The sequence below is a fragment of the Talpa europaea genome, assembly GCF_964194135.1.
Source record: "Talpa europaea genome assembly, chromosome: 4".
NCBI lineage: Eukaryota > Metazoa > Chordata > Mammalia > Eulipotyphla > Talpidae > Talpa > Talpa europaea.
In genome coordinates, this window is record NC_140070.1 from 31,230,350 (window position 1) to 31,518,707 (window position 288,358).

General features: G+C 46.5%; 3 protein-coding genes across 8 annotated transcripts; 2 read left to right on the forward strand and 1 right to left on the reverse strand.

Annotated features, from left to right (window-relative positions):
* Positions 1-19,329: 19,329 nt before the first annotated feature.
* On the forward strand, positions 19,330-231,606 carry ANK1 (ankyrin 1; the record flags this gene model as incomplete). 6 transcript variants are annotated; one of them, XM_084231770.1, is made up of 43 exons in its annotated part: positions 19,330-19,452; positions 138,510-138,611; positions 158,361-158,459; positions 162,873-162,971; positions 163,528-163,626; positions 164,875-165,060; positions 166,121-166,219; positions 166,666-166,764; positions 167,025-167,123; positions 169,823-170,020; positions 171,735-171,833; positions 172,262-172,360; positions 172,798-172,896; positions 174,443-174,640; positions 175,173-175,271; positions 175,685-175,783; positions 181,133-181,330; positions 183,522-183,620; positions 185,646-185,744; positions 186,005-186,103; positions 187,603-187,695; positions 188,151-188,223; positions 188,982-189,005; positions 189,852-189,948; positions 191,014-191,092; positions 191,785-191,882; positions 191,982-192,206; positions 193,136-193,290; positions 193,592-193,803; positions 194,309-194,513; positions 194,778-194,874; positions 195,124-195,352; positions 196,466-196,591; positions 196,720-196,839; positions 198,067-198,145; positions 198,414-198,488; positions 201,150-201,281; positions 202,193-202,339; positions 215,732-216,290; positions 219,170-219,467; positions 224,129-224,212; positions 225,195-225,335; positions 231,580-231,606. In XM_084231770.1, the coding sequence occupies 43 exons, from the start codon at positions 19,330-19,332 to the stop codon at positions 231,604-231,606; spliced, it is 5,766 nt and encodes a 1,921-aa protein (XP_084087896.1). The 6 variants fall into 6 exon arrangements, with proteins under 6 accessions (XP_084087896.1, XP_084087897.1, XP_084087895.1 ...); XM_084231771.1 differs by having other exon boundaries at positions 225,195-225,260; XM_084231769.1 differs by lacking the exon at positions 231,580-231,606 and adding an exon at positions 225,537-225,635.
* Positions 231,607-236,924: 5,318 nt separating this feature from the next.
* NKX6-3 (NK6 homeobox 3) lies at positions 236,925-241,152 on the forward strand (the record flags this gene model as incomplete). The annotated part of the gene is made up of 3 exons (XM_084232180.1): positions 236,925-237,306; positions 239,221-239,390; positions 240,913-241,152. The coding sequence occupies 3 exons, from the start codon at positions 236,925-236,927 to the stop codon at positions 241,150-241,152; spliced, it is 792 nt and encodes a 263-aa protein (XP_084088306.1).
* An 18,464-nt stretch (positions 241,153-259,616) lies between these two features.
* Positions 259,617-281,590, reverse strand: GPAT4 (glycerol-3-phosphate acyltransferase 4; the record flags this gene model as incomplete). The annotated part of the gene is made up of 12 exons (XM_084232018.1): positions 259,617-259,725; positions 264,635-264,714; positions 264,800-264,928; positions 267,527-267,612; positions 268,103-268,158; positions 268,912-269,027; positions 270,163-270,256; positions 270,399-270,488; positions 271,445-271,519; positions 272,295-272,595; positions 272,764-272,833; positions 281,426-281,590. The coding sequence occupies 12 exons, from the start codon at positions 281,588-281,590 to the stop codon at positions 259,617-259,619; spliced, it is 1,371 nt and encodes a 456-aa protein (XP_084088144.1).
* Between the last annotated feature and the right edge of the window lie 6,768 nt (positions 281,591-288,358).

Below are 288,358 nucleotides of genomic sequence, written 5' to 3' on the forward strand. Positions count from 1 at the left end.
CCTGAGTTTAAAGTATCTTACAAAATGGGAATGAATAAAGAAAGCATCCATACAGAAAATTTCTTAGCTAGACCTGAGGTTCTGTGCAAACGAGTTCTCATTGGTGTGTTTTATGGAATAGTTGACTAGTTGATTTTATTTTCTTTCTAAGAGGTTAGAAAAGCAGTTGTAGTCATGTTAGAAGGATTAAATTTGATCAGTTTTCCAAAGAAAATGAAAGCAGTTATATAATGACTAGGAGACAGACAGTGATGAAATCTTTATAAAGGCAAGGACCTCTTTATAAAGGCAAGGACATGATTTTTTTAAAAAGCCTGTCTAGCTCCCATTTAAGGAAAATAACTAGAACTGGCCAGAACTCCTAATTTGACATCTTCAAATGCTCTTGATTAAAAGTTGTAAACCTGCAATGGACTAATATGGAATACTGCAAGAACAACTTTAAAGAGCCCAGAAGTGAATATTAAAATTACCAAAAAAACAAAGTAAAAAAGACTCACATGGAAATTTTTCAATGAAGGGCCTCCCTGGTGGTGCAGGGGTTAAGATGCAGCCTATGAAGCTATCTGCAGTCACTGCAGCACGAGTTCGATCCCCACCAGGGAGACACCCACATGGCACAGCAGACCTCTCTTGACTCCCCCGCTGCTCCCCTCAACATTGTATTTCAGTCAATTCGCAATTCGCCTGTTCTGCTCCCCACTCTGTCTCTGGTGAATCCTCTGACCCCCAACACCTCTGGCCTTTACCCCAGTTCTTGTATGCATAAATAAATAAATCTTTAAAAGAATAGAAGTTTTTCAATGGACTCCACTGTCCCTGAGGTGTGGCTCTATCTTTAGCTTGCTCCTGCCCACCATGCTTTCCTCTGCAGCTTCAGAGCACATCACACACAGATGAGTATACCCAGAAAAGAGGTACTTTGATCTCTGGCATCTTTCTTATGCCTATATTTATTGTGAAAATACAATACATAAAACATGTACAACTTAATGAATCTCTTAAAGTGTATACTTCTATAAACAGCAAGCAGTTCAGAAAAATAGAATGGCAACCCACAATCCTCTGACCTAATTCTCAAGACCTCTTACTAATTGACAAATCTTTTCTCCCAAGCAAAGATAATCACTAGACTTATTGGTCAATATTTAATTTCCCCTTTATTTTGCTACCTAGGTGAGCATTGTTAGTTTCATTTTCCTGATTTTGAACATCATAGAAATGGAATCATGCATTTTGTATTGGGTTTCCCTCAACATGTTTGTGAGATTTGTTCATGATGGTACATGTGGCTATAGTTCATTTATATCAAAGTTGTATAATATTTCACTTTATGACTATAATGAAAGGTATATGTTCTAAAGTTGACATAGACTTAGGCTGTTTCTAGTTAGAGTTATCGCAATGATACTACTGTTGTATTTAATCCTGTGCGTATATCCTGTGCAATTTGCAGAACTTTCTGTTAGGTATATTCCTAAGAGGGGAATTAGGGTAGCTGTAACTTTGACCCGATCATGTCAAATAGTTTTCAAAAGTAACCCTGCCATTTTTGGCTCCCATCAGCAGTGTGTGAGAGTTCTTATTACTAAACAGTCTCTTCAATATTGATATTTTTAATCATTTTAATACTGTCACTAGTGGATATGCAGTGGGATCTCTTTGTGGTTGAATTACCTATTCCCGATTACTAATGAGGTCAAACACCTTTTCATAGATTTATTGGCTATTTGAAATTAGTCTTTTGTGAAGCGTCCAAGTCTTTAGCATTATTGAGTTGTCTATTTCTTATTGATCTGTATGAGTGCTTTATACATTTTAGATGAGTCTTCTGTGACGACTTATCACATATCACATCACATATCACATATTTCTCATATTCTGCAATTAGCACATTCACATTATTAAAGATAAAGTTCTTTAGAACTTTATAATTTCACAACAATGTGAATACATTTAATGTCACTGTAAGCATAAAGATGCTTAAAGTAGTAAAATTTATGTATGCTATTGCAATTTCCTTTAAAAAGGGAAAAATCCAACAAAAAAGAGATAGAAACTAATTTTTTATCCTAAATTTTCTGAGAGATCACGCTGATTGCAGTTTGGGGAGTCTAAAAACCCATCTACCAATAGAAAGGTAACCCATCTACCATCTGGCAGGGCAGGGCCAAATGACTGATGGGAGACGAGCTTCCAGGTTGCTGACAGTGCTCAGATAAAGGATAAATGCAGAGTAGAAAAGAAGTAGATCATCTTAACTAAACTTACACTGACATGAACAAGAAGTCCTCATCAAGATCCTGCAAGGAGATGATTGAGACCTTCCAGGAGAGGGTCACAGGAAAAAAAAAAAAAAAAAAACAAGAGAAACCAAAGAATTGAAAAGTTACATTTTTAGCAGCAATTAATTAGTAATTAAAAGTAAATAAAGATATCCACACATTAATGAAATGCAACTGCATGAAAAGGGTATGTGTATAATGAAAAGTTAAATTCCTCTCCCCTTCCCTGTGTTGTGCCCTTCCCCAGTAGCAGCTCAGTTAATTCCAAACAAACAACTCAATATTGGTCTGGGATGATTTTTTTGATTTGATACCAAAAGAAAAAAAAAAGTGAAATTACATTAAACTAAAAAGCTTCTGCACAGCAAAAGAAATCATCAACAAAATGAAAAGACAACCTACTGAATGGGGGAAAACATGTTCAAGTCATGTAGCTGATATCTGATTAATAACCAAAATATAGAAATAACTCATTGTAGGGTAAATGGTTTTCAGGCTTTTCTGCCCTCCTGCCATTAGGATTGCCCTGCCTGATGTGGCACCTGAATTTGCTACATTGTTATAAGTTATGTTGTTTACTTGTGTGGGCCATGGGAGGAGTATTAAGATTGTCACCAAGAGATGCAGAAGCAGAAGAGGCAGGAGAGAGAGAAGGGGAGAAAGAAGCTCAGACTGAAGACTTGCCAGGAACTTGGAGGCCTGCCAGGCCTAGCACCACCACCTCCCCTCCCCTCCTGCCATGTACCTGGTTGCGGGACTATATGTAAATGCTCAATAAAAGCTGGAGAAAGCCACCAAGGGCTCCAGGACTCTCCTTTACCTGCCTGGTCTACTCGAATCATAGAAACCTGCACAATGGCCTTCCTGCCACTACACTCATCCAAATCACTGACAAAAAAATTGATGGTCGGGCCTCCCTGGTGGCGCAGCTGTTGAGCACTGGGTTGCGAAGCTGCCTGCAGCCTCTGCAGCGCTGGTTCGATCCCTGGCCTCTGGGCGAGGGTCCCACATGGTATGTGGACCTCTCCTGCCGCCCACTGCTCCCCTCAGCAGTGTACTTCGTCCGTCTGCCTGTTCTGTTCCCGGCTCTGGCTCTGGTGAATTCTCTCACCCTCCCGTGCTTCTGACTGTACCCAGTGCTTGTATAAATAAATAAATAAATCTTTAAAAAAAAACAAAAAACTATGGTCATATGTTCTGAATAGGCATTTTTCCAAAGACAGACAGATAACCAACAGGTATAAAAAGATGTTCACCATCACTAATCATTAGCAAATCATGTAAATCAAAATCAGATACATCACTTTAGTTAGAAGGGCTATTATGAAAAAGATAAGCGATAACAAGTATCGGTAAGGATGTGGAGAAAAGGCAACCCTTGGTGGGAATGTAAATTGGTACAACTACTATGAAAAGCAGTATGGAAGTGCTCAAAAAACTAAAAATAGAATCACCATATGCTCCAGCAATTCCACTTTTGGTTATTTATTTATCTGAAGAAAACAAAAGCACTAACTCACATATGTGAGCACTAACTCATGTATCACAAAGATGTATGTATCCTCCACGTCCCCAGCAAGCCTTCACTCTGGCTTTCTCTGGCCTTCTTTGTCCCCTTCTGTCTCCTACCTCTCTTGTGCTTCTCTTGGCGAATACCTCAATACTGCCTGTCCTGGCCCACAGACGTAAACAACAAATGTAGGTGCCCCATCCAGCAGGGCAATCCTAATGGGGGAGGGCAGAAACGCCTGAAAACCATTCACCCTACAATGTGTGTGTATCTCTCATGTTGTGGTTATCTATCCTGTTGTTTTCTTATCTAGCTGAAAACCTGCCATTAACACTGTTCTTCATCTCATTTTTGTCACTTACCCCACCTTGGAGAGGTCCCGTGTATCTGTCACTACATGGGGAATTGCCTTGTTATTTTTAAGGACTGTCTAGATTTCCATTGTATGGAAATATTTCCATTTTACCTGTAGGCTATCTCAAACCATTTTTTACTTTTTCTCGTGGCCTCTTGATTTTTTTCCGGCTCAACTGCTGTCACAGGGTACTTTGCACTGGTCAAAGCAATAGAAATACTCAATAAGCACTTGAATAAATGAATTAGCCTTTGCCTGTTAAATAACTTACATTTTCTGGCCCTAAAATCTCCCTGCCCTTCACACTTGCTTTCATTTCTTCTCACTGATGTTTTACTTCTTGTTTTCTCTTTCTTGTGACTTACTCCTCTTCCTGCTTCCTTCTTCTGAAATACTTTAGATGATGGCTGGCTCCCTGAAGCCCTACCTCTACTGACCTCTATTTACTTCTATTTTCACCTAGGGGTGCCTGTTCACCCAAAGAATGTTTCACCTTTTGCTTAATTAGAAACCAAGCCAAACCTACCATTGAAGGTTAACAGTATTTTGCAGCTTATATTCAGACACATTTTAAACTTTTCATGTTGAAATATCTATATATTTCTTTCAATGCATACATTTAAAGTATCGGGCAGTTACGTTTGATCAGTAAATGAGAAATTTACTTTCAATTTGGACAATGTTAGAATTTGAGGCTAGAGGAAGGAGGCATCTCATCTTAGATATGAGGGAACCGGAGCCTGGAAAAGTTAATTGTCTGCTATGGTCATACAATTTGATTGTCATTTTGAGGCTGTGTATGATTGTGTATATGTAAATATGTCTCATTCATTCATTCATTCATTCATTCATTCAACAAACACTGAGACCTACTGTGCCAGCATTGGACTGAGCTAAAGATGCACCGCAATGGGACTAGAGAGACCAGATGGCCTTGCTTCCACCTGCTGAGACTCAGTGAGTCACGTGCTCTGGTCACAGAGCAGATTCCTGGGCAGTCATACTGTCCTCTCTCCCCTGCCTGTGCCAGGCCTCTCTCCAGACCATGTGTGCGTGGGTGCTCTAGGCTGATGGCAGCTTTTCCACTCCACTCCTGCAACCTGCGTGACACTCTTGGCTTGAGGCAGGACCTTGGGCTGTGACACCACTTGGCAATCTTCACCTCAATGACTAAATGTGACTATTAGCCCTCAAACCCATAAGCACACACCTGCCACCTGCCACTTGCTTCCAGAGGTCTGTCTCCTCTGGGTGCAACATGCTCCCTAGAGCTGCAATCCTAGGACTCTCAGGGAAACCTGGCCTTCTCTCCTGGTCCCTCTGGGCACCTTTGGTGGCGAGAAGCAAGTCACATACCTTCCCAGCACCTCAGTTTCCGTCTCTGCAAAATGAGAATTGGAGGATGTTGAAGGTGACTTTTGGCTCTGATGCTGTGCTTTTATCAGCCTGGGGGCTGCAGCAAGCCCCTCTTAATGATGCAAACGCCGAGTGAAATCCTGAGAAACGAGAGGGATGGTAGGTGAGAACATTCAGAGCCTATTCTATGATAGGTTTGGCCCTGGGTCCCAGGGGAAACCAGAAGAAGCTGTGAGCACACCAGGCTCTGGGGAGCCAGGCTGTGGAGACTGCCTTCCTCCCTGACATGGTCACATTTTCCTAAACCCCCGTCCTGCTGCCCTGTTCTCACACAAGCCCCCGATTCCAAAATTGGAAACCCAGAGTAGACATTTGGAAATTTTGTGAGTAAAAATGAAAAAGGTCAAGAAAAGGCCTTTTATCCAAGAAATGCCAGGTCAGCTCTGTCTAACCTGGTGCAATACCAGTGCTCTAACTAGTTCTCCAGGGAAGAAAGGTGCGCTCAGTCCATCCTCAGTTTAAAAGCAGGAGAGGAATTCCTCCTGTGTCTATGCAGTGTCTCCTTTAACAAAGCTTCTCTTTTCAACAAGGCAGCAGCAGCTCTGTGCCTGCCTGTGTCTATGCAGGTGCCTCTTTTTTCCCCTTTCTCCTTTACCCAAGAAACCTGTCTTTTTAAAGTGCCAAAAAAAAAAAAAAAAAAAAAAAGGCAAAACAAACAAAATGAGAGGAAAACCAGAACTAAGGAAACCAGACTGACTACTTAAGAAGAAATAATTTTTTAAAAGCATCATTAATAAGCAATCACCTTTTCCTTTTGCCCTCTTTCTTTAGTTAATAGTTTTGGCATTTTAAGCCTTTTATATATTGAGTCTTCTTAAATGTAAGATCCACAATCACAGAAAATTTACCAGAGGGGGGAAAAAAACTGCATCTATGTTTCTTGGGGTACGTTTTTAAAATACCAAACAGAAGGGCAGGAGGGAAAAATTGTCTGCCTTCTGGTGCCAGAAAAGAGGTTAAGAAATGAAAGGCTTTGTGCAGTTGGATTAAGGGATAAGGTACCAGGGAGAAAACAGTCTGTTCATAAATGAGCAATGGCATGTCATTAACGATGGCAAATGTTTTAGACGATGAGTCTATTTTCAAAGCTCATTAAAAATCTTTAATAAAAATAATCAAAGACAGAAATATGAACACCAGGGTATTTTGGTGGCCTTGCAAAAATCAGGCATGACTTTAATTAATTAATGAATTAAGTGAATGATATTAACTCAGTGCCTGCTACACACCCGACTCTGTTAGAGGCACTAGGGATAATGTCATGATTACGCAGGCCAAAGTCCCTGCTGCTGGGGGCTTGCATCCCAGTGGGGGAGACAGCTGAGCATGACAATGCACACTTACAAAACACTATGGCAGGGGGCCTCCCTGGTGGTGCAAGGGGTTAAAGCACCACACTATGAAGCAATCTGCTGCCTAGGCAGCACAAGTTCGATCCCCGGCCAGCCAGGGAGTAACCCACATGGTAAGGCAGCTGCTCCCCCCAGCAGTATATTTCAGTCAATCTGCCTGTTCTCTTCCCACTGTCTCAGGTGAATCCTCTCACCCCCCGAATCTCTGGCCTGCACCCCAGCTCTTGTATGCATAAATAAATCGATCTTTTTAAAAAGTACACTATGGCAGACAGTAGTAGTGTAAGGAGCAAAATGTAAGCAGAAAAGGGAGAGATGAAGTATGTGGAGCACAGGCGAATACAATTTTAGATCAAGAACTGTGTTCCCAGGGGCCTCTTAACACCAGAGCCCTGTATCTCCAAGAGCTCTAGCAGAAAGGGCAGTGGGGCAGGTAAGTAAGGAGGGTTCTGTACCATGTCAGGGAGAAAGCTGACTGCCCGCAAATGGACCAGCACTGAGGAAGCAACGAATTACAAAAGCCGCTCCCCGGAGTGCGCCCTCTATTGGAGGGATGAAGAAACTGCATGATTCCAGGACAGGTGCTGTGGCACTTTGTGAAACCAGATCTTACCACAAGTCCACTGAACTTAATTGAACTTAATTGCCCATTCCTCTTCCAGTGTCTGGTGCTAGAAATTGCTCAGAACTTCAACACAGATCTGCCCTGTGCCTCCCGGGTGGTGCAGCGGGTTGAGTGCAGCGCTGTGAAGCTGTCTGCAGCCTCTGCAGCGCGGGTTCGATTCCTGGCCTACCAGGGTGATACCCACATGGCACAGCAGACCTTTCCTGTCTCGCCCGCTTATTCCCTCAGCAATGTATTTCCGTTGTCTGCCTGTTCTGCTCCCTGCTCTGTCTCTGGCCTGTACCCCAGCTCTTGTATAAAAATAAATAAATCTTAAAAAACAACAACAACAACACAGATCCACCCTTCCAGAGTGCAGCTATTAGTATCTTGCAGGAGGCAAGTGGAGCCTATCAGGTTGGCCTTTTGAAGAAACCAGCCTGCGTGCTGTCCATGCCAAAGGTGTAACAATTATGCCAAAAGACATCCATTTAGCATGTTGCATACTTGGAGAATGTGCTTAAGATGCCACTATTAAGAGCAGCATTTCATTCTCAAAAAAATTTTTTTCCTTCTTCCTGTTTTTGGTTCTTCTGAACATTAGATATTTTTTACCATGGGGTCAGAAGTTACCTCTGTATACGAATGCAAGTGGAAAAATAGGCTGCGGAAATCAACTATTGGCAGTTTTTCCATTTTCATTTGTGTGTGAATTTTTAATATAAATGCAGGATCATAAAGCATTAATGCAAGTCAAAAGGCTTCAGTGAACACCTTTCAGCAGTTGAACTTTATAAATAAACTTGTTAAATTTTTCAGGACAAAGCCAGCATTTGGATTTTTTAAAAACAAGTAAATTTCTAATTGATGGCAAAAATAAAATAAAATTTTAGATAAAGTGGTTAGGGAAGATTATTGTGGGCTGAATTGTGCCACCCCCTCGCTTTAATCCTATGTTTAAATTCTAATCCCTAGGACTTCAGAATGTGTCTATTTGGAGACCGGGTCTTTAAAGAGGTTATTAAGTTAAAATGAGATCACTGGGGTGGCCCTGATCTGATATGACTAGTGTTGACATATGTAGGGGCAGGAAGGCCACTGAGCAGGTTTCTAGGATCCGCACAGCTGGGGTAAAGGAGAGTCGTGGAGCCTCGGTGTCTTTCTCAGGTTTTTATTGAGCTTTACATGCATTGCAGCAACCAGGTACATGGTAGGCAGGGGTACCCCCGGGCCAGGAGGCTGCTAGGCCTCCAGGCCCCAGGCAAGTCTTCACTCTGGGTTTCTCTGGCTTCTTTCTCTCCTTTGCTCTCCTGCCTCTCTCTTGCTTCTGCTTCTCTGGGTGACTATCTCTAAATACTCCTCCCATGCCCCACAGAAGTAAACAAGTGAGCTGCAACAATGTAACAACTATAAGTGCCCCATCAGGGAGGGCAATCCTAATGGTTGGAGGGTAGAAAAGCCTAAAAACCATTTACCAAACCATTTACCTTACAATATAGAAAGAGGAGATGAGGATGTAGGCAGGTACAGGGAAACGCATGTGAGGCCTTGGGGAAAAGGCAGCCATGTACAAATCCGGGAGAGAAACCTCAGAAGAAAGCAACCCTGCTAGCACTATGATGGAGAGCTTCTAACCTCTAGAGTGTGAGAAGATAAATTTCGGTTGTTTAAGCCACTCTGTTATGGCAGCCCTAGCAAGTGAGTACAAAGGCCTCTTGGAGACAGTCACTTTTGAGCAAAGATCAGAAGAAAATGAGTGAATGAACCACATAGATGGGTATTAAGGGAATGCAGTAGAGAGCTGGTGCAGAGGCCCTGAGGTAGAGATGTGCATGTGTGGATGGACTAGTATAGTTGGAGAGGTTAGGGAGGTAATGGGGTTTGGGGGAGCAGCTTTGGCTTTTACCCTGAGATGGGAACCTGCTGGAGGCTTTTGAAGAGAGAAGTGTGACGTGGCCAACCTCTCTTAACAGAATCATTTTGGCTGCAGATTTGAGAATAGTCATCAGGTAGACAAGGGAGAGAACAGGGAATATTTAGGAGGCTGTTTGGTTCTTCAGGTGAGAGATGGTGCTGGCTTGGACAAGTGTGGGGGAAGGGCAGGTAACATGTGGTTGAATTTTGAAGGCAGAGTCAGAGGGGTTGGAGGACAAATTACATGTGGGATGTGATGGAAAGAGAAGTCAAGAGAACCCCAATGTTTTTGGAGTTGCCATTACCTGGGTGGGTAAGACCGTGGGAGGAACAGTATGTGGGGAAGTGTCAGGGACTCTGTTTTGGGCATGTTAGAAGCCTTGGGCTGGAGCAGACTGTTGGAAATTCAAATGGAGATGTTGCGTCACAGGTGGACTCTGGATCCAGATTTAGGGGCGAGAGCAGCCTGAAGAAGAGCGTGTGGGAGTGGACACAGACAGATGGAGCTAAACCCACCAGGCCATGCAAGTGTGGGCAGAGGAAAATGGTCTAGGGACAGAGCTCTGGGAATGCCCAATATTCAAAAGCAGGAAAGCAAGAAGGAACAGCCAGAAAAGTTGGAGCAGAACCATGCTGGTAGGTATCTTGGAAGCCAAGAGAATTCTGTGTTGCAGAAGCTGAAATGATCAACTGATGGCCAAGTTCAGTGGCACCGAGCGTTTGTTCTGAAGCCATGTGGTGAAGGCCTGGGCAAGGCTGGGGGCGATGAGAGGGGAGGAGCTAGAGACTGCTAAGGCTAAAAACAAGGGCAAGAAATGTTGAAATCCTACAAAGTTTCTAAAACAGGATGGTGACCCTCTTTTGAATCAGATTTGGCTGGGTGCTGTCAAGCTATTATGGGCCATTAGCCTCTTTCCTTCCTCATCACTCTTCATTCACACACTGTTGACTGGCACGTACTCTGCGGCAGACACCGTGCTCCGTGCCCTGACACACACAGGCCAATAAGCCCCTCAGAGTCCCAGCCTGGCTCCTTCTCCCTCTGGGTGAGCCAATTGCCCAGGTTCCAGTGGCCAAGTCTCCAGTCCTGGAGCCATTCTCAGCTCTGTTGACTCATCTCCCTGCCCCTCTCAGAACTGCTGTGTCTTCCCACTCCCTCAAATCAGCCGCCACCAGTTTCTATTGTGTAGGCCACGCACAGCATCTGCAGCACCTTGTTTAGGAGGCAGGAGGCACCCCCGCCAGTGAGCACGCCGAGGGCTGGGCTGTGTGGACACTTCACCAGGGAAGAAGGTGGGCTGGAGCTCGGCCGGCTGGTCAGGCTGGGGAAGGGTACCCTGCTGCCGCGTCTGGAGCTCCTGAAAGAGACCCCAAGTGGGACAAGAATGAGGAGGAGCTCACTGGACAGAGTGTGAGTAGGAAAATATCATCAATCCAGTTAAAATATGAGCAAAAGTCTTCAAAAGACTCTTCACAAAAAAAGGAATATTAAAATGGCCAATACACATAAAGAAGGATGCACAACTTCTTCAGTCAGAATGAGCAAATGAAAGCCACGGCAGGGTAGCTCCACCCCACTGGAAAGGCCAAACTCAGAAATGATGACAATGCCGACGAGGATGAGGATGTGGAATGACTGGAATTTTCCTACCTTGTGGTGGCTATGTATGTAAATGGGCATAATCATTCAGCAATCTATTTGGAATAGCTGCTAAACGAAAATACAGGCATGCATCACTTAACGACAGAAACATCCAAAGAAATGTGTCATTAGATGACTTTGTCTTTGTGTGTCATGGAGGGACTTTACACAGATCTAGATAGTCTAGTCTACCACACCCCCAGGCTCTGTGCCTTAGTCTGTTGCCACCACCGTTGGCTGAACCATCATAAGGCACTCACAACCATGTATGTATACCATTTGACCCAGCAATTTCACTCCTGGGTCTATACATACAAGTGAGAGCTTCTGTCTACCAAAAGAAAGGTTGATGAACTCCATGTTCATAACAGCTTTATTCCTGGTAACTCAAATTGGAGACTACCCAAATGTGCGTCCACTTGAGAATGGATAAATTGTAATTATGCCACGGAAGAGCACACAGTGATGGAAAAGAAGAAACTGGTGATATGTGCAACAGCATGGGTCAATCTCACAGACTTAATGTTGAGTGAAAGGGTGCCTATCGCACAATTCCACCATTGTAGGAAAAATGAATCTGAGGTGATCGAGGTCATAGAGGGCTTACCTTTTGGGAGAGGATTGAGAGGGATCATGCCACCTTGATCTGGTAGTACCCAGGCTGGGCCCACTGAGATAGTTGTGTACAGGGAGAACGAGGACACCTGCTGCAGTCCATCTCTACTGAATCAGAACTTGCCTTTTAACAAGATCCCTTGGTGTTTTGAGTGCACATTCAAATTTGACATCTCATTTTGACCAGAGACTCTGGAATCAAGTGGGCAGCAGGGTTGGGAGTATATAGATGAGTGAAGGGGAAGTCTCACGGGATTCCAAATTTCTGGCTGGGGTGAATAGGTGTATGGTAGTGAGTGCCATTACCTGGGCACTAGGGATGCCAGGAGTGGTGACCATGTCTGTGACTACCAACGGCATTATCTAGGAAGACCTGGTTTACTACGTGTCTCCATCGTAGGAGTGAGCTCAAAGTTGGAGTTAGAGATTTGGTGTCATTGGCACGTGGGTGCTACATGGAGCCAAGGCTGAGACGACTTTTTGAGAAGAGTCAGGGCAAAAGGTTTTATTGATGATCCCTAAAAAGTGTGTTCAAGATACAGGAGAACAAGGAAGGACTAGGGCCTCAGAACTAGGGAAGCCTGTGGTAGGGTCAGATGGGTCGGGGAGTTAATTGAAGATGGAAATGTGACTGCAGGCACTGTGGTGCAGGGCACAGTTCAGGGAAAGGAGAGAGTTAGAAAGCATTGGCCACTCTTTCTGGCAGTTTGGCTATACAAGAAAGGGGGAGCGTAGTGCTTTCATGGATAGTGGAAAACCTACAGGAAGGGGCATGCAGTGGAGGTCTGGCAAGGGTAGGGGGGATTTACAGTCACATTTCCTGAGGAGGTGAGAGAGATGAGACCCAGAGGATAAACCAAAAAAAAAAAAAAAAAAAAAAAGCATCGACAAGAGGGTGGTGGGTTTAGACAAGTGTGAGAATGTGTAGAAATTGAGGACCACACTCACCCAGGTGACCTCGTTTCTCTCACATAGTGAAGACAATAACATCCTTTGAGAAAAATGAAGAAGAGAGGACGCAGCAAGACCTGAGATTTAGAAGAGCAGATGGGAGAGTATCAAGTCAACTAAATTTTATTACAACATTTTCAAGAATCCAATGTATAACATCTTCCTATTTTTCTATTTTCTCTGAATTCCTTGGCTTACATGCTCTTTTATCTCTTTAAATCCCAACCTGCAAAATGCAATTACTAAAATGATATTTCACCTTCATTTGTAAACCTTGGACAGGAAATGATGAATTCTGAGCTCAATATTCACCTTTGCTATGAACTCCTGACATTACTTTAGACAAGTATAAGGGAGAAGTGAAAGCTTTCCTCAAATATTTGAAGGGCTATCACGCAGAAGAAAGGCTTGAATAATTACTGAGCCTTGCCAGAGGGCAGAGCCGGGCTGATATGGACACTCTGGGAAGATGGGTCGGGTTCCATGTGGAGAAGAGAACTGGCCCTCTTGGGCAGGCTGCCTGGAATGACCTGGCCTGGCACTGGGAGGGTGAGCCGAGGAATCCAGCTCTTCCATTGGTTGGGAAATGGGAAGACGATTCCAGATTCCGAGATACTCTGATTTTCCATCTGCCTTCCTCTTTCACCCTCTATAGTCACATCTTAAGAATGATTGACCCTTCCTGACTTAAACTTGGACTGAACACCTGCAGGGGGTGGCCCTGGCTGGATGTTTGGACCCAAAGGTCAGTGGGACAACCTCTGTGGCTCCTTCTTTCCTGAAAGGGTTTAAGAGGCAGGCACAGACCAGAGGAGACCTTCGAAGTCCAAGCTCAATGTAAGATGTTGACTCTGGTAATGTAGTCAAAGCACAGACCCTAGAGGCTGACTGTTTTGTTTCAAATTCTAGGTGCATGCCTTACTAGCCATCGATCTTGAACAAGTTATTCATTCTCTCTGTGCCTCAGTTTTCTCATCTGTAAAATGTCGATAATGGCCCCTCCCTCATGGAGTTATTAGGGTTTAATATGCTTACAAGAATGTCTGATACACTCAATATTTTTTTGCTATTTATATTATTTAGTGCAAGAGGCAGCTTTTATCTTGGGAAGCTTTATTAATTATTAATAGTGTTTCTTTTAAGAACACAAATTGCTCTAGTTGCATGAACGCATAATAACAGAATGGGGTGGGGGGCTGGCTGAAAATCTCAGGGAAGAAAGCAAAAATATGCAAATGGACCCACTTCCCTTTACTTATCAGCTCAATTTAAAAAAACCCATGACATATAGCATTTACTTATGTAATCATCACACCTGGAGAGAAAGAAAGAAAAAGAGCTTCTAGGGACTGTCTCCTGTGCTGGGGTTTCAACTTGCTTTCCATTGCCACTTCCCTGTACGTCCAGCGAGCAGCCCATCCTCATCAAAGTGCATTCAGGACTCTGGTGTAAGAAGAAAAGGCAAGAGCCCAAGGACTGATCACAGCCCCAGCATCACCACCTGGAGGAGATGTGGGCGTGGCAGCTTGGGAGATGGCCCTGGTGCCCACACAGGGACAGTCTCTTCAACCTCCAGGCTGTGAGGGGCATGGTGGGTTTTGTTTCCACAAACTTGGAGGACTAGGCTGGCCCTTTGTTTGCCAGCCCAGGGATATATCTGACTTGAGCAATTACTGTTACTTCTGCACTGCAGGGGAGCCAGTTGAGTCATTGGCAAAATCATCACCTAATGGTTTCTTACAGGTCAGATGTGGAGTTAGGCAACTTGGGTCTGTTGGATCTGACTTGTCCCATTGGATGTGTGACCTCAGGAAGTCAGGTAAACACATTCAGCTTCCTCCTATGGAAACTGGGACAACAATAATCTTGTTATGAGAAATAAATGTTATGTCAACAATTCGCAGTACCTAGGGCATAACAAACTGTCAATAAATGGTGATGATTGTTGCCTGTTGACATGGGAGTATCTGGAAGGGTTATTTCTTGAATCCCACAGATGCCCAACAAGGTCCCTCCTCTGAGCAGAGGTTGGGAGACCCCGCAGTCGCTAAGATGGCTGGCTGCCCCATTTTCTCAGTCTCACCCCTGCCTGTGTCTAGATCAGCCTTTGGAGCAAATGCCTCGAGACAGTGCATTCCCCTTTCCACTTTCTTAGCTTAAGTCTCCCTGTCACCTTAAGTCTCCCTTGCATCTAATAGGATGCAAGGAAACTATCTAATGAATGAACCCTGGACATGAACATGACTTTCTTTTTGTCCCCTATTGTGCTCTCTGGAAATCAGGGTCAGAGCCACCAATGTAAATGGTGATTTGTGGGGAAACAAGTCAGGACCTCCAAATCCATTGCCCACTGTTTGTGAATGATAATGCTTCCCCTTTGAGTTTCAAATATGTATTTTTAATCTTCAAAAATTTCCAGTAAGGATTTAGCTATTTAAGAGAAATCAGGAATCTGGAGCCGAGGGGACCTCAGTTACCAATTTGTCCAACTTCTCTAAGCTTCCCATCAAGAAACTAAAGTCAGTACAGTATAGCACTTCCTGTTTTACTGGCTCATGTCGCAGTCACTCTTACCCCTAGTCCTCCTGAGAGTCCTTTGGGGAGGTATTATCAATATCCATGTTTATAGATAAGAAAATGAGCATGAGATGGTTTAGAATATGCATGCTGTCTACCAGACTGCTAGGGCTCAAATTTGCACTCTACCATTTACTAACTGTGTGACCTTAAACAAGTTACTTAAGCTTTCTGTGCCCCAGCCCCTCCATCTGTAAGGTGATGGTAATGCCTATTGCAATGGAAGTGCTCAATAAGTGTCGATTACTTGTTTTGTGGTAAGTCAGCACATAGCAGACTTGCTAAATTCTTCAATACATGTCTACAGAGCCACTACCATATTCCCGGTACTGTGCAAGGTACTGAAGATACCACAGTGAGCAAAACCAGACATTATACCATCCCTTACGGAGCTTGAAGTCTACTGGGGGAGACATGCATCAATCAAATCAATTACATTATTGTAAACCTACATGACAGATGTATGAGGAGGTATAGATGATGATAAAATGAGAAGGTAGTCAGTCTGGGCTCCAGAAGGGTCTCCTTGAGGAAGACTACCTTGAAGTATGGTGAATGAAGTGGAATTAGCTAGACTGCTGGGCTGGCATGGGTGGGTGGGGAGCACTGGAGACAGAGCAGTCTGGGCAAGGGACAGCAAAGATAATACTGACAAAGTGAAAAACTGCTGAGTTTGGACCATCAGTATCATGTAGACCAGGAGGGCCTGATTATTTCGGGCCTCTTATGGCATAAAAAGATTTTTTTAATTTATTTTTTAATTTATTTCTTACATCATTGTTCATTTTTAAACAATATTTGCTTTCCCCCACCCTCTCAGGTGTAGTCCCCATGGAATTTCCTTCACCAATGCACCTGTTCACCATCACCTCAGTCTCCAGTGCTCCTCCTTTCTCCCTCTGATCCCTCTCCCTCCTCCCCCACTGATGTCTCTGATTTATAATTGGCTGTTTTTGTTTTGTTGTGTTTTGTATTGTTATTATTTTTTACACCAATGTCTTAATTTGGTTCCCCTATTTTCCTGCTGTAAGTGAAACCATCCGATATTTTTCTTTTTCCTTCTGACTTATTTCACTGAGCATAATTCCTTCTTGCTCCATCCATGTTGCTGCGAATGGCATTAGTTTATCTTTTTTGATTGCTGTATAATATTCCATTGTGTATATGTATCACATCTTCTTGATCCAGTCATCTGTTTTTGGACATTTGGGTTGTTTCCAGGTTTTACCTATTATAAAGAGTGATGCAATAAACATAGGGGTACAGGTGTTCTTTTGAATCACTGTTTTTGTGTCCTTTGGGTAGATCCCTAGGAGTGGAATTGCTGGTCATGTGGTAGCTCCATTTTTAGTAGACTGAGGAACCTCCAGACAGTTTTCCATAGTGGTTGGACCAGTTTACACTCCCACCAGCAATGTGTTTATCTCAAGAGGAATAAAAGGTGCTTGTTAAGCAGGGAAGTGATCATCAGATCTGTGTTTTGAAAAAATCAGCATGACTGCACTGTGGGAATGGATTGTCGGGTGACAGAATTGGGTGCAGGAAGGCTGAGCAGCAGACTGAGGGGCCAAGGGGCATGGGCCCAGTGCTCAGAGGAGAGGTCTATGCCAGAGATAAAATGTGTGCCTCTTGGCAGGTTGATTAGAGCCAGGGTCATGGCTGAGCTGGCCTGGGGAGAAAATCTAGAGCTGCTCTGTTCAGTGCATTAACCACAAATTGCATGCAGTTCTTAAGTAACTAAAATATGCCTGTTCTGAATTCACCTGTGCTGTATGTAAGGTACACGTGGAATTTTGGAGGCTTAGTGAAAGAATGTGAAATATCTCACCAACAATTTTGTATCAGTTGCATGTTGAACTGATAATATTTTGGGATATATTGAATTAAGTAAAATATATTACTGCAATGAACTTTACCATTTTCTTTTAATTTTTTAAAAATGTGGCCACTTGAAAATGTAAATTATATATAGAGGATTGGGTTAGTGGTTCCCATTGTATTTCAGTTGGATGAGCCTGAGAGTGAGAAAGGGGACAGTCCAGGACTCAGTCATGGAAAAGGACAATGTCAAAGCCAAGGTTTCAGCCAGTACTTCAATTTAGGCAAGCATCTGGGTGGAGAGGATTGTAGGGACAGGGAAATGGAGGGGAAGAAGGAGGAATTAGAAGGGACAATTCCAGTAAAGGGAATACTTGGAGGCTGGAGAGGAGGTGGGTGATTCAATCACTCCCAGAGTTTGGACTGTAAGGAAAGGAGCGGGGTTGCAGCTCAGAGCGCATTTAGAGTCATTTTCCCTGGGCCTCCCTGGTGGTGCTAGGTGTTAAGCACTGCACTATGAAGCTATCCGCAGCCTCTGTATAGCACAAGTTCGAACCCCAGCCAGAGAGCAACACACATGGCACAGCAGACCTCTCCTGATGTGCCCGCTGCTCCCCTCAGCAGTGTATTTCAGCCAGTCTGACTGTTCTGTTCCCCGCTCTGTCTCTGGTGGATCCTCTCACCCCCTGCATCCCTGGCCTGTGCCCCAGCTCTTGTATGCAAAAGTAAATAAATCTTAAAAATAATTAAATAGAGTCATTTTTCCATAGTGTAGTAGAGACCCCCACTTCCTAGGCTGTAGCCTGTGACTGGTTAAATGTCAAGCTTCGGGGGACAAAGCGTGGCGCCCATTTCATAATAACTTTTCTCCAGTTCTTAAATATTGCTTTTCATACCCCTCTGTGCAGCACTACATAGAGGAAGAGCTCCGTCTCAAATGGGGGGGTGGGGGGGAGGGAATAGACCGGTAACCCTTCCAGAATGAAAGGGCCTCCAGTCCAGACCTTGGCTGGCCCGCCTGTCACTCAGGGAGATGGTTCCATGAGCTTCAGGCCCCTTCCCTCTCCTCCAGCCCGGGCTTGTGGCTGCGTGACCCAAGCAGCCAGCCACCCAAGCAGCTGGCTCTTCACAGCTGAACACGCACAGGCGGCGTCGCCAAAGAGGGAGCATGTTGGGAGTGTTGGCAGAGGGGGTGGGAGATCTTGGGTGCAGAGACCTAGTTCCACCCGCGTCAAAAGAGAACTAAAAGGAAAACTGCTCACTTCATCTTGGCCACATTTTCCATCTATAATTGGTAAATATGCAAATGATAGGCCCACATGGTCTGAACGGGGCAAACCGAGCTCTAAGCCAGCGACGTGGGGACAGCGGCTCTTCCCCAGAGAGGGTGGCCCCGCGCGCCCTCGGCGGGACGGTGCGGAGACCAGGAGGCGGCGCGCCCCGGCCCCGCAGCGGCGGCCGCCCGGGGGCGCCCCGAGGCCCGGCCCCCGCCCCCATCCCGGTCGCGCGGGCCGAGCCTCCGCGCCCCGCGATGCTGTCGCTTCCAGCGCCGCGCGGGTCCGCGGGGTCGCCTCTGCACCGAGCCCGGTGCGCGCCGCAGCCTGCCCGCGCTGCCCCGGCGCGGCGCCGCCTCCCGCAGCCGCGCTCCCCGCGGGTGCCCGGCAGCTCCTGACCGCGCGGCCGGCTTTGTTCCCCGCCACCCGACGGCGCGGGGGCCCGCGCGCCCGGCGGCAGCGGCTCACTGCAGCGGCGGAAACCCGGCCGGCCGCTCGCCTGCGCGCCGGGGCTCGCCATGCACCAGCGCGGGTGCCGAGCGCGCCGAGCCTCGCCGGGACGGCCGCGGCCCCAGCCCGCCGGCGGCCCCCGCGCCCTCCTGCGCTAACTGCCGGGGTCCGCCTCCGGCCCGGCCCGGCCCGGCGCCGCTCGCCGCAGTACGAGCCGCCTCCCCGCCCCCGCCCCCCGCGCGCCGCCGCCGCAGGAGAGGGAGGAGGGCCGGAGAGAGGGAGGCGGCGGGCCGAGCCCAGAGCCGGGGCCGGGCGCCGGCGAGCGAGCTCCGGCCGCGGCGGGAGGCGGCATCCGGGGCCGCCGGGCAGGCTCCGCGCTTCTCGCCCTCCGCGCGCCTCGAGCCGCCTCCCCCGCGGGCCCGGCCGCACCGAGCCCGCGGCGCGGAAAGAAGCTCCCCCTCCGAGGGGGCAGAGACTCCTTTTTTTCTTTCTGGGGAGGGTGTCACCACCTGGACAGCCAAGCGTGAGGGGTCCGGGAGGCGGGGACCGGAGCACCGTGACCCGCCATGGCTCAAGCGGCTAAACAGCTGAAGAAAATAAAAGACAACGAGGCGCAGGCCCTCCAGGAGAAGGAGAGGGAGGAATCCAACAGGAAGAGGAGGAACCGCTCCCGTGAGCGAAAGAGAAAGGTAAGGGGGGCACCGCGGAGACAGCCCGGCAGCCGGGCGCCCTGGAGGTGGTTGCTAGGGGAAGGGGCTCGGCAGATCCCGGAGGGAGGTGGGGGCGCAGGAGGGAGCCCGGTTCCCGCGGAGTTGATGGTGCCGGAGAGTGGAGGGCGCGCGGCGGGAGAGGACAAGCGAGGGGGCTTCGGTGCGGCCGCGAAGAGGACAGGGCAGGAAGCTGGAAGGGCAGAGCGGGCGGCCAGGAGGCTGAGGGCGAGCAGGACCTGGCCTGCCCGCGGCCCGGGGAGCCCTTTCAGCACCTCGGACAGATCCCGGCAGGCTCGCCGGGCTCGCGGGAACTTTTCTGGTCCCGTGGGGTGGTGGGCTGCCTGGCTCTGCTCGCCGCCCCTCCTGGCTTTCCAGAGAATCTGGTTTGGGTAAATGCGGCTCCTTGCCTGGCGCCTCCCGCGGTGACCCACTCTCCGGAGCTGGGGAACATCGTTCCCAGGCTCTGAGCGAGTAGGGCTCCTGTCCTTCACCGACCCTTTTCAAGTCTAGGAAGTGCTTTTTCCTAACCTTCTGGGTGTAGCCGCAGAAAGGCATGCCCCCCAGGCATGTGGCACCATCTGCTGATCGGGGTTTTCAAGAGGACGAGCAGATACCCCGGGAGGGAAAGTTCCTTGGGCAACCAGACGTTAGCGAGGTCCAGTCTGGCCGAATGGCCTGGTCAGAGAACAGGTCTGCCCTTAGTGGAGGAGTGAGAGCAAGATAGCCTGCCTCCCTCCCCACTCCCCCCAGTGACCCAGACCCCTTTAGGGCAACTGTTGCTGTGTTTAGCACTTCCATTCTGGGTGTGGGGCCTTCCTTCGCCTGACTCAAAGCACCTTTAGAAACACTTCTGGTTAGAAATGTGTTTTAATTCCAAACACCTTTGATTGTGAAAGGAGGGTGGCAGTTAATTTGGCAGAGGGCTCCATCTGAGAGGTGTTTTAGAACCACCACCCCAATAACCACCCCCCCATCTCTCCCTCCCCCCCATCCCCCCAGGGCAGGAGAACATGGATGTAATTCTGGGAATTGGAGATAGGGCAGAGCTCAGTTTCAGGAGAGCCATTTTAATCTGAGAAATTGACATGGTCTGCAAGCAACCTCACCAGGGAGCGGGGTTCCTTAGGGTTGCAGGGCCAGACATTGGTTATAGTTGAGAAAGATTTTTTTTTTCCCCTAAAATTATCTCTGGGCGAGAAGTTTGGCACTGTGGCTGACAGTGGAGTGTGGGGACAGGCTGCCATGGGTCACACTCTGCTTCCCAGTTGGTCAGCAGGACCAACATCTAGTCTCCTCCCAGAGAGGGGCCAGAGGGCCAGAGATGTGCTCTGATTTTAACGAGAGTAATGACACGCTCTAGGCTTTCCTATACCCCTACAAAAGATGGCCCCTCCTCCCTCAAGGGATTACCATTTTGTGTGTAAATAGTAGTTTCACAAGGCAACACCCCTTCAGCAGGACCGAAAAAGAGGCCTTCCCCAAACTGATGGTGAATCAGAGTTTGGGTTGGTGCCACTTTGAGAGGGAATCTCATAGGGCTCTTCTGCTGGGGTCTGAAATACCAGACCCCATCCTGTGAGTCAGGCAGGGGGTAGTCTGGTGATATCTGAGGTGTTCACCCACTTTCTTGGCATGCATATAAACTTGTTGTTAGGAAGGAGTGCTCTTTATTTCCGTTCCTCTCCATTGCTTGCAAAGCCACGCAGAGCCTTTCCTGAACTGCTCACTCAATGTTTTTATCCCACTTCTTGCTCTTAAGCTTCTCCCTTGACTCTCCTGATACCATAAATAATTTTACTGAACAATAGTGAAAACAAAAGTCTCCCTTTTTCTCTTTTTTAGTTTCTTTTCATTCTCTTTAAGATAACTCTGATTCCTGACTATATGTAGTACACACAGAGAGAAATGGCAATTTCAACATTCTTTTTACTTCTTTGGTCTTAATCTTTACATTCTTAGTAAACTTTAATTCTGTTTTTAATGCTAGATGACAACATATACCCTTCCCCCCAAGTTGTGTTATTTTGTCTTACTAGCTGGTTACAGCATACTGCGTCAGCAAGCGTTCAAAAATCTTCCATACTGATTTTCTTTATTTTTTGCAGTATCTTGGGTGTGATGATTGATACAACAATAAGAAAAAAGTGATGGTAATGAAGGGTGAAAAAAGTGAAGGGTAACTCTTAGAACTGATTCCTTGGGTGGGGGAATTTGATATGGGGTGAGGTGGGGGTACATCATTTGCATTTCATAATGGTTGTGCGTTCTCTTAGCCTTTGGCCTTGAGAGCCATTTCAGAGAATAGACCTAACATTTATTGCAAAATCCAAAATCATAGAAGGTAGAAGGCCCAGAGGGAGAGGTGAGCAAGGCAGGGCAATGCAGAAGGAATACAAGAAAGCAGAAGAAGCTCACACAGAGGCTGATGAAGCAGATGCCTAGGGGGCTTATTGGCAGATTCATGTCAGATGAAGTCAAACTAGTACCCATTTTCCACAAATAAAGTGATTTTTTCAAGGCAAAGTATATAAAAACCAAGCAGCTGAGGACTTTACAGTTGGCAAGCACAGACTACAGAGAGGCACCGTCCTTATATCAGCATGAAGAAAGAACTTCTTCATGCAGGCAAATAAACATTTCATTCCAGTGAACTGGTAATTGAGGCGAATGTGTAGCTGAGCCAAGGGCATTCTGAATTTGCTAAAATGAAAGGTGCTTGTGCCATGGGTAACCTACTTAATGGGACTGACTGAGCAGAACTGCATCCCTCCCCGTTTGTAGAAATAATCGCAGTTGTAACTTCAACGGTGGTTGCAGTTTTTACAGTTGATGATATTGTGTGGGAAGGCGCTTGCTAAGGGGTGCTGTGCACCGGGGGATGGAGGCTGATGTTGTGACGCACTGACTGACACAGATAGAAACCACCTCGACACAGGGAATTGAGCTAAAACTCGGGAGCTCTAAAAATGCCTGCATTCTCCTGGTGCTTCATTCAGTTTTCTGTTTGTATAGCATACAGCCTCATCAGATGTTTGCTGTTAGAGCTGCAGCTTAAAAAAAAAACAAAAACCCAACAACCCAGTATTTATGACATTTACTGATAAGTCCACTCCTTCTGAAGGTTGAGAGGAAAATAAATTGCAAAGCATGTGTAAAGTAGGAATTGCATTCAGAACGACAGCTTTCTAGCGCGGGGGAAGTCCTGGGCATGAGGATGTGTGTGCTTTTTATGTTAGCCAGAGCTTGCGGTTCGGAGAGAACAGGGAGGTTGGAGAGAAAGTGAGACAGGATGGATGAGAAGGAAGGACAAAATTAAAGAAAGGGGAAGAAGAGATGAAGGGGTGAGGGAGATAGGGAGGGAAGAGGGCTAGCATCTCAGCCAAACTTTAAGGGGTTACTCTGGGTCCACTACCTGCAATACCTGAAAGCACCCTCGGATGGTGTTTATGGAGCTCACTCCCTGTTCTTTGTTTTGTCCACCTACTTCATCCTGTGATGCTGGCAAAGGAAACGATCATGTCCCTTTGGGAGCCATGAACCCAATACCTAGTTCAGGTCCTGACACACAATGGGAATACAATAAATGGGTGTGGAAAGAGTGGATTCAGATATTAATCTCTGCTTGCCTAGTTGTCTTGGTCATAGACACTTGCTTAGGTGAACAATATATTCTTTAATTCATTGTCTGTGGGGGCATCTGAAGAAAGCCTAATATTTCTTTCTTTTCTAATAATTTGCAAAGTAATAGAGATTTGTGGAAGCATCTAATTTTTTTGGTGCAGTGAATTCTACCACTGAACATGTCATCAGTTGCTTGTAGGGTCCCTGCTGCACTAAATGTCAAGTGGTTTTAGCCATTTGGAACAACAACAGTGTTTGCACAGGGCCCCAAGGAGCCAAGCAGAGGAGGATGCAGAATGGAAAACTGCAAGCCTAGGAGTGGACAGTGGCCTTCCTGTTTTGCTGTACAGACAGGACCACTGTCTTTCCAGGCTCTGCAGCTCCCGGAAGACCCTCAGCCTGCCCCTCACAGCTGGACTGCAGAGATGTCTTCTGATGATTCAGTGATTGGAATCACAGGGAAGATTTGGGAGGATGTGATGATGCTGGGGTGGTCATGGCCAGCCAGGGATTTCCAGCAGGAAGGAGGGTGGAGTGGGGGAGGAGGATGTGAAGCATGAACATCATGTAGGCCCAGGACTCCTATTTGTAAGAAGCCTCAGATGTAAACTTTTGCTATTATCGCAAAATGGGTTTGAGAAAAAAAAAAAAATGGGTTTGCGAAATAATGGACAGGATCAAAAGAGAATGATGTTAATTACATAGTTTGAAATCTAGATCCTCTGGTTAAACCTTGTATATGTTGTAGTATGAATTGATATTTGTACCTAGCATCTCTGGCTTTTGCATAGCATAATCACGTCGTATTGCAATCTCATTACTAAAAGTAAAGCCTATAAAAGATACCACACCTTTGATAAAATTCTGCTTTGGAATCTTTTCTTATTTTAGTATTTTGGGAGCCTCAAAAATGGAAGTGACCCTGCTTCTCTCCAACTTGGGAGGCACTGGTGGTGGCTGAAGCTGGGGGATTTTCCTGACCTGCTCTATATGGGTCTTCCATCCAGCTCTCCCAACCACAGCAGGGGAGTGCCAGAGGGACTGTTCCCCAATCCCTTCTTTCCCCCATAGACCAGGGGAGGAAGAACTTGTGGGCAAAGCTGTTACACCTTCAGCAGTGTCCCTCACTGAAGGGTCTGCGCATCCTTTGCTCCTCACAGCCTTGCTCAAAGGGGGCGGGGCAACAGCAGAAATTCAGAGCCTGAGGCTAGTGAGCTCCCTGTGAAGCCTCCAGCAGCACCTTTCTCTTCCCTTGCTCACCCCAGCAGAGTGCTTCCTTTCCACTTCTGTTTGAATCTTCTCAATATGGCAATGCTTAAAAAAAAAAGCACCTTGCTCTAAGACCTCATCCCCCTTCCAATAAAAATGAGCAAGCATTAGTGAATGATTCCTTTTCCAGGCACTCATATGTTAGCTCATTCCCCTGTTTCGCCTCCAAAAGGCCTCCATAGAGGCGGGTCCATCCATCACCCATACCTTCCTCCTTCAAATTCAAAGCCCATCACTCTCTTCTTAAAGAAACTTTTACTGAAAGGCCCTTCCACCCTGTCTCCATCACTCTTTTCCTGCATTCTGTGTTACTTTGTCCTTTGTGCTGGTGTGTGTATGTGTGTATGTGCGTGTGTCGATCTGTGTGCATGTGTGTGTGACATATCCCTTGTGCTTTTTTATCCCTTCTACTAAATTGTGAACTCCTTGAGGTTAAAGCTTGAGTCTGTACATAACAACCCAATAAATATTTCTGATTTGAGTTGACTCAGAAGCCATACATTGAGCTGGTTCAGATATTTTTCTTGGTCTTTCTATTTGATTTTGGAAGAGTTGTCTCTATAGAATTGGAACCAAGTAAATCTATTTTTCTCCCTGAATTTTCTGACTAAAGCAAAAATCTGTTGTCATCAATATTTCGTTTTTGAAAAAGGTAAAAAAGCCTTTTTGGGTTCGTGTCCATCTCTGGTTCTCAAAAAACAGCTCAAATGTCTACTTCTTCCAGGGCACTAGGCCAGAGTCAGAGCCTGGACTGTAGTATCAGCTCTTGTGCTTACCAGCTATATGGACATAAGTAAGCCTCTGAATTTCTCAGAGCCTCAGTTTGCTCACCTGTGAAAAGGGATGAGAATCAAGTGAGAGTAAGCCTTGTAAATTTTAAAAACTCTCATGTGTTAAAGAGTATAGTCAATAACATAGCAATGATTAACTAAATGATTTTCTTTACTAAATCCAATGCCAAAGTTCACGCCTGACCTTCCAGGGGTTCTGTGACATTTTGACGTCACAGAATGTGCTGGGAAGGCTAGCACATTATTCTTTCAGTGCTGGTAAAATTAGAAAAGGATATTTTAAATTTAAATTTATTTCATTTCAGGAAAGAAATGAAGTTCCTGTTTTGACAAGATTTATTATCACAGACCTTTTTGGTTTTCTACATGGGTCCAGTCTGTCACTTTGAGATGGGCTGTTAAAGACCTACATGCGATTGTAGCAGCCTATCACGAGGGGAACATAAAAGTGGGCCCGAAATTCCACGTAAATACCATCACCGCTAGGGGCTCGGCTTCCCGCTCCAAGCTGTGAAGGGTATCATGGTGAGGGGACCTATAGTATGTGGGCAGGGCCTCCCCGGTGGCGCAGCGGTTGAGCGCTGGGTTGTGAAGCTGCCCGCGGTCTCTGCGGCGACGGTTCGATCCCCGGCTGCTCCCCGGCCACCAGAGGAGGGTCCCACATGGCGCGCAGACCTCTCCTGCCGCCCGCTGCTCCCCTCAGCAGTGTACTTCGGTCCTTCTGCCTGCTCTGCTCCCCGCTCTGGCTCTGGTGAATTCTCTCACCCTCCCGCGCTTCTGACTGTACCCAGTTCATGTATAAACAAGCAAACAAACAAACAAATAAATAAATAAAACATGCCTCTATTAAAAAAAAAAATATATATATAGTATGTGGGCAGAGCCCCCTGGGAGACTGCATCTTCCCAGGCCAGCTTCGCACACCCTCCAAGGAAACTTGCATTTCGGAATTGATACCTAAAACAAGGTAGATTTAATGTACAGCGATTTATTTTAAAAACGCACAAACAACTGTTCTCATTTGCTTTTAGTGAGACTGGCTGCTTCTCCTCAAAGATCTCTCCATGGTTTTGCTAATGTTATAATACATTTCCAGCTTCCAATAATATATTTTTATCCACTTCAGGGCACCACTGACAATGATAGCTGCTGAAAAGTTTTCTTTATTTATCAGGGGAGGGGCCTATAGATATTGGGAGCCTCAGGCCTTACAGACATTTTCTCGTGGGGTCCTCCAATAGGGTGGTGATCATAGGGGGGGCCCCAAGTCTTCCTGGCTCTGAAGTTGGCTTACAGCTGCTGTGCTAGGTGCTGTCTCAGGAATGCATTGTATCTGAGGATGTTTAAAAGCTGTATTAAGCGCTCAGGAACTTGCTAGGTGAAGAAGACATAAGGCAGAGAGTGGAAGAAAGTGATCTGGACTTAGAACAAAGGTGCTTCCTCTAGATTCTCGTTGGAAAGTGGATGTCCAAAGTCTCCTCTGACGATGGGAGGAGCGGCCCAGCTGATGGTAAGGACCCTGTTCAGATCCTGGCCTAAGAGAAGAGGCTAAAAGAAAGAGCAGCTGAGAACTGAGTCTTGGGGTGACCTGCTGTGGCTCATCTGCCTCGCACAGGTGATTTCCCTTTACTTTCTGCCCTGGAGATTTCTCTACTCACTGTATAGTTCACATCTACTCCGTATCATTTACTAATGGGATTATACATGTAATTAGAGTCATAACATTTCTGTCATTATCTTCTATTCTCTCCTACTGTCTGCAACTTTTGCTTTCACATGGATGCATAGAGGAATCCCTGGACCTCTGAGGTCCCATGCCTTTTTGTGATGCGCTTGCCAGCGGCCTGATTTGGTTTTGGCATGTTAGGGATGGTGGGCAGACCCAGCCCTTGATGGGAGTTCTCCTGTTTATTCCTTCATCCCTCTGCTTTAATTTCCTGACCTGAAGAAGTCAAGTGAGCTCAGCAGTTTGCAAGTGCCCACGGAGAGCAGTTTATTTGGGAGAAAACCGGCATGGGAGATCAGAAGGCACAGAAGAGCATGAAAGCAGAACTGGGCGATTTGGGGTGGAATGAGAGGGAGCATTGCAAGAAAGGGGAAGGAGATGCTTCTTTCTGGATCACACAACCATGACCCTTAAAGCCAATTCTGAGATTGAAGGGGAAGCCCCAGGCACTCAAGGTGAGACAGGCAGGCAGAGGGGGAAGGAAAATGTTCCCAGTGCCCCTCAACATTGTTCATATCAGAACCATCTTGGAAGAGAGGAAGAGTTACAGAAAAACCTGTCCCGCCTCTCAGCAGCAGAGTCTGATGCTGGAATGGGTGCATCCAGCCACCTGCACAGCTCTGCTCAGGTAAAGATTACCTACACCCAACTGGGTAGGGTGGGGGCTCTGTTCTAGCAGAATGACAGGAACAGGTGATGGAATGTGACAGAGCTAAGGGAGAATCAAACCAGGAGGTGAAGGTGAGAGGTGAGGGAGTAGAGAATTTCTTTCCTTATTATTTATTCTATATCTAGCTCCCAAAAGAAGTGAGCAAGTAAGAGTTGACTTACACAGTCATCAGTCCAGTGGGAGAAGTGAGCGTGGCCAGCCAGGCCCCACGGCTGAACCTGGAGTAGAGACTGAGTTCATGGACTATTAGGGGTCCACCTGATGAGTGTGTGTGGGGTTCGAGTGACGATTCAGCTGAGGCAAGACCCCATGTGGGGATGAATATGTGGGGTGCAGAGGAGGAGGCGATCCAGACACTGCGGGTTCATCAGGAGCAAAGAGAACATATGAGAGAGGGCAGGATGAGCGGGAGGGGGGCCTGCAATGGGGGAACAGGCGAGGCTCTAGGGGCCCATAGGCACAAGTGGGAAATGTTACTGTGCTTTCGGTGTGGAAATGGGGTGGGTGGGTGACTGTGGTTAAGAAGCTTCTCAAGTGCTGAGGGATAATGCAGTTAGGAGTAGGCCTGCACAGGGATGGCGAGTGGGGATAGAGAGCATGTGACACACTGGAGACACATTTGGGTGGTAAAGAAAGTTGGCTTTTGTGCATAAGAAAGTGGAAACGGTACTGGTCAGGGATGATTGTGTAGATTCCGTTTTGACATATGTTGACATATTTACACATATGTGTCAGTATGTGAGTGTGTATGATTGTCAGCACATGCGAATTCTACACATGTCAACAGGGACTCATTTCTGACTTGGGGTTTGGGAAGTTGGCTGGTGACCTCTTTTAGGAAGGAGGGAGGACAGGGTAGGATTAAAATGATGAGTTCTTATTGGACGGAATGGTAGCTTCCCGGGCCTCTCCGTGGACATAGGGAGAGCGCTCATTTACAAACCCAGAGCCCTGGGGTGGCAGGGGAGGTTCTTAAATGTCATGGAATTTGCCAGGCTGTGGTGGGAAGGAGAGGCAGTCGGTTTAAGTCAGGAAAACCCTGGAGTAAAGCCATTCAGAGTGATTGCTTTAAATATGTCATCTGCATGTGACAAAGCCACAGAGCCTTGCAGGAACTAAAGGCATCAGGCTGGTGGAAGCTCCTGGCTGCGGCAAAAGCAAACACCAGGGCTTGACGTGGAGGGAGAGAGGCAGGACAAACCAACTCTTAAGGAAGTGACTTTGGTGCCTCACCCATGTGTTGAAAGGCTATGCATTCATTAAAAACCATGTTGAAAAGAATATGTTTTTAAGAATATGTTTCTAACAAAAAAAGTAGGAATAAGCTTAAGCTGTAATGTAATTAAATAATGTAATGTAATGTAATTAAAAGAAAGGACAAGGGAGAGGATGCTCCACTTGTCAAAGTGGTGGCCAGCCCTTCTCTGCCTGTGTGTTTTCTGGAGATGAAAGCCACGATTTATAGATGACGTCACTCCCCAATAAAGAATCCAAGGTGATGTGGACTAGAGCCAAGTAGGTAATGGAATGTTCTGGCTCAGAGTGGAGCTGGAGCGTGGTCCTGAAAGTCTGGGCAGTTGGGTCTTGGCAAATAAAGTTGTCCAATGTAAACCAACTTGAAAATGTGTTGTGTTGGGTCTAATATGCCACACTACAGCCAGAGTCCAACAATACAAATCCGACCACAACGCATCTTCCTTTAAAGCCTTAGTGACTTTCTCCCCTTAGAATGTAGTCCAAGCTTGTTGCCTGGCTTTCTAGCCCCCTATACAGCCTGTGGCTGTCCTTCTTACCTCTTTCTTTCATGTATGGGGCACTCAGCCTCACTCCGAACTTCCAGTGTCATGCACACATATGCTCTCTCTTGCCTTTATATCCTCTTGTCTGCGGAATCTTTGGTTTCTGACTCCTCTGTTAGAATTCAGTTTGAACATTGCCTCCCAAGTCCTAGATGAGGGTAGGCCACCACCTTGTATGCGTAAGGTGACCAGAACATTACAGGGACATCCATGCCCAGAGGCCATCTTTGGGTGTTGATGAAGAGATGTGGGCTTTGGAATTAGATGGAGTGGGATGTCCTGGGTTGGTGTCCTGGCTCAGACCTTTGCTAGTTGGATAACTTTGGGTAACTTGCTTCATCACTGTCCGTGAGTCTGAGTTTTGCCACTGTAAGGTGAAGAGAATAATATCTACTGTGCAACCACATAGGAGTGCTGGAAGGGCTGAATAGCTGATATGTGTAAAACACCACAAGTATGGTAAGTAAATGCCTAGTTCAATCCCTCAGTTCCCACTCATGCCCATCGCTCACCCCAGATCAATCAATGTAAGTCCACAAGGTGAGCTTCCGTGGACTGTGGACACGGGGTGAGTGGAGAGGAGCAGCGCATATCTGCATCCAGAATGCTGCATGGATCAATACATGACGACTTTTTAAAAATGTGACAATCGGAGTTTTCCTCTTAAACATACATGACTTAAAAGGGAAAAGTCTGATCTCACCTTGAGTATAAATACACTGAGTTCCTTTGTAGAGATGGACATCAAGGTTGTATCCCAAGGTTGGTAGTACTCATCTGGTATTGCTGCCAATTTTTGAAATGAATTAGGAAGACTTTGGAAAAATGTGAATCTGATTCCAAACTCCAATTAAAGTGAAAAATCAGAAACAGCCCAAGTCAGAAACACTTTACAGTCTGAAATGTTGTGGAGTTGTATTAAATTTATGGAGACAGTAGATTCGCTTTGGTGCTGAGATTTGGCAAATTCATTTTAAGGCCTCTTGAAAGAGCTGCTTTGGTCTCTGTCGCCTGGCAATGAGCAGGCTGCTCTGTTGATCTGAGGTTGTGTGGTGCTACTGGGCAGGGCAAGCCCTTCCACAGCTCATCCTGCCTTGGGATGCCTTGGGGAGGACCCAGTGGGTGACGAATTCAGTCTGAGAGATTCTTAGATTTAGGACAGATCTACACACAATGGAAGAGACCCAGGGCCCATCTCTGGTGCTGTGTGATGTCCCGGGAGTGTGACTGGAGTCGTCCGGCAGGTGTGCCTCACTTTCTGCTTCAAGCAGAGCAAATGACAGTCCAACAGGCTATCTTTTTTTGGTTGTTGTTTAACCTGGTTTTCTTGCTTATCACTGTGACATGGTCTTTGACTTCCTTCTTGAACAGATCTGCATTTGAAGGACATCTTGGACAATAGGCGGTATGGTTGAATTTTAGCACATGTTGGTATTGTCCCACATACAACAGAACTCATGTTCCATTTGAAGGGCAGATGGAAAAAAAAATTCTTTAAAAAAAAATCTATATTGAGCTAACGTTGCATTATAACACAATGTATCAGGCATGCCTCATTGCAAACCAGTTTCCGCACATACAACTTAAATTCACCTCTAAACGTCCAGTTCCATCTTTCACCATACAATTGACCCCATGAAGCTGGACCAAGGTAAAAGCTACACCATCATTAGATTCTTCAGGAAGAACTTTGAAGAACCTTTCCAGAGACTTCGCTGCTCTCCACTCTGCTGGCATGCCCTCTGCCCTTGCCTTAGCTTCATTCCGGCAGTAGCTGCCCGTGGGTTTGCCTTTCATCCAGTCTATTTTGCAGCTAGACACACAGTTTTTGGGATGCATTCGATTGTTCTCACTTCCCTTCATAAATGCCTCCAGTTACTTCCCGTTGCCTTTAGGAGAAAGGCAAGCTCTTTCCCAAGGCTTACGAGGCCATTAATGATCTGCCCACCCTCCCTCTCCTCCCACCCCCCCCAGAGCTCCTGGGTTTGTGGTGTCCCCTGAGCCTGTGCCCGGGATACTCTAGAAGTGGTGTCTGCACTGAGGGAGGTTACAGGGGCTGTGTCCACGGTCCCTTGCCTTTCGGTTACCGCGTGTGGACCCAGGGAGTTTTTGTTTTTGTTTTGTTTTGTTTTAATGCTGCTAACTCTTTTAGTTGTTCCTAGGACGACTCAGTCAGGAAATGAAACCAAATGTGTTACCTTTCTTCTCTCAATTAATGGAGACTGAGTATGACCTAGATCACATATCTTTCCTCCCTATCACCCTCAGACTTGTGAGCATGAACTGTGTGTTGCTGTGGGTGGAAAGAACAGTTCCAGGAGGTCAAGAGGTCAGGGGTGAGTCCTCTTTCTCCCTTTTCTTGTGTAGCTTTGCCAGCTTCTCTAGGCTGCAGTTTCTTAAAGAAAGTGATAGGCTTAGAGGCTTCTAGGAGCACTTGGGGGCACCTGAAATTCTGTGATGATGTGAATTTATAAGGCAGGGGAAAATGGTTCCCAGATGCCAGCTAGCTCATCCTGAGCTAAGGAGTCTAGAAGGGAGACCTGATGGACGAGGCTGTGCTGGGCTGTGGTCCAGCTCTGTGGATGCAGATGCAGGGCGTAAGGATGTTGGCAGACGTGTGGAAGACCACTTAGTGCAGGCTTCTGCCTTAGCTGCTTGGTACTGTTTCCTCTTCCAGATCATTTCCACAGTGCTGACACTACTGCGGGCAGATCAAGGAGAGGAAGGCAGGCTGACGAAGGGCGCCGGGCACGAGGCTGTTGGAAGATCCCTGTGCTGGTGGCTTACAATAGATCTTTGGATGTGTGTTTTTGGAGAGCTGTGTAATCAGGCGCCTCTGGGACTCTGTGAACCTCTTGCTGAGACCCACAGGGCTCCTCTTTCTACATTTGTAACAAAGAATAACCTCTGTGGGGCAGAGAGTACCTGCTGCAGGTGAGCAGAGGACACAGGAAGCAGAGTGCCTTCTATTTTCAGTGCAAGGTGACTGGGTCTGTCACACGCTGAGCTGTTTTCAAGGTCATGAGCAAAGCAGGCACCCTCCCATGGAGCCTGGGAGAGCTCAGGAGGGACTCCAGTGGGGGAGGGGGCTCAGCTGCCCTCACTGCCGCATTTTCCTGGAAAGCAGACTCAGGCAAACCCACAGCCCAAGAAGAGGCAACATGCTGCAGGATACATGGTGCAGTTCGTCAGACAATCCTGGCTCTTTGGAGACTTGTCTTTTAGAGAGGAATTGCACATTTTTGGAAAATCCCAGCTTCTTACTTGCTGAGTTTCCAAGGAGTCGGTGTTTTCAGGAGAGGTCAACACTGTAGCCTCAAAGGAGTTTCTTCTCTGATTTTGGTCTCTTTTGCAATGGCCCTGTCCCCCACCCTGCGTTGCAGTGCTCACTGGTTTTAATGGAAGCCCCGTGTGCTGAAAGCCCATAACAGTTTCTCCAATGGCTGTTCAGCTTGGGCTGGGAGAGCGGAGAGACTGTCCCACAAAGGCAGCGGTCAGATCTGGCTGTAGTTGAGCTTGAACCCCCTGTAGTGGACGACCAATCTCTGGGGGGAATGAATGTGGATATTCCTGCATCAGAAAGCCCTGGAGTGGTGGAGGCAGTGCCATGTGGACAGTGCCCATCCTCCCGCGAGGCTGGATTGATCCCAGCCCAGCGAGTATCTTATTTCATAGTCCTCCTAGCAGCCCTGCAGAGAGCAGGTACCAGGTTTCCAGTCCATGTGGGAGGAAAGTAAGGCTCAGGAAAATCAAGTCCATTTCACAACACAAGTAAGTGCCCAGGCCGGGGCTGAACCTTGGACAGTCTCTAAAGTCCTTTTTTTTTTTTTTCTTTTTTTTTAATGACAAGCAGACACTAATAACACCTAGCAGCTGTAGGGTGTTGTGGATAGAAATTTGTGTTGTTTTCTGTTTTCCTGTCTATCAGCTGCCTACCCAGCCAGCAGCAGGAAAGCAGTGAGGCCCAGCCGTCAGTGGCTGATGGGGAGAGGGGAAGACAAGGACTCCTGACTACACGCTAACTCACGCCCACTTAGTCTGAGGGGCAGGAGAACAGCCTCTTACCAGGGGAACCTTGGAGGACTCAGGAAAGCTAAATAATTTGCCCAACGTCAAACATGACGGTCAGAGCCTGGGTTCACACAGCTCCCTGATTTAGAAACCTCTGCCTTACTGGCTCTGGGCTAAGGAAATAGGCGAAGAGCCCAAGCGGGGCAAGATGAGGGCCTGAAAAATATTTCAGATGAAGAATATTTTAAGAACACTTAACGCAAAGCATGGAGCATTGGAACTTTACCTATCAGTTCACTTAACTCTGTAAGACAAGGTACCATCCCCACCTTGAGTGAACCCCCAGCCACTTGGGGAGAGAAGGCGTATATTCCTCGAAAGAGAAGCACCCCGGGCCTCCCCTGGTGGCACAGTGGTTGAGTGCTGGGCTGCGAGGCTGCCCGCAGCCTCTGCAGCATCTGCAGTGCTGTTCGTTCCCCGGCCACCGGCGAGGGTCCCACAAAAAAAAAAAAAAAAGAAAGAAAAAAAGAAAGAGAAGCACCCCACAGATATGTATATAGTGATAGAGCCCAGACATTGACATAGCCACGAGCACAAACATAGGCCAAGAGACAGACGTAGACATGGACATGGAGACATAGGCATAGGCGTAGAGGTAGATGCTGAGATAGACAGACAGAGACATGGACATAGAGCTGGATTTAGATGTAGACACGGACATAGATAGGCTCATGGGCGTAGACCAGGTGAGAAACATAGACCTAGACATAGAGATATTCTGAGGCAGAAGTGGGCATAGACTTAGAGATATGCGCCAACATAGATGTGAACACAAACATACATATGAGGCAGTACATGACCAGCGCCTTGGAATGGGGACATTGGGACTCAGGAGGTTGGTTCTGACTCTGCCCCTCATAAAGAGTCTGGGTTAACTTAGAGAAATCACCTCACCTGTCTGGGCCTCTGTTTCTCACCTCTAGAATGGAGGGCCTGGTGTAGGCCAGCTGACACAGCACCTTGGAAGGGGCTTTCACACTCTCCCAGCCTCTCCCCTTCATGGGGAAGCTGTGGTGTGGAGAAAGGAAATGACATGAAGAGATCACACGTATTTTTAGAAACTAAGCAGAGGCTAGAACCAGGTCTCCGGGCTCTGTTCTTCTGTGCTCAGGTAAGAACTCCCAGCCCTCACAACCCAGGATTCTTTGAGCTCAAGCTAGGAGGAGGAACGATGAGAAGGGAAGAGGGACTTTGGTTCTTTTGTTCAATGTGGAGACAGCCCCACGAAGTAAAGGCAGCAAAACAAAGACTGGAGAAATGGGGTGTGACCCTCTGCACTGCGGGTGTGGGGGCTAAATTATTCAAGACCTGCTGGGCAGGCTAGGAGGAGGCTGCCAGGGAGATGGTGTTTAGGCGCAGAAGCCTCAATCTTTTCTGGGACCTGGTGAAAGTGTTAGGGGGAAAGGATGTTCTGAGCTAATCCCATACAGGCTTTGTGGACCCCACCCCCACTCCAGACCAAAAAGGAGCTGTGCCCTGGATAGATTCTTCCAAACTGGTCCTCCTTCCACTGCCCTAATTTGTGCTCTTCGATGTCATGTGCTGCCCAGGGCGTGTTTGGTGCCAGCCATGACCTGGTATGGTGCTTAGTTTGTTCCATGCATCTCTGGCAATGGGTATATTTATCAAGCTCAACCTGCCCATTCTACAGGAACTGAGGCCTCCCCAAGGCTCATAGCTAAGCAAGTCTTAGAACCTGAGACTTCTAGTGCTATTTCCATGCAATGTCTAGTTACCCAGTCTGTCTGTCTCTCTGTCTATCTGTCTGTCTGTCTATCTATCGATCTATCTATCGATCTATCTATCTATCTATCTATCTATCTATCTATCTATCTATCTATCTATCTATCATCTAATTATTTATATTTTAGTGCTGCTTTCTTGGGGGAAGGGGAATAAGGAAAACTCCTTTACAGGTACATTGTGCTCTTCATACTAGACCTAAGCTTATCTTCTCAGTGTTATCCTCTTTCCTCCTCTTCATCTTCATATATGTGCTGGCTTGTTTCCTATATGCTGCTACTCCCACTATGCCTTATCCACACCAACAATGATGTATACAAAGTTCCAAAAGCCCAATGAACTCCTATTCATCTTTCAAAGTCCAGAAAAAAATATCATTTCTTCTGGGAAACCTTCCCTGACTTTATTAAGCAGAAATAATTGCCTCTTCTTTTGTGTTCCTTTAACGTAGCTAATCTATTACAGCTCTCATTGATATGTTTATTTAAATCAGAGGTCGGCCAATGTTTACCGTAAAGGGGCAGATAGCATATTTTTCAGTCTCTGTTGCAAACATTCAGCTCTGCCATCACGGCATGAAAACAGCCACTTGTGTTCACAAGTGAATGAGCATGGCAGGATTCCAATAAAACTTTATTTACGAACACTGACATTTGAATTTCATTTAATTTTCCCATTACAAAATGTTATTCTTTTTCCCCTCAACCATTTAAACACAGAGAAACCACTCTTACCTTGTGGGTTGACATAAACTTACTGCAGCCTGGATCTGGCCCTCCAGCACAGCCAACCCTTGTTACTTGGTACACAGAGGCAATACCTCAGTTATTTCTGCATCCCCATAGTCTGTTGGCCAAATGAATGGATCTGGTGTTTTGCATTAAATACACACTTCACTAATACTACTAATTGATATTATTAACTATTAACTAGTATTATCAATGTCAATATATTAGTAATGGTACCAGTCATTAATTTCTTAAATGATCCTTTGAGGAAGAAGGCAGGAGACTCATTATCATTATGATTTCACAGACAGGGAAACTGAGGCTGTAGGGCTGGTGGGGGAAGCGCCTAACTGCCAGCCAGGAGGGTGTTGTGGCTTTGGTCCTTCCCTCCCCTTCTGCTCTGGGGGCTGTGCCTCCTCCCTCCCTGGGGGAAGCTCCAGGAGCTGGGCCAGCAGGCTGCCTCGGCTGCTGGGTGCACTAGAAGGCGTCCAGGAGCACGTCTTTCGGGTGTGGAAATAGAAACAATCTGGTGCCTGCCTGGGTAATAGGCCTCTGTCAAATCGCTTTGCTTTCCTTCCTGCATCTTTGGCATCGTGCTCCTGGAATGAGAGGCAGCAGTGTCTGTTCTGTTGAGGGGGAATTGTTACACATAGCTAAAATTAGATGTTTTGTTTGAATTATGTTAATTTGACTTAATTGCTGGGGAATGTCAATGTTCCTCAGAAATCTAAGCGGGCTGCCGGTCTTGGTGAATAATAGTAATTCCTGATATCTGGGAGGTGCCTCTCCATTCCCAGCACTTCCACCTTCATTATCTCATTTGATCTCTCAAAACAAACTCAGAGGGCCACAGCCCTGAGGCCAGTGAGGGTGGAAGAGGGAGGTTACATTCCTCAGGTCACTCAGCTCTGGGGAGGTGGTGGAGGAACACAGGTCTGATTTCCAGGTGGCTTCCATTCACTTAGTGCTACAGTTTAGAAACTTGGACTCTTTATTTGAAGCGGTAGTCAAGGCCTGCTTCATGGGCTGGTGACCCGTGTGGTTGCTCTTATAGGGTGCTGTGCTTGATTTGATGCTCTGTGATTGCCATTTTGAAATTATTCATCAATTTTTGCCGAAAGACCTTGCATTTTCATTCTGCACTTGGTCACGCAAATGATGTAGCCGGTCCTGGCCATAAGTGCTTCATGGGTGAGCACTTGTATTTTTCTATCTTAATTAACCTTGAGTGTGATTTGATTTTGGCCACGACAGCTGAGATATCTAGAGGAGCTTTTTATAAATAAACAACCCCTCCTCACCCCCATCCTGTCTAAAGGTGAGATTCTTAGGTGACTTCTGGTGAGCAGGCCAGGAGCCTGCAACTCTTTTTCCTTCCACGTGGCCACTGGAATGGAAGGTGTGTGTCCATGCACTGGCCTGGGATGATTCTCACACAGAGGTGAAGTTGAAGGTGAAGCTGAAGATGCAGAGAAGTACCCCTCCCCTGCCTGTGGCTCTGGCACCAGGCTGTATGCAGAATAAATCTTTGGGTACCGTCTTCTCAGTGGGGTCAAGAATTAAGATTTACCCCTATTCTCCAGGTCTGGTGCAGCCAAAATTCTCCATTAGTTTTTGTAGTTACTCCAGAGGGCATTGGGGATTATCTTAAAGGCATTAACATGGGTTTGGGGAGAGTGTGTGTTGATGGTACTGCACTTTCCAGAATGTTCGTGTATGTGTATTTTGTTAACTGTGTTCTGTTACCAAGAGTAAAAACAGCCATAGGGCACACCCAGTGGCAGGGTACCAGACAGGGTGTTAAGTATTACCACCAAATGGCTAACTCTCTGGTCTCTGCCCTCTCTCTCAAATAGCTCAGTCAATTGGCCGGTGACTTGTTCCTCAGACACACCTAATTTGCTCTCCCCTCTTGATCTTTGGGCTTGAAGTTATCTCCGCCTTCAATATTTCTTCCAGAGGTAGTTGGCTTCTTTTGTCTGTCTCAGCTCAAATGTCACTTCCTTAGAAATGACTGCTCTGAATTAGCCACTTTCCAGCACCAAACCCCCCTCCATGTCCTCCCCACTTGCCCCCTCTTCATCACATCCTTCTATTTGATTTTCTTCATTATCTGGAATCATCCTATTCCTGGTTTATTATCTCTCTTGACTTTCCTACATTATAAATAAATTCTATGAGAGGCAAGAACTTGCCGGTCTTTTCCACTCTCTATTTCCAGAGTCTAGAAGAGTGTGGCATATAGTAGGTGCTTATTAAATATATATTGAATGAGATTATGAAACTGTTGTAGAGCAACCCCGATACAAAACGGGGTGCCTGACTGTGGGTCCTCACCCGCGCGCTTAAAAGGACTTATCAGTGCTCTACTGCAGGCACACGCGAAAGGTTCATAAAAGGTTTATTTACAAGGGAAGGGGAAATGAGGAAATGTACAGCTCAGGGAGAAAAGTGGGAGACAAAGTTTTAAATGAGTCCTACCCATCCGCCGATCAGGAATCCCAAAATGGCGCTCTCAGAGTTGGCCGCCAGCCAGGAGCCGTGAAGCCAGGAGGCGAGCGATCGTGAGCCAGAGAGACTCCAAGGCCCACGTGTTTGGTTTTTATATCTAACCTGGCTGCCCAACTCCACCCTCAGGTCCCAGCCACCTTCCCTTTGGTGGTGATGGGATTTGTCTTTCCCAATGTCCTGATGGCTTTAGTCTGGAGTGGGGGTGGGGTCTACAAAGCCTGTATGGGATTAACTCAGGACATCATTTTCCCTTAACAAATCCTCTCCACACTCTTGCAAATTAAGGGCCATCAGTCTCGCTTTGTAGATGGGGAGATTGTGACCTTAGCACAAGTAAATATTTTGCTCAAGGTCTATCAGAAGCTGGGCTTTTGCTGACTCCACATCACCCAGGAGAGTGGACATGCCCCCAGGAGCAAGCTCTCCTGCCTCCCAAGGACCTTGATCTTGCTTGGAGTTCACAGAGCAAGTGTGGCTGTGTGTGCTTTTCCAGGGGGTGTCTGACTTTTCCAGTTTGTGCTCTGGGTGGCGAATCCTTTCCCAGAGTCCTATGACAGCATGGGAGTTCCATAAAATATCTTTGTTTTTCTAAAAAATTGCACACAAATTATTTTGATTTGCAAATTTCTAACTACAAGTCTTTCCATAAAATTGATGGGGTTTTGTGGAGTGTGGGGTCCTTGGGTTCACTCTGGGAAAGGTTTCACCAGAGCTCCCATTTCAGCGGCAAGCGGCGAGTTCCCCAGGTGCGTTTCTCCATGAGACAGAGACATTAGTCATATTTAAAGAACAGGTTTAGGGCCTCCCCGGTGGCGCAACGGTTGAGCGCTGGGTTGCGAGACTGCCCGTGGCCTCTGCGGCGCCGGTTCGCTCCCCGGCTGCTCCCCGGCCACCGGAGGAGGGTCCCACATGGAGCGCAGACCTCTCCTGCCGCGCCCGCTGCTCCCCTCAGCAGTGTATTTTGTCAGTCTGCCTGCTCTGCTCCTCGCTCTGGCTCTGGTGAGTTCTCTCACCCTCCTGCGTTTCTGACTGTACCCAGTGCTTGTATAAATAAATAAATAAATCTTTTTTTTTTTTTTTTTTTTTTTTTAAAGAACAGGTTTATTAGGGAAAGGGACAGCTTTGCCAAGAGAGGCCTGCATTGTTGCAGGCGGGCAGCCTTGAGGAGCGCAGCCTCTGCTGAGGGAGGTCAGCAGGTACAGGTCACGGGCAGGCAGGAGGCTGCTGCCCTGCGGAGGGAGAGAGTTGGTGAAAAGAAGCACCTGCATAGTCACAGGTGGGCAGTGGGAGTGCTGCCCCGAGCCTGTGCAGAGACTGCACTGATATAGTCCCCTTTCTGTTTGGGAGGGGTCACTTCTCCGTGGAGTGGCCTGTTTGTTGCTGGTTTGGGATAACTAGGCAAAACAAGGAAGGGATCAGAGATTCCAGGGTGGGCCCAATTGCCATATCTTTACCCTCAGGTCTGTGCTCCACTCCCTGTAGCCTCTGATGCTGCTTGGGTCTCCTGCCTTGTGATAAGGCACTGGTGCCTGAGGGTCATGACCTCTACAGCTGGGTTAATGGTCACATTATTCCCCTCGACCCTCACCTCCTTGTGAGTTGGGTTCTGGTCTTGTGAGGCCTCCTTTCCAGTTTTTCTATTCTTGTCCTCCTTCAAAATCACATTTAGTTTTACATTGATCAGATGACCTTTATTGAAAAAGAAAAATCTGCCTGGTCCCCTGAAGGATCATTCCCATAAACGTGAGATAATATATGTAAAATTGCCCAGAGAAGTTGAAAGTGGTACAGAAATGTGAGGGATTAGTATTATCCAGTAAATCTGCCATCTTGGTTTCTTATTAAAATAGATCAATTCGATGAGGATCAGATAAGGGAATTTTAGAGGTTTAGAGTCAAAGCTTTCGTGGTGTAAAGGAATGCTACTATGGCGTTGCACAGACCTTGGCTAGTGTCTGAGCTAAACCACATGCTCATCTAGCTCCCCTGAACCTGAGTTTTCTCCTTGACCTTTCTGCGTGGCTGGGAGATGGAAATAAACTGTTAAATGCCTCTCCCAGAGGTGCGCACTTAGGGTCAGCTCCTTTCCCTAATGGGGGACAGACCCAAAGCTCGGTGGTTGGTGCAGACACTGGATCAAAGACGCGGCAGCCAGCCAGGGCCGGGCGCGCGCCCCCGCAAAGTGGGCACTGCCTCTAGTGCCCAGCACCATCGCGAGCCCGGGTGGCAGGGCAGGGGGAGCGGCGCGGGCCGATCTGCCGGTGGCTGGGTGCAAGGGCTGCGAACCCGCGGCTCGCTGGTGGATTTGACCCTTCCCTCTGCGCCCTCAGGCACGCCTAGTCCCAGGGGAGGAGCGGAGGCCGGGCGGAGGGCTCCGGCTTGGAAAGGGGGATCAGATCGGCTTCTGCATTTGAACAGCCAGCCTGAGGCGCGGGCGGTGCCACAGGAGCTCCCGGCGATGCAAAGTTGTCCCCATCCCGCAGGCCCCACCGGGCGCGCACGCGGGTGGTCCTAAGAGGAGGCGAAGGCGCGAGTCGCGCGGGAGAGCGCGCGCGCGTGCACGGACATGGGCACGCGCGACCCGGGCAGGAGAGCCGAGAGCCGGGAGATGTAACAGGAGGCATGAGGACCAGGAGGTGTCCTTGGGCCTCCCTTCTTTTGCTCAGCTGCCTCCCAGCCGCTGGTACATGCAATGTTAGATCATCTAAAAACAAAAGTACAATCATTTGGTAAAAGAGATTTTGCAATTCCTTGGAAGGAAAAGATGCCCATGATGAACTGCTGATCTGTGGGAATCAGTCCTACCCCCGGGAAAGCGCAGGTGTGACTGACCTACCCAAGTGTTCAGGAGGACAGGCTGATGCTCATCGTCAGCAGTTATTGAATGCTGAGCACAAAAGACGGAGTGGACTCGAGGGTGGGGTGTCTGCCTACTGGGTGTACATAGTGCATGTCTGACTGTGGAGGCTTGAAGCTGACTGTGTGGCTTTGAAGCTTTATGACCTGTTTGGAAGAGTGGAGAGTTTGGAGTCACATGGATCTGGGAACAAGTCTCAGCTCTACCTGGTCCCTTGTACCTCTCTTCACCTTGTTGGTTCTCCAGCATCTAGATCTTGCATCTAGGGCTTGATGTGGACAGACCAGTGTTCCTTTCAGGACTTCTGGATGCCGAGATTGAGGATTCCTGCCTTCATCCAGCTGGCCCATTCTGTGCATCAACCCCTCCTTCCTCCCTGGTCCAGATTCTTAAGTGACACCTACTGTTGCCAGCTGCTAGCTGGACCCTGAGTGCTGGGAGCCCAGCACAGCTGACTGTGAGCCAAGGTGCTGTGGCTCCCCAGGTTTTGGGCACCCAGGGCCAGGAGGAACAGGATGGAAAGACTTGGAGTTGAAACAAGGAGAGAGAAAAGCAGGAAGAGTGGACCAGGTCATCCCCTCCATGTCCCTGTCACTTCCAGCCCACCTCTGCACCTTCCCCTACCCCACCCCAGGCTTCTAACTAACCTGCAGTAGATTGTCCTGCCAGTCCACAGTCAGTCCGTTGGGGCCCCCACCAAGACCGTTTGGCAGCTGGAATGAAGCTTTCTGTTTCATAGTTAGACATTCATGTTTAGATGCAAAGGCCTGGAGGAAAAGCTTGTGGAGGGTCACACATATTGGAGAAAGAGACATTTCTTTCTCTTTTTTTTTGGTATTTTTTCCCCGTTTATTTGGTTTTATTTTTTATTTATATATATTTTACATCATTGTTCATGTTTTCTTTTTTTGATGATTTATTCATGCATTCAAGAACTGGGGCACAGGCCAGATGTGCGGGCGGGTGAGAGGATCCACCAGAGACAGAGCGGGGAACAGAACAGGCAGACTGACTGAAACACACTGCTGAGGGGAGCAGCAAGCGAGACAGGAGAGGTCTGCCACAACATGTGGGTACCTCACCAGCTGGCCGGGATCAAACCTGTGCTGCAGATACTGCGGACAGCTTCACAGCACTGTGCTCAACCGCCTGTGCCACCAGGGGAGGCCCTACATCATGTTCCTTTTTAAATAATGCTTGCATCCCCCCCCCCCCCACACACACACACCAGGCGTAGTCCCCATAGAATTTCCGTTTCGAAGCAGGAATTCATGACAGTGATGGCAAAGCAGAGTAGAAAGAGGCGTAACCAGAAAGCACAGTTCCCAACTATAAATGTTCTTTTTGCGGGAGCTGGAGAGTGGAACAGCTGTGATGGGCACCCCAGGGCCTTCTTGGTTACAGACACTTTGGGGTGCAAAAAAGGCATTGGTTGTCACCTCCTTAGCACATCATGCCTGTGACAGAAAGAAAGGTAGAGGAATGCCATGTCCCTCAAGCGCTCTTTGATGGACACAGAGAGATGGGTTTTCACCTGACTCCACAATAGGCCTGATGGGTGCCTGATGGGCAGGATCCATGTTGCTGGGCAGGTGAACATGAGGAGATGATTACTCTGCCAAACAGCTCTTACCATATCACACTGTCCTCTTCCTGAGCCCAGTACAACCTTTCAATATTAAAATTTATTTTAGTAGAAACAATTTTTTAGTTGTTTTAAATTGATTTGCTACCGATTTACATAACTATATAACTTTCAAGGGTACATCTTCATCTCTAAGTAGAAGGAAATTCTGATGGATATGAGAAAAAGCAATATTGGAAACAGAGGCATGGAGAAGGAGCGTGGGCCTTTGAAGGCAGCTGGAAGAGGCTGTACTATTGCAGTCGCTGTGGTCCAATGAGGGTGTCTTCACCATAGTTCTGGTGTGATTCCTATGCCTCTGCACCCAGGGTGCAGCCACCCTACCCCTACCAGCAGTGTGTCTGAAAATCAAGGCCCCACCTCTCTCTGGGGTGTGTGTGTGTGTGTGTGTGTGTGTGTGTGTGTCTAGCGTGAAAGTGTTGAACTTGACTGATTCTGTTCAGTTTCTGGAGTACTTCTCCCAGCCAACACCCTGGCATATTCTTTCCAGTCCCCCTTGGCTCAGGAAGGAGTCAGACACATTATTACTGCTGTGGTGACGGCCCGTTTCCCCAAGAAAGACACGGGGTGCTAGGGAAAGGTGGCTGCGGCATCCAGGACCTCCGAGGACCAGTGCAGCAGGTGCTCTGAAGCAAGCAGGCTCAGGCTGTCTCAGGGCTGCACAGTCTGCAGGGAGGCCTTCCTTACAAGTGTCAGTTTGGCCTGATGCCTGCCGGCTTCCAAGTGTCCCCCTCTGTGCCCTTGTCTTAACTTAACCCTCAAGGCACATTGTGATTCCAGCTTGGTTTGGGGAGTGGGGCTTACTTGGACACAAATCCCCACTCCACCAACTGGAGCCTCTCTAACCTCGCCAAGTTTCTTACCTGCTCTATGAGAATGAGGCTGACAACACAGCTCATTGGGTTATTGGGTCATTGGATTCAATGAGCTCATCAACGCCTTGTGCCTGGGTCATGGATTGGCTCAGACTGTAACTCCTGGGCATTGATATTATTTTAATTTTACAAATGAGGAAAATAAGGCCTGGAGAAAGAGGGATTCCCAAAGAGAAAGCAGCACTGCCAGGATCTCATGGATCAAAGATGACTTTACAAATCAATCTGTTATAGGACAGGGAGAGGGGCAGCCCAAACCCCGCAAACCTGCCTATTCTATGTAGGGTTCTGCCATCCGCCGCATCAACACAAAACATATGAGACTTTAATGGGAAGGAACATTAATACAATTTGGAAAAGGGCCTCCCCAGTGGCGCTGCGGTTGAGCGCTGGGTTGCAAAGCTGTCCATAGCCTCCGCGGCGCTGGTTCGATCCCCGGCTGCTCCCCCGCCACCGGAGGAGGGACCCGCATGGCACGCAGACCTCTCCTGCCGCCTGCTGCTCCTCAGCAGTGTACTTCGGTCCTTCTGCCTGCTCTGCTCCCCGCTCTGGCTCTGGTGGGTTCTCTCACCCTTCCGTGCTTCTGACTGTACCCAGTGTTTGTATGAATAATAAATAAATAAATCTTAAAAAAAAAGATGTTTAAAAAAAAATACAATTTGGAAACAATACAGAAAAGGCAAAGAATTTAGTTTCTAAATGAAGCACCCAGAGTTACCCGTCCCCTCGTGGGTAAAAGTCCATCCATATGGGATTGGCCCAGAGCAAGGCCCCAAAGCCTGCCACAAGTCCAAAGCATCTTCCAGTGGGGACCCACAGAAAAGGGTCAGAAACAACCAGACAAGCCCGGAAGGAAAAGAGCAAAATCAACATCAAGATAAAAGCTGCCATTGTCACCTCCCCACGGGTCTCACCCACATCTGTGTCACCCAGTCCACGACTAAAAGACAAGCGCAGTTTCTTCACGTGTCTCTAGGCTCCACGCGCCTCCTCCAGGTCTCCTTCTGGCTCCATCCTGCTTCTTTCCTCAGTCTCTTCTGCAGCTTCCTCTTCTCTTCCTGCTCAGCTCCACCCTCCCTTGGGTGGGGCAGGGAACCTCCCCCTTTTCTGAGGACCACTCTGTTACAATTCCTTTTGGTTATTGGAGATGCCCCAAATCTGGTTAGAGATATTGATACAAATGAATCTTTGATATCCATGGGGAAGAAAATTTAATCACTTCTTTTTTTTTTTTTTTTTAAGATTTATTTATTTTTATACAAGAGCTGGGGTACAGGCCAGATGCACAGGAGGGTGAGAGGTTCCACCAGAGACAGAGCGGGGAACAGAACAGGCAGACTGAATGAAATACACTGCTGAGGGGAGCAGCAGGCAAGTCAGGAGAGGTCTGCTGCGCCATGTGGGACCTTCGCCATGTGGGACCTTCGCCCACCGGGATCGAACCGCGCTACAGAGGCTGCGGACAGCTTCACAGTGTGGGCGCTCAACCGCCTGCACCACCAGGGAGGCCCAGTCACTTGTTTCTTAATCAAATCCAAATCAAATCTTGTAAGGAGAACAGTACTTTTTTTTCCCCCAGAGAAGACGAGCTGTCACAGAGGGAGAGGGCTCAGGTAGAATCCACAGTCACAGAAAACAAAGCCTTTTCATGCTGGGAGCTGTGGCTTCCACCCCATGTAGTGTGCTGGATCCAAACGTTTTCTTCTGGACCTGAGCCCTGTGGGTCTCTATATCTCAGGTCAGGGCAGTGGGAAGGGATACCCTCATAGATCTCTTCAAGATCATTCCTGGGAAAGACCTGGGCAAACCTCCCAGCTTTTAGCAGCTTTATTAAGCCTTTCTACAAATATTTACCCTCTTTAAAATTTTAAACTAAACCCCTTTATAACCCAGGATGAAGATTTTAAAGTGAGTGTACCCCACCCCTGCTTGGCAAACTGCTGGTGATCATGCATTGGCTGCTATCTGTGCCTCCATGGCTACAGGTCACTGACCTTGAACCTTTTTGCTCTCACTGCCACCTTCCCCTGAATGATCTCTCAGAAATATGGCTTAGCTAATGGGGAAATGCTGGGGTTCGTGGAATTAGAACTATCAATAGATTAGAATCCTAGCTTCAGATCTACTCCTGGGTGGCCTCTGACATGTTGTCGAGCCTCTTTGAACCTGAGTTTCTTTATCCTTGAAGTGGGAGAGTTAACAGCATTGGAGGGACTAATGTGCACAGAGTGGTTGGTCGAGTGACTGCCGTAGAGCTGCAAATGAAAATGAGGCCATTTTAGGCAATGCAGGTGGGAATGAACGGAGGGACTATGTCTGGGCTCCCCAAGGCCAGGCTGCTGGACCTTGACTCCACTCATGAATGCTGTGTTCCAGCTCTGTTTTGGCGAGCTGAAGCCTCCAGGGAGTTAGCTTCTTCCTCTTTCTTCTTCCTCTTCGTCTTGGACAGGCTGTTTAACGTGAAGTCATCTTATAGCATCCTTTTGCGAGAAGGATGTTCTTATGACTAAGACTACGAATCAGCTTGGGCAATGCTAGCAGCTCGTCTGTTTCTGAAATATTTAAAACTCTGAAGTGAGCTACACTGGACAAAGTGATGACAGCAGCTTATAAATAATAATAAACCCATCATGGCTGCCGGGGCTGGGGTGGGGGGTCCTGTAGTTTGAAGTGGAGGTGCCTCTCCCCTCCCCCAGGCTCTCCCCTCCCCCACCCCCAGGCCAAGACCCTTGGGTGGGGGCTCTGGGGCTGCTTGCACTGGGCCCACCAAGATTCATGGATCATGACATGTGCAGCCCCTGCCCTCTGCTCCAAGGCTCTGTAACTCTGGGGGATGCCACAGATTTCAAACACATGTTTTCTAACAGGGCTCTCAGATGCACAGTGGATTAGCTTGCTAGGGCTGCGGGAGTACCATGAACTGGGTGGCTTAAACAATAGAAATGTTTTTCCTCCCAGTTTTGGAGGCTTGAAGTCCAAGATCTAGGTGTCACCAGTGTTGGTTCCTTCTGAGGGCTGTGGGGGGAATCTCCAGCTCTCTCTCCCGGGTTCTGGCAGTTTGCTGGCAGTCTTTGCTGTTCCTTGGTTCATAGGCATATCATCCCAGCCTCACTGCGCCTCACTGTGCTGTCACCTGGGTTCTCCCATGTGTGTCTATCTTGGTGTCCATATTTCTCCTTGGTATGAGGACACTGGGTACATTGGATTAAGGCTGAAGCCAATAACTTCAGGTTAAAACCTTGATTTCTTTTAGGACCTTATTCCCAGATAAGCTTACAATTCAGGGCATTGGGGGTTAGGACGTCAATGTTTCTTCTTTGGAGGGGAAGAGCATGTAACATGTGAGCAATCATGGGCCAAACTTCCATGCCCTGAGGCTGCAAGCTGTGGATTGAGTCACCCAGAAACCCTTGACTGCCCTTTTAGAAGGGTCTGGCCTCAGGAATCTCGGACTTTCAGACCAGAGAGGTCTCCTCTCATTTGCTGTTCTGGAAACAAACTCTGAAAGGGGAGCCCCTATAGCAGGACCCCAGCTACCTGAATTCAGGCCCTTAGGTTGGCCACTGCACCCCATGCCTCTTGTGCTGAAACTGCTAGATGCCAGGGCACCTATTTCTATGAATGGAGGAAAGGAAGAGGAGCAGGGAGGGAGACATTCAGTGTGTGCCAGAGACTTTCACAGCTCAGTTCGTGTTTATGAGTGCGTCTGTGCGGGATATGACCGGCTTCATATTTCTTCTTCATCTTTTTTTTTAATTGGAACACACTAAAGAAATGATATGTTATATGAAAAATACACCTCAAAATAGATTCTCTTAACCATTTCTAAGTTTACATACAGTTCAGAGCTATTGAGTACATTCACTTAATTGTGCAACCACCACTGCTATCCAGTCACAGAACTTTTTCATCTTGCAAAACTAAAACACTGTCTCCATTAAATAATAATTCCCATCATAATTCCCTCTGCCCTCAGCCCCAGCAACCACCATTATACTTTCTGTGTCTGTGATTTGACTACTCCAAGTACTTCATATAAGTGGAATCATATGGTGCTTGTCTTTTTTGTGACTGACATTTCACTCATCATATCATCAAGGTTCATCCATGTTGCAGCACGTGGCAGAATTCCTTTCTTTCTGAGGCTGACCTGCTGCTGTATGTTTATACCACAGTTCGGTTTTCCATTCAGCTGTCAATAGGCACTTGCGTGTCTTCCGTGTTTTAACTATTATGAATTAAACTGCTCTGGTCCTTGGTGTGCAAATATCTCCATGAGATCTTGCTTTAAATGACTTTACAATCCCAGAATGGAATTGTTGGATAATATGGTAATTATATTTTAATGTTTTGAGGGTCTACCTTATTATTTTCCACAGTGGCTGCATCATTTTATATTTCAGTAGTGCGTGAGGGTTCTAATTTCCCCCTGCCAACACTTGTTATTTTTGTCTGTCTTTATAGACGCCATCCTCATGGGGGTGAGGTGGTAGCTCACTGTGCCTTTGGCTTGTGTTTCCCCAGTGATTCGTGATGCTGAACATCTTGTCATGCGCTTCTGGCCATTCCTATGTCTCCTTCAGAGAAACATCTATTCAAATCCTTTCCCTGTTTTTGAATTGAATTGTTGATTTGCTTGTTCAGTTCCACCCCCACTTTAAAGATGAGAAAATGAAGGCTCTGAGAAATCAGACAACGGCTCACAGATGTACTGTCCCTGCAGTGGTGGCCCTAGGACCTCCCACGGTCCCCTTTCTTTCTCCTATCAACCCGTGTGGCCTTTGAAGTGGCTGCTGACATCTGATGATTGGTTGGAAAGAGGGGGAAGGGAGAAAGTAATCAATAAGGATAATTAAAGTACTGCTGTGGCTCCAGGCCCTGACTTGTTTCTAGGGGAAGTTAGGATGGCATGGTCACGGCCTTATCCAATTCAGTTGGAGAGAGAAGATTCAGACACATAAATGACTCAGAGAACAATACAAGGGTTGTGTTAAGGTCCACTTTAGTGGGCAAATAATGGTCTCTAATGAAGTTCCTGGGGGGTAAGTAGTGGTGGCAGAGGGCCTCTTAGACCCTGCAGGGCCTGCCTGATGGGAGGGGCTGACTTTGCTGGGTATGTGGTCTGGAAGAAGCTAGATGGACTTGTTCCATTAGGCATGAGGGCTGCTGAGAGGGTGGCTTCTTGAGGACTGTGAGTAGCTGGAACATGAGAGAAGATTATGTGAAGTGAAGGGACAGACAGATCACGTGACCATACAAGAGCCAGGAGGGCTGGTTAAGCAACTTGCTCTTGATTCTAGAAGGAACTTTACCTAGTGGAGACACCCACCTGCTGTCCTCATTGGTACTCCTTCATGGGTGCCACTGGGGTGCAGAGCCCAGTTGCTCTCATCAGTGGCCATGAGGGGACCCAGGGCTGTGTGGGTCTGAGATTGGGCTGTTGATGCGAAAGCCCAAGAATGCCAGTGGGTCGTGTGTGTGTGCTAGACCCAGCCCTCCTTGACCTCTCCCAACTCAGCTCCAGGTGGGCTCGGAATTTATTGCATGACTTTGTCATTTGTGTCTATTGTCCCAAGAAATGGGCTCTTAGCAATGCTCTTGCTCAGGCCACTTGCTCCTTGGGTCTCTGGCAGTTTTGCCAAGTACTTAAAATTCTTTGTGCAGCCCCTTCCATGATCCATGGAACTAGGGGTTAGCAAGAAACCCCTTGATAATGAGGGGCCAGCAATCCTTGAGTGGCAGCAGTGGAGGCACAGAGAATTCTTCTGGATGGTGTGACACTCATGGTGTTCGTACCCAACCCTGGCGAGGCTCGTGATTGGAGCTCATAATATGTGGTTGGAATGAATAAAGGTGAGTGAATAATGGGGAAGTTGACCTGTCTTGTTTTTAGACGTGACTGAGGGTAGATTTGCATACAAAGAACGTGCCCATTAAAATCACCAGGTTTGTGGGCCTCCCCAGTGGTGCAGCGGTTGAGCGCTGGGTTGCGAAGCTGCCCGCGGCCTCTGCGGTGCCGGTTCAATCCCCGGCTGCTCCCCGGCCACCAGAGGAGGGTCCTACATGGCGCGCAGACCTCTCCTGCCGCCCGCTGCTCCCCTCAGCAGTGTACTTCGGTCCTTCTGCCTGCTCTGCTCCCCGCTCTGGCTCTGGTGAATTCTCTCATCCTCCCGTGCTTCTGACTGTACCCAGTACATGTATAAACAAAACAAACAAACAAACAAATAAATTAAAAAAAAAATCACCAGGTTTGTTTGTTTAAACAGAAACCTCAGCCCACCATTCTCACCACAGTCTCAGGGTCATCGGGTGAAGAATGGTGGGTTTGAGAGGGATGAGGTGACTTCCCTTGACTCTGAGCCTCTCAGAATCAGCCTCTTCCTCCTCCATGCAGGACTTGAAGGGGTGACCCTGCTCAGGTGGCTGTGTTGTGGTTTTTGTAGCATGGTCTTTGCTACGTGTGAATCCCAGTTGTCTAGTGCTATGTTAAACTCTCTGAGGCCTGCCCTGCCACCCTTAACTTGGATTCTTTAGGGGTAAGTAGATATACCTCAAGACTGTATTTTTCATCTTTTCTTAGCTAAGAGTTCTGTGCACTGGAGTTTGCGGGCTACTGCACTGAGGGGCCAACAGTATTGCTAAATTGCCGAACTTTTCATCTGCAGCAATATGAGAAATACTTGTAATTCCTAGTTACCATTTGGCTGAACATCAGTTTTGCTGTTTTTCCGGTGTCCCCATCCAAACCTCATCTTAGCTGACATAGCCTGTAATGTATCTAGGTTCTGGGAAGCACCCCAGACCTGGCTGGGAGCAGCTCTGAGGCTGCTCTCTTCCTCAGGCAGCCTTCCTCAGCCTGGTCCTCACCTTACCCGTGATGGTGCACAAGGCCCAGTGTGAGAAATGCTGCATCTTGGTCTTGGTCCTGCCTCAGGACTGAATGAATTAAGATCTCTGAGAATGGGGTTGCCAAATCTGCACTTTTTCAGCAAGATCTGTGATGATTCTCCTGCTTAGCGATATTGAAGAGCCCAGCCCTCATTTGCCTTTCTGCTTAAGATCTTGGGATGGGGCCTCCCTGGTGGCACAAGGGGTTAAGCACAGCACTATGAAGCTATCTGCAGCCTCTGCAGCATGAGTTCTATCCCTAGACGGCCAGGGAGCTACCCACATTGTGCAGCAGACCTCTCCTGACTCCCCCGCTGCTCCCCTCAGCAGTGTATTCAGTCAGTCTGCCTGTTCTGCTCCCCATTCTGTCTCCAGTGAATCCTCTCACCCCCCGCACCTCTGGCCTGTATCCCAGTTCTTATATGCATAAATAAATAAATCTTAAAAAAAAAAGATCTTGGGATGGCATAAGGTAGGGACAGGGTCCCTCTGAGTCTAAGTCCTAATGTCATAGATGGGGGTTTGGGGGGCTAATCTTGTCCAGCTGCACAACTTTAGAGATTGGAAACCTCACCCCTCTGGATTTGTGATTCCTTCCCTCCTTTTTGGTAAGGGAATGAGACCTTTATTGGTTGAGCTTTTCCTTTATATTCCTCTTATCTCATTTACTCTCTCCAAAGAACAGGCCTTATGTTAAGGTGACTTCCCCCTGCTCTCCTCTGGCTAGGACAGACTTTACCTGGTGCTGAAATCTGCGGCCATCCTCCCTCTAAGAGTGCCCCTCTTCCTATCCCTTGCCTTTTGTTAAACAGGCCTGGTTGAAATTTTTCCCATCTGCAAGTTTGAGTAACCTTCATAAACTTTTGTTTCAGGAACTTTACTCCCCTCATCCCAAAGTTTCTAAACGTTTAAAAAAATATTGTATGGGGACTATAACCAAGTTGAAAATGCATTCATTGTGCAAAAATGAAAAATGATGTAAAAAATATATAAAAAAAATTATTTCCAAAAAAAATTTTTTTTTTTAATGGGACGGTTTTGATGTGGCACTTCCTCTCCTCGGCTTAGGTGAGGTTTGTAAATAATGAAACAGACCGGGGCCAATAACTTAAGGCAAATGATTTAAGATTCCTACCAGATGATCTGTTGGAAGAGGTTCCTAGGCTTATTTCTTAATTATTCACAAGATGCATAAAGCTATAAATCATTCACGAGATGATAATAAGTGTTGTGAACATTTCTGATGAGACATCATATACTGTCTGGAATCTGCATTCAGACCTTGTGCCTCCAGAAGGTCCCTGAGAGGACAAACCTTGTCTGAGTGATCATACATCATCTTGGTGCAGTGGCGCTGAACTTGGGAGTGATTTCGCCTCCCCTTTCCCACTCCACCAGAAATGTTTGGCAAACTAGACATTTAGCTTGTTACATTTGGAGGAGGGGTGCTCCTGACATACAGTGGGGAGAAGCCATGATGCTGCTAAACAACCTACAGTGCACAGGATGGTTCCCCCCCCCAACTCCCCACATTCAGCAAATAATTATCTGGTCCCAAATGTTAACAGTGGTGAGGTAGAGAAACCCTATCTTCATCCTACTACCAGTCCTCTCCAAACCTGCTTTGGATCATTCACCTGTCCAAAAATATATGCAGGTGATCGACTCTGTGTCCTGTACCATGCTAGTACTGGAGACACGTGTATGAGAAACACTGTCATTTTACCAAAAAAACACACAGCACAGTGGAGGCAATGAAAGAAAAAGTGAGCCGGGTCCTGATGGAGGTGTGCTGTGTGGCTTGGGGTGCAGAGGAGAGAGGACCCAGCCTGGGAGGCCAGGAAGTCTTCCCCAGAAGGTGAGGCATGAATGGAGTCTTTGATCATAAATAAGAGATGGAGGGTGGCTGCAGTGCAGGTGCACATTTCGGAGTGGGCTTGGCAAAGGAACAGCATGTGCGAAGTCCTGGAGAACATGGCCTGTTTGGGTGCTGTGAATCCTTCACTGTGGCTGAATGGAGGGCATATTGTGGGGGTGGCAGTGCCAGCTCCAGAACCCCTTAGGCCTCCCTAGGTTTGGCTCTGAGCATTGTAAGAGATGTTGATACACGTGTCTCCAGTACTAGCATGGTACAGGACACAGAGCAGCTAGACCTTACGGAAGCAAGGCATGTGCCTCTTCCACTTATTCGCAAGTGGCTGATTTATGAGAAAATGTCCTCTTCCCTTGCAGTACTTTACTTGTTCCCAAGATGGGAACAAGTCTCCTCAGACAAGAGGGGAGAGGAACATCTCATATGTTGGGGAGAGGATCGAGACTGGCACTCTTTTGGAGACTCTTGTCCTGAGAGGTCTCTCTCTCTTTTTTTTTTTTTTGTGGGACCCTCGCCGGTGGCCGGGATCGAACCGGTGCTGCAGAGGCTGCGGGCAGCTCCGCAGCCCAGCGCTCAACCGCTGCGCCACCGGGGAGGCCCATCTCTCTCTAGGTCTCTTAATGAAGTTTTAGCAAATTGCCCCTGAGCTGTCCCTCCTGGTGTTGGGGTCTTTCCTCCCTGTGTTAGAATCAGTTGATGAAAGAAATGCATGTACACATTATATTTAGGTGAAAACAGCGTGGCAATTCCTCAAAAAAATTTTCAAAATGACCACATGATCCAGTAATTTCACTTCTGGGTATCTACCCCAGAGAATTGAAAACAGGGTCTGGAACAGATATCTGTGCACCCATACTCAAAGCAGCATCATCCACAATAGCTGAAACATGAAAGCAACTCAAGTGTCCATTGATAAACGAATGGATAAAGAAAATGTTTATTTACACATATGGACTGTGGATTATTATTCAGCCTTAAAAAGGATACACATTCTGACACATGGATGAACCTTCAAGGCACTATGCTTTGTGAAATAAGCACGTTATAAAAGGACAAATGTTATTCCACTTAAATTCATAGAGACAGAAAGTAGAATGGGGTTTGCCAGGGGCTGGGGGAGGGAGGGTTGGGGAGTTACTGTTGAATGAGGACAATGTCTCAGCTTTGTGAGATGAAGAGTTCTGCGGCTGGATGGTGGTGATAGTCGCCTAATGGTATGAGGGTACTTAGTGCCACTGAGCGGTACACTTAACAATGGTTAAGATGGTAAGTTTTATGTTCTATATATTTTCCCCCAGTTAAAACGAAAAGAAAACTTCTCTTGGGAAAAGATGAAGGCATAGGACAAAAGAGAATTCAGGTTATCACCAGGTGGGCCTGTGCCCTTGAGAAGAAAATGGAAGAAGAGAGATAGCAGACTCAGACCCTCCACTGAAAGGGCATCAGCAGAATATTAGCAAATTCTGGGCCTCCCCTGGTGGCGCAGGTGGTTGGGCGCAGTGCTGTGCGGCTGTCCACAGCCTCTGCAGCGTCGGTTCGATCCCGGCCAGTCGGCGAGGGTCCCACGTGGCGCGACAGACCTCTCCTGTCTCTCCTGCTGCTCCTCTCAGCAGTGTGTTTTGTCGGTCTGCCTGTTCTGTTCCCTGCTTTATCTCTGGTGGGTCCTCTCGCGCTCCCGAGCATCTAGCCTATACCCTGGTTCTTCTATAAATAAATCTTAAAAAAAAAAAAAAAAGAATATTATCAAATTCCGTGCCTGTGTCCCATGGAGGAGAGGCAAGTGCCGTGGCTGGTGGTGCCTGTGTGAGGCAGCTTGAAGCCAAGGGTACTGGAGACCCAAGACATGGCCCCGTCACGTTTGCATTTTATCTTATACCTTTCTTCCTTTTTTATTTTAAATAATATATATATTTAAAGATTTATTTATTTATGCATACAAGAGCTGGGGTACAGGCCAGAGGCATTTATTTATGCATACAAGAGCTGGAGGGTGAGAGGATTCACCAGAGACAGAGTAGGGAACAGAACAGGCAGACTGACTGAAATACACTGCTGAGGGGAGCAGCGGGGGAGTCAGGAGAGGTCTGCTGTGCCATGTGGGTAGCTTCCTGGCTGGGATCGAACTCATGCTGCCAAGGCTGTGGATAGCTTCATAGGTTGCGTCCTAATCCCTTGTGCCACCTGGGAGGCCCACATTTGCATTTTAGAAAGATTTTCTGGGATTCCTATGCACAGTGGCTTTGGAGGAAGGTGCGGGGATAGACTAGAGCGGTGATGGGGATTCTGGAGGCAATTAGGAGGGCATAGAATGATCCAGCTGGGAAGTGATGAAAGGCAAAAGCAGGTAGTGACCCTGTCCCCACTTGGGTCTGTGCAGGGGCAGGGGGAGTTCCTGAGTCAGGAGAAGGGGAGGTGAGCAGGTGGCAGTGAAAAAGTCAGTAAGTTCCCCTTTGGACGCGTCCAATAGAGGTGCCCCAGTGTCGCCTCTTCTGGTAGGGTGTATGGATTTGACCGTAAGGGGGGTGGGCTGACCAGTTGTTCAGACGTAGAGACCATGAAGCACAAATACCAGCTGAAGGGTAAGTGAGGAAACCACTTATTTGTCCATCCAGTAATTATTTCCTGTATCCTGGCTGTGAGTTGAAACTCTGATAGGTGTAGCAGGGTATAAACTTTCATTTAGTTGTACTAAGAAGTGCACATCTCAGGAGAGATTTGTTGAGTATCTGGTATGGACAGGCACCTCGTGAGGAATGAAGATGGGCGGGAGGCCCAGTTCAGCCCAGGCAGGCCCTGGAAACGCTGTGTTTCAAGGACACCATCAACTCCAGTTGTTTGAAATCCCTCCTAAGACTCCCTCAGATGAGGAAGGCAGGGGCACCATGCCTTGGACTTCACAGAGTCCCTGATAATGTGAGGTTTGTAGCTAGTCATTTATTGGCTCCTTCGTAATATGCCATATTGTTCCCATAAAGCAAAATACTATGGGTTTGGCCAAGTTCTAAATGTTTTAATCCATGGGAGTGAAATCAGCTAATCCTCACAAACACAGTACTCACTTGCCTTGTGAGTTTTGTTTTTTGCCAAGATTCAAGTGGAAAGTCTACCCCAGCGAGCTCTAACACAGGCGCTTGTGCCTATGAGTCCCAGCTGGATGCATTAGGCTATTGGCGCCCATTGATCCGAAGTTCCCAGACTATCTGGTGGCCAGCAGATCTTTGGAACTTAGCCCAGATCATGTCTGCAGCCCATCACACTGAGAACCTCCCAGAATGGGCCACTATGGGGTTGGCAGGACTGGGGCATAATATCCAGGGTTTCCCAAGGGCACCAGACTTCCCTCAAGGTTTTGCAGAGAGAGGAAGTCTTTTGGTTCCCACTGGGTTCCTGTTGTATCTCACGATCTGACTGGTGAGCACTCTAGGCCAGAGACAGGCTCTTCCTTGGGGTTTAAGCTGAGCTGCTTGGGTTTCAGGATATTCATTAGAAAACACTTTATAAAAATCCAGGTGGCTGGCTGCATGCAGGCACAGCTTTAATCAGCAAAATCTCAGGGCCTCTGGAACACGAAGGCAGAGAGAGGCATGATGGAGTCCCCACCCTGGCTTGCTCTGCACGCGCTGACCACCGGGTCAATGGCCAGCACTGGTTATGTTGATAAGGTGGTCTGAGGGATCATTTTCCCCTTCTGCTTCCTCTCCATGCTAATCTCTCTACAGGGCTTCATTTTTCTTAAATTCTTCAATTTATTTTATTCATGATACAATAGTGGTAGCAGAAGTGGTTGTGGTTTGTGTTGTTTACAAGGCAGCTACGGCGTGGTTAGCAGGCAGTAAGGCCAGCCTTTGATGTGAGGCCATTTCATTTCTAATGAGGAGCGGTGGGTGGGGAGGGTGCTGGGGGGTTGGGCTGATCCAGCCCATGGCACAGTGGCTGGCAGCCTGTCTCCACAGCGGGGAGGTGGTCCCCAGCCCACAGTTGCTAAAGGGGCCCCCCAGTGGCCACTAAAGTGCCCTGGGCATATAAATATGGAAACCTTATCATGGACTTTTTCACATACAATCCAAGGGGAGAAATAATATTCCATCTGGCTAGATGTAGGCTTTTGGAGAAAATGGTACCCTTACATTTAAGATACTTAAATGTAAGATACTTAACATGAAGATACTTAAGAAGATACTTAACATGAAGCAGACTGGTGCTTAGGGATTAATGATAGGTAATAAGAACAAACAGGAACTGACCTTGAGTGCTGCTTCAGTCCTTAGACTGAACCTGAAAGAGAGAATAGAGTGGTCCCTCATTATCAGCAGTTTCAGTTACCTGTGGTCAGTTGCGGTCTGAAAATATTATATATGATAAAATATTTTGAAAGAGAGACCAGTGTATTGTTAGAGGATATTGTTATTATTGTTCTATTTTATTATTATTAGCTACTAGTTGGTCTCTTATTGGCTTAACTATGTTTGAACTTTATCACAGGTTATGTATAGGAAGAAGCGTGGAATCTATAGGACTCAGTACTCTGCACGTTGTATAGGGTTCAAGCATCCATTGGGGGTCTTGGAACATACCCCATGACAAGGAAAAGGGGAGACTAGTGTATTAACTATTTCTGGAGGTAGATCTCATTTCTGGGCTCATTTTCTCTTACAACATGTGTAGCATACATAAATAAACTTTCTTGTCCTCAGTTGCTTCATCCACAAAATGGGGTCAGTAATGCCTCATTGACAAGGGTGATAGGCTAGTCCAAGGGGAGAAATAGTGTTAGTCCACTCAGTCCATCTACCAACTAACCACCCCAAACTAAGATTCTATGAACATTACCAAAAGCAAATAATGTTTGTGTTCATTATGTGTTAATATGGGGAAGAAGCCAATGATCAAGCAGGGCATGTTGTTTCCTGTCACTTTGGTGAGAAAAGAAATATTGGAAGTCTCCAAATGCCTGCCCAGATAATCACAAATTTATATATAGTTTGGAAAATACCTTTAAATGGTGATGTTTCTGAGAAGGTGTGTTAATAAAGCACAACTTGAGTCTCCCTTAAGATTTAGCAAGAAAAGCAGCTTGGCAGGAGACTCCAGACGCTGCTTCCTGATTGCCCCTTCCAGGGGGCCATTGTCTGCAGCTTTGCTCCCACATCCATTTCTGCACAGTGTCTGACATGAGCTGGGTGAGGTCTGCTGGGCTTTGAGAGCAAAGTCTTGGAGTCAAAGATGAAAGCACCGCTAAGAAGTACCCGCTGAAGCAACTCTCCTGCCCGCCCCGTGTCTACGCAGGTGTCTCTTTCTTACACTGGCCATTTCCAAACGCAGCTCTCCCGGCCACTTGTGTCTATGCGGGTGCCTCTTTGTCTTTCTCCTTTCTCTAACAAACCTGTCTGTTTCTGGGGCAAATCTTTCTGCCCTCCTTTGTGTCTACGCAATTATCTTTTTCTTCCCCCTTTGCCTTTTTATATAACAAACCTGCCATTTTGGATATTAAAAAAAAAAAAATACCAGCTGAATTAGCAACAGAGCCAGGGCTCCCAACCAGGCTGCTTCTTCAGTGGCAGTGCTCTCAAGTGGGTTACCAAAGTGTGTTCCATGAACTACAGAAAGAAAGCACTGCACTCAAAAAAGTCTCAAAAAAGTCTGGCATTTCCATCCTGCAGGAGCTCCTGGTGCCTTTACGCTGTGTTGCAAATGTAGAATGTATTCTGCAGCATCTTCAAACACTTTGAGTTTGGAGCCCTTGAATAACGGAATACGTTGAAGGACCACCTTCCATAGAGCAGGCTGCAGGAAGTGGTGTTCCTTGAGATTTGGGGGAAAGCCTGCATCAACTAATTAGTCCTTCAAAATACTGGCAGAGCTACCCCCTCATGGGAAGGAAAGCTCTACCCAGGTCACATTATCACTGTGCTTCTTGAGAGTTAATGCCGTCCGAAGGCTGGTGTCTGTCAGTCTGTCTCTTCTGAGGATATCTTGCCCAGACAGCCCTCTTCCTCAGTCACACGCAAAGGCCTCTGTTCCTGTTGGTTTTCCTGCTAATCCACAGGCCTCGGGGATCTTCCCAGTAATTTGACCATTTGTGCCGGAGTTTCTAGGGTACATTTCTGAGATTAGTGTGGTAGTGGGGTTTTCTGTATCCACTGACCACCCTGTCCACAAACTTCATGGTAATATTTGACCTGTTTTATATAGTTTTTGTGGGGAGCTTTATAGCCCAGTTGTGGAAATCTGTTTATTCCTTCTTCGACATTGCTCCAGGCACTTCAGGAGAGGGTGGGTCTGCTGCTCCTCCTATAGTTTCTTATTTCGCCCCCTAGCAACCTTAAGAGGCCACCTCCTGGAGAATGTTCATATTTACTTGCAGACACCTCTTTTGCCCCTTACTTGGGTGCAATGCCTACCTTAAAAACAATGCCTGTTAAAAGCTTATTTGGTTCTGACATTGTCCTGTGCATGCTCCTTGCATTAATCCTCATAATAGTCACATGAGGGAGATATTTTTGTTACCATTGTTCAAATGAGGGAGCTGAGCTACAGAGAGGTTAAGTAACCGGTTCATATCACACAGCTGGAGTTTCCACATAACCTACCACCTAGAGGGAGGCCCTGGCATCTGGGTGTCTCAGTGCTTTCTTAGGGGTTCATGGTTTTGTCTGCTACATTTTTACAAAGATCCAATCTTTTTACAAAGATTTTGTTAGATCCAACCTTAACTTTCCCACTTTGTTAGGTAGGGCTGATCTGGCCCCTTTATAGATTGGGGTGCATTTGCCTGTGAACTTTAGCCGTGGAGCTGGTCTAGGCCACAAGAGCCTGCCCGGCAGCATGCAGGCAAGCAGGACTGTGTAACACGGACATAAATCTTGAGCTATTCTTGGCCCGCAAAGACAAGATTTTAATGATTTGGCTCCTCTGGGCTTTGGAGACTTAGCAGAATTTTAAAGTGTCCGTCTAGAGTATAGGCTCCCCTCACCTCCCACACCCTACCCCCATGGTCTCCTCCCGCTTTTATGCCATAAATGTTTGAGCAGATTCGGTCTATATCTGTCTGGTCTTTTGATTTGATGGTATATGTCAGCAGAGAGTGACCTTGCTCTAGGTCCTTCTCTCTCTGAACATGTCTACCTCCTTATTTCCCCTCCTTTAGTGGGATCAATTGTGGCAGAGGTAATCAGAGGATTGGCAATTTTCTAGAGAATCTGGACTGTGGACACATTGATTCTTGCAGTTGATTAGGGCTGGAGTCTCCTGCCAAGCTGCCTTTTATCATTGCAGCTAGCGCCAAGCCCCTGCTTAGACTCACAACACTCCAGTCCCTTAGAGGTCAGGAGACAGGCAGGTCATCACCCTGTGCTTGGGATGGTGCACAAGTCGTTTCATTCCTGGCAACATTAGCCAAAAAAGAAATCAATCAATCAATAAGTATTTATTGAGCACATAGTCTGTAACTGTCAAAAAAGTAGCCAATAAAGCACTATAGTTTTAAGAAACTCAACTCTTGTCAGAGGGCCAAGCCTTGGGAAAATTCCTGAAGGTGCTTTTGGCCCTGCGTCTTCCTATCCTTCAACGTAAGGGAGCTTGCTTTCTCAGTGTGTACCCAGGCCTACTCTCTGGTTCTTGGTTCTCACAGTGCCCCTTGGGGTCTTAGAGCCCTCCAAGTGGGACCTCCTGGACTTTTGCTCTTTGAGTAGCTAATTCCCAGGATAAAATCCTACTGGTCCCCCAGTCAGTTTCCTTGGGTGCCATCTATGAACACGGTAGTGGCCGTGATAACAAGGGCAAGGTTGGTAGAGTCCCTCTGCTACTGTTTGTGTTCACACTCTCCACGCCCTTCCTGCTTTGCATTCTCTCCATTCTTCAATGCCTGTTGTCCACCTGCCCCCAGAAAACCTCTTCCATCATCCACACCCACACAAGTATTGAGAATGACCATGAGATACTAAGCACCCTGTAAGTCACAACTATGCCAGACATTTTACACAGCATCTCATTTAGTCTGATAAACAGACTAAAACCTGTTTTTATTGTTGCTGTATCTTGTTGGCCTGCTTGTTTTTTCAGACAAAGAAACTTAGATGTGCCTGACACCTGAGCCCAGGTTCTGGTCACCAAGCCCTCAGATGAGCCTCAGCATCCACATTCATTGTCGAAGTGTCACATCTGGCGCTTAGCATCCATGGCCCTGTGTCATTAGTGCCCCCATGCGGGGCTATGCTTGTCTCTCCAGCAGGACTCAGAACTTGTGGCATATCCCATAGACCCTCCCCCAGAAGCTCACGTGTGGAAAGACGTGCTAAACAAATGGCAGATGATTTGGGTCTTACCCTTCTTGGCCTAGGTGTATTAAGACATAATGGGTTCATTAATGTCTTAATACAAAGGAATGAATCAAAAGTGGGATTCAAAGTGTTTTAGGGCAAGAGTCTTCCTTGGAGAGTTTATCCTTTCTCCTTAGGGAAAAGGATAAAAGAGGAGAGACAATGAAATAAATGTATTAAGTACCAAGGCACAGTAATTGTAGTCTTTTCATGCATTACCTGAAATTTCTGAGGTGGTATTAGTTTTTCAGATGAGAAAGTGAGATTTAGAGAAACTAAGTGGCTGTGTCAAGGACACAGAGCCAGCAGGGAGGATTTGGAACTCAATCCCAGGTTTTTCTTATCATAACATATATAGTTTCTACTCTGTATAAAGCTTCTCCTACCCAGTTTCTAAGTCTTGTTTAGCAAAATATTTAAAGCAACTCTAATTAGTATTAATATTAGATAAGGTACAGTCATGTTATGGAGACCAGAATAAAGATTTAAACCTCAAGTTTCTATTAGGGGTTATTAACCTTGAATGTCTGGACCATAGAGACTCTACCAGTATCTCCCAAGAAACTCTCTGGAAATTAAAAAAAATATATATTGTTTATAAGTGTGTTCTTCAGGAGAAGAAGGGTCATATTTTTTTTTATCAGTTTCTTAAGGGTGTCTATGACTCTTAAAAAGATTCAGAGCTTTCCATTTAGAGGGAAAGAGAACAAATTCCCAATGGAAATTTCATCCATGGACTTCTGATGAAGAAGACTTTATCCTGAGTTGTTGATGTTAGAATTTCATGTGCTATTAGGAAAGAGTCAAACTCAGAAGATGATCTCTCAAAGCCCAGAATTTCCTGGCTCTAAATCCATGGGGACTGCAGTATCCAAGCCCATCCTACAGTTGGTGATGAACTGGATGTGACAGAAGGTGGTGGCACAGGAGCCAGGATTTTCCAGTTGGCAAGGACAGACTGAGTGAAGCTCTGCCCTCTTGGGTTAATGCATTCTGGTGTTCTTGCTGATGCCAGGGGAAAGGAGGCGAAGGATGTGTCCAGGTTGCAGAACATGCTCAGAGCAAAGTCCAGATTCAGATAAACCAAGTATTGTCGTGCTTACTCATATAAAAATAGATTCCGTTCTCTTGGGTAGGCAGAGACCTTCCTCTTGACTCAGAATTTAACTTCCAATGTGGTTGAAAAACAAACACATCACCATGAATCTGTCAGTAGCTTCTTTAATTGAATTGGACTATGAAAAATGCTGGGTCTAAACATGACCCAGTGATCCAAAATGTTGACTGATAGAGGGTGGATGGCTTCTGTACCATGAGGATGGTTATATAACTTCCTCCACTCAGCACCTTCTGAAAGGGAGGACTCTTATTAGGCTTGATAGCCCAATTTCTTCACCAGCAAATAAAAAATGGAAAGTAATGAGTCTAGAAATGACCTGGAATCTAGTTGATCCACATCTCTGTGATTTTGACCACTTAACATTTTGGTGTCCCATTACAATGCATCTCATTTATTTATTCAATTGTCCATGTATCTGCCCATCCATCTATCTACATAGATATTTATGAATCTATGTATGTATGTGTCTATGTATAAATCAATCATTTGTTCAACTAACCTTTCTTCTGTATCAGCTGTTTACCCAATGCTGCAATTGGGAATATGGAGATGCATAAGACAATCTCTGAACTCTAGATACCAGAGCAGTGTTTCTCACATAAACACTCAGAAGTCTTGTTAAAAAGCAGATTCTGAGGGCCTCCCCGGTGGCGCAGCGGTTGAGTGCTGGGTTACGAAGCTGCCCGCAGCCTCTACAGCGCCGGTTCGATCCCCGGCTGCTCCCCGGCCACCAGAGTAGGGTCCCACATGGTGCGCAGACCTCTCCTGCGGCCCGCTGCTCCCCTCAGCAGTGGATTTCGTCAGTCTGCCTGTTCTGTTCCCTGTTCTGGCTGTGGTGAATTCTCTCACCCTCCTGCGCTTCTGACTGTACCCAGTGCTTGTATGAATAAATAAATAAATAAAATCTTTAAAAAAAAAAAAAGCAGATTCTGAGTTATAGATCTAGGGTAGAGCCCAGAGTTCTCCCTGTTTAAAAGGTCCCCAGGTGGGCTGTTACTGCTGATCCTAAGACCACACTTTGAGAAGCAACTGGTTCAAAGTCCTTATCATGTCCCCCATCTCCTCAGCATTGTTGTGAGAATGCAGTGGGTTAATATGTGTGCAAAGGTACTACAGAGTAACAGAAGGTACTTGTCAAATAGGATGTTTGTTCCTGCAACATTTCCTTTCTGGATCTCCAGACAATTAGGTAATGTACATGGTTACTGCCAGAAGTGTTATTTGACTTCCCCATTGGCTTAGTGGAATTGGGGACCAAGTTGAGCTCTCTAGAAACAGAAGATTCAAGCTTTAATCCAGACTCACGGTTAACTCAGGCAGTTACATAAACTTTGCCCCTCTCCTTTTCTTCCCTACCTTTCCATTTCCTGTGAGCTTTTCTTTGAAAGATCTTAGCTCTTTCTCCTGAGATTGTCCAGAGCCCTAGCCCTGAGCTGTGGGGGGAACCACCCTCCGTGGGGAGTTGTGGTTTTCTACTATCTAATCGGTAAGATTGAAAACCATAATAAATAGCCAAGTACATAATCCAGGATTATTTAGAGATTAAATACTATGTTATCCCGATAAGGAGAAAACATTTCTGACCTTTATGGGAAAATGGCCATGTTGTATATTAGGCCTAGGGTGCGCACAGGAACTCTTCATTAGCTGATACATTAACTCAAGGGAAGCTGACCTTGTATTTTGAGAATGCCTTTCCTCTGTAGCTGACTGTTAAAAGGCAGTGAGGTAGGGGGTGTGAGAGGATTGAATTTAGAGAAGACAAGAAGCAGATTATTCTAGGCTCAGCTTTTCACTGTTTTTAAGATACAGAAATTAAAATAAATTTGGTTTTTAAAAGGTACACCAGTATAGCCTAGAGAAAATCAGTAATAAAATTTCAAGTTGAAAAATTACCCAGAGGAAGAAAAACATTGTGTTCAGACCCCAGAAGAAGGTGAAGTCTAAAGTATATTTCATTGAGCTTGTCAGAGCATGTTTAAGTTCACTGTTTTCCCCTTACTATTTAAAACACCCTTTGCAATGCAGAGATCCCAAAAGTTTATTTGAACATTGCACCACAAAGACATTTTAAGCAAAGTTGCCAGAACATTTTAGTAGAGTAAATCATTTTTCAGCAAGCCCTGACTTTCTTTGGCATGTCAGCATCAGGAAAAAAGCCAGGAAAGAGAATTGCTTTGCTCACTTATAAATTGACAATAGTCATGTTCCTGAAAAGTTGATCATCAAATGAATTTTGTAAATTAAGTCTTATTTCTGAATGCACTAAGGGAATCCCATAAAAGCAAAGGAATTTTTTGGTTAAATGAATACCTCCCCTCTCATTCTGCAATTTAATTTTTTTTTCTAAGTCTGGATTTATATCATTTCATCTGCTTAAAGCACCGGTGGATAAAGGGAATGGGAAGGGAGACAATTTGTCCCAACCACAGTCTGCCAGATTCATGCTAGTGTTAGGGGGAAAGGATGTCCTGAGCTAATCCCATACAGGCTTTGTGGACGCCACCCCCACTCCAGACCAAAGTCATCAAGACATTGGGAAAGACAAATCCCGTCACCACCAAAGGGAGGGTGGCTGGGACCTGAGGGTGGAGTTAAGCAGCCAGGTTGGGTATAAAAACCAAACACGTGGGCCTTGGGGTCGCTCGCTCTGTCACTCGCCTCCTGGCTTCACGGCTCCTGGCTTGCGGCCAGCTCTCAGAGTGCCATTTGTGTTTCCAGGTCGGCGGATCGGGTAGGACTCATTTAAAACTTTGTCTCCCACTTTTCTCCCTGAGCTGTACATTTCCTCCTTTGCCCTTCCCTTGTAAATAAACCTTTTATTAACCTTTCGCGTGTGCCTGCAGTAGAGTATTGATAAGTCCTTTTAAGTGCGCGGGTGAGGATCCACAGTCAGGCACCCTGTTTTGTATCGGGGCTGCCCTATAACACTAGTACTGGGAGAACATTTCTGAGAATCAGGCCAAATGTAGGGAAGTCTTCAAGGAAAATTTCAGAGTTGGGTGAAGCCAGGCACTGTGGCGAGCAGGACTTAAGTAACAGGGAGCACGTAGCTTTTGGAGACAGACCTACCTGGGTTTGGCTTCTGTTTCCATCACGTGCTGGCTGTGAACTCCTGGAGAAGCCATCAGACCTCAGGGTACCCTGCAAGTCCTCAACTCTATGACTACTCTGAGGCTTTTTCCCTTGGAAGTTGCTGAAGGGAGACAGGATCGTGTCAGGCAAATAGTAGATGCTCAATAAACACTAACCGCATTAAGTGAGGAGCTGGGTTTTTTGTTTTTTTTTTTTTTTTAATGCAGAGCTCCTTGACCAAGCTGGAATGTCCTGTGATTTTTCCCAGCCTCTTCCTCTCTGTGCCCACATTCCTGTCTCTACTTTGTATTGTTCATATGGTCTATGAAAGGTGATATTTCTCCCAATCATCTGCAAAGAGCATGCTGTGACCAATTAACAGTTTCTCACAATGGCAGGAGAGGCAAGTGGTGACACCCAAATGTCAAAGATGCCATCTTGTTTTATCCCAAGCTATTGTCCCATGTTGTCCCCATCCCAGCCCTCAGAAAGGGACAGAATCTTTGGGGGGGGGGGCAAGTTCTCTTACTGACCTGTGTCTGTTTCAGGGTTGATGACTTAGTATAGTAACTTTGACCTGTCTGAATACTTCACTTCCTTCTTTCCAACATAGATGCCTTCCCAAGACATCCTTGTCCTCCCAAGCACCCCCCTTGAGGCTCAGCTTCCAACTCTAACTTGCTTTTTTTCCTTCCACCTGAATTTCCACTTCCAGATAGGTGTCCAAGACTTTTACTGCCTTTATGACCTTTATACACTACTTTTAATCTTAAAGTCTATGTATCCTTGGCTATAAAATGGGTGCCAATATATCACTGATAAAGTTCTGACAATCAAGAGTAACATGCAGGAAACACCTTGTGGTGGGTTATTATCATAAGCTCCCTTGTTCTAAGAACTGGGGGCAAATGCTGGGAATATGTAAGTTTCAATCTAATAGCTGAGCTATTTAACACTTTTGCATTTAGCAGGGGCTTTCAATATTGTATGCCTAGGAACCATTTCCAGAGGCAAAATGGTCAGTGAAAAATTAGGGCTGGCAGCATAAAGGAGGAGATGTTGTGCCAGGCACTGTGCTGGGCTCTTCCTATTGATTGAACCTCATGAGAACACTTTCCCCACCACTGGTTCTCCTCAGCCTGGAGTTGTGAGATTTAGATGTAGTTGATGGCAGAGCAGGATCTTGCTTTCCAGCTGAGCCTGTGACCTGCGATTACTCCATCGCGCCTATGTCCTTGTTTGGGGGGAGGGGGGCTTGCTGACACTGTTGGGAGAGAAAGAGAATGAAAGCAACAGAAGGAGAGGGAGAGGAAGATGGAGAGTGGCGTAGCTGAGTAAGTGGATGACCATGCCGTGCTGTTTGTATCGATCAAGATTTCATCGATTTCTTTCTGTGAACCCTGTAGCCCCACTATTGATCTCTAAGCATTAGAATCAAATAGAAAGGCATCTGCCTGCCAGAAGTCAGACGTGCTGGCCAGCTGGGTGCTGGAGTTAATTCTAAGGGAGAGGACATAGGTAAATTTTCAGTGTGTGGGGCGGGAGGGCAACTTCTTTTCCAGAGGCTTCTGAAAGCTCTTTTAAGGACTTCCCATAGGGTGGCAATTTACTCTCTCTTCCTAAGAAAGAGACAAGGCAGCTTGGCCAGTGATGCAATGGGCTCTGGAGGAGACGCAGCTGGTTTGACTCCGGCCTCACTCACTGACTTTACCTGCATGTTGCACCACTTTTTATTCATTTGGTTTTCATTCAATGGCTATTTACTGCACACCAACGATGTACTGGGTACTTAGGATATACCAGGGAGTGAGTGAGAGCTGATACCTGTTTTAATAATATTCTTTTTTTCATGCTTGGAGAGGTAACTTTTTATTTTAAATTTTTACTGTGAGAAATGTGTAGTATACAAAGAAGAGTTTTCACTAAATCCCCCATTAATAATCACCCAGTTTCAATAATTACTAAGCATTCAGACATAGCTTCTAGGCATAGATGAAACAATTACAGAGCACTGTAAGGAAAACTCAAGGGAGTTGCTCAGGTTTTTTGTGTGCGAATAGAAGCAGATGTGCTGCCTTTATAGGGCAGTACAGAGGACTGGATGATGTTCCTTGTGTAGTGTATGTGGGACAGTGTCCACAGGGCCATGAGACTTCATGTCTGTAAGCAGTGATGGGGCAGGTGTGGCGACCTAGTGAGAGCACATCTGGCCTGCGGTGGTGCCAGTGTGATGGTAACAATGGGGTGAGGAAAGATGGGGATTGTTGTGATGGAGCCTGATTATAGCACGGTACCCAGCAGGCAGCAGGCACCTGATAGGTGATGAGGATGAATGTGATGATGGTGGTGGTGAGGATGATGGTGATGAAGGCAAATATGATAATGATGATGGTGGTGGTGGTGGTAATGAAGATGGTGGTGGTAGGTGCCCCCCCCCCAAATTTCTATATAGTTGTTAAAAAAGAATTAAGAGGATATAAGAGAGAAAATTGTGATTGACATGTTATCAGAGAAACTGAAGAGATCATTTTCAAAAGACATCCTATTGGGTGAAAATAATCAAATATTAGATATGAAAGTATTAAAATGCTGAAATGTTGAGAAGATTCTGGTGTGTGCTGAGTATGAGCAGGATGTCAGGCTGAGATCTGCAGGGTTCATGGTTATGGTCATGATCCTGCCTTTGCCTTCAAGGAGATTATTCTCTATTTTGGAGAGACATGACAGAAGTGCCTCGTAAGTTATGACAACAAATTATTTAAATAACCCATCTGGGACCAAAGAAGAGCTGACACAAGGTGAAGCTAAGTAATTCACCATTAATTGTACAGACATTAAGTGCTCAAGACTTCAGAGAACAGACCACTTCAGGTAAGGGCCTCTCCTAGAAGATGGGGTTCCCATTAGCTTTGGGAAAGGCATAGGAGATAAAAAGCAGGCCCTTCCATGTGTGGTTGAGAGGTCAATGAAATAATGTCAAAGCTTGGGTCAAAGTTCATATAGTTTAAGAACTTTTGAATCATATTTTGGTTTGGTTCAACTCCCTGGTGCTCTTCTCATTCAAATCCAGTGCTCCTGGCACTGGAGAGTAGAAGCCTAATAAATAAAACCCCAGGTTTTAGAGGCTTTAAGACAGGCCCCACTCAGAGTGATGGCTCTACGCTTAGGAAGGCAGGGTCCTATACAAAAGAGGGCCCCCATAAAGATGTGACTTCTTATGTCAGCCTTGGGCAGTCTACGCTGACCCCTTGGACTCGAGGTACCCAAATGTAGTGTGGGGATAACCACGTGTACCTTTGTGGATGGCAGAGACTGTAGTGTGGGTTACAGGGATACTTAGCCTGAGTGTATTTGCTGTCCAGACTCGGGGTACTTTTCAGTTTGGTGTTGTCTAGTCCCATTTTCAAAAAGAGTGAATTTTAAAAATTCATCCTCCAGGGATCCATTTTTCCAACCCCCAGTATCCTGACTGGTTTGTTGAGAGATTGTCTACACAGCACAGAGTCTCAGGGTAGATATGAGAGTGTTCTCAAACCAGGCAAGTGCTGTCTGGAGAAGACATCAGCTGTGTACTTGTCCCTTGGTCTGGCCCTACCCAGACAAATGACACTGAACTAAGGTGTGAATGGCTATTAATGCTTCATACTTTATGCTTCCCTGGTGAGGAACTTGTCTTTTAGCCAAGACCTCCTAGAGACTATACTTCATTCCAAAGGATTTAATCTGTGATGGAAATCTAGGTGGTGTGTGTCATCTGGTCAAAAAGCAATCGATGGTTATTTATAAGGATAGGTATGTTAGCTATTTGTTGCAGAGTAATATATACTATGAGTTCTTTTTTAAAAAGGAAAATGATAAACCAGTTAGATAATAACTTTGAGTTCAGATGTGCATATAATGCATGTACAGTAAGACCCAGAGGATACACATCAAACTAATCACAATGATGAATTTCAGAAGGATCTGTGATGGAAGTAGGATGGCCAAAATATTCTCTACAATATTTCAGCTTTTCCAAGGAAGGAGAATGTATTCATATGTTAAGAAGAAGGGATTCAGAGGAGGAGCACTGCATTCTCTGAATCTTCTCATGCACAAAAGAAGATGTATAATCTCAACTAGCTGTCATGGGGATTGAATGAGATGATGTTTAGGTAACTGCTGGCATGATAGAACTCCTTGAAAAAGTCCATTGTCCCCTCTGTAGCAGAGTGACTGGATACTCACCTGTCCATTTTCTCTTCCTGGTCTCATGGGAAGACTTATCTTTCCCAGTCTCCCTTGCAGCCAGTAATCACGTGACTCCTTCTGACCAATGAAAAGTGTGCAAAGTGATGTACTCCTTGTCTGCTGTAATATGGTGTTCCAGTCTCATGCATACCTCCCCAGGTAAACATTAGAGATAGGTGTCCATCTTTATGGAGGAGCAGCTCTGGGAAAGTCACCCAGCTCAGGGTTGACTATGAGATGAAAAAGAAGCGCACTTACTATGTCAAGACACTGAGTTGGGGTTGTTTGTTGTCAGTGCTAAGTGCATTCATCACCCTAATATATCCTTCCTCTCAGTTGAGATTCTATTCTATCTCTCTAAATGTTTCTTCACTGTAAGGTGAGAGATTGTCTACACAGCACGGAGTCTCAGGGTAGAGATGAGAGTGTTCTCAAACACTCTTTCTTTTTTTATCTGCTTCAGAGGGTTGAGTGTGAAAACCCAATGAGAGATCAATTATGACACTGCTCTGTAGCTGCTAAAGGGGTGTGACAGGGAAGGTTCAGAACTGTGCCCTTTGGAGTCCCTGGGGCCACGTGCTTCAGACCATGTGACTACTGCTGAGGTGGCTGAGTAGGAGGGCCTGGCCTCGGACCATCTGAAGGCCTGGGGTGGGTGGGCTGGACAGAGTGGTTTTGGAAGGCGGGCCTTTGTGCAACCGCCAGCTGCAAAGAGGAGCCTGTGACTGGAGGTATTTGCTGCAGCTTCTCCAGTTGCAATAGAATCCATGGATCAGACAAGGATCGATTGCCAGGATCAATTCACTGCAGGTTGATAAGAGACTCGATGTGTTTCGGGGATTGGCCAGTGCCCAGGCCAAAGCAAAAACTTGCACTGTAAGCAGTAATTAAGAAGCTATTTGCCCTTGGCCTCTATTCCTGGGATGAATGCCAGCCCCTGTGAGACTTCAGAGCTGTCGGCCTTAGGAGCAGGCTCAGATGGGGCAGGTGACATGCGTCTGCTCGCCCTGCAGCCCATGAAGCCTTGGCAGAACTCTCTCCTAGCTCCTGACCTCGCTCATCTGATGCTCTGTGGATGAATACTGCTGGAAAGGGGCACAAAAGTGAGCCTGCCCGACTTGCCATTTTGCCAGTCGGATGGGTCAGGATGGTGCTGTGGAAAGAGCTCTGACTCTGCTTAGGGCCTTGGTGGTCTCCAAAGCAGATTGCAGTGGTCTCTGCCACAGCTAGGTTCTGGACCTCAGTTCTCTCTTCCCTACAGAGGTCAAGGGTGACTGGTTTGTCATTTCAGAGACCCTGGGAGGCAGTACTGCATAGACAGACAGCATCCCTGCCCTGCTGGAGCTTCTGGGCTGCTTCACAGCTGTGTGCCCTTATAGCTCAGGAATTCTCAGGTAGTGTGAACAGTGAACACTGATAGGCGAAGCATTCTATTTTGGAGACAGAGCGTGGATATGAATTTGGGCATGAAGTAAGGGGAAAAGATGGAAAAAAGCAGGACTCTTGGGTGACCCCAGTATACAAACCTTCTACAGATCTCTGTGAGAGAGGCACTGTCATGTACTTTTTGCATGTGGAAGCTTAAAATTGTTTTGGTACATTTAAGAAAGCAAGTGGGAAGGAAGAAGAGAAACAGATCCGGAAGAGGGACAGAAAGCACATTTCCTTTTGCCTTTCCTCATGGTCAGATTATTTGGTAGGAAGGCATAATTTATGCACATCTATGCAAATGATCATGCAAATGAGCTAGTTTCCTAGAGTTAATCATTTCTCCTTTCCCCACTGGCAGAGTGAACAGGAAGGGAGTGACTCACTGTTTCACAATCAAAACTCCTCCAGGTCTAAACCCCTTTCCCTTAAGGTGCATCCCTTTCCATGGAGGTTCCCTGAGGCCTAGCGAGCAGGCCCTTCTGTGAACTGGGTGAAAAAGAAAAGAAGAATTGAATGAAGAAATCACCCATCCATTGGTTCGGAAATTCACATCATGGTGTGACAGGATTTGCTGCCCTGCTGTCTTGAGGGGTGGAATGTCCCTTCCAGAAAGAACATCAACTTGATGAGTGAACTGAGTGAAGACCCTTCTTTTCTTCCTTGCCACTCTGCGGCTGGGGCACATTTGGTGTCTGGCCCACAGAGGTGCAGGCAGATGGAGAAAGTGTGTCCCCAAGTGTGGTTTGCAGGCCTCTGACGATTCCCTCCCCTACCTACCCTGCTTCTTATTTCCTTGGATAAAGAAATCATACATTTTATAATCTAAAGCAGAACTTACCACTTAATTAGCAACGGCAGATTACACTTATAAATCGATCTACAGTTTACACAAGTCTTCCACAGAATTTTTTCTATTTGTTCTTTACCATGTTTCTTTGGAGGTAATTCCGTATTACTGTTTGTGGAGACCTCAGTTTAGGGAGATTAAGTGGTGCCCACAGGTTCAGTAGTGATGGTGAGTTCAGAGCCCAGAGCCTCTGACTATATCCTTGCCCCTCCACAGCAGTGTGTGTGTGTGTGTGTGTGTGTGTGTGTGTGTGTGTGTGTGTATTGGGCTGTATGCCTGTACTGGGGTGTATTGCAAATGGTATAGGTATGTATGTATATGTGTACGTCTGTGTCTCTGTGTGTGGTGGGCTGTGAGGTATATGATGGGAAGTATTGTGTATGGCTTGTGTCTGGGTGTGGTGGGGTGTGTACCTGTGTGAATAGAAGTGAGAGGGGGGTAACAGAGGTGGGGAGACCGTCGTCTGTAATGGCTTGTACAGGGCCGGCAGGTGCAGAGGCCTGTGTGCCTGCCTACCCACTTTCTTGGCTTGGGCCTGCCTACAGCTCCGGCATTGTGCCTGGGCCAGGGCACGCTCACCGAGGGGGCTGAAGAGGGACAGGGCATATCCGGGACACTACCGAGCCGGGGCTCCCCTCAGTGACAAATGTATGGTTTCCTGAGTTGAGATCTACACATGCCCATCCCCTCTCTGACATCAAGTCTGCCCCACATCTCAGCTTAACAAGCTCCCTCCATTTTTAAGCTGCTGTAAATGTGTTGTCAAGTCACCTCCTTCAAACTTCAAGAGAGGTCTACTTGTTTTGGGATTTGGGAAACAAGTGCCCACTGGTTCCTTGTTTTGAGATTTCCTAGACTCACGCTTTCTCAGCCTTCTGGCCTTCCCAGGAAGCACCAGGAGCGCATCACCCAGTATTTGTCTTTCTGAAGGATGCATGCGCTGACGCTGGGCCGAGAGCGTGCCATGGCTGAGTTCCCTATTCATTGTGCTTCCAGTGATTTTATCCAGATAATGGATACAGATGGTTAAATGAAAGCACCAGTCCCATTCCTCATTGCTCCCAGCCCCTAGCCCCAATCTCAAATGAACTGCTTTGTTTCTCTGTTTAGGTCTTTGGGTGGCACCTTCATATCTACTGTGGCTGGAGGTACAGTTGTTATAATAGTGGAACAATGTTGGTACAATTGTATTAGCCAGAAGTCCACACTATTCACATTTCCTTAGTCTTCTCTGAATGTCTGTTTTCTGTTCCAGAATCCCATCAGGATGCTGTGTGACATTTCATCCCCATGGCCTGGGCTTCTCTTGGCTGTGACGGTATCTTAGGCTTTTCCTTGTTTTTGACGACTGGAGAGTTTTGAGGAGCCCAGTGGGCCATGGTTTTCTAGACTGGTTGGCATCAGTCACTGTCACAAGCAAGACCCAGTCAGGGTTGCCCAAGCCTTCTGATGGTGCCTTCCATGGTGGGAGAGGGTTTGGGGGTAATTATACCAGTTTACTGGGCAGTTTTGCCATCAGAGGGTTCTTCTATTCATCTGTACAAGCCAGATGTGTAAAAAGCTGCTATCAGGGCCGAGTGTAGGCAAGTGCCCTGCTGCTAAGTACCATTCACTCAAGGGGCCCTGCCTCACTGCAGCCCCTGAGCCCAGGGGGCTGGGTTTGTACTCTAGCTCTGCCACTAACTGCCAAGGTAACCCTTGTCCCATTCAAAGTGAGGATGGTAGTAGTACCCACTTGAGTTAATATATGCAAGTGCTTGGAACATGCCCGGCATAGCCAGCATTGTTTTTATATAACAGTGTTGATTATAACAGAGATTACCGACACAGAGAGGACCAGACCCCCGCATGGTTCCCAGGTGATGCTGCTGGTGGTACAGTAGTTGTGGTATGTTTGAGTTCTCCTGAGACAGCACAGGAGTGTGTGGCACACAGGCCACTTCTTAAAATAATGTGTTTCACAAGCAGCCAGGGCTTGTTGCCATCCCCCAGACCTACCCAGGCAATTCAGGTGGTGTAACCCATGGGTTCTGCAGTCAGCTGGACCAGTTCCAATCCTGGCTATTCTACCCACCAGCTTTGTAATCTGGGGTGATTTAGCAAAGCTTCCTGTGCCTCACTTTTTCCATATGTAAGATGGAGATAATCATAGCGCCTCAGTAGAGGATTTTGTGAGGATTAAATGAGATGAAGGGTATGGGCATCTAGTAGGTGCTAAATAAACAGTGGTGCTTAGTGTTATTTATTTTTTAAAGATTTACTTATTTATGCATACAAGAACTGGGGTTCAGGCCAGACTTGTGGGGGCTGAGGGGATTCACCAGAGACAGAGTGGGAAACAGAACAGGCAGACTGATGAAATACGCTGCTGAGGGGAGCAGTGGGCTAGGCTGGAGAGGTCTGCTGTACCATGTGGGCAGCTTCCTGGCTAGCCTGGGATCAAACTTGTGTTGCAGAGGCTGCGGACAGATTCACAGTGCTGTGTTTAACCCCTTGCACCACCAGGGAGGAGGCCCTGATGCTTAGTGTTATTAACAAAGCCATCAGCATTGTCTTATGAGAGGCATTATTTAGGGGCTCAGGGAGAGAGAACTAATGGTAGGAGGGGATGGATGTGATCTCTGAGGTCAGTTTCCCCTCCTCCGGGGCTTAGCTTACCTGAGTTTTCCCTTCAGCCCGTCTTTAAGGTGAATATACTTATGCCTCTTTATATTGTTTATTGGGGTGTCATATGAAAATTTAAAAAAGTCTACCATGTACCACAGAGCATACTAAATGCTTTCATGGATATTATCAACAGTTCATTTGATTTTTATAAACATACCCCATTTTACAGGTAGAAAAATGAAGGTTCAAATAACATCCTCAGATCCTCAGACTATTAACAATGGAGAGGAAGCCGGGGGTGGTGGGTGGGGGGTGGGGTCGGTGTGCTTTCTCTAAACCCTTGACCTTGGGGATCAAGTGTTTCAATAATAAAAACCTGCTACACCATATTCACTTATGGAAAGTAGACTTAAATCTCCACCAGGGCCAGGGAAATTTCTGTCTTGTTCACTTTCATCCCAGAACTTAGTCCAGGAAGTGGCACTGAGTAAGTGTTTAATAAATATTCACCGAATGAATCCATGACTACAGAGATTAATAGCTGTACAGCGCCTCTGCATCCTTTATCTCATCTGAGCTTTAACACTAGCCTGTGAGAAAGGGGTTGGCCAGATTATATCTATGTCGGGGGGTCAAGGAAATATAAGGGAAGTTGACACCTACTGTGGGCTCCCCAGGCAGACTTCCTGTCAGTGTTATCCCAGTGAATCTAGCAGGTAGTCAGAGAGGAAGTGTCACAGTGCCGTGGCTGACCACAGCCTCCATGTGCAGGCCCCAGGCCATGGCTGCCCACTGTGTCCATTTCCCCAGCACCCCCTTTTCAGAAACTCCCATCTTCATGGCCCTTAGTCCAGATTGAGTCATCACCAGTTGAAACTCGGGACAATGGGAAATGAAACTACCTGGGACCCCTTGATATGCAGTTCCCCAAAGATCACCATCTGGCTAAGGCAGGATCTCTTGTCTGCACTGCTGAGATCAGCAAAGGGTTGAACATGGAGTCTTCTGGCCCATGCTTTGCTCACAACATGGCAGCTATTGTCAGCAATTCTTGTTCTTTCTTCACATGGCACCTGCTACTGCAGACAGGAAACACACCTAGAAATTACTGGAAGATGAAAACCTTGCCTCATTTATTTATGTTACGAATGACTTCCTTTTCCCTCAGAAAGAGCAAGAACAGAGGTGTTTTTTTCTTATTCTTAAAAAAAAAAAATTTGGGGCTGTTAACAAAAGACCTGAACCGTCAGCAGGTTTTCCTTGTTGAGAAGGGATTTGCAGCACGAAAGGAGGTCATTTCGACAAGTCCTGTGAGTTGTGCTGGGCTCAGGGGAGCTTTCTGGCAAATTGGGGCCTACCAGCAGTGCTGAAGTATTTTTCTAGGGCCTCGGAGAGGCTTGTAATAACTAAAAGAGTTCCAAGGGGGAGCAGCGGTCCCCCAACTGGAACAGCTGTGCTGGGCACAGGCCTGGAGAGCTGTGAGGACCAACAATTCAACCCAAGCTGCTCTCCTTCCAGCCCCTTCTGACTCTGCGTCCACCCTGCTGCCTGTCTGGTCCTGCCCGCTTCCTTGAGAGGCTGTGGGGAGGCTGGCAGATGGCCTCAGGGGTCCTGGAGCTGTAGTGAGGGTCCCAGTGGGGCAGGTGAGATGCCTCTTACCTCTAGAGAGCGACAGGGAAGCTCCAGGGCAGCTTGATCTTCCAATCAGAGGGGGAGAGACCTCAGCGGCTGTCTAGTCCAGGAGTAGCTGACTTCTGCAAAAAAAAAAAAGACAAGTAAATATTTTAGATCTTGCAGACCATATGGTTTCTGTCACAGCCATTATTCTTCCTTTGGGTGTCTTCAACCACTTAAAAATGTAAACGCCATTCTTAGCTTGTGAGCTGAACAAAAACAGTCAGTGGCTGGATTTGGCCCTTGGGCCACGGTTTGCTGACAACTGATCCAGTTCTGCCTCAAATCCCTGAGACAAGGTGGTTCATCCAGCCTCCCCCTGAGCTTCTTCCCAACATGAAGGGGGGATGGGAAGGGATGTGGGGACCCCATCGCTAGGACACAGCCTTCTAGCTACATCCCTGGGGGCTGCTCTGACCCAGTTCGGTACCCCTGCGCTGCTTCAGTTCAGAAGGGAACTAGCACCACCTGGGGGCAGTGACCATCCCAGACAGAGCCACCCGCTGGGACCTGCTCCTGGGGGTGTTCGGTAGTGCAGAGGCAGAAGGAGAACAGTAGGCGGCAACACTGAGCTGTATTTACTCATTTTCACTCTTAGCAGGATACTTAAACCCAGTATGACCGTGGCCTCGCACACCCATCACTGGACTACATGGGTGCTGAGCTCCAGAGTGGAGGCAGGTGCTCAGGAGTCCTTACCAGGGCTGCTTCTGCTGACATCGGGCCATATTCTTGTCCTTTCTGAGACCTCCTTGATACCTTCAGTGACCACTACAAGTCTACTCTGAATCCTGATAACCTCTGTCTGCATATGCAGGTCCAGCAGCTCCCATGACCGACCACTAAAATGGGGAAGAGGTGTGTCAGGCTGGGGATGGCTGAGCAGGCTTATTGTGAATTGTGTCGTGGATTTGGTGGGGGGGGGGGGGCTTTGGGGGCGGGGCGGATGCTTGGGTATGCGCCAGGCATTTGCAAGGAGGAAACCCTTGCACTCCCTGCTGGAGTTGTAGTTTCTTCATTTGCATGACCCTAGCCAGTTGACAGGTGTTCCAAACCTGAGCCATGGACTCCTGAAACCTGGGGTTCCCCTCTTCCTGTCTCTGCTTTGTGTCCCACATCCGGTTCATATCCACCTCTGCTTTCTCAAGTTTCTCAAGTTCACCGCCTGTTTTTTTGTCTGCTGTCATGGGTGGCCCAAGACCTTGGAACACTGACTCTGGACATTCTAGGGTTCAGCTCCTCTCCTCTAGGCTCCCGCAGTGTCCTTGGACCTTGGTGCTCTGATAAGTTAAAACCCTTGTGGCTGCTTAGGGTAGTGAAAACCCCTGACTTAACATGCCAGGTCCTCATTCCTCTCTATTCCCACCCTGATCTCAGGCTCCAGTCATACTCTTGTGCCTTTGCAGAATAGTCTTCACACCTTTTCCAAGCTGGGTGTTCTGCCCACAGTGCCGGCCCTCCCTGTCTCCAAGTTCTAGCCCTCCTCTTCCTGGCCAACCTCTGCTAATCCTTCACACTCAGATCAGACATGGACTCCAGCAAATCCACTGTCTTGCTGCAGCCCCGTTGTCATCCCATCAACCCTGAACTCTCCTCTGTTGTTGCCTCGGCCCATCACTGTTTTGTCTATTTTGTACATGTGTTTAGAATCACAGCACTAACACAGTGCCTGAAACACAGAGGTCTCAATAAATGTTTGGTAATGGTATGAATGGCAATTGGCGGGACTAGATGACAACTTGAGAGACCATTAGGCCCTCCACTGGGCAAACTTTAACCCATGATTTGGGAGCCCAGAAACGGGACATGACCTGATCCTTTCAGCTACCATTCTGCCCTTGACCATCTTTCTTGTACTGCCCTGTCCTGACATCTAACCTAATCAAATCCCTGATGCTTTAGTTTAACCTTGTGCCATCAACCTTGCAGATGGAGAGCAGCTGCTTAGCATCTGCTTGAGCTTTTAATATGAATTTCGAACAGATTTTCCTTTTGTTAATGGCAAAATAGAGAACCCTAGAAAGGAAGCACCACCCCCTTCCCTACTTGCATGGGCCTGTGGGTGGCACCTCCCCCAGACACCTGCTACAATCACAGAGACTTGGAAAGTGTAGCGGCCACTATGAGTGCCCCCAGGGTGACTCGGGAGGACCTAGGAGGTGACTAGTTTTACAGTTCATCTGAGGGGGTCACCCCTCAGATACTCCTTAGCCCAGCTTGCTTATGAACAGAATCTCAGCATAGTTTGCCTTCCCCACATTTGATCTAACTTCTGGCAGGGAGCAGAGGTTGGATGGGGTATGCTATTTGCTTAGACTTTCTCCCCATTGCTAAGAACCCATATTTTTAGGGACCAGGTTTCTAGAGAGGCTTGCTCAACAGACCCAGTTCTCTAATCATCAGGGAACGAGCCAGGAAACAAAAAATATGGGTAAATGGATCTGGATTGATAAAGGTGTAATAGATTACCTTCTGCTGTGCGGTGAGGCCAAGCCCTTATGGGTGAGGATAGGGTTGTCAGGTTTAGCAAATAAAAATACGTGTTAATATTGTATAGGACATATTTATTCCCAATCATTACTCATTATTCATCTAAAGTTCAAATTTATTGGGCATCCTGTGTTTTCTCTGGCAATGTTGGTGAAGTTTCCCTTAAAGGGGGTTGGCATTGCTAGGGTCAATTAATAGAGATGAAGTGGGTCCTTGTTTGAGAGGAGACTGGGAAGCTAGACCTGGGTACCAAGTTCTGCTTTCTTGGGTCTTTGAGTCTTTCATGGCTGGTAGTAGCTAAGTATGGAGCACTTGAGTTGGGTGTTAATCTCTGGATTTATTTTCCCCCTTGACCCAGTGCCTTTAGTTAAGTCATGGCATGCCCTGGGGTCTCCTCCGCTGAGGGCATTGAGTGAAGGGTATGGCCCATGCATGTGGCCAGCGGGAAGTGGCTATGGGGAAGTGAGTCTCAGGGAAGTGGAGTTGACTTTCTTCTCTTCCTGTCTCTCTGCTCCCAGTCAAGAGTTTCCTCTTTTTTCAGTTCTAGAGGACTGAAAGTAATTTTTAACACTTATTTTGGAAAATTCGATTACAATAAAATCCACTTTCTTTTTTGTTCAGTCCTATGAGTTGTGACTAGTGCATGGACTCATGTACCTCCACAATCATTGATACATGGTGGTTCCACCCAGCCCCCCAAATTCTCTCTTGCTGCCCCTTTGTAGTCAAGTCACCCCAACTTGCATCCCTGGCATCCACGGTTCCATCATCCATCCTATCGTTTGCCTTTTTCAGTGTCACATACATGGCACCACCCAGCACCTAACTTTGTATCTGGCTTCTTGAGTGTGGCAGAGGCACCTGAGATCCACCCATATGTGTGTGTGTGTTTGTGTGTGTATCCACGGTTGGTTCCTGAGTAGTAATCTGTTGTATGGACATGCCAGTTTGTTTATTCACTCACTGCCAAGGACATTGGGTTGATTCCAGTTTGGGGTGATTATAAATAAAGCTCTATAAATATTCATGTACAGGTTTTTGTGTGAATGTAGGTTTCCATTTGTCTCAGATGCCTAGCCAGAGTGGGTTTCCGTGTCATATCTAAGTATATATTTAATGTTATGAGACACTCTGTAGGCTTGACTGTTATTAGGAGAATTGGTGGGTGCCCATTGCCCTACACCCACAACATCTGTCCCACACCGACAGCACCATGGTGCTGTTTGACTTGCGTTACAGATGAAGAAACAGACTCAGAGAGATCAGGGCTCCTACCTCCCAGGTGACTGTTTTTCTGCCTGTGTCCTGCTTCATCATTTTTTTGCAGTAGCTCCACCATAGGAGATCCTGTTGGAGACACACTGAAATTCTACATCCACTGATAAGAAATGTGACCCAAAAGATGAATCCATTTGATGAAGACCAAGAGCTGCATAAACACAGCCATCTTGTGCCACTGACTGCTCTTCCAGCTCTTCCAGGGTGCTGATGAGAACAGCCACAGTCCTTACCCTGGTGCTGGGCATGATGGAGTCATCTACAAAATCATTCTTCCATGACTCATTTATAAATTGTTCTTCTGAGGTCTTTTCAAGTAGGACCAACACAGAACTGGTTTTCTGTGTTTTTCCTGGGCCGTGGAGTACTGTTTGCTGTGTCTTGTTCAGCTCTGACTACACTCCCCTTTAAGCTGTCACTTGGGATTTGAGTCCTGTCCCTGAAAGTGTGAATCCCAGACAGTCCTTTCTTTATCTGTTCCAAGCTTAGAATCAAGACAAAAGACAACAGGTCTGATACTCCCTGGGAATCTTGGCTTTACTGCAGTTCTATCTTCTGAACATTTCATTGGAGGATTAATTGTTATTCATGCTATCACTGTTATGTAGGTCACTTTTTCTTTGGAGCAAGTTGATGGGATTTTATTATCTGTGGAAAGCAGCCATGCCAGAACAGAGAATACTTTTGATTGATGATTTAGCTTAAAAATAGTTTCCTATTTTAATAAGCCTCATCAGGAGCAGATGATCCCAGAGGGGGGAACTGCATGGTTATCGGGTACCCTGTGTATTTATAGGAATTTTGTAGAAATAAGTGTATTTTGAGGAAAAGGAGAGAATCATGGCTGTTTGGTCCTACAGACTGGGTCTGGAAGCCTCAGTGGGTCATTTATTAGACTGTCCCAGTTTGACCAACTTCTTGCTGCCCGAGGAGCTGCGGTGTCCCTCGTGGAGAAGAGGCAGGCAGGACTGAGTGGAGGCTTGCACTTGAATTTGTGCAGGTACAATTCAATTCAAAAACTAGTTATTTAGTATTCACTGTGTGCCAGGCAAAATGTGCTAGATACATTTTTATTTTATTATCTGGGGAATGTCTAGGCAAAGAGAGGGGAACCTCACTTACAAACACCAAGCATCTTGCCAAGACAGATTTCTTTGTAAAAGGTCAGTGAGGGGGTGGCGGTCTTTTAAACAATGAGATCTCCTAGTGCACTTCCTATGGAGAATCAAAAAGAAAACCTGAATTTGGGAAGACTGTTTACTCTATCCTAGGGAACTGTAACTGCAGATCTCACAGGGTGGGTAGGACTAGGAGAGACATAGCTGAGTGGTAAGCACTGGGACACTGGAGTCAGGTTCCCTGGCTTCAAATCCAGTTCCACTCACTGGCCGAGTCGCCTTGAGCAAGTAGTTCTTAGCCTTGCTGGGCCTCAGTTTCTGCATCTGCAAAATGGCAGTAACAATGGCCCTACCTCATAAGGTTGCAATGAAGATTATGTGATATACCTGTAGCCCCTCAGAGATACCAGCTAAAATCATAAAGACCCAAGAAGATGCCTTAGATATTTTTCTAAGAAGTGCTATAATGGAGAAGTTTTCCCTTGAAGCATTGTGGGAAAGCTTCTGAAAACCAACTCACAGATCTCAAAAGGTTTTTCCCCCAGATGCCTCTGATCTGTAAGCAGCAGTCCCCACTGCGGTGGAGGAGGTTGCGGAGAGCCATCAGCAAGAGGATGGTGGTCTGTGCAATGAGAAGGGGATCCTCTCCCCATAACCTTCATTAGTGGTTCTAAAGTCATGTCAGAGGAACTCCCTGGTGGCACAGGGGATTAGGACGCAACCTATGACGCTATCCGCAGCCATTGCAGCATGAGTTCGATCCCTGGCCAGGGAGCTATCCACATGGTGCGGCAGACCTCTCCTGCCTCACCCACTGCTCCCCTCAGCAGTGTATTTCTGTCGATCTGCCTGTTCTGTTCCCCACTCTGTCTCTGGGGAATCCTCTCACCCACCACACCTCTGGCCTGTACCCCAGTTCTTGTATGCATAAATAGATGAGTCTTTAAAAAACAAATAAAGTCGTGTCAGAATAGGATTTATTCTATTCATTTATAAATGGCGAGTGACCCTCGGTTGGTTAGAGGCTGATGGGAGCAATACAGTTCAGCGGTCAGCAGGGGGCGCTCTAGAAAGGACAGGGTTGGGCTAGGGATGGATGTGTGGTTTGGTGCTGCTTTTGGACCCCGGGCCTTGGCAGGTAGCAAAGCGTTGGGGACTTACATGCAGCCGTCCTTACCCACTATTTTCAGACTTCACCAAGAGGAGGGATAGACTTCTCGCAACTTCTTTAGCCCACTGCTTTAGCCTTGTCTGCAGGTGCCCACCCTCTTCACAGACCTTCTATGGAACATCTACTGGGAAATGAGAAGCAGTTCTCCCCACCAAAGATGTAAGGACTGAAGCATGTACAAGAAAAGGTGCCTATTTTTATTACAAGTGCCCTCTCTCAGCCCTATCACTATAATGTTAGCAGGAATAATCCAATTAACAATTGTACCCAAGAGCATTCTAGTGCTGCTGTTTCTAGGACAGGGAGCCTGGTATAAGACTCCCTGTAGAGGAATAAACAAAATGTACTTGGAGCACAGAGAAGATTCACTCCATCTGGTGGTGACGGAGAAAGAAAGGCTGCAATGAGGAGGTGCATCTCGGGGGCACCAGGGTCCCGTTTTAGTCAAGGGGAGTTAGGTGAGAAAGAGAGACTGGTGCTCAGAGGTGGACTCTGAGAGTCTCTCCTTTCCCCACCTCACAACCACACACCTCAGATGGGCACTTTAAACTTTAGAATATGGACACCATGAAGACGGAGAAGGCGTTCCCGAGTGAGATGTGCCCTGAGCTGGAGGAAGGAACATGACAAGCTGGCTCAGGAGGGAAACTGATCCATCCAAGTCTCAGCTATGCAGTGTAGGTTTGGGGCAGGGGTCACACAGGGATGGTGGGGACAGTCTGGAGGGGTGAGGGAGTGCACTGTACCCACGCTTCCTGTCCCCTCCCTTTTCTAGCATACAGCCTGTAATAGGAAATCAAGTACTAAGGACTGAGGACTTCAGTGGATGCGCAGGGCCTGGAGTTGAAAGCCCTCCTGTGGATTAGGGAAAAAGTGCCCTGTTAATTTATGGGGCCCCAGATTTGAAATCGGCTCCTGAATGATCAGTTCATTATTGGTAATAGGTGAGTCGCAAAAAAGAGGGGTGACTATTCTTGCCTGCTGAGGCAGGTGCATATGTGTGGATTTGTATTTGGGAGTGGAGGGAATAGTCTTTGCAGAACAGGGTCAGAAAAATGCTACTCTAATGTTAGAAAGTAATGGTTGTTAATTTGCAATCCTACCTAACCCAGTTTTCCTTTAAGTGACTTTTAAATTTTAATTATTTTTAATTTGTGAAGAGAGTATGAGGAGAGTCAGTACCTTGTAATTGCTTTACCTGAAGCTTGAGTCATTCTGATTTGATTGATCCATAGTAAATACATTGTAGCCCAGAAAGGTGCAGGCTGGGGTGAGCCCATAGTTAGTGCTTTTTCAGGAACCACGCCTGGGGGAATACCGTATGTCAGCACCAGCCAAGGGAAGGGCTGTAGTATGAAAATACAAGAGATGAGCCCCATAATTTTCTAGGATAAATGTTACAAAGGTGTTTATTCCCATTTCTGGTGACTTTATTTGAGAATTTCTACTTTTGCATGGAAACAACAAAGGACAGGAGAATCCACAAAATATGAATCTGTCTGAAAATCAGCACCTACTATACGTGAGACGTGATTGCTGACCTTTAGGGCCTTATGTGAATTCCAGGAACATAAGACCAATTCTTAGTTATTCCAAAAGATAACACAATACAGCAGGCCCTGAAGTATGCAATCTGTATAACGACTGAACATTTTGACAAGATGGAAATTAGTTCACTGGGATTATTAGACAAGGCTTCACAGGACAGGGAATTGACGGTAGGGGAGGAGATGGCTGGAGGGAGAGAAGAGGAGAGGAATTCAAAAGAGCCTACTTGACATACAGAGACAAGAGTAACAGTGATATGTTTATTATTATAGTGAGACTTGACCGAAACAGCAGGATTCAAAGTATTACACATGGTCTAAATCCAATTATAAAAAAATACCATATTCATATGCAAAGATAAAAGCAAGTGTATCTACATACAAATGTTTATCACATGATGGAGGGAGTATGGTAATTTTTAGTTTCCTTGTTTTGCTTGTTGGCATTTTCTGCTTATAGCAAAATGTTTTATTATAACCAGAAAAACCAACACCCGTTGTTCCTTTTCAGAGAGGATGTGCTTTAGGTACCAGTCACCACGCACATGGTGGCCCAGGGGGCAGGTGGATCTGGTCATTTGTGAAATGTACTCACTTTCTCACGCCGCTCGCAGCCTGTCACGCCCGCGCCCCTGGAGCCTGTGGGAGGAGCGCGGCCTGGGGACCAAAGAGACTTGGGCAGCCCCTGCGCTTCCCTCCTCGTGTGCCTGCGAAACAGGAGCTGAGTGTGTCTTGAGCGTGAACGCCCACACGGATGCCTCCATAATTGCACTCCTTTGGATGGGAGTCAAGAGAATCCCACTCTATTCTGAACTCTGCTGTCTAGAAAATAAGACTTGTGAGGGTGGGCTGCCGATGCGAGCTCCCGCCTCTCCCTGCTTCTCTGTGGAGAACTCACTTACACATTCGTGATGTGCCCCTCTGCCCTGCTTCTAGAATCACAGCCGCCGCCGTTGCTCTTCCTGATAACAGAATGAGAGGTTTTCTGGGGAAAGAGTAAAAAGAATTTGCAAAATCTGAAAATGATTTTGCAAAGAAACCATTTTTCATGTAGTTTGTGTTGACCTCTTTCCAGGACTGGGGCATGAAAGGATTTTCCTTGACACGACAATTAATTATGGCATCAAGAGCGGATCTAAATATCTGTTGTGTGAATGAGCTAATGAGTCAAAGTTCATTCAAGATAATAATAATATATACTATTAATAAAAATGTACATACTATATATATCATATACTACATTACTAATAAAACATCTTTAAGTTTAAAAATACTCTAAATGACACTATATGCTGCTTAGGGATACAAACATGTCATAAAATTGGAGAGAAAGGTGTTGTGATAAATACCAAATAAATAATAAATTGGTTTGGAGGTGATAGAGAAGGGAGGCAAGGGCAGACTGAACAGTTTTCTAGTGTTTTCCTTGAGCCGAGTATTGTACACATCGCTACGTGCTTTGTATTTCTTTGTCCATTTTTGGGTGTTTTAAATATTGCATGATACATTTTACATATAAATGAAACTATATTTAATAAGTATCTCTAATATAAAGATTACTTCACTGGAGACAAAGCAGAGGGTGGAAAAGTTGAGTAAATATGTCTGTTCCTACCCTAAGTTGGGTGCTTTTTACCTCATGCTGCTCATTAACTCCCACTCCCTCTCTTATCTATACCAACTACTCCTTTCCCTCCAGATTGCCCCTTCCAGCGTTTCTAAGTAATTATGTCGTCAACTACGGACTAGAAGAAAAATGCTTTCCCGAATCAATGTGGTGGCTCTGGATGAGATTAGAGCAACTTCAGAGACCACCTTCTAAATGAGAAGACCATGGGCTGTACGTGGGGGGAGGCAGATGCTGGCCGGGCACTCATTCTGTGTGTGATTACCCACACCACGCATATTATCTCATTTAACACTCACAACCACGGAAATGGAAGTTTTAACTTTCCTATTTTGTTAGTAATAGAAGTTCAGTGGTGCCCAGAAACTTGCCCGGGACTAGGCTGGGGACAGGGAGAGGTCCCCAATCACAGTGTGTGGCAGAAAGAAGCGCACACTCAAACCATTCTCACTGCCTTTGCTCTTGTGCTGTGTTCCCAGTAAAGGGGCACAGATCCAGCCACATTTTCCCATTCTGTTCATTGTGTCTAGTAACACACATTTGGGAGGTATTAGAGGTTAAGGATACAAGACATTGACTCTGAAGGGCAGAGAAACTCCCTGGCCTGTAGGGCAATTGACTCATCACCCTGATGGTAACTCTGTGGTTTCCAAAGTGGGGTTCATGTACCCTCGGGGTATGCAAGAAGATGCAGCAAGAAGCTCTTGTCCTTTCTAAACTTCTGTTTTGCTGTGTGTTTTATAATGCACATAATGTATTGGCATAGTACTGCATGTATCAATATATGACTTAAGAATAAATAAATATGCATATATGGCAGGTATATGCTCAAAAAATTTTTATTGATGGGAATGTATAATTTTTAAAATTTGGTGACTTTGCACAGTCTATGAAACTGAACAGATCCATCCCTTTTCCTATTGCCGTTATTTTAGTACAAATGTTGAATGAACTCAGGTCTTCTGGTCCAGGTGCTTGTTCTTCCTGGTTCTTCCATGTGGTCCCAGAGACACTCTTGGGAATGTTGGTGAAATCCTTAAGCATTGGAGAGGAAAACTGGAGGCAAGTGACTATCTCCTGTTTCAAGACAGCAGATTTCACAATGTCATATTCCTGAAAAATAGTCAGGCTGGATTATTATTATTATTATTTTTAATAGAGGCATGTTTATTTATTTATTTGTTTGTTTGTTTTGTTTATACATGCACTGGGTACAGTCAGAAGTGCGGGAGGGTGAGAGAATTCACCAGAGCCAGAGCGGGGAGCAGAGCAGGCAGAAGGACTGAGGTACACTGCTGAGGGGAGCAGCGGGCGGCAGGAGAGGTCTGCGCGCCATGTGGGACCTTCCTCTGGTGACCGGGGAGCAGCCGGGGATCGAACCAGTGCCGCAGAGGCCGCGGGCAGCTTCGCAACCCAGCGCTCAACCGCTGCGCCGCTGGGGAGGCCCAGGCTGGATTATTAAACAAATAGTTTATGACCAGTTTGAGGGGAAATAGTGGTCTCTGGCAGCTAGCATGGAACTAAGAATGAGTCACACTCAATCTACTCATTTCCTTTGTAACACTTAACAGTGCTTGGTTTACTGTGAGAAAGCATTCATTCTTGCTTTCATGCCTGCGTATGCTCATGGTCCGCTTGACAGGTAGTTACTGATCATCTATTCTGCTTAAAGCCCCATGGTTGTGTGATGTCAGTGAATTCCAGTGATGAATATATTGCAATCTCTGTCCCGAAAGAGCTTTCCTTTTAAAAAAGGAGGCCAACAAGTACACAAGTATCATAAAACGAAGTATTTGCTAAGTGCCACAGAGTGGTTCCATTATAATAAAGTGCTTATATTATAAGCAGATGTGACCAGGATGTGGCAAGAGGAGAATGTTTTAAGGACCAGAACTCCTGATAGCATTTTACCAAGAAAAAAACTTAGTGTTTCTATATACATGTATTTTGTAATATCATAGTTCAATTTTCTATCGGTAAGGTCTCTTATGTCTTTGTGAGCAAAATGAGGGAAAATGAAAACATTTGGGCTGTATGGCATGGTAATAATGAAGTGACTTGGAACTAATTGAACAACCATACTCAAGTGGGTTCCATTATGGACCACCTAAATGATATCAGCTTTAGGAGGTGCTGCAGCACGTATTGTTTAACCTCCCAGTTTGCAATGTGCCTGCAGACACAGTGAGCATATTTAATAGTTCTGGGGGGAGGTGAGACATTCTTTGTAGTCAAATAAATAGAGATTGCAATTGTTCTCTGTCCTGTGTTAGAACATGTTCAGAGTGTTTCCTCAGGGTCTCCAGATGAAAGACTGAGAGATGTGGACAAGCTGAAAGTGTGTTTGGAGAAAATAACAACAGTGACATTAAGAGTTGCACTTTCTAAGGGCCTACTACGTGCGGGCACAGGGTTTCATGCTGTACATACAGGGTCCCACTTAGACCCCACAGAAGCCCTGTGAGGAAGACATGTTTGTTTTTCTCACCAGACAGTGGGGCATGTTGAACTTTGGGGAGGTAAAGAGGGGTGGAGCTGGGTTCAAATACAAGCTTGTTCCAGCAAGGCTGGTTGAAGGACAGAGGCTTATGACCCGGAGGGGCTGATAAGTGAGCAAGGCAGGGCGACAGCACCCTGCTTGCAAATTAAAGCTGCAAGGATGGTGATGATGGGAAGAACTGGGCTGAAGGGGAGAAGTTCCAGGCTGGTAGCTCTCGCATGTGTGAAAAGAACCTTCTGAGCCTTTGGGTCAGGTGTTTCCAGAAGGTCAAGAGGAGGTCATCTTGAAAAAGGAATTTCAGCACCAAGTGACCACTAATGTCTTTTTTCATTCTGGCTTCTGTGAAGGCACGTGAAATAATGAACCTGTAGTCACTGTGCTTAGAGGTGGGTTTGCTGGCCATTAAGAGACAGCGATCTGACTCCAGGGCGCCTGCGTGGGGCTGGCAGATGGCTTCACTGTGGAAAGCCAGCTCTTTTCCAGAGCGGCCAGTTCCATGACCTGAGGGATGGAAAGAACAAGTCTGCTTCTGTCTGAGATATACCTTTTTTGGAGGAATAAAAAACAGCCTCTTGTCCCTTTTAACATGACACTTAAGATTAGCTGGTCAGTCAGCTGCAGTTGGAACACTCAGGTTTTGTAAGCACCCCTAGGTTTAGGAAATGCCAGGCTGTCAATCATCAGACAAACTGTGCCATGTCAGAAGCACTAGATGAAGATTTTCGGAGTCTAAATGCCTGCCTTAATGCCGGGTTGGAAAATGACCCTTAGATTATTCAACACTTCAAACTTCATTATCATTAGATCAAGAGTAATTATGTAGGATTTGGGGAAACTCAAAGCAGAGTTCTCTCCCTCCCTCTCTCTCTTTTCTCCCTCCTCACCTTTAACACCTCCCACCCCCACCATCAGATCCCATAGTTCACCATAAAATAATGGTGACAGAGCACCAGTGAGCATCTAGCTCCCAACAACCGTGATTAATTTATTTTCACAAAGTAGGCAAAGCTGTGTGGCATGAGTCTGGGATATGAGTCAGAAGAATGGATTCTGGCCACAGTCACTCATTAGCTGTAGGACCACAAACAGCTCAGTTTGAGTTTGTGATTATCAGCTCCTTCATTTATAAAATACAAATAATAATAATTTTTCACAATAATAAAAACCCAGACTTGTTTTGAGTACTACATATCACAGTGTATGTCGATATGTTTGCAAACAGCAAATTGCTCCCAACTGTACGTTATTACCATGATTATTACAAGATGGAAACCTCCTGCTGGTTTGGAGGTTTTTATAGAGGTGCATATTTGGTGTAAATGCAGTGTTTATTTTATGGATCCTCGAAGGATTGGGATAATTAGGTAAATAAATCTCTGCTAAGCCAGCATGTACAACAGCAAGCCACGTGGTCAAGCCCTTAACTTGAATAGGCACCTTTATGAACTTGTAACAGGATGGAACACAACAGGAGCAAAGCCTGCACCCAGCAAGGGCAGTTCTTAAAAGCACATCACCAGGGAAGTGCAGACTCTGGATGGAGCCACATTGGTCCTTTGTTTGTTCAGATGGGGCTGGCTGGCCTCCTCAGGACTGCAGACAAGACCCGGACTGGTGTGGCAGGCAGGTGAGAGCTGGGATGATAGCCTGTAGTGAGATATTCACTTTTCTGAGTTAAAGAGTGATGACAAATACCTGCTGCTGGCCAGCTGTAAGATAACTGTGACACACATTTTTTGGAGAAAATAGAGTATTCATCAAAATCTCAGAAATGATGACATAACCTTTGACTCCAGTCAGTCTAGAGCACTAAGGTACTAATTATAAGACTGTTTAAATTGGCAAAATGGTTTAAGAAGACCTAAGTGTTCATCCGTAGGGCTGGGTGATGTGAAATAGCAGACCTCCTTAGGGACAGATGCCGACTCTGCATTCATTATAGGATGACACACAGGTGTGTGTTTTTTGCTCATGGAAAGTATTTTGACAAAAATAAACAGACAACTATAAATCAGAGACATACTGTAGGGGAGAGGGAGAGAAAAGGATCCAAATAAGGTTGGTAAGATCACAAGGGACTGTGGTGATGGTGCACGGGTGAATTGGTGGTGGAAACTCTATGGGGACTACACCTGAGAAAAGAAAGCAAACATTGTAAGAAAAATAAATAAATAGAATTAAATTAAAAATATTTTGATATGTGGTCAACAAAGAAGGCTATAAAACACCACAAAACCTATTTTTCAGAATCCTCTGTATGTTTATATGTATTAAATGTACATTTTAAAGGTCATTAGAATAAGAACACCAGCTACTATCTCTTGTGCACTGAGTGTGGCTCTGGACTTTAATGTATCATCTTATTTAGTCCTCTCAACAGCCCCTCGAAGCGAGCGTTTCTATCTGACCTCATGGTGGAGGTAATCTAGGGACTGAAGATGTTATTAGGGTGCCCTCAGGTCTTGCCCGAAGAGACAGAACCCAGGTCTGTCTGACTCCAGAGCCAGGTTACAGTCACGCAGTGTGAATACAAGACACGTCATCATTTTTCTGAGCTATCTGATTTGTACAAGACCTCAACCTTATGATAAACCCCCATTTTCTGTGTCTTTGAAGAGATAAATGTTTTCCTCTTAATTGAATAGGATGACTGGGCACCAGAGGCTGCTGGCATTTTGAATACTGGCCCCCAAACCTCCAGCTTGTTGAATTGTCAGGAGCAGGGGAATAGACAACACAGCTCGTTCCTGAGAGATGCTCTACAGCAGTGTAACTGTTGTTTCAGTTAAGATAATAATGGGCTTCTAGACTACTCACTTAACTGTGTTCTGTAAAACAATCAGAGAAGGCATTTTTATACCTAATTTATAGACAGGAACCGAGGCCCAGAAAGGGTCAGTGGCATGCCCCAGGCGCTATAGCCTGAAGTGATAAACGTGCTATCAGTGCTGAGACCATTTACCCCCAACCAGTGATTTTCACCGATAAGGAGTTTCAGGAAAAGTTGTTCTGCCGAACCAACGGAGTATGGGTGGGACTGGCACCTGCTTGGCTGGTCTCAGCCAAGCTGTCTGGTTGCACAGCAGAGGCTGAAAACACCGTCCATGGAAGAGCTGAACGTGGCACTTCCTCAGAGGACTTTGGCTCAGAGCTGCTTACCTGGGAACAGGCCAAAAAATTTCTCTCCAGAAAAGTAATCCTTCTCCTCTCCTTTCTCCTTACAAGAGAAAACCAGGTCTCCTCTTTCTTTTTCTCATGTGATAGATACTTGCTTTACGATTAGAATGTGATTTATTTCAACTAGGATCCCTGGAAGACCAGTTTTTTACCCTCAAATTTAAAAATAAGGGAGAAAATTCCTATCCTAAGCTTTCTAGCTATTATCTCAGAACCTCTTAGAGATGATCAAAGATTTTATTAGGACTTTCCTGCCACATTACTGTCATTGTCATGGTCACCACCATTACCATGAGAACCATCTAGTACACAGTCGTCATTTAAATGCCACTTCCTGTCAGATTGTTGCAGCAGCCTTGGGTGGGTTACAATGTTGGGTTAGAAGGTCATGGAAGAAGGTCAAAAGGTCAAAAGGGGCAGGGCAATAATGAGTCAATTTCCCATGCTGGATGTCAAGGGGCTCTAAATTCAGACATTAAAAAGTCTAGTGATTCAAGCCACACTATAGCTTCTTTTGGGATAATACAGTGTGGCTAATCCTCCAGAATCAGGCCTGGATTCTTCCAAGCCTTGTGACCTTGGCAAGGCCTTCTCCCACCTGTGTCACTTCCTCATAATGTGGGGTCATCACAGTGCTGCTCCATCAAATTGTTTATGTGTAAGTGAATAGTAGACGCAAAGAATTTAGACCATGTTTTCTTTATCGTAGTGTATACGGTGCCATGCCTGGCATATAATAGATGCTTAGAAAACCTGGGAGGCAGAAAGGAAGGAAGGAAGGAAGGAAGGAAGGAAGGAAGGAAGGAAGGAAGGAAGGAAGGAAGGAAGGAAGGAAGGAAGGAAGGAAGGGAGAAAAGAAAGAATAAGTGACTGAATAAGCACTTGGTAAGTGCCTTATAAATGATATTATTATTATTGTCAAGTATTTAATTTTTCCATCCTTCCTCTTGAAATGATAAGATGTATTGCTTTATTGATTTGAATTTGATTACCTCTTTTTGGTCTATCGATGGTGAAGCTGTTCAAAGTGAGAGAATGATCAGAAGTCTTTATGTGGACATAAAGCAATCAAGAGTAGAGTATGTTATAGTTTGTTATCTTAGAACATTGTGTTGCTGCTGTGTATCTGTTCCCTCTTTCTTAGTCTTCCTGCTCTTTTTCCACATTATAGTAGAAAAAACAAGGAAGTTGGGAGACCACTCTGCAAAAATCCTGGACAAATCACATTATTTCCTGGGCCACAATTTCATTTCCACCACGAGAACACAGGCATGGTTGCTCTCTGTGTCCTTGTCCAATCTATCATCCTCTGGTTCTAGAATTCTTCTTTAATAGCTGAACATCAGACAATACTTAACTTCCTACCCTGTAGTTCAAAGGACTCAGAGAGCCTCAAAGGACCTCTTAGGGGATATCAAGGTCAAAACTGTTTTCATAATATTTTGATGTTATTTGCCTTTACGCTTACTCTCACAGAAGTGTAAAGAATAAAAAAGTTCATTGATATTCAGTGAGAGTCCATACTGCTACTAACCTTAGTAAATTATCACTTACTGAGTTTTGGTGTAATGTCTAACCAAGAATTTGTATGATTACATGAAAAAGTTATGAAAATACTCCTCCGTTTTCCAACTACATATCTAAGTGAGACTAGATTTTCTGCATGTACCTTAACTAATACAACATATTACAACACATTGGATGCAGAAACACACATGAAAATCCAACTCTCTTTCCTTGAGCTACACATTAAATAGATTAACAAAAATGTAAAACACAGCCCTCTTCTGACTAGCTTTTGTTTTGGAAAATACAGCTATTTTTCATAAGAAGTTCTTATAGGTTAATGTGAAATGGGTTTATTGTGTTATGTTCAAATGAATTAATAAATGCATAGGTTTTCAAACTTTCCATTTTAATTTCTAGTATGGAATATATATATATATATATATATCCCACATTTGAGAAAAAACTCAGTGGGGTCTTCAGTTATTTTTAAGAGGTAAAGGGGCCCTAAAATCAAAAGTTTGAGAGTAACTAATTTTAAATTTACCAGAATGGGTGGGACTCTACCACTGGATTAATTTCTATTAACTCTCTATTATTTAACTTCTCTAACCTTTTAATTTCCCTAGCTTTTCATACTAAAGTATGTTATTTTATTTTATTTTTATTTATTTTTTAAAGATTTATTTATTTATTTATACAGGCACTGGGTACAGTCAGAAGCACAGGAGGGTGAGAGAATTCACCAGAGCCAGAGCAGGGAACAGAACAGGCAGACTGACAAAATACACTGCTAAGGGGAGCAGCAGGAGTGGCAGGAGAGATCTGCGTGCCATGTGGGACCCTCACCTGCGGCTGGGGATTGAACCCGCGCTGCAGAGGCTGCGGGCATCTTCGCAGCCCAGCGCTCAACTGCTGCGCCACCAGGGGAGGCCCTGAAGTATGTTATTTTAAATGAATGAGGTCACCAATAGTTCCAGTGTTTTTGCCTGAATATAAGAATTTGGCAGCATTGTAGACCAGAGTTGAATAGATGTTTAAGGTTCAAGAGAGTGGAAGAAATTTTCAGAATCTGGAATATGTTTCAATACATCCAAATAATTACTGTCCCTTTGAAACACACATGAGGACTGATGATTTTTTTTAACAACTCCCAAGTGTGTTGTATTTATTTTTTGTTCTTTTGTTCACATTATGTTTATTGAGGTAAAGGAGGTTTATATCGTTGTATCTACTTTGGGGGTTATAAATTTAAACCCCCACAAATGTATACTTTCACACCTTGTCCACCACCAGCGCCTCAATACTCCTCATCATGTTTCATTGCGCCCCTTCACACCCCATTCTCATCCCACCACCCTCACCCTCCGGTTTCAAGAACTAATGATTTTGCAGACAAAATATTTCTCATGGACAAGCCATTATAGAGAACAGAAGGAAATTAAAGGAGTAGGAAGGAAAACTAACCAACTCATTTATGAATTTAGTGTAGCATGATAAGAAAACTGAACACTGGTGGAGGAAATAGGGCAATGTAGTGGTTTTAAAATATGTCATCAAATTCTTTGACACTACCCTCTTTAAAAAATCCCTTGCCTTGAATGTGGGCTGGATTTAGTTATTCACTTCTAGAAAATAGACTCGAATAGAAGTGATGATGTGTGATGTCAGGACTAGGTCCTTGAGGCAGTGATTTCTGCCTCATTCTCTTGGGTCACTTTGAGGGAAGTCAGCTGCGGTATTATAAGAACACTAGAACATCCATATGGAGAAGTCCATGTGGTGAGGAATTTAAGCCTCCAGCCCCAATGAAATCATCAGACTTCAGACTTAGCTGACATTTTGTTTGTAACTTCACAAAAAATCGTGAGCCAGATTACCAAAATAGGCTGCTCCCAAATTCCTGATTCACAGAAACTGTGAAGTAATAAAATCTGTATATATTTTTAAGTACTGAAGTTTTGGAGTAATTTGTATACACATGTAGCAAATTAACACAACCAATATAACTTAGGAATACACAAATTCTACATAAAACCTCTTACAACTTTAATTCACTGCTACTGTATTTTTAAAATTAATAATTTATGGCCAAGAAGGGTTAGCCCAGGAAAGCAAGGGTAGGTTAGCATTATTGCAATGTCCCACCATCATAGAAAAAAACAAAAACTTTAATCTTAACATTCATTCATGATTGAATAATGAACTGGGACTAGAAGATAACTTACTTAGCTAATGCCTGGTATTGGTATCCACCAAAAACTACACAAGCATCATACTTAATGGTGAAGTTTTAGAAGTAAGCCATTTTAAGTCAACAACTAGATAAATATGCTGGTATTACTGTATTATCCATTCAACAATGTTTTTCACATCATACCCAATGTAAAGGACAAGAAAAGAAGGGGTAAGCTGCAAAATGTTTTTATTTGTGAATAATAATTATCTATATAGAAAACTCAAAGAAAATCATGGACACAAACTATGGGAACTAATATGAGAGCTCAACAAATTTTGTTACAAGTTAACAATATTCCTATGTACTGTAATAAAAACCAAATAATATTGTAGTCAAATGAAAGATCTCACTTATAATAGCAGTAAGACTATAAGATACCAAAGAATAAAATTTCTAAAAATGGACAAGATCTTTTATGGAGAAAATTATGAAACTTATTGAAGACATCAATATATAGACATCAATATATAGAGAGATTTGCTGTACCAAGTATACCTATTTGAAAGACTCAATATCCTAAAGTTGTCAATCTCTTGAAGTTGATAAACAAATTCTATGTAATTGCAACCAAAATCCCTGTAGAGTTGTGTGTGTTTTTTTTGTGGAATTTTCCTAAAGGTACATGAAGAACCAAGAGAAGTTGTGATGCTTTTAAAGAGGAGTAAGGCAAGGAGACTTACCTTGTCAAAATTAAATCTCTTTATAGCCATTGTTAAACTTACTATTAAAGCAATAGCCATGTGTGATAGGAGAAAGCTCCACCCGCAGCCCATGTACTTGGTGACTTAACATGTGGTGGAATTAACAATGCAGTTTCATGGAGAGAGGATGGGCTAGTCAATAAATGGTGCTTGGGTAATCAATGATCTATAGGGAAAAAAACTGGAATTCTTTTTTCTTTTTTTAAGATTTATTTATTTGTTTATACAAGCACTGGATACAGTCAGAAGCGCGGGAGGGTGAGAGAATTCACCAGAACCAGAGCGGGGAACAGAACAGGCAGACAGATGAAATACACTGCTGAGGGGAGCAGCGGGGGTGGCAGGAGAGGTCTGCGCGCCATGTGGGACCCTCTCCAGGATCGAACCGGTGCCACAGAGGCTGCGGGCAGCTTCGCAGCCCAGCACTCAACTGCTGTGCCACCAGAGGAGGCCCAAAAAACTGGAATTCTTAATGTGTCATACCACACACAAAAATAAGCCAGGTGGATTTTAAAAACCTGCATATAAAATACTTATAATACAGGGAAATGCATTTATCAGCCCAAGGTGGGGACAGAATCCTTAAACATGACCAAAAAGCACAAACCATAAAGGAAAGGATTGATACATTTGATGACATGGAACTCAACAACTTCTGTTCATCAAAAGACTATATTCATAAGTGAAAAGATGTGCCACATGCTGGGAGCAGATATGTGCAGTGCCTGTCACTGAAATGAGTGGTACCAGATGATGCGAAGAGCTCCTGCATCTCAACGAGAAAGAGACAAGAGCATGAGGAAACAGGCCATGGGCCTAACAGTCATTTCACAGAAAACAAAAAACAAATGGCCAACAAGCCCGCAGAAAGACACACAACTTCATTAGTAACCGGGGGGAAATTTAATTTAAAAAATCAAATTTAGATCAAATTAAAACCATAATACCATTTCATTTTACACCCTCCAGCCTGCAAAATTGTGGAGTTTGACATTACCAAGTGCTGGAGAGCTGAAGGAGGGACAGTATATCCTGCTCGTAGATGTGCAGGTTGAACAGCCAGTTTCAAACACAACTTGGCTTGTCTAATAAAGCTGAAGATGTGTGTACATTATAATGCAACAGTTGCCCTCCCAGCAGCATACACACCAGGCAAATCTGCAGGCCTGCTTCTACAAGAATGTTCATAGCAGTGATGCTCTTAATAGCTGAAAGCTGAAGACAGATGAAATTCCATTAGCCGTAAAATGGATAAATAATTTGTGGTATTTGTATACAATGAAATACTGCACAGCAGTGAAAATGAATAAAGCACCCCTGGCTGAATCTCAGAAACATCATTGTGACATAAAAAATGCAAATAATGGAAGAATTTATACAGCACAATTCTACTTATTCAAAGTTAGAAAACAAGCAAAATTAAATTGCACATCATTTAGGGGTACAAACAGTGGTGGTGTCCCTCTGGCAAAAAGCAAGGGAATGATAAACACCAAATTCACGACAATGTCTACATTGTGGGGGTGAGGACTGAGGTGGAAGGAATAAGGGGAAAGACGGGAAGTAGGTGCCTAGAACCCCCTCTTCATCAGCTGGGTCATGGATGAAGGGGTGTTCATTTTATTCCTTTCTTTGTGCCCTAGAGATGAGTATATTTTTTTGGTATTGAAATTCATGGGACTGATAAACACCAAATCTGGTTAGTTGTTAGCTCTAGGATGGAGGGGCTAGGTGTGAGGTGCAATGCATGGGGGCCTCAGCACTCTCCATAATGTTTTATTTCTTAAAAAGTCTGACCCATGTTGCAAAATTTAATGAGACTCAGAAGTAGGCACAGGCACATTTGTAAGATCATCTCTGTAATTTTCTTTTGGCTTGAAAATTTCAAAATACAAATATTAAAGTAAAAGAAACACACATAGACTGAATGAAGTTGAGAAAGTGCTAGATGTGCTGATGTGGGGGAGGAATTAGGGGGGACTCAGATGATAGGCAACCCTGCATTTCCCAAATATTTTTCAATGAGGATGTCTTATTATTTTTACCATAAAAAATCTGTTAAAATCTTCTCCTATGATTTAGTTATCATCTTCTTTAAATAAAACGCTGAGACAAGAACACTTAAAACAGTCAACAATTTTTGAATTCCATGCTTATTAAAGAAAATGGATTGACTAACTGCAAAAGAAATTAAAGCATTAGCCTATAAACAGATTGTCAAAGTTGGCTTCCAGACCCAAAAGCCAGACTTCCTGTCTTGGAAACCTGGCTCTGCCTCTTCTTAAGAAGATTTCCTGATCCTTTTGTGCCTCAGTTTCCTCACTTGTAAACTAGCAATAGATACTACACAGAATAATTATAAGGATCATACGAGTCAATTTCAAGTGCTTAGAACAATGCCTGGTGCAGAGAAGCTCACACATAAAATAAATGAAGGAAAGATGGGGGGGGGGGCTTGTGAGGGACTGGAGGAATGGGGTGGGGTGACGCGGAGTGCTGAATTCTCTAACAGTCCTCACAATTCCGAAATAACCTGGCCTTGCACTTCATGCACTGGGACAGCTTTTGAGACTCCCTTTCAGAGATTAAGAAAAAAAGAGAAACTTGTGAAAGCTCTTGGGAGCAATCTGCTGATGAAGGAAGTGACAAATGACACTTCAACCCACATCCCATCCATCCTTAGCCTGACTGTCATGGGGAATGTGATCCAGGGATGATCCCAGGGTCTCAAGCCATCTCAAGTCCAGTTCTTTGAGACCAAGCTGCTTGAGTGAGTGGTCCTGTCCTCTGTAGGCTGGTTGTTGCCTGCCCTCTGTGTACCTGGCCTTTTTCCTCTGTGGATGCATCCACTGAAAAAAGGATATATCATATTATATAATATACATGTTATATAAGAAATATCTTTCCGGGGCGGGGAGATGTTTTTGGGGTTAAATTCTGAGGCACCAGGAGATTGAGTGGCTGGAGTCTCAGGGACCGGGGCCCTGCCCCACAAGGGTCTGTCTTAGCACTGAAATTAACATGAGACCCTCACAGAATCAAGATGACCTGTCTATCTACCCTTGCCCAATATTTAAAATTGAGGGTTTTAGAAAATGTCTTTCTAGAAGAGGGACATCTTCTAAATCATTGTTACATGCCTATCTCCTCAGAAGTGGGGAACTCTAAAATATTGCTTCTCTTCTTCCCTAGATGGTGAAATGGCTTTTCATTCTTATCACCCCATTGGTGACAATCATGGACCCATTCCAGAAACCTCTATTGAGTGCTTACTGTGTATCAATTCCACTACCTCATCCTGAGGTCCCAGTAGCGTGCAGGGGGGCACACTGCCATGATGAACTAGCCTCACCCAATATTTGTTGCCAAATAAGACCATTTGCTCTGAAGTGGAGTTGTTTGACTCATGCCTTACAAGACCTACTTCTGTATTTTTTAGCTTTCCGGCCCCTTCAAAAAATTTTCTTTCTAAGCTACTTTTTGGAATTCTGTGCTTCAAAAGACATCTGCTAAGGACTTGTACTACAATGATTGCAGAGGTTATTTTTAGTCAGAATGTGGCTTGGAACCTGATTTGCCCTCCCCATACCACATCAGGTAATGGTCTGCCCAGAGATGGCTGGGTCTCCACTGGGGCTTTCCAGCTGCCGTGGAAAATGAAGGGTCATGGAACAGGCCTCAGTGGCATTTTCCATGGCAGCTGTGTCCTCACAGCAGGGCTGTTTGGATCTGCAGGGAAGTGCCGAAGCCAGATGGCTGCCTATCAGGGAACCTGGACATAGCTCAGTCTAGGGGGACGCCTCGTGGTCTGTGCAGGAGGCCGAAGACCCTCTCAGGCAGGAACAGTGTGTGTACACATCTAGAAATGAAAACAGAGCAGCGATCCTGGCCTAGGCCAAGCCATTCCCAGGCTGCAGGGACTTGCCACTCTGCAGGCCTCACGTTTTTAGCTCCTTTGTGATACCAGAATTGTCAGGCCTAGTCTCCCAGCCAGGAAAAGATCCCAGGCTGCAGGTGCAGCCACTAGACCACCACTGGTTGGTGTCTCATGAAGTTGAAGCAGGAACTTCGCAGACTCTGAGGCAAGCAAGCGAGGTTTGTTTATAGAAAGAAAAAGTTTATAGAAAGAAAAAGTTTATTGAGAAAAAGAATAGAAATAAAGCGGGACTCCCAGGCCATGAAACCAGACCAGGCAGGGGCAAGGAAGCCAAAGTAGAGTCGTGTTTCAGGGAATATAGACCTTCTTTCCCTCATTAGTCTAAAGCACCATCAGTCTCTGTGATTGGTCAGTTCTCTGCTGTCTCATTTAATCTGCTACTGAGCGGGGGATCTTCACATTCCTTAATTAACAGGTTTGTCTCTCCCCAATTTGTTGCATCTTCCCCCTTGTTTGATAGCTTTACCTTCATGGCCCAGTCTTCCGGATGAGCACCCCTGCATTTCAGAGAAAGTTAAACATCAGCTATTGAAGAAAAACAGGCTGGCGCCCACTGGTCTCAGTGCTGACCCCTTCTCATCTCCCCCTTGCATAAATATCCCCGCACTCTGTCAAAGGGCAGGACAGTGGTCTTCCAGACATGAGTCTGCTGCCCTCCTCATTTGTCAACAAATTAAACCACTCTACTTTCCCCAAACTCCGCCTCCCTTTGTTAGCTGAGGGAAACTGAGGAAGGTGTTTGGTAACAATGTTAACCTTAGTCCTGGGATGTTTATTATTCCCAGTGCAATTAGTTATATTCCTCTTGTTGCCCTTACCTCTGATGCCTTCCTTAACTCTCCCAAGGTCCCCACCTGCACTGTCCTTGAGGCTGCCTAATTCTCCCTAACTTGCCCTCGGATTCATTTGGATCTTCCATTCCCTCTGCCAACCCTGGACTGCTATTCCAGGGCATGGTGTTCTCACCAGATAAAATCGCACTGGGCAGATGCCACCTCATTGTGCTAAGGGTGGATGTTGCAGCCGTCCCACGTCAGGTCTGAAGGAGCTTGGCCTTAGGCGGGTCCAGCCTGGGCTCTCTGGGCAGTCAGAGCCTACTGGCAGCCATGGTGTGGGGAGCTGTCTTGGCCCCCCTTCCTGCCTAGCTGCTGTTTGCTGGTGACTCACCTCTGGTTCCCAGGAACGTTGTTATTTTTGTCCCCAGTGCTATTAAGATTGTGCCCAGATTCCCTGCAAATCAGCAATTAAGAAAGACAGGGGCCCCTGGTCAAAGCCTGTGAAAAAGTAGGGGGCCAGAGCTAGTATCCAGCGGACCCAGGACTGAACAGAGAAGGCCTCGGCTCCCCAGGAAATTGTGTGGCTGTGGAGGGAATGCTGCCCTTACCTGGGGGCTTTCTCTCTTCAGAGCAGCCCAGCCTCTGGAGGATTCCTGCATCCCAAATGCTGTAGCCCCCAGGGGGAGGCGGCAGGGAGGTGTTTCTATTGACTCCCTGTAGCTCAGCTCTAGCAAGGGCTGCCCCTGCCTTGCTCAGCTCACTGAAGTGACTGGGCAGGGACTGCGCTGGCATTGCCGGAGAGTGGGGCCAGCCCTCCAGGTTGAGCGGGAACAGGTGAGGGTTCAGCTCCTGTAATCTACCAACACCAGGCGGGTGCCGCCCCTCTGGGGGAGGAACGAGGTGCCTTGGAGCCAGATAGTGTGCCTCTTGCTGCTGATAAGGCCCCTTTGGGGTGCTCTGACTACAGCTGCCTGGCCCCAGATGTCCTAGGCCCAGCAGAGGTGGCGGCGGCCGTGAGGTTCAGCCCCACCTGCTTCTACAGCGACCAGACGCTGACTGTTGGAGGGACCCTGACCATTGGAGGGACCCTGGTTGGGGACCGGCATGCCCTGGCCGATGGGCTTCTGCAAAGTGAGTTTGGGAGCAGAGGCTGGAGGGCTGGGGTGCTGGGTAAGGGAGGGAGCAGGCTAGGAGAGAGGCAAAGCTCTGGCTGTGTGGGTTCACCTAGGCCATGCACCCCAGGCTCTAGCTTTATAATAACATCAGCTCCCATTTGCTTTGTCCCTGAAGGTAGCAGGTGGCCTCTGCTTGACTCAATTAATCTAGTTCATATTTTTTACAGCCTGAGATTTGCTGTCAAATTGAGTTCCACCTACCTGGGTCTCTGAATTATGTTCTCTCAGTTTTAGGTGTTGGGAAAAATAATCTTTGGATTCTATTCCTTTGGTCTGTCTGTTGAGATTCTTGCAGGTTCCCTTTGACTCAACTGAGCAATGCATTTTACCACAGGCTGTGGTGGAGGGAGAGAAGGGCACCTGAGAGGTGGCTGCTGGGGTTGGGGCCTTGAGTCATCCCCATTTGAAGGGGGCTTGCTTGTTTTCTTAAAGACACAGAAGCCTGCCAGCTCATTGCCACACCTGGTTCTTGAAACTCTGAACTTGGGGTTTATGTTGCTAACTAATTAGAGGGAGACAAGTTTCTGAAAGAAGGTCAAAGAGCCTCAGTGTGGCTCTGGGACACAGGGTTGATGGATATTTTTAAAGTGATAATGGAGCGTTCTGGAGGATCCCCCACCCTCCCGTTCTCCCGGAGAGATAGGACATATCACTGTCTAGCAGCAGCGCGGCTGTGCTGTTTTTAAAGTGTCCTGCAATTGGGGTAAGTTTCTTGGTTTTGGTGATGGATTCAGAGTCTAGAACTGGACCCAGGCCACACGCTGGGAGGGAACCCGTGTAGACAGCATTCTCCACTTTTCAAGAAGTCACTGTGTAAGGGCAGGACTGGACACAGAGCAGATTTTCTGATCCCATGCAGACCGGGTAAAGGAGTCAGAGTCCTTAGTGGGTTTTTGCAGGTTTTTTATTTGGGGTTCACCAGGCATGTGGCAGGCAGGGGTGCTGGCTGGGGGGCTGGGAGGCTGGCAGGCCTCCCAGCCCCCAGCAAGTCTTCACTCTATCTGGGCTCTCTGGCGTTCTTTCTGCTGCTTTTCCGCTTCGGCTTCTACTGCTGCTACTGCTGCTGCTGCTGCTGCTGGCTGGGGCTGCTGGCGTCCCCCCCGTGATGCCGCCCTTAAAAAGCACAGTCTTAGCTCAGCTGAATCCCATCTACCTATGCCCACACCCTATTCCAGGTGCCCGCCATCAGGCATGCATTCAGGACAAGGATCCATCATCTATCCTGATGGCGGGAGGGCAGAAAAGCCTGACATTTTCTTTACCCTACACACTGGAACTGAGAAAATGATACTGTGAATTCCTTTTTAGTGGTTTGGCATCTTCTCATTTGTCTTTCCTGGTGATTGATTTTTTTTTCCCCCCTCAGGAAGGGGGAAACCTGGGGACTCCCACTTTCAGTCTCACTAGCAGCACGGGTCTAGAATAAGTTCATCTGAGCCTTTTGCTTTCACCAGGCAGCTCTAGACCACTGGCTCACAGTGGGTCTTGGAGATCTGACCTTGGACTTCAGAGGGTCTCATGGGATAGAGCAAGGTTTGTAGACCCAAATATAAGGCCTATGTTTTGCAGGAGTAAGGAATGGCTTTTCTTTTAAACAAAATGTTTAAAATTAACATGATTTCTTTCACCCACCAAATAGTCTTGGCGAGTCACTTTTTTCTTTGTCCTAGTTTCTTTATCTGAGTAACAGTTCTACTGTGAGGGTGAAGATGAAAATATTTGATAGGAAAACAAATGTTTTAATAAGTAGGACCCTATAAACTCACTTGGGCCTTGACTTAGGAAGTCAATTATAATTAACTATTTTTTATTGACGTAACATTGCTGTATAACATTACATTAGTTTCCAGAGTGTACCACCGAGAATCAACATGTGTATATACTATGAAATATCATTAGAGTGTTTTTCAAAGGTAAAGGAGCTAAAAAATCTTTGTCCTTAGGGTCTGTTCAACGCTGACCAAACATTCATTATGTCCCCCTTGTGGTGGGCCCTGCTGTAGGCATTGGGAATATAGCAGAGAACTACACTGACACGAACCCCCGCATTATGGGGCTTACATTCCAGCACAGAAGGGAGACAGATGGAAAACAAAACCAATGAGTACTGGTTTATGGGAAGGAGGTGAGACACAGGGCAAGCCAGGAATTAGGCAGTTTTAGGGACACTGCAGGAGGGGACCTCGGAGAATTGAGGAAGGCTTCAGAGATAAGGGCAGCAAGAGGAGTGTAACTAATTCCACCTAGAAAAACAAACATCCCAGGACCAAGGACAACATTGTTAACGCTGGCCTTGGTTTCCTTCAGGTGATAAAGGGAGGCAGAGATTAGAGAAATAGAGAATGGTTTAATTTATGGACACATTAGAAGGGCAGCTGTTTAACTTCAATGCAGGGATGCCCATCCAGAGGACTGGGCCATGAAGATAAAGATGCAACAAATGGGAAAAGACAGACCTGCTAGATAAGGAATGTGAAGATGCCCCACTCAGTAGCAAATTAAGTGAAACAGCCGAGAACTAACCAATCACAAAGAGACTGGTGGAGCTTTAGAATAATGAGGGAAAGAAGGTCTATAATCCCTGAGACACAACTCCACTTTGGCTTCCTTGCCCCTCCCAGGCCTGGTTTCCTGGCCTGGGAGTCCCACTTTATTTCTGTTCTTTTTCTCCTCAATAAACTTTTTCTTTCTCTAAACAAACCTGCCTCTTCTCGCTTGCTCGCCTGAGCATCTGCGAAGTTCCGGTTGCGGGTTTGTGAGACACCAACCCGTGGGGGTCTAGTGGCTGGGGCTCAGCGCTGCCCTGCAGCCTGGGATCTGTTCCTGGCTGGGAGACTAGGCCTGACAATTCCGGTATCAGAGGGAAAGCAGCCAGGGAATAGGAAGTGGGTGCTCAGAGAGCCTCCATAGGGTTTGCTTTGCTGTGGTGTTTCAGAATTAGATTCCAGGTGTCCCTTAGTAAGGATTATAATTTGATGTCAAGAGTCTGGAATATTAAACTTTGTTGAGGATTGGAAGCTACAGATTTCTTAGTTACATCATCACTATTGAGATGGACTTCTTTTAGAATCCAACAGAGTTTGGGGTGTGTGTATTTGCTGTCTGTTTCAGACTCATGCTGTTGGGTTGGAGGCTTTTCTTTCTGGCCGGTCCCGATGGTTGGATGACCCTTTCATCAGATCTCTGCTCTTTGGGTTGTCAGGATTTCTTATGTCAAAATGCTGATGATTTTTTAAATTATAATTTATGTAAGATGGCTATTTAAATGTGTTATGGGCAATAACAAACATAATCATCTTGGTTGGCAGCATTTGTAAAGATAAAGGATATCATTTTTCATACTTATCAAACAAAACTATTGGGCAAAGACTTAAAGAAGGCGAGGGAGTGAGCCAGGCTTGACTGTGGAGAAAGAAATGGAGGAAGTAGCATATGCAAAGGCCCTGAGGCAAGCATGTGTTGTGGGAAGAACCTGGAGGTGAGGCTGGTGCAGGTCAGAGAAATGGCAGGAGGAGAGACTGGGGAGGCAGGGTGCAGTATGCAGAGGGTCTGGTACCCTGAGCAAGACAAGACGTATTAGACAGCCTTGAAGTTCAACAGACAGGTGGTGTGATTTGACTTATACCTCTATTTGTATTTTATACCCTAATGCCTTTGAAACCAAACTTTCAGAACCACCTACTGAAGTGTGACCTCTGTGTTCCCAGCCTTTTTCTTCTTTGGGATACATGGGCTGGTTGTTGGCATAGTTACACACGATATATTTCACAGCCACAGCCATACCAGGTATTAATAGTCCCTTTCTCCCTTACATTCTCCAATTGAAGGAGAAAATAGTGTCACAGGTGCTCTTAAAAAAAATCACCATGGGTAAAATGAAAAAGGAAACAGAAGCCACTCTAGAATCACAATTTTATGCAGTAACAATAATTTGCAATGGTAACTGCTGCTGATCCTGGTTTCTTTGGGACCTCAGCATGGAGGAGAATAGCCTGTGATTCTGAAACAGTAGTGGTCAAGAAAACTTATCAGGTTGAAGCATGTGAAAGCAGAGTTGCCACAAAGGGGAACCTTGAATTTGCTCTAAGTTTTAAAAAGTGGTGATAGTCTATCGAGAGGTGGTCTTTCCCCCTAGACCCTTCCTTTACACATGACCTGGGTGATTGTTTAGAAAGACAAATCTACCTGGGCCATTCCCTGCTTTAAATCTTCCATGGCTTTGCCCCCTCCCCTATTTTTCCTAACCCTCATCCTACTCCTTGCTCCTATGAGAATTGCTTCAGGTCCACCGAACACCTGTCATTCCTTCAACAGTCTTCCCTTGGAAATTCTTATCTTTGTTCCATGTGAGGGGTCTGTACCCTGGTGGTATATGTATACTCAGAGCCAGTCACATAGTAGGTGCTCATTAAATATTGGTTTGCATTCATGAGTGAACCACAAATTCCTTGCGGCTTCTCCTAACTGGTTACTACCCATGAGAACCCTGAAGTTGAAAATCATTGCTCTAGCAATGTGTGTTTGACTTTCCAGATACTCTGCTCTTGGGATATATTTTTTTTTGAAATCCACAAAGTAGTTCCTCTTCCTCTGAACTCTGCTTCCACTGTACTGGAACTACTCAAAGTCCCCTCTCGTTTTCTCCACCTTACCCATATTTACAGAAATGTCATCTCCCACAAGCTGGGGGCGGGAGGAGGGCAGCAGCCCCACTGACTCATCTTGAGTCACTTCCCTGATTTTCCCCCCAGCATCCACCAAGGTTTTGAACATGGGACTGAAAAACTGTATTTGTTAAATAAAGTAATTTAAACCAGTGAGTGAGTCTGAGCTTTTGCTTCTCCTTCATCTGCCCAAGTTGTGAACATTGACTGAGTGTTGGGAATATGCTGGGTTGTTTGTTTGGAAAATAAATCTCCAAGCAACCCCTGTACAGGGCACAGCCTAGTGCCCCGGCTGGCTGAGCATCCAGGTGCCCCTGACATGCCAGTCTGGTTGCAGCCTGGTGTGAACCTGCTCGGGGCAGGTTCTGAGTTTGTCATCATTTTTGGACAGGCGGTGACAACCAATTAGAGATCTGGTGAGAAATAGAATTGTTTTCTCCCCTGCCTCCCTCTCACCCTTGACCACTGCCGTCCCCCTGCTGTGTACTCTCCGGTAGAGACTGATTTATCTCCTGAATTTACTGCGAGGGAGGCCCAGGCGGCACCACAGGAAGGAAGCACATTAGGGAGCAAGCCAGTCCTCTGCTAATGGGCCTGACCAAGCAGCTGCTGAAATCTATTAGCCTGGGTAAAAAGAGGCAGGGGATGAAGACAAGGCCTGTTGCTTGAAGGAAAGACTTGCTATGGATCAATTAGCAAGACAACAACAAGCAAACATTCCCTAGCCTTGACCCCTTCTCTCTCCAGGGCTGGAAAGTCAGTCCCCTCCCGAGAAAGCTGCAGGGTCAGTGTCATAGGAGACAGAGATGGCAGTGGAAAGCCTGTCTGGCCCTTTGCTAGACAATGTTGGTCAGAAAACTGCTCTGTCCTTTCCAGCAGGAGACTGTAAAGTGATATTTTGTAAGAAAAAACACCTGGTTTCAATTCCCTTCAGAAAGCAAGTGCCTATAAAAATTGAAAAGCTGGGTTTGGTTCAGCTCTTTTTGTTCCCTAACAGCCCAGCCATTGATCAAGGGTAATGATGATTTGCAAACAATGGAAGAGAGTCTAGCTATTCTGAAACCCATTTGGGCCCCACTCCCTTTCCCGCCTGTTCTCTCACTCTGCAACCTCTCATCCTGGTAGGGAGAGGTGGGGTCAAGGAACGTATCTACAGATTTATTTTCTGCAAAGAGAAGGAATGGCTAAGGATGTATTATCTGTTGAATCCCACAGGGACTAATGTTTCTGTCTGCATGGTGTGATTTGAGGGTGCCAGCAGAACTCCTCGTCCCCAGTACCTTCACCACCACTCTTTGCCATAAACCCTGAAATCCCTCCATTAGAGATTACTCCTTAGGCGCTTAAAAGTGTGTTGATAGCTGAAAGTCTTTTACTGACCACATGCACTTAGACTTTTAAAACAAACCTTGAACCATACAGATATGAGGAACTAATTTTTGTCTTTGCGGGACGGGTTAGGGGTTGGGCAAAAGCAAGCAGTGGAATTTAGGGCAGGTCCATGGTAAGGAGGAATGGACCGAGGGTGAGGTGTTGGTCAAGTGAAGATGAGGGAAAAGCTTACTCCCTTGCTGAGGAAAGTGACTGGACCTGAGTTTCCTTCCTAGATACTGGTGCATCTTGAAATTGGGTTCCAGGCAACCTGCCTCTCACAGTGCAATTTGATGAGTGAGGTTGGAATTAAAGTAAAAATACAGCCTACTCAGGCTCCGAACACCCTTCTCCGGCACATGGCATCCTGGTGGCCATGGCATCAGCTCAGGAGGTGGCAGGGCTTCTTGGTCCCAGTGCCTATTTAAACCAACCTTGCTCTCTACTATACTGCTTGAAAATGCTGTGGGAGGAATGGAGTGATGTTGTTTTATGGTGTACCAAACATAGCCCTTTCTTTAGGTGCTTTGTCTTTATGTGGTATTGAATCCACCTGAGAGGCGTCTATCATTCCTCACTTTCCAGCTGTGGAAGCAGAGGCTATTTTAACCAGCTGGCCCAAATCCCACAATTATTTCCCAACCCCTGTTTGTGTCCAACAGGCCACAGTCAGATGCTCTCAGGTGTGTCTCTTCCACACCTCACAAATAGGGGGAATTTTATATGACTGTGTCTCCATCAGTCAGAGCCCCCAAAGCCCAAAATCTATGGTATAGGCAGACTTGCCCAAGCACCTCTAAGGGCTGACCATCTTTTGGCAGTGTCCCTACCTGTGGGCTCTGCAGGCAAAGCCCCTGGGTGTGAAGCCCTGCTCAGCCACTTTCTTTCTTTCTTTTAAAAAAAAAATTATTTATTCATGCATATAAGAAGTGGGGTGTAAGCCAGAGGTGTGGGGGTGGGGGCATGAGAGAATTTACCAGAGAGAGTGGGGAGCAGAACAGGCAGATCTACTGAAATACACTGCAGAGGGGAGCAGTGGGCGAGGCAGGAGACGTCTGCTGCGCCATGTGGGTTGCTTCCTGGCCGGCCGGGGATCAAACTCGTGCTGTGGCTGGCAATAGCTTGACAGCACTGTCTTTAACCCCTGTGCCACCAGGGAGCCCTCTGCTCTGCCACTTTCTAGATGGTGCTGTGGACCAGCTCTCACCCCTCTGTGTGCCTCTCTTTTCTCATCTGTAAACTGGAGCCAGTAGTGGTTGTCCTGGAGTCCTTGTGAAGAGTATATGAGACTGGAGCCCCAGAGCAGGAAATGTTGGCTATTACAATGTTTTGGGACTCACACATTTGTCTCTGGATCATTTACATTCTAAGAACTTTGGAAATTAAGAAAAAAAATCTTCCTACCTTCACCATTCATTCAATTTACTTTTTTGATGAGGAAGCAAGAATAAATAATCCTCTGGAAATGGTGAGAGCTCTATCAATGGTAGGAGAGAACACATAGGCAGCAGCAAGAGGAGAGAACTAGTTCTACTTGTCAAGAGCATGAGGGGGTTTGTCAGGAAAGCTTCGCACAGGGAAAGAATGGGCCTTGAAGAGTGAGGAGTATTTCACAAGGTAGGGATTGGGAAGGCCCTGGAGACAGAAAGCATGACCCAAGGTTGGAGAGTGGAGAAGAACCTCATGTGCCTGGACAAGGTGCTTGACCAGGGAGAGGAAGATGACAAGGTAGCTAGACTGTGAATTTCTGAATGTCAGTCTGAGGCTTTGGACTTTATTCCACAGCAATGTTTTTTTTTTTTTAAAGGTTTTATTTATTTATTTATTTATTTATTTATTTATTTATTTATTTATTTCTACAAGCACTGGGTATAGTCAGAAGCACGGGAGGGTGAGAGAATTTACCAGAGCCAGAGCTGGGAGCAGAGCAGGCAGAAGGACCGAAGTACGCTGCTGAGGGGAGCAGCGGGCGGCAGGAGAGGTCCGCGCGCCATGTGGGACCCTCCTCTGGTGGCCGGGGAGCAGCCGGGGATCGAACCGGCACTGCAGAGGCTGCGGGCAGCTTCGCAACCCAGCGCTCAACTGCTGTGCCACCAGGGAGGCCCAGCAATGGGTTTTGAGTATACAAATGTCATAGTCCGAGAGTTACTCTGGCAGGAGGGAGGAAGAGGATTATAGGAATGTCAGGGAAAATATTGTAGCTCAACAGGCAAGAATCAAGGGGTTCTTAGTTAAGGGGAATGTTTGACAGGGAACGTTATTGAGTGACTGCTGTGTACTAGCCACCATGCCAGCAGCCGCATGGAAAACCATATTACACACGTGTGTTGCTGATGAGGAAACAGTCCTAGTGCAGTCAGGAAGAGCCAGTAAATAGACTGTTGTTGTTTTTTGTTGTTGTTGAGGGGGGAAGGTTGGTAATCCACAGGCTGCTCATAAGGATGACCCTGGGGTCTGGTCTTCCGCTTGTAGTCCCAGTAACTTGATTTTGTGGCACAGCGAAGGATAGCATTTTGGTACTGACTAATGCTATTTCAACTGACAGGAACCTGATGTTGGCATTGGTCTGCCGACTTGACAATGAGGGACACAACTTCTCTGTTACTCTGGTTTCTTTGGCCTCTTGTTCCCATGTGTTCTCTGGTCAGTGAATCCCATCCCCCTCAGAAAATCGAAATGGCAAGTCAGTTGTAACAGTGTCCTGGTACGCGTGCAATCAGAGACACAGGGAAACAGGCTTGAAGAATATGTCATCAAGACTGCTTGATGAACCATCCACGCCCAACCATCGAGAGCGTCGCATTTGTTACAAACTGCTGATTGAACAACATAGGAATAGAAAATGAGTCTCATGCTGTGTCAACACCAATCCAATTGGGAGCAGCTGCCAGGGATGCTGTGTTGAGCAAGATTCTGAAGCCACTTTTAGGCTTTGAGGCAAGAGTGTGGGGTCAATTAGCAGCCTCTGCTAGGGTAGGGGAGGTCGGGGAGGTTGGGCGTGTTAGTGGGGGGTTGTGGTAGGGATCTGCGCTGTTGCTGTTTTCCTTCTTCAACTGAGTCCAAATCGGATGAGGCATGTTCTGATTCCTCTTTATTTTATTTCACTCTTTCGAGAAGGCTCTGAAGCTAACTCATGTTGTGCATTAGGTGTTGATTTTTGCTGGTCACCTCTCAGAAGGTAATATTATATTGTATATTTCTTTTTTTTAAGATTTATTTATTTTATTTATACAAGCACTGGGTACAATCAGAAGCGCGGGAGGGTGAGAGAATTCACCAAAGCCAGAGCGGGGAGTAGAACAGGCAGACTGATGAAGTACACTGCTGAGGGGAGCAGCGGGCGCAGCAGGAGAGGTCTGCATGCCATGTGGGACCCTCGCCGGCGCCTGGGGATCAAACTGACGCTGCAGAGGCTGCAGGCAGCTTCGCAGCCCAGCACTCAACAGCTGTGCCACCAGGGAAGGCCCCTATATTGTGTATTTCAAGTTCTTTTTCTCTCCTAGCTACCACTATTGGGTACTGGGGGACTTAAAATGCAGGTCAGAGACAAAGAAATAGCATTGGGCCTATGTTCAGACACAGGCCCACATGAGCACAGAACCCAGCTCCTCCCCACCCCCACCCCATGGAAGCAATGGCAGCAGAGGGCTTTGTGTTACCAAGTGTGTATGAATTGCCATTTAACATCACCTGTTAGTGTGGAGCTTCCCACCCGCCATATTCATCACAGCATGATTCACAACAGCTAAGAGCTGGACACAACCTAAGTGCCCATTTGCAGATGATTGGATAAAGATGATGTGGTGTATGTACACATGGACTACTACTGAGCTATTAAAAAAAATGAAATCTTGCTGTTTGCAATAACATGGATGGACCTCATGGGTATTATGCTGAAATAAACCAGATGGATAAACACCATATGATTTTGCTCATGTATGGTAAAGAAACAAAACTCATGAACTAAATAAAGCAAAAACAAAATTTTAGGCTAATAGAACAAGGGAGTGGTTTACAGATGGGAAGGAGGAAATAGGATGTGTAAATCAGGTAAAAGGGGTCAACTGTATGGTGATGGATGGAAACTCAAATTCTGGTGATGAACTTAATGTAGTATAAACAGATGTAGATTTAAAAGTCTGTGCACCTGAAACCTATATAATGTTTTAAATCAATATTACTTCAATAAGAAAGAGAAAGGGGAAAAGAAAGAATGGAGCTCTCCAACCTAGCTTCTCCATGGTTTGGATAGAGTCATCAATAAACTATGACCACTGGCCATTAGGTGGGGCCTACCCCTGTACCCCATCTCTCTGTGCTAGTCTAAATGCTGCCCAGCCTTTGGCCAGAGAGGGTTCCTGCTGCTGTCCTTTCCAGCTGTGAGAGTCCCCATCCTCTAGGCCTCTTAAGGCCAATGCTATCACCTGGCACTTGATCCTGCTCAGTGCTGGGATACTTTTGGTGCTAAATAAATACTTGCGGAGTAAAAAATCAGTGTGTGTGTGTATGTGTGTGTGTGTTTGCATTGGATGATCGATTACATGGAACTCTTTCCACCACTCCTTCTTACAGAACCCCTTAGCGTAGCAGTCGGTTATTAGAATTGCAGTCTTAGATTTGGTTAAAAAGCATTTGCATTTTGAGTGATGAACTGACAAGTTGGGAGATTTGGCTTTTCAGCCGCCATATAAACTGTCTTCTGAGGCTTTGAAGAATCATTTAATTTTGAATGTCCTTGTTTCTCCATCTGAAAAATACAGATAATAGCCCTTGGCACTGACAACCACACAGGAGTTTGGTGTCATGTGTAGGTTATTCTGAATGTCTCAGGCACAAAGAGATGTTTAAATAAACACTCCAGAATGAGGGTAACTGTACCGTCCTTGCTCTCTACCTCTCTATCCACTTACAACATGGCCATTAGAATGATGCCTCTTTTTTTTTTTTTTTTAATAAAGGGGATATATTTGCAGCAAGGAGTGCATGGGGCAGTCATAAGTTGTTGATTGATGGGTCTTTGCTTCTGTTGTTCATATCTAATTTTGTTGTGTAACAATAAAGATATGCCCTGTTTGACATTGCTGAAAACTGGACGGGGGTGTTTGTCTTCAGGAAGTTCAGGGCTTCTCCTCTTTGCCCTATTTTAGGGCCAAGGGGCCACATTCATGGCTGCCTGTAGCCTCCTTCTCATCCTGTCATTCATATATGAGGCCTTCCTAGCTTCCTTCTCCCCAGCATGGCTTGCCCTCATGCACTTCTTTTCCTTCAGAGTCTTACTCCAGAGCATTTTCCAAACTGGCCAGTAATCCTGGGTGCCTGAGATGGGAAACATCCTGGGGTCTGCAGCTATAAAACAGTCCATGGGGACTGCTCTTAAAGCACTTTGAGCCTGGAAGGGGAGGGGAGGTGTGGGCATCAACTGTATAACTCCAGAGTAAAAAAGGAATCTTCCACTCAGAGTAAAATGCTTGGCAAGTTCAGAAGAGAGAGAATATTGCAAGCAGAGGAAATCAAGACACTTTCTGAGTACTTCCAAGTTGGCTGCGGAGGACAGAGTTGAAAATGGAGGCAGAAGGGGGAGATGGAGGGCTCCCCAGAGGGAGAGAACAGCATAAGGAAAGGCCCTGGGTGGCCACTGAGTTTGCAGATTGACTCAGGCCAGAGAGAAAGAGTGGTAGGAGAGGCTGAAAATTATCTCGGAAGTGGGCCCAGAACATGTTGCTTGGGAATAAGCTGCTGGGGCGTCCAAGGGACCAGGAAAACAGTGAGAGCAGTGGAAGGTCTTGCAGAAGCTGACTGTTGCCCCAGCGTGTAAAGCTGATGAGAGAGAGCCTGGAGGTGGAGGCGATTCAGAGGCGACTGCTGAGTGGTCCAGCTGGGAAGTAGCGAGGCCCCAGTTGAAGGTGTCAGTGTTAAAATGGAAAGCAGTGGATTGATGTGAGTGAAACACCAGAAAAGGAAACCGTGGCTGATATTTCCTGAGTCTGGGCCCAGATCCTGTTCTGTTCACTTTATTTATTCCCTGTGGTGGCCTGTGAGGTCACTGCATATTACATTAAAGGAAACCGAGGCACAGGGGAATTAATTAACTTAAGGCCACAAAGCTAGTGAGAAGTGGAAGCAGGCTAAGAGCGCTGACCCCGGGGCTGAGCTTCCTATCGAGAGCCTTGTTCTGCTCTCCCACGAGTGGTGGGAGCAAGAGACTCAGGAGGAGAAGTAGGGGTTGGCAAGGGTAGGCGGGAAGTTGAGGGGGCAGGTTGGGGTTGGTGGTGAGGGCTGGGGGTTGGGCCTCCTCCCCGTCGTGTGATGGCATTTCTCACAGAGCTCTCAGGAGCCCACTCACCAAATGCTGTGCTCTGGGGCCTGCTGTACTTGGCCCCACCAGGCTGTTTTGGAACCTTGGCCCTGCCCATCCCTTCAATAAAGCCGTTGGACCCACCGTGTGCAGGGCTCTGCCACCCCAGAGTCAAGCCACCTCAGTACGTGTGTACGTATTTGAGCTCAAAAAACATGCTTGGCAGGAGGTATACTTAATTTGCAAAAGCTCCTCCATGGGGCTCCTTGAAGAAGCGAGCTTCTCAGGTGGCATAGGAAAATTATTATATATAAAAACTTTCATGGAAGCCTAAAGAAAAATCTTTAACTGACTAGATTTAGATGCATTGCACATCTGAAAGTATCTAAAAAGGTTTCCCATTTTCTCCTTGCCGTTCATATTTGTCAGCAAATTTAATGACAAACATCAGTCATCTAAAAAAGAAAATCTGCGTGGTGAGTGATAGCACTGGCTCTTACTGAAGAGAAGGAAATGTAAAATCTGAAAGTTCACATGGACAGGACGGGAGAGATATGGAATTGATTTATTACATTCCAAAAAGATGTTTTACGAAGGAATTCACTAAGCACAGTGAACTAGTGCATTAAAATGCTTGGTTTCATGTTATTAGTTGCTGGGTGGTGGGGTGGGGGTTGGTGGGTGAGAGTGGAGCTGAGAATATGTTATAAGGGGTAACTAGCTATCAATTCCACTAGAGTGCTTTCCGGAAATGTGTTGTGTAGGGGAAATAAGGAGCTTTAGAGTCCAACACCTCTGGGGCCCCCTGACTTAAACACCACTAACCTGGTTTTCCCCAGGACCGCTCAGAGCTTTCACATGCTCCCCTGATTTATGACTCTCTAAGGAAAAAGTTTTCATTTTCCATATTTTCTTGTCCAGTGTACCCTTGAGGGAAGAGTGGGTGACGTTGCTCGGGACTGGGGTTGCTGTGAGCACATTCTGGGAAATGTGATTTTCAAGTGCTCACTTTAGGAGAGACTGAACAATTGGCAGGAAACCATTAAGGTAAAGGGTCTGTAACCAGGGCTGGAGAAACTTTGATTTCTTTTCTTTTTTCTTTTTTATATAACCATCGAAATCATTTGTGCTTTTTGGGGGGAGGGGGTGTAGAATTTTATTAATTTTTAAAATTTTTTTTACATCATTGTTCAATATTTGCTTCCCTCACCCCCTCAGGTGTCGTCCCCATAGAGTTTCCTTCCCCAATGCACTTGTGCTCCCTCACCTCAGTCCCCTGTGCTCCTCCCTCCCTCCCTCTGATCCCTCTCCCTCCTCCTCCCCTGCATACTGTCTCTGGTTTATAATTGTCTGTTTTTGCTTTGTTGTGTTTTGTACTGTTATTATTTTTTTACACTGGTGTCTTATTTGGTTCCCCTATATTCCTGCTAGAAGTGAAACCATCTGATATTTTTCTTTTTCCTTCTGGCTTATTTCACTGAGCATAATTCCTTCTAGCTCCATGGGAGAAACTTTGAAAGAAAAAAGACCTCCCTGGTGGCGCAAGGGGTTAAATCTCAGCGCTATCAAGTTATCGCCCCCCCCCCCCACTGTGGCACAAGTTCAATCCCCAGCCAGGGAGTTGACCCACACAGCCTGTCTCCCCCCCTGCTCCCCTCAGCAGTGTACTTCAGTCAATCTGCTTGTTCTGCTCTCCACTCTGGTGAATCCTCTTAACATGCCCACACCCCACCCCCGCACCTCTAGCCTACACCTCAGTTCTTGTATGCATAAAATAAATCTTTTGAAAAAAAGAAAAAATTAAAGAGACTGAATTTTCCCTAATGGTCACCAAGGTCAGGACCAAGTAGAGATCATAGGAAAGCAGATTTTTTTTTTTTAAAGATTTATTTATTCATGCATGCAAGAGCTGGGGTACAGGCCAGAGGTGTAGGGGGTGAGAGGATTCACCAGAGACAGAGTAGGGAACAGAACAGACAGACTGACTGAAACACACTGCGGAGGGGAGCAGCGGGCGAGTCAGGAGAGGTCTGCTGCACCATGTGGGTTGCTCCCTGGCCAGCCGGGGATCAAACTTGTGCTGCAGAGTCTGCAGACAGCTTCATAGGTTGCGTCTTAACCCTTTGCGTTTTAACCCCTTGCGCCACCAGGAAGGCCCAGGAAAGCAGATTCTGATTTCATATGAGAAAGAATTTTCCAGCAATTTGAATTCTTTAAAGAGCATAGCATTTGATCAGAGGCCTGTCCAGAATTTCCAAGGAAGGATAGTTGCATGAACCAGGAGTAGGATTTAGGTGATTTGCAAATGAGGAGTTTGGGTGATGTGATCATGAGCTACACAGCTCAAGGAGGAAATGGGCTTGTGTGACACAAACTGCATGTGTGCCTTCCTTCTGGTGTACGGCTTACTTTGCTAAGAGTTGACTTACCTAAGCATCACCTGATTCCTTTGTCCTCCTGGGACTGTGGGGCCTTGCTGGCTTGTGTGGCTGGTTTAACAGTTCTCTGTGGAAATTAAAAAATCATCCAATCAGGGGAACTGGATAAGCAAAGGAGTCTTTTCCGGTGTGGATATTTTAGGAATGCCTGTACCATTTAGTGTATGCAGTAGTTAGAGATCTTGGTCTGTAATGATCAAGTCAACGAAATCCTTGAAAATTTATAAGCTAAATAGTATGCAAATCTTTCATCTAATTTGAAATCCAGATTTGCATCTTGTTTACTGAGATTTGAGTAGGTGATTAGAGAGGCCCTAACTCCAAATGTGCCAGATTACAGAAAAAATAATTTATATGACATACTGAATCTTGGTTCAGATAAAATGTTAAGAGTTTGATTTACCAAGAACCTGAGACCCCCCGAGATAGTTCTGGGCATCAGGAAATACCTGGGAAGTGGTGGCGGAGGGGAGAACTTATGGATATTCAATAACAGGCTGTAGGATGCAGAACTGATGGCCCAGTATTATGCTCCCAAAGGGGAAGAGGACCTCCTCTTGTGGAGGTAGAAACTGGGGAGCAGAATGATTAGGTGAGTTGCTTGCAGTCACTCGCTGGTCAGTGGCAAGCAGATAAAGGGGGAGATGTGGACAGTGATACTAAAAGGCCTTCAGGATGGCAGCTCTGCTCTCCCAGTTTGAAGTGCCCATCTAGGGGATGGCTGGCACATCTTTCCCCAACACAGATGGGCTTCTCCACAACATGCTCAGTTTCTTTTTGGCCCTGCATCTTGGCCTTGAGAGTTTGCCTATTTTCTGTAACAGCTGTTGATGGAATATTCCTTCTTCTGTTGGTGGCCCTATAGCAGGGGTAGACTTTCCCAGAGCTGGGCTGAGCTGGGGTAAGAGTACATGGCAGGCAGGTCACCTTGCTGAAGGGTTCCTGGGCCTCTTAGGCTGGGGCCAGGTGGGAACAAGTTGGGGTTGGCAAATAAACAGTCTATTCTCTCTAAATCAAGGGCTCGGTAGTTGCTGAGCTCCTGTTTTATACCAAACCATTTAAAATCCTAGTGATTTAAATCTTTGGGTTTACTTAGCTCTATTGCTAATTTGGCTCAAGTTGTTTCTGGATGCTCTGTCCTTGGCCTTAATTGAGATGAGACCAGCCACCCAGGCCCAAGCCCATGTGCCGCAAGCAAGAGTAGCAAACTCTTAAATCCCTCGGCCCTACTGTTTCCTTTCACCTCCACAACTTATTCTCATCTCCCTAATTGTGGACTCTGGCAATGGACCTGAACTTGACATCTCCATCCCCTCTTGGCCCCGATACCTGTCCTCCCCTCCTCCAACCTTGCTTTCCTTGCTCTACTGCTTCATGTCTCCCTGTCCTGAGTGCAGTCCAGGCCCCTACATCTGGGCCTTTCCAGCTGCACTCAGCCTGCCAATGCTCCCACTTTTGTTGGGACTGGGAATGGTTGTATTTTCTTCATCTGCAGAAGGCAGAGTGTGTGTGAGGAGGAGATGAGAAGGGGGCAGAGGAGGTGGGAAATATGAGATTAAGCTTGGGTACTGGGGCCCAGCAAGTCTGGGAGGCCGGGTCCTGCTAAGTCCTCCCTGCTTGTGGCCTTGTGGTGCCAAAGTGAGGCATCTGCTGGGCAGGTGGGTTCTGTGGTGCCTGCCAAGGGGTCCCTTGGTCTTACTGGCTGTGTCCTTCCTTAGGGAAGGGCTGCTGGCCAGGGATTGTGGCATGGGTATGAGTTCCCTGCAAAGTCTGCAGACTATCTAGGGGACTGCAGGGGACTTCAGGGTGGTGGAGGGGGTGGGGGTGGGGCGATCAAGGGGACAAGGAGATCCGGCACAAATCTTCAGATGAATCCTCTCCCGTCACCAAAAAGGCCTCAACTGGTTTTCATTCTTCTGTCGAGCTTCCAAATGGAATCCCCAGTTAAAACAGAAAGTGGCGATTTTCTGCTCCCCCCCCCCCCCCCCGAGGGAGATTTCCCACAAATGCAGAAGCATAACTCAGAGACACTGTCTTTAACACTTCTGGCTAGGGATTTCACCAGTTTTCTAGTGAGGCGAGATTAGAAGTTAAATGCCAAAACTACTTTTTTTTTGGATGTGTGGTATATTCTCTCACCACCCTCAACTGCCTGTACTCTCTAAGTATCTGGCTAGTAAACTATAGCACATTTGCCTACAGAAAAGGCAGGGAATCTAGCAGTCCTGTTACAGGGCAGGGAGAGGGGCAGCCCAAACCCCGCAAACCTGCCTATGCTAAATGGGTTCTGCCATGCGCCGCATCTACACAAAACATATGAGACTTTAATGGGAAGGAACTTTAATAAAACTAGGAAACAAGACAGGAAAGGCAAATAATCTAGTTTCTAAATCAAGCATCCAAAGTTACCCGTCCCCTTGTGGGTAAAAGTCCATCCAAATGGGATTGGCCCAGAGCAAGGCCCCAAAGCCTGCCACAAGTCCAAAGCATCTTCCAGTGGGGACCCACAGAAAAGGGTCAGAAACAAGCAGACAAGCCTGGAAGGAAAAGAGCAAAATCAACATCAAGATAAAAGCTGCCATTGTCACCTCCCCACAGGTCTCACCCACATCTGTGTCACCCAGTCCACGACCAAATGACAAAGTGCAGTTTCTTCACGTGTCTCTAGGCTCCATGCGCCTCCTCCGGGTCTCCTTCTGGCTCCATCCTGCTTCCTTCCTCAGTTTCCTCTTTAGTTTCTCCTCTCCCTGCTCAGCTCCACCCTCCACTTGGGTGGGGCAGGGAACCTGGAACCTCCCCCTTTCCTGGGGACCACCCTGTTACAGTCCCTTGCTCTTACCATAGCTCTGCAGCCCAGCCCCCAGCCCTGGGTCTAACCCCTCGGACCTTCTGTTTGTCTCAGTGTCTGAAGTTGCTCTGTCAGTGATGATGATGCACCCACACAAACACCCACAATGCACACATGTGTGCACACACCTACACACACATGTGTACATTCACGCACATATGTATTCACATACATATACATGGATGCATATTCCCTCAAAGTGACTTAGGCAAATACTGGCGCCACCCAGGCCTCAGACACCAGGAAAACCATTACCCTGAGAAGCATCAACTCACTGGTGGGGAGAATCTAGTAAAGAGGAGTCCCTTGTCTCCCCTCCCCTGGTGTGGGGTGTAGGAGGATGTCTCATTCCCAGGGAGGAGAGGAGAATAAGCTGATTGTTATAATAGTGAGTCACTCAGGTTAACTCAACAAACTCCTACAGGCAGTTGAAAAACGTTAATGCTATTTATGAATTCAATCAGAGTCCTAGAGGAAATAATTGAAAGTTATTGGTTAAAATCAAGAGGAGGTGAACTTGGGGCTCCTATCTGGTCTGATTAGCCAGCTGCCTTCCAGGGGAGTCCCCGGGGAGGACCTTGGGAGGTCCCTTTCAGCTCTCTGTGTCTTCAGCTTCCCTGATTGGCCTCAGTACAAGGTAGGCACTTAGCAAATGCTAAATAATAATTAGAGTAAGTGGCCTGGACAAAGCACTGCTGTGGAACATACCAAGCTGCCGTTAGAGAACAGAGACCAACCCCGGCTTTCACTCTTCTCTTTCCCAATCAGTCCTGACCTTTCTTTTTTTTATTGCTCTCTGAGCTCCTGGGCTTTCTATCTTCCCGCACACAGAGTCCATAGTCCACCAGAGCAGAATGCTCACAGCAGCAGGCTTGTCTTGGGAGTGCTGAGCTCAAGCCTTAACTCCATCATTTATATGCAATGTGACCTTGCCAACTTCCTTAACCTCTCTGTGCCTCTGTTTCCACTCACACAATAAGGGCCATCAGAGCAGCTACCTAAAGTTGCTTGGAGGATTAAATGAGTTAGCACTTGTAGAAGGCTAATAACTGTGCCTAGCACACAGTAAGTACCCCCAAGATGTTACCTATTTTTGTCTTTCTTTTGGCTCCTGCACCAGTGCTTCTAAACTTGAATCCTAGTCATCAGAAAATGCATCAACTGACACTGTATGATTTCACTCGCGTGTGGAAGATAAACAAAACTAATGAATAAACAAAACAACAAAAAACAAACTCTTGGAGTATAAGAACAAAATAGTGGCTATCAGAGGGAAGAGGGAAGGGGGTGGGGAAATGAGGTAAAAGGTGTCAATTGTAAGGTGATATGTGGAAACTAGACTTTAGGTGGTGAATATGATGTAGATTAAACAGATGTTGACTGGTAATTAAGTTGTACCTGAAACCTATATAATGTAATAAGCCATCGTTACTTCAATAGCAATGTTTTTAAAAAGATGGGATAGAATCTGTAAGTTAGAAGAGGGCATTCAAGGCCAAACTAGAGGTGTCTCATGGTGATGGCAGATACTAGAGTGTCCCTCCTTGCACTGAGCTCACCTCTCCGGCCTTTACATTTCTAGATACCACCCAGCCTGCACTCAGGTCTCACCTCCACCTCAACTCCTGAACCCCACCCTCATCCCACGTTACTCTCTGTCCTCTCTCCCTGTTGATTTTCCTTTATGGCATTTGTCACCTTCCATAGTTCTTAATAAAAGACAGCTCTCCTTGCCATCCTTCTACTTCCTCTCTCTCCAAGTGGAATGCAAACTCTTTGAGAGCAGGAATTTTTTCTGTCTGATGTCAGATCCTAAATAGTGCCTGGCACCTAACAGGCACACTCATTTTTTTCAAACAGATGAATGAATCTAAGGATTATCATCTCATTTTCCTCTTTGCACAAAATCTTTTTTTTTAAAGCTTTTTTTTTTAAAGACTTATTTCTTTCTTTATACAAGAACTGGGGTACAGGCCAGATGTGCAGGAGGGTGAGAAGATTCACCAGAGACAGAGTGGGGAACAGAACAGGCAGACAGATGAAATACATTGCTGAGGGGAGCAGTGGGTGAGCCAGGAGAGGTCTGCCACGCTATGTGGGACCCTCGCCGGCTGGCGGGGATTGAACTTGTGCTGCAGAGGCTGTGGACAGCTTCACAGTGCTGCGCTCAACTGCCTGCACCAGCAGGGGAGGCCCTGCACAAAATCTTTCTGATGGATGGAAACTCCCTTCAACCTCATGGCAGGAAACATGTAAAGCTTTAAAAGCTACACTATCAATAGGAGTGAATTATTTTTCTATATGATATTCACACAATTTCCTAGAACAGGCATATCTACTTCACTGCCTAACATATACATTTTACGTGTACAGTCTTTGTTTGTGGATCCACATGTTGTTTGGGAAGCATGTGTTCTTTCTTTCACCTTCTATAACCCAACACCTGGAACACAGGGAGCTCCAAATAAGCCCTGGCGGTGCTGAGTGTGGGAATGGATCACCGCTAAAAACTGGCACTTGTCAAGATTTGGTTCGAATCTCACTGCTTGATAAAAGATTTCGGTAGCCCTTTCTGATTTCCACTCCCTCCTCTCCCCACTTCCTGTAGGAACCTCTCCTTTGGGATATCATACACTGTCATGGGGCATCTCTTGAACTGTTTTCCTGAGTCTTCAAGCCTTTCATCCTATTTATTTTCTACTCTACTGGTTTGAAATCTTTCCATGGGTAGGACCCATGGAATGTACTATTGGGTTTGCAGATTACAGAAAGCAATTTAACAATTCCTATCTGAATGGAAACATACATGAATAAGGATGTAAAAGAAGAGAAGCCCACTTATTGATACTAGCAAGTCTTTATTGACCATTTATCTGTTACCTCACTCTAAAAGCACTTGAGGGACTAAAGGTTGATGTGGACGCTGGCAATGATTTTCTTTGGAAACATTGATTGGAATGTTTGTATCTTCAAAAATCCTGGAAATGTCTCTTCTTCGGTAGGCTAAGAACAACTCAGTGGTTATTAATGACAATGTATTTTTTTAGGGTAATTGATCCACCCCCCTATTTTCTCTTTCTCTAACACTTAACATTCCTTTATTTAGGAATTCAAGGTCAGGAGTTCAAAGAAAGGTCATTTTGAAAGTGGATATCTAGGTTAACTTAAAGCCAAGCTCTTCACTTCTTAGTCATAGAACTTTAGAGATTGAAAGAACATTAAAATATGTATAATATTTTATAACCTTAAAAGAGATGTGAAGCAAGGTTTTAAAATGGGGCCATCTAGACATGCCTCTTCATTGTGCATTTAAAAAATGTCCAAATGAATACAGTACCTTAGGATTCACCCAAAGTAGGCGGGGGTTTCTATAGATGAGCAGATGGAGAAATGCAGATGTGGCTGATGAGCCACAGCATATTTCCTCACCTTTTTTACCTTAGTTAAAATAGTTATGAAAGGAGTGATATAAATACTGCATGAAAAGATATCTGCAAGAGAAGCTAGCCAGAATTCACAAGAGGATTAAATAGGAAGATAATGGTCTCTATTCAATTATTAAGGATAATATGATGAGCCTCATGTGAAATATTATGTGTGGCACTTGCTCTTATTGCCTGGGTAGTAAAGAAAAAACAAGATGAGCAGGGAGAAGGGAGATGCCAAGGTGCTTTCAGTGTTAGCTGGTAAGTACCCTGTTGAAAGGAGCTTAAGGGAAACTCAAGGAAAGAGCTTATCTTCCTGTTGCCAAGTTTGAGCAACAGAAAGAATCAGGAGAGTAGGTAGGCCAGGTACCATTTAATTGGATTTCAGTGCTTTGAAATGCTTTGGCTCCAGGTAGAGAGAGGAAACCTCTGGCGGTCAGCATTTGACCACCAGGGTCCAAATAAAGGACAAAGAAACTGGTTCTAGAGCAGAGAGTCAATCCCTTAGGGCTCCATCACCTCATTATCTCTCTTCAGGGCTGAGGCTCCAGGGCCAGCTGAGCAGGCGTGTCACCTGCTTCCCGGAGCTTCTTTCATCTGGATCAGAAGGGGGTGTTACTGAAATTACTGCTATAATTCCAGAGACTCAGTTGAAGTAGACTGGGTTAAACCCAAACTTATTGTTTCAAGATTTCCTACGTCCCCGCCACCCTGGGAAAGGACAGTCTTGGCTCTGCCGCCTTCTGGGCCTACGTTCATAGGAGCAGAGGCCTAACAGCCCTTCACTGCAAGTGTGACAGTGGCTGGGTCTTCTGAGAGAATGGCCAAATTACTAAGGATGTCCCAATTGCTGCCAAATTTCCAGGACTGAGCAATTCTTCCTGGAGAATATGAAATTTCACTTTCCTCTCCTTTTCCTCTGCTTCATTCACCAACCCAAACATTGTATTACTCTTGGGTGACTTTGGCAAATAACATAATGCTTTTGTGGCTTCATTTTTTCTTCTGTAAGATGGGGATAATAACAGTAGCTACCTCCTAGGGTTAAATGAGGATTAAATGCTAAGCCATCTTAAATGCTTGGAATACTGACTGGCTCCTAAACTTCCAGTATTATTATTTTCAATTCCTTTCCCCTTGTTCTTTCACCTGTACCTCACTGACATTTCTGTGAAGTATCATGGACCACAGGGCATGGGCGTCGCTGCACATTGTGCTTTTCCCAGGCTCTGCTTCCTAGTGGCTGTCCCCCAAGCTGGAAACCTGACTGCAAACTTTGGGGGGTACAGGCCATTCTGGAACACCTGCTTGTTCAAGCAGGTCTTCATGTGGCTGGCGATGGACTACCCATCTGGCTCTGTCCCATGGGGGAGAATTGCCTCTAAATAAAGCACAGGCCTAGCAGAGCACTGGTTACCCACGCAGAGCTGTCTGAACTGATACTTGGGCATTCTTTAGAAACGCCGCATCTGTGGAGTCGCCGCTGATACTCAAGTCCATTTGACAATCTGAAAGGGAAGGAAAAAAAAAAGGTTTCCATACTAGCACATCCAAGTGAGTTTGATTTTGCAGGTTCTTTAATGTTTATTGCTCCTCTTCCCACACTGGCAGGCTGCATGGGAAATTTCCCACATGTGAGGCGACCCTGGAGATAGTTTAGGAAGTAGGACAACCCGTTTTATATCAGGGCTGCCCTGTAACAGGACCACTCTGGCAGTGCATCTCACCTGTGTTTTTCACAGTGTATGCCATTTTTGCCCTGGTCTGGGCTCCCAATCAACGGAGGAGCAATAGGCTCTGAAGTGTCATTCTGAAAGCAGCCAGCGCCTCACATGGAGGGGAAATGCAGCTTGGCGTCCAGGAGGGCCAGCACACTTGGTGATGTGGGTGCTGTTAGAAGCTAAAAGCAGGTGCTTTTACAATTTTATTGATGTGCCTTTTCACATATCAACACCTTCTTACCCTCAGCCTTGCCTTGGGAGCCATTGCCTTGGGAGCCATTGCCTTGGGAGTTGCTTTGTGAGGTCTCGGACTGGTGACTTTGTGCTAACGGGGACTGTGGGGGAAAGGCTGGGAGGTGTGGATTGGATGGGGAGCCTTTCCTGTAGTGCCACCCAGGGATCTGGCATGGGCAGCACCTGTAACTTCCCCACCTAGGAAACCACTGAGGTGCCGAGGCTATTTCTACAGGGGCCATGACAGCTTGTGTGGAATGAGCAATTTGGTCAACCAGCCCTGAACATCTGATTGGATTTTTGGTGGTTATTTTTTGCTACTGATGTGAATCATTCTAAAATCTGGATTGATTGGATTCCAATTCAATTAACATTTGAGAGTCTGTGGTGTGTGGCCAGAACCGTGTTAATACTCACATATGTTGTTTTGACCCAGTCTGGCTGCAGCTCCCATTTGGTTGACTTAGAGAACAACTCAAAAGACATGTGTTATGTGCTTTCCTCTGAAGGGGATTCCCCCATGGGGATTCCCGGATGGGCAAAAGGGAGAAGGTACCTCATTTCGTGCATACTTCCCATTCCAGGGAATCCTGGGTGGTCCCAGAACTGCTCAGCAAGAAAACATTTGCTTTTTCTCCAGGCCTTTAGTTCCTTAGCAATTCCAGTTCGATTTCTTACTCACAAAGGGAAGTGGATACTGAAGCTGAAACTTGTTTGTATATCAAACATTCTGTTCCTTTCATCTGGTTATTTAATGACAATGATATTTGGATGCCTGTTTGCTTCTCACTAGTGAGAAAATAATCCTGTCCCCTGAAGACTTGACAGGGTTTCTCTCTCCAGTCTCTCTGGTCCAGGCACAGAGACCACAGGGACTCAGACCTTGCTTATCTCCTTCCATCGGCCAACTCTTGGCTATGGGCTGGGTGGGCATGGTGGAGGGGTGCAGGAGGAGAATAGAGTAGATGATGTGAAATCAGAAGAGAGGAAATGACAGAGACATTAAAAAGCATATTGGCTTTTCACTTGGGAATGGAGATATTTTTTAAAAAGTCTCAACACTGAAAAGTAGGCCCACACTATAAAACCCTTTTCCAATTCAAGGGTCCGTTAGGAGCCAACTTCCACCGAGGCCATGTCAACTAGAGAGGTCCCTTTGGTCCCAAGAATAAGAGGGGCCCCCTGTGTGTATGTGAGGAGAAAATCCTAGACTCGGCTCCCTCCCCTCCCCCTCATGATCTCAGTGTTAATGTTAGCCCTCCCTGGGATCCATGTAGCACCTTTCTCATGGGTTTAAAAATAGATGCCAGGGCTGCCAACCCTCTTAAAAGGAACACGATAGAGATCTGTGCCAGCACTGTGGGACCTGATACCAGCCTGATCACCTCCCTAAATAGACCCCACATTCGGGATCCCTTGCTCCTGGACTACCTCATTGGCTATCTGGAGCTCACACACAAAGTTCAGTAGAAAACCACCCAGGACTGGAATTTCTTCTCTCCCTTTCTTCTTGCATTACTAAAATGTGAAGAAAGAATTACATAGTCTTCAGGGAGTCAGACTGGATTTCTTGTTCCAGTCAACCTAACGGCTGCAGTGTATGTTCTGTAAAGTTTCTCCCTAATTAACTGGGGGAGAGAGCTTATTCAGGAGGGTCCCACAGGGTCCCTGTGAGGAAAATGTCTTCCCAGCCTTGATGTTCTTAATGGTGCACACACTCTCCCCAGGGTAAGGGCTGACTCCCTGAGATGATAAGTCTCCTGCCTTTCCCAGTAAAGGGTGGGGTTTCTGGTACTTTTATCAGCCTTGCCCAGAGACTCTAGAAGCTGAGGCAACTCCCTGGGTGGGTGAGGGGCAGGACAGATAGAAGAGAGTGGAGAGCAAAGCTGTGTTTGTGAGCAGGCCGCTAGCAGGAAGGCTGCAAGTGCTGCTGTCATACTTGGGAGCAGGGCTTCAGCTGTAAAGGCAACTTGAGAATTGTTTCTTCACTGCAGAGAAGATGGAAATTGAAAGTGGTGCATTATAAGCCTAGGCAGTCTAGTTGCTATAGCACAGCGCTGGTGATTCTTGGGGTCCTGTTCTCAGCTGTGGAGTTTGACCTTGGAAAAGCAGCGACTGGAGCCCGGTACCCCAGAGCAGAAGCAAGAGCAGTAACACTCCACATCTTGGGGAGCATTGGGGAGCTAACCTCTGATAGAAGCTTTAGTTGAGAAGGAGGAGAAACAAAGCCAGCAGTCATTTTCGAGTATCTACTATGTACTTGCTGGAAGTGTTGCTGGGCAGCTTTAAATTATTCTCAAAATACCAGGAGTTATTTTCATTTTACTGAGGAGGAAGCCAATAATACTCAGAAAAGTTATTTCCCTTATCAAAAGTTACACAGTTCAACTGCAGGGGGCCTACTAACTGAGTCTTTTAAGGCTGCCCAAAAGGGCAAATAGTGTTGTTGTTATGAAGTGAATCTCCAGACTGAGTTCGAGGGTTAGCAGGGGAGGGACAAGAGGGCATGTGTCCTCCAGGTGTTTGAAGGGGCAAAGTAGTGGTCACTGCCGCTGCAGGGGAGAGGTGTCATACCAAGAGGACCCTCCTTTAGGTAAGAGCCAGCCTGTGTCCAGGCAGTCACTGCCCACTGTCAGTTCCTGTTTCTCCAAAAATCCTGGGACAGAGTCACCTGAGAAGCCCACATGTTTGGGATTCTTTGCTTTAGGGTTTTTTTGTTGGTTTGTTTTTAATTTTTTTTTTTTTTAAGATTTTATTTATACAAGCACTGGGTACAGTCAGAAGCATGGGAGGGTGAGAGAATTCACCAGAGGCAGAGCGGAGAGCAGAGCAGAGCAGGCAGACTGATGAAGTACACTGCTGAGGGGAGCAGCGGGGCGGCAGGAAAGGTCTGCACTACATGTGGGACCCCCGCCTGGTGGCTGGGGATCACCGGCTTTGCTGCAGCTTCGCAACCCAGCGCTTAACCTCTGCGCCACTGGGGAGGCCCCTGCTTTAGGTTTTTAAGGGGGAGAAAGGTTGTGTTTTTTTTTTTCTGGTTTCTGGAAGACCTAAAGATTCCGGGGGGCAGAGGAGGAGGGAATCTATAGGGCCATGGAGGGGTTCATGGCAGGGCCCATAAACAGGCCCCCGCTTCCATTCTCTCCAGGGATTTTACGGGCTGCACAGTGAATTTTTTCCTTTTCTCCCTGCGCCATCTTTTCCTGACATAGCTAACTTGGCCTTGAGGACAGAACTCCACAGCTGAAGCCTCTAGCACTTCATTATGCTTGTCTGTCGAGGGAACTGCAGAAACAGTTGGTAAAATATTTAGCAAGATTGGAAAAAATCTGCAGAAACCATGAAACTGTAGGATAGAACAAATGTTTTGGCAGCATACTGAGAACCTCTGGATTTTTCTTTAGCCATCAATTCCTTCTGTTGGTTTGTTTCGGTTCTGGTGACTCTCACTGGCAAATCTCCTGGGCAGATTTACCCAGATTAAATACCTGCATCAAAAGTGCAGCCTTGAGAGTTATGGAAGGAAAAAAAAAAAGGAAACAGGCAAGATGCAGAATGTTTATCTGTTGTGTAAGACTGTAGGGGTGATGGAGGGTTGAGGATGGCCAGTCATTTAGTGGGGGAAATAATAACATCTTTTGAATCTTTAGCACCCAAGGAGACCCTCACAAGTCATTTGGCTTATCCCATGCTTCTGTAGGGCATCCCAAATGGCAAGGTATCTTTCTCTGCTATCCTGGGGATCCCCAGCAAAGATTTAGTTTTTTTTCAGATAGTGAGTTTGATTAAGTCACATCCCTTACAGCTGGAAAGTTCTTTTTGTCTAATCGAAATCCTCTGTACCTCAATTTAACCTGATGATATACAGTGGCTCTATGGTTAGTGGAAATGGCAAATATGTCATCTTCATAAATCAATCAGCAAGCATTAAATTAGTACCACTGCCCAGCACCATGCCATTCACATAGGGGGACAGGTAGAAAAAGAAAGGGAGAGGTTGGGGAATCCAAACTAAGTTGTCTCTTCCTATGAGACACTTACTAGGCTCCCATACCTGGGCAAGGGTGCCATAAAATTAGTCCCACACTGGGGTTCCAGGTACCAGCACTGGAGGAGTTTACATCTTAAGGCCTATGTTCTTTAGCCTCGTTTAGAGTCCATCATCTCTGTTCCTTTGACCTCAGACCTAACTAAGCGGCATGTCTGTCTTCTCCTTTCTTCTCCTCTTGGGCCTTGCCTGACTCTTTACATATTTGAGTTGCAAACCCTCAACCATAATGAGGCCATGGCCAATGTGAAGAATTTTTGGCAGTCTTGATTACTCAGGTCTTCTGATAATACCTGATAATACCTAATCTTTCTCACTACTCTTACAGTACTACAGATGATATTCAGTTTCTCATCTTTTTTCTTTGTGATTGTAAATAACCCATAATGTGGTATAAAAAACACTGGGCTTAGAGCTAGAAGACCTGAGTACCGAAATCAAACTGGGAATTTTTTGCTATTTAAGTTTGACCTTTTCACAAGTCTATAAGATCTCAGTTTATCTCATCTTTAAAACAGATATTCTGTATATAAAGAACTCTTAAAACTAAATGAGAAAACAACTCAATTTAAAATGGGCAAAAGATTTGAACAGCTATATCACCAAAGAAGTTTTGTGGATGACAAGTAAGTCCCTGAAAAGATGTTTAATACCATTAATTATTATGAAAATGAAACCTAAAATCACAATGAAATACTCCTACACATCTATTATAATGATTAAATTAAGACTGAACCATACCAATTGTTGGCAAGGATGTGGACCAACTGGCAGGAGGGAGGGATTACCAAGGATCAGGAGGCAAATTTGGAGGTGATTTTGGAGGTATCATTATATTGTGGTGATATAATGGTATCATTATACTGTGGTGATGGTTTCATGGGAGGTATACATATATCAAAACTTACCAAACTGTACATCTTAAATATATATTACATTAGAAAAATATATAGTTTACAGTATGTCAGTTATACCCCAAAGCAACTGCTAAAAAATAATCATTCCTTTCACTGTGCAAGTCAATTGTATTACTGTTTTTGAAAGTATTAAACATATTATTCATCTTCCATTTGAGTAAGGCATTTTCTCTCTCTCTAAATATTAATATTGAAACAGTGCTTTAGAATCCCTTGAGATTTTCCACTGGGATATGACCAGGCTGTTCCAGTAACCACCACTTACTAATGAAGCTCTCCATGTAGAGGGTTGCAAGTCTGAGAGGCACTTTGAAGAGGGACGAGCCAAGAAACCTGAAGGGTGTACATGGGGAAAGTAGCAGCAGCAGCAGCAGCAGCAGTGATATCCCAGGTCCAGATACCCACCCTTCAAGACAGCAGCGTGGCCTTTTCCAGTGGCCTTTCATGAGGCTGACTGCCCTGAAGTTCATTCTCTGAGGCTATTACTGGGGGGGAGTCTCAGGACTGGAGAATTCTGATGGTGCTGTCTTCAAATACCCATTCCCCACCACAAGGGGAGGAGCACATTGCAATATACACTTCAGGTCACTCTTTTTCTACTATATGCTGACTTTTTCTCTTGATTTTTTGGTATTCCACTGATTGGGGATTTTCCTTAATTATTGAATAGCTTTGAAGAGCACATGATATGGGGAAAGACTCTAGAGTTTCACGTTCAGGACCATCCTTCACATCTTTTCCTGGGACTGGGCATACTTTTGTCTGGAATCTTGCCAGTGCTGTTAATGGAAGGACTTTGATCTATTGGACCCTCCATTTACTAGTGGTGATCTTGGTCCTTTTTCCTGACTCAACCTCTCTGGGCTCAGTTTCTTCCTCCCTCCAAAGGTAAAAGCATGGTCTACCCTACATGTTGCTCTGTGGATTAAATGAGGCGGTGCAATATGTCCATCACCTGAAAGGTGCTCTATGTGTTAATTCCTCGCCAACACACACCTCTCTACTATGCCCATGAGTTAGAGCAGAAGGCTGGGCGGGGGCACTTGTATTGTGTCTAGATTACTATTTGAAGAAAGCATGAAGCGGGATCCCTGACACAAAACACCCATGATTTGAACAAGCAGAATGGCCAGGGCCCAGTCACCTGCAATTACATTTGCTGATCATTCTCATCTCTCAGTGTTGAGCCTGTTGTTAGCATCCCCTGGTGTCAGCCCCACCCCTACCCCTTCCAAAACTCAGTCAACCCCCAATATGCTTTTGACATCTGACCCTGAAATGACCTCACGAAAAAGGTGCCTTGAGCAGAAAATGGGGAAGCTTACTCCAGTTTCGGGTGCTATTTCATTAACAATGGGTCCGAGTGAGGAACCAGGGAGATACACTAAGAGATCTGCGTCCTGCCTCTCCGCTTCCTTTTGCGTGGTGGCCCTAGGGCAGAATCTGGAATCGGCTGATTAGCTGGTCTCTCAGGACACGATGTAAGAGTTCAAAACATGCAAATTGGTTGTGGGGCATAAATAGACTTTGCTGAGCTCACCCTGGCCGTGTCTGCAGGCTCCGGGGCCCATTCACAGGGGCAGGAGGCTGGGCGGGCGGGCGCGCCATGCAGCTTGGAGCTCTTCCCCTCCATTGGACGTGTGTGCCTCCCTTCTGCAGCGGCAGGACGCTCGCTCTGCGCCCGGGGCCGGCGGGCACCTGCAGCTCGGACCGCACCCCCACCCGCACCCTCCACTCACCCCCTCCGCTGGGCTTGGCAGCAGGTGCCTTCTCTCCGGAGATCGCTTCGCATTAACTTTCCCATCTGACATAATAATGGAGAGAAAATGAAAAGATCCCATTAGCGGCTGGCTGGAGGGCGGGCGGGCGGGAGAGCGAGCGCAGGGTCCGGGCGCCGGAGCCGAGCGCAGGGAGCCTGTATTTTTAGCCAGATGCCGTGTAACTTGCTGGCGCTCCCCGCGCCGCCGAGCAGATAACGGGGGAGGGGGAGCAGGGAGCCGGGCTCGGATTTCAGCGCGGGCGCTGGACGATGGCAGCGAGACAGGGCAGGTCCGGTTCAGACCCTGCGGTGAGTGGACGACCTGCTCGGGCCGGGCGCTCGGGGCGCGCTGGGCCGCCGGCTGGCGGGGTCGGGGCCGCAGCGCCCCTCGCTGCGGGCTGCGGCTCGCGCCGGGCTCCGCGGGCGCCAACTTTCCGGGGCGGGTGCGGGGACGCGCGCCGGGCGGCCCTTCTGCTGCCTCACGCCGGGCACCCAGGCTTCTAGCAGTATCCAGAGGAAAATTCCTTTGGCCTGGAGGCTGCCGCGGCGAAGGGACTGGTGCCCGGAGGCGGCCCGACCTGTGACCGGCCAGGACGAGGCGGCACACGCGCGAGTGCACAGCCGCGGCTGAGGGTCCCCGAGGGAAGTCGGGGCGCGCGCGGGACCCTAGCTAAGGCTGCGTCCCCTTCACCCAGGGGAGGATACTCCTGCCCAGAGGATTCTGCTCTGGCGGGCCCCAGGCTGCCCCTGGGGGGAAGCTTCCCGGACCGTGAGGATGCCATGGCCAAGGCCTTCACAGAAGGGACAGCCTTGCCCGCAGCACGCCTGACCCCTAAGCCTTAGAAACACCACCTCCCGGACTTTCCTGGGTAGCAGGAAATGAATGGGGCGAGAGGTGTGCCAGGGAGCTGGTGCTTTACCTGTATCTTGTCATCCTAACAGTCCCCCAGTCAGCCATGTAATATCCCCATTGTAGCAATGGAGAAATTGAGGTTTGGGCATTATACATGGCACAGCATCAAGTGGCAAGGCAGGGATTCATGCCAGTGCTTCCCAACATCAGGGTCCACTCTGGCCTTTCACACATCACTGCATCATCACCCGGCTTCTAAGGCAGGGCAGGAAGAGGCCTGGAATGCACAAGTTTTCCCAAGGCCTGCAATTTTGTGGGAGATTGGAAAGGAACCTGGGACTCCTGCTTACACATCTTGTTTCCTCTACAACCCCTTTAACTTTTTCATTTTATCTTGGCCAGTGGCAGTCTGAATGGGCACCTGGAGTCAGTTTGTAAAGCTTTAGCAGTGCAATGGTCTGGGAGGAAAAATGAAAGACACCCAATGAAAACACACCCACTGTGGCTCAGCATTCCCTCTGTTTCTCTGTAGTCAGTGGGATAAAGCAAGGGACCACTCAGGTGTACCTGCTGGCTGGAACTGACTGTTCTGGGTATCCCTCGCCCCTGAGGGCAGCTGAGTTTGAAGGAACTCTCAGATGTGGAGTGCACCTCCCATATTCGAGCAGACAGCTGGGCATCCCAGCGCTGTCTGCCTTACTTAGAGTTCTGGTGGTTCAGCACCCACAGGGAAGAATCTAGAATCTCTTCCTGAGAGGTATGACACTGTCTATGTTAAAGAAACTGCATTTTGCCTAGACAAGACCATTTGGGAATGAGATATTGCCTTGTGGGTGTTTACAGAAATCGATAACTCAGTTTTCATTCATCTAATTTTTAGATGTGAATTTTGCACTCAAAAGACCTTGGGAAAATAAGTTGTCATGCAAGCTGGGGAAAACTCAGGCCATCTCAAGCCCCAGAGGTGGTGTGAAGAGAGCCCAAGATTCTCTTACTTTGATTGCAACTTAACTTTGCTTGGCTTCTAGTGTTTTCGAAGTCTACTCTTGTGTTACAGGCATGATGACATTTAGTAGCTTGCTTCCGGCTTGTCCCTCCCAGGATACTGGACCCTCCTTGGGTACTTAACCATTGCTATATTAGTTTCACCCCACTCAGGAAGTGCAAGTTTAATAATAGTCTGGGTGTCTTAGGTAACCAAGAGTTTGCCACCTTTTCTGAGCAGCCTTGATGAGAACTTGAGTCCCAGGAGGAATTCCATCCCTTTCCTTTCCCCTGAACTCACTGCCTCCTGACATCAGGGCTGAAATTGGCCCAGCCTCCGAGCACAGGTGGAAGGCTTCCTCCAGCCAGAAGAGAACTTGAGAAGAATTTTTTTTTTTAAAGATCCATTTATTTATTTATTTATACAAGCACTGGGTACAGTCAGAAGCATGGGAGGGTGAGAGAATTCACCAGAGCCAGAGCGGGGAACAGAACAGGCAGAATGATGAAATACAGGCTGAGGGGAGCAGCGGGCGCAGCAGGAGAGGTCTGTTGCGACATGTGGGACCCTCGCCGGTGGCCAGGGATCGAACCTGCGCTCCAGAGGCTGTGGGCAGCTTTGCAGCCCAGCGCTCAACCGCTGCGCCACCGGGGGAGGCCCATTAAGAGCCCTGGAAATGATTTGTCCAAGAAGCAGTATGGTACAGGGTTAAGAGAAAGACCCTTGGAGGTAGGCTACATCGATTAGGGTGGCCAACCCACCTATTAGCTGTGTGACAACTTATTTAACGTCTCTATGACTCATTACCTCATCTCTGAACTCATTTACCTCATCTGTGAAAAGAAGATAATAAAAATATGGTTGACTCTTGAACAACATGGGTTTGAACTGTGTGGGTCCTCTTACAAGCAGATTTTTTTCAACCTTTCTTCTCCCTCTTTAGCCTACTCAACATCACGGCAAGATTTATGATTTTCTTAGTAACATTTTCTTTTCTGTAGCCTACTTTATTGAAAGAATATAGTATATGATACATATAACATACTAAATATGCATTAATTAACTGTTTATATTATCTGTTGGTAGGGCTTTCCATCAACAACAGGCTGTGTTATTCACGAGTTAAATGTATTTACTTCATGGGACTATTGGGAGGAACAAATGAATTACAGCTCTTCCTTGACTTATGATGGCAATAAACACCATAAACCATCATAATTTGAAATATTATCAGTCAAAAATGCATTTACCACACCTAACCTACTGAACATATAACTTAGCCTACCTTAAACGTGTTCAGAACACTTGCATTAGCCTACACACACTCCATTTTATAATAAACTGTTGAATAGCTCCTGTAATTCATTGAAGACTGTACTGAAGATGGAAAAAAAAGAATGCTCTAATTTAAAATTTGAAGTGTGGTTTCTGCTGAATGCATCTCCGTCCCACCATCATAAAGTTGAAAAACCATTAAGTCTGACCATCGCTAAGTCTGAAACCATCTGTAATTTATGTTGAGTGCTTAAAACTTAGTAAACTTTATAAAAGGACACTTATTTTATTATGAAAGGAAGTTCAGAGAAATTGCATGGATTAACCAGCAGGGATGTGGCCCTAGAGACACTATAATTGCTGTGTACACGGCTCCTCCACCAGCACAGGTGTGAGTGATTTTCTCACTGGCAAAATGAGATTAAAATGAAGCTCAAGATGGGTATGGGGCAAAACCACAGAAGATAGCCTTGGTGGGGTGGTGCCACCCACTCTGCGCATCCTACCAAGGCTACCCTCTTGTGTTACCTCCTCAGTGGTCTATAGGGCCTACGGCCATTGTGGGATAATTATCTGGACACCACAAGCAGTCTCTTCTCAAAGAGAGGCCTCGCTGAGGCTGCCTGCAGAGGGTGGTGGGACTCAGGAGAGCCAGAGACTTGGCTCCAACTTATCAGAGGTCAGAGATAGTTTGATTAGTCTTTTGTTTTTGTTCTGATTAGCATTTATGCAGGTAAATATTCTCAATGGACCACTTTGGATTCTTTTGACTTTCTATTCTATTGAATTACATAGACTGTTTCTATGTAACAGGAAATTGCAACTAGGACAGGTCTTTGAATTGGAGGTAATTGGATTAGATAGATGTGCAGGAGGGACTCAATACCATGGAGAGAACAGGTCTCATGTTCCAACAAGAGTCATTTGTTCAGTAGTTTAAATATTCCCTGGCACCTACAAGATGCTGTAACTCAGTCACTTTTGAGTTTCAAATCATGAGAGCAGGGACCTATATTTGAATTTTTATTCTGTCTCTCTTGCCCTAGCAGGATCTTGGACTTGAAATAGGACCTCAGTAAATATATTGTAGAATTAAATTGAATGATGCACAGTGGGAGAGACACCATTATCTACAATTCACCTGTAAGATACCCTGAGGATCCTGCTTATGTCCTGATGATTGTATGCCTTGAGAAAACCACAGGAAAATGAAAAAGTCTTGGCAATTATCTAGGTGACCTTACCCAGTCACTTTATTTTTACCAGTTTTATCATCTGTGAAAGGACGGATTGGGACTAGATAGAGGTCTCCTTTCGAGAGGTCTGTCCTGGCCTGAAGTCAGCGCTAAGGGTCAGAGCCAAGATCTGCTCAGACCCTTTCCTTGCTGTGGATTAACTGCTTGCTTAGCAAAAGCATGTGGCCCCTCCCAGCCCCTATATCTGTCAGGGTTGTCCGAACACCCGTAGGTTTGAAACTGCTAGACATGCACCTTGGGGTCAAGGGTAGTGGAAAGCATAGGTGACCTGGGCTGAGTTCCTAAGTGCTAATTAATTGCAGAACTTGGGCCAGTTATTAACCTCTCCCAACCTCACTTGTCACGTCTAAAGTGGGCATAATAATTCTACCCACTTCACCTGCTGGGATCAGGGTTAAAAGATAAAATGTCTATAATATACTTGTCCGTGACTGTATAGTTCTGTCATTTTATATATTATACACACTACAGGAGCTGTTTAGCCTTCACAGCCTAGTCTAGATTGGGCTTCCCTATCCTCTATTTATCCTGCTTGTCTGTCTGTCGTCACTATTCTGTGTCACTTCTAGATTCAGTGCTTTAGCAGTGTCTTTAGCTGATGCTCCATCTGTTTTATCCATCCTCAGGCTTTCATCGCAAATCCTATCATTGTGCTGCAGAGGATAGTTTGGGGTGGTTGTGGTGGGATAGATGACAACTTTGTCTCTCTAGCACACTCATTCTTGGGGAATAATACAGTATTTTTCCTGATAGTTGAATCCAGATAGACGTTCTGAATCAGCAGCAGAAGGAGACGTTTTCCTGAGGTACTAAACCTTGAGTCTGATTTCTCTGGGACTCCAGCTTATAGGGAACCGACAGATTGACCTTCATTTCTGAAATAGTTCCTCCCCGATCAACGCCTTGCTGAGGAACCTGGGGATGTTGGGTGCCCTGTGTTTTAGGCCAAGGGGAGGGCTTCACCTAGCAGACACTTCATGCTTTGAAGGATCCAAAAAGATGTTGCTCCAAGAAGCAAACAATTTGGCCAGGAATATAAGTCTTACATAAATCAAATAACCAGAGAAAGATGTGTTTACAGCATGATTTCAAATCATACTCAAGTTCCTAAACTTAAAGATGGTAATCCTGAGTATCTGAGGACAGCATCATAGAGGAGATAGGATTTAAGAGGCCCTTGAAGAAAGGCAAGATGGGAATTAGCCCAGGAGAGGGGAGGGGGTTGCAGGTAAAGAGGCGATCAGGGTGTGAGCCGGGAAGCAGATGGTGTGTGGCAATACCATGGAGGACACAGGAGGTGAGAGAAGGGACCTTCCTGTAATGTCATATCAGGAACAGAGAGATCCAGGTGTCCATTGTCATGAAGAGGCAGATACAGGAGTTAAGATTATTAAATGAGGAGCACTTGGGGGGCCTGGAGTGGGGAGTGGTTGGCAGGGCATCAGGATTTTCAGAAGACTGGTGAGGACGGGTGGGGTGAGGTTGGTCATCCTGGTGCAGCTAGTGTCTATGAGGCAGGAGAATGATTTTGCCACTAACTGTTCAATTGGAAGGTAAGCCACCTGGTGCTGGGAAGATTGGAGTCTAATTGTAGATTATTGTTTGAGAGTGTTGGCTGTGGAGTTGGCTCTTCCAGGTCAAGGGATGATCATCATTAGCTTGTATATACATTTCTTATGACTTGCTGTAACAAATCACCACACACTTGGTGGCTTAGAACAACACATATTGAGTCTTTCACTCTCTGGAGGCCAGAAGTCAGCAAGGTGTTGTCAGGGCTCGGCCCCTCTGGTGGCTCTGGGGGACAATCTGTTCTGTGCTCTTCCCATTTCTGCTGGTTGCGGCTTCCTGACTGGTATTGTCTTCACTCCCTGTCTGCCTGCATCTTTGCTTCACCTTCTCTTCTGTCTTGTCCATGCATTTAGGGCCAATCTAGGTAATCTAGGGCAACCTCGTCTGAAGACCCAGCACCTAATTATTAATACATTTGCTAAAACTTTTTTTTTTCCAAATGAGGTGACATTCATAGCTTCTAAGGATTAGGGCACCAACCTATCTTTGGGGGACCACCACTGAAGTTCTCTAGGGAGAGAGCATGGAGGGAGGAGACAGAGGAGCCCGGGCTAGAGAAGAATCCACCAGCTGTGGCTGGAGAAATGCATCATGTGCTTTCTGCCAAATCTTACCTGTTATACCTGGTCTGGGTCCTCACCAGCTCAGCACTGTGTTGGCACAATAATAAGATATGCTGTATAACATGTAATAACATCTGTTACTATTCCTTCCAGCAACACAGCAGGGGCTTGAGAAGGACCTTCCCCTCCCAACTTACAGATAGGGAAGGAGGAGCAAAGGGGCTAAGGACCTCAGGGCTCAGCCAGACACAGGGTTGCTGCTTGCAGCCAGCTCACCCTGATCCATGCTGTGTTCTCACCACCACACTTGTCTGCACCTATGTACTTTATCTTATTGGCCCCAGCCAGAGTGAGAACTCTGGCTGTCATTCATTTTTAATACAAACAAAAGTCCCTGGCAGTGGGGTCTCACCTTGCCTGGAGTAGGTGGCTGAGCAACCATTGTGGAAACAAGTGTTTTCCTGTTGTCCAGGAGCCCTAATGAGGGGCACCAGGGAGGTAAAGCTCGGTCAGGGGGCGGCAGAGCATGGAGTGCAGCCTCACTGGTGTCAGGCCAGATCACCTGCATCAAGGTCCCCACTGTGCCCTGACCTCCTATGTCACCCTGCACAAGATACCTCAGCTGTCTGTGCCCTGGTGTCCTTGTCAATAAAGTGGGAGCACATCATGAACATCCCTCTGTGTGTGTGTGAATATGTGTGACTATACATGTAAAATGTTGATAATGATTCTTAGTACGTAAGCTTTACATGTTATTTACTTAAAACACTAGGCCACAAAATAGTACCAAGGAGGGCAGGTGTGGTTCCCATAGTGCCCATGACTCCTGGGGTCAGGTGTCATGTGACAGAGGCTCCTTAAAATGGGAGCTTTCAGAAACAAGGCAACAGTAAGACCCCAGGCCATGCTGAGTGTAAGCCTTTGGGGTGGGGTCCCTCACAAAGGTGGGTGCCTCCTGGGCCCTAGCCAACAATGATTGCTTATGGCAAAGAGAGGGAGGCCGGGCTCCAAGGCAGCTTCATATTATGTACTACCCAAAGGGACACTAGGGCCCACACCACACCTCGGTGCCACCATGAGAACTGAGACGCTGTAAGGGATCCCCGGGACCTGGGCCCTTCTCACAGGCCTGGGTCTGGAATGGGGTCTGGAGGTTGCTACCATACAGAGCACTCTCACAGCCTGCTGTTTCTCCTCACAGGCCGATGCTGCTACCAGCTTTTTGAGGGCAGCAAGATCAGGTAACTTGGACAGAGCTTTGGATCACCTGCGGAATGGGGTAGACATTAACACCTGTAATCAGGTAAGTGGGATGGGAGCAGTTCCATTGTCTCTAAAGCGTGGCTCCTCCCTGCTGCCATTTCCTGAGAGCTTTGAAGCCTCTATTAACCTTTCCCAGTGGTCTCAAAAATCCCCACGGACTCCCACCTGCCGAAGGCCCTAACCTTGGTGTTGTCACCCCTGAGCGGTCCAGGCCCCACAGAGAAGGGCCAATGCCTGAACAGTGTGGGCTGGGCCTGGCTCCATCCCTTGCGGCCTCTTCCTTTAGAAACTGCTTTGGTCCCTGCTGTTGACTTAAAATACAGAGCCTTTGAATGTGGGCTGGAGGAAGGCCTTTGAAGGGTGTTATGTCAGTGGCGACATTAAATATCCTTTGTCCAGCAGCAGCCTTTGTGGGCTCTCTGCCATGCCGAGAAGGAGAGAGTGGTGAGGACTCCGTCAGGGTGTTGACTATGGCATATCTGGCTCAGACTGAGAGTGAACCCGTCTGGCTAAACTTTTTTCTCTGGAGATTCCTACTAAAGAGACTAAATCTGGGGAGGGGGTAATAAGGGAACCTAATATATATTCAGAAGAGGTTGCAGGTCAAAGTGTCAGGTTTTGGCACCAAGATTTAGGAACTGACTGAATAGAGAGGAAATTACCCCGTAGACAGAGAACAGGGGTGTGGCTTGGCTTGGTGGGCTGGGTGGCTTTTGTTTTATTTGTTTTTGCCAGCCACTTGTGTTGTTTAGCTACACCTGCTAATTCAGTTTCTAACTGAAAATATATTTGGCAATTGTGACTTTTAGAAAGATCATCTTAACCATTTGTGATTGTGGTATAATACACATAACCTAAAATTCGCCATACTAACCATTTGAAGTGTGCTGCCCAGTCATAATAAGTCCCTTCATATCGTGGTATAACCACCAGCCCCCTCCATCCTCAGAGCATTTTTCAGGTTGTGATGCTGAAACACAGCGCTCATCCAGCGATATCCCGTCATACCCTTCCCCAAACCCTGGCAAACACCGTCCTACATTCTGTTTCTATGAATTTCTCTACTCTAGGTTTCTCATATAAGTGGAATCATACAGAATTTGCCCTTTGGTGACTGGCTTATTTCACTTACATAATGTCCTCAAGGTTCATTCAAGGTCCATCCATGTTCATCCAGGCTGGATGACTTTTATAAGCCAGCAGGGGCAAATGCCTAGAATGCAGGCTGACTTTTCCTGTGGTACCGTCTCTGTCCCCCTGCCCCTCAATCTCTTTCCTGACAATCCTTTCCCCTTTATTTAAGATCTCTCCCAGGGCCAAGACCCCATTTAGATTCAGATGGACTTCACAGCTAGAAGTTCAAAGAGGATAGAGGGACTGGTATGTGATAGAAACAGAAGCAGGTGTGTGATATGAACCAGAAGTCCATGGCAATGACCTTCACGGGGAGACAAGTGTGTGGCTAGGAGTTGAGAATGCAAATTCGATGAGGAGGTGCAAACCTTGCCCTCTTCTTCCATTTCCTTATCTAAGTGTAGCACGCACCCGGGGCTCCAGCCCTTAGCACACTTGCTGCCTTTCTAGCCAAACAGACAGAGCTAAAGGTTGGCCTTTAGATAGGAGACTGAAACCTGGGACCCTTTTCTTTCATGAGAAGAGGGAGCAGGAGCAAAGTCTGGGGTAAGACTTGTTCAGGAAAGGAGACATCTTAACACCCCGCCCAGAAAGAGCCTTAGTCACACAGGTGAGGGGCCTGCTTCTCTCTCTAGGAGGCTTCCTGAGGCTTCCTTTGTTCAGGCTGAAGCTACAGCAATACAGATGTGTGTTACTCTGCGGTGCAGTCTTGGGTGAGAGTCCCAAATCTTCAGCGGCCTCCCAAGGGTTAAGATGCAGGCCCTCAAAGGAATCCACTTAGTGGAAATGGGGACAGCTGAACATTCATGAGCCTTGAGCTGGGGCTTATCTTCTGTGTGAAATTGGAAGGTTTTGATGACACCCAGGGAATGGCTTTGTCCTGATTGGTCTCCTGTTAGTGAGGCCTGGGATGTAATGGCTCGTCCCTCTGCTGTTTCTCCTCAGATCACCTCCTGGGAGAGCAGCAGGCTCCGAAGCATTATTTGCACTTTATTGAAACTGTTTCCTAGCAGCTCAGTGCCAGTGGCCTGCTGCTCTTAGCCCTGCTAGCCGCTGAGGGAAGTCTCAGCCCCAGGCTGGAGACTATGGCCCTGACTGAGTCCAGACTGACTTTCAAAGAGCAGGAAAGGGAATTCGTGTCAGAGGGGAAGAAAAGGAGGCATTGGCCTGGTGCAAAGCCTCTTGCTGCTGGCTTAGTCCCATGGCTCCTTTACCTCCCTCTTCAAATCTTGGGCACAGGGCACTGCAGCCAGCAGCAGAGGGGAAGTGCCACCTCCCAGGAGTCTCATGCTGGTTTTGCGGGCCCATTTGGCTTCTGCTCTCCGGTGGAGAGTGGGGAGCTGGGAAGGCTATAGAAACTGAACTTAAGCCCTCATTAAACTCATTAGTGCATCCTTCAGGACAGTGCTTCTGCTTTATAATAATGTTCACTGGGCTAGCCTCATAATGTGACTAGCACTCTCTTCGCTTGCAAACAGGCATTTTTTTATTTTGACAAAATAAAAACTGGCTGTTTTCCTGGGGTTATGGCTTGGGAATGCATTTTTGCTGGAATTTTTCGAGCTGGTAGATGGTGATAGCAGTAATACAGCAAATGCCGATCCTTATATAAGTAACACACTTTCAAATAGTATGTTTTGTGGAAAGACTATGTGCTGCTTGCCATAATAGGAAGTAATTACTCTAAGTAGTGTGAAAAGAGGAACTCTTGGCTTATATAAGAAACATCTGAATATTCAGGGCAGTTTCCTTATTGCATAGATTATGTCTACTCATTTTTATCATTATCATCATCATTTTATTTATAGACAAGAACAAATTCACACATCAGGACACACACATATACATGCATATACAAATATCTTTATATGAATGCCTGATTCTTTCATTCACCCAAGCATTGTTCAGGCTTTATATCTATGTGCCTCCCCATGTGTATATAGAATGCTGGGCTTTAGTGATTTCATAGTAAGAGAAAGTGAAAATCATAGTCCTTATCCCCTCTGAATTGTTCACTGCTGATAGTGAGAGCTATTAATCATATAGTCACACACATCGAAATGCAAACCAAGCTTTTAGGGATCATGGAGGAAAGGCATTGGATTATGTGAGAATATGTAAGAGAGACTTGACCTGGGGTTGGAGATCAGAGAAGGTCACTCCTTAACATGAGTTAAGGAGATGAGTAGGGAATAGGAGGTGAAGGAAGGAAGAACATTCCAATCGTAGAGAACAGCTGTGCAAAGTCCCTGAGGCTGGGACAAGCACAGAGAGTTTAAGGAAGGCCAGCGTGGCTGCAGTGTAGAGGGAAGAGCAACCAGAGGAGGCTGCAGAAGTAAAGCTGAAGCCATGCTGGACCTCACAGCAGGGGAGATAGTCACAACAGTGACAGTGTACCCCAGGGCCAAGCGGTGTGTATATTGCAGGTGTGCACATCTGCGCATGCATGTTTACCTGCTGGATCACATGTTAACCCTATAGTTTCTGAGAAGGGTTAAGAAGGGTCAAGGGTTAAGTAAAGAGAAGGTTGATTAAGGGAGGGGACAGAAAAGCCAGAGCAGCAGGGCTGGGGGATACTTAGGAGTTTAAGATAGTGGCTATCAAAATGGAGACATTTCAGCATTCAAAAACCCATACAGCTGTATCAAGATATCCACCTTGCTGATAGAAGCCATGGTGGGAATTCTGATCTTTATCCTCATAGCAGAGCGATTCAATCCGGAATGACACGATCAGAAGTGTGTGTTGAAGGATCACACTGGCTAGGTGTGGAAGACAGGTGGAAATACTCGGAGTATTTTGGACATCATTGCAGTGGCCCAGGAGATAATTGCCAGGGGTTTGGATGAGGGTTGTGGCTGTGGAGATACGACAAAGTGAACAGACCTGGGGCATGACTTGGGAAGGCAAGGGGAGGGAAGGAGATTTCAGGAATGACCCTGGAATTTCTGGCTTATGCAGGGAGTAGGTGGCGGCCCCCTACATGAGACAATGTTGGCAGCAGCTCAGTGTGGAAATGGAGTGAGGAGATAAGAGCAGGACTAGGTGGAGTTCCTGTTAAGGAGTCTTTGAGGAATCTAAGTGAAGATAGATAGTAAGAAATTGGATATTTGAGCCTGGAACTCAGATAAGAGGTTCAACCCAAAGATACATATTTGGCAGGTATTCAGCATTTGAGGAAGTCAAATTGCTGGCATTGGCTAATGAAAGCAGTGACAAGAGGTAAGTTGAATATAATCCCACTGGTGTCATTGTGGGGGTCATTCACAGGTATCTATTAAATAAACAAATATATGTAATAAGGTCAACTAAAGAGAAATACTAACAAGAGGGAAGGGAAGGTGCCAATTTTAAGTGGAATAGCAAAGCAAGGCCTCTCTAAGGAGATATCTTTTGAGACAACCACAAGAAGTAAGAGAACTGTGTAGTTTCTGGGGATGAAAATTCCTGAAAGAGGGGGAAACATGCAAATGTCCTGGGGCCAGTCGTAAGCCAGGTTTATTTGGGGAACAAGAAGAAGCATGGGACTGCAGTGGACTAATCAGATGGAAAAGTGGAAGGCATGGAGGTGGGAGAACTTGCCATGGCCAAACCTTGAAGGGTTTACAGGCCTTGATGAGGATTTGACTTGATTCCAAGAGGTGCTCAATATGACAGTTATTTCCTCCTTTTTAGTTTAAATTTTGTTGACATAACATTGGTTTGAAAGCTCATATAGACTTCAAATGTACAGAGTTTTCATTCATGATGTGCATGATTGCTACACCCACACAAGTGATCCCCCTTGCTACACCCACACAAGTGGAGAATAGATTTGGGGCACAGGAAAGAAACAAGGGCACTGGTCAGGAGGATGGATGCTATGGACCAGGTAGCAACCTGTGCTGCTCTGAATAGGGAAGCAGTGGCGGTGGTGAAGCCAGGAGAATCACTTCCCTGAGCTGAGAGTGTTGTCATTCTGGCTGTGGGGGGTCTCAGACGCAAGGGTACACAGGGGCAAGGAGCGCCTTACTCTGTCTTGGACCTTGTCATTCTTGTCACTTCAGCAACCACATGCCGATAGGCTGATTGGGTTGTTTCAGCTCAAAAGCTGTTGTGAAGACATCTCTGATCCCCGGAGCTTGAAGCAATCTCTTCTTTAGGAGTCATCATTTCTCTCTCATAGCTCGGTCATCTCCTGTCCCATAGCAAAGTGATGGTGAGCATGTCTATGCCTCCCAGTGGACACCTAGTCATCTGAGGACCAAGTCCATGACAGCTGTTGCCCACAGGACCTGGCATAGGGCCATATACTAGATCATATACTAGATCTAGGGCCATATACTAAATGCTTGGTATTTGTGATTATTCAATACACCAGTGTCAGTTTCATATGTTACATTTCTAGAATGATTGTTAGATTACTTATATCAAATCAAAATATTTTATTATGGCAGTCATTGCAATAAAGTCCTTTTTGGAATGAACTGTTTTACCAGTTAACCAAATAAAAAGAAAATAAGAAGAGTTCGGTGAGAACCTTCACCGGGAACTGTGAGCAGAAACTCTAGGGGCAAAAAGTCTCACTAGTTGTTTTTTCGTTCTATTTTTACAACTCTAACACACACTGGCTCACTTGTTGAGAGTTGAGACCCCAGGGGTAAATTTCTTACCAAAAAAGACAGCTCATTTGCAGAGCTGGCATAAGCAGAATTAGAAGGGAGGTCTCTGCCCTGAGCTGGGCTTATTCCTCTCTGGAGTATTTACCTGACATTTTCTCTGACTTCACTAAAATGTGGGGACTTCAAGGGGAGAGGACTTTGTTGGGCTTGATTCTCCTTATCAGGATTCTGCCTGGCCCATAGTAGGTGCTCATATATCCAGCCAGTTAATGTGAAGTCTAGTGTAACCATGAGTGATTAAGGCTTAGATATGTGGTTCTTGGCCCATGTAGAAACTCCATTTGAGCACTTTTGCTTTTTAAAAGCAATGTGACGTGGTTCCTCCTTGCATCACAATGGCGGTTCCAACTCTGGCACCAGCCCTGTTCATCAAGTGGCAATATCTGCTGCGGTATCCAGAAGTTTGGCCATCAGAAGATCAAAAAAGCATACATGATTTCCAGTGCTGAAACACAGCCAACGCAAGCACAGAACCATGCTTGGTCTGTTGGTGGCCTCTAGATTCCCACATGTACATTCCACGTGTATCCCATCACTGGTGGCAACTTGTATATCTTGAAGGATAAAGGCATTTCAAATAAATGGAACACCTGTAACAATAGTTTCTGCCATAGTAATCTTTCCTGCAGCAGCTAAACATAGTCTTTTTTTTTAATTTATTTTATTTTATATATTTTTACATCATTTTTCATTTTTGCACAATGTATGCATTTTCATCTTGGTTATAGTCCCCGTACAATTCCCACCGCCCCCCCCCCTTGTTTTGATCCTACTCCCTTCTCCCCCGACTCTCCCCACCCCATAGTGTGTGTCTGGTTTATAGTTGCTTGTTGATTTTCATTTTTACAGATTTGTTGAGCCCTGGTGATTGCGATAATTGCTACTTTTCCAAGTTATAAAATCTTAGAGCTGGGAGATCAAGGGGTTCAACTCCCTCACTTTATAGTCCAGGAAACAGGATCCAAAAGTTCCCTTTGAATGTCTTCTTTGGATTTGGTGCGATGGACTTAAGAAAATCCACCTTCATGAAGTTTCTGTGCTCATTCCTTCGTTCCACAGAAATGTACTGACTCAAGCCTTTATTAGAGACTAAATTCATTCATTGCTTGCTCAAACTCAGAAGCTACTAAAGAAGTCCAGCTTGTAAATCGAGGGTTACAAATTCAGTGTCATTAAGTACTGTTCACAGAGGATATTTTCATTCATGCAACATATTTATCTGTTGTTCAAATGGCATGTGCTGGCTACTCAGTGAGTAAGTACCATTGTTCTCACCGTACTTTTATTCTAGGGGTAGTGGCTAAAGTGCTAATGAGTCAGAGAAAGGCTTTGAAGGGAGAACAGGAGTTTGCTAGGTGTCAAATTGGGAAAGGCAGCTGTAGCAAGAAGGGGCAGGTATAGTAGAGGGCACAGCACAGCAGCAGGGAGTTCAGTGAAGTTGGGTAAATAAATAGAAAGAGGGTGAGGAGGGAGGTTAGCAGGCTGAGGGTTTTTTTTTTTTTTTTTCTGGATCAGTACAGGTACAGAATCTGTTACTTTTCTCTGTCATTTTTTCTTTGGAGATATGGAGAGACATAGAAATAGCATTCAACTGCATGGTCCCCTGATTCTGCCTGCCCCCTCCAAATTCACACAGAAAGGCTTCCTAACACGATACATGGTAATTCCCAAAGTGATAATATGGTTCTGGTTTCTAGTAGAAAAGGCATTAGTGAAAAGACAGAAATTGAAAATCTTCGTTCCCAGAATTATGTTAAATAGGCAAATTGCTTTTGTTTGTCATCAGAAATAAGCTATTCAATGTTCATCTTGCTAAGTAGAATGACCAACTCCCAGTTTTAAAGTAAGGTGATAACTTGTCACGAGTCAGAGTGACCAATAGTGTTTAATAATCACAGATTCCAGTTTCTAGGGTGTCTCTGCTTTCCCGCAGGCATGGCCACTTTGAATGTTCACGTCATCCTAGAAAGGTAGATGGTGAGAGGCTGACAGATGCGACTGGTTAGACTCACAGTTGAATTTGAGACTGCCCAGCCGAACCTGTTCCTCCTCAGGGCAGCCTTCCCTGTACTGGTCTCATTTCCCTCCATTCTTGGTGAGGAAAGAGTTAATTGATCAATTTAGTTACATAAAGATGTAACAGTCTTTGTAGCAACAACAGGGACAGCTCTAGGATCCTAGAAACTAGGATCTAGAAACCCGGGCAAAGCATCATCAGAATGATCTGGAACCCATTATAAGGACAGTCCCCCTCCAAACTTCATTATATGGTTTCATTGCTGGGAATCTATACTACGAAGACCAGGAGTGATACTACGAAGACCAGGAGTGATATTCTTGGTTTGAGCATCAAAGGAAAAAGATGACCTGTTTCTCGGGTTGCATGAACGTGCGTTCGAGTCTGCAAACACTAACTAGCATACACTATATGCAGGGCCCTGTGTTAGGATCTTGGATTACAAAGATGAGGACAACACAGGACCTCACAAAGCCTATTTTGAGAGACACAGACAAGAGTGGACAAAAGCAACTGCATGTGATGGGGCCTTTATAGAGTTACCGACTACCCAGGGAACATGGTTGAGAGGATTATTTTCTTTGGGGGCATGCAGAAGGATATGGTATGTGAAGAGAGGAGGATAAAGTCATTAAGAAAAATGAAATTTGATCTCAGCCTTGCAGGAAGATTTGCTCCTGGTTAATAGAGGAAATGCTCAATGCAAATCCCATTCTTTCTGAATGGAAAATAGAGTGGGCATGTGAATTTGCCTGTGATTGTTCACCGTTGATTGAGAATTATTTGATAAAAGCTTGTTGTTTTTTCTGACAGCCGTGTACTTAAATTTAATTGTTTAATGATTGTTAATAATAAAACGAATACATGCTAGTTGTTTAAATATTTCTATTAAATAAAGTCTTCCCTAAGTCTCCCACTCTGCTCCAGTGCCCCAAATCAAGGTCAGTGGTTGGTGTGAATCATGCCATAACTTTTTCTAGGCATCTCTACCTGCCTACCTTACCTGTTTTCTGACAGCTGTTACATTGTTTTATTCTCAAAATTGTGGAATCAAGAGGAAGATGGAGATGGTGACACTGGGAGGTGAAATGAACCATCTAGACAGTTTCGAGTCCTCAGCTCCTTATCAGTGCTCTTTCCACTAAAACTGTGACCCTTCTTCTGAGGGTCTGGTTCTTTTTCTTTCTTTAAAAGAATGCCAAGTTCCCGGGCACAGAAACTCTTTCTAGTCCATAGGAGATATTCTTAGCTGCTGAGCTGAATTTCAGAGTCCCATTCTCTCATTAACTTGAGCTCACACTTCCTCCTCCACTCTCCCCAAGGGCCCTCCAGCCTCTGCAGCTGATCTGCCACTGAGCAGCACAGGGTTCTCAGAGCGCAGGGTGGAGGCTCAGCGTTCTGTAGCAGAGCAGGGAGAAGCTGATCCAGGCTTGATTCATCTCCTTTTAGAGCTCCAAAATCATTGTGGGTTTCTTTTTTTATATATAAAGATAATGAAAAGGATTAGAGTGTTTTTCCACCTCATGAATATCTAGTAAACTATGGATCCTAAGAGCTACCTGGGTAGGAGAGCTAAATTTAGATTGTAATAAAGCAAGGCAGTAAAAGTGCCTGGAGCTGGTCTGTTCCTTTCCATCTTCACCTCCTTTTTGAGTTTGCACTCTCCTCTGTTTTTGCTTTTATTCTACCTTCGTTGTTCCCAGACAAGAGACAGGTTGGCACAGGATATAAGGTGTGGTTCTCTGCCAGGGTTATGGCAATTGCTTCAGCTCTAAATGGATTCTGATTCATGAGATTCCAGGATTATATATTTTTAGCAGGCTTTCCCCACCAAGTCATCTCTGGGGAGCCATGTGACATCTGATCAGAAAGGTGGGTGGGGTGGCTGATGGAAGGGATGCCTGTCCTCTAGCAGGGGCTTCCCCATCCCTTGGGTCCCACGAGGGGCTGTGGGCTGCTCTCTCATCATGGTTTGATGGCATTCCAGGTTGTCTATTCTGGAATCAACTTCCTACTCTGGTAAAGCACCTCTCAGATCCTTTGAAACAGGAGGGATGTCTGCTCAGCTCTTCACGTTGGCTGAGTCCTCAACATGTAAGCACCCTAAGAGACCACCTACTCTCTATCCCTAGCTCTGCTTCCCTCCTCCAACAGCCTCTTCCAATAGTCCACCACCACTCCTTCCTACTTCCCACTTTCTTTTTTAATATACTCAAGTAGTTTCAAACCTATAGAAAGTGTTACAAGAACAGTACACAGAATTCCCACATCTCCCTCTCCCAAATTCTCTATTATCATTTTGCTGCAGTTGCTCTTCCTATCTACGTATCCAGCTATTTATCTCCAACATACATGTCATAATTCCCCACCACTCCTAAATGTTCCAGTGGGCACGTCCCAAAAAGAGGAGCCAATCAGAAAGTCAACCTCGAGGCAACACAACCAACCATAGACCCCATGGAAATTTTGCCAATTATCCCAACAATGAGGAATTGTTCTCCCTGCCCCTCCCTTTCTCTGTTGTAGGAATCACTCCAGGAGCACACACTGAGTGTCTCCTCAGTCTCTGTACACCTGCACTGGTTCCTCTATCTTTGCCTGTCTCTCATGCTTTTGACAATCTTCCATTCCTTAGTGGGAACCTCAGCTGTGTCTGTCGGGTGTTTCCTTACCACCAGGCTAAGGCAGTGCCTTCTTGGCAGGAATTCCACCAAACTCGATGCTCTCTTCCCACCCCTGATGATCTTAACCTTGATCATCTCATGAAGTTGATGTCTGCCAGGTTCTTCTACTGTGAAATCATTGATTTTTTTTCTCTTTGTAGTCAATCAGCATTTTGCTGGTGCCAATAACCTATTCCTCATCCAATTTCTGGCCACCAGCCTTAGTACACACTGCTGACTCCTGCTTATACCAACCACCACTCTGGTTCCAAAGAGTGATCCTCCATCTCCATCATTTTTTCTACATTTAATAACTGACATCCTATTGAAGGATAAGCTTTTCCTTCTTTCCTGCATGTTTAGTTCCTTCATTATTTGTATCGGTTCAGATTCATGGATTCCTATTTTATTTGATGGGTTATAATCTGATACTCTCATGATTTATTTTGATATTCATAAGACCAATAAGAGTCCTTTCAATAAATTGACTTCTTTGTTCTGTGAGCATGTCCCTACTTTCTGGCATGAGTTGTCTGACAAAGCTATATTTTCCCTGCACAGCCTTGATCAGTCATTTTCAGTCATTTCTTTAAGGATCCATGATTGCTTTTGGTAGAGGATGGTTACTCACTGTGGCCATTGCTAGTGGTTGTCATGGGTGTTTTTGTGTGTATACGTCTATAGCTATTTCTATACCTATCTACATATATATATGTATTTCTATCTCCCTATTAAATATATATAAATGCATGTACTTAAAACATGACATCACGTCAATACTTCCAATTCCAGTCTAACACCTCAGGGTTCCCTCTAGGTGTTTCTCTTTCCACGTTTGCAAGTTCCTTCAGGCAGTGAGAAACCTGACTCCCAACGATCTCCATCCTCTCCACATACTGACTGACTTGCTCCCTGTAACAATCTCCCAGCCACTCCAGCAGCCCCTCCTGATTCTCACGCACCAGACACAGTGCACCCACGGCCTCTGATGAACACCCTTTCAATTCTTTGCCCCGCTTCTACTGATGCCAATATCTCTGAGCTGGGAGGGGAGGAGAGGGAACAGGACAGGAAGGGAAAATGGGAAAACTCCCATTCGCTTTTGACTTCATTTCTGTTTTGGCTGAAAATTCAATACAGGCAATTTGGGGAAGGGAATCAAGTTTTATATTACTCTAGTAGTTTTTTGGCAAGCTGCTGACTTCAGTCCCTCGTCCAGTCAGCCCAGAGTGAGGGTCACACACGGGTGTGTTTGTGTGTATACACCTGTAGCTATTTCTATACCTATCTACAGATATACATATACATATATATTTCTGCCTATTAAATATATATAAATACATATATTTAAATGCATAGATCTTTCCTTGTTTGATCATTCTCTCCTCTGCCTTTGGTTTCCATAGCCTCTGTTTTAACCCCTTCCCTCATTATTTCTCTCCCATAAGTTTCAGGATTTGTACTAGGAATGGCAACCATTTCAACCTTTTTTTTCTCTCCCTAAGCCCCATTTAACTTCTTATTTCCTGCTCTGTTTCAGGGCTGCAGACCTGCAAATATAGATCAGTGATCTTGTTCCACAAATGGGGACCAATAATAGAGCAAAACTAAAGACCACAAATATACAGGCTGGTTGTTACTTGGGGAGTGAAAGATCTGTAATAGAGAGAATAACACATTGCTGCTCTGGACAGATCTAATGAGAATTCAGACTGACTAGGAAAGTGGCATGTGAAAGGTGGAAACCTGGGTGTGTGATTTCCTGGTGTGTGGAAACCTGATATGTGTATACATTACTGTCTTTCTTAGGGGCAGGATCTGCAGTTCTTTACTGGACACATGAGTAGACTGGAGTGTTGCCCCGAGGCAAAGTGACCGAGCAGTTCCTCTCCTTACTCTCTTTTTGCCCACTCTGGGAGTCCTCAGAATTCTTGACTTTCCTGCCAGTGCTTTTGGCTTCTTCTTCCCAGGACTTTGGCCCTTTCTTTTCCCATCAAAACTTGCCTGTGGTTAGTGCTCCATTACCTCTGGGTCTGGCTAGGTGGCGGTAAACTCATCTGGTAAGATGAACCGAAATCGTGGCAGTACTTTATGAATAACAAGGTCATGCTTGCTGGTCACCACATTAGCACATTAGCGGAAGTCCTCTGGAGGCACACTTCTTAACTCAGAGAAAAGGGATGGCACCTTAAAAAAGTAATCTAGGACATGTGGGATGGGAGGGGCAGGTTGCCTCCAGGTCCTCAGGACACTGCCTGAGGCTGGTTGCTCCAAAGAGGTAAAGGTTTGCCATGTTTGTGGGCAAATAAACATTGGTCAGAAAAGGAGCAGGAGCTGTGTGTCTCACAAGGTTATTAGCACCAGCTTATGAGATGTTCTTGCGGTTTTCAAAGAGAGAGAAGCGCCCAAGATACCATGGTCTTCCTATTGGAAGCGGGCCTCTACTCTGGACAGGATAAGAGTTAAATTTCCTGTAATATGTCTACTGTATTTGTACATTTAGAAATCAATTAGCGTAATGGGGCAATCAGAGATGCTAAACAGAGGAATAATTTACTGAGAACAAATGTCTGGAATTGTGTATTTTGCCAATGGAATTTCTCACAGTTGGTGCAAGAAAATACTCCAAATTAAATCATTCAGGCTGAATGTTACTTTTTTCCTTCTTCTTCTTAAAAATGTTAAAAGAAACAGCCTGGCTGAGATCTCCTTTCCCTCCCATTGGACAGATTGCTTCTCAGAAGAATCCTCTAAATTGACATTTTACCTGAAAAAGAGCAATGGCAACTGAAAAACTCCAGGTGTGTGGGCTTGGCATGAATATTTTTGCAAAAATGAACCTAAAAATGGTTGTCTAGCCTGATAGGACTATGTGGAAGGGGATAGAATGGGGCTAGGTGGTCTCAGAGGCCCAGTATAGGGAGTATGTAAAGTGTAGAAAGTTCCAAAGAACCTCTCCTCCCCCCAACCCTCACAGTGGCCCTAACAATGAGAAAAGGCTGGATAATGTGCAAAATCATAATTTTTCCTGAATCCATCAAAGGGTTGAGGTAGCAAGGTAACCAAGTTAACTGAACTCCAAAGAGGAATAAGCCTTGTCAAGGGGTGATTGTTTTAGCTTTGGCAGAGTACAGGAGGCAGAGGGGGCTGCCATAAAAGCCAAAATCATAAGTCTTGGAGGTCAGCATGGGCCAATGTGTCTGAAACGAGCTTTTCTCACAGGCCTCCTACAGATGGTCATGAGAAATTCTGGGACAAACCAGAGCAGAGAGAGCTCCTTCAGTGGCAGAGGAGTGCAGGAGGTGCTTGGTGGCTGTGAAGGCAGGGGTAAAGGGGAGGAATGGATAAAGCTTTGACTGCTTCTCCGGACTCTTACTGAATGTGAAGCAAAGACAAGCCCTCTTGCCTTTAGACCACAGGCAACAATCCATTCTCCATGGGTAGGAATAGAAACAAAACTACTCCCACCCCTGGGGAGGTGGAGGAAATATTCCTGCTCCAGGATACAAAGGTTCAAAGCTGCTTCAGGAGAAAAGGAAAAACCACATACTCTGGGGCAGGGCAGGTCACTATATTGGCCCAGGATCCTACACCAGTAATAAGCAGAGTTCTGCTATTATTGGAGGGGGAGCAAGAAACTCAATACCCAAGACCAGCTATTGAGATATGCAGGCTTTGTTGCCAGAGAGAAGAGGGGAAGGAATGTTTTAATTAATTAATTAAAAACCCATTTTTTTAAAGATTGATTTATTTATGCATACAAGCACTGGGGTACAGGCCAGAGGTGTGGAGTAAGAGGATTCACCAGAGACAGAGTGGGGAGCAGAACAGGCCAATTGACTGAAATACACTGCTGAGGGAAGCAGCGGGCAAGTCAAGAGAGGTCTGCTGCGCCGTGTGGGTTGCTCCCTGGCCAGCTGGGGATCAAACTCGTGCTGCAGGGGCTACTGATAGCTTCATAGGTTGCGTCCCAACTCTTCAAGCCACCAGGGAGGCCCAATTAAAAACCCATTTTTAAGGTCCTGGTACCTAATACTGAAGCTGGGCGAGGACGAAAGAGAATTTGTGTGCTCCAACCCACTCAGCATCTTGTGGCAAGAAAGAGCGTACTACTTCTGGGGAAGGACAAGAACACGGAGGAAGAGACTCCATTGGAGGCCGCTTAGGCATGCAGGGTTGGCTAAAAGCCCAGTGGAGATCAGGAACACAGAAAAACTCTCTGGTACCCCAACTTCTACTCTAAGCTTAAGACAATAACAGCCTATCCCTACAGATATTTGAAGGTAACAATAAAATCCAAACTAGGTCAACTTCTAACAAGAGTGACTCAGAGCCTGGCCCTCCCAAGCCCCATGTTAACAACTCACAGGGGCATTTCCAGGTATAAATATTGCTGCTTCAGTTGTTACTGCTCTTGTATACATAACATCTAGCATTCAATTAAAAATACAACACATACACAAATAAGAAAATACAGATCCTTGTCAAGGGACAAAGCAATCAATAAAACTGGACTCGGAGGTCACCTATGTATTAAAACTATCAGATGGATTTAAAAATAATTATGATTAATATATTAAGGGATCTAATAGGAAAAGTGAACAATATTTTGAAACAGATAGGGAATGTCAGCAGAGAGACATAAATCATAAAAAGAATTCCAATGAAATGCTAGAATAAAAACCACCTTCTTGGCAATAAATAACTTCTTCAATAGGCTCATCAGTAGACTGGATACAGCTAAGGAAAGAATTAAGATCTTGAAGCTAAATCAATAGAAATGATCAGAATTGAAACACAAGAGGGGGACAAAAACCAGGACAGATCAACCAAAAATGGTGGGATAATATCAACGTGTCTAACATGTAATTGGAGACCCAAAAGGAGGTGCCTCTAGAAAGAATAATCTAGCAATTTGGTGTTTTCCTCTGAGAAAGGTGTATGGTTGAAAAAAAAAAATGCCACAAGTGCTTATTGGTTTGCTCTCAGGCCTCGAATTTAAGTGAGGCATTTGTTTGCATATTCCTCCACCTCCTTATTCCTTATGCTCTATGCCCACTTTTGGGGGGAAGAAATGTTTGAAATCCCCTCCCCAGTCTCTGTGTTATTCAGTGTCAAGAGGAACAGCTGTGAAGATGAAAGGATACAAGGCAAGACTCAGCAGCCTACCTACTTTAAGCAAACAACTTAAACTTAACTAAAACACATGATTCCAAGCTTTGAAGGGGTGGTAGATTCTAGTTCATCTCTCTTTAGTTATACCAAAGAACAAGCTTGTGCTCTTCTCCCCTTCTTATTTGAGCAATAAAAACATCTGTTTATGGGGGGGGGAAGTATTTATAGTATTTATCCATGAAATACTCTTTTGAAAATTGGAACTGGTTTCCTATATAGACGAGTTATGCATTGACTAAAACAATTGTACATGTTCCATAGTGTGTATTGCAGTAAATTGGTTTGCAGGCACTCAGCAACATCCACCACTGCAGTGACCAGTTATAACTGTTGACCAGTCAACCACTTGCCCAGGCCAGTTGCTGGGGGAGACTTGCTGTTGTGGGTCTGGATTTTGTGCATTCCTGGAATTCAGATGCTGCATGAAAGGAAGAGAAGAGCACTTGATGCGAGCAGCTGGGAGCATGGTTTCTAAAATGTTAATTTCTGGGTTTAGGATTTAAGCTCAGACATAGCTTTTCACCTTCTTCTCATTAATGAACTTGTAGCCCTGATGTGTGCAGGCTATCTTGAAAAGACTTCTGTGGAGCTTTCCCTTGATGGGGCAACTGCTTTCTTCTCTGTGCTACTTCTAGTCTTACACATGCATTTTTGGGGCATTTTTCATGATTTTGCCTTTATTTTTTAAGCATCTGCTTCCTCTACTAAATTGAGATTTTCAGGGGTGGGGCTTATGTTTTTTCATCTCTAGCACAGTGCCAGGCTAATTGAGAATAGGTTCTCAATTAAATGTTTGCTGAATTGGATAAGCAAACACTCAGCAGAGGTGACTTTAGTTGAGACCAGTGTTTGTCATAGTCAAGTTCCAGGGGTGATTTTGTTCTGTGTTAAATTCCTGGGATTTTTTGAATACCAGTCAGTAGTGATGCCAAATGGGGCTTGGTTCTGTGGCTATGATGAGGGCATTGAATTCAGATCACCACAGTAAAAGACTTTGGAGCTAATTTAGGGTGACTATGTTGGAAATAAGCAAATTAAAATAAAGTGAAAAAATAAAAAAGAAGGGATCATGGAAACAGATCTGGGATGGAAGCACAGTAAAATTTTTAGACATAGGATCTCTTCTGATGGTCTCATTATGTCGAAGAGCATGAACTTCTACCAAGAGTGTAACTTTGGAGGGAGGCATTGATGCAGGTAGGGAAGATGAAGAACGTTCTATTGATCAAGGCAATGGATCAAATCCTGGTGATCAGATTATTGTTATAGAGCTTCCTGGTAATCAAAAAAGGGAAAATGTGCCTTCATCATCTGATAAAAAAGAAACATGATATTAATGCTAACTAACTGAACTGAAGTCATAGAGACAGAAAACAGACTGGTGTATACCAGAGGAGTAGAGGTTTGGGGGCTGGGGAAATGGGTGAAGGGGATTAAGATGCACAAACTTCAAATTACAAAATGAATATTTCAAGGAGGTGTACAGCATGGGGACTATAGTCAATAATGTGATGTTACAGTATTTTTAAAAGCCGCTGAGGAAAAGTGGAGAATAGCCTTATAGTAATAGTCATTTCACTATGTAGACAAATGTTGCACCATTATGTTGTACATCTGAAATTAAAATAATAGGGCTTTTTCATTAAAAAAAGAAAGAAAGAAATATACTAGAAACAAAACCCTTTTTCCCCAGGCAAATGCAAGTCTGTCATGTATGGCTATGCCCTAGGAAGTCTGTGTGACCTTAGCCAGTTTGACTGCTCTGACCCTTGGTTTGCTTGGCTCCAAGGCTTTCTAATACCCCTTTCACTCTGGCATTCCCTGGGCGGTCTATCTAGTATCTCTCCGTGTTGAAATCTTATCACTTGCTCTGAAACAGGGACAGCTACCCTGGACCCTTAGCCGTAAACATTAGGTGTCATCTTTCTAAAAACATTCCAGTTTTGAGGCATTCATGACCAAGACATGCTCATGGAAAGTGGTAGCTGCCCAAGCAAGAACTAAACCCCAGCAGTCAGCACCAGGGACACTGGCCACTGCCACTGCCAGTCCCTGCAGTGAGCCGACTGCAGCTGCTGCAGAGCCTGTCACTGCAACATCCCGAGTCCCTACATCATCCCAGGATGCCTGTGCCCAGCCCTGGAACCTCCCAGACAAACCTGCTGGGTTTGAAGAGAAGATTGCAGATGGCAGTGCCTGGGAGGGAGAGGGGGCTTCTGTGCAGACCTGCCCCAGGGTAGAGTTGAGATGGCAAAGCTGGAGGGAATGACCCCAGGCTTCCAGAACTTGTCAACTGACAAATTGCTTTTCAGTGAATTTGCATTTTTGCAAACTGATTTGAGGGGAACTGGTTTACTGCCACTCACTGCTCTTCCCTTCCCTCCAGATTTCTGCTAACAGACTGCTGTCTTGCCTTCAATCACTTTCTTGCTCTCTGTTATCAAAACTGACTCTGACTTCCCTTTTATCTGATAAACAAATTCACACTGGGGTGTGAGTAGTCCACATGGCTTTGGACCCTACATTTAATGGTGTTCAAAATCTTTAGGAGAAAAAACTTAATGATGATTTTTAGGCATTTACATGGGAAAATATTGTGTGAAGGGGCCCCACCCTCTTACACAACCCGACAGGGCAAAGACTTGGCCACCTGGACTCTGCATGTTTGGGGGTGCAGAGGGGCCTGATCTGAATAGAAAGTAGGTAAAGTTCCCACTCTGCTTTCTCTGATGTACAGAGCCCCCATTATATTGGCTCTAAGGCCCCATCATCAAGAGAGTTTTATACATTTTCCATTCTCCCATCATGAGGTACCTATGCTGTGTCTCATTACTTTAGGAGGTATTTGTTACTTTTTTCTGATGGTTTTAGCAAAGCAATATGACTAGTCTGCTAATGGGTTAATGTACTATCACTCCAAAGTAGAATATTTATATTTTAAGAGGACTATCTCCAAAACAGTGCCCTGGGAATTTTAGAAACCCATATTGGGGCTGCAGAGATGTTTGGGGATAGTCAGGGACCCCTCAATTTACACACTAGCAGCCAAACCCTCCTGTCTTCTGGCAAGGGTCTTTTTTATTAGCCAGAGCTGTCGTGGCTCCAGGGAAAGGAGCATGTTGGCTGACCACAGCAGGAGCAGGAAGAAAGAATAAGGAGGAGGGGAGAATTATGGGTAGGGAAGGAGAAAGAGAGGAACAAAGCAAAGAAGCAAGGGATGGAGTCTGCTTACTGATTAAAATAATTTTCTACATGGAGCCATGGTCTCATCCACTGAAATTGAAATTTCATTCTGTCATGTGTCAGAATTATTTGTGGCTCTCAGTAACACTCTTGGAAGTCAGATTTTGCTGGAAAGTTCAAAGACCTCTAAGTACCAGAACCAGAAGACATGTGAGAGTGATGCGTAGAACTTGAACTCACCGCTTCTACAGAGCATCATAGAAGTTTGCCGGACAGTTGAAATTTTAATTGGCTAAAGAGAGCTCTGCCTTTGCCAACTGATGTGTGTACCTGCAAAAAATGTTTGTTGATTTGTTTTTTTTTTCCCCTTGAACTTAACTGTCAGCCAGCTTTTAGTCACATTTGAAATGACAAGGTAGCCCAGTGGCTATTTAGTACTGATTCTTCAGTGGAGGAAAGCTTATAATCTGGGTGACTGGTGGTGTTTACTTCTCATATGGTTTTTTAAAAAAAATTTATCATTTTCCTTCAAGTATTTAGGATGCACTGATATTGCCTCTTCACTGGTTACTGCTGTGAAAATTAATCAGGGCGGCTGGGGGTGGGGTGGAGCGGGGATTGAAACTATACCATTTTAATTAAGTGAGGCCTAAAGCCTGGACAAGATCTGAATTTCAAGGTCACACATTGGTTTAGGGGGAGCATCCCATGCTTGGTTCTGGAAAGCGGTGGCCTTGCTGGCATCCGTCCTTTCTTCCCCTGCTCTCCTGTCAGCTGGTGCTCACGCAGACGAGCTGCTGTGAAGGAGAGGCCTGCTGACTGCTCTGCGCCTGTGCTGCTACCGCCCAGGTCCCTCGGTTCCTCCTGCCAGGCCCTGTGTGCTTTTCATGGGAAGGGGTGTCAGGCCGGACATCTGGACACTAACCACACTTACACGGCCTCTCTGCTCTTTACAGAATGGCTTGAATGGCCTGCACCTGGCCTCCAAAGAAGGCCACGTGAAGATGGTGGTTGAACTACTGCACAAAGAAATCATTCTGGAAACAACAACCAAGGTACGCCTCTTAGGAAGTGGGGGAGGTTTTCATGGAAAATTTAAATTGGTGGGCTACTCCTGTATTGTCTCAAACCCTAACAGAGAAAAATCAACCCTTCCTGGGAGAAACCCACGTGCTTCTGAAAGTCTATTGTCCCTCCCATCACTTTCTAGTTCTGTGAGTCCCTGAAGTCACCTGAAAACACAGGACCCTGTTGTTTCCACAAAGACTCAGTGAGCCTTTACTTTATGGTGATCACTAGAATATAAATCTAAAAATAGAACTCTTTGTGGGGGAGGCTTTATGTCTCCTCAGGCCCTTGTCTTGAACACGGGGGCAAAGAGCCCTGCAAGCTGCAACCAGGCTCCTAGGTCCAGATCCTCGCTGAGATGATTTTTATTCTGTGACCTCAAGTGGTCCTCAGCCAGTGAGATGCCTCAGATTCCCCATCTATAAATAAAGATAATAATACTTGGTGAGGGATTGCTATGAAAATTAAATGAGATTGTGTATATAAAATGCCTGGCATTCGGAAAGGAATCAACAAATATTGATGACTATGTTGTGATTGAGATTATAGTGGAGTCCAGATCTCTTGCATTCACCCTTCTCCAGCAAGGTTTCCTGGCTCAGCCCCAAAGGTATTTCCTCTCCTTAGTGACTACCCTGGACAGCCCTTCCTTTACTGGAGGCATTTGGTGTGGGCTGACATTAGACCTCTCAGCAATGTTTCTTCTCATCGGGGTAGATTATAAACCAGTGATTTAATTCCAGTAACCATGAAATTTATGCTACTATAAGTGGCAAAATTACTCTTGTTTCTTACATGCCTGCATCTTATCTGTTCAGTGGGGATGCAACTAGCATTTTAAAATAAGACAACAATGAAACCAAAAGTCTCCTGTCTTTACAAAGTGCTCTCTCCTCTTGTCTTCCTTCCTCTGTTTCCCCCCACAACCCCCCCATATTTTTCCTCTGGGACTTGTCCCTCCTGCCTCTGATTTTCCACTAGCTGTTTATTAAACATGGCCTCACATGCAGGCTCAATGTCAGTTCCACGTAGCAAACACTTTGCCAGCTCACCAGCAGAGAACCAGAGCAGTCTGTGGAGAACAGATATAATTTATGGTTATGAAGTGAACTCCCAAAATATTATGAAGTTAGAATCATCTCTTAAGGTAAAGTTCTGTAATTTTCATGTCATTTCATGAAGGCAAAAAGATTTCACTGGTAAAATAGACTGAGTTGCTCTTGCTGAATGTGTACAGGCATTTTGTTCTAAACCCATGGCAAATATCAATTGTTTCCACCATGCTCCTTCTGTGGGTGCAGGGGTTGCAATTATTTTTTACTTGTGATGTCCTCACGTACCTGGCTGCAAGCAGCGTGCCATCTGACGGGCCCTGTGTGCACCAGAGCGGCTTTTCCTCCCCTGGAGTTGTCCCAAGGGTTGCCAAAACATTATGCTTCAGCACTTCTGCGCTTTCTGAGTTTCCTCCCTTTGATTGTTATTTTGCAAGCAAACACTTGGCGGGTCTTTGTTATTTATAGACATTTTATAAACCAGCGTGGCTTCTGAATGCCATGCAGAGGGAGGGAAAAGGTAAAGTAGAAACCAAGGCCTATGAAAGCATTGTAACAGATTGGGGAATGGTAAAGGGTCTTCCCAGCAGGAAAGATTTTTAAAAAGGAAGAATAAGAAAAAGCCAAAGTCAATACAATTTCCTAAATTGTGCTTAGAAATTTTAAAAGCACAAAACAGAAGCATTCCATTCTCCCCATTTTCCCATCCTCCCATCTCCACCCCTTCGTGGCCAGAGCTCAGCGTGGAAGCTATTAGTGAATGTGAAGAAAGGGAAATCCCTCCTCTTCATTTGCTTAGCTCCTACTTCAACCAGCCTCCCTTCTATGAGCTCTATCACTCCCTGGAAATGGAGAAATTGGGTCTCTGTGGATCCAAATTTAGCTAAGTAATTTTCCCTGCTTCTTTGAGGCCATGATCCTTTGTGCTGAGGGAGAGAATGACAAAACACAGGCTCACAACCCTCTCTCTGTGACCCTCCCTGCCCCCTCCATGTCTCCTACCCAGGGCCAGGGGGCCTCTTCTTTGGCCTTGCAATGTGGGCATGTGTGTAGAGGTGGTGGGGGCCCATTACTCAGGGTCTTCCTGTTGCTCCTGTTCCTCACCAATGCTGCCCTCAGCTCAGATTCTGAAGCTACATGAGCCCCGGCCCACAGGCAGGATTCTACAACTTCCCTCCATGTGGGTTTACATGAGAAAGCTCTACCACAGTAGGATTTCAGGCAGGAAGGGACGATGAAAAGGAACATTTGACAGAGCCTCTTGAGAGCAAGGAAGTGATCCTCAGTCATCTGTGCACCCCCAATCCGGCCTGTGCCAACACAGGTACGCATACTCTGTAAGTGTGTGATGACGACAGCCTGCCTCCTTCTCAATGGGGAGATTCAGGGTTCTGAGATCTGCTTTCTAGAGAAGGTTCTGGGCCAACAGCCCTATTCCGCTTGGTACAGCGAGTCAAACCCAGATGCCAAGGCCTCTAAATGTAAGATCTTCTATGAAAAATGATTAATTAGCATCTATACATTCATTTCTGGCATTTATCCTCTGAAGGATGTTTGAGGAAGAACCCTTTAGTTTATACAATGGGACTTAAGGAGAAATCAAAAAGTCAGGCCCACGCTTTGGGCCTTGAATTACTAAAGTAATTTGGGTCACGCTTTGGGCCTTGAATTACTAAAGTCCAAGAAACAAAGGCCCAAGTACCCTCTTACCCCCAGGGTACTTTCATGGGGGCTACCTCACTCACCTGTGGGTACCTGGGGCAGTGGTGGCTGTGTGGTCCCAGAGCTGGGTCCCCAGCTGCCTAGCTCTGCTTGGCTGAGGTCGTTTTTCTCCCAGGTGACAGACAACCCAGCACGTGAACTGGCTTTGAAGTCTCTGCTTGTGGAGTTTGAATTTCCTGAGATGGATTAGCAAGTGTTCATGTAGTTTAGTTAAAAAACATACACTGCTTTGGCCTCCCTGGTGGCGCAGGTGGTTGAGCGCAACGCTGTGAGCTGTCCACAGCCTCTGCAATGCTTATTTGATCCCCGCCGGCCTCGGAGCAACCCACATGGCGAGCGGACCTCTCCTGTCTCGCCCGCTACTCCCTTCAGCAGTGTATTTCGTCAGTCTACCTGTTCTGTTCCCTGCTCTGTCTCTGGTGAGTCCTCTCACCTCCCGCACCTCTGGCCTGTACCCTGGTTCTTGTATAAATAAATCTTAAAAAAAAAAAAATTACACTGCCTGAAGTGAAAAATAAGGTTGCTATGGCTTCTGTCCTTGAGTGGGAACAGATGGTCCCAGTGGTGCTGCTGTTTTGCTCCCCCATCCCTTTGCCCCCTTTGACAGAAGTCATCGATGGGGCCAACCTGCTGGCCTTCACTGAGCAGGATGCCATGGGGTCAGGAAGGCCAGTCACCTGAACTTTCCAGCCCCATCTACCTAGGGAGGCCAGCATCCTACAACAGACCCGATATTGGCTATGAATTACAGTCAAACACCCAGGGCAAATCCAGATAAGAAAACCTGAACATTTCATTTACCTTAGAACCTGCCTGGTCTCTATGTCTCTGTTATGGGTTTTTCTCTTCTAAGAAGTTTACTCTAGACAAGTCCTCATTTTCCTCTAAAATTTATGCTCTCCTCTCTTAATTGCTGAGCCCTTGGTGATTTTATTTTACTTGTTAATATTTCAAATATTCTTTCTATATTCTCCTTTGCCAGATTTTATTCCATTTCTGTCCCTCCATCTACTTTCATGGTTTTCTTCTCTTCCCTACATACATTATATAGCTCATTTCACCACCACACTCCCCAACATCTTCAACTATTTCTAACCTTTCTTTTCTATTTGCTACTTTATTCAGTCCCTTCCCTTCTGTGCCCTTTCTCCCCTCTGGCCCAGCTTTTGCTCAGTAGGAACAACATCAGGTTGCTGAGCCTGGGGGAACTGCCAGCTCCTCCCTAGGGCTGCAGGCCTCGTGGGGTTTACACTGTACCACAGAATTACTGATTGGGACTTGCTGGAAGTCCATAAAGGCTGTGTGCCTGGATAGCCTTTTGTGTAAGTCCTGTGTGTGCTGAGGAGACTGACTGTATGTCAGTCGGTCTAGGAGGCTATGTCAGTGTGGAGTTGTTCGTTTTATTCTTTAGCATTATGTTTCCATGGGGAACAGGAAGAATTTTCCCTCTTGTACTTTCAGTACTAATTCAAGATGTATGATGGGTCACACACATGTGTATTTTCTACTCCTTTGGACCATTAAGAAAGCCCACCCCCTAGACCCCCAGCCAGCATTCTTGTTCTCTGCCTGTCACAGTCATTTAGCGAGATTGATAGGCAACCTCTTCTGTCTCCTATGTTTCAGAAAGGGAACACAGCTCTGCACATCGCTGCCCTCGCTGGTCAGGATGAGGTGGTCCGGGAACTGGTCAACTATGGCGCCAATGTCAACGCCCAGTCCCAGGTAATGACACCCTGGCAACTGCAGTCATTGTCACACGTGTAGCTGAGTGTAGATATGCTAGCAATGCATCTCCAAGTGATGATCCTTTATTATTTATTATTGTTCACACTTTGATTACCATTCTAAAGACATTGGAGTTGGTCAGTGTGGACCTCCTCCCTGTTTACTGAACTAGTCAGATAATAAACTTAGGTATGGCTCATTTGGGGAGAGATCTTCTGTAATGGGGGGTGGGGCAAGGGAGGTTGACGAATAAGGGAGTAAAAATAGAGGGTGCGAGTGTGTGTGAATGAGGCTGATGATGCTGGCAAGGGGCAGACACAGACTTCCATGGAGTGTCACTCCCACCTTGTGGCCTTTTGTAATAGTCCCATCATCCCTTCTCAAAGTGGCAACGGGATTCTGTAACTGGAGGTAGAGGTGGGGACATTGTTCTGTGGGCTGGGTGAAAACAGGATGAGAGACAGCTGTCCTCAGGTATAGAGGATTCTTCACTGGCTTTAGTACATCTCACTATTGCTGGTGAATTTGAATGACTTATTCTCTCCATTTACAGAAAGGCTTTACACCCCTGTACATGGCGGCACAAGAGAATCACTTGGAAGTGGTTAAGTTCTTACTGGAAAATGGAGCTAATCAGAATGTTGCCACAGAAGTAAGTACCTTAGAAAGATGTCCTCCCAGGTAGAGGTTGCCTATCATTGTGGCCATTGTGGATTTCCTGTGCTGTTGCTTAAGCCACATCCACTATCATGGTCTAGATCATGGAGTGCTCTAGACGTTCTTCATTGGGTGTGAGGGTTTAAGAGACAAAGTCCTGTGTCCTGAGGCCCAGATACAAGGCAGAGAAATGACATTCTTCAGACCACATTGTTCCCACGATAGCCCACACTGAAGGCTGATAGGTCTACAGTGGAGCCTAATGAGAAAGGCTCCTGCTATGAACCCACCTATTTCTTTTCTTTTTTTTTTTTTTTTTAAGATTTATTTATTTATTTATTTATTTATTTATACAAGCACTGGGTACAGTCAGAAGCGCAGGAGGGTGAGAGGATTCACCAGAGCCATAGCGGGGAGCAGAACAGGCAGACTGACGAAATACACTGCTGCGGGGAGCAGTGGGCGGCAGGAGAGGTCTGCGCGTCATGTGGGACCCTCGCTGGTGGCCAGGGATTGAACCTGCACTGCAGAGGCTGCCGGCAGCTTCACAACCCAGCGCTCAACCGCTGCGCCACCGGGGAGGCCCCCACCTATTTCTTCAGAAAAGTCCTGATCCTGATTTTTCTTATTGGTGAAAGAATGAAATTGAACTAGATAGAACAGGGCTTCCCACAGCTCTTAACCTCGAAAGACTCTCCTCTATTACCTGACTTTGTTATCATTCAAGTTCACTCATGTGTTCCTGTGCCCCTCAGACACAGGGGACTGAAGGGATCAGTAATGGTAGCTCATGACTGAATCCTCAGTGCCTGGCAGGATTTCTAGCCCTTGGTAGGTGTTCAGTAATGTTCATAAAGTAAGAGATCTTCTGGCAATTGCTAGCACCAGCCTGGCACCAATAGATGGAATGAGAGGGATGGTAGGAAAATCTCAACACTCAGACAGGCTGGGTGCTACAACTTCCAAATTATAGAGGAACATTAAGTAAGTGCCTTGAGAAAATTGTGTAGGCTGTGAGATGGCAGAGACAGAAAGCAGGCCTGAGAAAAGCTTCAGGGAGGAGGTAGCATTCGAGCCCATGAAGGATGAGGCAGGCTTTGAAAAGCAGAGCGTTGGAGGGAGATGACGTTGGGCTGAGGGCCTGTCCTGGCAAGAGCCAAGGTGTGAGCATGTGTCCCACCTTGAGGGCCAGGAGTGGTTGGCTGCGGTCACAAGTCCTGCTTTCCTTGTCTTCTCTGGCCAGGACGGCTTCACTCCCCTGGCCGTGGCCCTGCAGCAGGGCCATGAGAACGTGGTGGCCCACCTCATCAACTACGGGACGAAAGGCAAGGTGCGCCTGCCCGCCCTGCACATCGCCGCCCGCAACGATGACACCAGGACGGCCGCCGTGCTTCTGCAGAACGACCCCAACCCAGACGTGCTTTCCAAGGTAGGGCACCATGTGAGGCCCAGAGAGCGCTCGGGCCTACAGGGAACTGCGGGTCACCGGGACACGGGGAACTCCCAGCAGTTCTGCAGACCAGGCCTGTGCCTGCAGTGTGCACCAAGCACAGTTCCCTGGTGCCTTGGGACTCCCACTACGGCGCATAAGAGCCACTTGAAAATGGCCAGCTCCACTTTAAATCCCTGGTGAATGTTGAGAAAAACGTGCTGGGTGTGGAGCAGAAGCTGCCCGGTTGCTGCAGGTCATTCAGAAAAGTGTCTGGGCAGGACAGCACGAGCGTCTGCCAAGACAAAACTTTGGAAGCGAACAGGTGATGTTTCAGAATTTTATCCTGCTCTCTTCCCCAATGGCCCTGAGTGAGAGAGGCAGTCGTCCACACCTGTGGACATGACCATCGGGAGGAGCTCCCCAGTGGTCCTGGACAGCTACTTGTCCAAGACGAGGCACTTCTGATCCGCCTTCTGTAAACGTGGGCTGTTGATTACTTCTCTTTCAGTGGGAATGGATGGTCATGGAGTCGTACACATAGTTCCCCACCCTGGGGTTGCTGAGTTTTGTTTGGAAAACTCCTGACTGGGTTCGGCATGTTGTGAGGTTATTGAACAGAATGATGACAGGGACCACTGAGGGTCTCAAGTCGCATTGACCAGCTAGCTGAGTCACCACACTGCATTAGAGGGCTGACATGATCCCTGGAATTAGGATCATGGATCATGTATCCCTTCCCATTCACTACTGAAAAATCTCTCCATAGTAACTATTCAGATGCCTGGGCCTTACAGAGTTTGAGGTAATCCTGGCCTACAGTGTGTCCATATGAACAACTAACAAAATAATGTGATTCCCTCCAAGGTCACACCGTGGTTTTGAACATAACTTGCCCCAAGCATTTCTTGACTTCTTCAGCAGATGAGCTCATCAGTCCAGCTCTGCTGATGTATAGGGTCATCTGTCCTTGCTAGCTTTTCTAGAATCCCTGGCTGACTCTGAGATGGAATTGATTATATGGCATGTGACAAGCATTTCTCTCTATGTTGTACCCCAGACGGGATTCACCCCCCTCCACATTGCTGCTCACTATGAGAACCTCAACGTGGCCCAGTTACTCCTCAACAGGGGAGCCAGCGTCAACTTCACACCACAGGTGAGGCTCTCTGGCAGCCCTTGTCATACCAGGAACTCGGGGACGTTTAGAATCCAGATACTGGGGCACCATGGGTTTTCTCCCTCCTGCAGACGTGGTTGTGGATGAAATAACCCTGGTGTCTGTGGAACCTTCTAGTTGGTAGGTTTCTAATCATCCACCACCCCTCACTTTCATTAACCCATTCGAGAAGGGCACCTGGAGGCCAGGGAACCCTCTTCCAGATCATTACGTTGACTCTGGGAGACCTGGGCCTGGTCAGCTTGGTGTGATGACCTACAGTGGTATCATGTCCTTGACATCTTTCTTAAGCAAGAAATGTGCTGACAGTAGGCTTGAAGTGGCTGCCATTGTGGGGCCAGGGTGGGGGGACAGGGTGTGGGGTTCAGAATAGCTGCATTCCAGAGGAGAATGAGGCACCCTGACTTCCCTGTTCCTCATCCCAGAATGGCATCACGCCGCTGCACATCGCCTCCCGCAGGGGGAACGTGATCATGGTGCGGCTGCTGCTGGACCGTGGGGCCGAGATTGAAACAAGGACCAAGGTGGGTCCCAGCCAGCTCCGTGGCAAGGCTGGGGGAGGGACTTTTGCCTCCCAGAGTCTCATGGGTATGGTGGGCTTTCACTGACCAGATAGCTATGGGCCTTCCAGAGCAGCCCCGGCAAGCAGGGCACAATGACAGGACAGTGGTGCTATCAGACCGGTCCCTAAGGAGACACCCATGCTTCTGCGGCTGGAGTGATGCTGAGGACAGACTTCTCATAGGGGCTTTTGGGGTTTTCTGTTTTTGCCTGTCTTTTAAAGGATGAACTGACACCTCTCCACTGTGCAGCTCGGAATGGGCACGTGCGAATCTCAGAGATCCTGCTGGACCACGGGGCACCCATCCAAGCCAAAACCAAGGTGCATGTTCCCTTCCGCAAGGGGCATCTTTTAGGCAGGGCAGGTCAGGCGGGCTGGGATCAATTCCCATGTCTCAGAAACAGATCCTAACACTGCTAACTGAGCTAGTGCATGGACGTTCGTCCCCAATGCCTGTCACACAGGAGACGTGGTGTAGCTCTAATTATTATCTAGATCAGGGTTGGCAAACGTTTTCTCTGAAGAGTCAGATAGTAAATATTTTTAGGCTTTGCAGGCCATGATTTCTGCTGAAATGATTCAATGCTGCCTTGGTAGGCAAGCCTCCATAGATAATATGCAAATGGGTGGCCTCGTATACACTCACAGGCCACAGGCCATATTTGTCCTGTGGGCTGTGGTTGCCTACTGGGACCCTAGAACAGCCCTTATCGCTTTCCTCCTGGCTCCAGAAAAGGTAGAAACTAAGCACTCAAAGGAGTGTTCAGAGTGTGGGCCAGACTAGAATTATAAAGGAACCTAAGCAGTTCTCCTCAAAGTACATTAGTGGCCAATCAAAGGCCCTCCTTCGGTTCTAAATGAGGTCTTGGTCTTCCGGGGCCAAAGCTGTCAGATCTCACGGGGCTCCAGACTCTTGGGTCCATTCTTTGGGGTTCATTTGGAAGCTGTGAATTTAAAAGAGCAAAGCATGGACTGGGCCTGTTCACAGCCACTCAGGAGATTTCTGTGAGCTGTTCTTTTGTCATAATATTGCAGCACAGTCCGTAACTGTGAAAGCCAATTTATTTCCAAATGAATTATCATGTGCGTGTTCTACAGAGCTGTCTCTGACTCGGGTCATGATTTACAGTACCAAGCCTGTGGGGTGTGTGTGTGTGTGTGTGTGTGTGTGTGTGTTTTGAGTGGAGGTATCCTCTACTTAACTAGTTCATTTCTCATTTAATCTTCCAGCCACAAGTCATTTGCGTGTGCTTCTGAACATGTCTCTCTGTGTCTTAGTCTCTTCTGCTCTGCTTCTTTCTCCTAGGGTTGCTGGAGTGATTCTATGAGCTAATATCTTTGAGAGTAGATATAAAAGTAAAAATCCTTGGATAAACAAAGGTAGAATTGCTACTACTAATTACATTATTAGGTCAGAAAAGTCTTCACATTTTCCCACAGAGGTCCCGTATTTACACTTACAATAATGTTCCTAAGTTATTAAAAATTATATGTTATCCAGATGATTAAAATGGGGCTAAAAAAGGATAGTTATGAAAATTCTTTACTGAGAACTCAGACTTTTCAGTTGGAAAATTTGGAGTGATCTTCCTAAATGCAGTGAGTGGTGACTAACTATATCAGCTTGCTAGGGCTTGGCACTCTGGGTGGCCTAAGCAGAAAGGTATTGTTCCTTTCTGGGGTTGGGTTGGTTCTTTCTGAGGCTGTGAGGGACAATCTGTGCAGGCCTCTCTCCTGGCTCCTAGTGGTCTGCTGGCACTTTTTTTTTTTAGCATTTTTTTTTTTCTTGGCATTTCCTGGCTTGTGGATGCTCCAGTTTCTTCTCTCATCTTCACATGGTGTTCTCCCTGTGCATGTGTCTGGGTCCAGATTTCCCCCTTTTATTCTGACAGCAATCATACTGGGTTGGGGTTCACACTAATGACCTCATCTTAACTAAGTACATCTGCATGACCTTATTTTCAAATAAGGTAACATCCCAAGGTCCTGGGGGATGGGAATTCAACAGGTACATTTTCATCGGCCACAATTCAACCAGAACACAGACATTAGCTGTCATGCGGCCTGTTTGTGTTTCTCCCTCACTGAAAAGACTCTTTTCAGTCTTTACTTTTTAAAATCTGAAGTTCAAGCTCCTGGTTTGCAGACTTCTGAGGTCCAGGCGATACTCCAACCCACCCCACATCCCAGCACACTCTGTGCTCCCACGTTTTACTGCATGTGAGTCCCCGAATTCCCCTAGGATGGCACTTCTGTGGCATTACACATCCATTTCCTTCGAGGGGTCTTCTTCCACTTTCATCTTCCCGAAGAAGTCTTAGCTCAGAGGTCAGCTCCTTCAGTGTTCTGTCGCCATGTCCCTATCTCCTTGTGGCTCCACCTGTGTACTTCTGTGCTTTGGGTGTGCTGACCTATGTCACCCATGCTGAATGGCAGCGACAACATAGCTGTTACCACATCTGCTGATGAATCTGCAAGCTTTCTTAGGCCAGGAGTTGTGTGTGTCCCTTCATTTCCCCAGAGGTAATCCACACTGGATGCACATTAATCACTTAATAATACTTGTCGAATTAATGTCTGAATGAATGAGTGAATGCATACATAAGGCACACTATGTGTGTACATAAATATACAAGGCACTGTGGGATTTAGAATAGATATTAGGCTTGGCCACTGATCTTGGGCTTATAAGGCTTATAAAAAGATGCACACCCCTGAGGAGTTAATTACAAATACAATTCATCAAATACACACATAAGGTCTGAATGAGTGGTACAGATAAGAAAAGCCAGTAGACCTCTGGGGTGACCCTGGAAGGCTCCATGGAGTAGGTGGCCGACTGGTGCTGGCTTGGAAGATTTGGCAAGGTAGAAAGCAGAATGTTTAGAGTAAGAGGCCGCTCGCTTAGGAACTGTGCAGAAGCATTGTGAAGGGAATGAGTTAGGAGTGAGGTTGGAATCTTTGTCCTCATTTCCAAGTTCATTTCCTTTTTGATTCCTTGTTTGTTCCTCTTCACCTAGAACGGCTTGTCCCCAATCCACATGGCGGCTCAGGGAGATCACCTTGACTGTGTCCGACTTCTGTTGCAATACAATGCAGAGATCGATGACATTACCCTGGACCACCTGACTCCACTCCACGTGGCAGCCCACTGCGGCCATCACAGAGTGGCCAAGGTTCTTTTAGATAAAGGGGCCAAACCGAACTCCAGGGCCTTGGTGAGTGGGAGCTACTGGAGGGGTGGAGCAGCTGAGGGAGGCAGACCATGGCTGCATGGCTGAGCCTGTGGGACATGCACCACTGGCTCCTGGACCGGCTCCCAGATTCAGTGCCAGAGAGTGGCAGTGCCTGCTAAGGCCCAGGGGGCACAACAGCATGCAAGCAGGAGGGCAACCTCCACATTTCCCACTGTGGCCACTGGTGTGGCCTCCGGCACCGATGACCATGGCCCAAGTAACAGGCTGAGGCTGGGGGATGATTTGGTCCAAGAGACCTGACCCAGCGTTGGTGCTATGTCCGTGGGGAAGGGGTGCCACTCCACCTGAGCCAGGCCCAGCGCAGAGCACTGGACAATGATTTCTAACACTGTCTTTTATCTGCTTTGGGAGCAAGTAAAACAGCCTGGACTTGGCAGTCTTCATCTACAGAGAGACTTAGAGTTTGTGTAGAGATGAGTTCAGAATCAAAGCAAATTCCCTCCTGGAATCATGATTCTTCTTCCCCCAGGCCAAGGGCTTCCAGGGCAGGTCAGGGATCTGGTGAGACTGGGACTCTGCACAGAGGATCTTGCAGCCACCATCTCCTCTCTGTCTCTTCCAGAGGAGGAGAATAGAGGCAGAATGGCCTTCAGGGACAGCTAGCATCCCTTCTTCCCTCCCTCCCTCCTTCCTTCCTTCCTTCTGAAGGCTTTCCCTGAGCACGACCCACATGCCAGGCCCTGTTCTAGGGTAGCTGGAGTTTCTCAGTCTCAGCACTGCTGAATTTGGGGGCTGATATTCCTTGTGAGGTGCTGGCCTGTGCACTGCAGGATGTTTAGCAGCACCGCTGGGCTCTACTTCTGTTTGTGACAATCAAAATCATCTCTAGACAGGGGCCAGTGTCCTCGGGGTCAGTGGTAGCACAAAATCCCCTCTCCTACTTGAGAACCAGTTCTCCAGGGGGATAAAAACCTGAACAAACAAAAGTCTTGTCTTGGAGGCATATACATTCTAGAATATCATGTTAGAGTAGAGCTGATATACAGAGACCCATTTTACTAAAAATGATCAGCATTTCAGGGAATACGATTTGCTTTACAGACATACTCTTTATTGTAAATTTCACCGTAAGGAAACTTTAAACAGCAGGCTCTTTTAGGGCATCCAAAAATATGACTAATTTTTTTTTTTTTTTTTTTTTTTTTTTTTTTTTTTTTTTTTTTTTTTTTTAAGATTTATTTATTTATTTGTTTGTTTATTTATTTATTTGTACAAGCACTGGGTACAGTCAGAAGCGCGGGAGGGTGAGAGAATTCACCAGAGCCAGAGTGGGGAGCAGAGCAGGCAGAAGGACTGAGGTACACTGCTGAGGGGAGCAGCGGGTGGCAGGAGAGGTCTGCGCACCATGTGGGATCCTCCTCCGGGGCCGGGGAGCAGCCGGGGATCGAACCGGCGCCGCAGAGGCCGCGGGCAGCTTCGCAACCCAGCGCTCAACCGCTGCGCCACCGGGGAGGCCCTATGACTAATTTTTTTTTTTAAGGTTTATAAACCTGTTCAGGAACATGCCTGGCATAGAGAGCCACCTGCCTCTTACAGGATTTGTAGGAATTGACATTCTGCTCTGTGGGTATTGCTGATAGACTGGGGCAGAGGCTGTCTCTTAATCAGCAAGGGGGTGATCCTGGGCCAGTGTGTAAGCTCCTGCTTGTCTGTCTCCCTTGGTGCGGGGCTGCAGAATGGCTTCACCCCTTTGCACATCGCCTGTAAGAAGAACCACATCCGTGTCATGGAGCTGCTGCTGAAGACCGGAGCCTCCATCGACGCTGTCACGGAGGTAACGGAACCGGCACATGAGGGTTGGCCTCCCCATGGTCATCCCTCCTTTCTTCCTCCAGTTGTCCTCTAGAGAATTGTTCTTTGTAGCTGCAGGTGGCTGTAGGGTGCACATGTGGGTGCAAGTCTAGACAGCTCAAGGGAACAAATCAGTGGTCACCAAGGCAAGGGAACATGTGTCAGGTCTCAGGGAGCTGGTCAAGTTCAAATGCCATTTATTGACCTGTAAAAGTAGACAGACTCACCCTGCGATGATTTTTTTGGCCCTTCAACCATTTTCCTGGCAGCAAACCTATCTTACTTAACTCCTCTTTCTTATAAAATCGTGCTGGAGCTCCTAGAAGCGAGAAAGCATTAGATCCATCTGACAGTCTTCTTAGGAGGATCAGGAAAGCTCCTCTCTTCTCACTCCTTGCTTGTCTGTTCTAGTCCGGCCTGACCCCGCTCCATGTGGCCGCCTTCATGGGCCATCTTCCCATCGTGAAAAACCTGCTGCAGCGAGGGGCATCACCCAACGTGTCCAACGTGGTAAGCCGGGGCGCTGTTCCTCTGCACTAGGGCCTGGGAGCCCAGCTGAGCTGGAGAGCCCAAGGCAGAACCCCAGAACAGGAGAGGCTTTAGTTGCAGGATAGCATCCGTATATGGTGACACTTCCCAATTAAACTGGTCACACATCTCTAAGTCTTGGTGGTTTTATTTTGGACTATAATTTGGGAAGTTCTGTAAGTGTTATCTGGGAATACATTTACATTTTTAAACATTAGCTTTGGGGTTTACTTTTAAGTATACCTAGAATGCACACCAGGCATCTACAGGCGAGAGGCTAAAGGAAATGCTTGCTGAGGCAACTCCACCATTTGGACAAAAACCCGCCAAACCACTCTGGGCTGGCACTTTGAGCTCTGCGTGTGTCCTTTTGGAATCCCAGCATGTATAAACACTTCTATAATTTTGTTATTTGACAGAAAGTGGAGACCCCGTTACACATGGCAGCCAGAGCAGGGCACATGGAAGTGGCCAAATATTTGTTCCAGAACAAAGCCAAAGTAAATGCCAAGGCCAAGGTGAGTTCTGGGGGTGGGAAGGGAAGGACACTCTGATGGAAGATGCATTAAATTCCAGTGCAATCAGAAAAAATCCTTCCTAATTCAGAGGCCTGGCTGCTGTGCTTGTGGCACAAAGATTCCTTGTCATTCCCATGTGGCTGCAGTGAAGGCTTAGACCGGTTTGCAGGGATTCTGAGGAAGCCAGAGATGTGTTTGCATCAGCATTCTGTGTCTTTACATAATGAAAGCCCAGGGAGCATGGCTGGTCGCCGGGTTTTTTGGCTTGAAAGGTGCACAGTAGTTACAGTGATGATATAAGAAGAAAAGTTTTGTAGTTGCTGTCTCGTTGAGTAACATTGCATTAAAACATTATATAAGTTCATTAGAAATCAACATTTGTATGTACTTTAGTAGTTCACCACTAAAAGTCCAATTCTATCTACCAGGCGACCCCTTTCACCTGAATTCCCACCACCCGACGCCCTTCCCTTCAAAAAGCTAGTTTTTAAGGACAGTGTTGCCAGTGAAAATCAATCAGGAATTACTTGATCCAAAAATGGAAAATCCCCCCCTATTGTAAAAGGCATTTTCAAGGGGCTGGGTGAGTGAAGAGTAGGAAGAGCTGTCCAGTTGGCAAGGTCAGTGGATGGGCTTGGCCAAGACCAGACTTTCCCACCCCACAGGCCATGGAAGTCTCCCTTATGAGTTTTGACTGTGATTTATGTTTGGATCATGGGAGGGAAGCCCCCAGCTAGGCCCACAACACAGAGACCCCACCCGTTGAACCTCTTCAGTAATGGGATAAACAGGGATGGGTGAGGGGCAGGAGGCACGAAAAGTCATCTTCCCCTTCAGCAGTTTGGACTCTCCCATGATCCTAGCCATGGAGAAAACCAGAGTAGCTTCCAGTCAGGAAGATGAGCTTCCACTCAGACAGGACTTGGGAGATACTAGGAGCAACCACAACTTATTGAGGACCAAACACAAAGTGAAAAAAAAATTTTTTTTAAATGACTTTTTTTTTTTTTAAGATTTATTTATTTATTTATTTATACAAGCACTGGGTATAGTCAGAAGTGCGGGAGGGTGAGAGAATTCACCAGAGCCAGAGCGGGGAACAGAACAGGCAGACAGATGAAGTACACTGCTGAGGGGAGCAGTGGGCGGCAGGAGAGGTCTGTGCGCCATGTGGGACCCTCACCTCGGGGCCGGGGATCGAACCGGGGCTGCAGAGGCTGCAGGCAGCTTTGCAACCCAGCGCTCAACCACTGCGCCACCGGGGAGGTCCACAAAGTGGAAATTTTGTATCCATGATCTCATAATAACTGTTGCCTTATAAAGTTGGTATGTATTTTCATTTACAGATGGGAAGGATGAGCCATTGGGTAATTAGGTAGAAATAACAACTAACTTGAAGGGTTGCTGTAAATAAGAGAATATATTAGTTCCTGCCACTCAAAGACTTAATTTCAATCTTAGTTCCTCATTTGATTTGCTGTGTAACCTTGAGAAAGTCACTTGCCTCTCTGGGCTCACCTTCCTTCTTTGTAACTTCACAATCCAGGATGACCAGACCCCGCTTCACTGTGCAGCTCGCATTGGCCATACAAACATGGTGAAGCTCCTGCTGGAAAATAATGCCAACCCCAACCTGGCCACGACGGCCGGGCACACCCCCCTACATATAACAGCCCGAGAGGGACATGTGGAAACAGCAGTGGCCCTTCTGGAAAAGGAAGCCTCCCAGGCGTGCATGACCAAGGTACAGCCTTCCCACTCGTGTTCTCTGGGAAGAACATGCTTGTCACTGCTGGGCCAGGAGCACTGGAGGACCCCCGCCTGGTGCCTTGCTAATGCTGAAAGCATCTGGGAGGACCAGCACCCTTAGGGCTGGTTGCTGTCTGTGAGCCTGCTGTGTCACGGTCCTTTCAGAAAGGCGGGGAGCTGCAGTTTCTCATCGACCACCCAGCCTTCATCCAGCAATCTGCTCATTGCCTGCTCTAGACAAATCAGAAAGGTTCTGGGGCAGAATAATGGTTCAAGCCCCCTGCTCTCCACTAGTTAGCAGTCAAATAACAGCACAAGCTGGTTGTATACACTGTCACGAGAGAGGTCAGCTGGTGAGCTGCAGGGAAAGCTTGCTGAGCCCTGAGGTCTGTGATCTCTTCTTAGAGGTCTCTTTGCTCCACTGATGTGTCCATGCCAGTTAAGGTGGAAGCCTCCTTTACTGTGTGCCCTTTCCCTGAAGAGGACAGCTCTGGCTCCTGTTTCTAACAGCCTGTGTTTCTCCTCAGAAAGGATTTACCCCTCTCCATGTGGCAGCCAAGTATGGGAAGGTGAGGATGGCAGAGCTGCTGCTGGAACGCGATGCACATCCAAATGCTGCTGGCAAAGTGAGTGTGCTTGTCTCTCCCTCCTCGCTCCCTATACACTACAACCCCAGGGCTGGACCTGCGGCCTGGGAGTGCCATCTCTTGCCTAAGCCTTCTTCGTCCATCCTTTGACTGGACAGCTGTCTAGGCATAATGGCCCTTGGGAGGACTGGGCTTTCTGACAAAGCCCTTGCCTTCAGGAAAGCCCCGTGGCCTGCTCTGAGTGCGGGCTGGTTGCACTGCCCAAGCCCCTATCAGGAGACAGACTGAGGAGGGTCCCTGGCTCTAGCTGGTCATGCTCTTTAGTGGCTTGAAATCGAGACTAGCTTGGGAATGCTTTTTAACCAGACTTTACCTGTGTAAAAGAGGGAACATGGATCCTAAACAGTGCTGCCTATAACTGATGGGGTGGCCGGTCCATCTCACCCCTGCAGAATGGCTTGACTCCCCTGCACGTGGCCGTCCATCACAACCACCTGGACATCGTCAAGCTGCTGCTGCCCCGGGGTGGCTCCCCACACAGCCCTGCTTGGGTAAGCCCCCCACCCACACCCCGCCCTCCCTCTACCTGCCAGAAGCTCTCAACTGAGACTGGCTCACAGGCCCTGGGGAGCAGGCCGCAGGCCACGCCTTCAGGGAGGGATGTTTCTAAAGCAGCCCAAGGTGTTTGTGTTTTGTTTTTATTTTTATCTCAGCAATCTCACTTCACTTTCACAAATGTTACCTGCCATATAATTGCTGCTATTTGGGGGCCAGGAGAGGGTGGGAAGTGGGTAATACTTCTTCGCAACAGGTTACGTCACACAGAGAGGTTTTACACAGCAAATGTGTCCCCCAAAGTGCTGCATGTAAACTGCTGTCAAAGGTCAGCATGAGCGGAAATCTCCATGGTGGGGAGACCTGTTCTTGGATTCCCACTCACTTCTGGTGCTGGTGGCTCAGTGGCCACACTTAGAGGAATATTTCAGGCTGCAGGTGAATGAACTTGCTGGAACCTTGAAGCAAGAGATCTGTTTCAAAAGTGAATAGTCATTCCCCAAATTTATTTCTCTGATGAGTGCAGACTTTTAGATGATGGTAGAGTTTTTTTTAATTTATATTTTTTAATGGAAATTACATTGGTTTATAACATTATATAAGTTTGTGGCGTGCATCACTGAAAATCAACATGTGTGTATACGGCTTTAAGTTCAGCACTATAGTCCAATTCTATTTTTTACCAGTTGTCTCCTTCTACCTAACTTGCCCACTGCCTCCCTCTTCCCCTCTGGTACCACAGAGGGGTGTTTTATTTATTTATTTATTTGTTTATTTATTTTTAAAGATTTATTTATTTATGCATACAAGAGCTGGGGTACAGGTCAGAGATGTGGGGCATGAGAGGATCCACCAGAGACAGAGTGGGGAGCAGAACAGGCAGATCTACTGAAATACACTGCTGAGGGGAGCAGCGGGCGCGTCAGGAGAGGTCTGCCGCACCATGTGGGTTGCTCCCTGGCTGGCCGGGGATCGAACTCACACTGCAGAGGCTGCGGATAGCTTCATAGTGCGGTGCTTAACCTCTTGCACCACCAGGGAGGCCCTGTTTTTGTTTTATCTAGTTCATTTGTTTGGCTGGTTTTTCTGTGTACCACGTATGTGTGAAATTGTATGGTGTTTGCCTTCCTGTGTCTGACTCATCTCACCCAGCAAAATACCCTCTAGGTCCATCCATGTTGCTGCAAATGGCTGGAGTTCATAGGAGGCCTGTCATATCTATTACCCTGCATGCTAGCCTCACGCCAGCCAGCCTCCCACTGCTCAGAGCAGCAGGCTTATGCTTAAGGAAGCCCCAGGGCTTGCTTATGTAAGCTCAGACTTGGGGAATGGAGGGGGCAAGGAGCACAGGTGTGGGATACAAGGATTCAGGGTCATTTGGGGGCAGAGTCTGCCCTCTATAGGGCTTGCGGGTGAGCAGCATCTGTGTGTGTTTGTGTGTGTGTGTCTGTGGGCCTCCTTGGGGGCGGTGGATGCCTTAGGAGAAGGTCTAAGGCTAGGGAGCCAGTCTGGGTACAAAGGTCACACAAGGTCCTACCCCCAGAGCTTTCTTGCTGATAGGGCAGCATGCCCTCAGAAGAAATACTAGGTAATCTCTGGAAAAGCAGCCGCCAGGCCTCAGTGCTGCCCCTGAAGTTTGAGTGCAGGGAGGGAACCCATAGTGTGTGGGGGTGGGGGACTTCCCCCCCCCCACCCCACCAGGGTAATTCCAGCTGACACCTGCTGACTCTAGGGCTGTGCAGCTAGTCAGAGAAAATCAGTGCCTTCGTTTATCCTCCTCCTCAGCAGGGATGCTCATCAGAATGTCACAGCACGCTTTCCTGCAGACACCGTGTCTCCTGGGCACCTGTCCCTGCGTTGTCGCCGTAGCAAGCCTCACGTCACTGTGTGGAGGGAGCATGTGGCCCTGTTAAGATGTGACTTACTCCTGCCGCTAAAAATAAAATGCTGGACTCCCCTCCTCCTCGCTCCCCTCCTTATATAAAAGAGATCAGAGCCAGGTTCATGGTATTTAAAGAAAGCTATATCCATGCACAGACCCTGTACAGATGGGGTTTGTTTCCATGGCAAAAAATAGTTTCTAAAGTAGTCTGGCAATTTTGTAGAATTTCACATGCAGCTCTCTCCGCACCCAAACCAAACCCTCCCCTTTCTAATTTTGATGCTAATGTTGTTCTAACATTTAGGCAGATCTCTCTCCAGTGTGCATTCCTTTGGATGAGCTCATTTCCTTGGGAAAGAAGAGCCTTCAGCTGGCTCCTATCCCTCCCTAAATGCTCCCTGACTCTGCCTAGTGCCCCTTGTCCTTGTCACCCACAGAAGGTCATGAGTTCCTGCTGTCTTGCTTGTGGAAAGCTCAGAGGGGCGGTCCCTGTTCTGAGCTGACAGTTGCTCTTGTATCTTGGCTTTAACCCATGGTCATGTCCAGGAAGCTTGCCCTTCGCTGCTGTGGGCAGCCACAGATGCCCAGGTGGCCTAGGACTCCTGCCTGTGTGCATGAATAGACTTTCAGTTGCTTGAGTTGCTGTCCTCTGTCCATTAAAAGACTTCTTTCCTGCAGTGACTTCCTGCCCTTATAACAGGGTGGTCCCCAGGAAAGGTACCTGCTGGTGTCCAGCTGCCACCGTTCATCCCAACAACAGCACTGGGGAGCAACACTGTCCCTTCTCAGGGAGAAAGGTCTCCCTTGAAGATGTCTCCAAATCTCAGGGGATCCACTGAGTCTTTTCTTTGCTCCCTTTTAATATAGCACTAACATCATTTTGTTTAATTTTCTCGTTATCAAAATGCTGATCTTGTTATAGAAATACAACCTACAAAGGAGAATTAAATATTTTCTCATAACATAATTGAATTAAAAAGAAGGAACACTGCAAAGAATTAGCTTACATAATTATTTAAAGAGAAGGATTTTTAAACATTTTTTTATTGATGTAGCAATGGCAACATTATCGAAAATTCAGGTGTGCAGAATTATACTTCGGCATCTGTATGTACATATTCCACTTACTATGTGACAGTGGAGAAGGCATTTAGCTTCTCACCAGCGAAAGTCTAATCACCAGCGAAAGTCTAATCCTGTTCCCTACCATACAATTGGCCCCCATGACCCATTTTACCCAGCCCCACCTGCTTCCCCTCTAGTAACCGCCAACCTGTTATGTGAATCTAAGAGTTTGTTTTGTTAATTTTTGTTTGCTTGTTTGCTTTGTTTCTTTATGTTTCACATATAAGTGAAATTATGTATTTGTCTTTTTCCATATGATCTATTTCATTGAGCCTGGGTTCATCCATGTTGTTGAAAATGACAGTATTTCATCTTTTTTATAGTTGATAAGTGTTCCATGGTATATGTATACCACATTTTATGTATCCATTCACCTGTCAGTGGACTCTTAGGCTGTTTCCATATCTTGGCTATTGTGAGTAATGCTGCAATGAACATAGCTCTTCCAATTAGTGTTTTTGTATTCTTCAGATTAATACCCAGGATGGAATAGCTGATTCATATGGTATTTCTATTTTTAAATTTTTGAAGAATCTCCATACTGCTCTCCATTATGGCCGCATTCCCACTAATATTCCCACTAGCCATGCCCAGAGGTTCTCAAAGAGAATTTTTTAATTCAATTTCATTCTTTAAGTAAATTACAACTTTTCGTTTCCCAATAAAATCCACTTTCCAGATGGACCTTGCTATCTGTGCCTGTCCCCTAATGCTGTGGAGCTGGGATTTCACTGTTAGTCAGCTCCCTCTTTTTTTCTTTTATTTTTGTGATCAGTGATTCTGGCAGGACTGGAAATTTTGGTTTCCACAGTAAGAAAGTGACTGGTGGGGGACATTCTGCTCTCTAGGGTAGCCAGGAGGATGGTGCCCAGCCTGGGGAGCCCTCTCTCATACGTCTTCTGCTCTGGGACTGGGTGGGCATGTGCTTAAAAAGTCGTGGTTTTTCTCAGAGCTCCTCAGGCCTAGCATCCCCCTTAGCCCTGAATGCTTGGGAGTCTTGTTACTGAAAGCATGGTCCCTGCGCAGGCAGCATCGTTATCTGGCAGGCTTATGAGAAATACAGAATCTTGGGCTTCCCTGCACATTCTTAATCAACATTTTCACAAGATTCCAGGTAATTTGTATGCCTTTTAAAGTTTGAGAAACAGGACTGTAGCTGAAAGCACCTGGATCAGTGCTTCAACGGCCAGACTTGGGTTATCCGTTATTCCACTTATTGTGTGACAGTGGAGAAGGCATTTAGCTTCTCAGAGAGCTGGGCTCTTGATCCACAAAATGGGGAGGTCATAAAAATGCCTGCCTTATTTGTTGTGTGTGCTGCAGGAAGTACTAAAGGGAGATTTTAGGTGAAAGTGTTTCTAACAGTGAGAACCAAAGTAGACAGTCACCTATGCGCAGTGGGATAAGGAGCTTGCTCTGAAATATAAACCCAGGCACTGCTTGCTCTATGAAGAAAGTCTTCAAACAACTACACAAAAGCCAGCTGAATAAACAGTGCATGGTAATATCACTGATTTACCTTTGGGCCAAGCTTCTTCACCTCTTTGTAGCCTTAAAACATCTTGTGAGTCAGGGCACTGCAAAACCATACTAAGGTTTATTACTTTTTCAATTTAATGATGGAAATCACCTTCATGTATATTATCATATTTGACCCATCCAACAACTTTGAGAAAAAGAGCAATGTACATATTATTATCCACTTTCAATGGCTTAAAAAATACAAAAGCAAGTCTAAAGGTCATTGACTATCTTGCCTCAGTTACACAGCTAGTTACAGCGGAGGGAGAACTGACACCACCTTCTACCTCCCCAAATCCCTTGCGCTTGCACTGCCCTGCCTACAGGAAGCACTTAGCCCAATTGTACTGGGGAAGAAGGGGACTCTGGTCCTTTTCCTTTCTGAAAATTTGGGGGAGGGAGGTTGGTTCTTCTTGCAAGGATGGAGGAAATGGGAATCTTTCAGTTCCTTACTTCCCTGGCTTCTAATGGTTCTATAGACTGCCTAACTCAATCTCAGCATTTATTCATGACTGAGCACTTCCTGCACTGCAGTAGGTCAGAGTAGGATAACAAATAATAGATGAATATTGGTGGAAAATGTACAAGAGACATATGCTAGCTGTGGGGACTTGTGAGCTGTCTCTAGATCCAAATGGACCTGGTTTGTTTGTTTATTCAAGATGCTCTCCTGGATGACCTTCCCTGATCAGTGGGCCTCCAGCGGGCCTCCAGCCAGGCCTAGCCTCCCTCAGAGGCTGTAAGTGCAAGAGGCATGCTCTTGTATTGTCAACTCTGCATTCCTGTAATCAGGCTCCGGTGGCGGCTTTTGTTTCAGAATGGCTACACTCCTTTGCACATCGCTGCCAAGCAGAATCAGATGGAGGTGGCCCGCAATCTGCTGCAGTATGGGGGGTCAGCGAATGCTGAGTCAGTGCAAGGTGTGACACCCCTTCACCTGGCTGCCCAAGAGGGTCATGCGGAGATGGTGGCTCTGCTGCTCTCCAAACAAGCCAATGGCAACCTGGGGAACAAGGTAAGCATGGCCACTTCAGATCTGCCCATAGCCTCAGTAATGATTTATTAGTGTCAGCAACTCTGTATATATCTGAGTACTGTGCACCAATAATGCATGCCTCTGTGTGTGTGTGCATGTGTGTATGTGCACATGTGTGTGCCTGTGTGTATATGTATAATCCTTACAACAGCCATGTGCAGGTCTTATGTCAGCTTTATAAATGCATAAACAGACTCAGACCTTATTGCCGAGATTGCCTGACCCTAAGCCTATCTGATATCAAAGCCTTTGCCAATTCTGCATGGATTTACTTAAGAATCTACAAAAAAGATCAATACTGAAATCCATAGTCCCAAAATATATTTTCCCAAATATAGGCCTGTGTCTACATTCAGGAATATATTAAGTAATTTTGTACTATAGATTCTTTTTCTGTGGGAAAGATACTTATTCAATGCTAGCCTATATAGTAAACTAGGAGTTCTCAATCCAGCCATTATTCACATATAAATATGAAACCTTCCAAAATTGTACAGGGCATTTCGTAGGATGGCCATTTGAGCATTTTTCTGGGTGAAAAGTCTTCATCATTTTCATCAGCCTCTCAAAGGAATGCGTAACCCAAGAAAAACAAAGGATTGCTTCTTTTTTTTAAATAGCAATTTTATTGAATTGTAATTCATACACCATAAAATTCCCCCTTTAGAATGGTGGTTTTGGTGTATTTGTGGAATTGGGCAACTATCATTAATATCTAATCTCAAAACATTTTCATCACCTAAAAGAAAACCTCATACCCATTAACAGCCACTTCCCGTTTCCCTCAAACCCCACCCCCATCCCCTGGCAACTGCTAATCTACCTTCTGTCTCTGTGAATTTGCCAATTCTGGTGTTTCATATAAATGGAGTCACACAATATGAAGAGGCACCTCTTTAGATGATAAATGAACAGAATAGAGTTTCAGAAAGGTAAGCCTTACAAGGTAACTTAAGATTTCTTAAACTTACGCTCACCTGGCTCTCTGTGGATAGGTTTGGACAAGTGACCAGAGGCATTAGGATTGGGCCATTATTTGGGGAGGAGTCTTGATTCTTCCTTGAGCTCTGTAAGGAGCTGTAAGGATGATACGCTCTGTCCGAGGGATGTCCCCACTCTCCTCAGAGTGCCCTCAGCAGCTAGCTCACTGTGTGAACCCCAAGAATCAGGCGAGATACCCAAGGGTCTATGACTGACCCAGGGACTGCTCGGTCATGGCCTGCTCTGGCTTTGGTCAGGGAGGGTGATGCTCCTGGGCGTCAGGTTAGCTTCGGAAAAAGTACAGAGAGCAGAGGAGGCTGTGTGGAGACCTTGCAGTGGAGACAGGACATGCCCACCACCTTGGACAGCAGAATTGGAGCCCTGTTTGTCCTACAGTTTGATCAATTATGGTTATAGTAAAACATATTGAGGCAGGGTAAAGGAGATTTTTCTGATGTTTTTATCTGAGTGCCCACTTATCAAACAAGCTCTGTGGTACATTAATATCCCCATGAGGAAGCTGTAATAAGAACTCCAAGAAATGGTGTTTTCAGCCCCAGCAGGATCCTCCAAACTTTCTACAGTACGGGGCAGTCTGTGATGTGCTAACCCCGTCCTACCTTTAGATGGCGCATTGTGCTTCCAATGAGCCTTCTCAGAAATTCTCATTACACTGCACTTGAGATAGGTCAGTGATAATCTCTATTTTCCAAAGAAAGCAAGGCTCTGAAGTGCATCTCATATCACTCAACTAGGGAATGTTACAATTGGAATGTACTGTAGAGTTCATCTAGTTCAGAAGTCAGCAAATGATGGCCTGTGGGTTAAACTCGGTCCTCCACTCAATTTGTGTAAATAAAGTTTTATTGGAACACAGCCATTCCTGTTCCTTTAGTCGTTGCCTGTAGCTGCTTTCTCACTCTGAGCGGCAAAGTTGGGTAGTTGCAACAGAGACAGAAATCCAAAACATTCACCAGCTGGCCCTGAACAGAAATAGTTGCTGACCTCTGACTTAGTTTAATCTCCTCATTTTTCAGATAAGGATATTGAGGTTCAGAGAGGAAGAGCTTTGCCAGAGGCCAAAGAGCTGTTTGGTGACTGCAGAGCTAGACTCGTTCCTAAACCTCAGTGCTCTTTATGATGGCCTAGAATTCTTTACTGTGTACAGTGACCTTCCTTTTCTTTCCAGAGTGGCCTCACTCCCCTCCATCTGGTAGCACAAGAAGGCCACGTTCCAGTGGCGGATGTGCTGATCAAACACGGTGTCACGGTGGATGCCACCACTCGGGTAAGGCAAACAGCCCCAGCTCTGGCCCCGTGGGCATCCCCACCCATCACCCCTGCCTGTGGCCAGCATCCTGCCTAATACCTGCCTCCCTCACACTTCAAAGGTGGCTTTCTCATGGAGCTTTGAATCACCAGGGGCACATTCTTCTTGGCCACTTCCTAGGGGTGTAATAGAGTTTGAAGACACTAATACTAACTATCTCACTTTCCAGTAGGGAATTTGAAAAGCTTGCTAGACCGTTGAGCCTCTGTAGTGAGAAAATGAGAGGAATGTTTAATCATGATTCCAGGACCCAACTTATGTGAACAGTGTGTCAAAGTGTCAGGTTTCCCTGGATTCACTTGAAATGTCAGCCACTTTTCATTCCTTCTTTTAGTTCAGTTCAGTTCAGCTTCATTTGAAGCTCTTCTGTAAGGCGGTCAAGGAGAACCGAATGCACACACAGTGGAGTCTGCCTTTAGGCATGTGCAATTTGAAGGGAGGTGACAGTGAGGGCCTGGAAGGGACAGCGTGAGGAGTAAGAGAGGTACCGTGAACTCTGCAGGCACAGGGGGGGACAATGTTTCCACCTGGAAGAAGAGGACACTTCATGGAAGAAGTGGCATTTGGCTCCTTTTCACCACAAAGCAAATGTATGAAAAAGAATGAACCCACCCATTCCTACCTGCGGAGTCCACATGAACAATGCAATGCTGAAAGAAAAATCTAGACACAGCTGCCTGAAACTTCGACAGCAATCTGTTTTAAAAACCCAAGGATGTTCTGAAACCTTGAAGCTTCTCCAGTGGGCCCAGTTTAATTTTTTGGGTCCTGATCTGAGAGACCCTATACCATGTGTTAGACCTTGGGGGTACCAAAGCCATCCTACTACATGAAGGACCAGCTGCAGAGTCTGTGTTGACATGGGCTCTGGAATCAAACACCAGCTCCTCAGGGACAGCTAGACAGAGAGCTCAGAGAGCCTCACTTGTTGGCCCGTGAAGGGAACACTAAAAAACTCAAAAGAACTGATGCTTGAAAATTTGCCCCTTTATAACCAAAACTCAAATGAATAAATACCCAAAAGCCAATGACTGGTTCCTATAAATACCAATACAGTACAACTCAGCAACAAGACAGCCTTGGGGGTGGAGGACAGAGGCTGTTTATAATGGATGTCACCTCTCTAGTGGAAATAAGCCTGTTTTTATCTGATTGGCAGCGATCTCCATGTTATCACCTGTCTTCATCTGAGCTCCTTCCCAGGAGGCCTGATGGCCATCCCTTCCTTGGAAAACCTCCCTCTTTTTTTAAAAAATATTTTATTTATTTTTACATAGAAGAACTGGAGTACAGGCCAGAGGTGCAAAGGGTGAGAGGGTTCACCAGAGACAGAGTGGGGATCAGAACAGTGGATCTACTGAAATACACTGCTGAGGGGAGCAGCGGGAGACACAGGAGAGGTCTGCTGCACCATGTGGGTCAGCTCCCTGGCTGGGGATCGAATTCCTGCTGCAGCGGTTCCTGATAGCTTCATAGTGCTGAGACAATCCCTTGCGCCACCAGGGAGGTCCGGAAAGCCTCTCTTAGCTTCTGTAACATGGTGCTCCAGCCTCTTTGCTGCTCCTGTGGTCCTTTTTTCTGACGCTCCCTCTAAGTATCACCTGGGCACATGAACTCCACTCCATTCTCTACCTATCTGAGGTGGCCTTTCTCATCACCAAGACCTTAAGTTCTCCATAGACCTCTTGGTGGGGTTCAGTACTAGTTTCTAATCACCTAGTGGACATCTCCACTAGGATCTCCCTGGGTATCTCAGACTTTACCTGTCTGAAGCCAAGTTCTGTTCCTTCCCAGACCAAGGGTATCTGCCTAGCAACAGCCGTACACTGCACACCTCATAGCAGCTGTCAGCTTTCCAAAGGCTTCCTGCCCATTCTCTTTCAATTATCCTGTTATACAGATTTCCTTAATTCAAAGCCTGTGGTGGCTTTTGGGATGTCCAGAAGCCCTGCTGGTCACCCACTCTCATCTCCTGCTTTTCAGATGGGTTATACTCCTCTCCATGTGGCCAGTCACTATGGAAACATCCAACTGGTGAAGTTTCTGTTACAGCACCATGCAGATGTCAATGCCAAGACCAAGGTACTGGGAGTGACCTGATTCCTATACTGGCACTTCTTCAGTGCCAAATTCAGATGAAGCCAGAGTTACTCTGAGCACACATGGGGCTCAACCACCGTTGTAAACTTTGACCTTGGAGGAGGAACTAGGGAAAATGCATTTTTTGATGTTGTACCAGAAGGTTGACAGGCTCTGTAGCATGTGGGTGGCTCTTTATCTCTGGCTTTACCTTTATCTCTTCTTTACTTAGCTAACTGCCAGTGTGTCTACTTACCTTGCAGCTAGGATACAGCCCCTTGCATCAGGCAGCCCAGCAAGGACACACAGATATCGTAACACTGCTTCTCAAAAATGATGCTTCTGCCAATGAGGTCAGCTCGGTGAGTGTCCACCTGTTTCCTAATCACAGAAAACTGTTCTTTCAGATAGCCCCAGGAGACATCCATTTACCAGAGAGGCCCAGAATATCCCGCGGCTTATCTGGAGCCTGCATGAGCCACAGTGCCATAGGTTGCAGCTGCCTCGGGGTGTACCAGGATATCGGGTGTTGTCATTAGTTTCTCTTGCTGGTAAACTGATGGTTATCCTTCTAAGCACCACTTACATGTACCCTTTTATTTTACTTAAATATCATTCTTGAAAGCCTTCCTCAAACTTGTAAGACTTCTTCTGCTACTGAGCTAGGATTCACTGCCCATCATGCATAGAACTCAATTCTGTGATATAACTTTTGAAAAAGAAGGAACTGTATTGCAAGGACAGAATACAAGACTCAAATCTGTCTCCCCACTCTAGGGCCTATGATTGGTTTTATAGAGATAGGTAGAAGGGGGGAAAGGCTAGGAATGACTTGGCAAAGTTTATTGATTAGACACAAATTAGATAGTCCTTTTTGGCGGACCTTTTGCTTTTACAAGCTGCCTGTTGTGGCATGCTTATCTTGCAGTTTTGCCTAGTTGCATCTGTGGAAAACTTGAGGTTTAGCTGCATCTGCAGAAAATAAGCCTTAAAAGGGAAGTTAGATAAATTGAATTACAACAGTTATTGTCTACTCTAACAATTTGAGAGCAGATTGACCTTCCAGTGAGGTGCAAGTGAGCAAAACCAAATGTCATGGGTGGGTTCAAGAGCTTCTAGGTTGTGTTTAGCAATGTCAGTGGTCATTGTTCACAGTGGATGTTCTCATCATGCCACATGAAGTTTTTTATACATTATTTCCATGGCTACCTCTAGCTCAGAAAGGCTGTGGAGCTTTTATCAGTGCTGTACTTGCTGAAACTGTAACTACAGATAGGGCCTAGGACTCACCTGCAACTAGAGACTTTAAGACAAAAAATACAACCTCAATATCCATTTATTTTCACTTACCCCTTTTAAAATCAGACTAGGAATGTGCTCCCTGCCTCTATTTCTAGTTGGCCTGAAGGAGTCCTTTGAAGTATGTGGATTATTTTAACTAGTTAATGCTCAGTTGCAGACACCTCAAAACCAGCACTGGAGGCAGCGAGCAACACTGCTGTGTAGCCTACGTTCTAAAATTGCATGTGGTGCCTCAGGCCCCGTTCCTTCCCTGTGGTGCCTGTTTGGCAGTTTTTGACTTATCTTGGCAAGATATCTCCTTCTTACATTTCCAGGCCCCAACATGAAATGCTACAGGCTTAAAGTGTCACGGCCTTCCTCTCTCCCAAATCCCATCTTTGGGGCATTGCTGCTAATACATCTTTGTTCTGGGTTCCAGGGTACGGTGTGTCCACTTAGGTACTTCTGGGCAATTAGAATGTGAGCCTGGGCTGTGTGCAAGGAGACAGTACCTTTCCAGACTCTGTTTCTTTATCTTCGCTCATGCTCTTTCTGCATTTTTTTTTTTTTTTTTTCTTAGAATGGAACCACACCTCTGGCAATAGCCAAGCGCTTGGGCTACATTTCTGTAACAGACGTACTCAAGGTTGTCACTAATGAAACCAGTGCTGTGGTACGTGTGCCTCTCCCCTGTACCCTCCATCCCAAACACACAGATAGGGCGTTCCTATGGGTCCCTCCCAGAAGCACACAGGTCCTTTGGGGTTCTTGGTTCTAGCAAGCACCACACCAAAAGAGAACATGTTCTCCTCCAGCAGGTAGGGTTATACTGCCACCTGGTGGCTGGAAGAATTGGGTTGTGCCCAGACCTAAGGGGACAGCAAGGAGTAAGATGGGGTAGGGCTCGGGACAGGCCATGGGAAGCCGTTATTTCCTGTTTATTTTCCCTATGGTTTCGCCTACATCTACTTCCAGGCTGAAAGCCTCTTAGCTTTGATTTTCTTCATTTGGGACAAGCCTCCTTTCCTACCTTTTTCCTGGCTCCCCAGTCATGACCAGGTGACTGTGGATCAGTGAGAGGGCCCACTATTCTATTGGGGTTGAATTCTCTGCTTTTTCTCATTTTAGTTAGTCAGTGACAAGCACCGGATGAGTTTCCCTGAGACAGTAGATGAGATCCTGGATGTCTCTGAAGATGAAGGTAAAATCTGGAATTGAAAAATAGTCTGGGTAAAGTCAGACTGATGGGGAAGTGGATTCTGAGCCTCCCTCCCCAGGAGCCCCCTCTATCTGCTGTGGGCACTCAGGGGGCCTTACTGCATACCTAAGTTCTGTGGGTTTCTATTAATCAGGAGGGAACCACTTTTAAAAAATGCTATCAAAAGCACTCCTTTAGTGAAATTATAGAAGTAGAAAAATCTACAGAGATTGAAATAGAAAATCTGTGAAGTTTCATAAATATGTGTGTGTGTGTTTTATACATGGAATGTAGTTCTACTTAGATCAACTCTCAGAGCTGTAAGAAATTGGTAATTAAGTTCTATGGGATGCTTTCTTTGTGTTTTGAATCAATAATAAGATGTTTATTTGAAATCTGTAAAAATTTCCTGTTAATAAGCAGCTCTTTGGACCACATAGTGGGTTAATATGTGTGGGGGTGTATCCATTATTATAAAATTACTCTAGTTTCAATTTCTATGAACCAAAGTGCTTATAGTGTTTTTCCTGTCCCAGATAAGCCTATCTCCTCACTTAGGTTTGGAGGGAGCCCTTGTGATGTACAATGGTCAGGAATTACTGGATTGTCCTTATGTCTCTATAATAACATATAATTCGATGACTTATCACTTTGTCGACTAGATGATTAAAGCTTTTCTTGTGCCTCTTTGATGATATGCCTCTCGCTTTAACTACCTCATTCCTACCCGTCCTTAAACTTGGCTCTTCTTTGCCTTCCAGGAACTGCTCATATAACTATAATGGGTATGAAACACTTTCTGTTCCCTGTGGTCCTTTATCATAAGTGCATTTCACCCTAAGCCATCCAAGCTCTCACTAATCCATTCCTGCTTTCACTCTCTTCTGCAGCTGACAATCAGAGCCAGGGAATTGACAAGGGCACCCAAGGGATCCATGCCCTGGCGGGTAGCTCCTGCCTCTCCATCTCTGTGTCTGTGCCCATGCCACTGTGTTTGTGATCATAACTGCATGAGCTGTTGTTATTCCATTCTGTCAGCTCCAGATCACAAAGCCAGGACACTCATTGCTAAGTGACAGTAGATGACACTGTAAGGTCAGAGGCTCCAGCTCTGTTGAAGACAGAGACAGAAACAGAGAGAAGTCTGGCTTGTAGACATGGTTTGAACCTCTTTGTACTGAGCAGAGGAAATAATGAGGTATCAGCTGCCATGGTTACAAAACCCCTATAGCCCTTCAACATGAATGGTTCTGTTCCATTGTCAGTTATTACTCTGTAGTGTGTGGTGTGGAAAAGAACAGAAACAACCTTTTCTTTGGTGTCATTGCATACCCTCAGAGAGCTGTTTTGAAGTGGAACTGCCAAGCTAGGAAGTTCTTTCTGGTTGTATTTTTTCTTTTCTACAAAGCCAGGTGCAGACTAAGATGCTAGAAGCTGACTGCCCTGCTCTGTATACCAGGCCTGGAGGGACAAGACTGGTCAGAGATAGTGCTAATGACCCCCTGCGAGTATCAGAGGCCTTCCTCCACTTCCCAGGAGTGAGCAGAGGGAGGAGGAGCAGGAAGAGCACTTTTTAAAAAGAAAGAGGCATCTCCATCTTAAGTGTCACTCACTCAAATGTGTGGTTTCAGGGGAAGAACTTGTTGGCTCCAAGGCAGAGAAGCAGGATTCCAGGGATGTTGATGAAGAAAAAGAGCTGCTGGATTTCGTGCCGAAGCTAGACCAAGTGTAAGAAGTGCTGATTAAGGGCTCACACCACAGGTGGCCAACGCCAAGTCTGAAACTCAGAGTAGAAGGATTCCAGAAAGAGAAACGTTCAGGAGGCCAGGTGCTAGGTGTGCCCTGACTGGGATGGAGTGCTGGGTGGGCCAGCAGTTTAGGATGAAAAACTTGTACCTTGACCAGGAAGTGGGGACACGGAGGCCTAGTTATCTCTCCTCTACTTCCAGAATCCCTGCCTCCCACTTTGCCTCCCCTCCCCTCGCTCGCAGCCTCATAGTCACGTTCCTCCCTTCTCTGGTGCTCTCGGCTTCTCACTGGAAATACTCACAGAGGAAGACTCACATTAGAAACAGCTGCCCAGCTGAGCTCAGACTCTGCCCACACCCCTGTGTCTTTAGGGTGTCTCTCTTGTCTGCCTGGAGCAGGCCTCTCAGTCCTTCCCCTGACGCCCTGCATTTCCCCACTGTGTGTCCGCTGGACACAGGGATATTTTGCAAATAACTCTAAAAGCAACAACTCTGTGGAAAAACCAGGCGTTTTCTGAAAAGACGAAGCCAGCTTAGTCCTGTGGCTAACACAAAACACGGCAGTCGGTAAGAGGAAGTTAAACTACTGGTTACTTCATTCATTAGTACTTACTGAACATCAGAAAGAAATACAAGACCCAAACCCTGCCTGTAAACACATGCAGACTTACTTGGTAAGACCAAAACACACACCAAGTGCTCTTGTAGCAATTCAAAATAAGATGCTAGGCCTGCAGTGAGGGCCCATCCATCAGGGCTCTAAGGCTGCAGGTGTTGGGGATGGGGGGCAGGCCCCACAGCTGGGATGGTTGTGAGGGAAAAGTGCGCCCTGAAGAAAGGCTTTGAAGCAGAGGGAAGAGAAGGATCAGGGAGGAGAAGGCCAAGTTGTATTGCCTGTGTGAGTGGGGGGTGGGGTCAGGCTGCAGCCAGGGGGTTGGATTCAATAGGTTATTACAGGGTCCAGCAGAGTTTCCCTCGCTCTCCCATGGGAAACAGGGCTCTACTGAGAAGGAACATGCCTTTGATTTCCCATTGTTGTATACAGGGTGGAATCTCCAGCCATCCCTAGGATTCCATGTGTCACTCCTGAGACGGTGGTGATCAGGTCTGAAGAGCCAGAACAGGTAAGGGAGTTTCTGCAGAGAATGGGACAAAGATGGAGTCCCCCATAATATGACATGGGGCTGTAATTTGGGGCTGGCCAGTTTCAGATGCTGCCGGTGCTTGTGAGTCTTCGTGGCGGACAGGCTCTGTGCAGGCAGCCTGTCTCTATAGTTGCAATGCCCCTGTGATGCAGGGGAGGTTCCATTTGCAGCGGAGGAATGGGAAGCCTCCCAAGGACAGCATCTGTTTTACTCCCCTCACATACCTCAGATGCCCACAGGACATGTAGCTTGCCCAGAGTTAATGCCAGTGCCATCTCTAGTGCAAAAACCAAGCTGACAGAGCAGAGGTCTCTTGCAGGGGACAGTTTGAGAAAAGGTCGAGTAGGTCAGCAGCACATGCAGCAGATACACTGCTGAAAACCAGACTGAAGTGTGAGGACTTCCTCCAGCTTTTCTGAAGCTCTAGCCCAGGGTCTGGAACTAAGGAAGGGCCACGATGTAGGAAAAAAACCTGTGCTTCATTGTAGGCTCCAGGAATGCTTTATCCCAGAAGGTCTGTGGCCAGTGTCTGTGAGCGGAGTGTGGATTACTCAGATTCTGGTAGCAAGATGCCCCCAGGATTCCCCTGCTGAGCATAGCATTAGCTAGCCTGAGACCAGCACCTGTGGGCCCTGACGTCATAGGATCCATGGCCTTTCTTTCCTCCTCAGGCATCTAAGGAGTATGATGAAGACTCCCTCATCCCCAGCAGCCCAGCCACTGAGACCTCAGACAACATCAGCCCCGTGGCCAGTCCCGTCCACACAGGGTGAGTGACCCCATGACAGTGGCAAGCAGATTCCAGGCCCTCCTCTCCTGGCTCAGAGAGGGAGCTTCGCAACCCACCGTGAATCTGTTGTGCCCCTAGGTTTCTGGTGAGCTTCATGGTGGATGCCCGAGGAGGTTCCATGCGGGGGAGTCGTCACAACGGCCTGAGGGTGGTGATCCCTCCACGGACGTGCGCAGCACCCACCCGCATCACCTGCCGCCTGGTCAAGCCCCAGAAACTGAGCACACCACCCCCGCTGGCTGAGGAGGAGGGCCTGGCCAGCAGGATCATTGCGCTGGGACCCACCGGGGCCCAGTTCTTGAGGTGAGAGGCTTCAGTGGGCACGTGTGTGCAACGTGTCCCTTACCATCCCTGCTACCTCAGCCAGACACGCCCTCCCACCCCCCAGGCATCAGGCAGGGGGACAGGCCCTGGAGTTCCACGCTCTAGGGTCTCTGCCTGGCTCAGAAGACAGATCTATAGTTATAACATTGAGATTAATGGACTCCAGATGCCTGTTCCTCACCTTTGCAAGGAGAGGAGGAGGTTCCACTTGGAATTTTGTTGCCTTCAGTTACCAGAGACTGTAGGTTGGGACAAGACGCCCTGCCTTCCCACCTCTCTCCACTGCCCGTCTCCACCCCGACCTTGATCCACCACTGGTAACTCAGCCTGCAGAATGCTAAACATTCTGTTAATTTCATGCGTGCAACATGATTCACTATTTTGTTGTGAAATGATCCCCACCATAAGCTCGGTTAACATCCATCATCCTGCGTAGTCACCAAAATTCTTTTCTTGCGATGTAAACATGTTAAGATTTTAACTTTCCCCTTTAAAGGTAGTATTCACAGTCTCCTTCCACATGACATACGGTTATCACAGATTGCTAGAGGAGGAAGTGGAGGCTCAGGGTCCATCCCCCGTCTAGGGATGTCAGGTGTGTTCTGGGGATCAGGTCCAACGGCAGGGCTATTCAGCTGAGTCTGGCAGGCAAGCCCCCTGCGAGTGAGATTACCTCTGCCCTGCCTGTCCCTGTGGGGCCTGGCGGTGAGTGAAGGGCGATGAGGTAGGCCTGTTCTGCTGTGAGGACCTACCTGAAGGTAGCCCCCACCCCACTGTTATAGCTCCCACCTCCCTCCAGGCAGGAACCTGCTGCCCCCCATGCACACCTACTCTTCCCCTAGCACCCTGGCAGCCAAGGCACATATACCCTCTCTACACCCCCTGCCACTAACCCTCTCTCCCCTCAGCCCTGTGATTGTAGAGATCCCCCACTTTGCCTCCCATGGCCGGGGGGACCGGGAGCTCGTGGTGCTGAGGAGTGAGAATGGCTCCGTGTGGAAGGAACACAAGAGCCGCTATGGAGAGAGCTACCTGGACCAGATCCTCAACGGGATGGACGAAGGTGACTGAGCCTCAGGGGTCCCAGAGCAGGGCACCCCTCCTTCTGGAAGGCGGGATTTGAGGTTGCACTTTGGGGTGGACTATTGGTGCCCCTGGGGAGTTGGAAAGCCCTGAGTGGCTAAAGATGGCCCCATTTGGTCCAACTGCAGGTCCCTAGGATATGAGTGGGCACCCAGCCTGCTGCCAGTGCCTCAGGGTGGGGGGCGTGTTCCAGCATCCTGAGGCGGTGCTTGGTGACTCAGTGGTGGCTGGGCCTGTGCCTGGTGTGATTGGGGTGGTGGCGCCATGTCTTGTGATTCCAGAGCTGGGCAGCCTGGAGGAGCTGGAGAAGAAGAGAGTCTGCCGCATCATCACCACCGACTTCCCCTTGTACTTTGTGATCATGTCCCGGCTCTGCCAGGACTATGACACCATTGGCCCTGAAGGAGGCTCTCTGAAGAGCAAGCTGGTGCCCCTGGTGCAGGCAACCTTCCCAGAAAATGCTGTCACCAAGAGAGTGAAGCTGGCTCTACAGGTGACAGCCTCGCTCCTTGCCCCCAGCCCCGCTTGGGCAGAGTTCATGGAGGGTGGGCGAAGTTCAAGGCGCTCAGGAAGACCACTCTCTTCCCTGAGCATCCCCACAGAATTGGACACTTTTGTCCAGTGCCTTACAATTTCAGTTAGAGATTTGACCTCAAAACTCAGAGGCAAGTTGGAGGGATGGGTAAGTTTCCATGATCAGCTGCAGAAAGTCCCAGGAGGGGCATAGAACCACATGGCCATGGTTTCTTGGAGAGGATCTCAAGGCTGAGCAAAGATAGCATCGTCCCAGGACTGAGGAGCAGCAGGGAAATGGAGGAAAATGGCTAAGAAAGGAGAGCTAAGCGGTGATGTCAGACCTGGAAGCCTCTGTGGTCCAATAGTGCTGGGAACTGTTCCCCTGCAAGGCAGCCAGCTCTTCCCCGGGGGACAGTGCTGCCTCTTGTCCCCAAGCCCTTCTGCTGTTCCAGGGCTGAATGTCCCACTTTGGCACTTCCCAGGCTCAGCCTGTGCCAGATGAGCTAGTCACCAAACTGCTAGGCAACCAGGCCACGTTCAGCCCCATTGTCACTGTGGAGCCCAGGCGCCGAAAGTTCCACCGTCCCATTGGGCTTCGGATCCCGCTCCCACCTTCCTGGACAGACAACCCGAGGGACAGCGGGGAGGGAGACACCACCAGCCTGCGCCTGCTCTGCAGTGTCATAGGTGAGTAGTGCCCGCCTCTGTCCTGTCATCCAGCCACACTAAGGGGCACAGGGGAGCTGAAACTAGCCATCACCTCAAGTTTTGAGCGTTTACCCCAGGGGATGTGCTCTTCAAGGGGGTGGGGTGATGCATCTGAGTAGTGTCTACACTGTGACCCCTAGAGGAGGGGGAGCTGTGGTTGCTAGGAGTGCTGGGCTCTGTCCAGGTGTGCCCTTCCTGCCCTTGCATGCTCAGACCTTAGCTCCAGTTCTGCTTCTGTTGCAGGAGGCACAGACCAAGCCCAGTGGGAAGATATAACAGGAACAACCAAATTGGTATATGCCAACGAGTGTGCCACCTTCACCACCAATGTCTCTGCCAGGTAAGATGATCCCAGCCCACCTAGGGAGTCCCAGGACCCTGCATTGAAGGGTCAGCACTACCCCTGTAGGCAGCCATCCACATGCCCCAACATGCCCATCACAGGCTTGAACTAGAGGGTCCCCCCGTTGGCCCTCTCCACCAACTGTTCGAGTGGGCACTCAGCGTGCAGACAGCTCCTGCCTGGGTGGAAATGAAACTCTCCACTTGGCATTTTCCTAAGTGCTTATAAATAGCCCTCTCTTCTTAGGTTTTGGCTGTCTGACTGTCCTCGGACAGCTGAAGCTGTGAATTTTGCCACTCTGCTCTACAAGGAGCTTACTGCTGTGCCCTACATGGCCAAGTTTGTCATTTTTGCCAAGATGAATGACCCCCGAGAAGGGCGGCTGCGCTGCTATTGCATGACGGATGACAAAGTGGATAAAACCCTGGAGCAGCACGAGAACTTCATCGAGGTGGCCCGGAGCAGGGACATAGAGGTAGAGCACCTGGCTCCCTTTATTAATGGGCACCCATGGGTGCCTCTTGCTTCTCACAGCAAGACATGTTCTGGAGCTAGGATGGGGCCCAGAGCAGTCAGGAGGCCCATCTCTGTAGTGGAAGGGCTCCTCCACGGCTCTGTTTGAGTCCCCTTCTGGGGGGGCATCCTAGGAAAGCCTCACCAGAGGTGAGACACAGCAAAATGGGGTGTGTCTTAGGGGAGATAGCAGACTGATGGCCCAGTGATATGTGATGTGAACTGACATTTATTAAATGCTATTATTATAAGTGCTCAACTTGCATGATCTCATCTGAGTCTCATAACTATGTGTACCCCCAGTTTACAGAAAAGAAAACTGAGGCTGAGAAAGATTAAGCACCCTGCCCCAGGTCACACAGCTAAGACAGTGGTAGAGAAAGAATTTATTTAAGTCAGAGCACTTCCCAGAGTACTTCCCACTGCCAGTGCCTAGCAGCGCCTAGGTGAGGAAACAGGAGAGATGATGTGAGGTGTAAAGAGATGAAGACCAGATTTAAGCCCACTTCTGATCCCAGGATACTCACCCAGGTTAGGATGTGCAGTAAACCAGAAGCTTTCCAAAAGTTGGCCTCAGGTCTGTGCTGAGCCTTCTGAGGGTGCTTAGGGCCCAGAAGATAAAGCATAGAGTAGAACCCCTTGGGGTCTCAGTTTCCTCAGCTGTCAAATGGGCTCACGATACTTCTTAGTTGTAAGCATTAAATATGAAGTAGGGATGTTTATGGTATGTGGGAATAGTCCAACATGGTGCCTCCAGCACTTCTCATAAACTGGGACAGTTATGAAAAGAGACCCAGAATCTTCTCAGAAGCCATATTATGATCTCCTAGTGGAGTTCTAGAATATTCTGATAATCATCCTCATCAACTATGCAGGTATAAGATGATTCCTGCTTATTAAGAAATCCTTTGACGTGAGGAAACCTCACAGTCTTGGCAATGAAACCTTTACCACAAATACCTGATTGCTCAGCATTCCTCACGCTGTAGAAAGGATGAGTCTTCAAGCTGAAAGGCAGGACAGGACATATGGGCATTTCTGCCTGACAAATTCTATTTGCTTTCCCCTCCTACAGGTTTTGGAAGGAATGCCCCTTTTTGCAGAACTCTCTGGAAACCTGGTGCCTGTTAAAAAAGCTACCCAGCAGAGGAGTTTCCACTTCCAGTCATTTCGGGAGAATCGTTTGGCCATACCTGTAAAGGTGCTGGCATCCTCTAGCCGACCTCTCCTCTGGGTCTATAAAGTTTGGGAGACAGGAGTCTTTGAGCCAGCTGGCCTGGTGGCATTAGAATGACCCTCTGAATCTTTCCCTTATGTGATTGAGTTTAGGTGAGGGACAGCAGCCGAGAACCAGGAGGGTCCTTGTCATTTCTGCGCAAGGCCATGAAGTATGAGGACACCCAGCACATTCTCTGCCACTTGAATATCACCATGCCACCCTGCACCAAGGTGAGCTGCCCCCCTCACAGGACCCTCAACTGGCTGCCCTGAGGCACTCCCAACACAGACCCCAGGGTCGGCACTTCCAAAGAGTCTTTCTGTTAAAAAGCTGCCTTTGATGTCCCTGAGGCACAGAAAACTCTTGGTTCCCCACTGGATATGTGACTGTGGGGTGAGCAGGCTGTGGCCCATCCAGCAAAGCTCAGGAGCAAAATATCAGTGTCATAATGAGAGATGTGTGATCATGCTGTGGCCCTGGACTCTCTAGAATATTCCTTTTAGAAGGTGCATCCACCTCGGGACCCTCGTCTGAGACCTCTGAGGCTTAGAACTGATTGCCCTAGATTTCCCAGTCATCTCATAGCCTTTTTTTGAGCCTCTTTTTCATGTACTTGCATATCTTTCCCAGGGTGTCAGACCCTCAAAGAAGGGAACCCTGGTGTCTCAGCTGTTACAGACACCCAGGTTTTTGAGTTCAGCAAAGGCATCAATGTTCATTCTCAATACCTGTAAGAACATCAGTCACCACCTACTTGAGAGACTCTGGAGAGATGGTGTGTCTTCATGGTTTTTGTTGTTGTCATTTTTCTATTGTTGTTTTAACCATCAGTCTTCCATGCCAAAGTAGAAAAGAGGTGAGGTTATGTTCATTTGTCAGTGGCCCAATTTCTTTTCTGTCTGGGGGTGAGAGTGAGCCAATTTCTCTTTCAAAGAGGACTTCCTACAGCTTTGAGCAAGCATCTTGGTGCTTCCCCACAGACTAGGGTGTTCATCCTTCTGGGATGAACTTTGGATGAAGTTAAGTTCATCCAAAAATGAGCCTTTTGAGCAGAAAGGAATCCAAAAAGAAAAACTTGGTTTTTCAAATTCAAACCCAGCTCCACTGCTTAGCTGAGTGAAACTTAAGCAAGTTATTTACCCTGCGTGCCTTGGCTTCCTTAGGGCTGAGGTGAGAATAATGATAGGATCTACCTTGTAAGCTGTTGTGATATGTGCCTTGTAGGCACATGATATGGACCACATGAGCTTGCCATTATTTTATGATTAATAGCATCACCCCCATCTCTTCCCTCACTTCTGCTCTTTGTATCAGGATTCCAGGAAGATGGAGCTGCTTACTCTTGGCCAGGATGGAGCAACATTTCTGACCCCTGCAACCTAAGGGTTCAAATTAACTTCTCCAAGAAAGGGGACCCCTCAAACCCAAAGCATCCCCTTTTTGTCTCTCTTCTGCAGGGGAGTGTAATTGATGACAGGAGAAGAACTTTGACCCCTCTGGCCCTGAGATACAGCATCCTCAGCGAATCTACACTAGGTATAAACCTCTTTGAGATGGTATGTGCTTACATACTTTCTAAGGCTCTGCCTGGCTTCCTGCCAGATGCAATTTATTCAGCTCCTTATGAACCCAACATATGGAGACTTTGCCTGGGGACTTCATCTGACCCTTAAGGTTTAACAATCAATGTGTGTACACTGAGGTCCACCCCATGACCTGAACCTCCACCTGAGGTCATGTACTCATACCTGTTGATTCTGTGTGCTGCCAATGCTACCAAATAAAATCCAATACTTCTTCCCAGGTTTTCTCAGTGGGACAGACCGAGCAGACATGAAGATGGCAATTATATCAGAGCACCTTGGCCTCAGCTGGGCGGGTAAGTCCTAAAATTTTGAGCAGGAAAACTCTTTGTCTCCCCTAGCAATATAACCCTTTCCACCTCCCCACCCAATGAGAAAATGATGGAAGCATTTTTAAACCTCTTCTCCTCACGTATTGTGTATCTGATTTGTGATTGGCTTGGGTAGGTCTATGGCCAAAGCAGTGCTTTTGAGGCTGTGTTGGTGTCATACTGAGACCAATGTGGGTGTGGGTAGCGGCTTCTCAGACCAACAAGCAATTTTGTGGACACCAACAGGGTACCCAAGAACTCAAATTAATTCTGACACACTACCCAGAGATAGCATCAGGCCCCAGAAGTTAAGGGCTCAATTTCTCAAGACCCCCTTCCTCTTCAGATATTCCCTAAATGCCCCAGGCAAGACCATGCTTCTGACCAATGAGCTATAGATCAGCATAGCTGATCTTTAGATGCCCATAGCAAGCCCAGATTATCATCTGTGCTTCTGACCAACTGGCTATAAATACAAAGTCCCCAAGCCACTCTTCTCAGGTGCAATTAATATGTTAGAATGACTAACATAGATCAGGAGACCTGTTTACTCACTAGATTACCAATGTATTACAAAGGACACTAAAGGGTACAAATCATTAGTCAGAAGAGATGCCAAGGGCAAGGTATTCTAAAAAGGCATGGTGCTGCCTTCCATGCCCTCTCTAGGTACACCATCCTCCACAAACCTCCACATGGTCACCAACCCAAAAGTTCACTGGAGCCCTCACCTCCTGGGTTTTTATGAAAGCTTCATTACATAGGCATGATTGATTAGCTCATTGGCCATTGGCATTCACCTCAATCTCCAGCCCCTCCTCTCTCCCTAGAGGCCTGGGGGTAGGTCTGGGAGTTTCACCCTCTCTTCCTGTTCATTTCCCTGTCAACCATTCCCCAATCTTAAGTGTTTTTCATACATTAGCATAACAAAAGACACCTTTCATTAGCTCTATACTTAGGAAATTACAAGGCTTTTGGGAGCCAGGAATTGTGAATAAAGACCAAATAAATATAAGAATCACTTATTTTGTTCACCTGAATGACAAATATTTCCTCTAAGTCGCAGTATCACTGGGACCAATAGAAAGGAAAAGCTCCCTCCCGTCTCCATTTCTGTCTGTGTTTCCTTTGTAGGAATCAATTTTGACACTAAATTAAGAGCTCATCTAGTTCACCTCATTTTACAGATGGGAAAAGATCTAGCTGCATGGAGTGGCTTTAGCTGTGTCCCTAGTGACAGACTTGGAGAAACCAGCAAATAGCAAACATACAAACAAAACATGTTTCCCGGTGGACTGTCTACTGCTCCCTGTCCTCTGCGTTGCCTTTCCTTAAAGGTTGAATTTGTGGCGGGAAAGGAGAAAGAAAGGGGCAGGTCTCAAATTTTTTCACTTATACTCTGGCTGTAGCCGACCAGAAGTCCCGTCAACAGTAAGGGGAGCAGCAGCCCTTCTGCCTACCTGTGCCTGTGCAGGGGCTCCTTGTTGCCAACTGCTCTCTTCGCAGGGCAGCAGAGGTAGCTCCTCCCAAGGCTGCCCGCCGGGGACTGCGCAGGCCTCTCTTTTAGCAAACCTGTCCCTTTGAGGGGCAGCCCTTTCTGCCCTCTGGTGTCTGTGCAAGTGTCCTTTACTCTTCTCTCCCTTTTATAATAAACATGCCCTTTCCGGATTTTTATAAAACAGTAAAGATAGATCCTTTTTGAAGTGAGGCAGGTGGGCCAATTAAAGTGAAGGCTTGAAATGTGTTTCATTCAGTCACTGACCCTCAAACTTAATTTTTCTTCTCCCTGCCTCTTTTTTTGTTAGCCTTTCTGTAATGGAGTCTTTTCACCTTTCAGAAAGGGCTTCAGACAAGGTTTCTACCTTTGCAATCACTTGCTGGGAAACAGTGCAACAAACACTCAGAAGTTCTAGAACTGGTCATTATTTAAGCCATGTCTCCAACTGTTTCTTGGTGTGTGTGTGTGTGTGTGTGTGTGTGAGAGAGAGAGAGAGAGAGAGAGAGATTGATTCTCACTATCACCGTCCGTCCTGTTTTCCTCATCCTTGAAATTAGACTCCAAAGCTATTCTCTCTTCTAAAACACCTGTGAGAAATAACAATAAAAACACTGGGAGGAAAACTGCTAGCATCCTGTGTTATTGCCTTGCATTTAAAGATGGGAACTTGTATTTTCATTTTAAATGTAAGTAATGCCTTTCCCTAAAGAAACATAAATACAGACCTGCATTCGTGGTGGAAAGTAAACAGCATCCTGGTGTAATGCTCACAGCATTGGAGGCGGTGCCGCATGCCCAGCCCCTCCCCGGCACTGGCACTAGCTTCTTCTGTGGCCATGGATAAGCTGCTAGCCTTACCAGAGGCTCAGGCTCAGCACCTCATATTTGAAGTGATCAAGAAGAAAGGTCATTCATTCAATACCTATTTATTGAGCACCCCTACTCTCACCTCACTTTTTGGAGACACAAAGATGTAGATGTCTGCATTTCACTAGGTATTTCATGATGAAAAAGAACACCTAATCCAACAGGAAATTGTTCTTTAATTTCCATTGCGCCCCAGCTGGACACCCACATCGCTTGCATATCTTGGGAGTAGAGCAAAGCTCTGGCCTGGCTCACACCCACCCTTGCTTCTTTGCTTGCAGAACTGGCCCGGGAGCTGCAGTTCAGTGTGGAAGACATCAACAGGATCCGCGTAGAAAACCCCAACTCCTTGTTGGAGCAGAGTGCAGCCTTGTTGAACCTCTGGGTCATCCGGGAAGGCAAAAACGCAAAGAGTCAGTACCGTTAAGCTGAGGGAGACTTTTCTTTCCAAAACTGCCAGGATCTACTGTTTCTCAAAGTAGTTCTTCCTTCAGATTCCATTTGTAATGTTGGTCTTTGGAACCCAGGTCTTTTGCACTCTCTCATACACACAGTCACACACTGAGACATGCACACACACACACACACACACATACCTCTCAGGGTCACTGGGTCTTCTGGGCAGTTTTGCAAGAAGAAAATACCAGAGACTCAGTGGTATTGGCCTCATTATCTCCATCCTCAGAATAAGGTAACGATTGCATGGGACCCCAGACAACAGCTCATGTGTAGGATCAGGGACTTCCATCTTGAAGTCTTCCTGTTGAATTTCTCACACTGATGAGGACTGTCTCTCAGGACAAGGTATGGCAAGTGTGTCCTGTCTGGTGTAGTTCCTGTTCTCCCAGGCACAGTCAGTCTTGCTCCAACCTGGAGGGAAGGTTTCTTTGACTCTTTTGATCTCCTCCTCAACCTCCTCAACCAAATTCCTACTCAAAACACTAAGAAGAAAGTGTTTACATTTGCATTTCAAATCAATTGAGAAGGACCAAGGATTTCCATAAGATAGAATCCATTGGTTCTCACCCTCGTTTTCTTGTACGATTCCTTTTAGATTACATGAAACAAGCAGCAAACAAAAAACAATGGTCTTTCCAGGCTCTGCATTTGGCCATGTTAGTGTCTGGACAAGATCAGTTGAAGAATAACAAAATATTCTCCAAAGAGGCAGGGATCTGACAAAAATAGGGTTCTCTCCACATTCTCAAAAAATAAATCATCTCTGTTTCCTCCAGCACAATTTTCAGAGCCCCTGTGACATTCCCTCTTTGCACCGCGAGCATTACAATCCCCTCCACCAGCCCCTTCTTTTTCTCCCGGACAGTGGAGAACCTGTACACAGCCTTGCGGAGCATTGACCGGAGCGAGATCGTGAACATGCTGGAGGGCTCTGGCAGGCAGAGCCGCAACCTGAAGCCGGAGCGGAGGCACACGGACCGGGACTACTCTTCATCCCCCTCCCAGATGAATGGTGAGTGTCCGGGATGGAGGTGGGGCTGAGCTGGTCCTGCCTTCGGGGCGCTGGCAAGTGACACCCCCTGGAAAGCATCTCTCCCATGGATGGTTGGTCTGTTTCAACGAACCCTCTTCCCTGTGGTGGAGGGACTTGAGAAAGCCAGGTGTACCCCATGTGGGGGGCTCTCTGATGCTCCTGGTGGGGCCTGGTACAGTGGCAGGGCCAACTGGATTCTGGGGCAGCTGCTGGAGTCTGGGGAAGCCACTGGAGTCCAGAGCCCCACCCCTTGACCCCCTCCGTGTTGGAAATACTGTGTGTAGTACTGGGTGTGCCCACTTTGGGCTGCCGTGTCCCCATCTGTCAAACAGTCGATGGTTGAAAAGCAAAGGGCGTGAAGATTCTGGCCTTAGGTCTGGTGTGGCCGGATGGGGTTTCGGAGATCCCCTGTGCAAGGCTAAGCAGTTTGTTTTTCTTTGAGCCAGGTCTCCTCTCTTTTTCTCTCTCCTTTTTTTTTTTTCTCACCTCATCTCTTTCCCCTAACTCCTTGTGATGGGGTTCAGCATGATATGGAGACTCCAGTGTGACTGATAAGGCACAAGGGGTGCGAGCCCAGGAGGCCCCTGACCTTTGCCCCAGCACCCCCATGGCTGCTCTTGAAGACTGCTTTCCTTGAAGCAGCAGAAGCAGAGGAATTAGCCAGCTGCATGAAGGAAGCAATGGGGACATCTCAGCACCCCACTGCCTTCCCTTGTCCACCCTCCCTGTAACCATTGGGCATCGAACCAGCAGCAGCCCACTGGACATAGAAAACAGTACAGCACCCCAAGAAGTCCCTTCTTTCTTCCTGTGTCCTCTCTTTTAAAATCAGCCAGTTGATAAAAAATTGAATCCCTGTGATTCTTTACAGACCTTGAAAAAAGAATTTAATTCAGTGAACTATCTTCCTCTGGTGCTGATATGTCACAGGGCAGCTCAGACCCTTCCCCCCCCAAGCTCATGGTTTAAACACTGTCCTCAGGCTACACATGGGCGCATTCCTGGCTGGGCATGCTGAGCCTCACACTGTTCCCTCTCCCTGCCCTGTGTCTCCTGAAACATGCCATCTGGCGCCGCAGGGTGAGGGCTCATCTTAAATGTTGACCACATCCTGTTGCCTTTCTCTTCTGCCTCTGACCTCATCTGACTTCTAGTCTCCTCATTCTCTCCACTGTCAGCCTCCGCTGTCTCCGCCTGGCCAGGTGTTCAAGAGCCGTCAACTCCGCAGATGCATGTCCCGAGAGACTCCTAGCTCTGCCCCTCCATGCACCCCACAGCAGTGCTGGGGTGTGCGCAGGGGGAGGCCGCTCTGTGCCCCACTCATCACAGTAGCCTAAAGGGCTTCGAGACAAGGTCTGAAGCTATGGCCTTCAGGGGACCTGGTGGGACTGCTAAGTGGACCAACTCCCTTTCACAAGGAGGGGTGCTGAGGAATGCTGCAAACTTGGGAGATCCATCCCAATGACAAACCTTTTCCCTTTCTATGTGCTAACCCATCACTTGCTGGGTTTCCTGACATCCTCTGTTTCAGTGGACAGTGGTTTTCCTGTGCCTTGGTTCTGTACAGAACAATGGGCTGACAGATTTACATGAGCATAAATAAGACAGCCACAATTAAAAACCTATTGACAGGGTAGGTCCCATGTTAAGTGTTCTTACCACAATAAAATTAAAAAAAAAAAAAAGGCAGTAACAGAATCAAGTATTTATGACGGTCTCCTGCTGCAGGACTCCCAAATCCAGCAGGCCTGGAGACTACTTCCTAAACAGAAGTAGTTTAGGAACTTCCTAAACAGAGTTCCACAGTCATAAGTGGAACTGGTTTGTGTGCCTCGTGACTGGTGCAAAGGGCTGCTTCGGCTGGTCAGCTCATTTGGCAAATATTTGGGACACCTACTACCTGCCAGGTGCTATTCTAAGCAGGGGAGATAAATCAGGATTCACACACACAAAATGAAAACACAAAACTCTGCTTTCATGGAGCTTACCTTTTGTTTGGAAATTCAATCAATATAGTATATATAGAACTGAATTATATAATGTGCTAGCAGCTTACACTGAGTAATGTGGAAAAAACTGACTTGAGCAAGGGGGATGGGTCCTTGGGTTGCTATTAGCGAAAGGGGGAGGAGTAGCATTTGAACAAAGCCTGGAGGGAGGTGAAGGAGAGAGCCTGTAAACTTCTAGAAAGGCATCCAGATGAGCATCCCATTGTGCAGGACCCTGAGCGGAAGTGGTGTGTTTACACAGTGAGGGACCAGAGGGACTGGGTGGAGGGAGGCAGGGAGGGTAGGAGCAGAGGTCAGATACTCCTAGGACAGTGGACATGAGGTGGAAACCTGTTGGAGGAGGATATAACTTAAGTTTCCAAAGGACCCTCTCGCTGCTCTGTTATTTCTGGATAGCTGCAATTGGACCACCTCTGTGGCTGGTCTTGTAGTGAGGACCCTTCATAGGCCCAGGCTGTGCACCTTGCATGCAACACACACACACACACACACACACACACACACACATACACGTGCGTGCACATGCACGCGCAGACCCTCATGAACAGATGCTCAGTTTGGTCCATTCTGCCCTTCTGGGCACCACATTGACTCCTGTGTGTTTTTCCTGCTCTCTTCCTGACCTAGGGAAAGCAACTGATGTCTGGGTGCCCTTCTGGCCTGGCTAGTGGGATCAGAGTTAGCTGGACAGGACAGGGAACAGCATCCCCTATGGTTCCCTGTCTGACTTGTGAGCAGGGCATGTGACGGCTCACTCCGGCACCAGCCCATCCCTCCGCACTGCTGGTCACAGCTGTCCCTTGCCTTCTTTGTGCTTTATCTCATTCCTCTGCTTGTCTGTGCCCCTTAGGAAGCCATGGGGACCAAGAGCGGTGATTGGCTGCTCTGTGCTCCTGGGAGTCTAAGAACAAGTGGTGTCAGAGAGAAGGAGGCAGCTTGCATGTATGCAGAATTGGGCGCCTCTCTCCGTACTCCTGGCTGGGAAAGCAGAGAAGTTTTTGTCAAAAGGCCAGTTCGTTCGTTCTGCCCAGGGTGGGGGGTAGGGGCTGAGGGTGTATACCAGGTCCTCAGAACAAATGTGAGGAAAAAAATTGCTTATAAAGCAGAACAATAGCAAATCTCCAAAAATTAAACAGGTTTCTCATATGAAAGGGGGAAATGAGCGTTTCACATCCACATCTGTCAGCGCCATTTGGTTTAATAACTTGAATACATAGTAATGTCTACTTGGAAATTAAATGTGTTTTATTTACCAACTCTTAACACAACCAGTGAGGTGTGGCTCCTGTCTGAGGCCAAGTGGTCTGTCTGTCTCTGTCTAACTTGCTAGTAACATTATGCTAACATGGTGAGGATTAGGTTAATAGAGACCCAGTATGATACCCGGAGAAGAAGGGAGACCTGGGGAGGGGAACCTGGATGTGCTTGGCCCTCCAGCAGTAAGTGTGACCCCCGCAAAATGCCACCCCAGAGGGGAAACCTCTAGACTGATGCATAGGCTGGTGAAATAGGTGTCGAGGGCCACGTAAAACCACTGGGGATACAGAGAGTGAGAGTTCTAACACTCAGCCTAGGGGACCCAGCAGACCCTGCTCTGGTCTGATCTTCCCCTACCCCATGAGATGTTCCTCACCAGCATGTGCTCAGGCCTTCATGAGCACTGCTCTGATTTAGCAACCTCCACCAGCACTGGGTATCTACAGCCTCAGATCCAAGCCTGTGGGGGTTGAGGTGGGTCAGTGGGGTCCTCTCAAGACTGAGTGGGGGCCACAAGGCATGCGCCCTGAATATTGTTAGCAGAACAGAGGCTCCAGGATAAACATAAGCAGAGGAGTGCTGGTCCAGGGTATGTATAAGCTCTCTTCACAGACACATTTTCTTTTGGGTGAAAATCCATTAAATTGAACATTTCTGAAGTTTCAAGATGTAGAAGTCACAAAAGATACTCAAGGATGAGCCTCAGGTATCTGTGGCCAGTGGAACGTCCCTTTCCCAGTCCTTACCAAGTTTTACTGAGCGTCTCCACCAGCTCAGAATGCTCATCAGCCATAGAAGATGCCTGTCACCTTCTGGTCAAGATGAGTCAATGGAGACCAAATTGACTTCCTATTTACGATAACAAAAAAATGGACAAAATACATGAAACATCAGTTTCTAAGACACTGGACAGCAGGTAGCAAAGCACAGCAATCCATGTGATGGCTGCCTACGTTTCTGCCTTGAAGGATTTTCTAAGTCGTGGCATAGGGAAGAGAAATCCAAGTTGGCTCCTAGGTTGAGAAGTTGCAGCATCCAGGGAGAGCAGGGCAGCTGCAGTTCCCAAGACTGAGTGGCAGGGATGAGAGAGGCAGATATGGAGAACTCTGTAGACCTTCAGATGGCCCCCTGCACATTTTGGTTGAGTATTAACGAGTTATTCCCAAAAGCCTGACTGATCACTCACAGACATCGCATAAGGGAAAAAAGAAGGCTCAAGGAAGGCACCTAGCTTGGAAATGGAGAAAATCAGCTCTAGGGGGAGCGATCCCCTGGCCTGCCTAATCAACTTTCAAAGAAAAACTTTAAAAGACCAAACTGTTTCCAAGTAACTGCCAACAGAACAAAGTTCAAAAATATTTATAGGAATATAAAAATATCCAGTACCCACCAAGATGAAATTCATAATAACGGCATCCAATTAAAGATTATCAGAGATACAAAGAGGTAGAAAAGCAAAACCCATAAAGAGGAGGAAAATCGATCAATTGAAACTGACCCAGATAAGATTGTAATCCACAGATAAAAATGTAAAGCAGTTATTGTAACAGTATTTCAGATGTTCAAAAAGCTGATTTAAAAATATTTAAAATATGGAAGATTTAAAAATATTTAAAAAATAAGAGATCCAAGACAGTCTCCTAGAGATCAAGCTATAAACTGTAGGGTGAAAAATATGCTAGGATGGGCTTAGACCTTAGATATGACACAGAAAGAAAAGAGTAGTACATTTGACAACATAGCAATAGAAATTCCAAAATAATACAGAAATTTTTTTTTAAAGCATTAGTGAGCTAATGAGGCAATTTCCAGTCACCTAACATTTGTGAAATCAGAATTCCCAACAGAGATGGGGACTGAAAAGTTAAAGAAGTAATAGCCAAATTTTTCCAAATTTGATGAAAACTATCAACAGATGCAAAGAGTGCAATAAGCACATGTACAGTAAACATGAAAGCAAGTAGCAGGCCAAGGCACATTTTAAGCAAGTCTGTCAATAATGGTGATAAGGAGAAAGTCTTAAAAGTAGTAAAAGAGAAAAGAGAGACTGCGCAAAGAGAACAAAGATAAGGAAGACAGCAGAGTTCTCACTGGAAAGAATGTGACACGGTGGAGCAACATCTTTAAAGTAGATCCCATCTTTAAAGAAAAACATTTCTTTCTTTTTTTTTTAAGTTTTATTTATTTATACAAGCACTGGGTATACTCAGAAGCTCAGGAGGGTGTGAGAATTCACCAGAGCCAGAGCAGGGAACAGAACAGGTAGACTGACGAAATACACTGCTAAGGGGAATAGTGGGCGCAGCAGGAGAGGTCTGCGCTCCATGTGGGACCCTCGCCGCTGGCCGGGGATAGAACTGGTGCTGCAGAGGCTGTGGCCAGCTTCGCAGCTCAGCACTCAACCGCTGTGCCACCAGGGGAAGCCCTAAAGAAAAACATTTCTAAAGTAGAACTCTAGAGCACTATATACTCAGCAAAAATAACTTCCAAAAGTGAAAGCAAATAAAGATTTTTCAAAACATCCAAAAGCTGTGAGAATTCATCACCAGGAGGCCCATACCATAAGCATTGGTAATTAAAAATCCAAATCCTTCACATTTGGTTGTGAGCATGGTAAGAAATGTAATCTTGGTACCTATACAGTGTTGTAAAGTGTTACTGCAATTAAAAAATAAAAAAGGAGCAGAGGAATCTTTCAGACCAAAGGAAAAACAACACCAGTCAGAAATATGGACCTACATAATATCTAGGATAAATACACACATTTTCCATTATTTACAAGACTTTCTCATGGTTTAAATCTCTTTAAAAGATAGCCATTTAAAAATAACAGCTATGTAATGCTTGGTTTATCATATATGCAAAAACGAAAACTATAACAACAATAGTACAAAAGTCAAGAGGGGAAATGGAGTGTAATCTTCTAAGGATCTTCCATATGCCAAGGCAACATAGTATCACTTCAAAATGCATTGTATTTGGTTAAGGATAATGTACTATAAACCCTAAAGCAACTACTAAAATAAATAAAGAATATAGTTAATAGGGCATGAAAATAAATCAAATGGAATCCAAGAATTTCAGTCAATCCAAAGAAATCACAAAAGGCGGCAAAAGGGTACAAGGAACAGGTGAAACAAATAGAAATGGAACAAGTAGTTAGCAGGGATGGATTTAAACCTAACCATAATGCATAATTTCATTACATGTAAATAACTCAAATGCTTCTATTAAAAGAGAGCGATAGAATGGATATAAAAGAAATTCTTAAGTATATGCTGCTTACAAGAAGTGCCTTTCAAATATAAAAATGCAAGTTCCTTAAAAGTTCAAGAATAGGGAGCCTCCCTGGTGGTGCAGGGATTAAAGTCTCAGCACTATCAAGCTATCACCAGACACTGCGGCCTGAGTTCAATTCCCGGCCAGGGAGATAACCCAAATGGTGCAGCAGACCTCTCCTGTCTCGCCCGCTGCTCCCCTCAGCAGTGTATTTCAGTCGGTCTGCCTATTCTGCTCCCCACTCTGTCTCTGTGAATCCTCTCACTCCCCACACCTCTGGTCTACACCCCAGTTCTTTTATACATAAATAAATAAAAATAATTATTTAAAAAAAGTCAAGGATAAGAAAAGCTAAACTGTGTTAAAACTTATGAAAAGAAAATTTGAAGCAGTTATGCTTACAGCAGACAAGCATATTTCAGAACAAAGAATATTACCAGGGATAAAGAAAATTATTTCATAATGATAAGTAGTTCATCAAGAGGGCATAGAAATTCTAAATGATTATTCACCTAGTAATGTAGCTTTAAACACATGAAGCAAAAACTAAGAAAACTGCAATGAGAAATAAACAAAACCACAGTAACAGCAGAAGACCAATATATCTCTGTCTTCATGATTGGTAGAATGTTGAAAAATCAGTAAGCATACAGAAAATTTGAACAAGACTTAACCTAATTGACATTTATAGAATATTCAACCCAATGACAATAGCAGAATGCATAGTCTTTTCAATTATACATGAAACATATACCAATACACACCATATTCTAGGTTATAAAGCAAATATCAATAAATTGAAAATAATTCATGTTGTACAAAGTACAACAATGTTCTCTGACCACAGTATGATTGATTTAGAACTCAGTAATGGAAAGCTAGAAGGAAAATCTCAAATATTTGAAAATTAAATAAAACACTTCTAAGTAACCCACAGACCAAAAAAAGAGCAAAAGGGAAAATGGAAATTATTTTGAATTGACCGAAATAAAATCACAAGATTCCAAAATTTATTGGATGCCAGTCAAGCCATATTTAGGACATTCATAACACTAAATGACCACATTAGAAAAGAAAAGTTTTCCAATCAGTGGCCTAAACTTCCACCTTAATATATTAGGAAAAAAAGAGCGTTTTAAACATAAAATAGAAAAAAAAATTAGAGATCAGAGTAGAAATTTTAAAAACTGAAAACACTAAGAAAAACAATAAAACCAGAAGTTAGTTCTTTAAAAAGAGTGATAAAATTTTTAAACCTCTAGATAAACTGATGAGACAAAAATTACCAATGTCAGGAATAAGAGAAATTGCAGCACCAAACAGCCTATGGGAGGTAAAAGGGAATATTATGACAGTTTAATGCCAACACATTTGAAAGCATAGATAAAGTTGACAAATTTCTTGAAAGACACAAACTTTCAAACTATTACATAGGAAGAAATAACCTATGTATTTCATATCTATATGAAATGTAATTATGCTTAAAAGCAAAAATTATACTACAATTTACAATATGTAGTACTGTAAATCAATGGTAAAGCAACAAATTTTATTTAAAAAAAAAATTCCAAGGGCCTCCCCTGGTGGAGCAGCGCTTGAGCGCTGGGCTGCGAAGCTGCCCGCAGCCTCTGCAGTGCCGGTTCGATCCCTGGCCGCCGGGCGAGGGTCCCACATGGCATGACAGACCTCTCCTGCTGGCCGCTGCTCCTCTCAGCAGTGTATTTCGTCAGTCTGCCTGTTCTGCTCCCCGCTCTGGCTCTGGTGAATTCTCTCACCCTCCCGCGCTTCTGACTGTACCCAGTGCTTGTATAAATAAATAAATAGATAAATAAATAAATAAATAAATCTTTTTTTTTTTTAATAAATAAATAAATAAATAAATAAAATTCCAAGCCTAGATGACCTCACTGGTCAATTCTAACATTTAAGGAACAGATTGTTTAGAAAAATTTAAAAGACATGATACTTCCCAACTGTTCTAAGAGGTCTGCATTACCTATTGTTGATCATAATAATTTCAAAAAGGCATTAAAAGGAAACTACAAACCAATATTCTTAATGAACATTTATGAAAAAATATATAAACTAAATTTTAATAAATTAAACCCAGCACTGTGTAGAAAGGATAGTACATCATGACGATTGGGGTTTATTGACATGCAAGGTGGTTTAACATTCAAAACTAAATCAGTATCTGGGCCTGCATGTAAAAAGCTTGGAAGTTACCACTGTGTCCTAACAGCAAGTAAAAAGCTGAGCAAAGTGAAAAAATCAACACTTCTAGGATTTGTAATAGAAGTAAGGGCACAGAGTAAATTGCCACCCCTAAAATTGGGGAGAGACAGGTGAATATGGAGAAGAACAGCTTACCTGAATGAGATTTAGTAGTAGAAATAGAACACTACTCCTCCCTGCAAATCTTACCACCATATATTTTTAAAGACCTATTTATAATAGTTCCTCTTAACATTACCTCATGTCTGGATAAGGTGAGAAACACAATTTGAAGATACAGAACAAACATCAAAAACAGACATGGTGAGAACATTGGAATAATCAGATAGGGAATTTTAAAAACTGATTAATATACGAATGGCTCCATGAATAAAGTAGACATCGTGCAAGTGCAGATGGATGATGTAAACAGAGCAGTGGAAATTCTAAGAAAGAGCCTTAAAGAAATTTCAGAGGTCAAAAAATGCTTTACAGAAATGAGGAATGCTTTTACTGGGCATACTAGTAGACTGGACACAAATAAAGGAAGCATCTCTGAGCTTAAGAATATTTCAGTAGAGGGCCTCCCCGGTGGTGCAGCGGTTGAGTGCTGGATTGCAAAGCTGTCCTCAGCCTCTGCAGCACCAGTTCGATCCCCGGCCACCGGGTGAGGGTCCCACATGGCGCGCAGACCTCTCCTGCCGCCCGCTGCTCCCCTCAACAGTGTACTTCAGTCCTTCTGCCTGTTGTGCTCCCTGCTCTGGCTCTGGTGAATTCTCTCACCCTCCCGCGCTTCTGCCTGTACCCAGTGCTTGTAAAAATAAATAAATAAATCTTTTAAAAAAAAGAATATCTCAGTAGAAATCTCCAAAACTGAAAATTAAAGAGAACAAGGATAAAAAGAATAATATCTAGGGAATTTGGGATAACTGCAAAAGGTGTAACAGACACATAATGGAAATACCAGACTGAGAAGAAAGGGAAGTATAGAAGAAATATTCAACACAATAATGACTGAGAATTTCCCCCAAATTAATCTCAGATACCAATCCACAGATCCAGGGAACTCAGAGAACACCACGTCAGATAAAAAACAACAACAACAACAAACAACCAACACCTAGGCATATAATTTTCAAATTACAGAAATCACAAAGAAATTCTAAAAGAAACCAGAGGAAATAAAGAAGAAACACCTGACCTATAGAAAATAAAGATAGGAATGACATCCAACCTCTCAGAAACCCCACAAGCAAGTAGAAAGTGGTGTGAAAATTTCAGCATGGACACCAAAAAAAAGAATTAAAAAAAAATCTAGAATTCTGTATCCCACAAAATTATCCTTCAGAAGTGAGAGAAATAAAAAATAGGCAAAATATTTGAACAGACACTTAACCCGAGAGACAAACAAATGGCAAATAAGCACATGAAAATCTCCTAAACTTTATTAGTAAGTAGGGAAATAAAAATTAAAACTACAAGAAGAGCCCCCTACACCTTACCAAGTGCCGGTGAGTTGATGGAGGAACAGGAACTCTCATACACTGCTGACGGGAATGTGAAATAACAGTATAGCCACTTTGGAAAGCACTTTGGTTGTTTCTCATGAACTGACATATACCTGCCCTATGATCCAGCCATTCCACTCTTAGATAATTACCCCCCCCCCAAAAGAAAGCATATTCCATAGGCAACCAGCTTTATTTGTAATATCCTCAAAATGGAAACAACACAAATGTCTGTCAGCAGGTGAATGGATAAACTGTGGTGTATCCATCCAATAGAATGTGTTTCCACAATAAAAATGGATGAGTAGCAATATATACAACAATGTGGATGAAGCCCAAATAATTAGGCAAAGTGAAAGAAGTCAGGAAAAAAGAGACATACTGTATTCTTCCATTTATATAAAATTGTGTGAAATGCAAACTAATGTCTTGTGACAGAAAGTAGGTCAGGGAGTATAAGCTCAGGGGTAGAGATTTGACTGCAGACAGTCGATCACTGGTTCCCTGGCTGGTAGGAGAAAGGTTACAAAGAAAAATGAATAAACCTTTCAGGGATGGCGGGTGCGTGGAGTTGTGGTGATGGTTTTGTGGGTTACACCTGTGTCAGAACTTACCTAATCATCTGCTATAAATATTTGCTTTCATTGTACCTCAGCATACCTCAAGCTATTGTCAACAGCTATTAAATAGCAAAATCTAGTGAAAAGACCACCCTTACCGTGTGACCTTAAGCACGTCGTTACTAAACCTCTAGCTTCCTAATCAATAAAATAGGAACAATAATAGTTTCCTTGTAGGAATGTGACAATTAAAAGTTGCATGTTAGATATGTTTTCTATAAAAAAGATGTTCAATTAATAATGGAAATAATAGAATAATGTTTTTAAGAATAACAAGAAAATAATCAGATTCTAAATGTTCATTTCTCGTATATCAGGAGGATTTCTGTGGAGGGTATGAAGACCTAAGCTGTGGTTTCCCGGTTGCTTAAGTCACAGTTTCACTTAGGGTGACTTGGAGTTAGTATCATGGTGAGATGTGACCTGCCCACTTCTACTCACCCACGTCTCCCTCTTCCGTCTAGTTTGGCCAGAGCTAAAAGGCCACTGCACAACCCTCCCCACCCCAACCCTGCCCCTCACCCACCTCAGCCACCCACTGACTATGCTCTTCCTTCTCCTCCTTATTATGGGACCTGGAGCCACACAGACTTATAGGGATCAGTCAGGAAGAAAGCTCTCCTGGGCAGATTAAGAAAGCATGCATGACAGTCACATGCTATGCTTCCTGGCACATGGAACACACAGGACGTGTGAGTGACTGTGGTTTTGCTGACTCGGGGTAAGTTCATTCTGTTCTGGCTCCTGTGTCCCCCTCACATGGGGGAAGAACTCTGCAAGTGGGGCCAGTGGGCCCCCAACCCTGTCCTAGGTAATGGAAGGGGAAGGCAGACCTTGTCTCTGCTATCAGAGTGCAGTGACCTGAGCAGCTGAGTCGGGGGACATAGAACAGGTGCAAAGATGAGGGAAATCGAGGTGAGCTAGAGCTATTGGGAAAAAGTCATGAAAAAGAGGACCAGAGAGACTGTTTTGTCAGTGAGTTTTTGTGTTTGTAATCCCCAGCCTACACGGCACCTGGAATGTAATTGGGCCTCCATTAACATTGTTGGTTGAATGAGTGAATGAATGAGGACAGCTGGAGATGCTGTTGTCAAGGGTAGCGAGGAGCTGAAGAGCCCAGCCGGGAAGGGGCAGGGTCGGCTGGGCTGGAAGGAGGCCTGAGGCCGGGGAAGGGCTGAAGGCAGCCTGAAGGCTGTGAGGGGTGGATGGCAGAATGAAGAGTTTGAAAACTAGGTCAGGTGGCTTCTCTGGACGGCAGGAAGTGCTCTAAGATGCTGCGGAGGGAAGCCCCACCCAGACCCATGGGCCTCCCCGGGTCAGCTCGATCCACAGAAGTCGTGGGCGCCCTCCTGATCCCAGTTTCTGAATGGAGACTCTTGTCTTCTCCTCCCTTTTCCCACCATAGATAGGCAGCTACTCGGAAGGGGAGTCAGGGGCGTTCCTTCCCCTGTAGCAGGGGCCCTCGCTCCTGGCTGGAAGAGAACTGAGGAGCCTCCTTTAGAACACTGCTCATCCACATGGGACAGACCCCCCCCCCCATTTCCCTGTGCTGCTCACGCGGGTGCCTTGTAGCTTCTGAACAGCAAGGGGTCAGCACACTGCCTCCAGCGGGCTCTCAGGGACTGCACCCGAGCCCATCAAGGAACAGTCGTTGGACAGGCTGTGCCCATGGGGACTGGGCTAGCTGGCTCCCTCCCACCAGAGGGAGCTGGTCTGGAGCTGGGGTGAACAGCTTGGGGCATGTGGGTGAGGAGTTTCAGGACAGTAGGTGTTTGGGGTACCCCATGTTGCCCTCTGACCTGGTCCCCAATTTTGAATCCTTGGAACCCTCCTTGCACCTGTTTAGACCATTCAGGGTTTCTGGAACCAATCGGGCACTTGAGTTACTCCATTCCAAACCAAATGGTTTCTCATCTGACCACTGTACTAAGATCTGTGGGTGTTCAGTGTACCCCGTTAGCCCCTCCAAGGCAACTTGGTCACTGACCCTGGTTCTGGTTGGGTGGTTCCTTCCCTTTAAGGTGCATCCTATCAAAAGCCCTGTGGATTGTGCTAAAGGGAAACTTTGGGCACAGAAAGATCAGCTTTTCTTTCTGCCCTGCCATTGAGAAGTTGGGCTCACATCTGATTGGACACAGATTGGAGCACAAGTCCTTTGGATCCAGGCTTCTCTACCTAGTGCTCTGAGCTGGGATAAGAAAGAATTCCAATCTCTTCTCTTTGCCACCCAGCAAAGGAGCCCTCCTCTCCAGCCCCACTCCCTGGCTGCCCCTCCCCCAACCCAGAGCCTTGTTTCTCTTGCCCAGATGTCCTGGGCAGCAGCCACAAGGCCTGAGCATTGGACTTTGAGCTTGGAAAGCCCCTTGCCGGAATGCGCATGCATATCTCTGGCCGTGCCTGTGTGTGTGTGTGCCTGGACTTGCACGTAAGCGTGTGTGACAAAAATCGCTTCTGGAGCATGTTGCCCTCTGTCTGCCCATCCAGGTTACTCCTCGCTGCAGGACGAGCTGCTGTCCCCTGCCTCCCTGCACTACGCGCTTCCCTCTCCACTGCGTGCAGACCAGTACTGGAACGAGGTGGCCGTCATAGATGCCATCCCCTTGGCGGCCACGGAGCATGACGCCATGCTGGAGATGTCTGACATGCAGGTGTGGTCCGCGGGCCTCACTCCCTCCCTGGTCACTGCTGAGGACTCCTCTCTGGAGTGCAGCAAGGCCGAGGACTCTGATGCCACCGGCCACGAGTGGAAGCTGGAGGGGGCGCTCTCCGAGGGACCCCAGGGCCCCACGCTGGGCTCTCTGGAACTTGTGGAGGACGACACAGTGGATTCTGATGCCACAAATGGCCTTATCGATTTGCTTGACCAGGAGGAAGGTCAGAGGTCAGAAGAGAAGCTGCCAGGTCATAAGAGGCAGGAGGACTCGACAGGTGCAGGGCAGGACTCAGAGAATGAAGTGTCTCTTGTTTCAGGCCAGCAGAGGGTGCAAGCCCGCATCACAGAGTCCCCCAACGTGAGTCGGGTGATGGAGACCAGCCAGGACAGGTAAGGGCTGGGCTACCGGGTGGATGCTGTTCATCTTCCTGGGCATCCAGGGGAGATTGTGCCCAGCAGTGAGGACAGAGGGAGTTCTTGGGTGCTGCTGCCAACCCTGACCTTATATCCTAAATGCCCTTGGAGAAATAAAATCTGTGGGGACCCAGCTTGCCTCTGAAGCCAGCCAGGCATCCCTCAGGCCTCTGTCCAACAAGAGATGAGCTGTGTTCTACAAAGGCCTGCTCCTCTCCAAGACACCCTCCCCAAGACCTCAGGCCAACAGGAGGGGCTGTTGGGACAGGAGGGAGGGTACTCAGGAGAGAGACATAAAGCCCGGAAACCCCAACTTCTAAATGTAGGAGGAGGCAGGAGCTCTGGATTCCCTTTCTCTCTTGTGTCTATTGTGAGGACGATATTCAGAAATCTAGAAGTGCGAGGGCCCAGTTGTTACTTGTGCAGGGACACAGCTTGCCTGTGACAGAGCGTATAAATGGTGCCCTTCTACTTACACTCCTTTAAAAAAGGAGAGTGAGGCTGGTGGGCTTATCTGGGGCAAGACAGAACTTTGAACTGTTAAGAGATAGTTATTCTGGGTGACTCTTCTCACCAAGCCTCCTGTGATGACAAGCCTGGTCCTGTGCCAGCAGCAGGAAAGCAGCATGGGGTTAGGGCCGGGGTTAGGGTTTGGGTTAGGATTAGGGTTCAGGCAGAAGGGCCTTATGCACCTCTGAAGACACTGAGAGTCCCCAGGCCACTGGCTCAATTCACATCCACACAGCGGACACCCAGTACAGCCCCAGCACAATGCCAAGTGCAGAGGAAGCCTTGGGGAGAGGGGGAGAGAGACAGAAATAGACAGGGGTGGAGGGTTATGGCACAGTAAGTGACAGCGACCTTTCCTCCATATTGTTGTGCTTTCTACATTTTCCCTAAAGCAAGGAGATCATTTGTGTGCTCCCAGAAGGCTGTGGCCACCCAAGAGCTCAGGACCAGCCAGGTCATGGGAAATCGCTCCTTGCCACCCACACTGCACCCTGACACACGGTGTAGCCGAATCCCTCAGGAGAGAAAGAATATTATAAAGAAGATGAGACAGCCAGGACTTAAGTAGTTTCCCAAATGAATCCTTTGACGATTGGGAAGAAGAGGACAGGCTGAGCCTGTGAGGCTTCAAAGTGAAATATTGGCTTTCCTGGAGACAGGGCATCTTCTAACAGCCGGTGATGCCATTCACTCGCCCAGCATTGCTTGAGCACTTACTGTGTGCTGGTCACTGTAACAGCAGTTCACTCCATGGGGACCCAGAAGCCCAGAGTTCTAGGCATAGGTGGGTTGCAGAGTTAGGCTCTGGGACCTTGGTCAGTCTTGCAGTGGGGACAGATGAATTCACTCTCTCATGCCATATTGGGGGCTTACTATGTGCCAGACACATAGGTGCTGGAGAGGTGGCCTTGACCAAAACAGACAGAAGTCCCTTCCTGCCAGAAGTTTATGCTCTAGTAGGGAAACAGACAATAAATAATATAAAATTGAAACTAATTAGAAGAGAAATATTAGATAATGATAAGTACTAAACAGAAAAGCCAAGCAGAGAAGGGAGACAGGAGGTGTGTATGTATAGGAGGCAGGGTGGTTGAAATTATAGACGGGGTGACCCAGAAAACCAGAGGTCATATTGGTATAAAGGCTTGAAGGAAGTCAGGGGGTGAGACTTGTGAGTACCGGGGGGAAGAAATCCCACAGAGGCCTTGAGGTGGCACATTTGAGGAAGGTGAGAAGGTCTTGGTGTCTAGAGCCAAGGGGTCAAGGGAGATGAGGTCAGGGAGGTCGTGGGGCCATGTCAGACCTTGAGGTCCCAGAAAGACCTTGGCATTTACTGGATGATATGGTGGAGGGTTTGAAGTTGAAAGTAGCCTGACACGGCCAGGGTTAGAAGCAGGGAAGTGAGCCACGATGCAAGAGCTGAGGCACTGTGGATAAGAAGGTAACAGTATAGTGGTGAGAATTGGTATGTGTCCAGGATAGATTTTAAAATTGAGGTGTGAGAGGGAAAAAGGAGACAGAGAGGACCCTGGTCTCCTTGGCCTGGCAGTCGAAAGGGTGAAGACGCCATTGCCTGTGTGAGGAGACTGACTATGTGGAACAGGTCAGGGGTGAAGAGCACACAAATATGGGTTTGACGACGTTTGGACACCTATTAGAAATCCACGGTGGAGGTGTAGGGCAAGCATGGACACCTCTGTAGTTCAGGGATAAGATGCTAGAGACATACATCCGGGCACAAGGGTGTGAGGCCTATTGAGGGGTGTGAGGCCATGGGTTGATGACCCCACTTAGGAAATGGATATAGATAAAGATGAGCCTGAGAACTGAGCCTTGGGGCAGGCCCATACTCAGAATCGGGGACATTAGGAGATTCAAACAAAAGACACTGAGAAGGAGTGTCCCTGGAGGTTGGGGGAAATGTGGTATCCTAAAAGCCATGAAGAGAACATTTCAAGGCAAAGAAATGATTCCCTGGTCAGATGAGTACCAGGGTGAGGCCTGTTGAGTGGGATGGCCATAGGGCTGGGGGAGGTGGGGTTGATACTGGTGTGGAGACTGTGGTAACAGGCCCATCCATGTGAGCAAAGTTCCTCGGCAGCCTGGAGTGGAGAGCTGTCCTCTCAAAAGGAGGGGATCATGGCACTGGTCTCTGTCCCTGTCCACTAGACAGCTTGGATGGCCAGTCCATGCCTCTCTGGTGGGGCAATCAGCTGTGTGGCTTGCCTACACTCCCCTGCCCCCTGGTGGGCAGAGCAGGGTGTGTCCTGGATAAAGGTGGGGCACGTCTGATAGAGCAGAGACTGAAGGGTGACTGGTGTCCTTTCTTTCTTCCTGGACCCCAGATTACAGGACTGGGATGGGGAAGGCTCCATTGTCTCTTACCTGCAAGATCCCACACAAGGTTTCTGGCAAGAAGAAGTCACACGAGGCCCACACTCATTCCAGAAAACAGTCACCACTGTCAAAGGGCTGGAGCCCAGTGGGTCTCGGGAGTACAAGAAGGTCCTGGTGTCTTCAACTGAGCCTGTGAGGATAGAGCAGCCCGAGATGGAGAGCCCCCAGACTGACAGGGAACGAAGACGACAAGGCTCCCGAGAGTGGGCACAAGAGGCTGAGAGCACGCTCTCCAGGCTGGTAAAGGTGAGAGCCCGCAGGAACCTGATGTGCCTACTTCAGACCTGGCAGGGGTGTGAGGCCTCCTGCAGCCTCATTCCCACTACCCCAAGCTGAGTGTGTTTCCTTTCTCCAAAATTCGAGGGAGTAACTCACCTCTAGAAGTTAGGATACAAGGTCCTGGTCTACCTGTCTGCCTTGATTCCTACTGAGAGGAGGGGGAGGCAGCCATTTTCTAACTACAGGCCCAGCCTACTCGGCTTTACCCTTACCAGCTCTTGGCTCCTTGCTCCCTAAGGACTGTGCTTAGCTAACAGTTGAGCAACTTGTCTGAAGACACACACAGGTTCTGAGGTGGAGTCTGAGTTAGCTGTGGCTAACTCCAAAGTCATGGGTTTGTTTCTATTCTCTTTCTAGCATGTTCTAGAAAGGGCTTAGAACCAAGAGGAGTGTCCAGCTGACTCTGGTCCTGTCGTGTCGTGTGGCCATGGCGGTGGCCCAGCCACTCTGTTCTGGCATCTCATTTTCCTCATTGGAAAACTCGGGAGTGACTGGATTATCACCAGGGTTCATCCAGCTTGGGAATTCTGTGATGCTGTGGGTGGTGCTCACAAAGTGGAATAGGGGCTGGCATGGAAAGAATGTTCCCCTGTAGGCTCTCTCTTCCCCCTCTTCCTTCTCGAGTCTTCCTGTCAGTTCACCCTTCTTTGCTTGTTTTATTTTTATCTTCACTCCCATTCCCATTCTCTTGCCCCCCCCCATGAACATCCATTTTAACGTATTTAATGTGGTTTTTTAAAACAACTGTTATGAAAATTGCAAACCAATGCGAATATAAGCCAGCATACACCAACTGGGTTCCATAATTACCCACTCACAGCTTGTTTCATCTCCCCACCCCATATTATTTTGAAGCAAATCCCAAACATCTCATTAATATGGGTTCTTAAATTTATGTGTTTTGATATGCTCTTCATTGCTGGTCTATGAGCATCAGTGATGTGTTCTTGTCTTGTTTCTTTATGTTCTAGTCAGCACCTCCCCTCACCCAGAAACCCACCTGCCTCTCCTTTCCTCTGCTTCTTTCTTTTCTTCTCACCCCCCACCCTGCAATCTGAACCTGAGCCCCCGAAGCCACCTTTTTTTCTTTTAAAGAATATTTGTGTTTTTTTTTAAAGATTTATTTATTTATGCATACAAGAGCTGGGGTACAGGCCAGAGGGGTGTGAATGGGGGTGGTGAGAGGATTCACCAGAGACAGAGTGGGGAGCAGGACAGGCAGATTGAAACACTGCTGAGGGGAGCAGCGGGTAAGTCAGGAGAGGTCTGCTGTGCCATGTGGGTAGCTCCCTGGCTGGCCGGGGGGGATCGAACTCATGTTGTAGAGGCTAAGGACAGCTTCCTAGGTTGCGTCTTAACCCCTTGCGCCACCAGGGGGGACCCCCGAAGCCACTTTTGAGGCCCCCAGGAAGAGACAGGCTCCAATGTGGTCCTGGAATGCTGACTATCCGACATTGCCAGTCAGCTCTAAATAGACCCAACGAGGGTTCTACCTAGAAGGCTTCCTGGCCAAGCATGTGCCTTGGCAGGACAGGTGGCTGTATTGATTTTTAACCTCACACCACTCCTGTGCATTCCTTCTCATCAGGCGGGTTTAGGTGCCTAAACTGGCTGGGTCCATGCTCCTGATCCTGGGAGAGAGAAGGAAACCAGGAGCTTCTTTTCTGCCTCGCCTCTGCCTCAGCCTTTGGTGAGGGGAGAAAGCAGGACAGTCCCTGGGGATGCTGAGAGAAACCTTCTAGATCATAGAGTCAGACTGTCTTATGTACAGACAAGGAAATTGAGGCCCAAAGAGGCCGAGTGTCACACGGTCAGCCAGAAGAATCTGATTCCTGCTTCTGGGTGTGAGAGTGTGCAGGGGCTAGAGCCTTACCTCCTCCCTGGCCTTAGGGAGGTGGCTGTGCCACTGAACTGCTGTCCTAATCATCTGACTGCCTGGGCTTTGATAACAAGGCCCATTTACGGTGCAGTTTGGAAGCAGCCATTTACTAGTATTTCTAGTGAGTCTCTGGAAATAGTGACAGATAGAGAGAAGTCCTGTGATTTGACACTTGAGAGTTGGGCCTGAAATGACTAGAAACAACCAATCCTTCTCTATGGACCTGGGGGAAGTAGGGGAAAGGGAGGGGGTGATTTCTGAAGCTGGACTCTTCTGAGTGGTTCAGAACTGAACACGGTGCCATGTTCAGCTCCTTGGCATATGTGACCATGGGCTTCTATTTTCCCAGATACTTACTTTCTTTTTTTTATTTTAAAATTTTCTTTTTATTTATATATTTTTACATCATTGTTCATTTTTAAACAATGTTTGCTTCCCTCTCCACACCCCCCCCCACGCTGTAGTCCCCACAGAATTTCCTTCCCCAATGCACCCTGCACCATCACCGCAGCCCCCTGTGCTCCTCCCTCCGATTCCTCCCCCTCCTTCTCCCCTGCAGGATGTTTCTGGTTTATAATTGTCCATTTGTTTTTGTTTTGTTGTACCCCAGATACTTTCTTATTGAAATGAGGCAATATTTAGTGAAGCAAAAGGAGTTTGAAAACTGACTCAGGCTAGGCAAGCTTCACCTAGGCAAGCTACTTAAACTCTCTGTGCCTCCATTTCCTTTGTATAAATGGGAAAATTATAGAACATGTATGACTGGATCATTGCAAGGCTTAACCGAGTTACTAAGTGAAATGTACAGCCCACCACCAGCATGTGGACACACCAGCGTTCACTTGTCCTTATTCACAGCAGGGTTTATTCTCATAAACCCTGAGACACTCACGGCACACTTAGAAATGGGGGCGGGAGAGCTCTTTCATTCCTGCTGTACAGTCAGGAAACTGAGGCCCAGAGAAGGTGCCCAGTGTTCCCAACACCCCACCACCACCGCTGCCCGCCACACACACACAGTGAATTGCAGGGTCAGTGTACTGTGTCCCTGATCTTTGTTCATTCTGCTGCACAACAGCTACTCAAAGAGAAGCTGCCCGATAGGAAAGTGACATTCCTGTCAGTCCCAGCTGCCACATAGCTCACCAACGAGCAAAGAATGTGGCTCCTGTTCATGGGTATGGGTAGCCCAGAACGGGAAGAACCTGTGAAGACAGGCCTTAAATAGACACACCAGCTACTTACACTTCGGCTTGCTGTGCCCAATAAAGGAGGGGACTGAAAGCCCATGGGCTGCTGGGAATCACGACTGGGCTTCCGGGTGGCCCCACCACCTGTGCTGGACCCTGCTGGGCTCATTTGGCTGTGCCGGAGCAAATCACTCACCAGAGGCTATTTTTGAAATAAGCCCTTCACTTTCCAGGGTATTAGCTGGTCCCATGGCCACAAGGGCGAGCATCACCCTGATGACCGCAGGAGCAGCGCAGGGCCACACACAAGCAGCCACATCCTCCAGCCGCTCCCTGGGCATAACTGCCTTTAGTTGCCATCAGGTCAGGAAAGGCAAGAGGGGGCAGGGTGGGTGTCGCTCACACAGCGACTCTGACATGCGCTCTCAGTGCCCAGGACAGGAGCACCTGCTGACTTCCTTCTGCCCAGTTGGACAGTCCCGGCAGCTGGCTTGGGAGCTAAAATTATCAAAGCCTGATGTCACCCAGAGTGTGGGCAGAGCCTGGGGCCGCTCAGCAGGAGGGCACTCCAGCGGGTCATTTACTGGAGGGGCTGCTCTCCTGCCTAGAGAGAGTAGGAGCCCAAGAGACTGAGAATGGAAGGGGTCCGAGGGGCCCTCAGAAGTCCAAGAGGAGAATGAGAGGCCGGACCCCACAGTGGCTGGATCCCTGGCTCCGCTGGTCCCTAGGCCAGGCTGCCGAGGAGGAGGTGAGGATGTGGACTTTCATCACCCAGCTCATGGTCACCCTAGTGCTGCTGGGCTTCTTCCTGGTCAGCTGTCAGAACATGATGCACATTGTCAAGGGCTCCCTGAGCTTTGTGCTGAGGCACATCCACCAGGAGCTGGACAAGGAGCTGGGGGAAAACGGGGGCCTAAGTGACGAAGAGGAGACCATCTCCACCAAGGTGGTTCGGCGGCGGGTCCTCTGGAAGGTAACCGCCAGGCAGGAGGCGGGGCTGGGGCTGGAGGTGGGCGGTGGAACTAGGAGTCAGGGGGCTGAGGGCACAGGACTGTGCTGTGTGGGGGAGGAGCTGGGGAAATCTCTGGCCTCTGGGGGAGGGGACATGATGGAAGAGAAGGATCAGGAGGCCCCGGGGTCATTTGGGAGCCCAGGCCATGTGTATGCACTCTGGTGGCAACGAGAGTTCAGCTTTGGGACTTAGGAGGCCTCAACCTGCTTCTGTCCCAACCATCCTCTGGAAGCAGGCCGTCAAAATATAAACCACATGCCTCCCTTCTGTCTCGGGGCCTCCTCCCTGAGTAAGCCTGTATGGTCATCCCTGTTTTGCCCACTTCTGCTGCTGTTGTAGGCACAAAGCAGACACAAAGCACTTGCAAGCTTAGGCTGCATCCTGTCCGCAGGCCCATGGCCTACAGGGCGCCTCTCACCTCAAGTCCACTGAGGACTTGTCAAACCATGGCTGTTGCTGCTGCTGCTGATCTACCTCCTCCTTTTCCATTTTTATTCCCAAACTCTCACTTACCAATCTTGAATTTTCTCCCTTTCTCTATTTCCAGGGCAATGAGATTCAGAATATTCCAGGGGAGCAAGTGACAGAGGAACAATTCACGGATGAGCAGGGCAACATTGTCACCAAGAAGGTGGGTGCAGTGCATCCCCCTGAGCTGGAAAGAGGGAGGTGGGCTAGAGGTTAGAAGGCAGTGGAATTCTCCCTCAGTTGCTCTCAGCTGCTATAATGGAAGGGTGAGCAAGCCTCAGGCATAAGCAACCCCCTCAGGGGGTTTGTCCAGGTGTGGGGGGCCCTTGTCTTCCTCACTCCCCATCTGAAACTCCTTGTAGTTTCTTTTTCTGATTCAGCCTGTCTAGCTCCTGCTACTCGGTTCCAGAAAAAGCAGGTCCCTCTGCTACCGAACCCTCAAAACAGAACTGTAAGACAGCAGTATGGCCCCAGATTACCATGTGCCTCCTAACATAAAAAGGAGGTGGAAATGCATTGGATTGTTAACAGATTTCATTCAGTAGACAGGAATTTGCCTGTGGTTCTGAGCACCAAACTTGGTAGTAGATGTGGGCACAAGGGAGAGGAAGGAGGAACTGGAAGACCCCCTTCTACCCCCCACCGACCGTGGCTACTCATGTTACGGTGGAGCAAGATTCTGTCTATGCTCAGCTGCCCTCCTGCTTATGTTTGTATTTCCCACTCCTAGCACATGGGAGGGGCAGAGTAAACAGTTGCTAGAATATATGGATGAATGGATAAGAGAATGGTGAACTGAATTGAATTACTTTACACAGAAAAGAAGTGCCCTCTGACATTAGGAACTTATGAGGAAGACAAACGGTATTTTCACCCATGCCAAGAGGCAGAATGAAATGCTATGGGCTCAAGATAGAAGTGACATGTGGTCAGACCCTGATAAGTAATGAAAACTGCCCTGACCCTCTGTGAATTCTAGCCCTGCTGAAGCAGTGCTCTGCAAGCACGTCTACACCACCATGTGGGGGAGAGAGTGTCCCTGTTATTGGCCACTCAAGGAAAGTTCCCTGCTCTCATTCCTAGGGACTCACTCTTCTCCAGCTCTGTCTTGAGAAGCCCTTACTCCCTTACCTCTTTTTTTCCAGATCATTCGCAAAGTTGTTCGGCAGATAGACTCATCTGGTGCCGGTGACACCCAGGAACATGAAGAGGTGATTGTTGAGGGGCCCCTAGAGGACCCTAGTGATCTGGAAGCTGATATTGATTACTTTATGAAACACGCCAAGGTACTGAGGTGGCCCTCGCTTTGCTGAGTGACCGCACCTTTACCTGCTGCTCACCTGTGCACCAGTTCTTCCGGTTTCAGTCTCACCCCCTCTGGGCTCACCCTCGAGCCTCCCAGAGGAGGCCTTTTCAATCTCTTGTCTGTCTTTGCCGTGTCTCTCTGTGTGATCTGTCCTGCTTTTCCTCTCTGCTACTGTCTCCAGGTGGAGCTGAGAGGGAGCAACCTGCAGCCGGACCTGATAGAGGGCAGGAAGGGGGCTCAGATAGTGAAGCGGGCCAGCCTGAAAAGGGGGAAACAGTGATCCTGAGCCCTTTCCCCTCAAATGGCCTCTTTGGAGGTAACATGTCTCTCTGCATCCTTTCTGCATGGCCTGGCCCTGTGGCATGGCTCTCTTCCTTGTCCCACCCCTGCTCCCACGAACACTCTCCTCCACACCCCTTTGGCCCAGCATGATACAGATGAATGGCCTTTGCTGTGGTCTTGAGACAAAGCTTCTGTGTCTCTGCATCCCGATCAAGGAAACACAGTCACCAGAACCCGCTGAATAACCTTTCAAGATGTGCAACGTTAACAGATTTGAAAAAGTGCTTTGATGTGTTATAAACACTCAGTAAATCTCAATAGAAATATTATCCTGGAAACCCAGCAAGGGGGTTCTGGAGGTTGGAGGACAGGGCACTGGAGAGTACAGTAGTCTTTCTTGCCTGTGACATTTCAATGTAAGTGCCCGAAAAGACAGAACTAGACTGTCTCTTGAATCTGGACCCTAACAAAAGTCCTGATCAACCCAAAGCTTCAATTCTTCTTGGTGTTTCTTAAAATAGGTTTCTCCTTGCTTTCTAGGAAAGGGTGAGGTGAAAAGGCCCATAGCATAGATGGCATTCTTCCTGCATGTTAGGGTTGTCAGGGCTTGGTGTGCATGGTTATGTGTGCACGGTAAGTGTATGATGTGGTTGAGGAACAGGGTGTGCATGGTGTGGCTGAGGAGCAGGGTGTGCATGGTGAGACTGAGGAGCAGGGTGTGCACGGTGAGACTGAGGAGCAGGGTGTGCATGGTGTGGCTGAGGAGCAGGGTATGCATGGTGAGACTGAGGAGCAAGGTGTGCATGGTGTGACAGAGGCACACGGTATGCATGGTGTGGCTAAGCTACAGGGTGTGCGTGACGTGCAGGAGCCCGGCACAGGCTCTCTGTGGCTGTGCAGTGCTGTGGGTTTCTGAGGCCAGCTCTGATCTCCATCCTCCCTGAGGGATCCTGTACTGAGCTGCCCCGAGGCCCTTCATTGTGCCCAGCTCGGGGCAGCTCAGTAGAGGATGCATCGGGGTGGGAGTCTGCAGGAAGCCATGAAGCCTTGTGGCCCCAGCATAGCACTAACCAGGCCGTTGCCATTTAAACCCCCAGGGCCTGGCTCAGGCTGAGCAGCAAGGGAAAAACAGGCTCTGCTTTCCGAGTCCCCAGAAGTGCTGACTCTGGCCTCCAACATACCTCAGCACTTGGGCCAAAGGAGGGCTGCTGGCAGATCCAGTTATAGTATAAAATTAGACCTGACTCCTCAGCAGCTTAAGGAGGTCACAGAGTTAACCCTTACACCACCAGCGTGTCCCATCCAGCTGCTGGTTTAGATTAGTGGTGATCTATCCTGGCAATAATCCAAGAATGCAAATGATTTGAAAAAGCAGAGAGTGAAGGGAAAGTGTACTCTTCTGTCTTATTTTTCTTATGGTAGCAGTATCAGTGGCTTTGGATTTCAGTTTGTTTGGCTCCGTCCTACTGATGTTTTGGAAGAGGGCACGGGGCAGCCCAGAAGCCAGGCAAGGGCGATAGAGGGTGCCTCGAATTATCTGTGTAATTTTCTGTAGATGTTCTACAGAGTGGCTGAAACCCCCACAGGTGACAGGGTTCCATGCCACTGATGCCATGTCAGGCTCCAGAAAAATGCAGGGGCCTCTGCCTAGAAGAGGCCCGGGAGGCCTGGTGGGGAAAGGGCTGAGGGAGCCAATTGGAGGCAGGCATCTGCCTGGGCCCCAGGGAGCCAGGAGGCAGCTTCCAGTGCACTAAGCTCCCAACAAAAAGGCTGCAGAGAAGGGGGGCAGGGCTGAAGGCTCCCCTTATCCTTAATCTAACACCCACTCAGTCAGTCGTCATTGTTCATGGACGTCACACTTAATAAATTCACCTACCAGCTAGATTTATTTTTACCTGAAACCAACACACTTTCTCATTTACAGACGCGTACACAGGGGTGAAAATTTGAGTGGCCCAGCGTGCCTGTTCCAGCTGAGGTCAGACTAGGTGACACCTTGTCTCCTTGTTTCAGACTGTAAACAAGCGTTCTCTCAGAGGTCTATTTAGTGCCACGTGTTTTGCATCCTTGTACTCTTTGTTGGTGATTTTGTTGTTTGAAATGGCCTCCAAGTCCAGAGCTACCGTCCTGGTTAGGGTTCCAAAGTACACAGAGGCTGTAACGTGCCTTATGGGGAAAGTGTGTGTTAGGAGAGCTTTAGTCAGGCCTGAGTTAGAGTGTGGTGGCTTTGAGTTTAATGCTGATGAGACAACTGTGTGTATGTAGAATAAGGTGTCTTTGATAGAAACACATAAAACAAGGGGAGGTATTCATCAGTTGACAAAAGTGTGAACAGAGGCTCCCAGGAGCCTACCTCTGTGTTCTCCGTAGGAGCAGCGGTACAGCGTTCACTCCGTCAGAGTTCATGGTGACTTTAGAGAAGAGAACTACTGCGAGTAACGAGAATTGACTATATTTGTTTGAGAGTGAAAGCTGAGGCTGAGGAAGGGGCTCGGGAGTCTGGCTTCAGGTCCTGGCTTCTGCTGTGTCCAGGTTGTTATCTAACACCAGTCACTTAGCTGCCCTGAACTTCCAGCTCCTTGAGGGGGAATGAAAATACTCCCTGCAGAATGTGTTTTGCATCCCACTAAAGAGGTTTTAAGATAGTCAATCGTGTAATGTGTGGAGCTGGTAGGAGAACATGTGTTTCCTGGTGCCCAATCAATTGTAAAATTATATAGAGTGACAGGCCAAGTCAGCGCCCCCCACCCCGCAAGCTGCAGGACCCTTAGCCGTTAAGCCGATATGTCCTTGTAGGATGGTTATGGTGATCAGTGGGTTATGTTTATGAACAGCTCTGTAAATTGTTCAATTCTAAATGCAGTGTTTCTCAGTATCATTCACACTCTCTGAGAGTCTGGGTAAATGCAGATTCTTAATCCCTACCCCAGACCCACTGAATTAAAATGCTGGATCTCAAGATTCTGTACCAAGTTCCTCCAGTGATTTTTTAAAGCATGTTGAAGAGTGATTTATTATGGCTGATTTTGGTTTTTCTTCTCAGACCTCCTAGAAGTTATATGGCTCAGTTGTAGAAATGATGAAGTTTTAGCATTCTATATTAAATATATGGAATATAAAATATTAGTATTAAAATATAAAATTCATTTTATATTTAAAATGAGTGATGGTTAGTTTCTTCAGATGCAAAACACCTAAGACTAGAACCCCCCATCGTGGGTGAGCACTGAAGGGACTCCGGTCAACCATTCTGAGCTCTCCACAATCAGTCCCAACCTTGGGAAGAATTTTGCATCAAAGTCTGGTGGGGTGTTTTCTGGTAAAAAGCTGGAAAATTGCAGTTTCATCGAGGCCTGATTGTTCGGTGCAGACAGCAGCAGGTGGCAGGTTTTGCTTTGTGCCAAGTATTCAGGTCCAAGTATGTTGCTCGAGGGACTGCAGAGAGCAGAGCAGCAGAGGGCAGGGGCGGGGCAGCACCCTCCCCCCTCACCCAACCAGAAGCCTGGACAGGGTTGGATCTTGGCTTTCCCTGCATCTATGTGGTCTGTCTCCTGGGACACTCAGAGATCTGCCGCAGTGCGAAAAGGCTTCTGCGTTTTTTGGTTCTTTTTAAGAGACACTTTCCATTCAGATGTTGTGGTTACAAGACTCGCATTAGCTCTAACAACAGAATATTCTAAAAGTTTTAAAATGAATGACTCTTAATGGGCGGGGGCAGGGAGGCAAGGGGTCATGTTTTATTTTGTTGTTTTGTTATATCTTAAGTCACAGTCCACTCTCACTCCCCAGCCATTGCAGGCCTCATAGACAAGTGGGGTGGGGAGAGGGGGGGGGCCAGGGACACTGAACTGGAGTGGGAACAGGTGACAGCACAGATATAGGACGTGAGGAGAAGAACCTATGGGCACAGCCACAAGGATCAGCAGGGGCTATTTTCTAAGCTCTTTAAAGGATAAGGCCTTTCTCAAGGGACGGAGGCAGAGTCTTGGAGGCAGCCAGGAGAATAGTTTTCTGTCCCTACCCCTGGCTGGCCCCACTGGGCCTGTCACTGCTCTTCCTGGACCCTCAGTTTCAACAAAGATGAAATAAGCATTGACATTAGAATCATCACTAAAGCCTTCACATTTCCCCTCTGCTCTATGGTCGGGAGACCACAGCCTGTCTCCAGGCTCAAGATATTACATGGCTTCCTATCTGAGATGTGCTTAGCACTGGCAGACAATGTGGGGACCACAGGGAAGGCTAGGGTCCCACTCTTGCCGTTCATGTTTCACTCCAGCAAGGCAAATAATGCAGAAGTGGAAAGGTCAAGACAGGACAAAGGCAGTAGCATTTGCAGAGAGCCCAGTCATAGTTTACACTCACGTAATACTTACCCTCCTAGGCCTGTCACTTCAGTCTAATGAGGCAGTCCTGTCGGTGCCCTCCTTTTACAGCAGAGGAAACTGAGTCACAGAGAGCATAGGTAACTTGACCATGGTCAGGCAGCAGGAAGTTGGCCGAAAGGATGTGAACACAGGCTTTCTGGCTTCAGAAACCACTCTATTCTGTGATGGTTTTCAATTCAAGATGGTGATAAGCAGGGATAGTGGCTGGAAACAAGAGGAGAAAAATAAGAGCAGAGTTATCTAGAAGACTTCATGCAGGAGAGGGTAGTGCGCAGAACCCCAGAGGAGATGAGACTGGATGGCAGTTTTGATGGGACAGTATCAAACCCAGGTAGGAGCAGGAAAGGATTATGGGCTCACTGGACACAGAAAAGGGGGTGTGGCTGACAAGGAGGCCCTGGTAGGGGTGGAAGAGTCTTGCCCTCCAGGATGACAGCTCTTTGAAGCTACTGCAGTACAAACTGTTTATTTCAACGTTAGAACAGCCTCTGGCAACAAACCTAACCCGCCCTCCCATCCTTTGAGAACCTGATTCAGTTTCACCTAGGTTACCCCCAGGTACCTCCCCAACTTCATCACCTGAAGAGCCCAAGATGTTTCCTTATCTGGGGACAGCTTTGCATCAGAATGAGTGTCAGCCCATCTCTTGTCACTTGCTGCCCCATCTAAGAGATTGTCAACTGCTCTTCCGGTAAAGGTCCTTTTCCCAATCCATCCCAAGACCCATGCAGACAGAATGCTAAATTGCTGGCATTGGAAACATGGAATTTTCTCTACAGTGTGGGAATGAAGCTGTAGGAGGTGGGAGTGGTGTCTTGCTGTGAATCCCGAGGCCCCACAATTTGGACTTGGGCCCACAGGCCAAGCTGCTGTCTTCTAGCCTAAGATACCTAAGATCCTAGGGAGGGAGCAGCTGTTCTCCAAAGGTCTCTGCCAAGACTGAGATTGTCCCTCCATGAAACCTGGGGAGAGGAGCCAGAGGCACTGACAGTAAAGAGCTAGTGGACTAGGGCCAACGGTTCCTTAAGGCCATGAGCTCCCAAGATGGTGATCATGTCTGTGCCACCTCTGGATACCCGGGGTTGGCACACAGAAGCCCATGCATGCTGGCTGAACTGATCTGAGAAAATGGTGGGCACTGTTTTTCCTCGAGTCCCTTTCTGGGTCATGCCCTGACTCATGAAAATGGCCTCTCTCCTGGGTGTAAGGACACATGGGGATTTCTCCCCAGGTGACTGCATCAGCCTGGAACTTTCTGCCTCCTCTCTGAGGTCAGAGCAGTTTTCCTGGGGAGCTCAGCAGTAGGCTCGGGCAGCTACCTGGAGAGGCAGCTTCTGGGCTGCAAGTTGGCAGGTATTACAGGAAAGTCAGAGGCTCTGAACTCAACGCCTTTCAGTGCATCACCTTGCTTGGGGCGGGGCAGAGTGGGGAGGCTGTTTTTCCTGCATTGGACGCTGCCCGAACAACTGGCACACAACTGTGTATCTGGGGTTTTGCTTTGAGTTGCACCTTTAAGTTCTAAATGACTCCCCTCTTCCTCTTTGTGTTCCTCAGGATCACACCTCGACACCCAACCCTTGAACTCCACACACTCTGCCATGCACACGGGAGGAGAGCGGGACCGGAGGCTGCAGAAGTGCGCACACGTTCCTCTAGGCTAACGGCATGATCTCTGTAAGGGACTTCCTTTAGTCTCCTATTCGCATGAACGGCTGGCTGTAGACGCATGACCTACAGTCTTCAATCCTGCCTCTAGCAACGATGGATCTCTGTTGGGAATCAGGACAAGAGCAGCAAGAAGGGGAGGAGAGAGAGAGAGAGAGTAGAGAACAAGTCCAAGAGAGCACATGAACGGAAAAAGTGAACAAGGGCTCTTTTGTGGCTGGGGATGGTATATTTTTTAAAAATTATTTTAATTTTAACTTGTTACAGGGTACTCTTTTTTCCAACCTCATCTGTAAGAAATCCATGGGGGCTTCCTGGATAGAAAAAAAAAAAAAAAAAGGCAAGAAAACTAAGCATAAAATCAGTTCAGCACCTTAAATCCCAGGTCCTCGCCCGCCAGCCTTCTCCACCCACACACCTCCATTCCGCTTGTGACAGTGCCCACCCATTCCCCAGTGGACGCTCCTCCCAGAACTCGCTGCATCACACACACACACACGCACACGCACACACCCCTCCCTTCTACTCACTATACACACAGATTTTACTGTGACATCCGAAGCTGTATAGAATCTCCTGTGGATGAACTGGAATTTTTTTTATGTTGTCTCTCTCTCTCTCTGCCAGTTTCAGTATTAATCATCTTCCAATGGAAAATCATTACCTTTAGAGTGCATTCAGGGTTCCTGTGTTAGGGACTTAAGAATCTGAGGCAAGGACCCCCTGGCTTAGCAGTAGGGCTCACAGGGAGCCCAGACCCCATCTGAAAGGGTCTGCACCCTCAGTTGGGGGGAGGGAGCCGGTGGCTGTCCCAGGATTGCACCAGCATGTTCAATAGAGAAGAGGTTTTCTATATCTTCAAGCACTTATATCATAGTCTGTGTTCAAAGTGTAAACTGTACAGTAATCAGCCTTGTGTATATGAAAAACAATAAATACTATGCAAACCAATAGAAACACTTTAGCAGTATGTACAAGCACTAACAGCTCAGCTCCTGAGGACTTCTCCAGGCTGCGGGAGAAGGAGCTACAGCCTGTCTTTCAGTGAAAGAGGAAGGAAGGGAGTAGGGCTAGAGAATGTATCTGCCAGTTCATGGAAGTCAGCCACCACTCCCCGCCCCGCGCCCCACCCCAGTCTCCCAGAGCGAACTTGGTGCTCTACGTCCAGGCAGCCGGCAGGATGGGGGGTCTAGGCTGAACAGCCTCCCTGCCCCCACTCTGACCAAGCCCCTCTGCCCCCCACCCGCCCCGCCCCCGAGAGACTGGGCCAGGGGCCACCTCTGACCACATGCCCAGCGGGAGGAGAGCCGGAGGAGGCGGAGGAGCGAGCCGCTGACCACCAGGAGGCCGGGGCTGGCAAGGAGACCCGCCCGGGCCCGGCCGCCGGTCAGGGCAGAGAGGAACCAGCTGGCTGTTCTTCGCCTCGGTGCCATCAGGGAAGAGCCTTAAGTCACACTGGAGCCTCCGGCGGAGGGAGGCCCGAATCAGCACAATCCCGGCGCCGCCCTGCCCGGGGGCGCCCCCTAGGTCGGGAGAGGGACCGGCGGGCTCTCCTGCTCGCGCCAGAGCCTCTGTTTGCGGATGTCCAGTCACTCTTCTCCCAGCCGCTCTTCTGAGTCCTCGGAACACATTCAGACCTTCCAAGTAGCACAGAAGCTCCCTCCCGTCTCAGCCCCACGGCCCCGGGGCGCGTCCCCAGCCGCGCGCACCTGCCGTCGGGCGCCGCGGAGCTCCCGCCCGCGCCCCGACCGTCGGATTGGACCGGGCGGGTTTCGCTTTTGCTTTCTTAGAGGGGCGGGCTGGGGAGAGGAAGTCGGCGTTGGCGGCCTCAGTTTCCCCGGGCTGTGCGGAGGAAGCCCAGCCCCAGCCCCAGCCCTGCCCCTGCGGGGCGCGAGCGCAGCGCCGGCGGGTCGGGGCCCTCGCCCAGGGTGCCGCGCCGGGGACGACCCGGCGAGGGTCCTCGGAAGACAGGCGCAGGGCTCGCCACCCCGCCTCGATCCTGCCCCTTCCTCTCCCCGGCCGCCGCTGCCGCCCAGCCCAGTAGCCCCTCGTAGAGCCCCGCGCGGGTCCCGCGGCTCAGCCTATGCTTTGGCACCTCGCGCTCCTTCTGGCATGGCTGCTTGGCCCGCCGGCCCCAGCCCTCGGCGGCATGGCTGCACGCTCCGGTTGCTAGTAGGAGCTGTTAGGGGAGGAGTTTGGGGTCTCCACTTGATGCCTAGAGAATGCTGCAGTCTGCACCTTAGACGCTTTTTAGAAGTTTTGGAATTACCTTAATTTTTTTAATTGTTATGAAAATGAATCTTTTCTTGAGTCTCTCCCACCTGCTCTGTTATCGGGAGAGAATCCCCCACCCCCACTCTGATGTATAGCCCATTCTCCCTACACCAGCTGAACAAATGTCAAAATTAATAAAGAAATTGACTCATGCGCAGGGCTCCATCTACTTCCTGGCTCATCCTGGGGGAGTTTGAGGTGCTGGAACAGGAGGGAAGCCTGGGTCACAGCTTGAAGGAATGTGAAGGTGGGATCAGTGATCCCACCCTGGCGGTGCCCACTAACGCATCCCTGGAAACATGGGTGCCCTTTAATTAGGACTGCCCAGCAGAAGGCCCCCACCCCTGAAATGGCAGCGCGAGTGTCTATCTCTCCTAATGACTACCATGAGTTGGGGGCTAGACTAAATGGGTGGAAAGGGTACCACAAACCACCAGGGTACTGGGCCAAGCCCACAGATGGCATACAGAAGGAGGACCCCTCACCCCCCACCTTAGCTCTCCCTGTGAAGGCATCTGGCCTCTCAACACCATTCAAAGCACAAGAACTTCTGAGAAAATCACGCTGTTCCTAGCTCGCTTGGCACCCTTCTTGCAAGTGTACATTTCCCTCACCTGTAGATGAGGGGATGCATTAAGACATTGCTAAAATCCCCTCTATCTGTCCTCTTGGGACTCCCTAACACAATGCAGTTGTCGGGCTTGTCATTAAATAAGAAATCATTTGCAGCAGTTTTTTCTCCCTCAAATTCCCACCATTAGGAAGTGACAAGTCACAGATGCAGAGTCTTTGAAGCACTCCCAGCCCTCACTGAGTCTGAAGCTTCTCTCAGTTGGAAAGCCACCCAGCGCCCTTCCTCCCCAGCCCCCCCATGAGGCAGCCTTGGCTGTGCAACCATATTGCCTGGAGGGCTTTTAAAAGCACAGGTTCAGAATCACAGTTGCCTGGGTGGGGTCAGGTGGCAACACTCGGAACTAAGTTTTCCAAATGGCTGTGACAGGCAGCTTGGTAGTGCAGCCAACTCAAAAGGAGAAGAAACCCCCACCTCTTTTTTTTTTTTTTTTTTTTTGCCTTTAAATCAAACTTGTAGGAAAACAAGCATCACTGGCTTTGTGAGAATTTTCTTGCATTAACCTAAATCATTTATGCTACGGAGAGCATGGCTCAGAGAGCAGACACCAGTATCTTGGGGAGAGCTGCTCTCTGTGTGAGGGTAAGTCCTCCCAGAATCCGAAACCATTGTCCTCTTTCTAGAAACCAAGGCCTACAAAGTGCACTTTTTCTCTCCCACCTGCCAGAGCCTGACCCCAGGCAGCAAGAGAGGAGGAGGCCCAAGGCCTGGTCAGGAAGGACTTTGGGAATGCCAGGCCCAAACAGAAGTCTACCTGCCAGTACAATTTTCCTGTCATTTTGCATGTTCAGACAACTGGCATCCTGGTTTCCATTAAAAAACCAAACAAATCCAAACTGCTGTCCCTTAGAGTAATAGCCCAAGCACCTGGGGAGTGGACTGTGAGTCCATGTCTGTGAAAAGGGGAAGATTGTCTTGATGTTGCCTTGTACGTTGTAAAAATTCACTGGAAAAGGGGCATATGGGTGCTCTGCAGTTCAGTCTAGTTCCATCCGTCAAATGTTTACAGAGGGCCAGTCAAGCATTCCACACAGGGACCTACCACGGAATCAACGGGCATCTCTGCCACCAAAGATTTCCAACCCAGAGGCCAGGACAGATGGAACAGAACAGTTGCTCCAGTGAAGGCACAAATGGACAGAGAAGGGGAGAAGAGAGAAGGGGAGGAAGAGAAGAATAGAAAGAGAAGGAGGAGGGAGGAGGAAGAGGGAGCAAGAGGAAAAGGGGAGCAGGAGGAGGAGTAAGAGAGAGAAAGAGGAAAGGGAAGAGGAGCAGGAGCAGGAAGGGATTCTGATGGAGGGGATCACAGAAGCTTGCCAGAGTCAGAGAGGGGGAGAGCACAAATTCTCAGCCCTGCCCCCAGCCCCTGCCCAGCAAGCTCCCACCCCCAGGCTCTCAGATCAGTGACAGGTATTTGTATCCCCCACCCACCCACCCACCGAGAGCCAGATCCCCGCTTACCCGTCCCAGCAGGGAGGAGGGAAGAAAAGCATTTCTCAGACTTCACTCTCCCAAGAAGCTTGCACATGTGCACGTAGAGGGGCCAGAGCAGCTCAGGACCACCGCCCCTTAACCCCCCTCTTGCCCTCAGGGGAGCAGTTGCAGGAACTGTGACTTAGCTGCTTCAGTAGCCACCAGGGTCCCTCCAGGTATCCACTTTTTCCTGCACACTGGACTTGGGGGATCAGGAGCAGGTGGACATTCTGAGGATGAACAGAGCTCCCAGAGCTCATTCTCTCTTCTCTCTCGCCCCCTTTCTCTCTCTCTCTCTCTCTCTCTCTCTCTCTCTCACACACACACACACACACACACACACACACACACATGCACGCACGCACACACACAGAGGCTGGTTTTACAGTCAATCTTTCAAAGTGCAATTTGTCTCAGAAAAGCCAATGCGAGGCCTGTGTGGTTTCCACCAATGACGATGCTGCTCACACCGCTCAGCCAGTCTGGGGCCTGTATTCTAATGGGCCCTATCTTTATCAGGGAAATGTTGCTTCTCCGAACTTAAAACTTCTCATGGAAGGTCCCCAGACTCAGAGGCAGAGGAGGGGGCTGAGCTGAGGAGTGGGGAGCCCTTCTCCAGGCTGGGGGCCAAGGAGAGGGAAGGGGAGGCCTCACCTGCAAGACACCTGACTTCCGAGTGACTGACGTGGGTGCCGGCCCTGGGTAAGGGCGGGCCCGATGCCCTAGGTGGAGGGCAGTCTGAGACTTGGCTTGTGACCCTCCAAACCTGCCATGGGATTCTAGGTCAGAGCTTGGGGTCTCCAGCTTTCGGGGCCTGATCCGGGGTCCCCACCTTTGCTCCCCTGTCCTGGGGATCATGGAGTCCAACCTGCAGGGAACCTTCCTGCTGAACAACACGCCGCTGGCTCAGTTCTCAGAGATGAAGGCCCCCGTGTGCCAGTACTCGGTGCAGAACTCCTTCTACAAGCTCAGCCCCCCAGGGCTGGGCCCCCAGCTGGCCGCCGGGACCCCCCATGGGATCACGGACATCCTGAGCAGGCCCGTGGCCACGCCGAACAGCAGCCTCCTCTCCAGCTACCCCCACGTGGCAGGCTTTGGTGGACTCGGCTCCCAAGGGGTCTACTATGGCCCCCAGGTGGGGAATTTCTCCAAGGCTGGGAACGAGTACCCCACCCGGACCCGGAACTGCTGGGCGGACACAGGCCAGGACTGGCGAGGCGGGCGGCAGTGCAGCCACAGTGAGTACAGGGCAGAGCTCACCCAACCCGGGCTGCCGGACTTTGGAGGAGAAAGCATGGGAAGGGACCCCGCAGGGTGACCCGCACATCCCCCCTCCCCACCCCACCTCCAATGTCCTTAGACACCCCTGCTCAGATCTGGTCAGCTCTCAGCCTCCCCATTCCTCCCAGCTGTGCTGGAACCCCACCCCACTCCTTACCAGCTGCCACCTCCGCTGCCCCCCTAGGGAACCTGGCATCTCCACTCTGAAGGCAACCATATATCGCACCCAGGTTGGGTCAAGCTGGCAGCTTGTCCTCCTCCTCCCGCCAGAGCCCATGTCGCCTTTCTTTTTCCAAAGTGAGCCAATCTTCCCCAATGAGGAGAATTTGCTGATGCCCATTTATGCCCATTCGGGGACACAGAATAATCTAGGGAGCTTGTCTTCCACTGTCCTCCTCATGGTTTATGTCAGCAGTAGCAGCAAAAGCTGCCCAGCCTCCAGTGGTAGCTGCTAAGTCAAATCAGACCTGGCCAAAACTATTGGGGGAGCGCTCCTCACTCCACCTATCCCCAAGCCGCAGTTTCCAGAGAACTGCTCTGGGGTTCCCAGAGCAGGGACTGGAGAGGTGGTAAGATATGAGGCATCCCGGGGAAGCAGGGAGCGTGACAATGGCTGCGGGAGTGACCCCTATACCACCACAGCCCTACCCAGATCAGGCAGGTGCAAGAGACAGAGGGAACCTCCACTTCTGTCTGACTTGGGGCTTTCCTGATGCAGTAGGTGCTTGGGATCAGTCACAGCAACCCTGAAACACACCTGCCTTCGCAGGCACCTACAGGGTCCCAGGGGTAACACTTCCTGGCGATGCTGCTCACACCGCTCAGCTAGTCTGGGGCCTGTATTCTAATGGGCCCTATCTTTATCAGGGAAATGTTGCTTCTCCGAACTTAAAACTTCTCATGGAAGATCCCCAGACTCAGAGGCAGAGGAGGGAAGAATTTGTCAGCCTGGGCATGACAAATTTCACAGGGTGAAGGCCTCATGTTTTGGAACCTATTTTACAATCCAGTTTTGGGGGATGATTTAATCTTCAAAATGTTTCTGTCAGCCCCCTAAACCTCCACCCACACATACACCCTTTCCACACCCTGCTCTTCCATCCCAAATGTACATACACGCACAGGAAAATGCCTAAGAGAGTCAGTGATGGAACTAAGACAAAGGGAGAGAGGACTGAACGCCATGGTCTCCCAGGAGTTTCCTTCCCTTTTCTGTGCCTCAGTTTCCTCACCTGTACCATGAGGAGATGAGGCATGAGCCCTCAGGCTGTCCTGAAAAAGGCCACCGTGTGGACGCACATTCTGCCTCCCCCATCCGCCCTTCCAGCCCCTTCCTCAGCAGTGCCCCCCGCCACGTGGAAGGTCAGGCCTTGAAGCTCTGTGCCCAAACTCCCTCCAGTGTGGTTAAAACCACATGACTCCCAGGACCAGTGACAGGGGAGAGTAGCCACATGGGGCTTAAGGTATATCCTAAAGACCCGCAAAACATGATCCCAAGGGCACAGAAATGGGGAGAAATTCTGAGGCCCCTGGGGCCCTGATTGATGGTGGAAGGTGCCAAAGCTGTTTTTTGGTAAATGAGATGGAGAGGAAACTCCTGTTACCCTAAGGGGAAGGCAGGGCCAATGAGCCTTGAACTATGGTTCTGTACTCCCCTGCCCGGAAGTAGCTATAACCTGGCGCAGCTGCCCCTTGGGAGCCCCTGCCCGTGTGGACATGGCAGAGGTCAAATCACTGTTATCAGAATGGCAGGAACTCTGCTCAGGAGACAGGTCTTGCGATGCCCTGGTGGCTCCTCCTCAGCAGGGAGCTCACCCCATGGGCCGGCTCCCACTGACCCCGCTAAACACACACCTCCTTCCTCCTGCCAGCCCCAGACCCCCTGAGTGACAGCATCCACAAGAAAAAGCACACCCGGCCCACCTTCACGGGTCACCAGATCTTCGCCCTGGAGAAGACCTTTGAGCAGACCAAGTACTTGGCAGGCCCTGAGAGGGCGCGACTGGCCTACTCGCTGGGAATGACTGAGTCACAGGTCAAGGTGAGTCTCTGTGGGAGAAGGTGCTGCCTGGCAGAGAGGAGCCTGCCACCAGGACAGGACACCTCAAGGAGAGAAGCAGCTGTTGGCAGGCCAGGCGGCTGGGCTGGCGTCTAGGCACCACCCGCCTAACCCTAGAGATTGAAAAATAACCATTACAAAAAAAAAAAAAAAAAAAGACTATGAATACTGAGCCCTGTTCTTTAATATTCCATTTAATCCTCCTGGCAGCCTGGAGGTGGGTATTAGTGCCCCTCTTACAGGTGCAATCATCTCAACTGAGCCTCTAGTTCAAGATGACCCAGCAGGTAAGAGCAGAGTTGGGTCCAAAAGCCGAGGTCTATGGGCTCCAATCTCATGTTTTCCCTCCCTCCATGAGGCCGAGGCCAGAAGTTTCAAGGGCTGACAGCAGCTTCTGGGCCAGATTAGAACTGAATTCTGGCTTATTCTGGAGGAACCGCCCTTAGCTTACCAAACTTTAGTTTTTTTTTTTTTTTTTATAGAGGCATGTTTTATTTATTTATTTGTTCGTTTGTTTGTTTGTTTGTTCGTTTATACATGCACTGGGTACAGTCAGAAGCGCGGGAGGGTGAGAGAATTCACCAGAGCCAGAGCCGGGAGCAGAGCAGGCAGAAGGACTGAAGGAAAGATCACCTTCTCCTACCCATGCTCACGCAAATGAGTACAGACGGGCGATGGGGTGGGAAACCCGGCAGCCGCTGCAAGAGTGAGGGGCACATGCTCTCATACCACACCAGGGAGCCTGAAATTGGTGGACGGGCTCTCACTCCTCAGGCCCACTGGGGTACTGGGGTAGCACTGCCAGTGTCTCTCCTGAGATACTGCAGGCAGGGAAACTGAGCCACACCAACCAGCCCTGCTGGCTCTGGGAGTGGCGATGGGCCGAAGGGACGCAGAGCACAAGCAGGGACCAGGTCTGCTCTTGACTCCGTGTCTCCAGCGAGCCGTGACCTCTGCAACCTCAGGGCCAGCCAGTGTTACCTCCCTGGAGACAAAGCTGCTGACAGGGAAGGAAGGAATGCCGTGGGCCATCTTACCTGTCTCTTCCTCTCTAAGCACTTTTCTGTGCCCCTACAACTCTGCCAGGCAGCAAGCAGATGCTATTTTATAATTAGGAGGAAATTTTTCATGAAGTTCAGTGAGGATGGAAAGCTTAAAAAAGAGCCGACTTTGAGCACCTACTGGCTGCCGTCCCTTGGCGCCAGACCCTTCCCACCTGGGCGCATTCCAGCATCTTCCACCCATCTGCCTAGATAGCTAAGGAGTAGGAAGAACCACCCCAGGGAGAATGAGAGCTGAGCCCGAAAGTTCTGCGGCACGCCCATTTATTTTTACTTTATTGCCCTTCCTCCAGAGAGAGAAAACCCTTGTGACTAAGACAGCCTGCTGTGGGCAGCATTTTCCTATCCAAGTAAGGACGCAGCATGCTTGCGGCCGAGTGGAGTCACCTCCCAGCAAGGGGCCGGGGTGTGCGGTGCGTGACCCCGAGTCTTTCTCATCCCAGGTGTGGTTCCAGAACCGAAGGACCAAGTGGCGCAAGAAGAGCGCGCTGGAGCCTTCCTCCTCCACGTCCCGGGCCCCGGGCGGCGCGGGCGCAGGCGGGGACCGCGCGGCCTCGGAGAACGAGGACGACGAATACAACAAGCCGCTGGACCCCGACTCGGACGATGAGAAGATCCGGCTGCTGCTCCGCAAACACCGCGCCGCCTTCTCGGTGCTCAGCCTGGGCGCGCACAGCGTCTGAGGCCGCCCGGCCGCCGCCCGCCCCGCCCGCACCGCCCCATCCGCATCTCCGCCAGGTCCCGGCTGCAGCCGCGGGGAGCCTGCCGTCCCCTCTGCTCCTCGCTGCCTGGGGGGCCGGGCAGATCCTAATCTGGGGGCGCTGCGGAGGAGGAGGGAAGGTAGAGGAAAGAGGAAAGAGGGTGGGTGCTGGAGGAAGCCAGTCTAGCGAAGAGAGGGGCACAGACCTCGCCCGGCCAAGCCCCTCTACCACCTTGCACCTCTGCGCGCCCTGGGCTGGCCCTGCCAACTCTGCAGACTCCCAGGCGCACAGGGTGATGGAAACGACATGGAAGCTCCTGCCAGGAAACTGGCTGTGGGGTCGCAGGCTCGCCACCTTAATTTGGCTGCAGAGGGCCTTCTGCTCGAGCAAGGCCAAGGGCAAGGGACTCCCTTCTGCTCTGGGAATTGGAGATCAGGATGCGGGGCCCAGACTGCTGCTGGCCAGCTGCAGGAGCAGAGATGGCAAGGCCAGGGGCACCCCACACCCGGGCCGGAGCCAAGTGCATAACCCAGGCGGGAGGGAATCCACTTGGGGAGGGGAGGTAGGTCCCAGCACAGAGGAAACTCTCCTGATTCCCAAACTTAAGGACCTAGACAGAAGAGATCCTCCCAGCCGCCTCTCTCCACTTTGCCCTCAGGGGGAAGACAGGAAGGGAAGAGAAGCATCCACTGCCTGGGAAAGAGGGAGGCCGTAGGCAAGGTAGAGAAAAGATGCCAGAACCCTGGCTGATGCTGTACCTGTGCACCGGCCAGGCTGCCCCGGGTGCCGCTGTGTGGACATCGTGCAGAGAGAGGGGAGCATCCAGATGGGGAGGGAGGGATGGCAGGACCAGGATAGCAAGGGAACTCATTACCCCCTGCTCCTCCCACTGTGGTCCCCACATAGGAAGGGAGAGGCCCGTGGCAGGGAAGGGTTATACTGAGGGCTTGCATGGAACCCACAGCCCTTCCTTCCCTTGGACCACCCTTCCACCTGGCCCAGGAGCCGGTGCTGCCAGGGGCCACTAGGCAACAGGGTGGTGGTCTTTGCCCCATATGATTCTGAGCTTCAAGCAGGAGGGAAGGGCTGGGGCAGGGGGAGGTGGGAGGGGACAGGCTGTGGAGGAATGCAGCCCAGCAGGGACCAAGCATTCGCTCATCTTCACTGGCTTTTAAAATATAAAGAGTGAAAATAAAAGTCCCAGAAACCTCCCCATGGCTCACGTGCTTCTGTGAAACTGGCCATGGAATCCCAGCTGTGCCAGCTGCAGGGGCCTTACTGGGGGGCAGGCTCTGCTCCCAGAGCTCTGGAAGTCAGCAAACGTGGCCTGGCATTGGTGAATATCCAAATTTCCTTGGCAGACCAGGCAGTGGCCCTGGGTGCAGGGAAACCCAGAAGAACTTTAGGGGGCCCTGGCTTCTGGGAATTCATAGCCTAGTGAGGGACATAGTCTGTTTGGGCAACTACCTAGCACCAGGAAAGGAAAATGGGGAGCGAATGAAGCACCAGCATTAACTGGACACGTAACTAATCCCTCTCCCACTGAAGGCCTGGATTATCTCCCTTGACCCCGTCAGAAGCCTAGGGGTCAGGTATTCTCATTGCATGGAAGAGAAAATTGAAGCTCAGAAAGTTCTTAAACCAAGTCACAAAAGTGGGACCAGGCAACCTCAGAGCAGATGCCAAGATCCTCGTGCAGTGAGAGGCTGGGGGGTCTGACATGAACCCTCTGGGCACGCCCACGAGGCCTAGGCAGTTGTAAGCAGTCTACCCTGATCTTGACCCAACAGATCCACCTGCCTGTCCCTCAGCTCCTGGGGCAGGAGAATCTGGCTGGTGAGGTCAGTACAGTGGAAAGTGGGTGGGACAAATATTCCATCTCCGGGCCTCTGGGAAACGGAGGCTCCAAACTTCCACAATAACCACAGTGGGCCCGGAGGACAAGGGGGACGTGACTGGAAGATACAGGATGCTTTTAAGCTCTGACCCTCATCCCCCGTGATACCCACATGCAGGCTCTCTCCTCATAAAGTGGAAGGACATAAGAAGGAATCCTTTAAGAACTGAGCACTTTCTGCATTTTCTCCTGGTGCCAAACTATACAGAGGGGCCTCAGCAGACATGGGTCCTGAGAGGGCCCTGCAGTTGAAACACCTTTGTAGGCCCTGGGAGCCCACAGGTATTTTCCCTGATCTCTGTGAGAAGAGCCTGAGAAGAGGCAGCTGCTGACATAATCCAGGTGTGGTCATGAAGCAGGTGTGGAGCAGGAAGTCAGTGACCTCCTCCACACCCCCCAATATGGGGTTCCTTTGCTTTCTTCTTAAGCATATTCAAATCGTAAGCACGCTGCTGTCGCTAGACCTCTTGCATGTCTGCTTCAAGTCGTTGGAGGACGGTATTAAATCAAACCTGGGGAAAGTTTTTTTTTTTTTCCCCAGAAAACATTTGTTTAGCCAAACAAAACCTCCTTCACTCTCAGTGTTCTGGGCCACCTGCCACTGAGACCTCTGGCACAAAGACTCCAGCCTTCCCAGCCATCCCTTGGACCTCTCTCCTGGGCCCCTGTGTGACCCGCGCCGCTATCTCGCTCATTGTCCAGCTGAGGCCTACTTAAGAGACTCCATGTGGAGTTCAAAGAGGACACACAGGTGCAGGGCCCAGACTCCCAAGGGGTCATTTTGAGTAAGTCTCGCCTTCTGCCGATGTGCACATGCGTGTGTGCATGAGAGTGTGTGTGTGCATGGCTGTAGCACATATCATAGACATTTTAGGAATGAGACAGGTGGATAAACTAGGTCTTATTTTCCCAATATCCATAAAGTCCTATTCTGACAGGCAGAAGCCTGAAAGGCAGCACACATTCTGCACAGCCCTGATATTTGTGGCTCATTAGACGGTCGTCTGGTGACAAGGCAGGGGTGAAGGCAGGAATGGCAGTGTCTTACTGGTTCGAAGTGGCCAAATCCTGATAACAACAATCAAAAAGGGAGCAGGTCACTGAAATCCTCTTCGAATAACCCCCTTCATATCTGGGCCACTCCTAGGTTTGACCCAGAAACCAGCAACTTGAGCCTCTTACTGCAGCGTGGCATCGGGGAACGTACTCAGTTAGAACTGGACTCCAGCCCTGGCTTCAACACTTCCTGGGGCCTTGGGTGAGTTATTAAAACTCTGAACCTCGGTTTACTCACTTGAAAGACAGGATGAATTATACAGGCCTTGCAGGATCTCTGCAAGATTAAACCACTGTGTGTGCCTCACATGTACAGACACTCCAGAAGTATCTGCTAGTATTCAGAGGGCTTTGGGGACTGACTATCCTGAGTGTGAATCCACTGCCACCAAGCAGAAGCTGGGTCATTGTGACCATGTGGGTTAACTTCTTGAAATCCAGTTACTCAAGTGTAAAATGAGGCTGATACCCTATCTGCAAGTCTGATGAGAAGATGAAAGGAAGTCGTGTACAATGCCCAGGTTGACCTGGCACTCATGTCTCCTTCCTCTTCAAATGTGTGCCACCAGTAAGTGGTAGAGCTGGTTCTACCGTCTTCTTTTTGGATCAAGGAGACCCAAGTCACACTACCTTCTCCTGCAAGTATTCAAGCTGCAGCAGGCCAACTACTATCTGGGTGATGGAAGGACCCCCTGTGTGACCAATTTAGCTTACCTGAGACTCTGGACTCTAGCTCAGGCGTTAAACCAAATGCCCAGGTCTGACTTGAGCTTGCAGATGTGTTTCTTCCGGGATAGAAAAGGGAGTTTATAGAAACTTTACCTTGAATTTAGGCAGGGCAAGCCTGGCCCAGTGAATGATCCCCACCACTTCCATGGCACCTCCATGGACCTGAGCTTCACGGGGTCACACCACCTGCCCGGCCCCTGAGCACTTGGGTCCAGGCATCCTGCTCTGAATCTGTGATGCCCTCAGACACCAGCTGAGCACCGGCTCCTGCAGCCTCGCCTGGAAACTTGATAGACATGCAGGTCCCTGGTCAGAATTCCAGAAGTGGCACCTGCATTTTAATAAGAATCCAGCTGGTTGGCTGACTGGTACACACACTGCAGTACAAGACAAGAGCAGGTATGGTGTGTGAATGTGTGTGGATAACACTCCTCAGAACACAGACCCTGTCCCCAAATTAGGTGCTTGATAAAAAAAAATTTAGAAGTATTGGTAGATTCATAGCATTTGCAACCATGTAATACACAGTTGGAATTTGAACCTAAAGATTTCGATGTAAGAAATAACTCTGAGAACAAGAACGTAGTAGCCACAGGCTATACCCTGTTTCCACGTGGGGTTGGAGCTGCCTTGGTGGCAAGATTGGACTCAGAGGCCCCCCAAGATGCAGGGCTGTACTACTCCCGGTGCTGATAAAGGAAAAAGAGGAATTCTAGAAGTACAGTTCTCCTCAGGCATTGGGTGATCAGACTGAAATCCCAGCTGTGGTTGATGATCACAGTGATGTCTCCAAACCATCAGAAAGACCAAGCTGTTCTTTGTCATCTGCACAAGATGGACGGAAGAGTAGTTGCACTGGGAAATGCTTTTGCTTAGAACAATTCACTCTGCAGTGATACTCAGACAAAATGGTGCCACGCATACTTTCTGCTGTTCTGACTGGTTTGACTTCGTTTGGATATTGGGTTGGGAGTTCAGGGAGGAATTTCATGCAAACCTATGACAGAGAGAATATCTGTTATTTGGGAAGCAAAGGTCACGAGAACAGGACTGGAGTTTCCCTGTGGTCACCTAGTTCTCAGGGCGCAAGCCTGCTCTGGATCTACCTGGGATAATACTGAGATGCCACAGTTATTTTTTCCCTATAATGCAGGAGGCCCAGGGTACAGGGAAGACTTTGGCACCATCTAAGAAGGGAGCTCCTTTTTTTTTTTCTTTTCTTTTCTAAAGATTTATTTTTATGCACACAAGAACAGGGGTACAGGCCAGAGGTGCAGGGGATGAGAAGATTTACCAGAGACAGAATGGGGAGCAGAACAGGCAGATCTACTGAGATGCACTGCTGAGGGGAGTAGCGGGCGAGACAGGAGAGGTCTGCTCCACCATGTGGGTTAGCAAGTCCCAGAAAGGAGCTCCTTTTAAAGGTTTTATTCATCTCCACTCATTCATCTCCCAACAGCTATGTGATTTAGTGTTCCCATTTTGCCAATCTGGATGCTGAGGCAGAGACCGAGATGATATTTCCAAGTACAAGGTTATTTCAGAGTCGACACCCCACCTGTCACCACGCTGCTGTCTCAGTGACCACTTCTACTAGCACTGCTGCTGTTCCTTCCTGCTAAGGTTATTAAACATTCACTATGCCATGCACCCGCCTATGGGCTTTCCTTATCTCATTTTATTTTCAAAAAACCCACATGAAATAGGCACTATGATCACACCCATTTTTAAGCCCAGCACACTGGGGCACAGAGAAGTTAAATCACCTGCCTTGGGTCACACAGCTTAACCCAGAGTCAGAATGGGTTAACTCTGGAGCTCCCACTAACCATAAGGAGGCAAAGAGAGGAGGCCCATTTGAATTACATCTCGACCATCAACGGTTTAAAGAGAGAATTTGGGTTAGATGTGTTACAAATTAAAATCCACGCAGGCCACCCTTGAGGTCTACTGGTTTCTGGTACTGTGTCTGTCACTGGGGATACAAACTCAGGACAAGCTCGCAGCATCTGGTTCCTCACAGTCCAGAAGGAGACAGACTTCTGGGAAAGAAAACGATCGCCGGGCTATCATGCTCTGAGGCCTGTCTGCCCAGGGAAGAGACCCACGGAAGACAGGGGTTAGGAAAAAGGGGAAATTGAGTGACCATGTCCATTAAGAAAAATGCAGTTCTGGGCCTCCCCGCTGGCACAGGTTGAGTGCTGGGCTGTGAAGCTGAAGCTGCCCGCAGCCTCTGTAGCACTGGTTCAATCCCCGGTGGCCGGCAAGGGTCCCTCATGGCTTGCAGACCTCTCCTGCTGCCCGCTGCTCCCCTCAGCAGTGTCCTCGGTCTGTCTGCCTGTTCTGTTCCCCGCTCTGGCTCTGGTGAATTCTCTCACCCTCCTGCACTTCTGACTGTACCCAGTGCTTATATAAACAAACAAACAAACAAACAAACAAACAAACAAACAAACAAATAAATAAATAAATCTTTAAAAAAAAAAGAAAAATGCAGTTCAGAATTGATCCATACAACACCATTATCTCATCAAAAGCGCTACCTCCTTTAACATGTAAGTAGCACCAGACTAAAGGCAGCTTTTGTCAGTAAGAACCGCAGTGGACCCCAGCTAAATTTACAATTTATAGCTTGAATGCAAAGCAGTGACCCCGTGCCCATGTTAAAAGATAATACCATGCTTGCTATTGCTTCTGTGCACTTCTTCATTATTTCATTTGATTCTTAGACTGGCCCTTAGATTTTGGCCCCCATTTGCAAATGCAGAAACTGAGGCTTGGGGTGCTGAAGAGAGCCAAAGTCAAGGGTCCAGTACATGTGAGGTCTGGATGAACGCCCTTATGCTCCAAATTTAAGTCCAAGGTTGTCTGTGCTCCTTGGGTGTGTAAACCCTGCAGGCGGCCACGAGAGGCCCATGAAATCCTCTACTCGCAGACACGCTGCTCTTACACGTTTTCCTCCACCACCACAGCAAATGCCGTTTTTCTGGGTGTGGTTTCTGTTGCTTCATAGCTGACAGCCAGTGTCCTGGATGCAGTCAGAAAGGTGCATTTAGGCAGCTTCCCAAACTGGCCTCACAATAGGACAGGTCAGGCCTACAGTTCCGGAGCCATTCCCAGCATCCCACGCAGGCAGGAGGGCTGTGGCCCTGGAAGGTGCCTGGCGAACAAGTGACCCAGAACACTGAGTGGGGACAGTTTTGCCAAATAGTGATTTTAAAAGACCAACTGGATTTCAGTCCAGAGGTTTTGAGTCTCCCTGCCCACTTCTGAGTTGCTCACAATGACCTTCAGTTCTAAGGCTTCCCCTTCTTCCCCAGATGACTAAGATTTGATTTGAGCAGTCCGGGAAGGGAGCAGGGGTGGAGGCAAGGCTGCAAAGGGGCTGGATGGTCTCAGTGGGAAAGGGAGCAGTTGGGGGGACACTTCTGGTTTCCTGTGGCCACTTACACCAACCTTACAGCTGTGGGATGATGTAGCTCAAGCAAACTTCCAAGGGCTCTTGGGAGAGACCCTGCTTGAACCAGCCTCCTAAGCCACTGCCACCATGTTCTGGGAGACAAAGCAATGTTGGCCTTGCAGTTCTAGTGCTGCTTTTGCCTTGTGTCACCTCGGCAGGTGGCACAGCCAAGCTGCAGGCTGTCTGTGACAAGCAGGGCATTGCTCTGTCAATGACAACCCTGAACCGGGCCACGGTGCCCTTCTGTGGTTGGGGCTTGCCTTCTTCTGGTTCTCCCACCCTGGACTTTCCTATAGAGAAACAGCCCTGATGCCATCTTTTATCTAGTGTATGTGTTGGGGGTGGGGTAGGGGGGTGACCAAGTGTGGAGGAGTGACAGTCCTGAGCCAATCAGCGTCTGCCACCTCTCTGGTCATGTGATAGATTGGTGAAGGGACAGACCTGAGGCTTGATTCCAGACAATGAATGAAGGACCAGGTTGTTCTCAGAAGCACCCTACCTCCCCACCTGGGGCTCTTTTTTGGCTACTTCGGCCTTCTTGCCTCTGTGAGGGGGCAGTGCCTGAGGAAGGAGCTGTGCTAAAGAAAGTAGATGTGGGAGGTGGAGGGATTGGTAATATTGTTTCAGGTCAGATATCAGCCCAGCTTAATCCAACCCAAGACTTGGAGACTGACTGTACATACCCTCTTTTCTGGAGTCTGGTTGAGCTGGGTTTATATAATCTATAACAAAAACACTAAGATAGTAAAAAAAACCTCTTTTTAAAAATTTTATATATATATATTTTTTTACATCATTGTTCATTTTTAAACGATATTTGCTTCTCCCCACCCCCTCAGGGATAGTCCCCATAGTTTCCTTCACCAGTGCACCCATGCACCATCACCTCAGTCCGGGGTGTCCCTCCCTCCCTCCCTCTGATCCCTCTCCCTCCTCCTCCCCTGCAGGATGTCTCTGATTTATAATTGTCCAGTTTTGCTTTGTTGTGCTTTGTACTGCTATTATTTTTTTACACTGATGTCTTATTGGGTTCCCCTATATTCCTGCTAGAAGTGAAACCATCTGATATTTTTCTTTTTCCTTCTGGCTTATTTCACAGAGCATAATTCCTTCTAGTTCCATCCACGTTGCTGTGACTGGCATGAGTTAACAGGCATATGAAAAAATGTTCAACATCCCTTATCATCAGGGAAATGCAAATTAAAACCACATTGAGATACACCTTACACCAGTGAGAATGGCACATATCAAAAAAACAAGCAACAACAAATGTTGGCGAGGATGTGGTGAAAAAGGAACTCTCCTGCACTGTTGGTGGGAGTGCAAACTGGTCCAACCACTATGGAAAGCTGTCTGGAGGTTCCTCAGTCTACTAAAAATGGAGCTACCGTATACCTGGCAATTCCACTGCTGGGGATCTACCCAAAGGACACAAAAACATTGATTCAAAAGAACATCTGTACCCCTATGTTTATTGCAGCACTATTTACAATAGGTAAAACCTGGAAACAACCCAAATGCCCCAAAACAGATGACTGGATCAAGAAGATGTGGTATATATGCACAGTGGAATATTATTCAGCAATAAAAAACCCCTCTTTTTAATTCTGTTGTTTGCTTGCCGGCTGGCCTGCCACGCCTGCACAAGTGGGATGGACGAAGGGAGTTTCCAGCCTTCCTTCCCTGAATGCTAGGGGCCACCCTCTCTTCATTCTCCAGCTCTCCTTTTGGCTCTGTGGGTTCTGCTGTAACAGACGAGTCTCAGTGACATAAAGGCCCTGGATTAACAATTGCTCACATCCCCGAAGTGTTTTATTAGTTCTGAGCCTTGGTCAAATGCCCAATGAGACAGTGCTACGCTCTTGAGTTCCTTGGAGGGTCTGCCAATTCAGATAGCCTTTGCAAACAGGGCCAGAGGGGACTCCAGAGACCCTGACAGGGGGCCTCCCTGGTGGCACAGGGGTTAAGCACAGCACTGTGAAGCTATCCACAGTCTCTGCCTCATGAGTTCAATCCCCTGCAGGGAGCAACACACATGGCGCAGCAGACCTCTCCTGTCTCACCTGCTGCTCCCCTCAGTAGTGCATTTCAGTCAGTCTGCCTGTTCTGTTCCCCACTCTGTCTCTGGATCATCTCACCCCCTGTATCTCTAGGCTGTACCCCAGCTCTTGTATGCATAAATAAATAAATCTCAAAAAAAAAAAAAAAAAGACCCTGACAGTCAGTGGGTTTGGAACAGCTTGGACTGGAGCGAGTCTATCCCCTGGAGCCTGTCCCCCTGCCTGAGCTGTTCAGAGAAAAGTGAAGCTCTAGGGCTCTTTTGCTGGATTTCCACTGTGCTGAAACTACAACCACAAAGCAGAAGCCGCTCTGATCCAATCTTGTTACACACAGGCAGACGCCCAGGGCTCCTGCCCTAAGTCAAGGCATCTTCACTTGTCCGGATGCTCCCTCTGCTGTCAGTGTCTTCCCCCCAAAAGTCCCTCCCAACCCTCCAATACTGTTGTCGCTCTTAGAACCAAAGCTTGTCCCTGCCTTTGACCACAGCCTTGGAGTAAAAGTAGGGGGGAGGGCCCAGGTGGCACAGGTAGGAAGAGTCCTGGGTGACAGGCAGGGGAGGGTGGCTGACTCCAGACCCCAGAAGACTGTGGAGGGCTCCTTGTCAGTAATAATCCATGCGCAGGACACCTCGGCTCACATCCTTTAGCCAGCAATTCTTTGAGCTTGCCTGTCCCAGAGGAAGGCCCTGTGCCCTAAGAGGAATAACAATACAGGAAGGGCTAGGAGAGGCTTTTCTCCTCCTTGTGGAGCAGTTTGCCCGCCTCTTCCCTACAGTCAACCTAGAAGGCATGCATTCAAAAGCCCCTCATTAGGCCTCTCTTAGCAGGCAAACAAATACCATTAATCTTGGTAAAGTGAGTGAAAGCACATTCACCTGTCCAAGCAGGAGAATTAATGTTGTGTCAATAGGAAACTCGTGTTTACCTCTGGTCTTAACATCTTCCCTTTCCTACAAAAAGGCCAGGGCAGACCAGTCCAGATGCAGGGCCACAGTGAGAGGGGAGAAAAACAAGAAAAACACCCTGCCTTCCGTGCCCCCCACCATGGGTGGGGTGCAGGAGCCGGGTGGCAACAGAGACTGTGCTGAGAGTGAGCTCTGGGGGCGTGGAAGGGACACGGCCAGTGGCCACAGCTGAGCCTGGTTCAGAGATTCTCACTGGGCTGTAGACGAAATATGGACATGCTACCCCCACACCGCGGATAATCGGAGGTGGCCAGCTTCCCCTCTCCGGTGCTCATATCAGTGAACTCTGGCGGCCAGCACACCTGCAGGGAGCTGGAAGCCTGGGTGGGAAAATGTTACTAATCAAGGAGCAGCTGTTTACTGCGCACCTACTAAGTACCAGGCACTCTGTGTGGTGACTTACATGTGGTCCCTAAAATCCTACAAAGAGTCATTCCGCCGTTCTGATAAAGATGCTGCAGTGCTGGACCTCCCCTGGTGGCGCAGCGGTTGAGCGCTGGGTTGTGAGGCTGCCAGCAGCCTCTGCAGCGCCAGTTCGATCCCCGGCCACTGGCGAGGGTCCCACAAAAAAAAAAAAAAAAAGATGCTGCAGTGCTGAAAAATTCAATAGGTTAGCCATACACAGGGAGGATGTGGATTTGAACCCAGGTCTGTGCATAAATGGTGTTTTCCCCCCGTAATCATCACACGTGCCCTTTCACACCAAGAAGTGATCCTTCCTGACCTGAGGACCACAGCATGTGAGGTATAAACACAGGAACGCTGAGAACGCTCCTCCAGTCAATCCACTCCCCCTGCCCCTTAGGAATGCCTCACTGTGGGAGGGTCAGGGAGAGGCTGGGCTGGGCTGGCTACTTTGAGAGTGTGAGGGTGTGTGCATGCCTGTGTGCCCAGGAAAAGAAACCAAACTTGCCGATAAGACCTCTCGTTTCCAGAGCAAAGCACCGATTAAACACGAGGCAGATGTGAGCAAATAAAGCTGTGGCGTCCAGAGAGAAAATCAATACTAGATTATATGTCCTGGCCCAATCATATACCAATTAATACAGCGTGGGTGGGGCTGGGTGCGGAGAGGAGATAAGCCATGGGGCCAGCAAGCAGGCTGAATGTCCCCCCACCTGCTTCCCCACAATGGGGGCTCACATCCCAACCTCCTGCAGGTCAGGGCTGCCAGTCCTGATCCCGAAGAATTGTGCCCAGAGTCTGGGGTGGGGGGCGCTGTGGAGAGGGAAGGGGATAAAAACAGCTCCCTTTGTTTAAGTTAGCAGCTCTGACAGGGAAGGAGGGCAAAGCCAGAGATGCTTTGGGAAGACGGTACCCAGCAGGAAGGCACAGTTGCTCAGACCTTGCAGGTGGGCTGCTTGATATTTAGTTAGCCACTGACAAATGAGAGGGTTGCCTTTGAAACAGAAAAACAGGTAAAAATGGGAAAACCAGAAATTTCTTCCCCCAAGAAATGATATTGGAAGCTCCATGTTCTTCTTTCCATGCTTTATTTAGTTCAGATGGAATAGCCAGTTAATAGCTAATTTTCACAAGGGGTGATTAAAGACAAATGGCAAGGGTTTGCAGCCACAGGACCTGGTAAATGTGGGGGAGGGGTTGTCCAGAACATTCCATGGAAGGATTTCAGTCTCATCACCGCTGTTCCAGGGATGAGGCAGTGTGACACACAGTCACAGAGTTTAAACTCTGCCAGCATGTTTACAGAGTTCAGCCAGCCCCCTGCCCCGGGGGAGGTGTCTTTGGCATCATCAGAAGGACAAGTCAGAAGTGCCAACATCCCAGGGAGAGGAGATCTGGCTGTGGGCTTGGTGCCTGGTGGAGAGGACAGTTACAGACTGTGAAGTCCTGTCCTTGTGGGGGTCAGGACACATGATCTGGAACAAGCTCGTCTTTCCACAGATATTCCCAATGCTTTTGGGGAAAGAGATCCGGTGTGCAGGAAGCAGAGAACAAAGCATGAGGAAGGGTGACTAATCCATGAAGAGAAGGGCACCTGCTCCCACTCTGACCTCAGGGAGCCCCTCTGGCCAAAGCCTCTGCTGTCTTCTAGGTGCTCCCGCTTGCAAGTCCCAGAGGCAGAGGCTCTTTTTGAGTGGAAGTTCTGTGGGCCAAGGACTGTTGCATGCCAAAGAAAAACGAAATTTGCTAGCCGAATATTTTTTAGACATTTTGCAAGATGCACGGCCTCCCTGACAATTTTTAATGTACTAACTGCCTGGTCCAGTGAGCTGATTAATTGGTGCTGGAGAGATCAATAAAAAACAGAAAATTAAAACAATTTTAAAGTGATTAAGTAGTTTAACACCTGTCTCCCGTCACGTCAGCGCAGGAAGAAAAATAAAGCAGGTGTCGAAGGGGCCTCCTGAAGCAAGAGAAAACAGCGCCTGCCTCGGAGAGATGACAAATCACAGCTGGTGGATCAATCTGAGTGCAAGAGCCCTTCCCTGGCCCATTGCAACAGCAGCAGCAGGGACCAGGGACCCCCCTCCCCCAAAAGCTGGCCACCTCCCCCTGATGCCCGGCCAGGAAGGAACAGTCTGTCTACATGGAAAAGAGGGCAGGAGGGAGCAAGGGGCCCTAGGAGCTGGGCTTGGAACCCAGGATGGGTCACATGGGAAGGCGCCGGCTAACCTTCTCCTGACCTCGTATCCAGCCAGAGTTGCATCCTTAGTATGTGGAGGCTTCCAATACAATCAAAGCGCATTTTGGGAGTCTTCGGGTCAAGAGAAGGAAGTGGACTGTCACGGTTCTCTAGGGGTACCAGATCATCCCTTCTGGGACCTTCAGGTCTCTACATTTACTCCCAAAAGAGACAGAGCCTCCCTGTTACCTGGCTCCTTAGTAGCCACCTGCTACCTGGCTCCTTAGTAGCGTGGCTATTCCTACAGGCAGTGCAGGTACCTGCTGGGTGACAGCCCAAATGTCCCTGTAGCTCCTCTGTGCCAACCTCACTCTCCTTGCCCACTCCCAGCAGCAAAAATGGCAGCTGCCCAGCAACACTCCTTCACCAGTTTCATGTATTTTCACTCAAAATCACCAGAAGTAAACTCACAGCGTGCAAGAAACCCCAAGATGATTCTTCTCCAGCTGCCAGGCACCCCTCCCCACTGCCCTGAAGTCCTAACCGAGTGGAATGATGTGAAGTGAGGTTTCTGAAACATTGCACCAACCTATTTTACTTGAAAAGGGGCTCGAATTTTGTACATGGAAAATACAGATAATGTTATCACATTCTAGAAAACTGTACTGTCCTGTGGCTCTGCCTGAGTACAGCACTACACAACGGTTGGGGTAGGGGAGAGAAGGGGTGGGGCAGGGGAAAGGAGGTTCAGGCCTTCCACACAATCCTTAGCTTCCTGGAAGAGAAGCCAGGAACCTTGACCAACCTCCTGCACATGGGAGCAGAAAGGCCATGCTCTTGACAACCCGTTCATACTCACCTGCTCAGCGGGACATCACATGCTTGTTTCCTGTTCTCCAGCAATCTGTTCACCTTCAAGGTCCCTAGGGCAAAAGCTTTCATCCCCAAACACAGGAGAAAAGGAACTTCAAGCAACAACAAAGAAAACTGCAGCAAGTTTAAACAGTAACACTTGAAAACACTGCAAAATGTGATTTAAATATTTCATGACATAAAATGTTTTAAAATATTAAAGCCCTCTGCTGAACTTCTCAGCAGCCCCCACTCCCTTCAGCCCCTGTTAACCTGTCACACTAAATATGAGGCAGCAGCAGCACCAGGACAAGGGCATTGTCAAGGAGCTCCAATCATTAGTTTGAATAAAAACATTTGGCAAGCTGGACTTTTCCTCTTTCCCGTAACTTTCCTCCGGGCTGGGAATTCTGGTTCCATAATTAGTGCTTGGGCCATTCTATATACATCTGTTTGGGGCCGTATTAGTCTCCATGAAAAGGGTCCCTTTATAGCAAATTTTATGCCAGTGACAATTTCACAAAAATGTCCAATCCTCAGCTACAGGCCCAGTTTGTAAAATAATCGTCAAATCTCCACATCTACACCATCTCTTGCCATTTTCTGCCACCAGATGTGACCTAAAGGTCCTCTAGTCCCACTTTCTCATGGCTCCCAAACGTCTGTTTGCCAAGGGTGTCTGCTCCGGGGTGCGCCTCCCAGCAAGGGGAGGGCTGAGCGGTGGGCCAGTCTGCAGCAGAGGCAAGGACCCGAGCTACCCACAATGCCCTACCCAGGGGGCCGGCCCGGGTACCTCACCACTCACTCTCGGCAGCAAATACAAAGTTCTTGACACGGCGCCCTCAGGCCTGCGGTTGCTCCCTGTAGAGTAAGCCTCAGACTGACGGAGATAAAGTTTCCCTGGGCCCAAGTTCCAAACTCGGCTGTTTTGTTTCTGTTAAAATGCAATTGTTTTTCTCTGGAGTGTGCAGTGACTGCTCAGCGTCAGGAAGATGTATGAAAACCTCCACTTCAATTCAGCATCCCTTTTCTCCCAGACAAACACGGTCGGATTTTAATAAATCAAAGAGCCACACTGTTTAATAAAAATTTATTGACTTACAAGTGATTATTTATCAAAAGACCATTAATAGCAGGTACTGAAATGATGTGTTACTGGGTGGTGCTGGGAGACTAATAGGAAATCAATGCAGCTGGCCGGCCGGAATGCATATGAGAAGCCCACCCCCCCGACAGCCAGCACAATTTCCCCAGCAAAATACACCAGACGCTACCCCTGGTGCAATGAAAAGTTCCCCCTTTTTATTTATCGTTTACAAATGAAATGATCAATACTTTTAATCTAGAGCAAAATTTATTAACTTTCCCATCGGAGAGAGACATATTGACTGGGGGGAGTGGGGGTGTTGGTGCAATGGAAGATGGATGGCTGGATGGTCGTCTCTTAACCTGTCCAAGAGTCAGTGTGCGTGCAGCTGCCCTTCCAGCCCGGATGTCCCAGGACACACAGGGCGGGCGCGACCGGAGAAATCGAGTCTGGCCACCCAAGACGCACAGCAGGTGGAGGAGACCTCCAACACAGTGAAACACTCATGCATCAAGCCACTGCGGGAAGCACTAGCCCACAGATCATTGAGTGTTCGGGCAATTCCAGGAAGAAATGGCAGGATTTCTGGACCCAGAGGACGCCTACTGGACAACAGGGTCAGAGCCCACCACCGCTAGGGGTCTGCTGTGCAGGGCTGAGGCAGGGTGGTGCCCAGGACTCTCACTGGTCTGGTCTGTGCATTCAAGGCTCTGCAGCACTCCGGCCACCTCACATCAAGGAAGTTGCATCTGACACAGTGAAGAATCAAGTTCCGAAGTTGGTTTACTATGTCACAAGGATGTCATCTGAGACTGCTCTACAGAGCTTATCTTGCTGTGCTCTGGCCTGGTTGGCAGTCATCTACTCAGCTTCCTTTTTCAGGGGAATTTTATTAGCCTTTTTAAGAAAGTTCCAACTCTTAACTAGTTAGGGAGCTGGGGTGGGGTGGCATACTCATGCTTGAGTGAGAAAGTCTTTCCAAGAGCCACCATCAAGCCCACTGGTCCCACAAACTCATCTGAAAACACTGGGGACTCTCCCTTGACATGGGCGACACCCTCTAAAGCTCAGTCTCTTTAGGTCCAGTGTTTTGGAGGAAGGAAATAGATTCAAACTGGCTTCTCCTCTTTGAAGCCAAAGACTGAATAATGGGTTTTACAATTAAGAAACTTCAAAAAGGGCTTTAGAGGTCACTAAGCCCAAGTCCCTAGTTATGGATCAGGAAAAAGACACAGAAAAATAAAGTCCAACAGCAAATGAGTAGCTATTTGGAGGTGGGATCGGGAGCTGGCCAGTGCTCATCCCACTGAATAACGCCACTTGGCTTTGTTCCCCATCACTGTTGGGACTACAGGAGTAGGTGCTATCTTGTACTTTCCATTGCTTTACACATTTGTCCTGATCCCTAGTGCTGGGTCATTTGACCATACAAGAACAACTCAATTTATCCCAACTCAATTATCCTAACCCAAATATTCTGACAGGTAGCTTAAGGCCTATAGGGTCCCCAATAAAAAGGATGAATCAGTTTCATGAAGTCTACATTCTTCTATCAGGCACTGAATAAAAAACTTGAGACTTCTTTTTTGGGGGTGTAATTCACATCCCTTTGCCTCACTTTATAGTAGGGGAAGATTATTTAATTTCCACAAGCACTTCTGTACACAGCAGTGATTCTAAAACAGGTTCTTGAAATACTCTGCTGTCATCAGCAGCAGACAGGCCTGTCGAAAAGAATGTGAGAAAACCAAAAGAAAATATTTAAAAATACCTTGAAAATCATGAAATAAACAACAAAGTTTTTTAAAAGGAGGCAAAAGGGGAACTTGATCTTCAAGATCAGTTTTTAAAGATCATTCCAGATGTCCTTTAAACACTTTTAATATATCACCTCCTTTAAAGGTTGAAAGTCACTGTTTAAATATTTTGTATAACAGTTTATAGAAGGTTGTCCTTTCAAGTCATAATAGTGGTTTTAGGAGAAAAAAATAATTTTTCACTGGTTTAACAATGGCAGAAAAGAGGAAGTGGAGGGCTCTTTAAGGAGGGGATGGAACAGGAGGGCAGAAGGGGTGAGTTAGGCTAAGGGTTAGGTAAGACAAAGTGCCACAAGTGAAGGAGTGCAGGGGCAGGCCTTCACTCCCACCACCTCCCCATGATGCAGGCGAGACCTTGGAGAGGTGTCACTTACCACAGCTACTATAAAATACTGACAGGTGTTATGACAGCTATGTGGGAGGAAGAGGAAAGGTAGGGGGACAGATGGATGGGGAATTGGTAGAGTGAGGCAATTCTGTTGAGAGATCCAGAAACAAGAATTCTGGAGGTTGACTTGCCTCCAAGGTGACTGTAGGTGGGCAGAGAAGGCCCACAAGGCCTGCAGTTCCCTCTGGTTCTGTGGAAGCCCAAAGCAGATGCCCACAGTGTACCAAATATCCACAAGCCCATCACACACCCTCACGAATGCTGTGAGTCTACTCTTGCCTCACTCCCAGATTCCTTGTTGCTACCCACAGTCCTTACGTCTGGAAGATCATCTTCTCCCACCTCAAAAAAATAGTTCCCCACCCAACACCTCTCACAGCCATGTCACCCATCATAGAGAAATCCCACATCCAGTCTGTACTGGAGATTCTGAATCAAGCAGAGGGATATGCAAACAATGGGAACGAGTCATTTACCTGCTTCTGAACAATACTATACCTTCTTTCAGAAGTCAAGTAGATGCCCTACAGGCCCAGGATTATGTTCAAGGTGGGGAATTATAACTTAGCTAAGAAACATCTTCTTAGAGCTACATCTAGGGGAGAAAGAATGAAGGGAAAAATCCCTAAATTCATTCACCATCAAAGACAATTTTATTTACTCACAAAAACAAATCCAAAGCCCTGTGCAGCAGTGCTGACCTCAGACCTTATCCTGCCACATTTTATAACCCTGTACTTGTAACACTGAGCTTTACTTATCCTTCACTCATGGTAGCACTTAATCCCCACAACAACCCTGTGAGGTAGGTTTCACCATCCTTTCCCCTCCTGATCCAGGTTACAGATGGGGAAACTGAGGCACGTGTTAACAAAGAGCAAGTCACATGGCAGTTCAGGAATAGCACTGGAATCAACGCAGAACAACTCTGGGTTTCTACCACATGAGTTGCAGGTCCACTTCGCCTGTTTGATCCCCTTGGGCACTGCCTGAGGGCAGCAGCACAAAAATTGGAAACTTCATCTTGCTGAAGCCCCTGAAGATGACAGTTTTCTTTCTACCACCTCTGCAGGGCTCCACGGTTAGGGGTGACGTTCGGGCTAAAGCAGCAAACCACCTTACCTCGGCAGTTCTTCTCCTCTAGAGGGGGTAGAACCTGGCCCAGGCAAGTCCCTGGCCCATGGGCATCCATAACAGACTAACCTCCTAACAACCCAAATGTGGAAACGAGACCGATTTGTCCCAACCACTCAGACCACACAGGTGGAGTTGGCTTTAATGGCATTCCTCCAACGGACTTATTGTGAAAGAAACAAGAAGGCAGCTCATCCTGGGCAGCGACGCCCAGCACTGCTCACTTCAGACAGCAAGCCCAGGGGCCCTGGGTGGCTCTGAAGAAGCTGGAGTCCTGGATCCAGAGCAGCCCGAAGAGCCTGGAGTCTGGAAAGGATGCAGCAGTGGGGGTGGCAGCAGTGACGGTGGTGACAACTCCAGCGGGCTCTCCGCTCAGGGTTCGGGCGTGCAGACTCCAGCCAGCACGAGGCACAGGCTTCAAGACCGGCTCCTGTCCTCATGGTTCCCAACGATCATCTTGCTGTACAGCTTCTGCTGCTCCTCTTTGAAGGTGTCCTTCACCTTTTCCCTCTTCAGACCACCGTCCCTGATAAGAGAAAGGCTGGCTGTAATAGCAAATAGGTCCCATCTGTCTTTGTCTCATAGGCAGGTGTACCCTGCTGCTCAAAAACCAAGGAAAACCTGCCAAAAAAAAAGCAGTCCATGCTCTCTTGGCTGCTCCAGGCTTCTGGAATCCACCCGACTATCTAAACCTCACTCTGCCTGGCGGTCAGAACTCACTATTCCTATTCAAGATACTACGTAATTGCTGAACCCCACACTAAAGAGTTACAAGTTCTTTCCACTCTAATTCATCCTCACCTTAAAAAAATAATGGAGATTTTCTGGCATAATGGAAGGTTAGCCAAGCTTTAGGAAATACTGAGACTTACAATGCAGACATCTGTAAAATTTATCTATAAAAATTTCTGACCCAGAGATTCTCCAAATTTATGCAAACAACAGATACAAAAGGAAATACAAGTTCTTACTTCTTTCATGCCCAAGGGGTGGTATCGTAAGGAAATTCAAGCGAATTTCAGAGTACTGGCCTAACCACTTCCCTCCAACATCCCCAAACAAATTTGGATTTGTTTTTTTATCACCTTCAGTGACTAATGGAAATCCAAGCCCACACTGTGACTTCTGCTATATTTCTTCAGTGATGAAGGTGGTAGTGGTGGATGAAGCTATGGTCACTGGACAGACCTTATACTGCGAGACCTTCTATCTGCTACACCCTTTAAAATGCACAGAAAAGACATCCATTTTCAAAAACAGCCACACTTGTCTTTGTTTGGTCTCAGTGACAGGGAACACAGAGGAGTAGTTAAACATTCAAACTCTTGAAAATCAAAATTTGATTCCAAGGAACAAACAAGGCCCAAAGTTAGTAGATGAAAGAAAATAATAAAAATAAGAGCAGAAATAAACAAAACAGAGATCAAAAGGACTATTGAAGATAATGAAACTAAGAGTTGATTCTTCAAGAAGAGTAACAAAATAGATAAAACTCTAGCTAGGTTAACAAAAATTTAAAAAGATAGAAAACATTAATAAACAGACTCACAAATGAAAGAAGAGACATTACCACAGATACAGGAATACAAAGGAACATCAGAGATTACTATGAACAATTAAATGTCAATAAATTTGATAACCTCAAAGAAAAAATTTCTAGGTCAATATAGTTTCCTAAGACGAAACAAGGAAGAAACAGAAGAGTTGAATAAGCTGATCACAAGCATGGATATTGAAAGAGCAATAACAAATCTTTCTTAACAAAAGCTCAAGGCCAAAAGGCCTTAAAAAATGAATTATATCAAACACTTAAAGAAGAATATATGTCCATGCCATTCAAATTATTCTAAATATCCAAAAAGAGTGAATGCTTTCTGATATATTTTATGATGCCAACACTACCTTAATACCAAAATCAGATACAGACAGCACAGAAAATTATAGACCAATATCCCTGATGAACAGTAATGCAAAAATCGCCAACAAAATACTAGTAAATTAAATTCTACAACAAATTCTACAATATATCACACAAGGATTGTAGATCATGTCAAGCTGAATTTATCGTAGGGATGCAAGGATGGTTTAATATGCATAATCAGTGTGATACATTAATATACATTAATATGCATGTATTAATATACATTAATATGCATAATCAGTGTGACACAACAAAAATACACATAAACATCCTATAATACAAATAGATGCAGAGAAAGCATCTGATAAGATTCAACACTCATTTATGATGAAAGTAAACAAGATGGGACTAGAAGGAACCTACCTCAATACAATAAAGGCCATATAGTACAAACCAACAGACAATATAATATTTTATGGTGAAAAACTAAAAGCTTCAACTTTAAAATCAGGATCAAGATAAGGATGACCACTATCACCATTCCTATTCAATTTCATATTAGAGGTTTTGGCTAAGCAATCTGACAACAGGAAATAAAGGGGAATCAAAAGCAGAAAAGAAGTGGTGAAACCATCAGTAGCTGCAGACAATGTATTATATTTAGCTAACCCTAAAGACTAAACCAACAAAGCTATTACAAACAATAGATGAATACAGCAAAGTGACAGGTTACAAAATCGACCCACAAAAATCCATAGTATTTTTATATATAAACAACAAGAAAAGGAAATTAAGAAAAACAGTTCCCTCCACAATCACTTCAAAGAGAACCAAAGGACATCGGAATTAACCAAAAAGGGAAGGACCTACACAATGAGAACTTTAAGACTGAGTGACATAAGAGATGGAAAGACAACCATGCTCATAGATGAGGAGAATCTATATAATCAAAAAAGACTATCTTACCTAAGATGATAATATAAATTTAACACAGTTCCCATCAAAATACCTAAAATTTTCTTTTAAAAATCTGAACAAAAATACTGAAATTTATATGGGACTATAAAAACACTTCAAACAGTAAAAATAATCCTGTGAAAAAAGGAAATGGAGGCATCACGTTAGCTGACTGTAAATAACATTATAAAGTAATAGTACTAAAAACAATATGGTATTGGCATAAAAATAGACACATGCATCAATGGAACAGAATCAAAAGCCCAGAAATAAATCCATATCATATCAATACTTAATTTAGCAAAAAGTAACCAACCATACAATGGGGAGTATTAGCACTGTTTAATAAATGGTGCGAAGAAAGCTGGAAGGCCACATGTGAAAGAATGAAGTTGGGTCACTCTCTAACTCTATTGCACACACACACAAACTCCATATGGATTAAAGATCTAAATTATAAGATCTGCACAATAAAATAAGTATTAGAAAGTACAAGTGATATGTTCCAGACATCAAAGATAAATATGTTTCTGGAGACTCAACTCCTATGGCAAGGGAAATAAAAGCAAAAATAAACAACTGGTATTACCTCGAACTAAAAAGCTTTACATAGCAAAGGAAAATGTAAGTAGGTTAAAAACATACACTACTGAATGGGAGAAAATATTTACACAATACATAACTGATGAGTGGTTAATATCCCAGATATATAAAAAAGCTTATACACTTTAACAACAGAAAAAAAAATCCTAATTAATAAATGGCAGCAGATCTGTATAGGCAACTCATCAAAGAAATATCCAGAAGTCCAACAGATATATGGAAAAATGTTCATCACTGTCCCAATAAGAGATGCAGGTTAAAATCACACCTGTAAGAATGGCACTAATATATTAAAAAGACCCCCAACTGTAAGTACTGGAGAGGATACAAAAAAGTGGAATTTTATTACATCGTTGTTGGGAATGTAAACTGGTGTAGCCATTAAGGAAAATAATCCGGATTCACCTTAAAAAAACTAAAAATGGAAATACCATATGATTCACCAATATCACTCTTGGGCATCTATCCAAAGAACATGAAACCATCAACCCAAAAAATTATATGATCTACAATGTTTATACTGCAGCAATACTTACAAGAGCTAGGACATGGAAACAATCTAAGTGCCCACTGGTAGAAGACTGGATCAACAAAATGTAATACACATTCACACTATGAAACACAATTATTCAGCCATAAGGAAAGATGAAATACTGTCATTTACAGCAAAACGAAAGGAGCTTGAGGGAATTATGCGTAGTGAAGCAAATCAGAATGACAAATACTGACATTTACATAACAGATAATTTGACAAAGTAAAACACTTACAAAAACTAGTATACATTAGCATATGAAGTGAGGTTTCTAAAGTTAAGAGGGAAGGGGATGAAGAAGGGTCAAAGGGATATAAGAGATGATGGTGGAGGGGGACAAAACCTTGTGCCAGGAACTGTGCTAGTCAATTAACCAATGCCTCATTTACTCCAGAACTGCAAATCTATTGTTTGTTTTTTTCCAATGTTTTAATTTGTTAGTGATAATATTTACATTAAAATCTCCAAAACTTTGTTGATAGCTATCTGGAAAAAATAAATAAAAATCTAGCCCCAATGCTTATTCTTACTTTTGAAATCTTTGAGTCTCAGTTTTTATCTGTAAATTGGAACTAATAATGTTTATGCTTCATGAATGAAATGAGGATAAAATGGGATTATCATATCAGAAGCATAGTGTCTGGCACTAAGAACTCAATAAATGTTAGTATTTTTTAGGGCCAGTCTACTATTACTAAGAAACCACAGATCAGTTTAAAATTTGAATTTCTATACTTTCTTTTCCCATAATCCCCACTTTAGTCAAATGCCCTCCAGAACTTAAAACCTAAGGATCCAGAAAGAGGTGAAATAGCATTCCCAAACCAGCACTTACCCCATCAATCTCCTATTCTTTGACACTTAACTATCCCCGAGTCAAAAACTATAATCCAAGGCCAAATCCAGCTTGATGTGTTTCTGTGGTTTTATTGGTACATATTTGTCTTCAGTTGTTTTCCCACTCCAAAAGCAGAGTGAACAGTGGCCATATGCCCTACAAAATCTAAAATATTTACTGATTCTTTACAGAAAAGGTTGCCAACTCAAATAGTAGGTAACAAAGCTATGTGTAATACACAAAATTTTTACCTTTCTATGAATGGTCCAGTTTTGCCAAATACACTAAGATCTGAGGGCCCTGAACACTCCCATGAAGTTTCTAGACCAGCATCAGGTCACCCTACTTAAATGGATAAGGACTGTGTGGAAGCCCTGGTAGGTGAAGGATACCCCAGAAAGGCACACAGAAGTAACTGCTTCAGTTGAAGCATTCCAGCTACAAGCTCCCCAGGAGAAAGCCAGCATAGATCACTTTTGAGCTGGAATAAGGAGAAAGGACTCAAATAGCTCAGTCTCCAGGGCCAGCAGGTTTAATTCTCCATACCAAGGAGAAGAGAATTCTGTCCATTAGTGAATGATTTAGCATCTGCTTCAGAAATTCATACTCTTAGACTCAGTTGATAAAGCTGACTCTGACTCACCACAGCAGGTCCACGAGTCCTCCCTGCCTGGCAATGGCAGATTTCACCCTATTTGCAAACTGGACAGCATCTTCATCTGCCTGTAAGAAAGAACAAGTAAGACCACTCAACCCAAGCTCAGTCAGACCTCTGCATGGGAAGATCCTGCATAGTATAAGTACCTACCTCTCTGGTCATGGGAGGCAGGTACCAAACGCTGCAGACAATGGCCCAGCTGGTCATCATTCTCAGCAGGTACGTCACCATCCCATATTTGCTGCTGTTCCAGAAGGCGTCACCAAATTGAGGGTCATACTGAAAACCAATGCAAAGACGATGGTGAGCAGTCAGCAGTTCTACTAGTGGTAGGTGTCCACAGCGACTAATCTGATGGTGCCACCGAGGGCAGTAGCAGCGTTAGAAAGCTGCTCCCAGAACCGACAGGAACACTGTGGAAGTCACTCCATGCCCCTGCAGTTCTGACCTCTAGCAACATTAACCTCCCCTGACTGACCCAAGATTTTGCTACAGATCATTAAGAAGGACGCCCCTAACCATCTTCCTCAAAAGTCCTTTCTCCTTGATTAGTTTCACATCTTTCTTACTCATAGATTATACCCATAACCTATTATTCACTTTTTGAAGCATAGTCAAAAATAGGGAAAAAGATTAATGTGTTCCCATATATCCACTCCCCAGATTCAACAATTACTAACTTCTTCCCTTTTATAAAGTTAAATAACACCAGGTCATTCTTCTACATGAACCTCCCCCAAATATAATATTTTCCAACATGAGGAACATTAGCAAGGATGCTACCAAGGGGACTCAAGCACTTGAGAGGGATGGGGCTGAATTTAAACTACACAATCTTTTTGGTCTTTCAAGGGCAAAAATTGCAATTCTCAGAACAAAAACTGGATGATCATGCCTTGACGTGGACCTAACTACAGAGATGACAACACTAACTGTAGAAGCTATCTAGATTTAACTAAAGATGGCCTAAGGAGACCACACTACAATACCAGAAGAAAATAAGGGAAAAGAATGAGTTTTAAACAGAAACGAATGTATATGAAGAAGAAAGTCTTGCATTTTATAAAGCACAATGTGATAGTAATTTTGGAATTATGTGTGAGCCCTCTGTTTAGGGTTCAGTTTTTATTCTATGCTGGAAAGACACTATGAAGGGAAAAATAAGGGAAAAGCTCAAAATAGTGGCCTCCCCAGTGGTGCAGCGGGTTGAGCGCAGTGTTGTGAAGCTGTCCGCAGCCTCTGCAGCGCAGGTTTGTTTTCCTGTCAGCCAGGGAGATTCCCACATGGTGCGGCAGACCTCTCCTGTCTCCCCCCCTGCTCCCCTCAGCAGTGTTTTCGGTCTGTCTGCCTGTTCTGCTCCCCACTTTGTTTCTGGTGAATTCTCTCACCCTCCCACGCTTCTGGCCTGTACCCCAGTTCTTGTATAAATAAATAAATCTTAAAAAAAAAAAAAAAAAAGAAAAGCTCAAAATAGCAAAATAAGTTCCTCAAAACCAGATGCCTTGACTTTGGTGAAAATGTAGTAAGAGCCCTGCAATTGATAGTATTATCCAAGTTTGGTTACCAATAAAAACTTCACAAAAACTACAACAGTTTCTGTGCAAAAAGCACTTATTTATGTGGGCTTTACTACTTCTATAAATAAATCAAATTACATGTCAAATGCAGGTCTTTTTCTTTAGGAAGGGGACATAATTGTCCCAAGTGTTGTTCTACGCAGCTGCAGGAACATGCAGGAAGGGACATAAATGCAAGTTTGGGATCTCTGGGCATCTGCATTTTCACAATCCCTTCAGGGTTACTGAGAGAGCTAAGATTTAAGAACAGTGCTCTGGAGTGAGCAGCAGGGACTCTGTCTAGCAGTTTGTTTTAAATAAAAACATATGATGAAGCACCACACCACCAAGTATTAAAGTGCAGAATGGCATGGATTGCAAATGCCACACCCCAGTCCTATATCCATGGTGGTCACTGCGAAGACCCTCTTTTCTTTCTTGCTAAACCAGAACACAAACCCTCAACAAAATGCTCTGCAGCCCTGACCCATGCATAGGTCAGTTACTCTGCAGCCACTACTCATGTGCCATCCCCCTGCCTTGTAAGGGGAGTGGCTGGAAAGAATTTGCTTAACCAAATTCCAAGCACAACTCCAATTCATATTTACTCATTTACTTACCCTGACCTGACATTCTGACCTAAATACTTTAGACGTGTTGACAACTGCCTGTTTTTTTAGAATAATGTAATAACATTGTTTTAGAATAATATACATCTATTCACAAAACCAGATGGATGCGGGGGTGGGGGACAGGAAGAAGAAAAGAGGGAAACTGACTGGCTAACTGATCCTCAGTTCTCTACGTAGCTCCAATGTTACAGGTGTGTCAGACTAGAAAGGGTCTTCTGGCCCATTCACTGTGGCAAGCTGTTCTTGGTACGTAAGAAAATACCAACCCCAAGCAGCAGCCTTGTTTCCTCCCTTTATAATAAGGATCCATCTGTACCCCTCCACTTTCACCTTGCCACCAGACTTGGCAGCCTTATCCCCCACTCGCTGAAGTAAGCTACCCTTTAATGTGGAGTGTACCACGTTCTACCTTGATGTATAGACAGAAGAGGAAGAGAAGAGGTTTTGGCATTTCCTGGATGTGGTGGTGTTGACTAGGTATGGGCTACTGTCCGTCAATTTGGGTCATGACAAGTTCTCTCTCTAGCACTCTGCCCACACTAGCCTTGCCCCACGCTGCCCTCCTGGAGAGGATCAACAGCACTCATAAAAACTGCTGGCATGGCTCCTTCCTCCACCATCTCTTGCTGTGATAGTGACACTCACAGTAGCTGTGATAGTGACAACATGCACCCACAGAGGCCTTTTACCTTGATAGCAACAGGGTAAACTGTGGCTCCGATTTCAAAACTTCCCTTTTTGAACATCATCACTGATGTATTATTGATGCAGGTTCCTAAAATGGAGAGAACAAAATGCTATTTCTTTTAATTCTTTACTCAGGAGATTAGGAATTTAAAGACTAAATATAAATAAATATAAAATTCGAATGGCTCTGCAAGCAGGACAAATGTCTCATCTTCCTAGCTTGTAAATGAACACTTAAAAGAGATGTACAAAATATTGTACTGCTACCTATTCTTTTGTTACAGGACCACTTTCCTTGGCCAACACACACTAGCCCAGATGAAAAGTCAGAGACACCAAGATGACGTGGCAGATCTCAGTGAGAACTCTACAAAAAGTTATAAGGCCCCCACTGTTACTGTTATAGAAGGGATTCTATAAATTTTAGTCCTTCAACCATCATGAAGGAGATCTAATGTTATTCCGTGAAAACAGGTAATCCCAATAGGAGCTGATGGACTTGGTTCCAAGCCAACACCAAAGTCACATCGTACGGTCTCCCTACACAGCAGCTCTCCATGGTGATCGGCTCTTCTCACCTTCCGGGAAGATGAGGATCGGCAGTTTGCTTTTATCCTGCACGTGTTCAGTTAATCTTTAGAAGAGAAAAAAAAAAATGATCACATAGGTTCATGTCAAAAGGAATTTATAGATAATGTCTATAAATGACATTCTATAAAAGCAAGTTAACAAATATGACTTTAACTTTTATAAACTCACAACCTAAATGTCATGAAGATAAGGCTTATGAGGAGAGAGAAAATGAAACTACTACAAAATTCATACAATTCTTCAATTAAGTATTAAAGTCTGTGCCCAGAGGATACTATTCAGATTTGGGCCTATCTAAAAGGGAGGTCCTTGTAAACAGCACCCTCAAGAAATGCTCATTACAGTCATGCTGGGCTGGACCTACAGTCCACCTGGCTTAACACTTTATCTCTGAGAGATAAAGTGGAACTTAGTAGTAGGTTCATTGTCCCTGTGGAAGATGGTCTTAGCGAAGTCTTTATTTTCCCAGCACATGGTAAAGTTTTTGCCCTCACTTGCACCAAATATATTTTTCAAGCTTGAAAACCAAGCAGTACTTTATTTGTGATAATGAATTCATTTTGAGATTTCAAATAGCATTTAAAGTGCATATGTTTTTTATTACAAGGCGTATAGGAATAAGAAAGGTTAAGAATCATTATTAACTTGGTAAGGAATACTAGAGTTTACATACTTCTTACATATCATGTTTTATAGAAAAAAGTTTTATTATGAAAGTAGTATACTGTGGAGGGACTACTACTAAAAACCATACTTTCTGTTAGTGCACAAACAGAACAGTATATTGTTGATTTACCTTTTAGCCACCAGGTGGCGATCCTTCACTTCAGACCGCTCAAACCAGACATGCGGGCAGGCCTTCACCATGGCTCTCTGAATCACACCCATGAGTCCTCCGTGCACTTGACCTACCTATCTCAGACAAAAGAATAACTGGTAGTGAAGACATCCTTGCACAAACCCCAAACTGCAGCTAGCGTCAGCTTCTACAATCTCCTACCTTCTAATATTTTACTGATAATAATAGCCCTCTCACTATTAAGAAGCCACTAATAGACAACCTAAATCTTACTTTTCCTTTTAAACAGAGATACCAGAGATGTGTAATTAAAAACACAGTTGAAAACCCTAAGCAAAGTAATTAATCTAAGCAACAGCCTGTGTAAAAATGCCCTCCCTGGGCAGACTCAGCGCCCTTGAACCGGGTACTTTCAAATCCTCCCTCTCTATTCTTTTTTTTTTTTTTTTAAAGATTTATTTATTATGTATACAAGAGCTGGGGTGTAGGCCAGAGGTGCAGGGAGGGGGGATGGGTGGTGAGAGGATTCACTAGAGACAGAGTGGGGAGCAGAACAGGCATACTGACTGAACTACACTGGTGAGGGGAGCAGTGGGCAAGACAGGAGAGGTCTGCTGCACCACGTGGGTTAGCTCCCTGGCTGGGGATCAAACTTGTGCTGCAGTGCCTGCAGATAGCTTCATAGTGCTGAGACTTAATTAACCCTTTGCACCACCAGAGAGGCCCACCTCCCTCCCCATTTTTCCTCCACCTTTTTTTTTTTTTTAAGATTTATTTATTTATACAAGAGCTGGGGTACAGACCAGAGGAGTTGGAGAGAGAATTCCCCAGAGTCAGAGCAGGGAGCAGAACAGGCAGACGGAGCAGTGAGAGTGACAGGAGAGGTCTGCCATGCCATGTGGATATCTCTTTGGCCGGCCGGGAATCGAACCCGCACTGCAGAGGCTGCAGATAGCTTCACAGCATTGTGCTCAATCCACTGTGCCACCAGGGAGGCCCCCTCCACGTTTCTGTGGTACCTCTGAATACCCAAAGTCTAATTTCCAACCACACTCAGTTAACGCTGTCCAGAATACCTCACACCAAAGTCCTACAGAGTTTCCAGAAGCAACAGATACATAGGCTACACTTTAGGTGGGTGTCTGTTTATACACTTAAGAAAAAGTTCTGTGAAGGATCCAAGAATCTCCCAGCTACAACCAGTCTAAAGAAATACTGCCCCAAGAAAACAACAGAAAGAAGTCTTACCATTGCATAATAGCCATCACTGGCCAAAATGATGACGTCAATAGGAGAGGTATGATTGGCCACACAGATGCCACCGTTTCTAGGCCTGTTTTCCCTGTGTTTAGAATGTATGCAAAGAAACAAAGATGGGTGTAAAACAATTCATTTGGAATTCAGTCCTCACCTCACCAGCTTCATCAGTTCTAAATGAAAGCTCCTAGCACAGGTTACCAAGCCTTCCCTTGATAACGCCTTACCTGTCATGGTAGGTGATGATGGCTGTCAAGGCTCGCACACAGATCCGGTAACACATCAAGTGAACGTGTTTACTCAGGAACTCCTTAAACCTGCAACAATAGGAGAAAAATTTTTGGTTTTATTTTATATGTAGGAACACAAGGAAAATTGCTGTCTCCTAACACTTAGCTACCACTGCCATAGTCCTTTAGGACTGCAAAGTATTTTTATAAATATTACTGTATAGGGCAAAACCCTCTGTTAGCATCCTTATGTTGCATAAAAAAAAAAGAAATAATGAGAATTGATTAAACTCATCCCCCTTAAAGGGTTCGGAATTCAGGGCCTCCCCGGTGGCGCAGCGGTTGAGCGCTGGGTTGCGAAGCTGCCCGAGGCCTCTACAGTCCTGGTTTGATCCCCGGCTGCTCCCCAGCCACCGGAGGAGGGTCCCACATGGCGCGCAGACCTCTCCTGCCGCCCGCTGCTCCCCTGGTGAAATTCTCTCACCATCCCGCACTTCTGACTGTACCCAGTGATTGAATAAATAAATCTTTTTAAAAAAAGGGTTTAGAATTCACAGCCCAAGAATTTCCAGCACAGGTATGCCTCCTTTCCTAGGGGCTGAGCAAAGGCCAGAGTCAAACTCCTCATCTGTCTCAGCAAAAGAGAGGTTTGCTAGTCCCAGAGACTTTCAGAAGCAACAAATTTCTATTTAAAAACACAGACCAAAATCCCTTTGCCCACATTTTTTATCCTCTTTCCATTTACCGACACAGGAAATGCTCAGAACTAATCATGCTGTAAAATCTGCTAACCCTTAACCCTCTGGTTTTATGGTTTCTCCCTTTGCCTTTAAAATATGGAGTGTGAGGGTTGGAGGGTAGGGAGTGAGCGTGGAATACTAACAGTAAAATAGGAAAAAAAGACTTTAATGCTAATGCCATTGCTACCAGAATCCAACCAAGATTCTGTCCATCTGGCTACACCCAAGGCCTGGTCTTCAATATCAGAGCCACCTTCCCAGAATCAAGTACTTTTCACATATGGACACCTGTGCTGGACTCACCTCCCATTTGGCAAGTATCCCACCACGGTTGTGCCCACCACCAAAAGGCTAATTCCAGTGAAAGCAAGAGCTATCCTGTAAGAAGAAGACAAGTTAAACCAAGGCAAACAAATCCTTGCACCAAATACAGAACTGGACCTTTGAAAATGAGAAGTAGTCATCACAAAAACTATCCCCAAGATCTGATCACCTAGGAACTGGACAAGAGTTCCATCTAGAAATGCAAACAGACACATCAGAACCAGAGATCATTGTTAGATCCCTAACAATGGTGTAGGATGGATTTGGCTCTCAGCTGATACCACTCCTCAGGCATCAGGCAGCCAGAATGATGGAAAATCCTCAAGTTGGCTGTGCTGCTCTCCGGCACCTGCTGTCCTGCTGTCTTACCCTTCCCTTTGGCTTTAAACCCTGGCAGAAATACAGTTTTTCTGTGAGGCAACAGGAAGTAGAGCCTGAAGGTACCAGCAAGACATACTCAGAATAGCACATGATACAGAAACACTGAGAGATCAATATTGTCTCTGTACTAGAGAGGCAGGCTGTAGGGAAGCAGCTGTCATGCCCAGGGAGGAGTGGCCAGAGAGTACAACATGTTCCCTGTCCCTGGGTAGAGTCCACCTAGACTGGCAATTTGTCTTCAAGAAACCCCAACTATTTCTGTCTGATATGCAGGGAATCCAAGTGCCTTTAAAGGATAATCATTAGTGTTCCCTTCCAAGAGTCAGATGAACTGGCCAGGGAAAGAATCCTACTGTCTTTCTTTCTAACTAGAAAAACAAAGCAGGGAACACATGTAGGTAGATCATGCATCACACTCTGATTTCTGGCCCCATGGCCCTGTCCTCACCTGAGTGGCAGAAGGAAACAATAGCGAATCAGCACTCCTAACCCCCACAAGATGGTGAGCCGAAGGCTGATATACTGGAAGTTATAATTGGTTCTGCTCAGCAGGTTCCAGGACTCCAACTCCTCTGCCGAGAACCTCTTTGTCACCTCATCATCCATAATGGTCTCCATTCCTTTCCGGCAAAAGTAGAAAATGTCAGAGAGCTCAAACTCTGGAGTATTATCCAGAGCCTTACTACTACCACTTCGTCGAATTTCTTTGATCTCTTCTTCCAGTGAAGTGGGATCTTTTGCAATGATGCCTGCAAAAGAGAACATCTCTGTCAAGCAGCATGCTAGGGGAAAGTACGCTGAAAACATTCAGGGTACATATCCTACTTTTTATATTGCGAAGGGTATGAGAGGAAGTGAAAGCACTCAGAAACAAATTTCAAAGAGCTCTTTCAGGGTAAGGCTGAAGACCCACTTACCATTGGTATAGGGCTTGTACAGCTGATGGTTCTTCTCCTTGGCTCCTCTTTCCATTCTCAAGGTAGCCCACTGCGGCGGGGAAAATGGCAACAAACAAAAATGAGGTTGTTTATCATTCACTGAATACCTCTATTTTCATTCTGTGAAAGCCTCAATTCCAGACTGAGGTTGAGATCGCAATACCTGAACTGGAGTGTGGTCAGAAAGCATACAGTCTAAAAGGAAACTCAAGCCCCTCTCTTGTTAGAGCATCTTCCACCCTCTCGCCAGGGCTAGATAACTAGAACCAAAAGTTAAGTCACCTGCAGTAAAGACCTGAGATCTCAGGAAGGCTGTGGAAGTTTCTCTTAGCTTCCCATTGCTTAAATCTCTGTCTCTGAGTTACTAGCACTCACACAGTCCTTCTCCAAATGGCAGCTATTCACAAACAACAGAATCAAGCATCTTTTAAGCTACCACCAAACACTGGCTATTTCCCAAATTATTCCAAAAAAGCAACAATTTTAGTTTTCAAGTAAAGGATCTAAATAATACATATGTCTGAAGTGTCAATTCATCCTCTGAGTAACCTTTTAATAGGAGAACCCCAAAACAATATAGAAAGACCTAATGGTGGCTTAGTGTTAAAGTATTTAAAAAAAAAATACAACTCTATTTGGAGATGTAAAAAAATCTAGTTTCAAATCTCACGTTTAACACTTAGGCTATGTCCCTTAAGCAGCTCAGCTTAGAAAATGTCAGATTTTCTAACTACATCAACTTCCTACACCTACTTCATGGGGTCACTTAGTATCATATGAGATCATGTATATGACAGAACTTGGGAAAGTGTGAAACACCCTAACTGTCCTCATTATTACGAAAATAATAATGGACACTAGCTCTAGAAAATGGGATTTTCCTCAAGCCTCCTCTCCATGAAAATCCTTGTAACTATAATGAGAGAAGAGGTTGGTTATCTCCCACTATCAAATAATAAAACAGGTATTTTTAAAAGGTGTCTTTTCAAACAGTTTCCAAAGTTACGCAAGGTGGGAAAGTGCCCTGTCACTCCATGACACAGCAAAAACAAAGCCCCATTATTTGGTGTTGATTCTGCTGGCGGAACCTGAAGTATTAGCAAAACTGCTCCTGTATGGTCTAGCAGAGCCAAAAGCAGGTCACAAGTTTAATCAGTGACCTGACTTCATCTGGAAGTTTCTTCAAACACCACCACCTAGAAAAAGCAATTTACAGAAAGTCACCCACTCAAAAAAAGGCTAAGGCAAGAAAATGGACATGGATTATGTCCCTTTTCTATATTTCAGATATTTAGCCACTGCCTCTATGCATGAATGATCTCGTCTAGAAGAAAATGTAAATTAGATGGGGAAAGGTGAATTCTATCTGGAAATTTCATCCAGGGACGAGGTGAATAAGGGACTAGAGAGTTTACAATAGGCCTGGCATAAGGACACAGGTCACTCAACCAGAATTTAGTATTTTATATTTTTGCCAAAGCTCTGTACTGGCATGACAAACACAGAATCAGAAAAACTCAATTTTATACTGGCAGGTCTGACACTCAGATTAGTCTGCAACAGGCAAGTAACCTATGACAAGTCCCTGGTTTCCATCAGTGCTTCAATACACAAAATGCACTCTGGCTGTAGTTTCTGTTTTAATGGGAAAAGTACTGGAGGCAAGTAAGTCTCCTAGGCTCTGTCACAAAGCTCTGTCATAAACATCCACCCACTCTCCTGCTTTTTACTTCCAGTTTTACTTTTTCAAACTTGAGGTACATCACAAAATGCGTCTATGTTTTGGAGAGAACCGTCCAATGTCACGGGATATGGGGAAGAGGGGCAGGGTCAGAGGGAGCTGTCTGGTAGCTGGGCACAGCGGGACTGATGAACTGTATGGCTTCACCTTGGTGCAGAAATAAATGAAAGGGTGCTGCACCCTAGGCAGAGTCGGACAACTGCACAACTAGCTTCTTGGAGCTGTAACTTTAAGAATATAGTGTCCAGATATCTGGAATAATACTGAGAATCTTAGGTTCAGAGTTCATTTCCTTATTAACCTCCTCTCCCTCTTGATCTGCCATTTACTAAGCTACTTACAGTATCAGATTACTTAATTATTCCGGTCTCAGCTTTCCCCAAAAAGAAGAGAGACCATTTAAGGGCATTAATAATGCTGCATTCTTAGGTTAACAATACATACAAACTTGGCAGGTGAAATTCAGGCCCAGTCCTTAGAAATGCAGATGATTTGATGGTGCATTTTTGCTAGTTATTCATTCTATTTAACACAACACTTTGGGTACTAACCAACATGAGCAAGGTATTCCAGTCCTAACACTAATCTCAGTAGAAACCCTCTGCTTCAGTCAACATCAACGCATTTTCCCATGAACTAACTAGATACAATGAGGACTCAAGACTCTTCATATAAACCAGGCTCCCATAGTCCATCACCTATTTCCTACACAATTTCCCTCTCCTAGCAACTTTCTCTCTGCTTCAGCTGTAATCTCAAGTAGCTGTCAAGTCCACAATCTCTATCTTGACTTGACAAAACTGCTAACCACACAGTGCAATCACCTGCCTGTCCTCTCCAACTCCAACCATCCCTCACCATGCAGCATGCTGAGAACTGAAGGTGTCACACCTCCTGTGGCCAGACAAGCTCCCCTCCTTCTATTGCCCCTCCTGGGGGGCCGGGGCTTACTATCTTTCTGGTCACCGAAGCTTCCAGGCTTCCCATCTGTCACCAAGGTCTAGCAATCCTCCCTTGAAACGGCATTCCCTCACAGCTGTCTTTCATGACCTCCATTCACTGGCTTATGCTCCTGCATACAGTGTAACAGCTATGTAATTGCTCTGTTCCCCCTCCAATGCATCCAGATGCATGCTGCCAGTCGGATCATGTCGTTTTCTTGCTCAAAAATCTTCACAGGCTCCTCAATGCCTAAAGAAACACTTACTGTATTCCCCCCTGTACCCAGTGTTTTTGCTTGAATGAGCTATGTACTGTCTAAAGACTGTACTTTCTCATCTTTACCCACTGCACTTCTAAAATGCTATTTTTCCTTTTTAAGATTCAGTTCAAATGCTAAAATGCTAAAATGCTAACCAATTCCTGTAGTCACAGTTAATCAACTGCCTGTGCTTTTTAATGGCCTCAAGTTCTGAATTGGTTATGTATGCATACATTTCTCCTTCTCACTACACTATAAACACCTTGAGAGCAGGAGCTAGGACCTACCCATAGTCACATTCCAGCACAGTCTGCTAAAGTCCCTTGTACTGAGGAATCAATATAGGCTGCATTTAATTCATCAACTCCTGGTATTTCTCCTCATCAAGGTCTACATAGGACAAGGAGACCTGAAATGGTCAAATCTAAAACCTTGTCCACCATGATGACATTCTCACCTCCATCAGTGTGTCCTTTGAGCTACTCAAGGTTATGTTAAAATCACTCTTCTCACTGGGACATGGAAGACATGCATGACTAACATTACCTATTTCACTACAACCATATGAAGCAGGTATCCCTAACCCAACTCCCTAGATGACGAGGCATATCAGACCAGAAAGTCTGATAACTTAGGTCAAGTTTCAGGGCTGGTAAGAAAAGCTCTGGGATTCAAGCTAAGGCCATCTAACTCAAAAACTCATGCCACTGCACAACAATTTTGCTGCCTGTAGAGTTCCTTGCACTAGCGCATAACCGCCACTGCTATGACTCTTCTCTTGCCAATTCTGCTTTGGAGTTTAACGCCAATCCAATTACAACTGCCTCATCTTCTCTATCCTGACCCAAATAATTCCCTCCACATCAGGCTAGAACATGCAAGTCATCTGTTTTCATCTTTCTCCTTTGCATCCAGGCTTTCTTCTCTCCTTTCCCCCATTCTCACCTCACTTGAAAGCCCACTCCTAGGAATTTTATCCCAAACAATACAATTTTATCCCTCACAACAGTGAGGGTAAATATGAAGCACAGATATTAAGGAAAACACTTTTAAGACTGCCCTCTGCACACGAAGATCTTCAGTGACTCAGCCAGCATTAACAGGACCTGCATGAATTTCAGTCTTCCAGAAGAAGGAACAGAAGACACTGAACCACCCACATTCTCTCTATAGTTCTCCAGTGGTAGGTATACAAATATTTTCTTCTGGCTCCTTCAGACAGCAGAATGAACTAATCATGGAAGACAAGCTGTTAAGCCAGAGCTTACTCAGATCCTCCAAAAGCATAGGTAAATGTACGATTAGATCGTGTTAACAACCATCATGAAGATTATCTAGTAAAATACAAAAATGGTTGACAAAATCCCAAAAGAAAACAGATGCAAAATTACACATACCATTTACCCAATCATAAAATATGAATGTACACTGAAAAGAGTAAAAAATACACACGAAAAAGTTAAGGTTTTATAAGCTATGGAACATAAGTGAATGTTTAAAATTCTTTAATATTTAGACACTCACAACCCCAAAACCACTTACTTTGCTCAAAGATCTGCAAGTTACATAAGGGCTTTGCATCAACTGGGTGACTGGAAGGCAAGGTACTGAAGCCCTTTGAAGGCTTGGTCACGCCTGTGTGGGCAGCTGATGCTAGTTATCAGAGCCTGCCTAAGGTTGAGAGCTAGAACACCTACATGTGGGCTGGTCTTCCTCAGAGCATGGTGGCTGGGTTCCAGAAGCCAGCATCCGGAGAGTCAGAAGTGTGTGTGTGTGTGTGTGTGTATGTATGTGTACACACACACACACACACACCTCCCCCACTACTCAGCAATCAAACACCCCCCCACACCCACCCCCCCACTACTCAGCAATCAAACACACACACACACACACACACACACTACTCAGCAATCAAAAAAGATAAACTCATGCCATTCACAGCAACATGGGCGGACCTAGAAGGGATCATGCTCAGTAAAATAAGTCAGAAAGAAAAAGAAAAATATCAGATGGTTTCACTTATAGGAGGAACATGGGGAACTCGAACAAAATGTAAAAAAAATTACAAAACTTGTAGGCAAACTGTAGATCTGAGGCATACAGCAAGGCGGGGGGGGGGCAGTTAGGAAGAGTCAAAACAGGAGGGAAGAGCACAAGGGACTACAGTGACGGTTCATGGGTGATGTGGTGGTGGGAGATTTATGGGAGCTACACCTGAGGGGAGAAAACAAATATTGTACAAAAATGAGTAACAATGTAAGAAAATAGAGTATGGCGGAAAAAAAGAAGTTAAACCACATTTCTAACCTAATCTCACATGTCGCACAACATCATGTCCACCATGTTAAGTCGGTAAAGGAGGTCCCCTTTCACAAGTAGGTCAGATTCCACCTTTTGATGGCAGATGGCAGATTCACTTGGGAGATGTTAAAAAATGCCCACTCAGGCTAATTAAATCAAATGTTGGGAGATTCTAGTGATCCCAAACATATACAGCTAAAATTCTTCTCCAGGTCATTCAAACATGCAGCTAGAGGGAAGATCTATGGAATTATCTTTGAGCTTCCTCCACCTCTAAAATCACGTACATCAATCTCAATTTAGGAAGGGGTAAACAGGCTAAAAGAGCCAAAACAAAGATCTCACCTCTATTAAAAATACCCACAAATATAGGTGTATTTTAGATGTACACATGGATACACAGGTGTATACTTTGAGATTCAAAATCAACCAACCAAATCCAATTTGTATCAAATACTTCTGATAAAAACAGCATTCACTCAATTCTTACTGTCCATTAAGATCAACTCAGAGCAGTAAATCTTTTCAGAGGGTAAGACTGAACAATCTTCCAAGAACCACCGTAGGCCACTGCAGGTACATATCAGTCCTTTTTAGTCTACCCCTTATTCTAACTTTGCCAAGCTGTAATTACCCATAAAACTCAACAGGACAAAAACCACAGGGAACCCAGATCTCATATGAGTGACTGATGGGTAAAAATCTAATTCCCAAAATTCTACATCTTGAGGTTACAGACGGGTACTCCATACAAATAGGTATATAAACACAGGTGGGTGCATACATACATACGCACACATTATTTCCATTATGACTTCTAAAATATTGTGCCCCAAACCAGTAACTTTCAAGAGGTGGTCAGCATAGAGTCTCTCATGGCTCAAAATTATTCCATGAACTGGCCCAACAATTGTGCTTAATGAATTTCCATTGTTTAATTATAAACTACATCCAAGGTCACAAGAATACACAGTCACAATCAAATACAGTCACAATGGAAAGGACCTACCTGACCATGAGCATGAAAATATTAATTTGGGGGACATTTTCAAAATGGAATAGGGAATATACATGATGGACCCTGGCCCTTTGCCCCACACAAATATTAGCTACTAGGTTGATAACTCCTTTTTGTTTTCAAATTAAGAATTTTCCATAGGTCTATGAGTCAAGCACTTGCTTATAAACTTGAATGAAAGACAGATATCACTCACTGTTGTCTTCCCCTTTCCCCAAAAGTTTATCAGCTATTCTCATTCTATACTGGTGTATGTTTTTCATAGCAGCAGCAAAAGGGCATGAGTAGTAAGTCACATAGTCCACAGGAACCCTGAGCTCTTTTGAAGATTTTCTTTGACTGCAATCTAAGCAAATTTACATCAGCTGGTTAATTAAATACAACTTATTAGTATAGAAGCTAAAGACTGACTAGATTACTACTTCTCAAGCTTTAATATCATGTGAATCACCTGGACGTTGTTGAAATGCAGACTGTAATTCAGTAGGTCTGAAGGGGGCCTGAAAACACCATTTCTAACTGGCTTTTATCTGAAACACATGCTGCTGCTCTTCAGGCCACTTTCTGAGTAGCAAGGTACTAGAAAACCACAAATATCATATGTAGTGCTCAAATATCGTATCAGTAACGGTCAAATAAGAATATCATTGACAAGAGCCAGCAGGTGGAAACAGTCCGCTAATATCATCAATGGATGGACTGATAAGTGAATTATAGTACAGACATGCATAAAAAAAGTACCGAAACACGATTACAACTTAGACGAATCTCAAACATTACACAAAGTGAGAGGAGCCAATCAAAAAAAAAAAAAAAAAAAAAAAAAAAGCACATTTTACATGCTTCATTTATAGGAAATATCCAGAATAGGTAAATCCAGAGATAGAACACAGACTTGTGGTAGCCAAGAGAGGGGAAACGAGGGAGAATGGAGAACGGAACTGCTTAGTGAGTACGGGGTTTCCTTTTGGAGCGCTGAGGGTGTTGTGTAACTAGATAAGAGGTGGTAGTGTAGAATTAAACGTCTCTGTGAATAAAGTAAATGCCACTTGACTGTTCTCTTTAAAATGGTTAATTTTATGTCAATTTCACCTCAATTTTTTAAATGTGAAAAAAAATCATAATCCTAGAGGAATATCAAAAGATGAAAGCCAAGAATCAACAATAAACATAAAAAATATTTCCCATATAATGTAACATTTCATGTAGGCCAGTGAATCCTTCTAAGTCTCTGTTTCTTCACTGATAAATGAAAATACTGCAGAATTACAAGGAACCAAAGATGAATAATAGTATACGAAAACAGTAAGATAATGGGTTGTCGGCAAAGTCATGACACATTTTAGCTTGAAAAACAAAAAGAAAATGTCATGACTTTTGTAACAACCCAATACTACATGAAAAAAGAATGATGTATAATTTCTACCATTATGAGTGCATTTTCCAAATTACACAGTTGTGGAAATGAATACTAAAGATTTGGCGACAGTGGAAAAAGGAGATTGCTAAGAAACTACCAAATCCTTCGCTAGATATTGTCTTGTGGCACAGATCAACTTCCAGGAACTACCTCTTCTCACCCATTTCCTTTACACTGTGACCAGTTCAGCAGTACAATTAGTTAAGTTCTGACATATGTTAAGAAATTTATTATCCTTCTCCCCTATCTTTAAGTAAAGAAACCAATTCATCAAATACCTTTTCCCTTACAGGTTTCCCCTGCTATCCAAAAGTAGAGTTCCTATTTGACGCAATTTGGTAGGTTATTTTTGAGGTTTAGGAACATTTTGCCATTAATTTATATGAAATATTATTTGTTTCAAAATAATTTTTGAGTGTTGCCAGACACCAAAAATACCAAATTAGAATGTTCTACTTTCACACAGTAGGAGCAAACCTGTAATCCTTTTATGCAAGATAAATTTAAGATCTATTTAAGATGCTATTTAAGATAAATGTTTGAGTGAAGAGTAAATCACAGTTATCAGTGAGGGAATACGCCAGCAGCAGCTAGTGTTTCGAGTTATATAACAAGATGTAATAGGACAGTGATTTCCCCCCCTTTAATTCTAAGCCCCACTTTCTTTGTAATGAACAGGAAAAGTGTGGACTCATCGAACAGGTTCCTTTGCTAAGATGAATCAAATGTACAAGGTACCTTAGCTTACAAGGAAGACTGCTTAAGGCTTAAATGCTACAAGTACACATTTAAACTTTTCTTTTGACTCAAAATGCCACCTCTCATACTCTCAACTTTCTCCATAACTAATAAAGAGATAACAATCCACCTGATAGGAACAACTCTTAGCTAACAGCACTCTCCCCCTTCTCTGTAAAATAACCATTGAAACAATAACCATGAGACAACACAACTCACCGCAAAGATTTTTAACAATGTCTTCATGTAGAGCCTTCGGATACCAAAGGAGACTCCAAAAATGGCCGGGACTATGATGAAAACGAGAAGGAGGGTAAAGAGGACAGTCAGGGAGATGCCCAGAAGGTTGACAATCAAGCTGTCAAAAGGCAGCAACAGGAACATGGTGGAGGATCCAGGCAAGGCCGATGCCCTCCTCCCCAAGAACAGACGACAGCCTTCAGAATGTCCGCTCAGACAGCACTAGCTTAGCAACAGAAGCAAGTCCCCAAAGGACAACAAACTCCATTCCAAAGTTCACATCATTTGACTGCTGAAGGTGAAGCTTGGGAGAAGAAGTTAAAAAAGGGCAGAGGAGGCAGCCCCCAAATGCCAAATCTCCCTGGAAGAAACAGACTTTGGAGGTGAATGAGGCAGGATCAATCTTCAGCACAAGCATCCGAGTCCAGGCTGAGTTTCTGAGGAAGTGAGCAAGGAGGGAGGGATCTCTGCTCTGCTATCCTTAAGCTGCTTCCAGAAGTCTTACTTTTTTCCTGCTCAAGAGCATTTAGCAGATAAATCTGTCCTGAAGATCTGCCATTGCCAGAAGTACCAAGAAGAGTTCAACCCGATGCCAGAAAAATCCTGCTATCTCCCGTGGAGGGGTTGACTGCTGGGACTTCACACAGAAGGCTACTGAACTTGAATATATGGAAATTAAATAATTGCTTTCTTAAAATTCCTTCATAAGCTGAAAATTGTGTTCATTGTAGAGAGTTCACATCTGGCCCCATTCCTCCTCTGGAGAGGCTCCTGGTGCGTGCTGCTTCCAGGACCCTCCTACCTGGAGAGCGACGGTCTTTGCCAGTAGGACACAGATGCTGGCACAAAATGTCTCATGCTGCCTGTGGTGAGTGTAATTCCAGACGCGTCTGGCATTGGTTTCCTCTGGATATTCTTCTCCCTCAGGCCCCCTTCTCAGCGGTGACCTGGGTTCTTGGCAAGAAGTTGCTTACATGCTGCCAAAGCTAGGAGTGGAAACAGAAACACCGTCAGTCACACAAATCAAGAGAAACATCAATATGCTTTGGGGGTGGGAGTAGGGTACTGTTTTAGGGTAAATCTAGTCAGTGCCAGCGTCTCAAGTCATTCAAGGTCGAAGAGACCGGGCAGAGCAACAGGTTTCCTCTCATGGACATGAGAGGAAAACACACAGATGTTTCATATAGTTTTTAACTCCAGTGATATGATCTGTGCCTACTCAAACTTCCTGGATTAAAAAACACGAATATACGTTTTAATAAAAGAGGTTATACTGTGAAAAGTAAATTTCCTCTTATCTGCCCCTAGCTACCCACAGTTTTCTTCCGCGGATGCAACCAATACGACACCAACTTTTTATTCTTTCAGAGATAAGGTTGCGCTTATACAAGGAAATCACAACTGATCTTTTCTACCTGCTCCCTAACCTGGCAACAATAATGACCGCATACTATACACACTCTTCTGCACCTTGCTCCTTCTGTTTTTTAGTTTAACTTCTCTTGTAAGCATGACCCATCAGCATACAGAGCTCCCTCACTCTTTAGGGGGGCATAGGTTTTAACTGGAGAATGTATGATTTAGTTAACTCATCTCCTGAATCTGGACACGGTTTCCACTTTGTTATAAGTACTGTAATGAATTGCAGGGGAAAAGGAAATGAAGTTTTAATTTTACAAGGTATTGTCACATTTTCTACATAGAGATTAATCTAATCTCCTCTAGTCTCTCTCCCCACACTGACCACTCATTTTTTTTTAAATGTCAACTACTACTCTTTTTATTTTTATTTATTTATTTTTGAAGATTTGTTTTTATTTATTTATATAAGCACTGGGTACAATCAGAAGCGCGGGAGGGTGAGAGAATTCACCAGAGCCAGAACGGGGAGCAGAGCAGGCAGAAGGACCAAAGCACACTGCTGAGGGGAGCAGCGGGCGGCAGGAGAGGTCTGCGCGCCATGTGGGACCCTCCTTCTCCTCCGGTGGCTGGGGAGCAGTCCGGGGATCGAACCGGCACTGCAGAAGCTGCGGGCGGCTTCGCAACCCAGCGCTCAACTGCTGCGCCACCGGGGAAGCCCACACTCATTTTTTTTTAAAGACTTTTCAGAGCAGTTTTGGGTGCATGGAAAAATTAAGAGTAAGCTATAGAGATTCCCCTTACACCCTCCTGTCCCCACATATGTACAGCTTCTCTCGTTATTACCATCCCCCACCAGAGTACTACATTTTTTGCAACTGACAGACCTATCTACATTAACACATCATAACCACCCAAAGTCCACAGTTTACATTAGTGTTCTCTCTTGGTGGTGTACATTCCATGGGTTTTGACAAGTGTATAATGACATATCAACCGCTATAGTACGATACAAAGTATTTTCACTGACCTAAAAATTCTCTCTGCTCCAATGATTCATTCCTCTCTGTCCCAACCCTTGATAATGACTGATATTTTTACTGTGCCTTGTCCAGAATGTCGTATAGTAAAAATCATACAGTATGAGCCCTCTCAGACTGACTCCTTTCATTTAATAAGGCTACTCATTTTTAAAACTGCACCACTTCCAATATCTTACAAAAGTATTCCAATTTTGTATTACACCTAGGCACAAGTTACAAACTTGGGGGCATCCTATCGCGTCTCTTTCACAAGTACTTTGGCTTCACATCAATTACTGTCTGGCCCTGTTCAATATAGTTAGAACATCAAGATGATGAATATAGGGTAAGGTAAAAAGTATCAGGCTTTTCTGCCCTCCTGCCATTAGGATTGATGACAGAACCTTGTGGTTCTGAATGCATGCCTGATGGCGAGTACCTGGATTGGCATGTGTAAGTGGGTACACCTAGGCTAAGACTGGGCTTATACGGGTGGTATCACGGGGATGCCTGCAGAAGCCAAGAACGAAGCAGAACCATGAGTAGAAGCAGAGAGTAGAGTAGGGAAGCAGAGAGAAGGTGAGAAAACGCTGGTGAGCCCAGAGTGAAGATTTGCTGCCAGCCTCCCAGCCCCCCTGCCTGCCGTGTACCTGGTAAATCCTAATAAAAGCCTGAAAAGTCACCGAGGGCTCTAGGACTTCTCCCTCACCTGTCTGTCTGCTTGGGTCATAGATATCCTGCTCCGTGTCCTATCCTGCCACTACAATGAACAAATGACTTCACCTTAAATTTTGTCTAACACTATAAAACTCAAGCCCTCTCACATGTTATCCTGCAACCTGTTGACATGTTTTTCCATTTATCAATTAGGAAATAAGTGAGGTATAAACAAATCCAGTTCTTCTGATTCCTAACCCAATACTGCTTGAATTGCAATCCCAACATTTAGTGACAAAATTAAAAGCACATGCTATTTCAGTGGCACAAAGTCACAAATACTAAATTCCTGTTTCTGATCCAGCACCACTTCAACTTGCATTTTATCACTATTATTCCTAACATTTACGGAATACTAACAAGACAGACATTGAGCTCATTTATAAGCATTACTCACTTAATTCTCACAACAACCCTACAATGAAGTTATCATTACCAGTTATTTACAGGTGAAAAAAATCCAGGTTTAGAGGATTAAGTAAATTACTCAGGATCAGAGAGCTAGTAAGTGGTAGAGTAGGAATTTAGACAAGTGCATCTGTCTCAGAGTCCAAGCTCTTTAATCGTTATGCCCTCCTATCTTCCAAACTACCGTGAAACAAATGAATACTTTCTTCATGCTGGGCCTGCTCTACAGAACTTCTGGTGATCAGAGAAAAACAACATAACAAATCTGGATTCATGCATCATCAGAATTTGGTGTTATTCTCAGAATTCAAGGTACAAACCTGTTCTTCTATTTTTATAAACTGGCCAAACTGATTGTAGATGCCAGATTTCTAACTACATCCCAACAGAGATTCAGGAAATTAAACATATTTCTGAGACACAATCAACTTAATTTCCTGTCTTGAGCTCACTGTATTTCTTCAACCTGTCTAAGGCCAAGCTAATTCTAGGGGCACACCTCCATTCCGGTCTTGCATCCTCATCCCGTTTGGCCAGCATTCCCATGGGAAAGAAGCAGTAAGAGCCCTCTGTCCTAATGGACAGCTACTTTCACACTGGTCAAGGTTACCTTGAGCTCCATGGACCCAAGATGACTGACACGAGGGTCACCCTGACCTCCCCTACCAGAGTTTATCTCTCTTTTCTCTGGATCACAATCAAATGAGAAATTCCCAAGATTATTATGGGTTCATGTCCCCAAGACACTAAGATAAACACATTTAGCAATAAATTAATTTCTTCACCTAGTGCAGGGGGTTGGTAAACCATGGCCCATGGGCCAAATCTGGCTATAGCTTGCTTTTATAAAACTCATGACTTAGGAGTGATCTTTACATGTTTCAAGGGTTCTAAGAAAACAAATAATCATGTGACAGAGGCAATCCTATTTACAGAAACAGCATGTGGACCCCTGAACTCAGTTGTTCTTTTCTCCCTCAGAGGTAATGAACTCTCCCCTTGTTGTCCTGCTCCACCTCTTGAGTTCTTGTTTATGAGTTCCAGACTCCAGAACAGAGAACAGTAAACTAGCCAAACAAGTTATCTGGCCAACACTTAAAACACCTCACATAAATTCTTGGAAGTAGAAAAAAAAAACAACCAAATTGTGGTTATCAAATAGGGTTCCAAAAAAACCAAAACAAAACCTTGCCAGGTTAGCAGAACAGTCATTAAAACCAGGGGTACACTGGTGTCTTCAGGTTACCTAAACACAGATTTTGAAAACTGCTGACATAAGTTAATCACACCACAAAGTCTAGTTACCACTCTGCCGTAAGTAAATATAACCATGACTCCTTAAGTATGAGGTGGGATGCTCAAAGAAATAGTTACTCATTCTATTAACTTTCACAGCTTTCAGCCAAATTCAGAATTATTTGAAGTAAAGTTCCTCCTAAAGCCCAACTGGTCCAGAGAAAAAACATAAAAACCAACTAATTTAGGGAACTTTGAGGAAAGAGGGCGACTTTCAACCAAGCATGGGACAGACTCCTTTGCTGAACTAAACTCTTCAACCCACTAATGGGGAAAATCTGGGCTGTTAGGCCCCCAAATGACCCAATTTTCAGGGATTCACATTTCTCAGAGTGACATTCAGCACATATTTCCTGGGCACATGCCATATACCACACACCACATGCTATGTTAGATGGTAGATATTTAATGACGAACAAATATGCCTAGAAACAAGCATTAAGCATATACAAAGTCATAATTTCATATTTTGGTGATTGTTAACGAGAGTCCTGGAAGAGAAATTAACAGATATTACAGAACGTAAGCAAGAGTACCTAAACTGTTCTGATCGTGTCACAAGACAGACTTTTAATTGCAGAATCAAATACTCCTTTTCATAGATCTTGGTGACACGTCTGCAGTGGCAGAAACAGGCCACTGTGCAGGTTTTCTGATCCCATGCAGGCCGGGTAAAGGAGGAGTCATAGCCCTCCTCAGTGGCTTATGCAGGTCTTTTATTGGGGTTTACCAGGTACACAGCAGGCAGGGGTGCTGGGGGGCCGGGAGGCTGGCAGGCCTCCCAGCCCCCAGCAAGTCTTCACTCTAGCTGGGCTCTCTGGCCTTCTCTCGGCTTCTGCTTCTCTCGCTTCTTTCTCGGCTTCTTGGCTTTTCTCTCTGCTTCTCTGCTCTTCCGTTTGTTCTGCTGGCGTCCCCGTGACGCCGACCTTAAAAGCCCAGTCTTAGCCCAGGTGAATCCCATCTACCTATGCCCACACCCTATTCCAGGTGCCCGCCATCAGGCATGCATTCAGGACCGCAAGGATCCATCATCTATCCTGATGGCGGGAGAGCAGAAAAGCCTGACATTTTTCCTTACCCTACAGTCCACCCCCTCAGGGTTTTCTGCCATATAGTCTTCATATATACAATTTTCTTATCAAACATAAACAATGCAGCCATGGCCCACAAAAGCAAATACAGGGGGGTGGGAGGGGAGGGATTGGGATCAGAAAGGGGGGGTTAAAAAAAATAAATAAATAAAAAAAAAAAAATTTAAAAAAGTGTATGCACTTAATAAAACTTGGGAAATTGACACTTAAAATGTATATTTCATTGTATGTAAGTTTTACAGTAAAATAAAAACTATGCTAATAAAAAAAAGCAAATACATCACAATATAACAAAATACAACAGAACACAAATAAGTCCAGGCAGGGCCCCAACCTAGTGCAAAAGACAATTATTGGTACCAGCAGATGAGCCACCAAATCTGCTGCCAAAGGCACTGCTCATATAAGGGAGGGGAATCACTCACGGCATCTACTGTAACATGACAGGAGCCGTCAGGCTTCCTGACCTTCTCTGGCTGAAGTCTTGGCTACAAGCCACACACCGCATCCACCCCCAGGATGCACTCGCTCTGGGATTGGCGATTCTATTCTGTTGGGGGTAATCGCCAACCCTCAGGGTTTCTGTCTGCAGTCGCTCCAACACTCGGCCTTCATAGCCACCGATGTGACTCGCAGACCCCTGCACTCAGGCCAACTCACCGCACAAGCACATGGGTCGGGGATCCAAACTCTACATTCAGCTTGGGCTCCACCCCAAGTCACGTTTCCCACCCGTCCCCCAAAGGATGGGTTCCTCAGCTCCTCACTCTCACTCGACAATGAGCAGGGCATCACCCACAAGTGATGTTACGAGACTCACAGGTCTTCAGCATACTCAGGCTGCTAAACAGCCACTCAGGGCTTTCCCAAACTTAGCATCAGCACCAGCTTTTGCCTTCTCAGTTGGCTTTTCTCCTCTGCCTGGCTGCTGGGCATACACAGGCTGCTTTTGGCCATCAAGGCCCACTGGCCACCCCCGGATTCTCAAAAAAAAAAAAACCAAAAACATAACCTGCCAA